This window comes from Dromiciops gliroides, chromosome 6 (assembly GCF_019393635.1).
Source record: "Dromiciops gliroides isolate mDroGli1 chromosome 6, mDroGli1.pri, whole genome shotgun sequence".
Classification (NCBI taxonomy): domain Eukaryota; kingdom Metazoa; phylum Chordata; class Mammalia; order Microbiotheria; family Microbiotheriidae; genus Dromiciops; species Dromiciops gliroides.
The window spans coordinates 93,355,648-93,595,975 of NC_057866.1; the positions used below are offsets into that span (position 1 = coordinate 93,355,648).

General features: G+C 41.4%; 2 protein-coding genes across 2 annotated transcripts; one reads left to right on the forward strand and one right to left on the reverse strand.

Annotated features, from left to right (window-relative positions):
- Positions 1–30,563: 30,563 nt before the first annotated feature.
- Positions 30,564–76,089, forward strand: LRPAP1 (LDL receptor related protein associated protein 1). Its single transcript, XM_043973316.1, is given in 9 exon segments — positions 30,564–30,594; positions 30,597–30,835; positions 45,432–45,576; positions 56,781–56,905; positions 58,964–59,084; positions 63,611–63,769; positions 70,418–70,500; positions 72,058–72,234; positions 75,420–76,089. Coding segments are annotated over 9 exon segments (1,146 nt in total). The 3' UTR covers positions 75,486–76,089.
- A 23,296-nt stretch (positions 76,090–99,385) lies between these two features.
- DOK7 (docking protein 7) lies at positions 99,386–222,411 on the reverse strand. The gene is made up of 10 exons (XM_043969696.1): positions 222,276–222,411; positions 222,083–222,128; positions 204,420–204,650; positions 201,124–201,324; positions 169,062–169,181; positions 154,118–154,225; positions 146,639–147,504; positions 119,601–119,643; positions 100,972–101,088; positions 99,386–99,658 (listed from the first exon to the last, which is right to left on the reverse strand). Exons 1-10 carry the CDS (start codon positions 222,327–222,329, stop codon positions 99,522–99,524), a joined length of 1,923 nt encoding a protein of 640 aa, XP_043825631.1. The 5' UTR covers positions 222,330–222,411; the 3' UTR covers positions 99,386–99,521.
- Between the last annotated feature and the right edge of the window lie 17,917 nt (positions 222,412–240,328).

Consider the following 240,328-nt stretch of genomic DNA (forward strand, 5'->3'; position numbering starts at 1 on the left):
CCTCTAAAGAATCCTCAATAGATGGTTATTCAACCACCCCTTAAATACAGTTAAAGGGAGGCAACTAATTCCAGAGGCAGCCCATTCTACTTTTAGACAGTTCTGATTAATAGGAACATTATACTTAAATAAAGTCTAAATTTACGTTTATGGCTACTTATGCCCATTGTTCCTAGTTTTGCCCTTTGGGGCAAAATCAAACAGTCTGATCTCTCTTCCACTTGACATTTCTTCAAAAGCAACTTTTATGTCTATATTGGATATTTCCAACTGGATGTCCTATAGGCATCTCAACTCAACATGCCAAAAACAGAACTCATTTTTGTTACCTTCTCCCCACATTCACTGTTCTTTCTGACTTTCTTCTGTCTGTCACGGGCACCATCCTTCCATTTTACAACCTGAATCATTCTCAGCTCCCCACTAGTCTTTGCCCCACACAGTCAGTCACCAAATCCTGTCATTTCTATCTTCATGACATCTATTATTTTCCCCTTATCTCTCCACTTACAAGTTCCTGATACCTCTCCCCTAGACTAGGTATTGATCTCCTTGCATCCAGTCTCTCATCCCTCCAATCTATCTGTGCAACTATTAAAGGGATTGTAAGTAGGAATTATTTCATTCATCCTATTTGAATCCTCAGTAGACATCAATCTCCTGATGTCATTGGTCCTCTTCAAGAATGAAGGACCACCTATATGAATGTAATGGAATACTATTGTGCTGTAAGAAATGATGAGCAGGCAGATTTCAGAAAAATGGGGAAAGGCTTAAGTGGACTGATGCTGAGTGAAGTGAGCAGAATCAGGAGGACATTGTACACAGTAACAGTAACAGTAACATTCTGCGATGATCAACTGTGATAGACTTAGCTCTTCTCAGCAATACAATGATCCAAGACAATTCCAAAGGACTCATGATGGAAAATGCTCTCCATATCCAGAAAAAAGAACTGTAGAATCTGAATTCAGATTGAACCATGCTGTTTCTACTTTTTTGTTTGTTTTTTCTCTTTCTTGAGGTTTTTCCCTTCTGTTTTGATTCTTCTTTCACTATGTGACTGATGCAGAAATGTGTTTAATGTGAGGAGGGAGGAAAATTTGAAAGTCAAAATCTTATAAAAACAAATGTTGAAAACTACCTATACATGTAACTGGAAAAGAATAAAATACTTTTAAGATTAAAAAAAAAAAGAATGAAGGAACACCACCAACAACAACAATCACTTCCTTGTCTGTATAGTGTATGTCTCTACTCTGCATTTGATATAAGCATACTGGGTGCTTAACAAATGATTGATTGATTCCTAGAGTGCAGGTCTGGACAGGTTTCTCCCCTGCTCGATAAGTACAGTAGCTCCCTATTGCCTCTATGTTAAAATAGAAAACTCTTCTGTTTAGAAATAAAGTCATCAATCTAACTCCAACTTACCTTTTTTTTTTTTTTTTTTGGTGAGGCAATTGGGGTTAAGTGACTTGCCCAGGGTCACACAGCTAGTAAGTGCTAAATGTCTGAGGCCGGATTTGAACTCAGGTACTCCTGACTCCAGGGCCGGTGCTCTATCCACTGCGCCATCTAGCTGCCCCTCCAACTTACCTTTTTAAACTAATTTACTACATATTCCCCAAATCACGCAATCCACAATCCATCCAAACTATGCTGCTTGATTTTCTATTTTTGTTGTTCAGTCATATTTTAGTTGTGTCTGACTCTTCATAACCTTATTTGGGGATTTCTTGACAGAAATCCTGGAGTGGTTTTTCATTTCCTTCTCCAGTTTGTTTTGCAGATGAGAAAACTGAGGCAAATAGCATTAAGTGACTTGCCCAGGGTCACATAGTTAGTAAGTGCCTGAAGTTGGAATTGAACTCAGGAAGATGAGTCTTACTGACTTCAGTCCTGGTTTTCTATCTACTGCACTGCCCTTTTCCATCAATAGGATACTTTTTCTTTATGTTCTCTTTCTTTAAGACCCCATTTGTGGTTTTCTTGGCAAAGATACTAGAGTAGTTTGACATTTCCTTCTCCAGCTCACTTTACAGATGAGTCATAGGGTTTCCCCACCAACTAAAGTATCACCTTGCTTCTTAGCATCTCTAGCATCTTTCAAAATCCAGTCCAGAGGTCAACTTCCATGTGAAACTTTTCTTCAACACCATCATCTCCCTACAGCTGACATAGGATTCAAACTGCCTTGAATTTACTTTGCACATATTTTGTATTTATTTATTTATATAACACACACTTTGGAACAATCCCCCTAATTGTACTTACACCCAGAGTTCAGCTTCTATCTTGAATTCCAGGGGTAACCCCTGGGTATGTATTCCTTACACTATAATTTATGAGCCCCCACTGGCATGCTTCCTAATAACAATTGTCCAATAGATTCAATTAGCATTTAGCAAAGGCATTTATTTAGATGGCACAGAAAAACCAGTAATTACAAAATATTCCCCCCCCCATAAACCTAGGGCTCCATCTCTCACAAAATATACATAGAATTCATAGGAAGAATGAGCTTAAACTTAGATTAGAATGGTAACAAGGCATATATACATGGGTGACAAAGGTAACTCACAACTCCTGGTACTCCAGTGCCTGGTAATCCTTTCTTTATAGTATTCTTCCTTTTGGTATTGGATCTCTATTGGTCAGGTTGTTCAACTGGCTTCCCAAGGTCTGCACTTCTCCGTAGCCTGACTCTCTTCTTCACTACCATGGATCATACTCCTTAAAGCTATTTTCTCCCTTGAGTGACTCTCTGTATCCTTATCTGTATAGTGTATGTCTCTGCTCCCCATTTGATATTGTATCGCCTGCTGGTCTGTAGCTCCCCTTCAAGACCACATGAACTATTTGGGGGGAGAACAGAGAAATCTATAGCTTTACTCCCAAAAGATTTTCCTTCACATGCTGGCTCCTACTTTCAATCTTACCCTCTCTCTAACTTCTGAAATTCCTCCAGGGCTCAGCTATTGAAAGCCCCCAGAATTATACCTAATTTGTTCCTCATTCAATTGTGTTGTTCCCTTCCTGATTTAATTAGAGTGGCATTCGCACCTCACAAGAGGAGAAGGGCCGTTAATTTAATACCTCATTAACAACATGTGATTATATTCTGGGCCTTCTGTGACTATGTAAAATGGAGGGAAGGAGAAATCCTTTTTCCTTACATTTCCATGTGTATATGTTATTTTCCTGGATAGAATAGAAACTCTTTGAGGACAATGACTTTCATTTGTGTCTTTATACTCGTAGTGTCTCATAGGAACTGTTGTTTCAAAGCTATACCTGCTCTCTCCCCTACTTGTGTGGTTAGGCAAAATGATCAATTCCTTGGAAAACCTGTCTATACTTAGTCCCTCTACTTCTTCTCACTCTCTTCTAAACCCTCTACAATATTGATTCCAACCTCATAATTCCACTGAAACTAGTCTCTCTATTGCCAAATTAAGATCTCTTAATTGCCAAATTCAATGGCCTTTCCTCAGTCTAATCTTCAACCTTCCTGACCTCTGTCTAGCATTTGGCACTATTAACTACCTTTTATTCTCTCTAGCAAAGCGTGAGTTTTTGTTTCCTTAAATTACAGGTCCTACCATGTCATACCACTACTCATAAAACTTTAGCGTCTCCATATTACCCAGAGGACAAGGGTTTTGACTTTCTTTGTCTATCATGAGTCCCACTGGCAGTTTGATGAAGCCTTCAGACCCCTTCTCAGAATGTCCTTAAATTCACAAAACAGAATACATGGGATTGAAAAGGAAACCAATTACACTGAAATAAAGTTCATCATAGGTTAAGAACTCCTGTTCTAATCAAATACAAATTCTTCTGTCTGGCATTTAAAGCTATTTACAATCTTCCTACTTTCCCAGACTTTTTATATTCTCCTGCCCCCTCTACATACTCTATGATTAAGCTTTATTGTCATTCAACTGTTTCAGCCATGTCTGACTTTTCATGACCCCATTTGGGGTTTTCTTGGCAAAGATACTGGAGTGGTTTGACATTTCCTTCTCCAGCTCATTTTACAGATAAGTAAACTGAGGCAAAAAGGGTTAAGTGACTTGCCCAGGGTCATACAGCTAGTAACTATCTGTGGCTGGATTTGAACTCAGGAAAATGAGTCTTCCTGACTCCAGGCCCTGCAATGTTTGCACAATGACACCACCTAGCTGCCCAAGATTCAGCTACACTGGCCTATTTATTGTTCATTGCACATGACACTCCCATCTCCTATCCGTGCCATTCCCCTGACTCTCCACAGTGCCTGAAATGCTCTCTCTTCTAACCTCCATCTCTGTGATTCCCTGACTTCCTTCAAAACTCAGTTCAAATGATTTGTTCTGTAGGAGATCTTTTCCAGTCCCCTCAAGAGATAGAGCCTTCCTCTCTAAAGTTATAATTTATCTGCTCTGTATTTATTTTTATCTCATATGCACTAATATGTGTGTGTTGTGTAGTCATTAGAATGGAAACTACTTGAGAGAAGGGACTATTTTTACTTTTTATTTTTATCCCCCATGCTTAGCACAATGTCTGTCACATGGTAAGTGATTAATAAATACTTGTCAATTGATTGAAAACTCTTTATACACATATATCAATGACTGATAATGGCGTAATAAGGGCAGCAGCCTGTTTCTTTCATTCACTTCTCACTCCCAGCCCAGGCTGCCATTGGTAACTTTTTTTCTCCTTCAAGTTTTTCCATAATAACTTTATTTCCCTTAATAACAGATCACATTTTTATAGCACATCAAGTTTACAAAGCATCTTCCTCCTAATAACCCTATAAGTAGTTACAAGTTATTATTATTCCCATTTTTACAAGTCAGGATAATAGGACTCAGGTAGTAGACATAGAAACTGGAGTTATAAGCTATAAAATGTAGATATTAATGTTTGCCATATCTAACTCAGAGGAAAATCTTAGTGTACCTCGCCTTGGAACTGGGAATACCTAGATTTAATCCTTACCTCTGACATCTACTGGCTGTGTGATGTTGAGTAAGACACTTAATACCCACATGCCCTATATAACACTTTAAGACTACCAGTTGTACTAGTGGAGGGAATTCCCTCATTCTGGAATCCCTTCTAGCAATGCAATCACAGGTTCAATCCCTATCCCTGCTTAACTTCTCAGAATGCAATGAGTGTGTGTGCATGAAAGTGCTTTGTTAACATAAAGCACTATTATATTAGCAAGATATTAATACTCTAACACCCAGGGAACCCATAAAGCACATATTCCTTCCCTTCCTCCATTGATGTCAGGGAACCTATAAAGTATATATTCCTTCCCTTCCTTCACTGATGTCAGGTCAATACAACTATTCTCCTATATTAACAGCAGCATACAACAGGGGGCTTGAGCTTAATCCGACCTTCACTGACCAGAATCCTTAAAAAGCTACTTCTCCATTTCCCTGTGAGGGGTCTGAGCCTGTTGCAGGTCACTACAGAAAAGACCTGGAGGAATACTTTCAAAAACTGATTAACCTCCTAGTGAGCCGGCAGAGGAAGCTCATAAACCCCTACTGGGAGTGGTGTTAATAGAAATTTCTCATTAAGCAACATTAATAGTCACTCACACTCCCTTGTCTCTTTCTCATTTCTTTTCCATTAAATGAAAGTTTTCGGTTCTGTCTTTTTTCCCAGTCACTGAAAACCCTCAAAAGATTAAAAATTGAACATTTTGATATGGTAAAGAAAGAATTCTGGATCTGGGTCTAGTCAAGAGATGTCGGGCAAACCAAAGCCTCACTTTTCTCCATTGTAAAATGGAAATTATATTGTTTAGTTCATAGGATATTTGTATGTATCAAATGAAATAATAGATGCTAAGCACTTTGTAAACCTCAAGGCCCATATAAATATCAGCTTCTATTATGATACCTAAAGTGCTCTATCAATGTGGATTATCATTAGTGTAGAAGTGCCCTTGTCCACTGGGAGGAAAGGAGACTTCTTTGTGAGTTACTGTACAAAGAGTAGCAGGGACAGGTAAGGGTGGAGTAGAAGGAGCAAATACTCTGGAATTCTGTGCCAGCCTTCCTGAACCAGCTGAAGATGCACAAAAATTCAAATCAGGGCAGAAAGGCAAATATTTATCTAAATTTTAGGAATTTTCCTAACTGGGGGCTCTGAGCTATTCTGATTATATTCGCTGATTTTTTTAATCTGACAAGCTCCATAAAGCAGCAGAAGAGGAGATTATGTTGGCTTGAGAGCCATCATATTGCTCTATGGCTAATTTTTTAATGTTAATTATTATAACAGTGTGGCTGATCAAATCTTCAGAGATAAGAGAGGTGGGGAAGAGGGTGGACTTGGTAGGCATCTTGGAATAGAGGACTTGGGCTAAATCCTCTTTAAGGATTAAGGGAAGTTACCACACACAAAAATTGCTCTTTCCCCAACTTCCTTCTCAGGAATAGACACTATAATGTGCTCTCCTTTCTTTTTTCCTAAATGTTTCATGAATACTTATCTCAAATATGGAGAGGCCACGGATTAAGTAGAGATAATTCCACTGGGTGTTGCTATGATGTGTAGAGTTGGCCAGAAAATCTTAGATCTTTTCTTCTATATTCTCCTTCCTTGATACTGTCTGTTGTCCTATTTTACCTCTAGATTCAAGCTCAAAACCTTCAGTCTCTATTCTTTCTTGGTGTACAGCATTTTACATTGATCAAGTACAAATTACATTTTTAAATCACTGGATAACATTTCCAGAAGATGAAATAGCTATTTCATTTATCTTTCAGAAGAGCCAAATAATTTGATATTTTTCTTTTACATCAAATGATTAATGTTGCCTTATATTGTATATAATTAGATATATACATATACTATATTATCAACCATTATTCCAGTGAACTAATAAAGAATGAAACTCATCTCATGACAGAGAGATAATGGACTAATATACAGAATAAGAAATTCATTGTTGAACAAAACCAATATGGAAATATATTTTGCTTGACTGTGTTTATGTAATATAGGAGGTTTTTTTGGTTTTTTTTTTGTTTGTTCTTTTTTGCGGGGCAATGGGGGTTAAGTGACTTGCCCAGGGTCACACAGCTAGTAAGTGTCAAGTGTCTGAGGCCGGATTTGAACTCAGGTACTCCTGAATCCAGGGCCAGTGCTCTATCCACTGCGCCACCTAGCTTCCCCCAGTAATATAGGAGTTTTACATTTCTTTATTCTTTCTTTTTTTTGCTTTCTTTTCAGTGGGTGGTAAGAAGGGGGAAATGAATGCTTGATATTTTTAAAAGTAAGATAATTTTGAAACGTTAAATACTGTTTTAACATCATCTCCTCTGGGACTTGAAAGCCCTTCTCAATTCTCTTCAAGAGTGAAAATACTGAGGTAGAACCATAACAAGTTTAACTTATGTCTTGGGAGATATTCCATTTTATATCAATTGTTGTATTTGTGACATGTTTTAAATAAAGAATAGTTTTCCATAAAATGCTCTACCATCCTGGATCTATTTTTATATTCAAACTATATGACTAAGCTATAAGTTTGAAACTAAATCAAGGGCTTAGCAATAATCAATAAAGGCAATATTTAGAAATATTATAGTATTCTAGATGACTTATTTCATAATTAATTGTTCTTTACAACCCTGAAATTTTTCTTACATTCCTTTTTTCTTTCTTTTTTCTATCTTTTTCTTTTTTCTTTTGTTTCTTTTTTTTCTTTTTTCTTTTTTTTTTTTTGGTCTTCAGTTGGTTTATTGTTTTCTTGTCAATTGTCTATAATTTTTCTTTTTAGGTAACTCAAGCTGTGACTGTTTTTTTATAAAGTACATAAACATGTAGCTGGTCTATATTTGGAAGGACTGGTAGTGTTCATGTCTCTTGGTAATAAATATGTGATGCCTTCTGTTAAGAAATATGGGATCAGGCTTGCCTCAAAAGAGAAAGCTGGTGAAGTGTTTTTCTAGTAATTCATGTACCACCAGGTCTTTATCTGGATCTGCTGTTTCCCAGCTATTCAGAAAAGTGAAAGTTTCATTCACCCATTTTTCATTAACCCTTCCTTCTGTTGTGCTTTTTCGTTTCCGGTTTTTGGAATGTTGGATTTCTTTTGATCATAGAGACAAACAAAAAGTTTATACATCCTCCTCCAGGATTTTCTCCCTTCTCTAATTTCTTAGAGGGCACAATTAAGCAGCTTCCTTCCACATCTGTATGGCTGCCTCTTCCCTAATGTATCCACCTTTTTCTTTGTGTTTATATTTAACCTGTTTAATTCCTAAAATGTCTCTATTACCCAATATTAATCTGATATTATTCTAATATCACTAGACTGAAGGCCTAGTACCTGATGCAATCGGAACCCCAGCTCTTCTAATGTAGTTTATGCAACCACGGGGAAGTAGCTACCCATCTCTGAGTCCCATTTTTCTCATCTGTAAATTGAAGGTCAAGCTAAGAATAGTTTTTATGTATTTCAAATAAAGTCATATTAGATTTTAAAATGTTAAAAAAAAAACCCACATGCTTACCTCACAGGTCAAACAAAAATAGGTGACCGCTAGATTTAACCCTCAATTAGTTCCTCCTGAACTAGATTATCTCTAATATCCTTTTCAGATCTAAATCCTGTGACCAAATTCCAAGAAGCAATAGTGCACTGATATTTGTCAATCAATCAACAAGCATTTATTAAGTGCTTACTTTGTGTCAGGCATGGTCCTAAGTGCTGGGGCTAAAGAAAAGCAAAAGCAGTCCCTGACCTTAAGGTGCATCCCTTTTGATGGGAGAAACAACATGTAAATAGCTATGTACCTAACAAGATGTATAGATAGAGATGTAGATAGATAAAGATAGAGATGTAGATACAGATATGACCATGTATATAGTCATGTTGAACATGGAATCAGGAAGATCTGAGTTCAAATGTGGCCTCAAACACTGAATTGGCTGGGTTAACCTATGCCTCAGTTGCTTCATCTACAAAATGGGGAGAATAATAACCCCTTTCTCCCAGGGTTACTGTGAAGATAAAATGAAAAATATATATATATATATAAACATTTTATAGTTCTGAAAGCACAAGGTAAATTCCAGTTATCATTATTAATATTGTTAGTATTAAACCTTCAGTTTGAATCATTAGGCACTTTCTACTACAAGGTGGACCAAAAGTCATGAATATTTAATAGTTCCTTTACTTTTTTGTTTTTAATTTACAATACTATAGCATCATATACAGTATATACATAGGAAATGAATTTCCATTATGTGTGAAAAATCTAATCTCATAAATGATGAAAAATAAAATTATTTTCAAAAAGTTATTAAGGGGCAAGTAGGTGGCGCAGTGGATAGAGTGCTGGCCCTGGAGTCAGGAGGACCTGAGTTCAAATCCGGCCTCGGACACTTAATACTTACTGGCTGTGTGACCCTGGGCAAGTCACTTGGCCCCAACTGCCTCACTTAAAAAAAAAAAAGTTATTAAAACATCAGATCCCTTCATGTCTAAGAGGGGAAGCAGGGAGAATGACAAGAAGTAAATTCATCGTGTGACAGGCTCTAGAAATAACAGCTGCAGGGGCAGCTAGGTGGCGCAGTAGATAAAGCACTGGCCCTGGATTCAGGAGGACCTGAGTTCAAATGTGACTTCACTTACAAGCTGTGTGACCCTGGGCAAGTCACTTAACCCTCATTACCCTGCCAAAAAACAAAACCAAAAACAAAACAAAAAAAGAAGTCAGAACAGTTGCCTTCCATGATGGCAAAAACTCTCTCTTATTTAAATGTTTTACCTCCACCAGCTGGGTTTCTAGCCTGGTTCTGCCACTAACTTGCTTTGTGACCTTGATCATTATTTCCCTTCTCTGGATCTTAATTTCCTCATCTATAAAATGATAAATTTAGGCTAGAAGATTTCTAAAGTCCTTTCTGGTATTAAAAAATTTTGTGTTGGGGCAGGTAGGTGGCGCAGTGGATAGAGCACCAGCCCTGGATTCAGGAGTACCTGAGTTCAAACCCGACCTCAGACACTTAACACTTACTAGCTGTGTGACCCTGGGCAAGTCACTTAACCCCAATTGCCTCACCAAAAAAAAAAAAATTGTGTTCTAGATTCCCTCGCAGCTCTAACCTTCTCTGATTCTAGAGAGACACTATCCCTTAAAATTTAAACAGTAATGCCATTTGGAATGGTTCAGTTGATTCCCCCTATCGTAAGGGGATAAACAACCTTCCTCTCTCAACAACATTGCTATGATAATTTCAAATTTTCCAGTTCAGAGAAAGCTGACCTTGGGACAAGCCTGATTTATTCAAGTAAAACCAAGTGATGATGCATTTGCTAGATAGAAGCATCTTTGAAGAGCATCATCAAATATAGGATTTTCCTGTTAAGGAACATCTACCATCTCCTTCTAAATGAAGGTTTCATAAGAACCTGGTAATTTACTTGTCAACTGTTGATGAATTTGGATTTGTTTGATACTTAATCAGCCAGAATTCTATATATTCCATAGTTGTAATATTACACAAATACTGAAAATAGAAATCATACAATTGGCATAGAATCAAGAAATCTTGCTATTGGGTTCTCAATTTTAGAATAAGCAGTGCAGCAAGGTAGGAAAAAAAAACTACCAGAAGTAAGAAATTCAGAGTTTTACTTTTGGTTCCATCACTAGCTTACCTTGACCTTAGGCAAAGGCCCTTAACCTCACTATGCTTCAGGCTCTCCTCTATAAAATGATGCAGGAGGGATAGGCCAAATGGTCTCCATGACCCTTTCATCTCTGACATGTTGTGTTCTGCGGCTGGTGCCTTTACCCCAAAATGACTTTGCACATTATCTATGCCTGTCTGTCCTCTGTACGTGTTTTCTCTCTGACTAGATGAGAAGTTTCTTGAAGGCACAGACTGCACTTACTTTTGCTTTGTATACCCAGTGCCCAGCACCGTGGCTGACTTATAAGAGATGCTTAATAAATTCCTGTTGGTTGATTGCTTAATTGATTCATTAGGTCTTTCCAATAGGCAATCTACATTCTAGATCTAAGACTCATTTCAGTCTTGTTTTTGTAATGATCTAAGATCTCTTCTAATTCTGACATTTCATATCATATTGAAGAAGAGATAATTATGCTCAATACAAAAAGGCCAATCACACAAAGTATAAAATATCATCTCTGCCTACTTAAGGAGTCAGGGCTTACTTTGCATACATATATACATATATGTATGGATACACATGTACATACATATATTTATGTTATATTTATTATATCCTATTTATAATTAAATATTAAATGTAATTTTGTATATGAAAATTAGTTGAGTGTATGTGTGTGTGTGCATTTTCTTAAAATAGTAGAACTGCCACATGTGATTCATCACCTGGTTAACGATGCTGATGAATAAGTATTATAGCAGCTCAGAGGAGGGAAAAATCATTGTGGGCTAGAAAAAGCTTCCTGGAGGAAAGGAAAGGAAAGGGAATAAGCATGTATATAACACCTACTATGTGCCAGGTGCTTTTTACAAACATCTCATTTGATCCTCACAATCTTGGATACTATCATTGTTCCTTTTTTTACAGTTGAGGAAACCGAGGCACTATCAGCTTCTGCTTGGTGGTCCTGAAGGATAAGGAAAGGTTGAAGAGGAGGACACACAAGAGGATGGGAGGGTGTTTAAGGTGGGGCATTTATAGAGCATAGGCTGCTGGGTGGCGTAGTGAATAAAGCACCAGCCCTAGAGTCAGAAGGACCCGAGTTCAAATCCAGACATATACTTACTATCTGTGTCACTCTGCACAAGCCATTTAACCCTGTTTGCCTCAGTTTCCTCATCCATAAAAATCAGCTAGAGAAGGAAATGGCAAATCACTCGAGTATCTTTGCTAAGAAAACTCCAAATGGGGTCATGGAGAATCAGACATGACTGAAACGACTCAACAACAACAAAAACAAATTTATAACACAGAGATGAGAAACCACCCAGAAGTGTCTAAAGGTACATATCAGGCCACACTGGGTGAGTAAAGAAGACTCAGACAGTAAGAACTATGGGAACTCAGAGGAGGAAGAGATGGTGATGGGCCAGTATTGTTGAGGTGCCACTGGAATCCTGCCTAGAAGGCTGTCTTTAGAAGGGCAAAGAGGAACATGCAGGGCAGCAAGTGCGAGAGGTTCCAGATTAGGGAAACAATGTGAGAAAAGGTGCCGGGACAGGGAAAAGACAAGGCATGTTTAGAGATTGGGGAAGGAGGGGAAGGAACATGAGGAACACGACCTATAATTATATTAGTAGAGAGAACTCCCGGTTGGGCAGATTCTACCAATGCAGACCAGCGCCTTCCCCGCAATTTATAGTCTTGGAGAGCTGCCCAAAGTCCTGGGAGGTTAAATTGCTTGTCCTGCATCATAGAGCCAACATGGGTCAGAGGCAGGGCCTTAGCCATGTCCTCCTAGCTCCAAGGATAGCATTCTACCTTCCACACTAATGGAATGCCTCCATCTAAACATACAGTAATGGGTGGCATGTCTATAGAACTTAATAGTGGACAAAGCACTTTCTCCAACAGCTCCAGGAGGTACAGAGTGAAACTATTAACTCTACATAAGCCAAAAGGGAAATTTAGGCTGGGAGAGACCACACAATCTTGGGCTGTAACAAGAATCCCCTAAACAACATCACTTGAGTATGGACATCTAGCCTTTTGCCTGGAGGCTTCTAATGAGCAGAGACTCGCTACCTTTTGAGGTTGAGAGTTCTAATCATGAAGAAGTTTTGTTGTTTACAATCATGACCCCATTTATGGTTTTCTTTTTGTTTATTTGTTTGTTTTGGGGGGGAGGGTGTTTGATTGTTTTTTTGAGGCAATCAGAATTAAATGACTTGCCCAAGGTCACATAGCTTATGTCAAATGTCTGAGGCAGGATTTTAACTCAGGTCCTCCTTATTCCAGGGCCAGTGCTCTATCCACTACGCCACCTACCTGTCCTATTTGGGGCTTCCTTGGCAAAGATACTAGAGTAGTTTGCCATTTCTTTCTCCACCTCTTTTTACAGATGAGAAAACTGAGGCAAACAGGGTTAAGTGACTTGCCTAGGGTCACACAGCTAGTATATGTCTGAGGCTGGATTTGAACTCATGAAGATAAGTCATCACACTCCAGGCCCAGTGCTCGATTTACTGCCCCAATTAGAAAGTTAAAGGCAAGTAAAAAAGGAAGAAAGTGAAAGGCAACTAGATGACACAGTGGAGAGATCACTGGAACTGGAGCCAGAAAGGTCTGAGTTCAAATCAGGCATCGCACATCTACTAGCTGGGTGAACCTGGGGAAGTCTCAACCTCTGTCTGCCTCTATTTCCTCATCTGTAAAATGAGGATAAAAATATCTTCTCCTCTCTGAGTGGTCATGTGGATGAAGTCAATTTCTGTTTGTAAAGTAAGTTGCAAACCTTAAGGTTTTATGTAAAAGCTAGCGATTTTATACATTTTTTTATTTGAAATCTGTCTCACTACCACTTCTCCCGCTGCTTTCCACAGTTCCTTCTTGTTCTAACTCTCATTTTACTATGCTTCTAGTTCCTTTCTTCTAGAGCCAATTAGAACACACAACAACCTTTCAGATACTTGAAAACATCTCTCACGTCTCCCTAAGTCTCTGAAAATCATAACATCGCCCCAATGTGCTCCTCTTTGAGAATGGACAAACAACAGTTCTCCTAGATATGCCATCTCTGATTTCTATTTTGCTCTGATATGGATAAATGGGTTTTCTTTGCTATTTACTGTGTTCATGGTGGAACTGAGATTTGGTGGGAAGAGGGTCCTTGGATATAGAGCCTGGGGTCCTCTCCTCACCTCCAAAATGATACAACAATCAGAAGTTAGCTCAAACCCAATCACAACTCACCAATGAAGAATATTCCAGGGAGCAGACAGATACAAGTTTAGCCCAGTAGCCTTCTCCCTTAGGAGGGCAGAGTAGCCTCTGCCCCCCCCTCCTATTTCCCTTCCTGGTAGGTATGAAAGCTGCCCTTGGAGAAGGATGGGAGGAGAAGAAGCTAGAGATTATCTATTCTGCTTCCATCTGAGCCACACAGAGACAGCATCCTCACCGTACATGGAGCCTTACATCACGTATGGGGCTCACAATCACTACATTTGTTATGTTATCTGCTACCCAACAACTCTGTGTGAGAGAGGTCGGCCAATAAGCAATTATAAAGCATCTACTATATGTCTGGCACCATGCTGGGAACACAAAGAAAAGTAAGAGATGATCCCTGCTCTCAAGGAGCTCACAGTCTTCAAGTATTACCCCCATTTTATAGATCAAGAAACCAAGGCAGCAGGAGGGAAAATGGCTTGCTCATGGATTAGGGGACTTGGCCTCGGGCCTGACAGGTCAGAGCCTTTCTCACTGCACTATAACTCTTTGTAGTTTCCAAACCTCCTTCTCCAACAAGCCATCAGCTGGAAGCCTTCCTGTGTGGTGTGGACATTAGATGCAATTGCATCATCTTCAAGAAAATTGCAAACAGGCCCACGAGGACTCATTAGGATAATTTTCTTTCTAATTAAGCATGTAATATACTTGTCGTTTTCTTGTTATTTGTCAGGGAGTCAACGAATCATAAAATTGCGGGAGGAACTTGCCCAGACTTTCAAAAAGGAAACTGAAGATCTCATTTGGGGGAATATGTTTGCAGAGTAGCTTGTGCAGAAAGCACTGTCACACACATTATCTTGTCTGATTCCTCTAACAGCTCTGTGAGGCGGGCAGGGCGAGAACTATTACATTCACTTTATGGAGAAAGGAAACTGAGCATCAGAAAATTAAAGTGTGGTGCAGTCAGTTGGCAGAGCTGCCCACTAGAACTCAGGACTCCTTATACCAAGTGCAGGACTCTTTATAAACTGGACTCCTTTCTGACCCTGAAGATACCATGTGTTTTCTCCCCTCCCCATTTATGATCCCACGGATCCCCATGCCTGGAATACTTCTCTGACTGCCCTCCCTGCCAACCTCTTCCCCTCTACCCACCCTTACCTCTTCAGTTCCTTTAAGTCCTTTGCAATCCAGCTCAAATGACACTCCCTCCAAGAAGCATCCCTGTTTCCCCCGTTAGTACAGATCATTCTTATGTAACTTTTATTTTATTTTTTCAATCAATAAGTGTGTGTTTCATTTACCTCCCTCCCACCCCTCAATTGAAGAAAAGAAAAAGAAAAAGGAAAAGAAAATCTTTCTAACAGACAATGAGTCAATCAAAACATGTAATCGCAGTGGTCATGTCCAAAAACATCGATGTATATGTCATTCTGCACCTCTCTTGTTAGGAGGTTGCTAGCAGGTCCCAGCCTTTCTCTGGGATCTTGAATCACTTTGCATCCCTGTTATACCTAGTGTGGATTATTATAAAGGTCTAGGTATGTGTAAACTCCATGAGGGCAAGAACTCTCTCTTATTTAAATGTTTTACCTCCACCAAGAGGAAGCCCATGGCTCTGCACACAGAAAGTATCTTGCACATGTTGAATTTATGTTATATTCGTATGTTTCTTTTCATCCTACCAGACTATAATGCCCCCGAGGGCAGGGACTTCATATTAAGTATTAAATAGGTGCTTAATAAATATTTATTGAATTTTCATTTCCTCCACATCACATTTATCTTAATAAGCAACCTTTCTGATGGAGTTTTTAGAATCTTGTAGATGCTGCCTCTGGCATCTTATAAGCCCCTGTAGGGCTAATTTACTCAGTGTAGCTGAATTGCCTTTTCACTAGAGACTTTGTCTGGGACTTTCTGGATTTGGATACCATGCCTCAGTTGCCTCAATGCCTGGGCCCTCTCTTCTCACGCTGGAACATCCTTCTTCTATACCAGCCCCCTTCTCCCATTTGTGAGTTCCTCCTAAGGCCTCCATTTTGAAAAGCACCCCCATGCTCCCACCCAGAAACCCACCCCTTCCCCCTTTTTCAGCTCCCTTTTGTGTGTGGTCTCCCTTATTAGAGTCCCCGAGGTAGCCACTATCTTTTTTTTTTCTTGTATTTGTATCCGCACAGCTCAGCACTGGGCCTAGCCCATGGTAAACTTGTTGCCTTGCATTGCTTTGTTCTCACTAGGAATACAAAGACAGCTCCGTACCCCCAAGTGACTGACAACTTGATTTATTCCTGTCCGACCACAGGATACCCTTCTTCCCCAGCAACTGGACCGCTCTCTTTTTAAGAGGCTTCTCTCTTATGCCAACTGCCATTCACAGGGTAGTCATGCCAGACTCACTGAGGCAGCGGGGAGGCCTAAGGCAGAGATAGGACACAGCATGAGCCAGGCCAATCAAATCACTACTCCCATCGTGGCCATTACTGCCCCTCAGACCAAGATGGAAACAGGCCCAGAGAGTAGTGCTTCCAGCCCGCCGTCCAATGGTTCAGCATCAGAAACTGCTATAACGTTGTCCATGGAAATGACATTGAAGAAGAGGCATTATATCCACTTTGCTGCTGTATCTAAAACCCATCTGATTTGCACCTGAATCCTTGTTATCTGCCCTTCTGCCCCCATTAGAATGGGAGCTCCTTGGAAGCAGGGACTGTCTTATATTTCTCTTTGTACACCCAGTACTTAGCATGGTGCTTTGCATATAGTTAGCCCTTAATAAATGCTTCATTCATTCAGTGAAAACATATGCGGGGCAGCTAGGTAGCACAGTGTATAGAGCACCAGCCCTGGATTCAGGAGGACCTGAGTTCAAATTCGGCTTCAGACACTTGACACTTACTAGCTGTGTGACTGTGGGCAAGTCACTTAACCCCCATTGCCCTAAAAAAAAAAAAAGAAAGAAAGAAAGAAAGAAAGAAAAGAGAGTCTATGCTATCAGTATTCTGTCTGAGCACCTACTATGTGTCCAGCCCAGTGTAAGACATTCTAGATGATAAAAAAAGAGTCATGAGAGGTAGCTGAGGCAATATGGTACAGTGGGGAGTAGAGAGGCTCTCATGTGGAACTACCTTAATTTGTCTGTGATCTCTGACATCTACTACCTATGTGACCTTTGGCAAGATACCACCTGCCAGGACTTGAATTTCCTCCTTTATGAAATAAAGGGATTGTACTTGATGGCCGCTGGAGTCCTTTGCAGATCTAGGACTCTGATCTTAGCCTCTTTCCTCCAAAAATTTACAATCTAGTTAGCAATTGGCCTATAAAATAGGAATGAGTATTGTCTTATTCTTCTCTGTCTCCCTCACAGGTCTTTGAATAGAGTAGATGTTTGTTGAATGGAGAAGAGAAAACTTAGGTATTCAAATGTGTAGTACTATGTAAAGAGCTATAGGAAGAAAGGGGTAACAGCAGAAGGCTAAGAGGTACCAATCATTGCCTTCAGAAAAATCATGTGAGAGAGTGCCAGTAGACTAAACATTTGCATGGAGAGACTGCTTCTTCATGCAGCTATTGAGAGTCTTAAGTGGGATTTTTATTATGTATGATGGACAAATTCTTTTTCAAGGACTTAGATCATATATTAACTGGGAGAGAGACCTCAGAACATAGAATATCAGAGTTGGAAGCTTAGCAGTGAACTTTGTCCAATCCTTTCATTTTCACAGGAGAGAAAACTGAAGTGCTAATAGGACACACTTCTGAAATAATAATATGAGTATCAACTCAAATTTCCTTAGCACTTTGTGATTAACAAAGTGCTTTCCTTAAGGCAAGTCTAGGAGGCAGAGTCTAATGTCTTCCTCTATTAGAGAATCTCCCATATACTAGATAGATAGGTAGATAGATAGATTTAGACAGACAAACAGATAAATGATGGATGGATGGAGAGAGAGAAAGGAGAGATAAAAAGATAGTAGATATAGCTATATATCATCTATCCATTTCTTTATATATATAAATACTTTGTTTATATCTAGGTATGCATCTTCTTTCCTCCATTAGAATGTGAGTTTCTCAAGGGCAGAGATTGCTCTATATTTCTTTGTATCCCCAACACTTAGCACATGGCCTGGCACATAGTAGGTGCTTCATGCGTACCTTTTAATAATGCTGTTACAAGTATCATGTTCTGCATTTTGCATATAACAAATGTCAATGGGGAAATGATTCAATAAATAAATGTTCTCCTAACATACAACTATTTAGAAATGCTTTTAATGCATACACTGAGACCATCCTTATAATAGGACTACAAAGGGACTACTTCTTGCAATCTATGTTTCCTACTAGGAAGTTAAATGACTTGTCCAATAAAGGTCACACAGTGAACGTGCATCAGAGATAGGATATGGACCCAGGTCCTAGGAATATAAAACCAGTGCTCTTTCCATTATACCATACTGCCTCCTTTTTTTTTTTTCTTTAGGGGCAATGAGGGTTAAGTGACTTGCCCAGAGTCACACTGCTAGTAAGTGTCAAGTGTCTGAGGCCAAATTTGAACTCAGATCCTCCTGAATCCAGGGCCAGTGTTTTATCTACTGTACCACGTAGCTGCCCCACCTCATTCTATAGTACATTTATATAGTGGTTTATCATTACAAAAATGGTTACTTTCAGAGCATTTCCACTGCTGAGTGGTGGGTGATGAAGGGACTGGAAACCATAATATATGAGGACTTTAAGACAAGTGAAATTTTGTTTAGCATGGAAAAGAAAAAGACTTGGGTGTGAACTGGTGATCATTGTGTCCAAATATCCAAAGTGCCACCTTGGAAAAGGAGAATGAAACTTCTAGTTATTACCGGAAAGTAGAATTAGAAGCAGTTCAGTGTAGTTCAATAAAAATATAGTAAGCAGTGGACTGCTGTGCTGAGCATGAAGAGAGATAAAAGATTTAGGTAAAGCATAGCCCAGTTGAGGGAACTTGCAGGGAGGTAGATTTCCGCTTTGTAAAAGGAAGAGTTTTCTGAACAATTCCAGCTGACCATGGAGTGGGCAATCACCGGATACGGTGAGCTCTCTATCACTAGATGTCTTTAAGAGGAGGTTGTGTGACCACTTATTGGGGACAATGTTCAGAATATTCATGCTTCAGGTAAAGAATGGACTGGCTTACTTCTGAAACTCCTTCCAATCAGCCAATCAACATGTGATTATTAAGAGCTTACAACATAGAAGGTACTGTGCTAAGTCCCTGGGATACAAAGAAAAGAAAAGTAATTCCTTCCTTTAAAGGAGCTCATGTTCTACTGGGAGAAATGACTTGTAAATAATTAGGCACGTAGAAGACACATACAGAATAGACTAGATTCAGGAAGGCAGGCTCTGGCATCTGCAAAGACCCAGAAAGACCTTCTGTAGAAGGTGGCATTTGAACTGATTCATGCAGGAAGCCAAAGACTCTAAGAAACAGAGGTGAGGAGGCACAGAGCCTGAGGGATCTGAAGGGATGTCAGTACGTGGGGAGGGAGTAATATATAAGAAAATTAGGAAGTCAGGAAGGGGTCAAGTTGTGAACATTTTAATGGCAAGTAAAGGACTTTATAGTTGATCCTGAAGGTCATGGAGAGTCATTGGAGTTTACTGAGTCAGGGAGGAGGCAGAGCTTTCGATGTCATGGTCAGACTTGTGATTTAGGAAAGTCACTTTGGCAGCTGAGTGGAGAAAAAGTTCAAATGGAGAGAGGTTTGAGGCAAAAGTCCAGGAAGGTACATAGATAGCCAAGAACATGAAGCTAAAGTCTCAGAAAAATGAATTGAGCATGGTAACTGAGCTTAAAAAACAGCTCAAATCTTTTGGATAGTTAAGCTATCCATTGCTTTCCCCATTCCCTGAAGAGATTCACTCTATAACTCACCTAAGGACAGTGTTCCCTTTTCCATTTCTTCCCAGGGAAGAAGCCCCTTCAATCTTTAAGAGAAATGGTAAAGGAAGGAAGTGAGTAAAATCCCAGGAATTTTCACAAACATACCATAAGGCTAACCTAAAACTGCTTCTTTTTTTCTTTTTTAACATGTTGTGATCTTTTCTTTACTCAAGATTCCTAAAAATGTCAAATTGTCTTTGAGCAGAGAGATATCCTAGGGCATGGAAAAGGGAGTAAATTATATATCATTTGGGAACTTTCTATAGGCTAGAAATTATTTAATTTAGAATAATGTTAAATTAATAAAAATTGTTTCTGGCAGACTAGTGCCTAAAATTTAAGTACAGCATTAACTTTTTTTTCTTTAACAACTAGTAGATTGTGGAGTTGTGTCTCTAACCCAGGTCTCCTGATAGCAAGTCTACTACTGGGCAGAGCTCGAATTTTAGTCTAGGTCCTGTGACTAAAAACTTCATGCTGAGGGCAGTTAGGTGGCACAGTGGATAAAGCACTGGCCCTGGATCCAGGAGGACCTGAGTTCAAATCCAGTCTCAGACACTTGACACCTACTAGCTGTGTGACCCTGGGCAAGTCACTTAACCCTCATTGCCCCGCAAAACAAAAACAAACAAAAAATTTCATATTGCTTCTGTTAAATTGTACTATCTCCCCAAACTCACAAGGTCCCCTTCCACTTCTATAGTCAGTGTGGCAGAGAAGGATACATGGGGTTCATAGTTTTAATGTATCTATAAATGCCTATTCAACTGTTGGCACTCTAAATGTGAGAGGTCTTTGTCCTATGATCAACAAGTCAATACATGAATCAGTCAGCCACTGAACATTTATTAATCACCTTCTCTGTGGCCAGGCACAATGATAAGCTCTGGGGAAACAAAGAATGGCCAAGAAGAATACCTGCTACTAAACCTTTTCAGTATTGATTTTCTTGCTTAAAAATGAAACCAGAAGGTATGTGGAAACTGCAAATAAATGGATGGATGGCTGACAGGATCTTCTCAGAGGCACAAATAAGAAGAGGGGACAGGCAGAGTTACTTCTATAGTGCACCCAAAGGCAACACAAAGCATCTATTTTTAATATATTGCAAACTTAATGATTGTCAACAGAAGCAATTAACTAGGAACAAGGAGCAAACTCTTAACTCCAAATGCTTAGCCTTTAATAAGGCAGAAACAAATGAATCAATAAATAACAAAGAAAATGTCTTTTTTCAGTGTCTCTATCCAAGCTTGCCCAAACTGACTTTGGCCTTATTTTCTTTCTTTCTTTCTTGAATATAGTTGTAGTCAGTCTATATAGGTTCAACTGATCTTTCCATATTTCCTTGTATGTTTCATAGTTTTTACTTTTTATGGCACTATAATGTTCAACTACATTTTTTTTGGCCTGTACCTATAATTTAATTGATATGAGTCTCCCAGATAAAGAAACCCTCTCTACCAAAGTAGATCTGCAATTTATAGTCTTGGAGTCATATGGGGTACTGAGATGTTAAGTAACTTCTCCAGGGTCACACAAATATTATGTGTCAGAGAAAAGTCTTTATAGCTCTGAGACCAACTCTCTATCCATTATGTAATGCCATCATTAATTGATTCAACCACTGTCCAATTATTAGGCAGAGGTTGTTTTTAATATTTTGATTTTATAAATAGATTGGCTATGAATCCTTTTGTGCAAATATTAAACATCATTTCATGGGAACACTTGGCCATCTCCCATTGTTGTGTTCAGTGATATAAAAAAAAAAGAATACAATGAAAATAATTATGGCCTATGACCAACATGTTTGCAGAGACTGAGGAAGTTCAGAAATTATGTGAGCTACTTTATAAGATGTTCAAAATTAGACCAACATATAGTTTAATTCCAGGTGACTTCCATGGAAATGTTGGATCTTTATCCAACAAAGATGGTGAAAAATGTTGAGAAATATGGTTCAAGAAAAAAAGGAAGACAAAAGCTCTAAACACAAAATTCTATGCTTTTATATTAGGAATACTTTCTCTAAGAAGAAAGTTAGGAGATACAAGTTATGGCAAGTATCAAATAGCATCATAAAACAATTAAACTGATTACATCTTAACAGGGAGGAAGCGACTAGTTACCAAGGTGGAAGTCATTTCTGAACAGTTTTCTCAGTAAAGTCAGTCCACTGAATTATTACAACAAAGGTCAAAATCAAAGCCAAATGAAAAGAAGCAATAAAAATAAGCTATGACATAAACTGAAAACAACTCCATCCTAACTCATATGAACAACTGGCTGAAAATTGGAAAATTATAAGGGAATGGACCAATTCATGGCTATTTATTTCCTACAGAAGATTGACCAATGTATACCAAATGGAACAACAAAGAAAACAATTTTAAAAAACTTGATCCCCTTACCAAATGGCAGCCAAGAGCAACATTGGCTCAAAATATAAATTTATTCCAAAATGTCAGCATAGGAGGACTATGGAATATCATGAGCAGTATCACCTTGTAAAACAGTGAGAAATGAAGGGGAAGGAGTTTTATGAAAACTTGGAGACCCAATTAAGCCAGGTCATTTTTAGATCATTTGAGGATAGGACTGGAACAACAAACAAATGAAAAATGGAAAAGATCTATCAGGATTTCTATACCACATTTGGCCTCTAATTTGACATACCCTGGTGTGCTACATGATGAAATACAATAAAGAAAATGGAGAAGTTACTGAATAGGCTAATTATTCATGGAAGAGCTCTATGCTTAAGGTGCCGATTATGGCATTGAAGGATCAAGATAGCTGACAAAAAATGCTAAGTAGGTAAAAAAAATCACAGATGTCATTGCTACAGGTAGATTAAAAAGACAATAAAGATGATATTAATAACTAGTAACCCATATGACTACTTTCTCTATACAAAATCTTTATGAAAACTATATATACATATATGAAAGACATCCATTAGCAAAAATATGAGAAATAAATAGGTAGGTTTTCGCAGATTATATTCTACAACAGACAACATCTTTAGAGCTATGTAACTGGCTAAAAGGTGCAGAGAATACAAGATTTTTAGACTTGGTAGACTCTTTAAGAGCATTTAAATCAGTAGAATAAAATGCAGTTTTAAAGGCATTTTTTCAATAAAATGTCTACTCCATATATATGAAGATTATAAAGAGAAATGACCTCGATTGGGGGCTCCTCTGATGATGGCCCAAGGAAGTGTGTGGCAGAAGAGAGAGCCAAAACTCAGGTCATCAGGTTCCAACAACTGCAGTGTTGTTGTTAACTACATCAGTCTCTTAGTAGGCCTCCATCAGTCGTGGACGACCATGGATCGGCGCCTTGAAAAGCCACAGGCCACAGTGTGGCTGTGCAGTCCCATACAGGAGCCGCAGCTCCTGAGTGACTCGTAACCGGTAACTGCCACATCCCGTGTTGTAGCTACCTCATGAGGAGTAACTGGAGTGTCCTCTCCAGGGCGATGGCCTGAGCAGATCAATTGGAAAACAAGCTGTTGCCCATGCAGCAGGTTTTGCCTCTCTGCGACATTGGTGGATCCAAAGGAGAGGCAGAGCCAGTACAGTTTGGCACCAGTGCCGCCGCAGGAGTTGCCAGAGGGATGTGATATAGATCTAGATCTATAGATCCCTAGGTTTTAAGTCATTCCTTCCCAAGATGGATTGCCTATTGGAATGTGCCTCTGAGAATCAGGTGTCCGTTTGAATCGAAGCACTCAGTGACAAGTACTCTAGAAAACACCTTATAAAAGAAAGTGAGCAGTCATCTTAGGCTCCTCCTTATAATGCCACCTGTGTATAACCAATTGTATAAATCCTATACCAAATAGAGTAGTATTAAAATTTTGCTTTAAATTAGACCTCTGGTTTTCAAAGCAAGATTCGTACAAAAAAAAAAAAGTATCCAAAATTGTATCTCTTGGGGGGGAGGGGAAGGAAGGTAGGAGAAAATTGGAAAGTGGAGGAGGGTGAACTCATATAAAGTCAAATAGTGGGTTTTTTAAAAATGCATTTTAAATAATTGCTGTTCCCTGCCAAGTTTCAGATGGTGGGAGTTTTCACATATGAATTACTAAGTAGGAGTGTATAAGGGACAAGTTAATCGCCCCTTTTGGAAGGTAGACAGTGAGAGAGAGAGAGAGAGAGAGAGAGAGTAGTGATAGAAAATGTCAGAGCTAGAAGGGCCCACAGAACAAAACCTGGAGAATATTAAAGAACATAAGCCATAGTGGCACAGCTAGAGGGAGTCATACCACAAAGTGGGCATAGCAAAACCTCTCTGGGCTCCTGTTTCCTCATCTGTAAAATAAGAAAGGTGAACTAGGACATAGTCATTACTTAATAAATGCTTATTGTCAGAGTGATGGATTGATAAAGGAAGCTAGAGATTTTAAGAGGCAGAGGTGAGGAAGGAGTTCATTCTAGTCAATGGGAAACAGCCAATGCAAAGAGAGAGACAGGGGATGGAATTCCTAGATCAGGAAACAGCAAATAAGTATCCTGTGGTATCCTAAATGCACAGCCCTTTTTTACTAAGGATACATGAACCAAGAATTTGTTTTAATTGGCACGTGTACTCAGTTTGTTTTTTACTTCTTTTTTTTTTTTAAAAGGGGGGGAGCTAGGTGGTACAGTGGATAAAACACTGGCCCTAGATTCAGGAGGGCTGAGTTCAAATTCTACCTCAGATACTTGACACTTACTAGTTGTGTGACCCTGGACAAATCACTTAACCCTCATTGCCCCACCGAAAAGAAAAGGAAAGGAAAAAGGGAAGGGAAGGGAAGGGAAGGAAAAGAAAAGAAAAAAGAGAAAAAAGGTACTTGGTAACATTTACCTTCAATGCCTCCCAGGTTGTTTATCAATGATTCTTTTTGGTCTTTTGGTCCATGAATAAAGCAAGAATCCATTTTTTAAAAACTGGTTGACCAGAAACAAAGCTGGGCTCATTTTTAACCTGCCAGCAATAAGATGCTCGTTTTTCTTCTAGGATCAGGCTGTTAAGGCTAGAGCTTGTTTCATAAACTTACTCTCTGAAGTGCATTTAACTGAAAAGAGAAGGGGAAGCAGAAGAAGAGGAATGAAATTTTTCAGACCAATTAAGTTCTGAGCATGAAAATCCTCCCCTTTCCCAGAAGGAAATAAGCGAAAGTTGTTGTTATTGCATTTGTCATTAACTCAGGCTTCCCAAAGTACTTGGTTTTCAACTTTTTCATAATAGATGCTGCCTACACTCGCAAATTGAGACCACCTTGAAGATAAGGACAATAGCAGAAGGGCAGCTTTGAAAGCATGATATTAGGAGGGGGTGGGTGGAATTGGCGAATAGGTGGGGGCAGGCTCCTTCTCCAACCCAAGCATTCCACAGATGCCAGAGGTTTTGACCGTATCATCTATGTCACACTCAAAGAAAACCCTTCACGTTACTCAACTTCTTGTTCTCATAGTTCCTCTACTGTGATTCTCCTATCAAATCTCTATTGTTACCATTTATAACTCCTCCTTGGAACCATAACTTAAAGAGTCCAATTAGAGACAGAAAGATGAATCACCCCATTTATTGGGTAAGTCATTCAAGGCCAGAAATAACTGAGGCAAAAGTTTGTTGTTGTTTTTTTCCTTGGAGAAGAAAGGCCTGGGCCACTATTCCAAGACTGCAAAATAACAGGAATCTCAAGGCTATTTGGGGCTCTGTAGATTCCCCAAGGTGGCTTCCTTGGATAAGTTATTATACATATCTACCCACTGACCCCAGTTTTTCCAGGCAATTTAAGCCCCAGACAACAAAATGCTCTCTAATGCATTTATCATGCATCATTTTGTATTATAATTTTTTGGTGTATGTAGCAAAGCTCCCTCCTAAGCTGTAAGTTTCATGAAGACAGAGAACATGTCTAAGTACAGTACATGGTACACAGTAGACACTATATAAATGCTTATTATCTTCCCTTTCTTCCTCACTGATCCTAGTTCAGCCCTCTGAAGCCAAGTAAAATACATCTATGGGAAGCTAGGTGGGGCCACTGTCCCATAGAATGCCAGGACTGAAGTCAGAAAGACCTGAGTTTAAATTTGACCTCTGACACTTCCTAGCTTTGTGACCTTGAGCAAGTCACTTAATCCTGTTTACCTCAGTTCCCTCATCTGTAAAATGAGCTGGAGAAGGAAATAGCTAACTGCTTCAGTATCTTGGCCAAGAAAACCCCAGATGGGGTCACAAAGAATCAGACATGACTGAAACAACTCAACAACAATAACATTAGGCACTAATAGTGCTAAGCTATGCTATCTCTATTCCTTATACATGACAGCCTTTTGAATGCTTGAAGACAGCTATCATGTCCCTGCCTTTCAGCTTATCAATACTGGCTAGCACCTAGAATTAAATCCAACATTCCACATGTTATCTGCTCAGGTTAGAGTGCAGGAAGACCATTCCAGTTCTCATTCGAACACTAGACTTCTCTTAATACAGTCTCTCTTCCAGATGAACTGCTTTTATCTAGTCATGCCTCCCCCATCCTGTGAAGTTGATTCTTTGAACCCATATAAAAAAAAAAAGTGTGTAGATCTTTTTGGATAACTCTTACTGTCAAACATAGTACTCTGCAAACAGTAAGCTGTTAATAAATATTTGTTATATTGAATTAAAGTTTTGAGTCAATGCACTAGGAACCCGGAAGTCAGATCACTTCCCACCTGACTGCAGGACTCTAAGCTGGGTATCATCTCCTTTCTGCCATTCCTGGTCAGTGTCTTTTTATATGTTTATATGTATTTCTCCCATTAGATTGTAAGCTCCCTGAGGGCAAGTCTTTTTTTGTATTCCCAGTGCTTAGCATAGTGTCTGGCACATAGTAAACACTTAATGAATGTTTATTGCCTCTGATTCTCTAATTAGCTGGTTTGGAAAAATAAAAATCCAAAGAAAGGAACCTGAAAAAAATTTTTGGTCCCATTTCTTCCAGTTATTTACCATATGATATTTGTTAATTTGCTTCCCCACTCTTTGGTCCTCAGTTTCTCCATATGTAAAATGAGTAAGTTAAAATGAATTCTAAGTTTCCTTTCATCTCTGACATTCCACATTCTATGTTCTAAGGTGACTTTCAGCTCTGATATTTTATGTTTTATATTCTAAAGTCCTCTTCCATGTCTGGCATTTTTTGATCTATATATGATCTAAGAAAGATACCTCTTCCCCTGAGGTTTTCTCACCCTGGAACATACCTCCACACTTGATTTGTTAACTTAGGACCCATTTCAGCTGTGCAATTCTATTTTCTGTGTCCAAAAGCATTCTTCAGTTTTAACATTCCATACACTAGGGTCCCTCTGAGCTTTAATAATCTATTTTAAAGCCCTGCATAGCTATAACTATCTTTTTAGGGAGGTTCCTTCTGATTCTATCCCTTACAAGTCTATAATTCTGTGATCAGATGGTGTCTCTGGTCCTATAAACCTTTGTTGTGGATGACTGCTGTCACTAATGCTGGAATTCTGAGATTCATAGAAATTCTGAGCTGGTCTCAACAAAACAATAGAGGAGGTCAAGTGTGCCTTCCATGTTATGGTTGGCTTTATAAAAAGCAGAAGCAACTACCCCATATATTGGAATGATCAGTACCCTAGGAGTCAGGAGACCTGGGATCTGGTCCCAACTCTACAACTAATTCATGGTGGCAGAACCTTAGATAAATCTCTTGGCCTCCATTGGGCTAGATAGCTAAGGGCTTTTCTAGCTTTAGCAATCTCTGATTGCTTTCCTTAGATGAATCCCTGTATAGTATGAATTCATAGGCCAGGAGAGTGCCATATTCAAAAAGCCTGTGCCCATTGACAAGACTGCTTGAAATTCTATCATTAGTGTTTTGTTCCTTGTGTTTAAAACTTTGATCATTCATAATTCCCTCTTCTCTACCCATGGATCTCTTGCCTCGGTTATATCTCCTGCATTCTAAGCCAGGTAACTCTCAACTCTCAGTCATTCCTATCATTTATCTTCCACATCTCCACCAGCTCCAGGGCTACAGAATACTGGTGGAGGAAATTTTGAAAACATGAAGACTGTATCCAATTAAAATAAATTCTACCTAAACTCACCTAGCTCTTCTTATTATATAACAATTCTTTTTACTCATCTCTTATTTATTCTCTCTCACATTCCCTATGTCTCTGTTCCAAATCCCCGCTAAGCTCCCAACTGCAACCCCTCCTCCCAAGCTATCAGTAGATAACCTTGCATCTAACTTTACTGAGTAGAATGAGGCCATATAGTCAAGAGCCCCTTCATCTTTACACCTCAGAACCCCACCTCCTTACCTTTTTCTCCAGTTTTAGATGAAGAGGCAACTTTCCTGCTTACTAAATAAAACTAAATAATACCTCTATTTGTGCCCTTGATCCCATCCTGTCCTGTCTCCTCTCTTCACTTGTTCTATCAATCATCTCTCGTCTCTTTCTTTCTTCTCTTAAATCTCTCCCTTTTCAACGGTTCCTTAAACTCAAACTAAAAACATGCTCAGAAGCACCAGCCCTGGATTCAGGAGGACCTAAGTTCAAATCCAGCCTCAGACACTTGACACTTACTAGCTATGTGACCCTGGGCAAATCACTTAACCCCCATTGCCCCACTTAAAAAAAATGCTCAGGTCATCCCTAATCTAAAAGACATTTCCCTAGATCCTGCAAATTATACACCAGAGAATTTGACTTAAAATCCTGGGCAGGGAGGAACATAAAATTTATTAATTTAAAAGATCATTAGTGAACATCTACAAAGAACCATCATAGCTTAATTAAAAACAGATTATACTAAACTAACCTCATTTCCTCTTCTGACTGGTTAACTAGATTAGTAGATCAGGATAATGTTAAACAGATATTGCGTACCTAGATTTCAGCAGAGCATTTGACAAAATCTCTCATGCTATTCTTGTGTACAAGATTGAGAGATAAGGCCTAAATCACAATAGTTAAATTCCTTCAGAACTGATTGAATCATCACACTCAAAGGGTAGTCATTAATGGTTCAATGTCAATGGGGAAAGAAGACTCCAGTGGAATGTTTTTAGGGATCTGTATTTGGCCTTGTACTGATTAACCTTTTGATTACTGATTCGAATAAAGACAGAGTGGGCACCCTTATTAAATCTTCAGAAGGCACAAAGCTGTGAGGGAGAGCTAACAAATTAGGTAATAAATTGAGGATTCATAAAAGTCTTGATAGCCTTGAATAGCATTTATTATAGTCTGAGGACTCTCAGGGATGGAGGAGGAAGAAGTGAGAAGGGAGAAGGGAAAGAAGGAAGAAAAAAAAGCAAATACATTTTCAAATGCCTGTTTAAGCTTAAGAATTTCCTTGATGAATCAATTAAAAACATTATTTGTATTAAATCTTAACCTTGAGAACATCTTTTAATAATGTGTGACAAAATCAGAACTACCCATGAAACACTTCTGCTACATACTGTAGCACGATGAAAGGAAAAAACTCTTATGCTTTTGAGTTGAGAGCTTGAACTAGCCACTTTTTTTCATGGAACACCATTTTTACTTGAAAGAACTGACCACATGGATTTTCATACAGGTATGTGGCAGACATTTTCTTTAAAATGAAAGAAATAAACTTGTTACTTAAAGGGAAACAACTGACAGTATTTGCTGCTGATTATAAAATTCGATTTTTTAAGTGAAAATTGGAATTTTAGAAAACTTATAATCAGCAATGTGAGCTTAACTGCTCCCTAGTACTTAATGAATTTTCTGATGAGATCAGTGGTGATATTAACAGATGTGATTTTTTTATGTCTCACTGTTTGTAACAGGTCATTTCACTTCTCATTGCCACAGCTGTCTCACCGGTAAAACAGGATGATAACTATACCTCATAGACTTATGTGAGAATCAAATGAGATAATATCTATAAAGATGAAAATGGGGTAGACCGATATCTTCCGATGAATCCATTGTCCATTACAGATTACAACACACCCATGGCTTCTAATTCTCTCTCATTTTGCCATCATAAATTCTTCATAAAATACACACCCAACATAATGGAGGCCTCCTTTCCTGTTCTTTTCCTATCTCAAGGATACTGACCATCTGTCATGCCTCCCTCTGACCTGTGACCAGGTCATCTTCCTTTCCTGCTCATTTAGACCTTTGACCTTTAGGATGGGTAGGAACAAGGGGGCTGCCCTCCGTGAAATGTCAGCTAGTAATATTATTATGACCTCACAAAATTATTGAGAGGAAAGTACTTTGAAAACTTTAGAACTAAAGACATGAGTTTTTAAATTTCCATTCTGCCCACATGCAGGGGTATGATCAATATGGCCCCTACAGGTCATTTTTACTAGTAATATGAAGCCCTGAAGAATGGGCTGGAGGCGGGACTCCTCCATAGATTCTAAACAACAATAAATAACAACAACAAACTTCTTCCAACCATGAATGGCCAAGGACCTACCTGTAGCTACACCCCCACAGTGGTTACCATAGCTACTTCAGCCTTGGCGACCCGCCCCTCGCCAGCTGATGCTTCAGTCGCCTAGGCAACCAACCAGGATCGTGGGAGTGGAGGACTCTGTTTCGCTCAGTATCTTGGGTTTTGTAGTTCTCATGATGCCTTCCTTTCTCTTAGTGACCTTGATTAAACTACCAGTCCCAGAGGGCTGCGCGCGCACGGGCGCCCCCGAGGGCCATGCCTGGGCGGTGCCTGGAGCAGAGCGTGGATTGGGGGGAAGAAAGATGGCGGCAGTGCGGAGGCATACAGTATTGGCCTTGAGTGGGAAGTTACCCCTGGGACTGCTACTGGTCCTGGGGCTGGGGTTGCTGTGGGCTCCTTCGGGGGGCTGGGCCCACGGGGGCAAGTACTCGAGGGAGAAGAATGAGCCCGGGGCTCCCCCAAAGCGCGAGCCCGGGACCGAGTTCCGGATGGAGAAGTTGAACCAGATCTGGGAGAAGGCGAAGCGGGTAAGTCGGTCGGTCATTAATAAATGTAAGCATTTATTAAGCGCTTGCTATGTGCCAAGCACCGTGCGAGGCGGCCCGGGCACCAGGGGCCAAGATGACCGCCGCCCTAACATCCCAAGTCACAGCGGGGCAAGGGACCAGCCCAGGGTCACACAGCAGACCCTGGCTTTGAACCTTGGCCGAGGTTCATAGGAGCGACAATTGGAGGAGACCTTAGAGATTCTCTAGTCCTTCATTTTACCGAGAAGAAAACTGGGGTTGGGGGTAGAGAGGCGTGACCTGCTCAAGGTATCAGGGGCTGTAGCGGACCCTGAATTCAGGGCTCGTAGGATATAGCTCCAGAGCAGGATTTCAAGAGATCTAGTCACTCACTTTACAGAGTAGGAAACTGAGGCTCGGAGCGGGGGAAATGACTTGCCCAAAGTCACACAGGCAATAGCAAAGACAAGACTCAAACCCTAGCCCCAGAGGACCTTAAAGGTCATCCATCCTAACTCCCTCATTTTGCAGAAGTGGAAATGATCTCAGAGAAGGGAAGTGACTTTGGGGGAGGCTGCACAACTGGTGGTTGACAAAGGCAGGGCTTTTACCCTGGTCTTAGCCGAAGTCTTCTGACTCTCAAGTCTTTACGCTGTAGGTGTCAGTCAGTGGGTCACTCAGCATTTATTAAGTGCCTGCTGTGTGCCAAGCACTGTGCTGAATGCGGAGGATAGGGTGTGGAGGTGGGAAGAGCTGGCTGATAAGCTTATCACCATCTAACCATCTATCTCTGTGACTATCTGCAGGTGGGTTATCTGGCTTCCCTCTCCTTCAGTCTCTTCCCCATCTTAGCTCTGGGACATAAACCCATTCAATGCAGTGGCCCATCTGTTTCCAGTGACACTTGTTGACCACTTTCTAATCTCCACTAAAGAAGCATCCCATTCATCAGGTTCTCCCCCTGCCTCTTCCCTGGCTACTTCTCTTTCATGCCCTTTAATGTCCACTTTTCCCAAAGATCAGCCCTCGGCCCTTTTTATCTTGACTGTTCATTCTCTCCTGACAGAATTAATCCCTCTGACATGTCTCTGGTCCTGGCCCTCTTCTCAGCCACTAAACTGCATTTTCACCTGGCCCCAGGACCCTGGATGTCCCGCCAGCACCGCAGATTCAGCACATTCCAGACCAAGCTTCTTATCTTTTCCTTTGAAGCTTCTCTTCATTCTGACATTACACTTCTCTATGAAACCATTTTATCTAGTTTCCCATGTTGAAACCTTGGAATTGTCTTGGACTCCTTCCTCTCTCTTAGCTCCCATATACAGATAAGTCTTGTTGATCATGTTCCTGTGATCAAACTGGCCTCTTCGTCTGTTACTACAGCTTCCTCTCTACTTACACCACCACCTCCTCCAGAAAGCCATTCCACTCTCCTCTTTGACTTTCTGATGTTCTAGTCATAGTTTTGTGCCTCTCACATACTCATCTTGTATTGTGACTTTCTGTAAGACCATGTCTTATCTCAACAACAACAACAACAACAAAAATTCCAGAATGTCAGAGCTGGTAGGGCCCTAGACACCAAGTAGCCCAGCTGCCTTATTTTAGAGATGTGTGAACTGAGGCTCTTAGGAAATGACTTGTCTAAGGTCATACACCCTGCAGGTTGTATGGTGGAAGATTTAGGGCTTCTCCCTGAAAGAGCCCTGGATGCTTTGAAGAACAAGAACAGCAGGGTAGAATTTGTGGAATTTGAGTAAATGACTTTTTTGAAAAGAGGAGAGAGAAAGCAAGAGTAAAGTTCTAAAGTTTGAACTCGTATTGATGTGGGACTGAGATATAATTAATTAAATGTGGAAAAACCACAGAATCTCAGGTGAAAGGGCCTCCAGAGGCAATCTGGTACACCCACTACCCTGCTGAGGACCCACAGGCCCCAGCAGGTCATCATCAGCTTCCTCTTGAATACCTCTAGTTAAAGGGAGAACCCTCCCAGGAACCCACATTCCATCCAAACCATAGCAGCTCTCCCTTGTTCTAGCTCCTGATGCTTGTTGCAAGCCCCAAGCTCTCCCGTGAGGCTGGCATTGCAAAGATTATTATCCCCCTTTTACCAGGGCCCAAAGAGGTCCAAACTATTGTGGTTTGATGTCAGTAGAAGAATCTTAACTGTAAAGAAACCTTAGACTCAAATGCAGTCAGAGATGTTTAAATCAATAATTAATTTAACAATGATGAGCTTGTGTTTATATACCCCTTTAGATTGGGGAGTGACCAGCAAGTATTGTCACCATTGTAAAGAGGAAGGGGCCCAACAGAGGTGATTTCTGAAGGGCGTGCATGGGGCTGGACAAAACCCAGGCCTTCTGACCCCAAACGGAATGTTCTTTCTACTAGACTTAGAATGGATATGTGCTGTGCTGTGAGGGGAGAGACTGCATAAATATCAGGCAGTTTCTAATCAAGCTCTGTGAGGTCCTGGGTTTGGGCTAGAGGACTCCAGAGGAGGAAGTGTGAGCTACAGGGGTGGGTTCTGGTTGGTCATTGAAAGGCAAGCAGAGGGCAGCTAGGTGGTGCAATGGATAAAGCACTAGCCTTGGATTCAGAAGGACCTGAGTTCAAATCCAGCCTCAGACAATTGACAGTTACTAGCTGTGTGACCCTGGGCAAGTCACTTAACCCTCATTGCCCCTCCCCCGCCCCCCCAAAAAAAGAAAGGCAGGCAGAGCTGATTGGGAAGGCTTGAGAGTAAAGGTACCTACCTTTGGGCCCTTGTGCTCAACACACTTGGCCGCTCTGGGCTGCACTTTCTTTACTTGTCAGCTAGGAATAATAAGCAAGATGCATTTGGGGCACAGGAAAGTGACCTCTCTTGTTCATTTGGAGGTGGTGATTACTCAGATCCCCACTCTGGAGCCAGAGGTTCAAGGCTCTTTACAATCATCTCTTGTCTCTTGCTCCCCAGATGAAAGAAGGAAAGAACTCATAGAATGTGAGAGCTGATAGGGACCTTCAGCATCCTTCAGTCTAACGCCCTCCCTTTCTAGCTGAGAAAACAAGTGTCAGCTGAAGCTGGCACGCCTTCCTGGATCCCTAGGCCAGTGAACCTTTCATTGCTATCCCTGTGATGTGTCCCCATGGCCTTAGTGGGATTGACGTGAGGCTCAGATGAGATAACTTTGACACTCTCTGTAAACCCCAGTTGTGGCTATTACTCATTTATGCAGCTCCTCTCTTCTTCAGGCCCGTTTAAATCCCGACTCCTCCATGATGCCTACTAAGACTACCTTGATTTGCTCACTCTTTGGACCACTGTAGCTGTTCCCATCCCATAACCGTCTGCATCTTTTGACTTAGATGAGATTATAAGCACTTGGTACCAGCAGCTGGACCTTGTTTTCCTTTTCTGTCCATCACAGGCCCTAAATAGTGCTGGGCAGAGCAGACACTGGGCTCTGGGAGGCTTTGCTTGAGGAGTCCCCCAGGTACTACCGAGCTGAAAAGCCTCTGGCTTTGGGGCTGGTGGTCGACAACGTCTGGACTCTTAAGAACAGCTTCTTCTACCTTCAGAAAAAGCTCAGCAGCAGGTTCAGGTGGGGAATGTGTTTTAGCCCTAGATGCTTCTAAATCCATCCATCAGTCACTCACCAGTATCCACTGAGGGCCTTCTGTATGACAGGCAATGTGTAATAGGCCCTGGGGATAAAATACAGTCAGGGAGACCAGGAGGGTATAGAAAGCCATACAGAAGAAATGTAAAGAGAACACAAAGCAAGAAAGATAAAGTAGCCACATACGAGGGAGGCACTGCCAGCTGCCAAGCTTCAGTAGAAGGTGCCGCAATCTGTAGGGCAAAGGGAGTGCCCATCCTACTGAGATCTGACTTAGTCTTGGACACACTGAGAGTATTCATAGTAATGATCTACACCCAAGGCCACCATTCCTTGGTTCACTCTTGCATTCAGTCAGCAACAATTTATGAAGGTCTTTCTTTGTGCATTCCACTGTATTTTCACTGTTGGTGGGGAAGGCCTTTGGGTTTATCATAACATATTTGCAAAACACGTTTTGCAGTGCAGAGCTGAGGTCCCTGCTTCTGGAGGAGTAGGGTTGAATGAAGTCAGCAACCAGCTGCATGTACTGAATACCTTTTATGGACAGGTGATGATTACTGTTCATTAAGCAAATAATGATTGAGTGCCAAGTGTTTTGGCCGTAGAATGAGAAGACAGGACTCGCTGGAAAAGACTGAAGGCAAAAGGAAAAGGGGATGGCAGAGGATGAGGTGGATAGATAGGGTCGTGGACAGACATAGATGTTGGAGGATAGAAGGACCTGGTATGCTGTGGTCCTTGGAGTCACACAACTGAACAACAACAAATTTGTGTGCCTATCCCTTAGCTTTGGGGGTGGGTGTGTAAAAGGAGGATGTGGTCATCTTGAGTTTACAGTCTGGTTGAAAAAACTAGGGGGCAGCTAGGTGGCACAGTGGATAGAGAGCACTGGCCCTGGAGTCAGGAGGACCTGAGTTCAAATCCAGCCTCAGACACTTGACGCTTACTAGCTGTGTGACCCTGGGCAAGTCACTTAACCCCAATTGCCTCACCAAAAAAAAAAAAAAAACAACCAGGATAATCATGTTTAAAAAGTAAGCAAAATTTTGCAGAGCAATTTTCCAAAACCATATAGTAATACACACAGCGTAAAAGGGACTAATGGGCTTGCCACTTGAATCTTTCCTTCCTTTCTGCCACCTTCGTGGAATTTGGGGAATTAGAATCTTGTCGTTGTACTTAAGTGCCAAAAGGATGGATGAAATACAGATGCACTTAAAATGATCTTCATTTTATGGGACTAGGCCAGGAATTATTTGAGGTTTTAGTTGGCACTACTGCCGAATGCCGTTGTGGGATCATAAATGATGGTTTTCACAAATTATTCTTTGCAGCGTTTGGGGAAGTGAAAGTTCCTGATTTACACAAAAGAATTTCAAATGATTTAAATCAGTGGCTTTTGCTCAGGAATATGTGTTGCAAGCCTCATCATCCTTGGGCTTTTGAGCTGGTGATTCAGCAGCATAGGGAAGAATAGTTGTGATGATTTGTCATGTTACATTAGGGTTTTCTGGTTTGTGAAGCCTTTTCCACACAGAACCCTATGAGGTAGGCTCCATGTTTCAAAGGGGAGAGCAGTGATGCTCAAAGATAGCAGTTACCAACCGTAGTGACACAGCTGGTGTAGGGAAGACCTGAGGCTGGAGCCTGGATTTTTGGATCCCAGGCCAGTGGCTCTTGCACTGGACCACCTTTTTCAAGAAGTAATGCTGACCTGAAGCTATGTGATTCAAAGATATCCTATAGCATCCGTGGTTTTGTCTTGAAGATTTATTTATTCTCCTTAAGTGACTTTAAAAAGGTTTTGCTGTAATTGCAGAGCAATGCTTGTCTCCCTTAGTATTAATTTTTAAATATCTGGTAGTCTAAGGTAAGAGTAGCAATGCAGCACGACCTGCTAAGGAATGCCCTGGCTTTTGCCCTCGTCTGCAAACGTGGTGCCCAGGAAGCACAAAGGCTCATTGATAGTTTCTGATTTCTTAGGTAGTTAATTTTTTTAAAATGTTAAAGGACAGCATGCCATTGGAAGGCATACTTGAAATCTCTCCACATACAAAATGTGAAGAGAATAGGTTTCCTTCTGCTGAGCATAAAGCTCCCCAAAGCAGTGGAGACTCACCTCAGAATGCTGTTTGTTAAGCATTTCTGATATCATAATTTGTTGATTCAATCATAGGTTTATTCAGTTGTTCTTTTGGGGGGGGTCATTGTAGTCCCATTTCACAGTTGAAATCTAAGTTAAATGGACAAATAGTACAAATAAACCTGAGTCATAAAATTAGAAACAAAACTTCCATATTAGATATTTGAAGACTGATGCACAAGCAACTAGACCAGTTACTCAAATTAAGAAGGTCACCGAGCCTCAGAGGGTCTGATGCAGCGTTCAGCCTTCTCTCTTGTGTGGGGCTCAGTAAAGGAGAAGATACACAAGTTCAAGTGAGACAAAGTTCCAGGCTTCAGGTTTATAGCCTTGTAAAGGGGTGAAACACAAACATGGATAAATGACAAAGCATTTGTTAATCACTGTGCTAAACTCTGGATTTAAACAGAAAAGCAGCATCAGCCCCTGCTCTCAGGAAGCTTGCATTCTGATGGGAAAGAACATATTGAGGAACTTTGAAGCATAAGTAAAATGGAAGGTTCCCATGGTGCTTAGGGTACAGCAGCAGAGCACATGGCAATCCATCCTCTTTTATGTCATTTCCACTGATAAAACCGTATCCATTTCTGCTATTGGACCACTTGATGATTGCAAGGACTTGGGTGAGAGAGTTTCCTTTTTGACCGGGGCTGCTGAGGAGGCTGGCTGCAGCCCCTGCAGAAGCAGGCGTGAGGGAGTCTCTTCACCGCTGCTCCCATGGTCCTGGGTTCAGGTTCTTGGGCTGTATCCACTTGGGTATGAGGAGGGGTTGTTTCCCAGGCTTAGCATGCTGCTTCCTCTTTCCTCCCCTAGGGTGTCTTGTAGGCTTACCTGCCCAGGATAAGGGCATTAGAAAAGTGCAAACAGAATACAGTATAAGGTTAGAGAGGAAAGGGTACTGAGCTAAGAATCCAAGAAGGCTTCGTGGAAGATGTGACATCTCCTAGCACTCTTCATCAGCTTCAGAACTAGAAGGGGTTTTAGGGTCTTCTTGAGAAGCCAAGGGCCAAAGTCTAGGCATCTTTTTTGAAGAATTATAAGCCCCTTTCGGGTTGCCCAGAGGAAAGGCTCCTTTCCATTCTTGTAATTCTCATTTTTAGTTTATAATTATAGAGCCATAAAATGTTAGAGCTGGAAAAAACTGAGAGGTCATCTGACTGATTATCCAGATGAAGAACATGAGATCAGAAAGATTCCGTGACTTGAGTCAGGTCACACTGCGATGGGAAGATGGAACTAGGACCAGAACCTAGGTTTCATAAACCCCAGTGCAGCTCCTTTCCACTCACCTCCCAGACAGTGACAATGCATGTCACTTGTACTTAACAGATTACTGTGTGGCTCGTCTCTCTGAAGAATACCACATGGCATTTCTAATGTCCTTCCCACTCCAGAATTCAACAGTGCTGTGACTGGTAGCGGACAAGAGAGAATAGTGTACAGTGGGTGCTAAGATAGTACTCAGTGTAATATCTAAACCACATCAAGCAGCAGCTTGAGTTCAGATCCCACCTCAGAGGCTTACTAGCTGTGTAATTGAGCAAGTCACATAACAGAGCTCTACCTCAGTTTCCTCATCTGTAAAATGGGGATAAGAAAGCACCTACTTCCCAGGGTTGTTTTGAGATTCAAATGAGATAATATTTGTAAAGCACTTTGCAAACTCTAAAGTGCCAAATAAATTCTAGATATCCTCCTCCTCATTCTGTAGGAAAGAAAAATATGTACTGCGTCCAGAATTACAGGTCCATAAGAGGGCCGTTCCCCTCCCCCATGGGATCAAGTTGTGTGTTGAAGCTCTTACAGAATTGCATTAATGCACTTAGAGTGTTAAAGAGACCTAAGAGATATCCCCTCATCCACTTTGATGATTGAAACTGAGGCCCAGACAAGGGGAGAGAACTATTGACCGTCATGTTGGGGGGAAGAAAAAGCTTATTGTTTGTTCTCTTACTACTTTATCCTGATAGTTACAGGTATTTTACTTCATATCTAATGTTTTACAGAGTCTTTACAAAGCTTGTTTATATTAACTAGTTCTTTTAGCCTTTTTTAACTTTAAATTAATAAGAGGTAAGAACAATTACCTGACTGCTATACAGTTAAATGTTAACTACTTGGGAACTCTCTCCTTTTGCATATAACCAATGTGCTCTTAGTTATAAGATGCAGTTATTGCAAAGGCTTTGCTGAGTGGATTAACTTTATTTGTCATCTTTAACCCGCCATTGTTCTTTAATGATCACTTTCTGAGAGGTAAACAACAGAGTGGGATTTCAAGAGCAGCGACAAGTTTGCTTTTTTTTTAAAATCTAACAAATGAGTGGTAGCATACCATAATGGAGAGAACACTATAGTAGGTGTTAAGAAACCAGCAGTTCCATTCCCAGCTTCATCACCTCATCACATGACCTCTTGAGACTCGACCTATCAAATGAAAAGACTGGACTAGTTTTGTGAAAAGGGCTAAAATTCTTAGGTTTCTATAAATGATGCCCCATTAAGAGAAGTATAGCATCCAGGATACAGCAGATGATGGCACCATTGTCCTTTGCCTTGCTCAGATCTCTCTGTTCGATGTGTTTCGTGTTCTGAGAGTCAAAGCTTAGTAGGGACATGGGAGGACTGGGGCATGTCTAGAGGAGGCTGACCAGGATGCAGGGCAGTGGATCAGTAAAAGTTTCATGGAAGAGCTAGCACTCACAATGGTGCCTAATGTAAGGAAAGGACTTTGGGGGCAGCTAGGTGGCGCAGTGGATAGAGCACCCACCCTGAAGTCAGGAGTGCCTGAGTTCAAATCCGGCCTCAGACACTTAACACTAGCTGTGTGACCCTGGGCAAGTCACTTAACCCCACTTGCCTCACTTTAAAAAAAAAAAAAAGGACTTTGACAGTATTTGTTCAGTGGAAAGAGTCAGACAACCTGGATTCAAGTCCTACCTGTGCATCCTTGGACAAGTCACTTGACTTCCTGATCCTCAGTTTCCTCAACTTTAAAATGAGGAGGTGGGATTAGAAGGCCTCTGAGGTCTCTTCCAGCCCCGAATCTATGAGATGTGGCAAATAATATATGCAAATGCAGTAAGTCAAGGAAAGCTGAGAAATACAGTATGGCTGTAGTACAGGGGGCCCAAAGGGTAGCAGCATGTAATAAGGTTGAAACAGTAGATGATGTCAGCCAGCAGGGAAAGCAGGGCAATTGAAATACAAGGTTGAGAGTAGGGTAGAGTTTTCCGGGAAGTATGCCGGTGCTTCTGCTTGAGTAAAGACTGGAATCAGCCTGAGAACTTAAGCTATAGGGAAGATTTCACTTAAATGATAGTGAAATCCCAATATTGAGACTTGCACCTATAATTCTACCTCTGTAGCAGAGTAATTGATTGAAAGGAAGACAAAGATCTAGACAGAAATTGAGGTTGGTCTAAAGATTAGCTCTGAAGAAGACTTAGAGATGCTATGATAGTTTTGTGTGTTCTTTTTGACTCTGTGGGGCCAAACAGAGCAAATTTAAGCTTCATATATCCAACATTTGGAGCGGCTCTCCAAGAGGTCTATAGACAGTCTCTGGATGCAGGGAGTTCCCCTTCATTGCTCATGACCACTTGTCAGATATGGCATAGAAAGTATTCTTTGGGGTATTGGTTGAATTAAATAGCAGCCAAGGTCTCTTCCAACTCCAGAATGTTCAAAAGGAAGAGTGAAGTCGTCCCCTTTTCCCTTTCTGGCACCCTGACATCAGTTACCCTATCAGGAAAAAGCCCAGACTAAAGTTTCTTGGCCTCCTCTGTAGCTCCTGTCACAAGCCTTTGATGCTGTAGGAGGTGGTTGGTAACATTCAAGGCTTAATCTCTCCCCAGCTCAGGGGATGGCTCTTGTAAATGTTTGCCGGCTTCATGGCCACTGCCCAGTTTGTTCTTCACTTCCTGGACCATGAACTGTACGCTCCACTTCTCGTGTCCATAAGTCACAAAACTAAATTGCTTCTGTAGGGCATCAGGTAAGATGTTATTTAATTACATAGACACTAATAATAGTTTACAAAACAGTATTTTTCTCAGTATATGGGGAATTAGGATGAAAGCAGGAAATTGAAGTAAACTGGGCTTCATTATTGCAAGTCTGCTTATCTGCCCAGTAACAAGATTTGGAGGCTTTTACAAATTGGAATGAAAATGGGTAGGGGCAGCTAGATGGTGCAGTGGATAGAGCACCGGCCCTGGAGTCAGGAGTACCTGAGTTCAAATCCGGCCTCAGATACTTAACACTTACTAGCTGTGTGACCCTGGGCAAGTCACTTAACCCCAATTGCCTCACTAAAAAAAAAAAAAAAAAGAAAGAAAATGGGTTGAAGTCAGATTCTAAGATGGTTCTAGCGGTATATGAATCGAGGGACCGGACAGGTTTCCTGCTTGGCAGCTATATAGATTCGAGTGGGCCCCCTCCCCATTTCCCAAGCCTGGGTTGCATTTTCCTGCCCAGAATGCCCCTCTCCTATACAAATCCTCTTCCTCTAAGGCCCAACTCAAGTGGTTCTTCCTCTAATGAAACTGAAGATCCTGAAGATCCCATCTACGCTCTTGGGCACTCACCCAGCACCTGTGAAATAGCCATGTGGTACAGTTTAATAGAATTAGATTTGGAGGATAGTGCAATTCCTGGCATCATCCCTTAGTAAGTTATGTCACCTCAGCCTCAGTTTCCCAGTCTATAAAATGGAGATAATAATACCTGCACTGCCTCCCTCACAGGGTTCCTGAGAGTATTAAATGAAAAATTTTATGTGAGAATGCCCTGTAATCCTCAAAAAAAAAAAAAAAGCCATAGCAATATAACTGGATTTTTAAGAAGTATTCAACAGGGGCAGCCAGGTGGCGCAGTGGATAAAACACTGGCCCTGGATTCAGGAGGACCTGATTTCAAATCTGGCCACAGACACTTGACACTTACTAGCTGTGTGACCTGTGACCCTGGGCAAGTCACTTAACCCTCATTGACCTGCCCCAAAAAAACAAACAAACAAAAGAAGTAATCAACAACCCTTTATTCAGCACCTCCAAAGCAGCACTAGGTGCAGTGCTAGAGGAGGATACAAGGCTTATTAAAGACATCATCCTTGTGTTCATTAAGTGAGCGTCAGGCATGTGGAGGGCTAAGACAGAAGAAGCACAGACAGCTCTACCTTGTGCCCCATAACACTAGAGAAATACAGAGAACACACCGGGCATTCAGAAGTGAGAAACATCATCAAGTACCTGGGAGAGCAGGGAGAAGGTTTGTGAAGGTATAGCTTTGGAGTTGAGCTTTAAACATTTCTATAACTTACTTGAGGCCTCAAAGTATGTGGGAGGAGGCATGAAGTTAGTAAGAAAGGGTAAGAGCTAATTTTACCCACCAGCTCCCTCCTTTCTAGAAAAACTCAAGCGTAGCCCCCCTGGAACATGTGATTTTAAGAACTGAATCCTGACGACACTCTCAGGAGGGGAGGAGAGCCCTAAAACATGACTATAGGTAGCTAAATGAATTGGCCTTTTACCCGGGATGATTTCAGCATGACCATATAAATATTGGTGAGTCCTGGCCAGGGTGGAGTGGCTAGATACTGTTCACAATAACTGGCCAATAGATCTCATGGCTTTGCAAGATTGCTTCTGGTCAGGCAATGAAACCCTGTCATCAACACAGGAAAGGATGCCTGACACGGTTGCTTTTAACAGCAGGAAATGCGTCCTTCTTTTCACTTACTGCCCTGTGCTGTTCATGTTTTCAGCTGTGTCTATTTTATCTCTCCAGCTAGATTGTAAACACCATAAGAGCAGGGAATCATGTCTTATGCCACTCTTTATTCTCACAATGCATAGCTGTGCCTTTTCTGCATATAGATACTCAGTAAATATTTATTCACTGATTCAGTCAGGTATCAGCTTTCCCTTCTTCTGCAAAGGCATTAGCAGACGTCCCTCTGCAGATAGAGCAGGATGTGGAAGATAGGATTGGACAAATCCAGGGAAAATTGTTAATAAAGATGGGAAATCTTGGTTGCTCCAGACAAAAGGGAGCTGAGAGAAATCTCGGTTCTCGATGAAAAACAAAACAAAAATGTTTTCTCTTTCTGCCTTAGCTTATTTAGAACACAGATTTAGGATTAGATTGGCAATCACCAAAATGTATTCATGGGCACAAACATAATGTCACATTCTTATCTTGGGCTTTATATATAACTTTGCCGCTCAACATTTGCAAAAATCACTGCACCAAGAACTAGAGCATTTGCCTTGATACAGGGTCCATTCCTTTCTCCAGAAAGAGCCGAGAGGTGGACTGGCCAGTGACTGCGCCAAATGAGCCTCTTCCAAGGCCCGTCCAGCTCACCAGGCACGCCCCCAGTAGCCTGGATGTAGTCTGACTATCCAAGCAGGGGGAGTCAGTGTCTGCCTTTGCGGTAGGCGCCCCACTGATCTTCACACAGCCTCTGAGTGAGAAGATTCCATGGTCTCCAGTAGTGGAGAAGATCCCTGAAAGCTGCCAGCCAGATGATTTTCCTGTAAACTCTGTGTCATTAAAATAAATCTAAGACACACTGATAAGCTAAGATTTCAGTATTTGATGGATGTAGGCCATCATCAGGCACTATGACAATGGATATGAGTGAAATGGAGCATTTCTTTCCTTTGCTCCTCTCATAGACTCACGGGATTTAGAACTCAAAGATCATCCATCTCATCCCCTCATTTTTAGAGAAATCGAGGCCCAGAAAGATTATAGAATCGTAAATTTAGAGATGAAGGGGACCTTGAAGCCCATCCTGTCCACTCTCCCTTACTTTACAGATAAGCCTTGCAGAGGATCACATAGAAATATGGCAGATCCAACATCAGAACCCAGGCCTTCTTGACCTCCAATCCAGAACTTTCAGCATGGCATTGTGGGCCCTTTCAGTGCCCCAGTTTCCACTTGAGTCATTGGTGAAAGTGGAAAAAGAGAGATTGCCCAACGAAAGAATTTGCATAACAAATAAATAGCAAAGCTGGAATTCGAGGTCTGGTTTCTTTTGTGCCTTGCCCCGGCTTTTGGTTTTACTGTGTTTCAGTTAGAGACCATTTTGAGAACCCCCTTTTAAAAACTGACCATTGAATGACCTGAGCAGCAGAGTGTGAACACAAAAGGCTGTGTGTGTATGATATGTCAATACAGGGACCAGAATGGCATGTAAAGTGTAGAAGACTGGATTAGTAACTTCTTGAGGAGAGGGATTAATAACTCACTTCCCCAGAGCGAAAAGAGCTATAATAGAATCAAAGATTTAGAACTAGAAGGTATCTCAGAGGGCATGTAGTCCAAGACCCTTGTCTTACCGATGAAGAAACTGAGACCTTCTAGAGGTTCGGTGACTTGCCCAAGGCCTCTGGGGAGTAGGTAGTAAATGCAGGTCCTCTGGCTCTAGAGCCTATGCTCTTTTGGATTTAGCCCCAGAGCAGAATCTGAGGCAAGACTCCACAATTGTGCCCTCCTTCCATCGAGTAAATGCTTATGATCTCCATACAAAGCCAGTAGTCACTGTAGAGAAGAAACAGATCTTGTCGCATTTCAGTACATCTCATCGGAACAGCACCTGCACACAGTCATTCTGTGAGCACCTGTGAGGTACAAGGCACTGTACAAAGCAACAATGGGAATACAAAGATGTGCCAAATGGGCTTCTTGTCTTCCAGGAGCTAACAGCTTCCTGCAGAGAGGGAATTTGCCTCATCAGCAGCAGAGAGGAGCCTGGGATTCATCCTTATCTGAGAAGAGCCAGAAAGTGAATAAAGGGGATCCATATCCCAGGCTGGCCCGAGAACAGGGAGTGTGCACTCTCCCTTTGAAGGGCACCGATTTTGTTGGGTAAACAAAACCCTTCCAAGAAGCCTTTCTCAGGCCTCCTTCATTTTAGTGCTGTTCCTCTGAGATGATTTGCAGCTTAGCCTGTAGGTATCCTGTTTGCACATAACTGTTTGCATGTTGTTGCTCCCTGAGAGCAGAGACGACTGTCTTTTACCTTTCTCTGCATCCCTAGTGCTTAGCACAGTAGGACTATCTCCATAGTAGGAGTTTAAGTGCCAATTAACTGACTGGTCATGAAGCGTCACTATGTATCTGTGCTTCATATCTGGAATCAGATTCAAGAAAGAGCCTGCTTCCTACATTTCTTTGATTCACTAACCAGATCAGCATATATGTGAAGAGTTCATGGTGACCTAGATAATGAACAGAGTTTAAAATCCCCTCTGCCAGTCAACAGAATTATACCATACCAATAACTCTCCTTGAAAATGTTAGGAGAGGGGCAGCTAGGTGGCTCAGTGGATACAGACTGGCCCTGGATTCAGGAGGACCTGAGTTCAAATTTGGCCTCAGACACTTGACACGTACTAGCTGTGTGACCCTGGGTAAGTCACTTAACCCCAATTGCCTCACCCAAAAAAAAAAAGAAAGAAAGAAAGAAAAAAGAAAATGTTAGGAGAGAAACTGTCCATAGGAAACCCATATTTCTGAATATAACCACATAGCCATCATTTTGGGTGGACCGCAGGATTTTCCATGGAAGGTAAGCTTATCTAACACTATTAATTTAGGATATACCCTTTCCAATATCCTGATTTCATTTTCTGTTACATATTTGTTTTGCTTCAATCCCTGCAGCGTCTAGGTACTTTTGAACTGTATTGTCTATGATGGTAAATTGACATTTTTCTTCTAATCTTTCAGTATCTATTATAAAACTTCATCTATGGTAGCATAGTTTAGCAGCAATGTCAAGCATATTGCGTACCTGGTTAAACCTCAGCTAGTTATCCAATCTTTCTGTGTTCTCATTTCACAGCTTCATTTGTCTCCCATAAAAATGTCAGAGCTCAATGTTGATCTGAAGATGCAAGAAAAGGATGAACTCAACTGGAAAAAAATGAAGGCTGAAGGATTAGATGATGACGGAGAAAAAGAAGCCAAGCTTGTTCGCAATTTCAATGGTATAAAGGGGTTTCTTATAAGGAATCTAAGTCTCGCTGGCCTGTGCCACTGATGGCATTGTAGGTTTCCTTCACAGACCACAGGAAGTCATAGTTTCCCTGTGCTCCATCCGAGTCAGAACACACCATCTCCATTGTGTTTGCTTCTGGGCACCAGTCTGCGCTCAAAGAGGGTGGATGGCATAGTTGAGGCTCTAGAAAGCTTGACATTCAGGGAACAAGTTAAGGCACCTGAAATGGTTAATTGAGAGAAGAGAAGGATTAACCATCTTCAAATATTTGAAAGACTGCAGTGTGGAAATGAGGTTAGACTCACTCTGTGAGGCTCTGTGGGCCAGAACTAGGACGGGTGGGCTAAGGCCAAATTGAACCTCTCCTAAGAGCCAATTTTCAATGCGAACACTCATACCCTAGAAATTAGTAAACATCTGCAAATTGGGGTTTTATTTATTGTTTTGTTTGCCAATAATCTAGATCTGAAAAGGTAGATAACACCAATTAAACTTAGAAATGTAATGTAGGCATTTTTTCTATAGAACCTTTTGTTAAGCATTTACCAACATACCCTTGGCTAGACCCAATAGGTAAAAGTTCAAGAGAGTCAGATTTCAGCTCAAATAAGAACAAAGTATCTTTTTGAGTATATATTCCACTTTCTGCTATGTGGATTTGTTCATCAGTGGAATTGGTTAGCTTATCAGGTAGTGAAATTCTTGTCATTGGTGGTATCCCAGCTGGCTGACTGTGAGGGAGATCCTTATAGAAAGGATCCCTGTGTGGAGCAGGACACTGAACTTGATGACCTCAGACATCCATTCCAAAACTAGGCTTCGGTAATTCTTTCTTTACTTTTTTCAGATGTGGTTAAAGAGGTAAATGATTGCTTTGGAGCTAAGTGATTGGCACAGGCCACATAGCAAATCCAGGTTAGCAACCCCTTCTTGGCCACGTTGTGCTATTTACACTGGCCTCCAGATAGGAAGCTTAGCTTCACAAACCACAAGTCAAGCAGTGGCCTATTAGCACCTACTGGTCACCTTGGCAGGGAATGTTCAGGATTTGGTTTGACGCAGGCACACTTTAAGCCAGGAATGGCCTCAGATGATATCATCGGTGTACATTAGCATTGACACACCTACCTGTCTTCAAAAGTGTGATCATCATCTTGAGAGCAGTCCTGGATAGTGCATTTCTTGATTAGGAGTGGGATGGAGGGGGCACAGAGGTGGAATCCCTCCAGGGAAGGACCCAGAAAAGAGAGACTTCATGTATCAGGGCCTTTTGGTAGGAAGGAAAAAGTAAAAACTCTGTCATAATGAAGAGGACCCTGAACTTCCAGTAAGAAGACCCTCAATTCTAAGAGCAGTCACTCTGGCCTCCCGGGGCCTGTTTCCTCATCTGTAAAATCTGCACAGTAAGACTAGCTCTACCTGTCCTGTAAGGCGTTTGTGAATAAAACACTACAAAGCCTGTTAATGTAAAATCAGAGAGTTGTAGAGGAGACAGGCACATTGGAGGTCAGATGCCTTAAACTTATTAGTAAGTACTTAATATTTGAATTTGAGTTTGTTGAAAAGACATAAATTTTTAGATTTAGAAGAGAACTTATAAATCATAACAGAAACAAGAGTTGCCTGTAACTTCCCTTAGAGCCAGTGTTCTTGATCTTTTTGGTCATGGATCTCATTGCATTCTGGAAAAGTCCCTGGTGGACCCCTTAGGTAGTTAGGTGGTACAATGGATATACTGCTAGGCCTGGAGTCAGGAACACTGAAGTTCCAATTCATGTCTTAGACACTGGTTGTATGATCCAGGGCAAGTCACCTAACCTCTGTATGCCTCCGTTTCTTCATTTGTAAAATGAGTATAAAAATAGCACCTATTTCCCAGGGTTGTCATGGGGACCAAGCAAGGTATTTGTAAAGGACTTAGCATAATGCCTGGCACATTGTAGGTGATAAATAAATGCTTATTTCCTTCCTTTTCAGAATAATGCTTTTAAGCACCCAAAATAAAATAGTGGATCATAAAGGAAACTAAATCTTTTGATATAAAGATGTCATTTTTGTTCCCACCCAAGATAATGATGCCATTAAATTTATCAGTGGAAGCTCTTGGGTTAAGAACCCCTGCTGGAGCTGATGATATGGCTCCTGCTTGAGCAAGCCCAGTAATAAGAAGCTCATTACCTGAAAAGGTGCCCCCTTTTTTGATACTTCTCACTGTAAGGAAATTCTGAAAGGGTTGAACTAGGTTGCTGGTTCTTGAACATTTTTGGCTTGCAGTAAGTACAGTATTCCTCATTGTGAGGAATCACAGCACAGAGCATTTAAGCTGATAATGCTTTGGAACAGTCGAGAGATTCACCCAAGCAGCTGTCCTTCTGTAACAGCAGCCATTTTTGTTGAGTTCTTGGCAAACTGACATGTTTTGAAATTAGTATGTGCATGTAATAAGTTTACTTTGTGAACATTATCATTAGCATACTCTATTCTAGGTAAAATTTATATTAAATGTTACTGCAGCAATAAGGGGAGTCTCTGATTTTCTGGATTGGAACAAGCTAGTTGTTCAGTCTGGCCCCTTGCCCAAGGGCATGTGTTGTACTTTGTGAGATGACAGCATCTCCTTATTGGCCTCAGTGATGGGGGGGGGGGGCGTTCTCTCAAAGAGAACTGGCTTTTTTTTTTTTTTAACTCATAGAAAACAGACTCTTGTGGAGGAACCTCTGCCCTTATAGCAGACTGTTAAAGGGAGCCGTCAAGAGAAAGATTATGCCCCTCTCTCCCGCTTGGGGACACATCCTTCTACAGCTTTTCCTTGGGCTCAGTTTCTTCACCTGTAAAATGGGAATGATACTGCCTGTAGTGCCTACCTCAGGAATGTTAAGAACCATTGAAGTAATTTATGCAAAGTACTTTATAAAACCTTACAGTTGATTATTATTATGAATCAGAAAATGTTAGGTTACATATCTCATCCATCTTATACTGTACATTCAGTTGTTTTTGTTTTTGTATTTTAACATGAGTACAGGACTTTACATTTATCACTATAAAATTTTATCTTGTTATATGCAGCCATCTTGAATATCCCCTTAAAGCTGTGAGGCTCTTGCAGGATCCTGACCCATTATTTAGCTTGTTGGTTATGTTATATGAAGAGGTGATAAGCATGTTATCTATGGCTTCTAGTTGTCAAAGTATCCAGTGGGTCAAGGCATCCTGCTGAACATCCTATGGCATGCCACCAGAGATCCCCAAGCACTCATCAATATTCAGGGGTTCTGGTCACAGGGCCACTTATGAATCCACTCAACTGTAGTCATGATTACTTACATTTATAACAATGCCTTATGGTTTGTAAACCTGTTTCCTTCCAGCAGTCTTTGTGGAAGATAGTACAATTTAATCTTCATCTTGTAGATAAGGAAACCAAGGTCCACTACCTCCATCGTGTTTTCTGCTAACCCTTCTTCCCTCTACTGCCATCCAGTTTATATGTTTCATACACAAGGTTATCAAGTGCCTTTGGGAAACCCTTCTGTCTATAGCAAAGGTTCTCAACTTGGGATCAAAACGTTTTCACTTTTTTACATTGAAATAACTATTTCAGTATAATCAATTCAGTATAATTGAACACTTAAAATATTATTCTGAGGATAATATTTTCATAAACTACATTAGACTGTCGGAGGAGGAGTTGTCTGTGACACCAAAAAGGTTAGGAACCCCTGGTATATAGCATAATACCTCTCCGTGGCCACAAGATCACCCTACCAAATGTTGATGAGATCTATGAGATCACATTTTCCCATTACATAAAAATCTACCCAGGTCCTGCATTTTGCTATGTGATGACAAAGTATTATTTCAGACACTCTTCAAAGTCTTTTTTCTCCTGTGAATAATTGGCTTACATACCTCTTATTTTCTACATTATGCTCAATCATTTCTGGGCATTTTCCTCCTTTGCACTCCATTGCCAATTCAAAATCCTCTTGATCAACTCTCTAACCAGCCCTTTTTTCCCCTAATCTTCATAAAGAAGCCTCTCTCCCTAGCCAAGAGCTCCTCATTAGGGTTAAGCCATTTGTGAGGAAAATAACAGCTTGTTCTTTGACACTATTTCCATATCCAACTATTTTTCTGCCCTTTGTCTTCAAAAAGTCCTTAACCTTCATTTAGAAAATTGAAAACACCATCATCAAAAGGTCTTAGGTTAATTTCACAAGTATATACATTTAAAATGACATTTTATTCAGATAGGAAACAAGTTTGCTCTGTCTTCATCACCTTCATTAACAGTATCATGATACTTTCTGGGGTTCTGTTCACTGGCCTACTAAGAAATTGTGGCTTCTCAAAGGAGTTTATTTTGATACAGTTCAGCAGATTCAATTCAGCAAACATCTGTTAAGAGTCTGCTCTGTGCTGAGCTCTGTAAGGCTAACAGTCTGGTGGAGCATAGCAGATAGATAAGCAAAATATACAGTAATACATAATAAGTACATTAGAGAAGTACAAAGTAAATGCTGGGTTAGGGCCAAGACCAAATGAAAACTTTCCAGACCACCTGTGCCTCCCAAATGAAATTTCATTTCTCCTTCACATTTCTCATTAGCACACTGTCTCTACCCCTTCTTTGTGTCCTCATGTAGATTGTAAGTGTTCATGTACCTGTCTTCTTATCCCCCCCCCCATTCTGTAAGTCTGTTCCAGTGACAGTCCACTTTGGATGGAACTTAGACAACATATAGGAGAGTCCCGTAAAGGAGTGTATGTGAACAGGGCTCCTTGGAGGCATCTCCTGTCAGCTCTATTCAAGGGGCTACAAGGCAGATCCTTCCAACACTCCATTTTTAGCCACAAGTGGCATCCAACCTAGCTAATGACTCTGGGAACAGCTAGCTAATGGCTCTGAAGCTGTATTTGCCTAGTGGCATTAAAATCTCAATTTCACTTTGATGAAATGCCTAATTATGTGTATTGTCTATCACACTCCCCATTGTCAGTAGTTTTTAAATAGATTCTGTTTTATTGAGCTTGTTTTCCACCGTGCTCAAAGACTCAATAAAGGAGGCCCACAAAATAGCCAAGTAGAAGCAACAACAGGGGAACTGACAGATTACATGAACAAAACTGAAAACAATTCACTCTAATTATAACCTAAGCAGGATGTTTCCAATGAGCACATCACAGGGGGAGGAAATAGCTGGTTATCTTCTCCTTTACTGATTAGGGAATCTGTATGTCCTGGAGAACCGCTGCCCAAAGGGAGGAGTGAGCTCACCAAGCGCCCAGCTACCCCTTGTACCTGATGGCCAGTGAGGACTTCAGGTCCGGGCTCTCTCTCTGATCAGGCTAGAGAGGGAACAAGCAATAAAGAGGGTGGTGAGAGTCAAGGCAGCCTCAAATCATGGAAATCATTGGCTTTGGAAACGTTGGCATTGGGTTTGCTGCTTACTGGCTATGGCAGCATGATACTGTTCATGCCTAAGCTTCTACATCCATAAAGGGAACAGCAAGGACCAGAGCATCCCTGTGGTCCCCTAAAATTGTAAATTCTTTGATGCTGTAATATTAAAAGTCTCCTACGGCCCTAATTTAGTGGATAATATTGTGGCCTGAGACTTGGCCTGCCAGGGGGAAAGGAAAACACAGTTGACCTAAGTTCACTAGAAGATATCATTAAAGCCTTTTCTGACTCCCTGAAGCAAAAGTAAGTGGAGGCGCAAGTGTGCAGTGGGAAGCAAGCTAGCCATGAAGTCAAGAGACCTGGATCCCAAACACACTTCTGACTTTGAGGAGTGTTATGAAGATCACATCTCTGAGCCTTAACTTTCTCTTCTCTAAAATGGGAATAACCAGACCCATAGGGCCCAATTAATTTTTGGTATCCTCCAGTAGAGTACCTGGCACAAGCAGGTACTTAATAGATGCTTCTTGGCTGACTGATTATTGGAATCTTTGCTATAGAGTATTAGCAACAAAGAAACAGACCCTATGGATGGTGGCATCCTCCAGATGTTTGTAGCAGACGTTGTACTGGTTACATCAAGCCCTGAAATGTTGCAGTGACTCTCAGAAGAGATCTATAACCACTCAGTAGCATTGCCTAAGAGTTCACAAAGGGGAAATCAGGCGATTGGTAACCACCTGTTATGCAGACGATGACTTGGAGTGAGTTAGCCCTGTAGAGTTTGTGTGCACGTGTGTGTATGAGTGCATGTGTGTGTGAATCTAGATGTAAGGACATCTTGGACAGATGAGGTAGGCTTATTAGAATTAAGCAAGAGAAGAGCTGCCTGGCTTTGATTTAGTTGTAGGACTTCACCACATGCTTCTGTTTTCTCTCCTCTGACTTCTAGACCCTCTGCAATCTGGCTTTCACCACATCGTTCAATTGAAACTGCCATCTCCAAAGTTACCATCGATCTTTACTTGGTAAATCTAATGGCCTTTTTTCCAGTCCTCATCTTTTTTGACCATAATGTAGCCTTCAACAACAGTATCACCACCTCCTGGATGCTTTGTCCACTCTAGGTTTCGTGATGCTATTTTCTCCTGGTTCTCTTCCTTAACTGCCCATGATTTCTCAGTCTCCTTTGCTGGATTTTCATCTAGGCCATGCCCTCTATTCATGCGTGTTTCCCAGGTCTCTCTTGGGCCCTCCTCCTTTCTCTTTTTGTCAGGAGTTTTTAACCTAGGGTCTGTGAACTGTTTTTAAAAAATATATTTTGATGACTATACTTCAGTATGATTCATTTTCTTTGTATATTTTTATACATTTTTTTAATTCTAAGAAAGAGTCCGAAGGCTTCACTAGACTGGCTGAGGGAGTCCCATGATAGATTTTTTTAAATTTTCAGTCCCTACTCTGTGCGGTCCCACATCTCAAACTGGCTGTTCTTTTGGCATTTAAACTCAGCATGTCCAGAACAGAACTCATCTGTTTGGAGGAAACCCAGCTTTCCCCCAAAGCTTCCGGTCTTTCCAGCTTTCCTCTTTTTGTTGAGTATGTTCCAGAGGCTGGCCACCTCAGTGTAATCCTCAGCTTTTCCCATACCCCACAGATCCAGTCTGTTGCTCTCCCTTCACAGTGTCTCTCATATCATAGCCCCTTATCTCCCCTCACCTGTTACCTAGGCTATTGCAGTAGCCTTCTCTCTGGTCTCCTTTTCTACCCATACCAGTGTATATCCTCCACTCGGCTGCCCAAGTAATTTTCTTAAAGTGCAGGCCTGACAATGTCAGGCTCCCACCTCAGTAAGCTCCAAGGGCTCCCTGCTACTCTCAGGATCAAGTATGAAGCCTGCTTGGCTTTTACGACCATTCACAGCCTGGCTTCTTCCAGCCTTTCCGCTCTCCTCTTTGCAGGCGACAGTCTGGCTCCACGGACTGACTTGCTACATTCTTCATTCCTCCCCATCTCAGCGCCTCCGCCCTGGCTACCTGCCATGCCTGGCACGCTCCTTCCTTCCCTTTAATTCCCTGGGCTTGCTCTAAGACTCAGCTCTGCTCCCAACTTCTGCACAGAAGGTGATCCAGGCATGTTGGGAAAGGAACGCGAAACAGAAAGCCTCAGATAAGGATTCTGAGCAGGAGGAACAAAAAATGATCAATACTTAAGCATCACTCTGCTTCCATCCTGGAAAAATTCTGTGTTCCTTACAAGGACAGGAGCCAAAGCAGATGAAGAGGCCACCCCTGTCTAGAGCAGAAGTGAGGTTGCTAATGGTAGCCAGACATAAACTGAAGGTGCTGGTGAGGGGATAATTGATCCTAAGAGCATATATTTAGATCAAGAAGGAACCTTGGAGGTCATGAATCCAATTGCCAGATTTTACAGGTGAGGACCCAGGTCCTGAGAAGTTTAGGGACTTGCTCAGTGTTAGACAAGTAAGTTGCAGAGCCAAGATTTGAACCCATGCCCTATGACTGAAAAGCAAGTTCTCTTTCCAGGACGGTGGACTGCCTCCAGTCTGACAGGACATGGGAGCAAACAGGATTGAGATAGAAAGGACTCCTGACTCAAGAAAGAAAAACAAAAAGGATGCATGTAGGTAGAAACAGATGTTTTCATATAATCACAATCCTCCCACAAGGAATCCCATTCCGATTTTGGACAGCCTACATTGCTGGGAAGTTTTTCTTTATATTCAGTTGAAATCCATCTCCCTGTAACTTCCCTTTTGGCTCTGCTTCTGCCCTCCAGGGCCAAAGAGAACAAATGTAAACTCTTACCTGTGACCAGCTCCTGTTGCCCTCCCAACTTGGAGAAAAGGAAAGATCCTCCTCCCTGATTTCAGCCTTGCCCATGAAGTCAAAGCAAAGTCATCTGCCCAGGATGTGGATGCAGGAGGGCAGGGTGGAGGTCTCCAGAGGAGTGGTCATCTGTAATAGCAGTTGTGGCCACGGGTATTCCAGGGAACCCACCAGTGATAATAAAGGATCTGCTGAAGTGAGGTCACAAGAGTTTGTCGTGATCCGGGTCAATCAGTGCTATTTGTGATTTGCTCCATCTGTGCTCTAGGACTCAAGCAGTTGTGGAGAAAATATAATTACTGAAGCCATGCAGGGCTGGAGAATGGACTGACAGAAGTTTAATGGGAACTGTGGAAACACTCACTGTTGGTTAGGGTAACACGGAATGTCTGGGCAGATGAAGTCAGAAGGCTTCGTATTAATTAACGAGTCCATGATCATATGGTTTATATCAATAAGTTGGTATCAAATTGATTGAGAGAAAAGCTTATTATGAGAGGAGAAACCTGTCAAATGTCTCATTAAAGGGCATAGTAGCAGCACTATAGTGTGAGAAATTCGTCACCAGTTTTCTGCTTAAACTTAATCTTAAGAAATTCAGATATTTCAGGGCATTTTACAAAATCAAGACAACCTACTCATTGCTTCCTCTTCGACCTTCTGCTGACATTTGCTCCTTTTCGCTTCTAGATTCCTTTAAAACCCTGGGATCTCCAGCACCTGCTATTCTTTCCACAGTACAGCCTTTCCCCAAACCCCTCTACCCCTGCCTTCCCTCGGGGGCCAGTCAAGTCAATTCAGTTTGACTCAGAACATTTGTTGGATGGTTGCCTACCCAAGAGCTCCATACTAGTGGCTGACCATATAATGGACATGTGGACAAGTTTCCATTTGTCCTGCAGCATGTCATCACCAGGTCCTCTCTTTTCTTTCGACTTTTCAGATACAGCTTAGTTTGATTGCAGAAATAACAGTAGGTAGAACGAATCTGTAAAACTTATTTTATACAGGAATACATCCTACCCGTAGGCAGCCCTGCACCTACCCCAGCCATCATCTGTGCAAGGGTACAAGTCAGACTCCTAAGTGTTCACAGTAGGATGCCAGCCCTCTCTCCCTACCTCCTTCCCTTCCATATGTCTTGTACCTGAAGCACATGGATTCCTCTTTAATCAACAACACAGAATCTCAGCTCTTTGGGCACTCCTCAGCTAATTCAACCATTAATTGACTATATTCCAGCCCTTGTCAAAAGCTCAGTGGGGATACTGAGGTTTGGGAAGTAGCCTAATGGACACATTAACTGTGCGTTCCTCTATGTTCTCTGTTAAATTAGATCATCTGAGTGTGCCACATCTCCACTGAATTCTAAGTGCCTAACTTCAGTATTTTCACAGAGTTAAGCTTTGAGTTGGTGCCCTCAAGCTTTTAGAGAGAAGTTCAGTATTTCAGAATGCCCATCTGACGACAGTTTTAAGTCCTTCGCCAAACCGGATGAAGATACCGTTCATCACGTTAACCAAGATCTCTTGAATTCAATTCAACCCACCTTTGTTAAGCACCTGCTATTAGGGTAGTGCTCTCATGTTAAGCCTAGAAAGATAAAAAGCAGCACAGCCCTGTCCTCATGAACTCTACCATCTAAGAGAGATGAGACAAATAGCCAGGATACAGCTAGGATGTCCTGAGTGCCTGAGAGGTCCCAAGCAGAGATGGATGTGAGGTTGGGGAGGGAGGAGTCACTTCTAGCTGGGAAACTGCATCTGAGTAGGGCCTTGAAGGAAGAAAAAAGGATTGAAATAGGCAGGGGCGGGGCTCGTGTACTGGTCCACGTTATGCACTTCTCCCAGAATTCAGCATGTACTGTGAACACTTATCCACCTGAATGGGTGTGCTCCCTTCTGTGAGGCAGATGAGAACTGACTAACATAACAAACATTCTCCCCTGAGCCTTCAGGAAGCTCAGTGCAATAGTCAGTTTCCACCTTCAGTAATTAACTTTCCCAGGTGCCAAGTGCAGCTATTTCTCTCATCTTTTCATTTTCTTAATCTTTAAAATTTTATATGTGTATAAATTCATTTGGGAAAGCAAGCAGGGTAGAGATGGGGTAGCTTCAAATGGCTGCAGACATTTCCTCTAGGCACGTAAATGCTGCCTCCTTTGTGAAAGCTTTCCTGATCCCTCTGGTGGTTAAGGATCCTGGGATGATACTGTGTATATCTTTAATGTATTTACCTAGTAATGTGTATTAGAGTGACCTATGTTTTTCTCTTAGCCCCCTACCAGACCATGAGCTAAATTCTTTATCTTCTGTCTGTATCTCCCCCAGAACCTAACAGTGTTCTGACTACAGGAAGCATTTCATAAACATCTCTTGGTTGATTAGGCAAGCCTTCTTGTGGGGAAAAAGGATTAGACTTAGCCTGTATAAGTCTGAAGAGAAATGGGATTAATGGTAGTTAGTCAAAGTCAATCAACAAGAGTGCATTAAGAACTGTTATGTAGTGGAGATTCAAAGCCAAGAGAAGTATGGCCTGCCCTCAAGAAGCTTATGTGGTAGGGGAAGGAGAGATACAAGCTTCACAGGTAAGTGAAGGCAGATTTTTTTTTTTTGATCCAGACTTGATATGTCATCAGTGCTCATATTTACATAAGACATGCCATTTTTCTGCTCCAAGTAAGCCACTATCCATCTCAGAGCCTCGGTTTTCCCCTGTAAGTTGGGGTGATGATTGTTCCGTTCCTCACATCTCAATGTTGTTATAAGCAAAATGTTTTGTAAACCATAGCAGTGGGACCTGCTGGTGTTGTCACTATTTGTTAAGGCATAGGACTGTTAGGAATGAATGAGCTAGTTTTTTTAAATCTCTAAGATTCAAAAGAAAAATACACGTGGTTGTCAACTATTATTTAATTAATAAAAATTCTCTTTTTAGTCATTTTGGCTAAATATGGACTAGATGGGAAGAAGGATGCTCAGCTGACAAATACCAATTACATCAGTGATGGCACAGAAGACGATGTGCTAGATGATCCAAGACTAGAAAAATTGTGGAATAAGGTAAAGTTTAATTGTGTTTGATTGAATGTGTGTATTTGTGCTATTACATAATCACCAAGCATTTATGGTACTTAACCTACTTAGCCTCAGTTTCCTCATCTGTAAAATGTGGTGGTTAGACCAGATCGTCCCTGACTTGACATGTCGTCAGTATAAGGAGTCCCAGGGGGCAGAGGGAGGGGTCTTGTTAATTGTCTCTCCATGAAAGCTCTTGCCTCCATCCTTTCTCCCCTGGATCCCTTCTGTCAGGTGCTCCCCTCTTCGCAGTGGCTGACCCCTCCAGCAACCAGGGAGCTTGGCCCCAGTGCCGTCCCTTCCACGAAAATCGCCTTTGTGATCCCTGTCTTTCTGTTGTGTGTATGCACACACACACACACACACACACACACACACACACACGCTCACACGCTCACACATGATTTACATTTAATAGAACGTGAGCGCCTTAGAGGGCAGAAATTGTTTTTGTCTTTGTATCCAGCTAGTGCCAATTCTGTGCTCTTTGTGAGTGCTTAATAAATGCTTGCTGAAGGGATGAGGAATAGTGAAAACAAGCACCAGGTTTGGGCTGAAGGGACCAGAGTTCGAGTCCTTGGCTCTGCCCATTGCTAGCTATGTGACCCAGAGCGAGTCACGGCCAGTTTCAAGGCTCACTTTTGTCTTGTTTTGAATGAGCAGGGCTCATTCCAACTCCGTTCCAAGAGCTAAGGGCTCTTCCAACTCCAAATCCTGTAATAGACGTCAGATTAAGGAAGGTGATTTATTGTGTGTATGAGGGAAAACATAGTTTGGAATATATTTCCATTACTTTGTTTCTCTCTTATTGCAATCCCACAGTACAATTGAGGAGCCAGTCCTCTCTCTAAAATCATATTTTTTTTAATGTTTAAAATAAATAGTAATTTTATTTTAAAATGGAGATTCTTCAAGAATTCCTACCTCAATACAAACATACAGAACTATGAGAGGTGACTGACTGTACAATAAAAATACAATCAAGAGTGTACTACCCCATTAATGAAGCTACCTCTTCAATCCAGTTTACATTGTTCCCTGGGGAAGGTTAATCATGTATAGAGGTGTTCAAATGTTGTCACACAACCGTAAAAATACAGTTAGGACAAGAGGCATGATTCATGTTTGTCATTAGAATGACTAGTGCAAGCCTTATGTTTGAGGCTGTACATCATTTTTATGATTTATGACACAATTCCCAACATTTTCATAAAAGTCAAGGGTTTTGTTTGCAGGAAGCAAGGCCTTGAGGTCCGATTGGGCCGGGGGATGCTGACACAGTGAAATCCCTGAGTTGAAGGATTAGGAGTAATGTAGCCTTTGGGATGTCACCTAGCAGTGGAGGAAACTGAGGCCCAAAAAGGTCAAGTAACTTTCCCAAGGTCACATGGCTTAGTAATTAGCAGAGTCAGAATTTGAACCCACATCCTGTGCTTGCAAATAAAATGTCCTTTCTCCTTTCCACACTAAATCTTTGACATATGATCTAATGGGTTCAGAACCTGAGTTCAGGAAGTTTATTGTATATCATTTCTATCTTTCCTTCTGCTGTTTAAAGGAGCTCAGGAAATAGTTACTTTGTAAAGAAAAATGTTTCAAAAAGACAGCACTGCAGCAAGAGGATGCTCAGGGAGTAAAGCAAAGCACTGTTACTTGCATGAACAAATCAATGTCACTAGAAAGAAGAAAAGCAGATTAACCTGGCAAATCTTTACAGCAAATACATCTAATAAAGATCTGATATGGAAGATAAAGATATGTAGGGAACTGACACAAATACATAACACTAAGAACCATCACCCATAAATAAGTGATCAAAAGAAGAAATACAAACTACTAGCCATATGAAAGAATACGCTAAATCACCACCAGTAAGTTAATGCAAATGCAAATTAAAATTAGTTTATTTTTATTGTTCCTTCTATCTAAATTCTAGGACTCAGTAGTTCTGAGAAAAGCACTATATAAATGTAAACTATTACTGTTGATGTAAACAGAATTTAACCTTGTAACTTGAGTTTCTTTTTTTTTTCTTCTTGTTAGGCTAAAACCTCTGGGAAATTTTCCAATGAGGAGCTGGATAAACTGTGGCGGGAATTTAAGCATCATAAAGAAAAAGTCCATGAATATAACGTGCTTTTAGAGACTGTGAGCAGAACAGAAGGTACTCCTGATAATGCTGAAATATTCATAAACTGAAAACGTCTTTGTTTTCCAAACAGTCTTCTAATTTAAGCTATACTGTAAATCCAACATCTCAATTCCTGAGCTTTTACCGGTTATAGACACAAAGTATAGCATAAATAACTATGTGGGGTTTTCAACATGGTCACATTTTGGTGGGTGTTTTTATTATTATTATTATTATTATTATTATTATTATTATTATTATTATATATATACTTGAGTCCAGGATATCACAAATTTCAATAAATGTTTATTTAATCACCTGTAGGCTTATGTAGGGGAATTTTTCGAGGAACTAGAAGAGATCTACATTTATTTTAGATAAAACAGTCTTTGTTCTCAGTCATTCATTTATTTGCTGGCCAGTCAGTTGGCAAGCATATTTTAAAGTGCTTTCTACTTGCTAGGCCTTGTGCTAAATGCTGAGGATACAAAGTCAGGCAAAAACTGACCCCACCTTGAGGGAGCTCACATTTTAATAGGGGGGACAAACATGAGCATAGCCAAAGACAGATCAAGACACACAGAGTAGATGAAAGGTCGTCTTCAAAGGGCATGTCCTAGCAGCGGCACCTGAGTGACTTATGGGGTGGGGGTGCCCAAGGCAGGACTAGGAAAGTGCAGAAGGTGGGGAGGGCTAGAGGGGGAGGGAACGGGTTTTGTTTTGAACATATCAAGTTTGAAATGCTTCCAGGGCCTCCACCCTGAGATGTCCACAGGGCATTTGCTCATGTAGGCCTAGCACCCAGCAGAGAAACTAGGGCTGGTTGTATGGATCTATGAGTCTTCTACCTAGAGGTGACAACTAAGGCCCCAGTACATGCTTTGCTAGTTACTGCAGGGGTGCTCAAATAACAACACGGAACTTGAGGCTACGTGGGAATATATTTCTACATAGAAATAATCCAGTTAACTCCGAGAAGCATTAACTTAGTTCCTGTCATGTCCAAGGCACTACGATAGGACAAGATAGTTAGAAGAAGAAGCAGCTACTAAAAACTAGGAGGATCAGGAGGTGGTGCCTGAGTTGAGCTTGCTTTAAGGTGAAGACCATGCAGGGTCCAGATGAAGAGAGAAGGCATACCAGACACAGAGGGGCACCATGGAAGCTGAGGTGGAGGGAACAGCAGGTAGAACAGTTTGCTTGAAATGTAGAAATCATGAAGAGGAGATGGGTGAAATAAGCCTGGAAAGGCCAATACAATGGAAAATTTTAAGTGGTAACCTCAAGATTGCAGTCAGGGGCACTTATGGCCTTACAAGGAGACCCTGACCTATAAAGATTAACTAGAACACATGGTAAGTCCATTAGGTACAAAACAAAATGGTCATTTGCATGAGGCATGTAAGGCTTGGGGGTGGGTATCAGAAAGTTTTCTTGGAGAGAAGAATATTTAAATGGATGGATTGGAATTCAAGAGGTGAAGGAGGACAATGCAGACATTGGGAAAAGAAGAAACAAGAAAGCTTAGCTGGAGTGTAGAGAAGAGATGGGAAGAATAAGTAGAAGACTTGTTTGTTTTTTGGTGAGGCAGTTGGGCTTAAGTGACTTGCCCAGGGTCACACAGCTAGTAAGTTGTCAAGTGTCTGAGGCCAGATTTGAACTCAGGTCCTCCTGAATCCAGGGCCAGTGCTCTATCCACTGTGCCACGTAGGTGCCCCTAGAAGATTAGTTTGGAAGGTAAGGTAGTGCCTTACTGTCGAGGGCCCTGGCAGTGGGGAAGATGTGGCAGAAGAGGACAAGAGAATTGAAGGGAGAAGACTACCATCCTGGCACTGTGGCTCTCTGCAGATCATTTTACTTTGTACGGCTCAGTTTCCCCACCTATAAAATGAGGGAGTCAGGTGCCACCTTCCATATATAGATTCACCTGGCTTCCTCTCTCCTCCATACCTCTCTGCTTTTCATTCCTTCTGGCCTCAAGGATAAAATAACCATCTTGCTTGTTGAGGCTAGCCCCTTCTGTAGTAATTTGTTTTTGTTTTTTTGGTGGGTTTTTTTTTGGTGAGGCAGTTGGGGTTAAGTGACTTGCCCAGGGTCACACAGCTAGTAAGTGTCGAGTGTCTGAGGCCAGATTTGAACTCAGGTCCTCCTGAATCCAGGGCCAGTGCTTTATCCGCTGTGCCACCTAGCTGCCCCTAGAGAATTTTTTTTGCAGGGCAATGAGCATTAAGTGACTTGCCCAGTGTCACACAGCTAGTAAGTGACAAGTGGCTGAGGTTGGAATTGAACTTAGGTCCTCCTGAATCCAGGGCTGGTGCTTTATCCACTGTGCCACCTAGCTGCCCCTCACAAGGTTGTTTTAAGGATTAAATGAGATAAAGCATGTAAAGTGCTTTGCAAACTTTAAAGTGCTTTATAGAGGTCTATAATTATTGTCCATCCCCTTCTCTCCATTCATGTGCCAGTTCCTCAGTCCAACCCTCATTACCTCTTGCCTGGAATGTTGTAACCCCCCACCCCCAGCTAGTCTTCCTGCCTCTAGCATCTCGTTTCTTTACTCCAACTCTAGACACAGTCACCCAGTTCATCCTTCAGTCTGACCATGACACTACTCTATCCTAAAGGCTTCAGTGTTTCTATTACCTGTGGGGTAAGACACAAGTCCTTAGCGAGGCATTCTAGAGCCTCCACAGTCTGGCTCTAACCTAGCTTTGTTTCACTCTGTTCCCTTTGCTATGTGCTGTGTTACAGCCCAAAGCTTGTTTCCTGAGATGCCATCCTGCCCACTCCTACACTCCCTGAGTCCTCCAGTGCACTTTTTCCTCCCTTGGAGGCCCTCCTCTGGTGTGATCTCCTCCATGAAATCTTCCCCCACACTCCCACCTCATGCCCAGAAAATGCAGCCTTCTCCTCAGATTTTCTTAAATTTCTTTGACTGTCTCCTTTGCCTAGATCACCTTCTATTTTATGTTGTAATTTTTTGTGCACAAGCCCTGACTCCCCTCATAGATTGTAAATTCCTTGAGGACAGGGATTGTGTCATTTCTGGCTTTGTGTTGTGCCTTACACACAGGGGCTGTGTACTATTTATTGAATTGAAGCAATATGCTGTTATGAGAATCCAGGTCTTCTGACTCCTAGTCTACTTTTCTTTCCCCTACATATCAGATTAGATATTTTCTTTGACATTTTAGAGTTAGTCATCTTAACAGGTGATGTTGCTCCTTCACAAAAGTGGAAAATCACAGGCTTTTTCAGATCTTTTGACCAACATGATTTTATATGTTACTAAACTATTATTGGACACATGACCTATCCAAAGTGACAGATCTGTGTTTTTCCATTCTCACAAACTGCCAAACAGAGCAGATTGTAGACACTGGCAAGCTGACAGAAGGTTAGCTTGATGAACAGGGATAAAGCCGGGATTTGGGGGAAGCCTTGGGAAAAAAAAAAAAGTTAACCATTGAGTTGTACAAAGTTAGCAGACATTTGTTTTTGTAAAAGTGTAGTTTTCCTGCTGTTGGATATCCTACCCCATAAGCCATTAGATGAAGAGTATGAAACAAAACAAGATTATTGTTGAAGATTTCTGCGGACTCTTGAAGGAGAAATTAATATCCTTCATGCAGGAAGGATGGTTTTCTTTTAGCCATTAAGAAAAGAATAGGGGGCAGCTAGATGGTGCAGTGGATAGAGCACCAGCCCTGGAGTAAGGAGGACCTGAGTTCAAATCCGGCCTCAGACACTTAACACTTACTAGCTGTGTGACCCTGGGCAAGTCACTTAACCCCAATTACCTCACTAAAAAAAAAAAAAGAAAGAAAAGAATACCTACAGAATAACTATGAAGTTCCATTACCTATGAAGGCTGGGACAGTAAACTGGGAAATCAGTTTTAAACCCTCTTTGTTCTTGTTGCTGCTGCTGCTGCTGCTGGTTGTAAGTTCTTTGTCCTTTGCTTTTGAAAAGGACCATAACATCAGGGCGACATCATGACTTGCAGTGAATTGGATTTAAGTGAGGGAGGGCTGTGCAAGGTCACCAACCTCACTCTCTTCTCCAGCATCATCTGGGTCCTGTGGCAAGATATAGATCAGGATGACTGGAGAGAGCCCCGGATGTTCAGGGCAATCAGGGTTAAGTGACTTGCCCAGGGCCACATAGCTAAATCAGTGTGAACTGTCTGAGGCTCAATTTGAACTCGGGTCCTCCTGAGTCTAAGGCCTGTGCTGTATCCACTATGCCACCTAGCTGCCCAAACTCTGTTTGGAGCTGTACAGTGAATGAAGGTCTGAGAGAAGATTCTATTTCATTTTTGTTTTGTTTTCTGGCGTGGCATATCAGGTAAAGTATTGAGTTCAACACTCTAAAATTCTAAGTTTGGTTCCTGCCTCTGACACTAATACCTGTCAGAGACGCAAAACCTGTCTGAGCTTTGGCTCCTTCCTCTTGTCACATGGAGAGGAAGTTCTTGTACTGTTTCCTTCACCAGGCCCTTTGAGGAAAGTGCTTTGTAAACTAGCCATGTCAGCCGTTCTTTTACTGTTTCTCAACAGAGAGCCACAAAAATGTCATCAGCCCATTGGAGGAGGTCCACCTCAAAGAGGACGCCCTCCACAGCAAGCACACAGAACTGAAAGACAAGCTGCGGAGCATCAACCAAGGGTTTGACCGTTTACGGAAAGTCAGTCATCAAGGTTATGATGCAAACAGTGGTGAGCTTTCATTTTTCATTTCCGCTCAAAAATTTACTGGGACAGTATAAAAGTATTGAGTCAAACGAGGTCAAAACGAGTCAAACTGATTGGTACAATTATTCATGATTATCATTATCTTCATCAACAACCTACACACTGTGTGGTACAGGGCACCAGGATAGGGGCCAAGCGTACAGAGCCAAGGTTGAAGAGGCTTGGAGCTGATGGCTGTTTCTCCAGTATTGGATTGAATCTGCTTTTTCTCATCCTGGTATCCATGGCCTTTCATCATCTCTCTCACCTGATCTGCCTAGCTTTATCTCTCCCTCCCTCCCCATATCTCTCTCTTCAGTTAATCTGGCCTTGCTCTAGGAGTGTCTCTTCTCCCCTCTTCCACACTCATCCAGAGTACCTTCTCTCCTCTTACCCCATTTTAAATATAACCCTTGCATCCTCTTGGCTTTCTCAGAACTCTCACATCACTTAGATTTATAATAAATTGTTTCATAGTGCTCTTGGAGCTGTTTCTAAATAGGCACTATGTCGTTTTGCCTAGATCTTAATCTCTTCCAGAGCAAGGATCATGCATTTTGTTATTTATACCTCAGAGTGCCTGGTTCAGTAGTGGGCTTATGGAAGGTGCCTAATGAATTCTGAATGATAAACTGTTGATACAACAAGATTTTCTTTGTGGATCAAGAAAATGTTTGCTTTAAGTTGAATGCATTTTGTGTGGTGTGGTAGAAAGAACAACTTAAGAGAACCAAGGTTGAATTCTGCCTCTGACATTTACTAGCATTATGATCTTGTGCAGGTCTTAACTTCTTGCTTTAGTTTCCTTAACAATATATCACAAAGGACTATCCCGAGGATCAGATGAGAACATTATGTAAAATACTTCACAAGCACTAAGGAAGTAAGTCAAGGATCTTTGATTTTACCAGTAGGGTTGTTCTCTCAACCAATGTGGATCCCAGCCCTTCTTCTCTTTAATATCCGTCCCTCAGTAGCAATTTATTAAATGCTCTGGTATATGCTAAGTGCTATGGGTTACAACTTACTACAAATAGGAATAGCACCTGCCGTCGTAAAGTAGCCATGTCTTTCGCAGGTGATCCTTATTACAGTGCTGTTGTTACTATAGACATTCCCTCAGTTTCCAGTTGTGCACCACCATAAAAAAAAAAAATGCTCTAAACATCTTTGTCCACATAGGTCTTCCCGTTTCTTTGGGTCCAAAGGGTATGTACAGTCTGATAGCCCTTTGAGCATAGTTCCAAATTGCTCTGTAGAATGGTTGGATCATTGACAACTGGAGCATTAGTGTCCCTATTTTTGTCATATGGTGAGTTTTTGCCCCAAAACTTGGATCTTTGGGTTTATCAAACATTAGATTACTGTGGTCATTTTCTTCAGTGAACCGTGTTTCTAATCTGTTCCATTGATCCACCACTCTATTTCTTAGCCAGTACCAGACTCTTTTGATGATTACCATTTTGTAACATAGCTTGAAATCTTGTACTGCTAGGCTGTCTTCCTGCACATTTCTTTTCAATGATTCCCTTGATCTTTTGTTCTCTCTGATGAATTTTGTCATAGCTCTGTTTCCTCGTTGCCTTTTCTTACTTCCGTGATAATCTTATATCTTATTATATGACATATATGTCATTATATAAATATATGTGTGTATACATACACACATATCATATAGTAGTTTCTTATTGCTGTAGTTAGCATTTTTAATAAAATATTGAATAACAGTGGTGATAATGAATGTCCTTGTAGAAGCTATTGGGAAGGATTCTAATTTATCCCCCTTAGAGATATTGCTTGCTCTTGTTTCAGATAGATACTACTTAGCATTTTAAGAAAGGTTCCATTTCATACTATGCTTTCTAGAGTTTTAATAGGAATGGGTGTTGCATTTTGTCAAAATCTTTTTCTGCATCTGTTGATATAATCATCTGATTTTTGTTGTTTTTGCTATTGGTATGGTTAATTATGGTCATAGTTTACTTAATTTTTAACAAGCCCTGCATTCCTGATGTGATTACTGTAATCTCCTTGCTAGTATTTTATTTTATAATTTTGCATTTGTATTCATTAGGGAAATCGGCCTGTAGTTTTCTTTTTCTCACTGGTTTAGGTAGCAAAACCATATTTGTGTTAAAAGGAATTTGGTTTAGTATTGGAACTAATTGTTTCTTAAATGTTTTGTAGAATTCAGTTGTGACTCTATCTGATCCTGGGATTTTTTTTTTTTCTTAGAGAGCTTTTCAATTTCTTTTTCTAAGATAGGATTATTTACATTGGTTCCTTTTCTGTTAAATCTGGGCAGTTTATAGTTTTGTTAATGTTAATCCATTTCACTTAGATTGTCAGTTTTACTGGCATATAAGTGGGCAAAATAGCTCCTAATAGTTGATTTAATTTCACCTTCATTGGTATTACATTCACCCTTTTTATTTTTGATACTGGTAATTTAGTTTTCTTCTTTTAAATCAAATTAACTGGTGATTTAATCTATTTTATTGGGAGTTTTTCACATAAAACTAGCTCCTACTTTTATTAGTTCAATGGGGTTTTTTTAACTTCCAATTTTATTAATTTTTCCTTTGATTTTCCAGATTTCTATTTTGTTATTTAATAGGAGATTTTAAATTTGTTACTTTTCTAATATTTTCAGATGCATGCCCAATTTATCTGCTCGTTTTCTCTTTTATTGATGGACATTTAGAGTTATGAATTTTCCCCTAAATACTGCTTTGGCTGGATTCCACAACTTTCAGTATGTTGCCTCATTGTTGTCATTCTCTTTAATGAAATTATTGATTGTTGCTATGATTTTTTTTTCCTTTGACCCACTTGTTCTTTAGGATTAAATTATTGTTTCCAATTAATTTTTAATCTGGAGTTCCATGGCACTTTATTGAATGTCATTTTTATTACATTATAGTCCAAAAAGGATGCATTTAGTATTTCTGCATTTGATTGTGAGGTTTTAGTGTCCTAATACCTTTTGTGAAGGTGCCATGTACAGCTGAGAAAAAGATATACTGCTTCCTGTTCACATTCAGTTTTCTCTAGAAGTTTGTCATATCTAACTTTTCTAAGATTCTATTCATCTTAACTTGTTATTTATGTCATGGTTAGATTTATCTAGTTTTGAGAGGGGAAAGTTGAGGTCCCCCATGATTACTTTTACTATTTCCTCCTGTAACTCATTTAACTTTTCCTTCAAGCACTTGGATGCTATGTCATTTGGTGTGTATTATGTTTACTTCATTGTCTGTGGTACTTTTTTAAATGTAGTTTCCCCAATTATCTCTTTTAATTAAATGTCTTTTTGTTTTTGCTTTGTCAGAGATCATGATTGTTTCTCCTGCCTTTTTTTACTTCAACTGAAACATAATAGATTCTCCTCCACCTATTTTAACTCTTTGTGTCTTTCTGTTTGAATGTGCTTCTTGTAAACAGCATATCATTGGATTCTGGTTTCTAATTCATTCTGCTCTCCACTTCTGTTTTATGGGTGAGTTCATCACATTCACAGTCTTGCTTACTAACTATATATTTCCCTCCAAATTATTTTCTTCTATTTATTCTCTCTCTTTTTACCCTATCCTGCCTCAAAAATCTATTTTGCTTGTGACCCCCCTCCCTTAATCCACTTTCTCCCTTAATACACCCCCTCATTATCCCCTTCCCCTCCTACTGAACATTTAAGTAAGATAGATTTCTATACCAATCTGAGCCTGTATATATTCTCTCTGAACCAGTTCAGATGAGTGAGTTTCAAGTATTGCCCATTTGAACCCCCCATTTTCCCCTCCACTGTAAAAGATTTTTCTTGCATGCCTCTTTTATGAGACGATTTTCCCCTTTCTTCCTTTCTGTTCCCCTCCTTCTAGTTCATTCCTCTTTTCATTTTGAGATTTTCCCATTATAATCAACTCATACCCCTTCCCTCTGTCTAAGTAGACTTTTTCTAAATGCCCTAATAATGAGAATGCTCTTAGAATTTACCTGTATATTCCACATAGGAATATAAATAGTTTAATTTTAATGACTCCCTTATGATTTCTCACTCACATTTCCCTTTTTAAGCTTTTCTTGAGTTTTGTGTTTTAATGTCATATTTTCTAGTCAGCTCTGGTCTTTTCATCAGGAATGTTTGAATGTCCTCTATTTCGTTAAATATCCATTTTCCCATGAAATATTATACTTAGTGGTTAAGGTTATTCTTAGTTTTACTCCTAGCTCCTTTGCCTTCTGGAAAATCATTCTTTTAATGTGTAAGCTGCTAAATCTTGAGTAGTCCTGACTCTGTCTCCATGGCATTTGAATGTTTTCTTTCTGGCTACCTGTAGTATTTTCTCCTTGACCTGGGAGCTCTGGAAATTGACTGTAATATTCCTGGGAATTTTGTTTGGGAATCTCTTTCAGGAGACGATATGGGGATTCTTTCAATTTCTAAGATATAGGGGAAGATTTCCTGGATAATTTCTTGAAATACAATGTCTAGGCCCTTTTTTTGACCTTGGCTTTCAGGTAATCCAATAATTCTTAAATTATCTCTCCTTGACCTTTTTTCCAGGTCAGTTGTTTTTCCAGTGAGATATTTCACATTTTCTTCTGTTTCATGGATTCATTAGCTTCCACTTGACCAGTTCTAATTTTTAAGGAATTATTTTCTTCAGTGGGCTTTTGTACCTCTTTTATCAAGTTGTTACTTGTCTTTTCATAGTTTTCTTGTGTTCATCTTATCTCTTTTCCCAATTTTTCCTTTACTGCTCTTTTTTGATTTTTAAAAAATTTTCTTTTAGCCCTTCCAGGCATTCTTATTGGGCTCATGTCCAATTTGCATTTTTCTTTGAAACTTTACTTTTAAGCTACTTTCAAAGTGCTGTCTTCAAATTTGTGTCTTGATCTTTTCTGTCACTATAATAGCTTTTTATGATCGGGTTCTTTTTGTTGTTGTTTGCTCATTTTTACAACCTGTTTCTTCAAGGCCCACAGTTGGTGATTGTTGCCATATGCACTTTAGACTAGCCCCTCCCCCAGTGTTATAGACACCTCCTAACTTATCTTGGACTGTAAAAATGTTTCTACCCGACCCTTTGTTGTCTGACACTCCAGAATTCAATTTGTAGTATTATATTAAAGTTGTTTGGAGGGGAATGTTGGGAGAGTTGGCTGAATGGTTCCTCTATTCCACCATCTTGGCTTTGTACTGAATTGTTATTTTCTAATATTTAAGTTGGAGCCATTTTAAGGTTTGAGGTGACATAAAGTTGATCAGATAGTGGTAGAATATACGAGTGTCTTCTCTGAAGATCATTCAGATGGAACAACTAAAATATTTTCTGGTACCTCAGTTACTGAACATCATTGTCCCACCTTTAAGTTGTGATATTCAACTGATGTCGATAAGCTACAAGAAGCAACAGGTAGGGGGCAGCTAGATGGCGCAGTGGATAGAGCACTGGCCCTGGAGTCAGGAGGACCTGAGTTCAAATCTGGCCTCAGACACTTAACACTTACTAGCTGTGTGACCCTGGGCAAGTCACTTAACCCCAATTGCCTCCAAAAAAAAAAAAAGAAGAAGAAGCAACAGGTAGCAGGGCAAACAAGTTAGTTCTTAAAAACATCCATGGGAAGGAGGATGAAAGGGAAAAGAAATTGAGCAACTACCTTCTGGCCTGCATCAAAGCCTGGCCATTCTCATCCTCCTTGACAATTAATATCGTTTTCTGCACCCTTTCTCCCACACATTCCCTGTTCCCTTCATTTCTAGGATATTGCTCTCTCCAGGTTCTCCTCTTGCTTCATAACTGTGAGTGTTTCCTCCATCATATTGCCCCCATCTTGCTGGAGTAAGAGCAGCCTCAGTGATCCACCTTCCTTCCAGATTCTCCAGGGCAGAACTGCCAAAACAATGGTTCTGACCCACAGATGGGACTGTGTCACTCCCACGCTCCTTCAGGATCAAATACAGACTGCTTTGCTCGGCACTGAAGGCCCTCCCCAGCCGTATTTCACGCTGCTGCCCTTCAGACCAAACTGCACTTGCTCCCGGCCTTCTCATGCTCCCAGCCCTGGGATGCATTCCTCCACATGGTCCTGCCCGGTGAAATCCTCCTCGTTCTTTAAGATCCAACAGCACGGCTGCCTCCCCTCTGAAGCGACGTCTCCCTCTTCCCACTGGCCTCTCGCACTTTACATCTACCCTTAGTGAGCAAGGTCTGCTCACTGATCCTATCCCCACTTGGGATTGTCACTTTCTTAAGGGCGGAGCACAGTGCATTGCACGAAATCATCACTTCATAAATATTGCAGAGAGTCATTGAAAGGACACGAGATTCAGCTTCATGATCTGGGCGGCCTTTGAGACCAGCTAGTTCAGCCCTCTCATGTTCCTTGCACTCCTGGCTTCACAGGGTTATGGTGGGGAAGCACTACATAATTATGCATTCCTATTTGCTTCCTTATAAAAACAACCTTTTCAGATGGAGGAAGAAGAATCCCTGATTTACATCAAAGGGATATTGGTTGTTGTCAAGTCCATTCAGGTATTCTGCATCAGACTTAGAAATGTCTTTATTGGAAAATGTTAGTTACATGTTAGCACCTGCCATCGTTTTTACACTTTTTATTTTCTTTTAGAGTTTGAAGAACCAAGAGTAATTGACTTGTGGGACATGGCTAAAACAGCAAACTTTACTCAGAAGGAACTGGATTCTTTCCGGGTAAGAAAGGATCAAGATAATTCTTCCATAGAATTGTAGATTCTCAGTGTTAAGCCATTCAGTCCAAGCCTTACCTCAGCAAGAATTCCTTCCAAGTTTCCCCTTGAATACCTCCGGTCATAGGAAACTTGCTACTTCTTAGACCACCCATTCCATCCTGGGACAGCTGTGACAATTCCTCATATTGAACCTAAAATGAAGCTCCAGCAACTGGACACAACTCTAGATGTGGTCTGACCACATCAAATATCTTGTATCTTTCCAAAATGAGACGGTACCTGCTTTCTTCCAGAGTACCACAGCAGACAGATACTCAGTCCCAGATTCTTCTCCTTGCCCCCTGCTCTTTCCCTTCTGATTTCATTCTGCGCTGTAGGAAGACATGAGCAAGAATGAACTAGAACCCGTTTGTCTCCCTTCATTTCTGTGACGGATGGCAGAAAGGAAAAGTCAGGCGGCCCCTCCTCCTGTTCCTAGATTCAGGGAATGTTAGGGAAAGGCCTAAGAGACTGTCTAGTCCAGCCCTCTTCTTTTACCAATGAAGAAACAGGCCCACACAGGGAATATGATTTGCTCAGTCGTACAAGCGTCATAGTGGCCGAGCTCTCTCCACTCCCACTCAGGGGTCTTTGCTCTTTACCGTGATAGATTCTTTCACGCCAGCATACAGTCCTTATTGAATGACATCAGCTAAGAACATTAGGCACACTGGTGATTGAAGAAAGTAAATGTACTAACATAAAAGACTCAGTAGACCTAAATCCCTGACCATAATACTTTAGTTGAGCAACGTAGTCAGAGTGAAATTTTCTCTCTTCCACCCTTCTGGTCCCTGGTTATTCCCCTTTTCATTCAAGTATTCTCCAAGTCTCTTAAGACTTGTGGTCAGGGCACCTCTTACAACTTTGTAGTTGGGGTTCCTCGAGGTTACTGTGTTTGCCTGGTGCCGGTTAAACGATGTTTTATTTTACCTTGTCAGAAAAAGGTTAGGCTTGTACTCTCTTAGTAGACGGAATTCCCACACTAATGCAGTCACAGGTATTGAACATATGGATGTGTTTAAGCAAGCACCTACCTTGTGCTTAGGAATTGGTGCTCCTGGACTCCAGGGAAAGTCAAGTGAGAATTTCAATCTAAAACAGCCATTGGTTAATGTTAGTCACTGGTTTTTTTTTTTAATAATTTAGAGCTGAAAGGTCATCTAGTCTAATTCTCTCATTTTATAGATGAGGACACTGAGGCCCAGAGAGATTAATGACTTGCTCAGGTCACACAAATAGTAGTGGCAGAGATGCGTGGGCTATTTGGGAAGCTGCCGCTGTTGTCTTTTCTATAAAGAATAGCTGTTTTATGGGATATGCTGTTTTAGTATTCAAAATGTAAGACCTTCCCCTGCTACAACAGGCACAAACAATAGTTTAATTTTATCCTGAAGCTTTATTTCCAAAGCCATTGCATGTAGTTGTGAAAATTTCTGAAATTTTATTTTTCAGGGACTTAAGTTAGCATCAAGAACATGATAGAAAGTTATTTATTCTTATTAACTGTATGTTGTAGGAGGAGCTTAAACACTTTGAAGCCAAAATTGAAAAGCATCATCATTATCAGAAACAGCTGGAAATTTCTCATCAAAAACTAAAGCACGTAGAGGGAACTGGCGATAAAGAGCATCTGAGCAGGAATAAAGAGAAATACGCCATGTTAGAAGAAAAGACTAAGGAATTAGGCTACAAGGTTTGTATTGCTAGTGTGGCTACTTGCTACAAGTTATTAATCACTTAATAAGAGCATTACAGGTGGAAGGAGCCTTGGAGATCATCTGGTGTTTATTCTTTGGCACTAAAAGATTCCTCATTCTGTCCCTATGGGTGTACCCTCCCCCAGTGCAGATCACAGCCCATGTCTTGGTAAGTTTCTGTGGCTGGAAATGTAGCCCCTTGCAGCCAGTGGACTTGTGGCAGGCTCTCCCTGGCTGTCAATGGGTCAGTCCTCAGGCAGCATACATACTCTGAGCCGATGCACTGTCCCTTTAGCTTGATAGTTCCCCCAGAGCTTGGTCACAGTAATTGCATACACTTACACAGGGCCTTCATCACAACAGATCTGTGATGTAGATTGTGCAAGAACTGTCCCTGGTTGTGTTTCTCCTATTGGAGAGGAAACTGGAGTTTTTAAAAGGGTAGGTGACCAAGGGCCACAGATAACCATGTGGCTGGTCCACATCTCCTCCCTCCCATCAGCATTTGGCATGAGTCACAAGTAGCAGAGATAGATGAGGCAGGGCCAGCACTTGGTCACTTGTAAATGTAGCCTAAAAGCCCTCTCTTTATTTGGATTCTAGGATTGTGCCTGACCCAACGGTCCCATTCTTACTTAATACAATCATTTGTCCATCCAGGGCTATTAATGTACCATAGTAGGGGATGGTGCAATGGCACTTTCTCATGATTTTTTTCATTTTATTATTAGAAGATTACATGGAAATCGCTAGGCTAGGTACAGTTATGTGTGTTTGTTTCATCCCTCTGCTAGACTTAGCATCTCCCCCAGTACAGTGGCCTTTACCTAGAAGGTGCTTAATGTTCACTGAATGAGAAGAATGAGTCAGGATAAGCACTTCTGTTTTAGTGGTGGCCATGAGGCGATCTGGACTTGAGCCTTCACAAACATCCGATGTGCTTGTGTGTGCACGAGAGCCTGATCATCTGTGACTTCGGAGCTGCTTTAGCCTTTTAATTGCTTCCCTGACCCCTCAGTTATCTCTAGAATTGGAGTTTACTGAGCAAATCTAGTGCTGGAAACTCAAACTTCCCCCCCCCAGACGAAGCCAAGGCCACATTTGCAAGAGAAGAATTAGGTGTCCGGGCACTTGAGCCTTCAAGAACTGGATGATGCTCTCATGGCGATGGCTGCTGTCGCATGTGGAGCCCCAGTTGGAAAGCTATTGCTGTCACTACAAGTGTGTAGACTTATCCTAGGTTAGTCAGTAGAGAACTACAGAATGAAATGAGATGGTGGGTGTGGCCACCCCCTTTAGTAGGGTTACACCCAAGAGGTGGCCAGATCCACTGACTGCAGAAAACAGGGTATCTGGACCCGAGAATGTCAGCATGCAGAATTCAACCTGTAGGAACAATAATGTGTAGTTTAGGTTACTTGGGGTTAAAGTGGATTAATTTGATGATTACAGAACCAGAATCACTTTAGAGCCCAGAGAAACCTTAGAGATAATCCAGTCCAGCACTTCCCAAGGTACTTTGGACCATCTGGGAAAGCAGAACCTAGAAATCCTGATCTAGGAAACCTGGTGGTATTGGAATTTCTTTAGGATAAGATGTTGGGGAATTTTTTGTTTTGCTCAAAAATTAAACTTGATATATAGCATAACCCTAAACAAATACTAATATATCACATTTCAGCAGCTCTTTAAGGTTTACAGAATGTTTTTCTTGAAACCTGGCAAAGTGGAGAGTAAATCTTATTAGGATCATCTATAAACTAGGAAACTTGGGAATAAGGGACATATGCAAACACACAAGTACATTCAAAGCCAAAACCCAAACTCATGTTTTCCAACTCCAAAAATAGTTTCTTTTCACTAAATCACCCTCAAGCCTTTGGGTAACATCTGAAATTCAAACCCTGCCTGTCCAGCTCTAAGTCCAGGGCCCTTTCGATTGTTCTCTGCTCCTTCACACACCCCTGGGCAGCCTCTGATGGGAAGTGTTCTATGCTAAGACAGCTGAAGAACGAAAGATCCCTGAAGCCATGAATCCAAAGGGCATCGCTTTCTTATTTCACTCAGCAAACACTGAAATGTCCAGTCCCTGCCCTCTAGCACCTGACAGCCTAGTGAGAAGGATCGCATCTAATATTAGACCATAATAGATGAGATGAGTTAGTTCTCATAGGCCTTCCTACCTGAAAAGCAGGGTTGTTAAAGGAATTTCCCTTGATCACCTAACCACCAGCACAGAGATATCAGTGCTGGGAGTGAAGTACAGGTCTCTCTGCCCCACTGTGCCCAGAGGTACAGGACAAGAAGTCATGCTAGAGCAAAAAGGGGACCCAGACATGGGCATCTTAACCTGTTGGAGCCTGTCTACTCAGCTGTAAATTGGGAATAATTGTGCTTGAACTACCTCCTTCACAGAGCTTTTGAGAGGAAAGCACCATGTAAATGTGAACTGCTATTATTTTTGGTATTGAAATGATCTAAGTCACAAATTCTCAAACTTTCTGGTCTCAGGAGCCCTTTACATGCTTAGAAATTATTGAGAAGGGGGCAGCTAGGTGGCGCAGTGGATAAAACACTGGCCCTGGATTCAGGAGGACCTGAGTTCAAATATGTCCTCAGACACTTGACACTTACTAGCTGTGTGACCCTGGGCAAGTCACTTAACTCCCATTGCCCAGAAGGGAAAAAAAAATTATTGAGGACCCCCCCAAAGATATTTTATTTATGTGGGCTGTATCAGTATCTTCTGTATTAGAAATTGTAACATTCCAATATTATGAAAGTAATATTGTCCTTCTAGATCCCCTGAAAGGGTCTCAGGGGTCCCTGGACCACACATTGAGAACACTAATCTAAGTGATCAACAGCCCAATACAAATAGCTCACGTTTCCATAATTCCCCACCACCAGAGTCTCTGCTTTTTACCTTTTCAGGTTTTTTTGCTTCCTGATGGGTTTTTTGTTTGCTTTTTATTATTCAGTAAATGTTTTCTAGTTCCTATTGAGTTGCTTTTGTAATATTGAGAGCAAATTCAGGACGAATGGGTGATTGGAAATCAAGATCGATGCTAGAGTTCATGTTTTCATTTTGGTTTCTATAAGGGTACTTAGGACTGATCTTACTTCATTGACTTTATAACTACCTGCCCAAATGGTTAAAAAATATATTTTACTTCTTTAGGTAAAGAAGCACTTACAAGACTTGTCTACCAGAATCTCCAGAGGTCTTCAGCACAATGAACTCTAGAGGTACCCTGGAGGCCCTCAGCATAGCATTCACTTTGTCTGCATTGAGCATCAGTACAATTATTCCCATAGATTTTCATCCTTTGTTAAAATGCTGTGCTTTTTAATATAGAAAACATAGAGGTACCTTTGCAGCCGGGTCAAAGGGTCCTCACTAAGGGAGTCATTTGCAGTTGCATTTATCTAACCGTCCAGCTGAAAGGTGTAAATGTTAAGGTGGGCCAGGCACTTGAACAATTAGTTAGTCATCTCGATTCTGTACTCACCATCTGGGGCTTGGATTGACATAGATGCTGTTTTCCCTCAAGCACATATTGATGTCCTATTTTTTTTTCCCTATAAAAAAGTTTTCACATCACACATACAGAAAAAGTCAACTAGAGATCAGTTTGCATCCATCCACAAGTCTATTAATAACTCATTACTAGAAATTTTATATAAAGAAATCATTAGAAAAAACTGAAAGTTACTGAAGTATTTAAATGATCTGATTATTCATAAATATGAAACCAGCCTTTTTTTAAAAAAAGAAACTATCATGTGCAGCCTTCACCACTGTGATCTACTTTATCACTGTAACAAATTAAACTAAAAGATACCAAATACATGAGTGGCTTTGTCTTTCTCTGTCAACCTGTCACCATCTGGTTCTTTAGCCCCGCTCCTGTCATCTTATGCTCTTTACAGAACGTGTGTAGGGGAAAAAGAAGACTTTGTCCATTGACTCAATTTGTTGTATTTAAGGTGGTAAATTACACACACAGAGACACACAGACATTGAGCACCGGCTGTATGCAGAACTCTGTGCTAGGAGCTGGGGGAAATAACGATGTTTCAGTAGCAAGATCCTTGCTTTCATGGGCACTCACAATCCAATAGACCTTTTAAGTGGGGCTTGGTAAGCCATGGAATAATAAAAATAAAAGAATGGTAGCAGCTAGGGATCGATGCAGGGGGCAAGTAAAACATGAATTATGTTGCTTTAAGGTTTAAAAAGCTCTTTACATACCTGACCTCATTTGAGCCTCCCAAGAACCTTTTCAAGCACAACAGTTACTACAGTTACATTTTACAGATGAGGAAACTAGGAACTTGTTCACGATCCTCCATTAGATAGTAAGCTCCTTGGGGGCAGAGACTGGCTTTTGCTTTTGTTTTTGTGGTTTTTAAGTGAGGTAATTGGGGTTAAGTGACTTGCCCAGGGTCACACAGCTAGTAAGTGTTAAGTGTCTGAGGCCGGATTTGAACTCAGGTACTCCTGACTCCAGGGCCAGTGCTCTATCCACTGCGCCACCTCACTTTCCCCGAGACTGGCTTTTGCATCCTCAGCACATAGCACAGTTCAAGCCTTTAATTGATGGACCCAGGTAGCAAGTGTCAGAGGCTGGCTTCAAACCCAGCTTCCTTCTGACTCCAAAGGCAGAGCTCATGCCAGTCTACCATGTTGCCTCTTGACATTACTAGACCATGAGAGCATCTCTTAGTCGAGATCAGAAACAGAAACCTGCAGTTTGTTCTACAAAATAACTACAATATTTTCAACAGAAACTGCCTGTGACTTCTGTTTCTCTTTTCTTCATTGCTGCCATAAATAATTTATGGGACCAGCATAGCAAGAATATATTTTTTCTGCATGGGAAAAGGGCAAATTTAAAACATCCTAGTCAAGAGAGGTCTGGTCCACTAGGATTTTCAGAGAATACCATGGAAGTCATTCTCTGACTGCACACAGACTTTGTGTTTCAAGTTAAAAGGAGGTGAAGACGTTTCTAAATCTCAAGAGTTATGAAAAGGCTTGAGACCCCAGACCTGCCTGCCTGCCCATTGTTTTGAGTAACATATAGATCCAAATTCCAGTAACTTTGGGACAGGTCATGAATACAGATGGCCCCAGCCCAAAAAGTAGTATCATAAAACTTGTGGATGAAGGAAGTCCAAATAATGGAACTTTGCACTCCTGAGAGAATTTTATCCACATAATCTACATGATCAGTATCAATTATGAACTGCTTTTGTTTTATTACATTCTCAACTTGACCTTTGAGATCAAGTTATAAAGATGCTCAATTCACTCTATTTTAGTTGAATCAGGTGTCTAGGAGGGCTAACACATCAATCTTCTCTACCACATGCTTGAATTATAGGATCCCATATCTGGAAGGGACCCTCTGAGGTGATCTAGGCCAACCTTCAGTCTAAGTAGGATCTAATCTATGATAACAGAAGAAAAGGTGCTGATTGGAGCCGAGGAACCACAGAATTTGCGGCTGTAAAGGGACTTAGAAATGATTCTGTTTTTCTCATTTGATGGCTAAGGAAATGACTGGGGTCACACACCACTGCTTACCTGGCTCAGCAAGAGTTCAGGTTCAGGTCTTCTGATTACAACTACACTTACCACATGGAAAGAGTTAGAGGTGTGACATCCCCTGCAATCTGGAAAATCTGCATAAAATGTTTTGGCCCTCCCTTCATACTAGAGAAGTCTGAAGTATTATGGTATTAAAAGAGAAAATATGTTGAGGCTATGCAATCCTATACATACATTTTATGCATTTCTGAATTTCTAAACTTTTTTCTGTGTTTTCTGCCTGCCTTAATATGTTATCTGTGGCTTCCACAAAATCCCCCAAAAAATTCCCATTTCATTTCATATGCTGAACTGAGATATCAAAACCTCGATGGGGAAAGTTGCAGTGGGGAAGGGATAACTGTACATCACACTTCTTGCTAAGAAAAGGTCCAAGGACAGGCCTGTGGATGACATCTGCCTTACGGGCATTGAGACTCCACAGGGGGTGGGAAGCCAGAGAAAGTTCAGCTAAGCAACACTAGAACACACTCCTGTCTATCTTGGTAAAATGTATTCCAAACCAAACACAATATTCTGTGTGTTGTCTGAGTAGGACAAAGGGTATCAAGGATACCATCCTTTGTGTTCTAGACATTATATCTTTTTTTTTTTTTTAGTGAGGCAATTGGGGTTAAGTGACTTGCCCAGGGTCACACAGCTAGTGTCAAGTGTCTGAGGCTGGATTTGAACTCAGGTACTCCTGAATCCAGGGCCAGTGCTTTATCCACTGTGCCACCTAGCTGCCCCACATTATATCTTCTTTAACGAAGAGTAACATCAAGTTAACTTTCTCAACTGCTTTGTCACGCTTTAGCTTCCTCAGGAGTCTACAATCCACTAAAACCTTTCAGATCTTTCCCCCCCAAATCAACCATTTAGCCAGTGTCTCCCCCGTCCTAAACGTGTACAATTTTCTATTTCTATCCCAGGTGTAGGACTTTGCATTTATCCAGATTACATTTCACCCAACATTTTAGCCCACTGAAATATTTTTTTTTAACTCCAGACTCTCTCCAGTGTTTTCACTGTCCTTTCCACCTCTGTAAACTTGTCTGTAAATCTGATAACCCTCACAGGCATGCCTTCATCCAGTTCTTTGATAAGAATGTTCAGGAGAACAGGCTCAAGACAATTTTATAATGAAATTAAATAGACTCCCGGAACAGCAAGTGCCCTTTCTGCCTTGCAACCACTGCCTTGAAAATGAGCAAGCTCAGTAGAAAAGTAGATTCCACGTCCCAATTATACAAATCCAAGGAACCAATTTCTTCATTTCAGCTAGTGTAGTCACAGGAAGATTGCAGAAATGAATCAAGTTATTCTTTGACCTGGCTTGTCAATACTTCTACAAGGACTGTGCCCATTGTATCAATGTTCCCTTAACCAGGAGCTTTATCCAGGGACCATCTGTTCTTTCCATGCCTTTTCTCTCTAATGACCGAAAAGAAGGGTGTGCACATTGGCACTTTGCCTTCCTATTGCTACAAGCTCATGTTCGATTTAAAACTATACGGAAAGTGACTGAGAAGGGAGAGATAGGGGGCTGGACTGATGTTCCAAGGAGTTCTTTCCCTAATGAAGCATAAATAGAGCTATTATGTCATAACTATACAAACATGGCACAGTGTTTGATAGTTCTTGCAGTCTGCTGACACATGTTAACCTGGGGTCTGCAGATAGATTTGGGAGAGCCTTACAACACATTTTAATAATTATTTCAGTGTGACTGGTTTGCTTGGTAATCACATTTATAAGCATGTAGGTATTTTATTTTGTGCATACTAAAACCTTATTTCTAGAAGGGTTCTATAGTCTTCATATTGCCAGGAGAATTCATGACTAGAAAAAGAAGAATAAAAGATTAAGAAACCCCAGCATTATACCATAAAGCAGAAGTCATCAAAACTATTTGGTGCTGGCTAATAAATAGAGTGGTGAATCAGTGGAATAGGTTAGGCACAGGAGACACAGTAGTAAATGACTAGTAATCTACTGTTTGATAAACCCCAAAGACTCCAGCTTCTGGATTAGGAACTCAATATTTGACAAAAACTGCTGGGAAAACTAGAAGATAGTATGGCAGAAACTAGCCATAGGCCAACATCTTAAATTGTACACCAAAATAAGGTCAAAATGGGTACATGATTTAGACATAAAGGGTAGGTAATACTATAGGTAAATTAGGAGAGGAAGGAATAGTTTACCTCTCAAATCTGTGGAGAGGAGAAGAATTTATGACCAAACAAGAGATAGAGAATATTATGAAATGCAAAGTGGATGATTTTGATTACATTAAAAAGTTTTTGTTGTTGTTTCTTAACAAACAGAAGCAATGCAGCCAAAATTAGAAGGGAAGCAGAAAACTGGGAAAATTTTTACAGCCAGTGTTTCTGTTAAAGGTCTCATTTCTAAAATATATATGGAACTAAATCAAATGTATAATAATGAAAGTCATTCCCCAATTGAGAAATGGTCAAAGGATATGAACAGGCAATTTTTAAAAGAAATCAAAGCTATCTATTGGCATTTGAAAAAAATGCTCTAAATCACTATTTTTTTTTTAAGTTTTGTTTTGGTTTGGTTTTTTTGGTCAGGCAATTGGGGTTAAGTGACTTGCCCAGAGTCACACAGCTAGTAAGTGTTAAGTGTCTGAGGCAGGATTTGAACTCAGGTCCTCCGGAATCCAGGACCAGTACTCTATCCACTGTGCCACCTAGCTGCCCCTCTAAATCACTATTGATTAGAGAAATGCAAATTAAAACAACTCTGAGGTACCACCTCATTCAGATTGGCTAATATGACAAAAAGGGAAAATAATAAATGTTGGAGAAGCTGTGGGGGAAAAAAATGGAACACTAACGCATTGTTAGTGGAGTTATAAATTGATCCAACCATTCTGGAAAGCAATTTAGAACTATACCCAAAGGACTATAAAACTACATACCCTCTGACCCAGCAATACCACTATTAGTTCCATATCCCAAAGAGATCATAAAAAAGGACCCACATGTACAAAAATATGTAGAGCTGCTCTTTTTGTGGTGGCAAAGAATCAGAAATTGAGGGGTTGCCCATCAATTGGGGAATGGCTAAACAAATTGTGGTATATGAATGTAATGGTATACTATTGTGCTGTAAGAAATGATAAGCAGGGGCAGCTAGGTGGCGCAATGGATAGAGCACCAGCCCTGGAGTCAGGAGGACCTGAGTTCAAATCCAACCTCAGACACTTGACACTTACTAGCTGTGTGACCCTGGGCAAGTCACTTAACCCCAATTGCCTTACCAAAAAGAAAGAAAGGAAAAAAAGAAAGAGAGAGAGAAAGAAAGAAAGAAAAGAAATGCTAAGCAGGCAGATTTCAGAAAAACCTGGAAAGACTTACATGAATTGATTCTGAGTGAAATGAGCAGAACCGGGAGACCATTGTACACAGTATCAACAGCACTGTGAGATGATCAACTGTGGTAGACTTAACTTCTCAACAGTGCAATGATCCAAGCAAGATAATTCCAAAGAACTCATGTTGGAAAATGCTCTCCACATCCAGAAAAAAAGAAGTGTGGAATCTGGATATTGTTTCTACTTTTTTAGTTTTCTTTTTTGAGGTTTTCCCCTTTTGTTCTGATTCTCCTTTCACAACATGACTAATGCAGAAATATGTTTAATGTGATTTTACATATAACCTATATCAGATTGCTTTCTGTCTTGTGGAGGGGGGAGGAAAGGGAGGGAGGGAAAAAAAAATTTGGAACTTGAAATCTTATAAAAACTGGCAGTTGAATACAGTCCAGAGTTCAAGAAAGCTAGCCTAATAATTGATCTTATTTATATAGTGTCTTAAGACCTTTCCCCACGACAACTCTGTGAAGTAGGGAGTACAAGTATGCACATTTTACAGATAAGGAAACTGAGTCCCAGAAAGGTCCCAGGGTCAAAACAGCTAATTTAGAGACTTAAAACTCAGGTCTTCTGACTCCAGTCTCCAATGCTTTTTCTACAACACTTTAATTTGACCTAATGAATTTCATACTTACAGCATTGAATACAGGGCTTTTGAATTGATCAGGGATTAAGGACTAAGCCTTATTCTCCAGGGTCTCTGGCTATTGGTTTGCCTGCTCCTGCCCTCCTCCCTTTTCTTCAGGTGCCTGTGGCTCTATCTTCTCTGCTAAGGAAGTAAGTATTGTACTTAGGACCTTGCACAGATGACATCCTGTTAACCCTGGTACCTGCTGTTCTTCCCCAAATATATGGGAGCCTTATAAGTTTGTTTTTCACAAGGAACATAGATGACACTCAGAGAAAGAAGGTGAAGAGAGTCAGGTAGCCTTTTCCCTACAATTATGTCACAGTAGTTGTTTGCTAATTTCCTAATCAACATTTCAACTTTCATTAATGAGCCGAAGTTCATTGTTTAATTAAGATAGAGAGAAAGCAAACTAGAAACTAATGAAGTTTAAAGGGATGAAAGAGATTTAGGTAGAAGCCCATTTCCCATCCCTTGCCAGGTGGTAATGGGAGGACAGAGTATTTAATGAAATAAAAATCTTTCTTTACTCTCCATGATCATTATAGAATTCCATTAGTTTAGCAAAGAAAAAAAAAACTGGTGAAAGTTCAGGTTCCTGGTGTTAAGCAAAAGTAGAAAATAAGGTTCTGGAATCCAATAGTTAAAGCAAATGTGTGTGTGTGTGTGTGTGTGTGTGTGTGTGTGTGTGTTTTCTTCCAAAGAATGAGCCACATTGCATTCAGAGCTTGCTAGTGCTTCAACCCCCTTCATTTTCCATGCTGCCTGAGGGGAGAAGAGGGAGTTGGGCCCAGGGTCTAGCTGACCACATCAAAAGTTCTATTCATTCTGCAGGTATGAGTTCTGTTTGACTAAAGGATCTCAGCTCCCATCAACCCCTGCACCTCAGCACGATCCAACTCTTGTTCTTGCTCAGGGACAAGTGGACCTTGTCAGCCTCATCCATGCAATGAACAGGGAAATTCAGCTGAGCAGATAAACTCAGATAAATAACAAGATGAAAAAGTAACTGGAAAACGCTTAAAAAAATAAATAAAAATACGATAAAACATAGATAACATTATAATTTTAAAACAGCCTATGGGCCACCTGCAGGGATCATTATGTATGCATTAGAGACCCCCATTTCTATTCGAGTTTGACACCATTGGCCTGGAGAATCCAGAGCAAGAAGGACCCTCAGGGGCCATCTAAGTCCAACTTAGTATAGGAAAGTTTCCCAAAACAGTTAAATCACAGATCTGGACAAATACACAGACACACATAAACACATTTGTCGTTGAGTCATTTCAATCTTGTCTGACACTTTGTGGCCCTATTGGGGGTTTTCTTAGAGATACTGGAGTGGTTTGCCATTTCTTTCTCTAGTTCATTTAACAGATGAGGAAACTGAGGCAGAGTTAAGTGAATTGCTCAGGGTCACACAGCTAGTAAGTGTCTAAGGCCGAATTTGAACTCGAGGAGTCTTCCTGACTCCAGGACCAGCACTGTATCCATTGTAAGACTTTTTAAAGTCTCAAATCTTGTAACTGAGATGACTCAGAGAAATATGGGGAAAGAATATGTAGTCCCTTCGCCATAATTATATGCTAGTAGATAATGATCATTCATTTCCTAATCCTCTCTCAACTCTGGTTTACCTTCCAAATCTAGGATTAGACTTGTTTGTTGTTAGTGGAAAGAACTTAGGCCAATGGAAGGAAATTCTATATCAGCTTCAAATGAAGGACTGGGGAGAAGACCTGACAAGGAAACACACTAGCCCACTTCAGGTCTCCAAAGGCCTGTCACGTGGAAAACGACTTATCCTTGGTCCACTCGGCCCCAGAAGACAAGACTAGAAAAGTGTGAAAAAGTTTCAGGGAGTTGGGCTCATGGTAAGGAACGAATTCTTCACAATTAGACCTGTGCAGAAGTGGGTGGGGCTGCCTCCAGGGGTAGTGAGCTTCCTGTCTGTGGAGGGCTACTCGTGGGTAGCTGCCCAACTGGTGGCTTTGGATGCCATAGAGGGGTTCCTTCTCAAATGCTGGACTAGATGCTCTCCAAGGTGTGAGGTTCTCCAAGCCCATAGCTGCACACTGGTTTATGAGAAAGAGCTATTAGCAGGAGTGGGGCAAGGGAATATTCTCTGCCATGTTTCTGTTTAAGGAACAGATCCTATGGTGAAGAATGCAGAAACCATCTTGCCAATCCATGTCATTTTACAGATAAGGAAACTGAGTCCCAAAGAGGGAAAGCAACTTACGCAAAAAAATCACATAGCTATAAAATAGGAGATCTGGGATTTGAACCCAGGTCCTTTGACTCTAAATCCAACACTCCCTGTACTGATTTTGCTGTCCAAGGGGAAGAGAAAGAAAGCATTAAGTACCTATGTGCCAAGCACTTTACAAATACTGTCTCACTTGATCCTCACAACTCTGGGAGATAGATACTATTATGATCTCCATTTTACAATACAGGAAACTGAAGCAGAGGGAGGTTAGGTGACTTGCCCAGGGTCACACAGCTCTTGAGTGTCTAAGGCAGGATTTGAACTCGTGTCTTCCTCACTCCAGGTCCAATATTCTCTCCACTATACCACCTACCTGGTATTCACATGCTGGTAGCAAAAGCACAAGTCATTCTGATGCCTTGGGATCATCAGTGAAAATCCAAAGTCAGGCAGTATCTTGCATTCATGAGACAACTTGAGTTGGGAGTGGGCCAAGTGCCCAAGTGAAAACAGTGTTAATACAGGGGAAGGGTATTCTGAGAGATGCAAAGAGATCACTCTCTTATTCTGGCCTGAGCATCAGGCAGGCTCAGATATCTAAGACCTGAAAATATCAAAGGCAAATAGGTTGGCACAGCTGAGCTCTGGACCTGGAGACATGAAGTACCAAGTTCAAATCCAGCCTCAGACACTTACCAGCTGTGTGACCCTAGACAAGTCACTTAACCTCTGTCTGCCCGTGTCCTCACCTACAAAATGGGGGTCATAGTAGTATCTACCTCCCTGGGTTGTGGTGAGGATCAAATGGACAATTGCCTTATAAACTTTAAAGGCCCATGTAAATGCTAACTATTATTATCTAAAGTCTTGAGTCTTTGTAGCAACTTATCAGGCCCTTGGATTAGCTACCCATTGGGATGTGCCCCTTCCAGCACATCCAGAGCCAAGGAGACCTCTTTACACATAATGCCTTATGTTTCTAGGGTGCTTTCTTTCCATGATTTCATTTGATCTTCAACAGCTCTATGGAGGAGTCAGGAAAAGGGTATTAAATCATTCCTTGTCAGGGAAGGAAACAGGCTCAGAGGGTTCTTTTGCCCCCGGTTACGTAGTAAACTAGGTCTTCTGATTCCTGGCTCTCCAGCCTCCAAGTCCAGAGTTTTATCTCCATAGAACCAGGCTGCCTTTCACAAGTACAACTTTGGCAAAAATTAAAATACTTTCCTAATCCGAGTTCCTTTTCCATCAAAGCACATTGCCCTCCCCCAGAGCATAACCGAGGCCCACGTTCACTTTATGAAAAACATTGGTGAATGTCAGTTTCAGTCTCAGTAATATACATTCTTCTCCCCACCATATCAGTCTTTTCTTCTGCATGAATAAATACATAAAACAAAAGAGATGAAAGAAAATGCAAAACTGTAGTCGCCTCAGCGTTAAAGTCAGGAACATTCTGGGCATTCAGACACATGATGTATGGCTGTGGACTGTCCCTAAGCATTGCATCTCAGTTCTCAGCAACCTCCCCAGAAGAATACAAACGAGCCCTCTCAAAACAGTGCACATTATGCTTGAGATGTTCACCAAGCACAGCATTCTGAAATTGTTGTTTTTCAGAAGGGAAAAAAAATAGATAATTCTTTGAGTAGTAACAAGCAGGAAACAAGACATTCAGTTTAAAAACAAATCTGTCCCTGACGCATATGAAAAAAAAATGTATAAATATCCACAAGATATATCCAACTTGGCAAATGTTTCACTTGTGAATCTTGATCATCAGTATTGTTTTCTGTTGTAAAGTACAGGTCTACGTGCATAGTAGGTGCTCAGTAACTGCGCTGCAATTTGATAGATGCAGGATTTCTTCATTATGGTCCTTCCCACTAAACCCACCCCTCGTCCTAACTAGGCCCTTTCTGAAAGAGGTACCACTTTCCCTCCAGCTGCTCCTGTTTGCAACCTCAGAATCATCCTTAATTCCTCACACTCACATCCTCCATCCAATCAGTTACCAAGTCTTGTTTTCACCTTAACATTTCTCACCCCCATGCCTTATCTCCATTCAGACCACAGCCCTCATTACCCAGACCTCTGCAATAACCTCCTAATTGGTCTCCCTGTATCCAGTCTCTCCCCTGCCTGTGCTTTCACACAGCTGCCAAATGGATATTCCTGAAGCACGGGGTCTGACCATGTTGTTCCCTGCCCAAGAAGCTTCAGGGGCTCCCCGTTGCTTAGGATAAAACACAAACTCTTCCGTTTTGGCATTTAGAACCTATCACCATCCGATGCCAGCCTGTCCTTTGTCCTTCCGTGACGATTGTGCACTCTCTGCTCCACCATATTGGCCCATTTGTCATTTCCCAGACAGTCTGGTGGCTCAGTGGAGAGGGTGCGGGGTTTGAAGTAAGATGACCTAGAGTCGAATCCTAGCCCCCTTTCTAAAGGAAGCCTTGCCCAACCCCCTTAATTCTAGGGCTTCCCTCTGTTGATTATTTCAGATTCCTCCTGTATTTAGTTTGTCTTCTCCATTAGACTGAGTTTCTTGAGGACAGAGGCTGTCTTTTACTTTTCTTTGTATCCCCAGCACTTAGTTCAAAGCCTGGCATGTAGTGGTTACTTCAGAAATGATTGATGTATTACAGATTGCCTGGACGACTGGAAAGATCAATCGACTCAACTAAAAAATAAAATTAAATAACCTTTAATCTCTCATCCATCTCCAAGTCTACAAGTCTAGAACATTTCTTGTTCTTTAACAAACACAGGTTGTCTCTTTTCTGAAGTGCTCTTCCTCCTCCGACTCTTGGAATACTTGGTTCCCTTCAAGGCTCAACTCCAAGACCCCATCTTTGCCCCATCCCTCACGACGACTTTCCTCAATCCCAGAGTCCTCAGTGCATATCCCCTTCCCCATCACTATATAATTATCTGTATGTAGCCTGCATTTACTTAAGCAGCTAGGGGGCAGAGTGGTTAAAATATCAAAGTCCCAAATTCAAATATGACTTCAGATATTTACTGACTGTGTGACCCTGGGCAAGTCACTGTACCTCTCCTAGGCTCCCAGGGTTGTGGTGAGGCTCAAAGGGAGATAAGATTTGTAAAGTTCTTTGCAAAACTTAAAGCATTATATAAATGCTAATTATTATTACTTCTCCATGAATATGTATCTCCTTGAAGATAGAACTTAAGCTCCCTTGTCCATACCCTTTGACCCAGCAATACCACTTTTGGGTCTTTTTCCCAAAGAAATCATGGAAAGGGGAAAGGGATCCACATGTACAAAAATATTTATAGCTGCTCTTTACATGGTGGCAAGGAATTGGAAGTTGAAGGGATGCCCATCCATTGGGGAATGGCTGGACAAATTGTGGTATATGAATACAATGGAATACTATTGTGCTGTAAGAAACGATGAGCAGGAGGAGTTCAGAGCAACCTGGGGGGTCTTGCGTGGGCTGATGATGAGTGAGATGAACAGAACCAGAAGAACATTGTACACAGTATCATCAACATTGAGAGTTGATCTACTGTGATGGACTATGTTCTTCTCACCAATGCAATGGTACAGAAGAGTTCCAGGGGACTCATGATAGAAGAGGATCTCCAAATCCAAGAAAAAAAAAAAAAAAGAACTGTGGAGTATAGATGCTGAATGAACCATACTATTTCTTTTGTTTTTGGTGCTGTTGTTTTTTCTATTTTGAGGTTTTTCATCATTGCCCTGATTTTTCTCTTATAACATGACTAATGCAGAAATAGGATTAATGTTATTATGTATGTGTGTGTGTGTGAGTGTGTATAAACCTATATCAGATTACCTGCTGTCTAGGGGAGGGGGGAGGGAGGGGAGGGTGGGAGAAAAATCTGAAATTGGAAAGCCTGTATAAACAAAAGTTGAGAACTATCTCTACATGTAACGGGAAAAAAATAGAATACTTTATTAATTAAAAAAAAAGAACTTAAGCTCCTTGTGTCACTTCTAAGATATCTGTATCTCATCATAGTGCCTCAGTAAATGCATGCTTACCATTCATTCATCCCTCATCCTGCACAATTCTTGTTTATGTTGTCCTAGAAGTGCATAATGAAAAATCTTCCCAAAAACATTTAGTGACTCGAAATATATTTTTCAGAAGAGTAGCTTGAAAAAGTTCTCTTGTTCCCCTCCAGTTGACATATTCACTCCGATTTCTTGCAGTCAGACTGGTTCTGTGAGATATTCTCTGCCCGGCTACAATAATAATGATACCTACTCTGTACAAAACCCTAGGATTAGCCAAAGCCCTCCCCATGATTCTCACACTAGCACCGTGGGGAAACAGGCTCAGAATTGCCCACAGCACCCAGCTAACAGCTAGGTGGGATCAGCTGGAATGTGAACTCAAGCGTCCAGATTCCTATTCCAATACTCTTTGTGCTCTAACTCCCTCCAATGCTGTTGAATTTGAACCAACATCATTCCCCTACATTGTTTGGCAGTAAAGAAAGGGCAGAGTAGAAAAAACACTGGATTTCAAAGTCCAGGGACCCAGATTTGAACGCTGGGGTCCAAAGTCACTCTGTTACTACCAGTATGACCATGAATCAATCACCTCTCTTCTGTGGGATTCACATAAAATGAAAGAGTTGCACTAGACCAGGGTTTCTTAAACCCAGGATCTGTGGGGGCCTATTTATAAATTCCAGGAGGTCCATGAACTTGAATGGGGGGGGGAGAAATTATATCTTTATTTTGCCCCTCACCTTTATCTTTCTTTGCATTCCCTCTGTAATTTCATGCATTTATAAAAAAACATTTATTCTGAGACTCATATCTGTTCAATACGATTTTATCTATAAAAGGTCCTTTTTGTGGCAGCTAGGTGGTACAGTGGATAAAGCACCAGCCCTGTATTCAGGAGGACCCGAGTTCAAATCTGGCCTCAGACACTTGACACTTACCAGCTGTGTGACCCTGGGCAAATCACTTAACCCTCATTGCCTTGCCAAAAAAAAAGGTCCCTTTTATTTCCTTTAGAAGGAATATAGACTTGAAAGAATAAATGTTCATATTGAAAGTAGTTCCATCAGAGACCTGGTAAATTACCAAACTATTTGAAATTGGGTCTGGATCAGTAAGATTGGTCAAAGAAGCTAAAAAGGAAACTTTGGCTCCATTATGCTTAAGTGAGAGAAGTTGTTAAGTCATGATTCTAGGAATGGCATTAATCACTCTGGTTGCAGATCTGTTAACCAGTTTGCCCCCCCCAAAAAAAAATCCCCTGGTGCTGCTATTCTTGTATCTAAATAATTTCTGTTGTCACCAGTCACCAAGATAGATTCAATTATATTTATCATTTCTGGGTATTTCAGTTGCTTCCTGTGTATAAGTTGAACTATTTGATCAATAAGAATTATGTTACCCTCAGTGAAAAAAAAACATACCAAAGATAAACCTGGGACACACTGACAGAGATGGAATTAGCTTTTAGATAGAGACCACAAAATGTTAGCTCATAGGATCTCGGCACTTAGAGGCGGAAGGGCACAACTCCCTCATTGTAGAGGCAAGGAAACCAAGGCCCACATGGGTTAGGTGACTTTACCAAGGTCATACTGGTAGTAAGCAAGCATCAAAGGCAGGATATAAACCTAGAAAGTCAGAGATGGAAGGGACCTTAGAACGTTCAACGTAGGAGGTTAGAGCTTCTGGAGACCTCAGCTAGTCTCTCACCACCATCCCTGTTTGTCAAGCAAAGAGAGGAGGAAGACCAGAGAATTGAACTGACCTGTCCAGGGCTTCATATCAAGTTAGCAATAGAGCAGGGACTGGAACAAAGCTTTTCCAGCTCCCAGGTCCTGCAGCCCCGTTTGCCGTTCTCTCTCATTCTCAGAACTAATTGAGAACTAGCTGAACCTGCCGTTCATTAGGGGGCCATTTTCAAGCCAAGACTAGGAATTTGCCTAAATTTCTTGCACCTGCAGACAGCTGGTAAAAGGGCACCAGCCTTGGGTCATCAGTCAATCAAAAAGTCTGCCGCCAGGCATTGTGCTGGGCCCTGGAGATGAAATACAATGAAATGCTACACCCCCTCACCCCACAAGAAGCTGACTTAGTAATTGAGGAGTCAAGTCCATATATGAGCATGTTCAGGATAAATGTAAAGAGAAGAAAGACAAATACAGTCTCTAAATATAAGGTCATTTGGGGAGGGGAAGCCCTAATGGTTGGGGGGAAGCTTCATGGGCACCTTGAAGCAAGAGACAGACTAAAGGATGGCAGCAAAGAGGGGACGCATCCTAGGCCCAGGGCACAGCCAGGCCAAAGACATGAAGCCTGCAGATGGTGTCATGTATAAGGAACAAAGACCAGCTGGTCCAGCAATGCTCAATGAGGTGGGGGCCAGATGGCAAAGAGCTTCCAAAGATAAACAGAGCAGTTTATCTTGGGACTATAGGGAGCCACTGGAGCTGATCGAGTTGGTGATGGGCGTGATCAGATCTGCATTTAAGGAAAATCACTTGAGGAGCAGCGTGGAGAGTAAGACAGACTGGAGCCTATGGAAAAGTCTTGAGTCTGGGAGACTAACAGATGTTGAGTAGGTGGAAACAACCAGATTACACAACAGATTAGTGGATATGGGCCATGAGGGGGAGGGAAACATTGAAAATGGCGCCAGAATTTCAAAACTGAGAGACTAGAGCGATGGTGGGTGGTGCCTTGGACAAAGAAGTAGGGAAGCTTGGAAGATGAGAGGGTTTGGGGCACAGATAGTGGGTGGGAGTGCCTTTCCTCCCTTTACATCAAAGGTATGAGCATGCTCTGTTATCATTTGTAGACTAGGGGTAAGGCCAAGGAATAGATCATCAAAGAACCCCTGCCAAAGAAAACTCCCTCGACCTCAACTTTGCCCTGGAACCCTGAGGTTAGGGCAACTTTCCCAGGGTCACAGTCAGTATGTTTCAGAGGAAGGACTTGAACCCAAGATGTCCTGACTCAGAGGCCAGCTCTTTAGACACTGTGCCTCAGTCCTTCCTCTTGGGAGGACATAGGGTTCTCTATTGACCCTTGCTTTCTACAACTGAGTTCACAGAGCTCTACTCCCCCAGTTTAGGTCAGCCTGTCAAGAGGTTAAATCCTTGTCCACAATTACCCAATTTATGGAAGGTCCATTGGGGGAAAACAATCCCCTAATGAGTTTGGTGCTAAGAATAATATGTAAATCAATGGGAGTTAGTTCAATGCAAAGCTATTTTCATCTTCCTTTAATGATTTAGAAGGCAGTTGAGATTCAGGGCATAGTAGACAGAACAATGGTCTGGAGTCAGGAAGACCCGAGTTCAAATCCAGCCTCAGATACTAGCTGTATGACCCTGAGCAAGTTACTTAAAACAAAACACTGTTTGCCTCAGTTTCTCCATCTGTAAAATGAGAATAAAAACACCACAGGGTTGTTACAAAAATCAAATGATACTTTTTTATTGGGGGGGGGTGAGGCAATTGGGATTAAGTGACTTGTCCAGGGTCACACATCTAAGGTCAGATTTGAACTTAGGTCCTCTTGAATCCAGGGCCGGTGATCTATCCGCTGTGCCACCTAGCTGTCCCTCAAATGATACTTTTATAGTGCTTAGTACAGTGTCCAGCACATACTAAGCACCATATAAAAGTGAGTTATTAGCTATGAATATCATTAAAGATGATGTCATTATAAAGGGCCTTAAAAAACTACATGTGTTATTTGCATTGACCTATGGTCTGACTAATTGGGAGAGTTTTGTACAGTAAATAAAAATGCTGTGACTTCTCCATCTCTATGGATTGTATGGGGTCCTATATGAGAGGCTGTTATAAGATTAGGCCCCATGGTTTTGAGACAGACTGCTATGACAGGTTCCCCTTAAGGGGAAGCTGTAATTGATGGAATATTCTCATGGAAAAATACTGACTATAAGATTCCTCAAAGGTTTGTACAGCTGTGTTCCCCAAATAATATTTTGTCTACCAACATATTGTTTTTCTCCTTGATAATGAATCCCCAAAATAATATTTTGCCCCGACTCCCACTACGCAATTTAGACAGCTCCAGCCAGGGAGACTGTTCGAAATCATAGTAGGAGAACCTCCCTCCCAGAGGAGCACTGGAGCACCCCCTCCCAGCTGAGTACCCCCCTTTGGGCTGAATAGATGCATGTCTCTGCATTCCCCAGTACAGCACAGCCCTTTATGTGAGTTATATTCAGTGTTTTTGTGATTCAGTGAAGTCCTACTCTATGTGACCCCATGAATTTTTGTCCATGGGGTTTTCTTGGCAAAGATACCGAAGTGGTTTGCTATTTTCTTCTCCAGTGTGTCCACATTTTACAGATGAGAACTGTGGCAAATAGAGGTTATGTGACTTGCCCAGGGTCACATAACTAGTATGTGTCTGAGGGAGCATTTGAACTCAGATATTCCTGACTCTTGGCCCAGTGCTCTATCTACTGCACCACCTGGCTGCCCTTAAAAGGGAATTTACCCCCAAAAATTGAAATTGAAATTGAAAAAAAAAATTTTAATTAAAATTTTAAAAAAATTTAAAGTGAGTTTACTGTATAATTATTGAAAGAAAATAGCTTATGCAGATGAAGACTTCAGCAATGAAGGATGGCTGTATCTCTGTTCACACAATGCTTGATAGACTCTTACAGAGCATTCCTCCCAAGAAAAAAGGGAATTTCTCAAAAGGGTCAGATGAGTAGCATTTGCTGAGTTTCAGGCACAAAATCATCACAGACTACCCTCTATCCTGGTGGCTCGATCCATTCAGTAACCTCAGGGCCATTTGTCACAATGCCACAAAAACAGGAATCAGCAGGGAAGCACAGTGGCTCTTAGAACGCTGAACTGGAAGTGAAAAGATCAGCATTGACATTTCTGCTCTGACATTAGCCCCAGTCTCTTTGTAAAATGAGTGAATTGGACAAGACCACCTCTCAGGTTCCTTCCCATCCAAACAAGTTGTGACTCTTGGGCACTCCTAAAGGAACAGCACTTTGAACACACCTTCCTGGCCACCTTCCCAGGATGGGCGGGGATATGATGAAACCCCAAAAGAGAGCAGACATGCAAGGCCCCCATTCTGCTGCTATACCACCCTGACTTTGAAGGGAAGGTCTACTTAGGCTCCTTACATAGGTAAGGACTCACCATCATTTGTTCTATGCCAGCATCATTATTAGGATCATAAGACCCAAGATTTAGAGTAGGGAGTTTAGAGATCATCTTGTCCAGGGATTCTTAATATCATTTTGTATCTTGGACCATCTGGACAATCTGGTAAAGCCTGTGGACCCCTCTTTCTTTTTTTCTTGTGGGACAGTGAGAGTTACATGACTTGCCCAGGGTCACACAGCTAGTAAGTGTCAAGGGTCTGAGGCCGGATTTGAACTCGGGTCCTCCTGAATCTAGGGCTGGTGCTTGCTTTATCCACTGCACCACCTAGCTGCCCCCAACCCTTCTTTCAAAGAATAATGTTTCTAAATGCATACAATAAAATACATAGGATTACAAAGGAAACGGGATATGTTGAAATACATTTATTAAAATACAAGTTCACTGATCCAACCATTCTGGAGAGCAATTTGGGAACTATGCCCAAAGGGTTATGGGGCTGTGCATACCCTTTGACCCAGTAATACCACTACTAGGTCTGTATCCCAAAGAGATCATAAAAAAAGGGGAAAGGACCCACATGTACAAAAATATTTATAGCAGCTCTCTTTGTAGTGGCAAAGAATTGGAAATAGAGGGGATTCCCATCAACTGGGGAATGGCTGAACAAGTCATGGTATATGAATGTCATGGAATACTATTGTGCTGTAAGAAATGATAAGCAGGCCAATTTCAGAGAAATCTGGAAAGACTTAAGTGGACTGATGCTGAGTGAAGTGAGCAGAACCAGGAGAACATTGTACACAGTAACAGCAACATTGTGTGATGATCAGCTGTGATAGACTTGGCTCTTCTCAGCGATACAATAATCCAAGACAATTTCAAAGGACTCATGATAGAAAATGTTCTCCACATCCAGAAAAAAGAACCATGGATTCTGAATACAGATTGAACCATACTGTTTCTACTTTTGTTTTTGTTTTCTTTTTTGAGTTTTTTCCCTTTTGCTCTGATTCTTCTTTCACAACATGACTAATGCAGAAATATGTTTAATGTGATACATATATATTCTATATCAGATTGCTTTCTGTCTTAGAGAGGGGGGGAGGCAAGGGAGGGACAGAGAAAAATTTGGAACTAAAAATCTTACGAAAACAAATGTTGAAAACTATCTTTATGTGTAAATTGAAAATAATCAAATATTTTTATGATTTAAAAATAATATTTAAAAATTTCTAAATAAAAATAAAATACAAGTTCTCTGACCCCAAACTGAAAAACCCTAATCTGATCCCCCACCACTCCCATTTTACAGATGAGGAAACAGTGTCTTAGGAACACACAAATAGTCAGTGACAGGCTTTCAACCTAAGACCTCTGGCTTCCAATCCAGGACTCTTTGCTATCTGAAAATACCACCAACTGTGATGTTCTCTTCCCCAAATAAATACAGTGTTTAATGACAGCCCTTATGTGGGTGGGAATGCAGGCTTTCTCCTGAACTGTGGCCACGCCTCTTAGTTGCATTGCCTTTCCTGCTGTGCTAAGAGCTATCTGTATGTGGAATAAATTGCAAGAAATCTATTGCTGAGACTTTGAGTTAAAGTAAATGTTTCTTAGAAGTTTAATTCATATGAATTAACTAGCTTCCTCCTCAATAACCGGTGTTCCATGCCTCAAAATAAAATATTGGGAAGAAAATATCAGTCACCAAGAAAATCATAAACTTGTGAAACTAGGCAAATGTCACATTTGTGTAATGGAAAGAATAATGGATTTTGCTTCAGAGGACCTGGGGTCTGCTGAGATGAACTAAGGCAAGTCACTTCAGGGTCTCAGGGCCTTCACCTGTAAAATCAGAGGACTGGGGGAAAAAGGGAGGGCAGCTAGGTGGCACAGTGGATAAAGCACTGGCTCTTGAGTCAGGAGGGCCTGAATACAAATCCAGCCTCAGACACTTGATACTTACTAGCTGTGTGACCCTGGGCAAGTCACTTAACCCCAATTGCCTCACCAAAAAAAAAAAAAAAACCAGGGGAATGTATCTGAAGACTTTTCAGATCCCTCCTGGGTCTAAATCTTCCCTTCCCTTTTCCAGGAAAGTTTTTAAGCCTTTTTTTTGGGGGGGGGGAATCATCCTGAGCAGTTGTAGTAAGCCCCAGCTCATTTTGAGATGTAGGGCCCCCAATGCAATTTTTAACAGAATCAGATCATGCTTTTTTATTCCTCCTTTACTACCTGCCCTTGTTTCTGTCAACTCAGGATGCACCTGTAGTCAAGGAAAAGAAAGAAGGAAAGGAAGGAAGGAAGGAAGGAAGGAAGGAAGGAAGGAAGGAAGGAAGGAAGGAAGGAAGGAAGGAAGGAAGGAAGGAAGGAAGGAAGGAAGGAAGGAAGGAAGGAAGGAAGGAAGGAAGGAAGGAAAGGAAGGAAGGAAGGAAGGAAGGAAGGAAGGAAGGAAGGAAGGAAGGAAGGAAGGAAGGAAGGAAGGAAGGAAGGAAGGGATGAAGGGAGGGAGGGAGGGAGGGAGGGAGGGAGGGAGGGAGGGAGGGAGGAAGGGGGAGAGGAGCATTTATTGATGGTTATTCTATGTGCCAGGCACTATTCTAAGCACTATATCTCAGTGCAAAACATTTTCACTTGTGTGTGTATCTACTCCATTAAGAGCCATTTGCCGGTTAATCAGGAGGTAGGGAAATGTGTCTACCTTGTAGATCATCTGGCTTCTTCTTTATCAACTTTCCACCTCTTAGATGCTTTCAATTTTCCATCTCTCAAATGTTTCTTAACTTCTTTGCATGGCTAAGATAAGTGAAAACTACCACTCTGGCAGGTGGGTTTTCTAAAAGAAGAGGTTAACATTTGTGCCTAAAATGGAGCAGTAGGATCATTTACAAATAAACCTGGACCCAGTACTGGAATGGATTGAGAAGTGTCACAATTCTCCCTGCCACCCATGCCCACATGTTATAAATGAGGAAACCAAGGCCAGCAGAGGGGAAGTGACAAGTGCAAGGGGACATAATAGGGGGGCTCTGGCCAGAGTTCAGGGCTCCTGTCTTCCAGGCCAACAATCTTTCCCCAGTGTCATATATATTCTTCTCCCCCAACTCCTGCAGGGGACACAAGGCCAATTCTATAGGGAGTTGAAGAGGCCATGTTGCAAAGCTAGCCACCCATTACTGTAGTATTTTAAAATTCAAAGCAATATGAACAAAGACCACCAGCAAGTGACCAGGCTTGCCCTATTACTGTACCTCTGCCGTAGCCACTATTTCCTCCTCTACCCAGTAGGTGCATGTAGGACAAATATTTGGCTGGTTGTCATTTCAAATAAGCGTCTGAATTTTGCTTTATTGAGCCCTTGAAGAAAATTAGATCAGGGATGACCCTAATAGCTGTTACATTGGAGAGTGAGTGTAACATAGGGCTAATCCATCTTCATCATAAATAATGTCAACCCATTAAAAAGCTGTGTGAGAGCAGCTAGGTGGCGCAGTGGATAGAGCACTGGCCCTGGAGTCAGGAGGACCTGAATTCAAATCCAGCCTCAGACACTTAACACTTACTAGCTGTGTGACCCTGGGCAAGTCACTTAACCCCAATTGCCTCACAAAAAAACAAACAAACAAAAAAAACAGAATAAGGTCTCCTTTGAACTCTAATTTCTCGGGGCAGCTAGGTAGTGCAGTGGATAGAGCACTGGCCCTGGAATCAGGAGTACCTGAGTTCAAATCAGGCCTCAGACACTTAACACTTACTAGCTGTGTGGCTCTGGGCAAGTCACTTAGCCCCAATTGCCTCACTTAAAAAAAAAAAAAAGCTGTGTGATAATATATGTGAAGTCTTGAGAATATTCCAATGGTTCTAGCATTTTGTGCATTCATTAATCTACCCAGAACTCCTGTGGGACAGGTGAGCATTGAAATCTAAGTACAGAGAAATCGAGTGGCTTTCCCAGAGTCACCAGAGGGCCAGGATTGACGCCGAGATGTTTTAAATATTGAAGCCTGGTACTGGGGTTAGTAACCATGGTCTATCACTTCAGAAAACTTTGCTCTACCCGCCTGTTGTGAGGGCACATAAGTCCTCCAGAAGCCTAGAACCTGGTCTACTGTTTAAAGCACTGTAAATACCCAAAGTTGAGTGAAGAACAGATAAAGCCAAAATCATAAATAAAGACACAATAAGACATTATGAAAGAGAACACTGCTCTCCTACAAGAAAATAATATGCTTTTTAAAATATAATATCAGGGATTTCATACTATTTACATGAACAACTACAATAGGTTCCAAGAAGCAATTACAATCAGATAAATTATAGGCTTTCTCTAATACACATTTACCGAACAGGCTTTAACCATTTGGGTCTATTATCATGCAGGTAGCATTTTTTAAAATTCTCATTTTTAAAAATTATTTATTCATTCCTTAAATATAATACAGTCTCTTAATACCTATACACATGGGAAAGTCCATGATGTTAGTTCCTTTGCCCTTATAAGGGAGCAGGGAGAAATTTCTTAAAGTTGTTCAAGTAGTAACTCAACCTGAAACTCAGACTTTTGAATGCAATTGTTGGGATTTGGTAAAACAAACCAGTCTAAACTCTAACATAAAAGGTTCTTCTTGTCTATCTGCCCAAGGACCTGATGCCAAAGAAATAAAGGAAGTTGTGCTACCCAGATGGGGTCCTTGATGGTGGTTATGCCTATTTGTCAGTCAGGAAATTCCCTGCTACTGCTGCTGCCACCACCACCATTGTCAACAATAATCATCTTCCATTCTAATCCTCCATCATAGCACAGGGCATCCCCTGGGCTCTGAAAGGCACCACCAGGGGAGCACAGGCTCTGGCAAGGCCTATCCAGCTTCAAAGAATTCATGTTTGAGACTACTGATGAACTCTCTCTTGTCTGAGGACGAGCTGAGCCAAGTATGAGGGATCCATCACCAGATGGGAAGCCACTAAGGAGTTTTTAAAGCACAAGGAGGTCAGGGTCTGCATGGCAGAGGAACCCACACAGATGAACTATTGATCTATAAAGAACAGTAATAGTAATAGTAGTAGTAGTAGTAGATAATAATAATAATAAAATAATAATAAATAGTTCACTTTATGGATTGTAATAACACTTTATGGATTATAAAGTGCCTTACATATATTATCTAATTTGATCCTCAAAACAGCCCTGTGAAGTAGTCAGGACAGAGCAGTGATCATCACTCTCATGCCCATGTTACAGGTGAGGATCCTGAGGCCCACAGAGGGGAGGGGATTTGTCCAGAGTCAGCAACAAGTAGAACGAGGGCAGAGCCCAGGTTCCCCTTCCCAAAATCATGTGCAAAACTGCCATTTTTCTCTCATCTACAGCATATGTCTTCAGGCCCCGGTGACTGTTCTCAGAGGACTGTTGGTAACTTGCTAGTGGAACTTTTTGTCCTTTTTTTTTAAACTGAAATAGCTTTGATACTTGTCACTTACTTTTGAAGGGGTTTCCCCTGCAGTCAGTGGGGACTTTTCCACCTGAGAGGAATGAAGGAAAAAAAAAAAATGCACCCAGGCCCTCCAGGCTGGAGTTCCAGCTCTGCTTTCAGTATGACTACACACACACACACACACACACACACACACACACACTCACATACTCACACACACACAGTGATAGCAAGTGCATGGATCTAAGGGCCTGTGGTCTGTTCATTTTCCATCATACTATTTAACATTTACTGGGTACCTACTGCTATGGGATAAGTGCTGTGTCCCTGTGTGTGGTCTCTGGACTAAGATTATTCAGCTTTGGGGCCTAGGCCCTTCCCCACTCCATCACAGGAATTTGAACTAGAAGGGGCTTCAGAGATCACCTAGTCCAATGTCTTTGTCTTAGAGATGAAGAAACTGAGGTCCAGAGAAGGTGATTAACTTGCCCAGGGTTGCACAGCCTGGCCATGATTCAAACCCAGCGCTCTGACACCAGATCTAGGGAATGTTCTTTCGACTTTACCACACTCCCTCCCTCCAAGGGGACACACAGATCCGGGGAAAAGAAACTAACTTGGGGACTCCCATTATGTAGCAAACGTTGACCTTCTGAGCACCATGATACAAGCTGGAAAAAATAACTCAGCCCCTGGTGTACCACCACCACCTTCTTGTCTGGGTCGGAATGAGGTCTCCAGGAGGCACCTGATGTGACAGCAAGGTGCTGCAGCTGGACCTGAAGGAGGCAAGCCCTGGAGGTGAGAACGTAGAGCTGGCCCAGAAGCGCCCTGGCCCAGCAAGGCTGGCTCTCCACGGGCTGGTCACTGATGGGCCCCCTTTGACTTCTGCTCTAGCTCCTGCAGACGCTCTTCGCGGGTTTGTGCGTGCTGAGCGCCCACTTTGTGCGCCGTCTCCGTGGCAGTGATGTCAATCTGGGCATACCGGCTGGCTCCAGCCCCTAAAAGCAAGACCTTTCATGAATTCCCGGAGCCCGCCCTGCCAAGGGACGCCTACAGCAGGGGAGGCCCTAGTCCAGTGAGCCTCAGTGGGAGGTTCTGTGGTGGGATCCAGGATACTATGCAGCCATGACTCCTGTGGAGGATCCCCCACCCAGAAGAGACAAAGACTGCTCCAGCCCAAGTTCCAACCAAGCCCTAAGCAGAGGTGGCAAAGAAAGCACAAACGAACCCTGCCTCTTGTGAGGTGGCAGATTAGAGCGGCAGGGGACTTTGAGATGACCCGGTCCAGCATCCTCGTACTGCAAGGATGAAGAACCTGTGGCCAAGGGCGGGGATGACTTATCCAAGATCACATAGCACAGATTCAAATCCAAGAATTCTCTGTCCAAAGCCAGGTTGCAGTTAAAGCCAGACAGTATACTTATTGGGTGGCTGGGTGGCATAGTGGATAGAGCACGGGCCTGGAGTCAGGAAGACTCATCTTCCTGAGTTCAGCTCTGGCCTCAGACACTTACTTAGCTGTGTGACCCTGGGCAAATCACTTCACCTTATTTGCCTTGGTTTCTGGAGAAGGAAATGGCAAACCACTGTAGTGTCTTTGCCAAGAAAACCCCAAAATGGGCTTACAAAGAGGTGGACACAATTGAAAAATGACTGAACAACAAGTATACTTGTTAGCTGCTGTATGAATTACTTTGTCAGGAAGCTTCCTGCTAAATTAACTTATTGAGTGTTTGGAAGTGATACTGGATGTGAAACAGGAAGAATTTAGGAGAGAACTAAAGAAATTCCCAATTCTTAAAACTGTGAGACAGATGAACACACTACCAAAGGAGGTTCTCCCATCTCTTTTTCTTCTGGAGACAAAAGAATGGAATAAAAAATTCACTTTGGGGAGTGACTTGAGTACAATCCTTCCCAGAGTCAGGGGCATGGAACAGATGAGAATGAGAGGATGAGAGAAAGAGGAGAGCTGGGAATTATCTATATAATTCAACCCTTGAATTTTTCAGTTGGGAAAACAGAGGGCCAGAGGGGAACGATTTGCCCAAGGTGAGATGTCTAACAAGTGGCAAGACTGTACTGACTTTAAGTCCTGTGCACTTTTCATTCCTCTACAGAACCCGATTTCTCACCTGATGCATCTGAGATAGATTGGAAATGGGTGGTCTGGGATGGGATGGGGGGTTAGTCTTGGAAACAGATATCTAGAGCTGGCAACCATGCCCAATCGAGACCTTTTCCCAAGGTGATCCAAGCGGACTTGGAGATGACATAGAAAAGAGGAAGCATTGTCGGCATCCCTCCCTACCTCTTATTCCCGGACCAGGTTCCTGAAGCTCCAATTCCATGTAGTGAAGCTGCTTCTTGGAAGTGGGACTGACAGGAATATTCACATAGGTAGGAGTCTCACTGCGTGATCTTTCTCCTGTAAAGGGTTGGGGGCAGTGAGAGAGAAGACAAGAAGTAAATGGATAAATAAATGCAGAATGTTATATACAGTAAATTCCAAGTCATTTCATAGGGAGAATCAGGGAAAGCCTTTTATAAGTGGTTACATTTGGACCAAACCTTGAGAAGGACTAGAGGTTCCACAAGGTGGAGGGGAAGAGAAAAGCATTCCAGTCTGTGCAAAGGCACACAGGAGGCAGGAGATACAATACTCACTATAAGAAATGGCAAGTGGAATTGGCTGGTTTGGCCGGAATGGAGGAGCAATGTAAAATCAGCCTGGAATGAAAGCCTGGAGCAGATGGGGTAAGGATCATCGGTGCCAAATAGGGCATCCTATAGGCAACAGGGAGCTATTGAGGCTTATTGAGCAAGGGAGTGATATAATCAGACCTGTGGTCTAGAAATGCCCATCTGGCAGCTTTGTGGAAGATAAATTGCAGAGGTGAAGGGCTGGATGCAGGGAGACCAATTAGGAGTCCACCAGTTAGGAGTTCAGGTGAGAGGACAGGAGGAGTATGTGAGAAATGCTGGGGATGGAGAATCCCCAAGATCTGACAGCTGACCGAATGAGAGAGGGAGGGAAGAGTCAAGAATAATTCCTAAAGTTTTGAACTTAGATTGATTTAAAGGATGCTGGTATACTCAACAGAAGTAAGGAAGGAGTTAGGAGGAGAGGTGGATTTAGGAGAAAAGATAACAAGCTCTGCTTTGGACGTGTTGAGTCTGAGATACCTATGGAACAATTATAGTAGCCTCCTAGTTAGCACCCCAACTTCCAGTCTCTCTGCTCTCCAACCCATCTTTCCCACAGCTGCCAAAAGAATCTTCCTCAAGCACAGGTCTGTGCTTGAATCTTCTGTTGCTCTCTGAAGATAAAATGCAAACTCTTCGATTTGGCCTGTAAGGTCTTCTGAAATCTCCCTTCAACCCACCTTCCCAGGCTTATTTCAGACTCCTCCTCCTCCATTCACTCCGTGTTCCAGCCAAACTGACCTTCTGGCTATCCCTGGGACTCATCACTCCATCCCTCAGCTCTGCATCTTTGCCCAGGCTGCCCACATGCCTGAAATACATTCCCTCCTTCTCTCTGCCTTTTACCACCTTTTGTTTCCTTTAAGGCTTAGGTCATGATCCACATTCTATGTGAAACTTGTCCTGATTCAAGCATTAAATTCCTGTCTCCTCAAATTATCTTGTATTTTCTTATTTAGGTATAGATTGTATCTTTCTTTCCCCTCTCCTTGACACTTACAATGAATAAGTGCCTTGAATCCATCAATAAACATTTACTAAGTTTCTACTGTGTGTCAGGCACTGACTGGGGATACAAAAAGAAACAAAAGATAGCCCCTGCCCTCAAGGAGCTTACAATACAGGAACTCTTTTAAAGCCAGGAACTATATTTTAGTTTTGACTCATATCTCTAGCACCCAGTCCGATGTCTTGTACATTTACTTAGTAGTAAAAGTTTATTGAATGAAGGATGAACCAGAACCCAGGATCACCTCCATGACATGAAGGGGCTCTAGATGACTCTAGACGACTGCATTCTTAAAAATATGTTAACAATAATAACAATGGCTAACATTTATATGCACTAAATATGTGCCAGGCACTGTGCTAAGCATTTTGCAATTATTATCTCATTGGATCCTCACAACAACTGTGGGAGATAGATGCTAACAAACAGAGATAAATGACCCACCCAGGATCACAAAGCTAGTAAATGTCTGAGGCTAGATTTGAATTCAAGCCTTCCCGACTCCAACACTCTATCTACTGCACCACCTCTCTTTTAAAAAGAAAGATACCTTTTACTACCCAGAAAATAATTTACCAATTTGTCAAGTCTGCCCTTTAAGTAACTTGAAAGATTCCCCAAAAGGCCCCTAAGAGCAAAGAACCCACGTTCGTTACAAACATTTTTATTAATTCTGCACATCTGGATAAGAATTATCACCCAATCCACTTGGCCATCACATCCTTCCTAAAACCCCTATGTCAAGTAGATTGAAGAAAAACTCATTTCAGTTCTTAGGACCAGGAATTTATAGAGCACTTTTTGTCAAGAGACGACAAAGCTTTGTCATATACATCATCTCATTCAGGATGAGTCTGCCAGACCAAAGGTACTGCTTTTAAAAAATGATCTGAGGTGGGCAGAGGGTCCTCTCAGTAGTCATTATAAGCTATGAGAATACAAATTGTGAGCCTGATGGATTGTGACCGTCCAAATAGTCCCTACACAAAAGAACCATTGGACTCCATGAAGGATGTGTATATGTATACACACATGTACATATATACACATATTTGCACACATACATATATGTATATATACAGACATTTATATACATATCCATATACATACACATGTCCCAATGACCATTCTCCTAGCCCTGGGGTGGGGGCAATAGTTCCCAGTTCAATCCACCCTCAGCCTCCTACATCTGCAGTGTTTTCACCAACCTGTCCAGTTACTGATGCCCTTGATGGTGGCTCTGACACTCTGCTAATGCTTTCTGAATTGTCAAAGAAAGATTAAAGTCTTTATGATAGAATTTTAGTGTTGAATGTATTTTACTGCATCTAAAAAATCAATCCTCTGTGCTGATGTATTTGTTAACTTCCTATTATTGAGAGACAGGGAAGTGGAGGGTTTTGTGTAAAATAATAATATTAAGAGCTCTTCTATTCTAGGTTCCGTGACCTTGTAGCATAATTCCTAACATTACCATTTTGTATTCTACAGTTCTTTCCACCACCACAGGCAGGATATTTTATTCTTTGTGTTCTGAGGGACCTATCCTGCCCTGATATTCTATGATTTTAAGCAAAATCTGAATATTCAATTACTAGAATACCTCATAGTAATTCATTGTACTTTATTGTTTATTTTCTTCTCTTCCTAATCTAAGACAAAACATTTTTAAATGCACTGATCACAAGGCAAGAGCAGCCTGCGTCAGACAAAGAACCAGCCCCGTCAAAGGTCTGTCGATTATGTTCTGCCTCCAGCCCCTTAACTTGCTGAGAACATTGCTGTTCTTTAATTACATCAGGTTTTCCCTTGATCCAGGTCATTCCCTGCCCTTGTTCCTCAGACTCTGATATTCAGGGCCATAGCTCTCTTCATCTGTGTGCCCCCCAACACAGAAGGGCAGTACCAGAGGTGAGACAGCACTTCCCATAGAAAAGAACCAAAAATGCTAACTCTGGACAGCATTACAACCCATGCCTTCCCTGGTACCATGTTGGGAAAGGATCTCATTACCAACCATCTCTTTTCTTCCCCTGATGTCCAGCCAAGTGTCTGATGTGCTGTTCAGACCTCAAACTGAAATCAAAGTCAGCCTCTTCCCACACCAAAGTCAATCAAAGCTCTATCACTAGGCAGCTAGGTGGCACAGTGGATAGAGCACCGGCCCTGGAATCAGGAGGACCTGAGTTCAAATACAGCCTCAGACACTTAACACTTACTAGCTATGTGACCCTGGGCAAGTCACTTAACCCCAGTTGCCTCACTAAAAAAAAAAGAAAGAAAAAAAAAAGAAATAGGGGCAGCTAGGTGGCGCAGTGGATAGAGCACTGGCCCTGGAGTCAGGAGTACCTGAGTTCAAAGCCAGCCTCAGACACTTACTAGCTGTGTGACCCTGGGCAAGTCACTTAACCCCAATTGCCTCACTAAAAAAAACAAAAAAACAAAAAAAAAAACTCTATCACTAAAGTTCAGATATTCAGTCTACTGTCTGTTCCCCATAACTCTTCTCCCCACCCAGATTCATGTTCCCAATGGGTACCTCCACCTCCCTTTGCCTGTAAGAATTGGAGTTTTTACTTTGCTGTATAGAGAAGCACGGAGACAGGCTGGGACAGTCTCTGGAACTCAAATCAGTGAAGCCAAGGTCACAGTCCAGCTCTCCTACCAACCATCCTACAAAGGAGAGTTATCACTTTGCCAATAACAACAAGTTTTAGGGTAGATGTAGATAAGGGAGAAGAATAACATTTCAGGACCCAGGACCCCAAACTATCTTCTAATTCTTGGGGCTGATTGAGTTCGATCCAATACAACAAATGTTTCCCAAGTATATCTCTTGTGCAAGGACCAAGATATAACAGTTGTATCCTATAGCCTGGGACACCAATTCAACAAGCATTTATTAAACATGCTCTATGTGCCATGCATTGCACTAGGGCAAGGAATAGAAAGATGAAAATGAAAGTTCTTCCTCTCAGGGAGCTTATTCTATTCTATCTCTAAGATTCTTGCTCTCTGAGCACCTCACCCATGTCTTTGCTCACTCTCTTTCCTGGACCTGAAATGACCTCCTTCTCTTACCCTCCCTGTTTGAATACTTTTTCATTCCTTAAAGCCCAACTCGAATGCCACCTCTTCTAGGAAGCCTTCCCTGATCCCCTATATTCAGAAAGACCTTTCTCCTTAGGCCTCACAGAGCACTTTTTTTATTTTGCACCTCTCTAATGTACTTAGTTCAGTCAGTTTTTTCCACTCATGTCTGACTCTTTATGACCCCATTGGAGTTTTCTTGGCAAAGATCCTGGAGTGGTTTGCCATTTTCTTCTCCACCTCATTTTACAGATGAGGAAACTGAGGCAAACAGGGTTAAGTGACTTGCCCAGGGTCACACTACTAGTGTCTGAGGCCAGCTTTGAATTCAGAAAGATAAGGCGTGACTCCAGGTCTGGCACTGTATACACTGCACCACCTAGCTTGCCAATGTACTTAACACATATATTGCTTTGTTGTGATTTCTTTGTTTGGATCTTATCCTTTTAATCAGCTGTAAGATCCAATGAAGGTAGTGACTGAGTCTTACCTAAACTTTGCATCTCTTTGGACACCAAGCACAAGGCTTTGAAGACAGCTGCAGTATGACTAGTTGACTGGTTGACCTAGTCCCTGCCCTCCAAAAGTTCCTCACCCAAGCAAAACTGTTCTACAAACCAATGAATAAAGCAACTACAAAACCGGTTTACAAACCAATGAACAAGGCAATTTCCTTGTTCAATACTGAGTGAAATTTTTTGAGCCTGGGGTTATAGTAGGTTTGGGACTGAGAAGGAAGAAAACTATTTCGGAATTTTCATTTTGATTTCATAAACTAGATAGGTATCTGAACTAGGGCCAGAGTTAAAGTGTAAAAGAAATACGATCTCCATCCTCTGTCAAATGGCTATAGCCCTGAGAGCCGGCCCACACAACTTAGCACTTAATGACACAATATTTTGTCTCCCAGAAGATGCAACGAAACTGCCTTGTAATCCAAAATTGTTTTACAGATCTAAGTGGTAGAAAGGGAACAAGATTGGAAGTCAGAGGACCCAGGCTGAAGTCCTGCCTTGGCTGCTTGCTAATCCATATGACAATGCTTTTCATTTCTCTTGGCCTCAGTTTATTTGTCTGTAAAGTGACAGAGTTGAACAAAATACTCTCTAAGGTTCCTGCCAGCTCTAAAGTCTGTGATCCAAAATGGTTACCTTAAACAAGTGCCCAGCTAGGCAAACTCTCCCTACAAGTTATCTATACATGAATCGAGAGCATCCTCAACAACATGGTACTGAGATTTGGTTAGAGTCCTAGTATCTAACTATCCAGGTGCCTCAGGACAAGTCACTTTCCCCCCTAAGCCTCATTATCCTCATCTGAAAAATTAGGGGTTTGTACTGGATGGCATCTAAGATACTTTTCAGCTTGCAATCTTTAATTTGCAAGACTTTTAAAATGCAAGTCAGCATGAGTAACCTGTTAAGACCAGCTTATGCTCGCCATCCATCTTTCTATTGCACTCTGGATCACACACATGTATGCATATTTATGTGTGCATGTTTATGTGTGTCTATATGTGCATATGTGTATATAAATGTGTGCATTGCATACTAGCATGTGTGTATACATACATATATGTACACATATATACACATACCTATAATTCTTCTGAACTTGGAGCCCATGATTTACCTCTTCGTAACAGCAACAAGAGAATAAAAAGTCATATGTGTGTTTGTATATGTGTGCTTATATTTTCTTAGCTAAGATAAAAGGCCTTTGAGACATATATGTGCAGTTCAGGTTTGATACATCTATGATTATTTATTGTCCAAAAGATGAAGGGTTGTTTGTTTTTTTCTTTGACATCTAGTTCAAATAGAATCCTTCTTATTTTCCAAGCAAGGGCCAGGTTTATCTCTCTCAATCCCAGTCAAAGCACTGAGCTCTGGTGAGGGATTTCAGTAAATCCTTCAGCATTTGTAGTACATGGGATCAATTATTGAAAAAGAAAATGCCAGTCCCAGGCAGACACACTGGGGAAACGAAGACTGAGGCTTTGCCAAGAATAAAAGCCATGGAAACTAGGCTGAGGGCCAAGGTTCAGGCCTCTTGCTTTACCCATTTCTTATGCCCTGTGAGGCAGCAGGAGGAAATGGCAGACAGGTCCAGGATGTAAGAAGTAGCTCAGCTGTGCTGTTAGCACAGCAGCAGAAACATAAGAAATCACCCTTCTGGACACCAGGGAAAAAACACAGTCTGCAGAAAGTTTGCCCAGAACACAAGTGACCTCCTCCTCCTATTGTGGAGACAGGTCTAGGAGGTCAGCAAGGCAGAAGCTCCTGGCAGGTCCTGTCCTGGGAGAAAGGCTTCCAACAGAGGCCTGGCAAAAGACAGCATCTGTCATCCAAGGACCAGCCCAGCTCCAACCATCCCTTAGGAGGTAATGAGTTACCTCTCCCTTGAAGTCTTCAAGAGAAGACTGGATGAGCGAGCCAGTGCACTTGTTGGAACTGGAGAGGGGATCTGGCACTTTCTAGCTATGTGATTGTGGGCAAATCACTTAATCTCTCTGAGCTTCTTCTTCCTGATCTGTAAAATGAAGATAATAATACTTACTAGAAAGGTTTTTAGAAGGAAAGTGCTTTGTAGAACCTTGTAAAAGCTCTCTAGAGAACTGAACTGTTATGAGTCCTATAAGGGGTAGTCTAGTGTATCCCCTCATTTGACAAAGGAGGTAACTGAGACCCATAGAAATAAAGTGACTTGCCTAAATCCATTCAATGAGTTAATAGCCCAAAGGCAAGAGTAGAAACCGGATCCTCTGCTTCCTTGGGCCACACTGGAATGGCTGGAAATCATAAACACACATGTGAACACACATGCATGTGCACATGCATACACACACACACAGAGCTGAATTTAGTCAAATATTTTGAGGACAGGCAGTTCCAAACTGTTGTTGTTCAGTCATTTATCAGTCATGTCTGAGTCATTGTGATTAAGCCCAATTGTGTTTTCTTAGCAAAGATACTAGAGTGGTTTGCCATTTCCTTATTCAACTCATTTTATACATGAGAAAACTGAGGTAAACAGGGTTTAGTGACTTGCCCAGGGTCACACTGTTAGTAGGTGTCTGAAGTCAAATTTGAACTCAGTTCTTCTTGACTCCAGGTCTAGCACTCTATCCACTGTATTACCTAACTGCCCTAGTTCCAAACTAGTTGCTTACATTTATACCCAAACTTCCTTATTTAGTTGTTTTTTTGTTGTTTTGGGGTTTTTTGTTTTTTTGTTTTTTTTAGTGAGGCAATTGGGGTTAAGTGACTTGCCCAGGGTCACACAGCTAATAAGTGTTAAGTGTCTGAGGCTGGATTTGAACTAAGGTACTCCTGACTCCAGGGCCAGTGCTCTATCCACTGTGCCGCCTAGCTGCCCCCATTCCTTATTTAGTTTTACAAATTATATGTTTCTAACACCTCTGACTATTGTCTCATCCTTCTCCTCCCCTTCAACATTAAAGGTCTTGGAAAAGTTATCTATACCCAATATTTCCATTTTCTCTTCATCCCCTTGCAACTGGATTACCATCCCATCACTTTCCTGAAATGAGATCCTCAAAAGTCATTCATTAATAACTTCCTGACTGCCAGATCCAAAGGCATTTTTGCGAGTCCTCAGCCTCCTTGACCCCTCTGCCACATCTGACACTGTGGACCAGCCGCTTATACATGAAATCATTTCCTTCCTTGGGTCCAGAGTCACCATCCTTTCCTGGGTCTCCTCCTGCCTTTCTGACTGTTCTTTCTGTCGCTTTTCATTTCCCATCTTCTTCCCAGCCCCTTAATGTAGGTGTTTTCCAAGGGTCTGTTGTGAGCCCTCTTCACTCCACACTTGCTCGTCAATCTGCTCTCTCCCACAGCCTCTGCTATGACTTCTGTGTACAGGTCTCCAAAATCTCTATCATTAGTACTGAGCTCACCTTTTAGCTCCAGGTCCAGCTGCCTACAGAACCCCTCTCCCTGGATGTCTCACTGGAACCTCAAACCATGTTCATCATTTTATCCCTGTAACCAGATTCTCCTTTGGATTTTAGTTTTTCTGTACTTTTTTGTATGTGGCTGCTCCTCTGGACTTTACCGTTTCTAATTTTATCTGTCATACTGTCATCTGTGATTACAAACTTGGGGTAGTCTTGAACTCTTCCCTCAACCTCTCATTGCTGTGAGGATCAAATGAGATAAATATATACATACAAGCCTTAAAGCACTCTGTGTAAATGTTAACTATTATTATTACATTATATACAATCATTTACCAGATTCTTTCATTTCTGTCTCCTCTCCCTAAACTATTACAAAGCAGTACAAGATAAAATCAGTTTGAAGAAAGCAACTCAAGTCATCTCAAGAGCATTTAAGTTGAAAACACAATGAGAAAAACAAAAAGAAAAAATACAAAAGATCTAGAAAGATTACTTTGACTGTTTTCACCATCAAAAGACATCACCATCCCAGGTGTGTTTATACATGAGACAGAAATGTCACTAAAGAAAACAGATGGGAAAAGCAACTGGACTAGACCAAATAGAGAGAGAGGAGCTCCATGCTGAAGGAGACACAGTTGTGAAAGTGTTGAATATCTGGAGGTGGGAAGATACCAGTGACATGGAAAAGATGTTGGCCATTATTAACACCCCCCAAAAATGGTGACAGACAAAACATTAACAGTGACAGACCCATATGCCTATTCTCCCAGCTATACAGAATCTTCATGTAAGTCATCTACACGTGAATCAAAGGCATCCTCAATGAAAACATTAATAGGGAATAAATACTTCTTTTTTCTTTAAAAAAATAGTTTTTATATTTGTATCACCAAAAACTTCCCCAGTATCTGAGCCTTTCTTTCCTTATTAAAAACCATGCCTTTTAACAATTCATATGGACCTCCTATTTCTGCCAAAGGGTGAGTTGGGAATGTCTTCTCATAACTTTTCTTTTTTATCGTAAAAGTATTTTATTATTTTTTAGTTACATGTAAAGATAGTTTTCAACATTTGTTTTCATAGGATTTTTGGTTCCAGATTTTTCTCCTACCCTCCCTTCCCTCTCCCCTCCCCCAAGACAAAAAGCAATCTGATATAGGTTATATATGTACAATCACATTAAACATATTTCTTTATTAGCCATATTGTGAAAGAAGAAGCATAACACAAGGGGAAAACCTCATAAAAGAGAAAAACAGCCAAGAAGTAGAAACAGTCTGGTTCAATCTGCATTCGGAATCCACAGTGCTTTTTTCTGGATATGGAGAGCATTTTCAATCATGAGTTCTTTGAAATTGTACAAACGTACTTCTGAAAGTAATATTCATCAATGGACCGCACATCTTTGGAATTATGCAATTGATTATGAAAGGTTTTAGGTAGTCCAATTTACAAGTGCCCAGTGATGCTGCCATCATGACCGCAGCCTGAGCTAACAAAGTGATGATAAAATAGCATAAGGTAGAAACTGAAGTGGCAGATAGGATTTTGAACCAAATGCCCTATAATAATATCAAACCCACTATGTCCAAAACACAACTCATCTTTTTCCCAAACCCATTCCTCTTCTATCAAGAGTTCCACCATCCTCCTGGTCAGCCAGATTCACATCCTCAGTGTCATCCCCATTCTTCATAATCTCACAAAACCAATCCCTTGCCAGATCTGGCCATTTCTACCTCCATCACAATTCTTTCTTTGGCCCCTCAGTCATCACCCCCATATTCCCACCGTATCCACTCACCCTACCTTAGTTCAGACCTTCATCACCTCTCACCTGGACTAATGGACCAGGAAACTTAATTGGTCTCTCTGCCTTAAGTCTCACCCAACTCAGATGCCAAAGCCTGGTCATGTTAATTCCCTGCTCAAAAAGCTCCCTATTACCATTAGAATCAAATGAAAACTTCTCTAGCTTAGACACACAAAGTGTCCCCAAACTAACTTTCTAGCCTTATTATACTTTCTTCCCTTTAACTCTCTTCTTGGTTCAGCCAGACTGGCTTTCTTACAGTTCTTCACACATGGAATTCCATCTCTGATCCTCACATCTTTGTACTAACTAACCCCTCCATGGATGGGATGTACTTCCTCCTTACTTCTGCCTCTTAATATCCCTAGTTTCTTTCAGGGATCATGTCAGGAGCCACTCTCTACAGGAATCATTTCCTGTTTCCTCCAGCTGGTAGTTCCTCCCTCCCCGCAAAAAATAAATTATCTTCTATTTTGTAGCTGCCTATTTTGCCAGGCTAAATTGAAAGCTCCTTAAGAAAAGAGAATATTTTGCTTCTGCATTTGTATCTCCAGCACCAGTGCCCAACACATAGTAAGCACTTAATAAATGCATGTTGAGTAATTGGATTCATGGAATCTTAGAATCTCAGATCTCCAAGGAACTTCAGACTTCCTCCAGCCCAGAGGTATCAAACACCTTCCTGCAACATTCCCAGTGCTGGGACAACCAAATTAAATTAATTGGAAAACATTTAACAAAATAAAAATGCAATAGAACACAATGTTAATGTTTTTGTTAATATTTAATGTTGATATGTGGTTTTCTAAGTCAATACAGGGTCTGCAGAGATGTTTGTGTATGGTTTAGTGGCCCCTGTTTTGATTTGAGCTTGACACCACTGCTCTAGAGTAAGAGATACCTCACACTGATATAGTATTTTTCAATTTTTAAAATAATTTCTTTATAATGATGCCATGAAGCAGGTAGTTCAAGAATCAACATCATTCCCATTTTATAGATGAAGAAAGTGACAGTCAAGGGACACATCTCACAGTCAGTTATTGTCAGAGATGGTATTGGGGCCAGATCTCCTGATTTTATGTTCAATGCCCTTGGAAAAAGTTATCATCCAGACTGTCCTTAAAGATTTGCAATGATATGGAACTCAGAACCTCCAAGAAACCCATTCTATGGCTGAGCAAGTCTAATTGCTAGGAGGTTGTTCCTTCTATCAAGCTAAAGCCAGCCTTCTGTAACTTTTCTGTATTATTCCTAGGTATGTACTACAAAGCCAAATCGAATGAGTCTCTTTTCCAGTACTTACAGACAACTATCATCTCCACCTCAATCTACTCTGTACCAGGCTAAACATTCCTCTATCCTTCAACTAACTAATCTTCAAACAATATGGCAACCAACGTTCTTGATAGCAGTGAACTTCCTCTATCCACTCTAGCACGTCAATGTCCTTCCTAAAATGTGGTATTTCCAAATACTTCAAGTTGGGAATTCTGTTGACCCCACAACAAAGATCTGAGTTCACTCCATCAACAAGTACTACTCTGAATGGCATTCTAGTCTATCAACAAGCATTTATTAAGCACTTAAGACGTGCCAGGCACTCTGCTAACGCTAGAATTAGCTGGTCTAAGTCTCATATTTTACAGAAGAGAGAATAAGATACAACCACATAAAGTAACTTGACCAAAGTTACAGAGCAAATTACTGGTAGAGCTGGGAGCAGAACTAAGGTATGGTTCAATTCACTCCCCTTGTCTAAGCCTGTGTCTTCTTCCTTAAAACAGGGCTGGAGAACCAATTATGTTTGTATTACCCACTTCACTGGGCTGTTGGGAGGAAAGTGTTTTTTAAATGGTGAAGCAGTATAGAAATAGGAGCTGCTGTAATTTTTGTTATTAATTCAATTCAACAAGCATTCATTGAGGAGTGGATGAAGCACTGTGCCCACCATCAGGCTCCAGTTTACTGCCTCTCTGACTATGCCACACTGGCTCTGTCTGTCTTTTGAAGAGTCCAGACCTATTACACCCCCAAAGGCAAATAAATATTTTCATGCATTAAGAATTCACTGAACCTTCACGGTGGAAAAAAAATGTGCTGGGAGAAAGGACATCTTGTTATTTCCAAACAGCAGCTTTCTAATGGGATTAGCAAATTGGGAAGACAGAAGAGGAAGCCCCAGGCTTCTCTTCTGATTGATTTTGCATTCCTAATCTCCCCAAGAACCCCATAGTTTCCCAGTTTACATACAGATGACTGTCTAATAAGATTCTTCCCTCCTGCCAAGAGCCTTGTATGAGATGAGCAATCTCCATCCTTCATACCCTATCTCTCTTTTTTTTTCAGCCAATGCAAACCCAATTCCATACATTCAAGACCTACAGCCAGACTTTAATATCAGTAAATCTTAGCCTCAGAGAATTTTCTTTTTTTGAGAATTTTCAAACTAGAATGAACACAATTAATCAAACAATGATTAGGTTCCTACTATGTGCCAGACACTATGCTAGGGATGAGGGATAAGAATGAAACAGTCAAGGAAGTTTATTGTGTGGTTTCCTGGACCAGAGAATGTCAGAGCTTGAAGGGGCTGTAAGACATGTAAGACATAAGACATAGAATGTTAGAGCTAAAAAGCACTTTGGAAAAGAGAATGTTGAATCAAATAGAATCAAGTAGAAGGAGGTTGCTTTAAATATATCTACTCTAAGCCCCTCATTTTAGAGCCAAGGACACTGATCGAAGCCTGGAGATGGGAAGCGGCTGCCCACAGTCCCATTGAAAGTTAAGAAAGTGAATATCATGACCTTTCCATTAGGGAATGGTCCATTCTCAGAAGAATGTAAATAAAGACTTTTTAAAAAAGAAAGCGAATATCACATTAAAGCCAAGTGTAAAAACTCTAGTCTCCGGACTCTTGGGTCAGGACTCTTCCAAGTGTATACTGCATGTGAAGGAAACACAAGATTTTCTTCCCTAACTTCCCCACCCAGGCAAGCACCTCCCAGTCCTGTCTCCCAATATTGTTCAACAAAAAGAAGCTAGTTGTGATCTAGGAGCTGATTACATTAAATTGAATCTAAGCCCTAAATTGATTCATCACATAGCCTGCATTCATAATGTGATTAATGATATCCATTGCATCGGGATCCATTATCACTTGGCAAAATAAGCAGTAAATCTACTGAATACTAAAATGCCCATTTATTTTGCTTGCATTTTGGTTTTTGGCAGTTGGCTTGAGGCACTGGCCCTCAGTGATTCTATTACCTGTGAGACTCCTAGGTGGGCTTGTTTAGCTTCCCCACTTATTAGGCCAGCCCTCCTCACTGTTTGGCACATGAGAGACAACTCAGGAATCTTAGGATAGTTTTAGAGCCAGAAGAGACATCAGAAGCCATCAAGTCAAATCCCTCATTTTATACATGAGGAAATGTTAAATGACTTGTCCAAAGTCATACAAGTATTAAGTACCAGAATTGGTATTTGAAATCAGGTCCTCTGACTCCTTGACTTCCTGATGCATCAATTTCCATGAGCAGCAAGTTTGTCTTGAAGGAATATCATTGACCCAACCATACTCAAAAAGTGCTTGTATTCAGTCTAATTCTCCCCCCTCAACCTCTTAGCACCCAGGGATCCCTATGTATCCACCAAGAGGAGAAACCTTCTCCTTCATCATGCTTAGTGTGCATATGACAATCTCTGATGTTCATATAGGCAAGAAAGCTTAGAAGACTAAGATCACGGCATGTCACAACTGTAATGAACCTTAAAGACAAATTAAACCAAGTGCTTCATTTTACAGAAGAGAAAACTGAGGTCCAGGAAGGGAAAGGAAGTGACCCAAGATTGAATAGCTAGTTAATTTCCCATGCCAAGATTTGAACCCAGGCTTTATGAATCCAAATCTTGCTCTGCCTAGTCCATACTGCCTCTGACTTTGCAACAGCCTAATCTCCAAGTCAGGAAGCCAGATGAACTGAGTTAGTCATGATCAGAACTAAACCTTGGTGAATACACTTTGCCAAAAAGTGCTGATGGCAAAGAACCAAGACTTCAGTTGGGAATCACTATGGAGGGAGTCTCCCTCTGGACATCATCCTACACTGTCACAGGGAAAGGGACAGGGAGAAATTAATACCTGTGCAAATATGGGAATAGATTCCGCAAATGCCACCTACTCTTCATGGCCTATATGAAGCCCCACCTCATCCAGAAAGCTCACTCTAAGTAGTAAAATTCTCACCAATCCTGCTCACTGAGGAACTCCCAAGAGCACTTAGAGTCTGCCTCAGTGACACAATTGGCCATTTAATCACATCCTTTCTGGAGTCATTGTCTGCTTGTTTCATGGGCATCTGTTTATCTGTCCAAAAAAATCATTGTTTCTTAAGAGCAGGAACTATGTCTTCTTATGTTGTCTCCCCAATTATGTGAGACCAGGGTGAGTTTTAGTCAACCCTGGTTTACTCATTCTCATTTGGTCCTTCTGAAAGCATTTATTATATGCCTATTGTGTGCCAGGCACTGTACTAGGCACAAGCATATTAACACAAGTGAAATAGTCTCTGCTTTCAAGGTATTTGTGTGTATATGTGTGTATACACACATATATACACATATATTCCACACAAATACACGTACATATATATACACATATATGTGTGTATGTGTATACATATATTCCTTGAAAGCAAAGATATATATTTTTCATTTCACTTATTACATATTATTACATATATTTTTTTCTATTTCACTCTGGCCAGACATATATATGTGTTATGTGAGTATGTTTCTGTGTGTGTGTGTATATCTATATATATATAGATATACACACACACACATACATACACACACATATATATACACATACATACACATATTCACACAGTACATATATTTATATACTTGTACATATATATAACATAAACACATCCAAGATATATATACATACATAGAGAGAATATAACAGAATCTTATATTTCACACATATACATATATGTATGTGTGCATATGAATATACGCATGCATATGTACATGTACATATTCCATTTCACTCTGGCCAGACATGCGTGTGTATGTGTGTGTTGTGTGAGTGTGTATATGCATATATACACACATTCACACAATATATACAATATTTATATACTTCTACATATATTATATATATATATAAATATAAAACATGAACACATCCAAGGTATACATATATATGGATTAACACACTACAGAGCCACGCACAATAACTTTGAGCCCCTGCTCTCACAGAGTTTACATTTTAATGGGAGAGATGATATATAAGTATATATGTCCTGTATATATGTCCATATACATATATATGTATCTATACCCCTGCACTATATCTAGATAAATATATAAGTATCTTATAAGTATATATGCTTATAAATTGTAGGTACTTAGAAGTATAAATCTCTATACTTATATGTGTATATATGTGTCTGTGTTTGGGGTTTATCCATATATGTATGTCTTGTGTGTACATAAACACATAAATGTCAATATGCATATATGTGTATAGATTCATGTACACCATAAAGCCATAAAAGGAACCTTTGGAGGAGGAGGTACCAGCTGGAAGTTATGGAGGGATCAGGAATGTCCTTATCCAAAGCTTAAGCCTTGAAGGAAACCTGGCAGTCCAGGAGTGTAGCTGAGGGTAGAGGGGGGCCAGTAACTACAAAGGCAGCAACAGAGACAACAGATGGAGCGTCGTGTTTGAGGAACAGAATCAAGCCCATTCTGACTGGACCATAGAGTGATTGGAGGGGATTGTGCAAAATAAGGAGCCACTGGAGTTCACTGAGTAGAGAGGGGTGAGACAGTCATACCTGTGTTTTAGGAAAATTACCATGTGGCTATGCAGAGATTGGCTTGGAATGGGGAATAATTTGAAGCATGGAAACCAATTAAATGGCTATTATAGGAGTTCAGGTGACAAGGTCTTTAACAAGGGTCTTGGCTGTGTAAATGGAAGGAATGGGACATATGCAAGGGATGTTATGGTGGGGTAGGGGGAGAAACAAGAAGATGATTTAGCAGCTGATTGGATCCTGGGGCTGGAGTAGGAATTAGAGTAAGGAATTAAGGATGACACCAAAGTTGGGGAACTAGAAGGATTATGGTGAGCTCAACATAAGTATTTTGGGAGAAAAAAAAAGGAGTTCCATTTTGGACAGGTTGAATTCGACATCCAGTTCAAAACATCTAACAACCATTTGCTGATGTGGGACCAGATATGGGACTAAAGATTGGGGCTGGATCTATAGATTTAGAAGTCATTGGCAAAAATGATCATTAGATTCATGGGAGGTGATACAATCACCAAGGAAAAGTATAGGGAGGAAGCAAGGCGGGCCCAGAAGAAAAAGAGCCCTAGGACAGCCTTACAATTAGGAAATATGACAAGGGTGATGATTAATCAAAGGAAGCTGAGGAATCAGATAGAGGAAGAATCAAGAGAGGAGCTGCTTGAAGACCCAGAGATATCCAGGAGGGGAGGGTGTCAACACTATCCAATGTTGCTGAGAGACTAGGACTTAACTCCATGTAATATTAATAATAATAGTGGTAGTTCATACTCATGTCATTTTTTTATGGTTGCCAAAAGGGTTTTGCAGACATTATCTCGTTTTATAGATTTTTTTAGGGAACAGAAGACAGGAGATTAAGAGATGTGATAACTTTCTCCAAGCATCTAAAGGGTTGCTTGGTCCCAGAGGTTAGAACTAAGAATAATGGATAGACATCAACAACAATGGAGATTTTGGCTTGACATAGAATAAAATTGATTGGTAATTAGCATTTACACTATTTAACTTGCACAAGCAACAGATATCCACCCCTTTATCTCCTTAGTTACTGAGCAGAACGCCTAGAATGTTGTAAATGCTTAATAAATGTTCCTTGATTTATTGATTAAAGCAGTTAAAAATGAAATGGGCTGCTTCATAGTAAAAAAAAAACATCTTCATATTTTAAAATGGTAAAAAATTGAAAATCTAAAATCTCTTCCATATTCTGGAAATGGAAAAGGGAAAATGTGGGGTGAGTGCTATAGACACACCAAGCCTTAGAACCACATAACCACAACATCATAGAATCCCAGTTACAGAAACAGACTCAGAGCCATGGGACCATAAAATCACAAAGTCATAGAATCTTAGAATCACAGAGCTCTCAAATCTTATAACCATAGTCATAAAATTTTGGAATCATCACATCATAAGACCTTGGAATCCAAGAACATCATAGAATTTTAAAAGTCATTGAATTCTAGGTAGGATCCTAGAACCTTAGAACGAGAGTCAAAATCTTGGAAGTACAATAATAGAAATTTGCACTCAGCAAAGTATAGACGAGTTATAGTCAAAGAATCTTGGAATCACAGTCTAGAGTCATGGAGTTACAGTTCTGCGAGCAGGAACTTGTACCCAGTGCACAGTGCATGGCACATAGTGGGTATTTAAATGAATAATGAAAAATGAAAGAATAGGCAAAAGGGAGGGAGAATTTTTAAAAAGAAAGCACAGTGGGGCAGCTAGATGGCGCAGTGGATAGAGCACCAGCCCTGGAGTCAGGAGTACCTGAATTCAAATCCGGCCTCAGACACTTAATACTTACTAGCTGTATGACCCTGGGCAAGTCACTTAACCCCAATTGCCTCACTAAAAAAAAAAAAAGAAAAGAAAAGAAAAGAAAAGAAAAGAAAAGAAAAGAAAAGAAAAGAAAAGAAAAAGAAAGCATAGCCATAGAGTTTTTGTTTGTTTATTGTTGTTGTTTGTTTTGTTTGCTTGTTTGCTTGTTTGTTTTGCAGGGCAATGAGGGTTAAGTGACTTGCCCAGGGTCACATAGCTAGTAAGTGTCAAGTGTCATAGGTCAGATTTAAACTCAGGTCCTCCGGAATCCAGGGTCCGTGCTTTATCTACTGTGCCACCTAGCTGCCCCGAATCTTAGGATTTTAAAGTTAGAAACCTCCCTATCATCCACATTTTTTTCTGGTGAGAAAATGAAGCCTGCAGGTGAATGAAGGTGATAAGGCTTCTCCAAAGTTATCCAGCCTTGTAAGTGGCACCCAGGTCTCCTGGCTCCCTGTTCGCTGTGCTTCCCACTACACCATACCATCCCTCTCTGTAGGTCATCTACCCCCCTCCCATCCTATTTCCTTCTGCTTCTGTACATGGAGTCCTTTGGTGGCCGAATCAAAACTGGTCAATATTCAAGGCTGGGTGTACAAGCTACAACTATTGATTTTGAGTCTTGAATTTAATTATCCCACAAAGAGAGCCCCAGGTTTAAACATAGGCTTCTTAGCATAGATCCCAAAGGAGATAAAACAAAAACCCAAACATGCATCCACATTGTACCAACCTGAGGGTGCTGGGAAGATTCTCAGAGGAAAAAGAGCTGCTCCCTAAATAGAAGAGAAAAGGGGAGAATGAGAGATTTCTTCACTAGCATCAGAGCCCTTGTCAGTCTTCTAGATTTCAAAACCCATAAGCTTAAGCCTTAGAAATCCTGCATCCCCAGTGTCTACTAGAGAGCCACAGCTTCCTGCAAATGGCTCTTGAGATACCACACAGGCTTGCAGGTTGATCTCTTTGACCAAAGCTAGTTTGCCTTTCACAGGCAGATGGTAATTATTCCTGCTTCCTTCTGGGAGGACAGACTAGAAAACCTTCCTTAGGATCGCTGGGTGTGAAGCTAGTCTAAGCTTCTTTAAAATCACCTGAAAGGGGGCAGCTAGGTGGCGCAGTGGATAAAGCACCAGCCTTGGATTCAGGAGGACCTGAGTTCAAATCCAGCCTCAGACACTTGACACTTACTAGCTGTGTGACCTGTGACCCTGGGCAAGTCACTTAACCCTCATTGCCCCACAAAAAAAAAAAAAAAAAGAAGAACGAAATTAAAGTCATCTGAAAGGGGTACATAGGACTTGCCATGTCACTTTTCATGGAGAAAAGGTGACCCTCCAATGCTGTGCAGGAGGGGATATAGCCCCATGTAAAAGTCATGGGATAAGAGTGTTGAAAGGGACCATAAAGCATAGAATATTAGAGATAGAAGAGCTTGAAGAATGTAGATTGTGGGACAATTAAGTGCATAGAATGATGGGTGTGAAGACTCATCTTCCTGAGTTTAAATCCAGCCTCAGACACTTCCTGGCTGTGTGACCCTGTTTGCCTCAGTTTCCTCATCTGTAAAATGAGCTGGAGAAGGAAATAGCAAACCACTCCAGTATTTTTGTCAAGAAAACCCCAAATGGGGTGGGTCATGAAGGAGGGGCACAATGGAAAAATGACTGAACAAAAACAACAAAAGAAGGTAGAACATAGGAGGGAACACAAAAGTGAGAGGAAATCTTTTAAAAAATGTTTTTTAAACTTATTTTATAAAGGGAAAAAATGAAACAGCAAAGGACAGTGTATTATTATTATTATTATTATTATTATTATTATTATTATTATTGCCTAGGCTGACACTGAGAGTTAATGGCATAGCTGGGACCCTGTCCTGGGTCTCACTGATTCTCTCCATGCTGTGAGATGTACTAGGGATATGGAAAAGCAAAAATGCTTCAAATGCACCGTTCATGGTGCGAGAAAATAATTGTTAATCATCATTTTCTCAATTCATTAAAAAAAAACACAGCAGTTTAGATTTCTTTTTACAAACCAGAGGCTGCTTCTGTTGCTGTTCATTAGTCATAGAGCTTCACCAACCACTTTAAGAAAGATCAAGACCTTGTACATGATGGGGAGACATCCGGGGACTACATAGCGATTGCCGCCTTCCAGTCGCTTCTTCTTGGCCCAATTCCCATGTTCAAATACCATACTTAAAAGTAGGGGAAAATAAGTTACTGTTCCACTCTGGTGGAGAGTGATGAGAAATACATTAGAAGAACTTCTAGAATGAATTGAGCTTTTCCCGAAATAAATAAGAAAAAGTGGGTCTTCAGTGAAGGGTAGGAACAGAAATTAAGCGGAATAGGAGCATGAATACCGGCCTGGAAATTCAATATATTCTAGTGTAGAATCAGAGCCTAACCTAGTTGGAGGGGACTCCAGAAGTCATCTAGTCCATTGAGCAGGGGCTCAATACATCCCCTCCTCTCTCCAACAGATCTCAAATGGTTATCCAGTCTCTGCTTGAGGACCTCCAAGAATGGGGAGCTCACTACCTCCTGAGAAAAGCCAAGCCACTTCTGAAACACCTGTAATTGTGAGAAAGTTCTTTTCCTTGCAATAGCCAACATCTGCTCCTCTGAGACTTCTGCTGTTCCTATTACTGTTTTCTAGGTCCAGGTAGAGCAAATTTAATCCCTCTTCCATATTGCACTCCACTTTTTTAAATGTTGATAAACCTCTAGCTCCTATTGGTAATGGCAACTGGGATGGGGAAGGGAAGAGAAGGAAATAAGCATTGATATAGCACCTACTATGTGCTAGGCACCTTGCAACGTGTTTTACAAATATCATTTCATTGGATCTTTACAACAGCCTTGCAAGGTAGGTGCTGTGAGGCCCATTTTACAGTTGAAGAAAATTGAAGAAAACAGAGGGCAAGCGACTTGCTGAGGAGCACACAGCTAGAAAGTGTCTCAGGCTAAATTAGAACTCGGGTCTCGCAGACTCCAGGCCCAGTTCTTATCCACGGCACTACTTAGTTGCTTCCATTTGCAGAGGATGGCAACTGGGATTGGCACAGAGCCTTGGGAATATATCACATGATATATAAGGGTCAAATGAAGGGACTGTCTTCAATATTTATAGAACTGAAAACATGGAAGGATTAGAATGGTTCTCTCTGCCCTACTTCAGACGGCAGAACACAGAGAAAAGTGCAAAAATGCTAAGGGATAAATTTAGGTTTGGGATAAGAGAAAGCCTTCAATGAGCACTGCCCCACAGTGGAATATGCTACCTCTGCAGGGCAGAAACAGGGTGACTTCTAGCTATTTATGTTCTAGAGGGTGTTCTCTTTCAGGTGTGGGTGTTGGGGGGAACTAGGTAGCCTCTGAGGTCCTCTTTGATCCCCAACCTGGAATCTGTGGCATACTTAAAGACAGCTATCCCATCTCCCCTAAATCTGCTCTTCTCCAGGTTTAAGGTCCCCAGAAAGTATGCTATGGAATACTCTAGTGGAAAAAGCATGAAAAAGAGCAAGAAGACTTGGCTTTGAGTCACACTGTAAGCATCTGTCCCTAAGTACCCACAATACCAATGCAGCATTTCCTACGTTTATTCAACACTTACTATGTGCAGAGCACTGAGCTCAGCATTTAGGGAAGTGCAAATTTAGATCATACATGATGCTCAGGGCCATCATGGAACTTATGACCAATAGGGAGATAAAACAAAAACAGCTATGGAACACATGAATCCCCTGGACCACTAACATTGGCCAATGCCTCTAGGGTGCATAAGACTGAGCAACCAGTTCAGTTCCCATTTTGCTGAAGTTTGAACAGAAGCCCCCAAAGTGGAAGTGCGCTGTTACACTCTCTTCTCTTTCTTTCTTTCTTTCTCTCTCTCTCTCTCTCTCCATTTCTCCCTCTCTGTCTCTTTCTCTCTGTTTCTCTCTCTGTCTCTGTCTCTCTCTGTCTGTCTGTCTCTGTCTCTGTGTCTCTGTCTCTCTCTGTGTCTGTCTGTCTGTCTGTCTCTCTCTCTCTTTCTCTCTGTCTCTCTGTCTCTGTCTCTCTCTTCCCCCTCAAATTTTTCCCACAGCATTTCATCTGTATCTCTCCTTTGTCCCTGACACATTACACCTTCTCTTGGATACAGTGCCGTGTACATATTTAATGACCCCCTAGTAGACTGTAAGCTTCCTGAAGGCAAGAACTGCATCAGCCTCATCTTTGAATCTCCAGACTGAAACATAGAACCCTAAAAATTGCAGGCACCTATTGCTAGCTTACCAAACTGATTGATTTACAAAGTGATTCTCTACCATGTTTAGGCTCAAATATAAGCCACAAATAACAAGGTCTATGTCATAGAGATATAGACAGAGTCACAGAGGTGGAACAAAATTCAAGTCATTTCATCATTTCATCACTCATGCTCACTGCCACATGTGTTAGCAATTTGGAGGAGCTTTATCGTTTCCTAGTTTCATCAAAAGTGATAGGACCCTGAGGTGAAGAGAAGGGGAATAGAATAGCTTATTATGGCCTGCAACCATGACACAGAAGAACTGTCCCTCCATGAAGTGACCCCAGACTTCCACAGCTGAATGGAACTCAAGCACCATCTAGTGCTACCACTATCTAAATAGGTACTTCCTTGGGCATACCACCATATGGCCACCCAGCTTTGACTTGAAGACCTCAACAATCAAGGACCCACTGCTTCTTGAGGTGATCTAGTTCACTTTGCAAGACCTCTAACTGGTAGGAAGTTTTCCCTTCTATCAAATCAAAATTCACCTTTCTACAACTTCTGCCAAATGCTTCCAATTCTGTCCTCTGCAGTCAGCCAAGCCAGACAAGTCTAATCTTTTTGTTTTCCCAAATGGTGGCCATTCCAATACCTGAATGGTTATTGTGTCGCACCAAATCCTTCTCTCCTCCAGCCTAAATATACCCAGACCCTTCACCCAATTCTTTTTTTTTTTTTTTTGGTGAGGCAGTTGGGGTTAAGTGACTTGCCCAGGGTCACACAGCTAGTAAGTGTTAAGTGTCTGAGGATGGATTTGAACTCAGGTCCTCCTAAATCCAGAGCCAGTGCACTATCCATTGCGCCATCTAGCTGCCCTGCCTTCACCCAATTCTTATGGGATGTGGTCTCCAGTCTTTTCACAATCCTATTTGTCCTTCTCTGGACAAGTTCAAGTTGTCAACGTCCATATATCCAGAACTTGAAACAGTCCTGCATATCTGGGTTCTCCATGGCAGAGGACAGACAGACAAGTACATGGTAGAATAATTTAGCTGGAAAGGACCTCCCTTACCCAAGTATTTCCTGGTCCAGAGTATTGTCAGATATTGAAAAATATCTAACAAAATAAATAAAATCACATTAAAATATAGATGGAGGAAAGAATAAGGATTTCTATAGTACTTACTATATGTCAGGCACTGTGTCAAGCACTTTACAAATAGTATCTCATTTGATCCTCACAACAACCCTGAGAAGTAGGTGCTGTTATTATCTCCATTTTACACTTGAAGAAACTAAGGTAAACAGAGGCTACATGTCCAGGGTTACTCACATAAGCATCTGAGGCCGGATTTGAACTCAGGTCTTCCTGACTCTAGGCCCAGTAACCTCTATCCGCACTGTGCCACCTATTTGTTTCAATAGTATCACATTTTAAAACTAAGTTATATAGAAATATGTTCTGCATGACTGCACGTGGATAACTGTATCAAATTGCTTGTTTTTTCAATGAGTGGGGAGAGAAGGGAGAGAGGGATAGAATTTGGAATTCAAAAAATTTTTAATGAATGTTAAAAATTGTTTTATATGTAATTTGGAGGGGAAATTAAATATTAAATAAATACATATTTTAAAACCTAAGTCAAAATGTCGTCAGCAAGAATACTTATGTATGGGTTAGTGGTCCCCGTTTCTATTTGAGTTTGACACCATTGCTCTAGAATCAAGTTGTCACATTAATCTGAACTCTAATGTTTCTATTATTGCCTTTTATTCTGGTAATTGTTAATTGTTCTCTTGGTCCTATTTCCTTGACTCTGTGGCATTTCCTACATGTTTCTCCAAGATTCTTTGACATCTTATTTGTCATGTCTTATGGTATAATATGCCACAACATTCACATGTAATAATTCGTTCAGCTATTCCTCCATCAATGGATATCCATGTTTCCATAACTATCATAAAAAGTTCTACATTAATATATTAGTATATATGGGACCTTTCTTTATGCCTTTCACCTCTTTGGGGGTATATATTTATTGTAAATCTAAAGCTGGGTTAATGAGTATGAATTATTTAGTTAATTTTCTTAAATAACTCCAAATTGGTTCTAGAACAGTTATATCAATTTCAGGCTCTAAAATACCACTGTGTATGTGTGCCTGCCTCCTCCTCTAATTTCTTCTTTCTAGCTAATTTGTAATATACCTACACTGTGGAGGTATACTTCTGTATCTCTTTCCACTGATTCTCACTCAAACGCCTCCCACCACATATGCCCCACTGGGTTCCTGGATTTCCTCATCTGGGCATAGCTTCTTCAGTAGATCCTGAGAAGGCCTCAGTCCAATTTCCTCAATATTCATATGAGGAAACTACAGTCCAGCAAGATTAAGTGACCAAAGAGATCCTCAATATGAATCCAAGTCCTTTTACTTCCATTTCATACCTCCCATGACCTCATACTGCCTCCATTCAGAACATATTATATGATTCCTTTTTTCATATTCTGATACTTTTAAATAAGACATATCCTTCCAGAGCCATATTCCAGTCATGAGTCCCATCTAAAGTCTCTAATATCAGAGAGTGTTATATTAGTTACTTAGAAGCACAATTGTATATAAGAGTCTAGATCTGATTGCAAAGGGCAGCTAGGTGGTGTGGTAGATAGAGTGTCATGCCTCAAGTCAGGAGGACCTGAGTGCAAATTCAGCCTCAGGTACTTATTAGCTGTGTGACCCTGGGCAAGTTATTTAATTCTGTTTGCCTCAGTTTCTTCATCAGTAAAATGAGCTGGAGAAGGAAATGGCAAACCACTCCAGTATCTTTGCCAAGAAAATCCCAAATGGGGTCATGAAGAGTCAGACACAACTGAAACAAATTAACAACAACACTTGATTTCAAGGCCAGAGCTCTACTACTACAGTCTCCACACTGTTTTCCATCTAAAGAATGAATGAGTCCACAATGAATAAATTATGGAAGGAAAGAGAGTGTGCATTCCAAGTATGGGAGCCTGCCTATTCAAAAGCATGGAGATAAGAGAATTCTGTGTTCTAGCAACAGCAAGCAGGGAAGGGAAATGGAATAAACATTTATATAGCACCTACTATGTGTCAGGCAAGGTACTAAGTGCTTTTTACAAATACTATCTCGGGGCAGCTAGATGGTGCAGTGGATAGAGCACCAGCCCTGGATTCAGGAGTACCTGAGTTCAAATCTGGCCTCAGACACTTAACACTTACTAGCTGTGTGACCCTGGGCAAGTCACTTAACCCCAATTGCCCCGCAAAAAAAAACAACCCACAAACCTTAACTGTAGAGGGCAAAAAAATTGAAATATTAAAATTAAAAAAACAAACAAAAAAAAAAACAAATACTATCTCACAACAACCTGACAAGGTAAGTGCTGTCATCATCGCCATTTTACAGTTGAAGAAACTGAGGAAAACAAAAGAAGTCAAGTGACTTGCCCAGGGTCACACAATGTCTGTGGCCAGATTTGAATTTAAGTCTTCCTGACTCCAAAACAAGTATTCTATCGACTGTGCTACCACCAGGCCAGTTAGACTGAACCACAGAGTTCATGAAGAAGAAGAATGTATAATATTTCTAAAAAGGTAAGTAAGAGCCAGATTTTTGAAGGGTTTTAAAAGCCAAACAGAGGATTTTGCATTTTATCCAAGAGGCAAAAAAAGAGCTGCTGGAGCTTTGGAAGGAGGAAAATGGCATTATCAGACCTTTGCTTCAGGAATACCAATCTGATAGCTGAAAAATGGGAGCAGATTGAAGAGGGGAGAGCCTACAGTCTGGGAGATCCATTAGGCTATTACAGCAGAGCAGGTGAGGAGCAATGAGGTCCAAAATGGAGCATGGAAGTAGAGAGAAATGGGTAGACAGACCACTTACTGTGGAGGCAGAATCACCAAGATTTGACAAGGTGGATGTGCGGGGTCGGGGAGAAGGAGGAGCTACAAGACTGAAATGACTGGAAGGACAGAGATGTTCTCAATAGAAATATATAGGGAAGTTTGAAAAACCAGAGTTTGGATGGGGATGAGGAGGGGATTATCACTTCTTATCTGGATGAGTTGAGTTTATGATTTCTCTTGCCTCGTGCCCACTTGTTTAATCTTTCTCTTCCTTCAAGGCTCAGCATGCCCCAAACTGGAAACAATCAAATCTTCCTTTGCTGCTTTATCAGGATCTCTCCTTTGACCCCTTCAATTCAATTCAGTTCAGTAGAATGTAGGACAGGAGCTGTCTTGGTTTTGTTGTTGTTGTTTTGTCTTTGTATCTGTGCCTGAGGACACACGGTAGACCTTTAATAAATGCTTGTTGAATTTACAGACATTTATTAAATGGCTATTATGTGCAAAACACCTTTTGTGCCTGACCCTATACCACATGCATATGTATACAGGTTATGTCTCCATTCACCACCACCTCAGCTCTACCCTCCAGGAGACTGTAAGATACTTGAGGGTGGGATGATGGTGAAGTATAACACAAAGATACGTGTAATACAAAGTAGAGAGTGAGGGAGGTCCCATCAGACGGTCCTTTAATTTTCAGACAGCTAGGAAAGTTTTTGATGATCACTGCTCAAGGTCAAGAGACCTTGGCATTTTTTGTTTGTTTGTTTTTCTAGTGAGGCAATTGGGGTTAAGTGACTTGTCCAGGGTCACACAGCTAGTAAGTGTTAAGTGTTAAGTGTCTGAGGCCAGATTTGAACTCAGGTACTCCTGACTCCAGGGCTGGTGCTCTATCTACTGCACCACCTAGCTGCCCCTGACCTTGGCATTTTTAATAATTAATAGCTCCCTTTTTAAAATCTGGACATAGTCAGGGGCTTGTAACATCTGATGAACGCTAATAGAAAGCTCATCATTTTATATTCAAATCTGATGCTCAGCCATCTGGCCACTCAGAACCACCCGTTTCTTTGAGATGCTATCCAAGTTGGCTTTTGACTTCAATTCTTATAAGCAAAGCATTGGCTCAGTCAATTCTCATTTAATTCATTCGCTCATCCCCTCATATTCCCAGCTCTTTCTTCTTATCTGAAAGCATTTCATGCTCTTCCTATGCATTTACCATATTTAAATTTGTATATTAATCTGTGTAGAAAGTTTATACATCTTCAACTGTAATCTTGGCAAGGACAAGGATTGGGGTTTTTTTAATCTTTCTTTTTTTCTCCAGTATGGCCTTGGTTTGTAGAAGATGCATAATGAATATTGTGGAATTTAATTGAATCACTAGAGAACAAGTTGTTAAGCTCATGCTTTCTGAGTTATACATAATAATACATTGAGCATTTATTGAAATGAACTAAGAAAGAAAGAAGAAGAAACTTCCATGGCTTCTATGCCCCACTGTGATGTGGAGAAAGACCTTGGGTTTGCTAAGGCTATGCCAGCAGCTTCCCAAACTTGTCCATGTTCTAAAAGATGGAAAGACTGTGATGAGAATCCCAGTGACAGACTGTGTATCTGTCATCTGAGGGCCAGGTTGACTCAGGGCAGAGGGATGCATCACCAGGGAAGTGGTCATTATCTAGCAAATTGTTTTGGCCTCGTTGGTTGAACAAAGAGCACTTGGAAAGATGTAGAGGGGCTGGTATCTGCCTCAGTTGAAGGAGCAAGTGTCCACCCTGACAAAACCCTGGCACCTTCAAGATGGTGTCATTGATATCCACTGCTTCAAGCCTCAGCTACCATCCCAGTCTAGCTCCTCCTCTTACGCAGCCTAGTTGGCAAGCACAAGGCTCTTAAACTGTGGGTTGTGACCCCCCACTGAATGTGGGGCTCCTGAAAAATTTGGCAGTAAATGTTTGATTTGTATACCTATTTTATATACCTCTATGCCCAAGACCTCATAAACATTTCTCAGGTGAAAAAGGGTCACGAGTGGAAAAAGTTTAAGAAGCTCTAGGCTAAGAAGTTGGCTAGCAAACTTAGACTTTATGAAGACCTAAGTTCAAATATGGGCAGGAGTATCTTTAGTCTTCCCTGCCCGGAAGGCAGAAAGAGGTTAATTAGTCAAGCAGATGACTCTTAGAGAGAAAACTTCGTGTAGTAGGTTAAACTCTGCACTTAGAATGGGGGTGCTTAAATACAACTCCCAGCTCTTTGACTTGGTGAAAAGTCATTCCTCTCCTTTGCTGCTTGAGTTCCTATAAATCATTTTTTTCTCTCCTTTTTTTTTTTTAGTGAGGCAGTTGGGGTTAAGTGACTTGCCCAGGGTCACACAGCTAGTAAGTGTTAAGTGTCTGAGGCCGGATTTGAACTCAGGTACTCCTGACTCCAGGGCCGGTGCTCTATCCACTGCGCCACCTAGCTGCCCCCTCTCCTTTTTTTGAGGGGGAAAATGAGGGTAAAGTGACTTGCCCAAGGTCACACAGGCTAGTGTCAAGTGTCTGAGGTTGGATTTGAACTCAGGTCCTCCTGAATCCAGGGTAGGTGCTGTATCCACTGTGCCACCTAGCTGCTCCCAAATCCTTTTAAAGCCCATCTCAAATGCTACTTCCTCCAAAAAGCCTGCCTGATCTCCACTGCTCATAGTGCCCTTCCCCCATGAATCCTCGTTTAACAATTTGCTTGTATCTCTTGAATACATTTACCTAATATTTATATTATAGTTACTTGTAGATATTTTTGTCATATTAATAATAATAGTTCTCATTTATACAGTCCTTAAAGCACTTTGCTAACAGCAACCATGAGGTAGAGCAAGAATTAATCTCCATTATGCAAATGAAGAAAAATTTGGAGAAGTTATGGGACTTTACTCATGATCAGAGCTAGAAAGGGTCAGAAGTGGGATTCTCCCTAATAGACTACAAATTTCATGAGGGTAGTGACCCTATCTTGTCTCCCCTGGGACTTACAGAGAAATCTGGTATCTGTAAAGAAGTAAGGAAGTAAGGGAGTAAGGGAGTAAGGAAGATCTGGGTCTAAATCCAGAGTCAGATATTTGCTAGCTATATGACCCTGAGCAAATCACTTCATCTCTGTCTCCCTCAGTTTCCTCATCTATAAAATGGGGATAATAATAACACCAATCTCACAGGGTTATTGTAAATATCAAATAAAATAATCCATAAAACACTTGGGCACAGTTCCTGGTATGTAGTTGGCACTTAATAAATGCTCGTTTCCAGGGGAACGGCTAGGTGGCACAGTGGATAAAGCACTGGTCCTAGATTCAGTAAGACATGAATTCAAATCCAACCTCAGACACTTGACACTTACTAGCTGTGTGACACTGAGCAAGTCACTTAACCCTCATTGCCCCACAAAAGATAAAAAAATAAATGCTTGTTTCCATCCTTCTATTCTTTCCTTCTATGGACCTCAGTTTTCTGTAAAATGAAGATAAGAATAGTACCTGGGGCAGGTAGGAAGCATAATGGATAGAGCACCAGGCCAGGAGTCAGGAAGACCTGAGTTCAAATCTAGCCTCAGACACTTACTATATGACCCTGGGCAAGTCACTTAACCTCATTTGCCTCAGTTTTCTCATCTTCCAAATGAGGTAGAGAAGAAAATGGCAATCTACCCCATTATCATACCAAAAAAAAAAAAAAAGAATAGGATACAACTAAAATGACTGAACAACAATGATATCACCTGCCTTACAGAGTTATGGTTCTCAAAAGAGATCATATTTATAGAATAGGATCTCCAAATCCAGGGAAAAAAAAAGAACTGTGGAGTATAGATACTGAATGAACCATACTATTTCTTTTGGTTTTGGTGCTGTTGTTTTTCTATTTTGAGGTTTTTTGTCATTGCTCTGATTTTTCTCTTATAACATGACTAATGCAGAAATATGTTTAATGTTATTACGTATATATATATATATAATTATATAGGTTATATATATATATAAAACCTATATCAGATTACCTGCTATCTAGGGGAGAGGGGAGGGAGGGGAGGGAGGGGAAAAAATCTGAAATTGGAAAGCTTGTATAAACAAAAGTTGATAACTATCTTTACATGTAAAGGGGAAAAATACTTTATTAATTAAAAAAAATTTTTTAAAAGAGATCATATTTGTCAAGTGCTTAACACAAAGCCTGGCGCATAGTAGGTGCTACATTAAGTACTTAGCCCCTACCCCTTCCCTCACTTAGTACTGTGCTCAGCAAACAGTAGACACTTGATCGCTGTTTGCTGAACTGAGTTGAACCTCACCTCTCTGGCCTTCCTTTTTCCTCCTCTGTCAAACTGGCATAACTTCATTGAGGCTCATTTCTTCAGAAAAAACATTGTAAAGATCAAATGAGGTTACTGTCCCTCCCTGCTCGGAGCATCCACTGTTACAATGAAGTAGCATATAGCTGCTTTGATCAGTCCCTGGGAGGAAAGTGGAGAGTACAATGTAGAAACAGCACTTGACTTGTAGTCACAGGACCTGGGTTCAAATCCTAGCACTGCTGTTACATATGTAACCTTGAGTGAGTTCCCTTCTCTAGACCTGTTTTGTCCTCTATAAAACAAGAGGATTAGACTAAAGGATGTCAGACATCTCTCCTGTGACATATAAATATATAATTCCCAAGATTTGAATCTAGGTCATGGGACTCAAATCACAGAATGCTGGGCTTACAGACCTCCAAAATCATTTACAAACAAGGAAACTGAGACCCAGAAAAGGTGAGGGACTTGACCAAGATCATAGAGCTACTGTCAATTTAAAACCTGGTCTTCTGACTTTGATCATGGGGTTTTTTTCCCATTACCCTATACTGCCTTTATATGTTCAGATGTAGTATAGTTATGTTTCCAGAGAGAGAGAGAGAGAGAGAGAACAGAGGAGAGAGGAAAAGAGAGAAGGGGAGGAGAGGGAAGGGGAGAGGAGGAGAGGAGAGGAGAGGCGAGCAGAGAAACTAATGCAAAAGACATATTCTGGCATTTGAATGTGGAATTTTGTATGACAGGAATGTGTCCTCTCAGCTGCCAGTTTTCAAGAACTAATCTGAAAACTCCAGGTAACACAGGGAGATGGGCTTGTTCCCTTGCAATCAACAATTAGATCTTAGTCTGGCAGCCAGAGCTCAGCCAAGTTCACCATCTGTTTCATGAGCTCGATAGGCCTAGCAACTAAGTAGCCCTGGACTCCCAGACAAGCCTTGGGTGGGGTGATGATACCCCGGTGTCTTATGCAATCTCTATCTGCTTTCCTTTCCTGAACTGTCTGTGTTTCAAACCTCCCTTTGCCTTGGATGTCTCTGAACAGCGCCGTCTACTTCACTGGTTTTTACAAAGCAGCTTCTCATTTCAGAAGCAGACCAGAGAAAGCACCTTGCGCTGCAAAGATAAATGTTCCCACCTTTGAAAATGGGGTTCCAAATGCTGTCTTTTCTGCCTCTGACCAAACAGCTGCTACATTAATGAACTAATTTATAATAACAGCTCACGTGTACATAGCACTTTACAAATGTTATCTCAGTTTGTCTTCACAACAACCCTGGGTGCTACCATCGTTCTTATTTAGCAGATGAAGAAATTGAGGTGAAATGATTTGCCCAGGGTCACATGGCTGACAAGGGTCTGTAGCTAGATTTGAACTCAGATCTTCCTGACTCCAGGTCCTGCACTTTACTCCCTGCATCAGCAGAGTAGCACAAGACCTTAAAACAGAGAATGCCATAACTGGGAAAGGTCTTAGAACAGGCAATGGCAGAGCTGGGGAGGGGGGGGGGGGCGGGGACTTGAAGTGGCTGGTGATCAGAAGATAATGGATTAAGAAGAGACTTTATAGATCATCTAGTGCAACCAGTCCCCTCATTTTGCATATGAGGAATCTTCAGCTGGAGAAGAGAAATGCTTTGCTCAGGGTTACACACAGGACCTAGAATGGCAGGGGCAGGATTGAACCAGTTTACCTATTCCTTATTCTATAGGCAATAAAACTGAAGCCCAGAGAATGACTTTCCCAAGGTCACACAGTTAGCACAGAGCTGGCATTTGAACCCACATCTCCCAAACATCCAAGTCCAATTGGTTCTTTCTGTGTCCTCAAATGCTTTAATGAAAGCCAAGGAGGTAGGGCCTGGAAATGGAGTAGTTTTCATTTTGGAAAATGAGGAGATGGAGAAGGAAGAGTTAAACCTTATTAAAGATAGACATAAATAAGTCCTAAGCCAGTACCTCAATGGTTCTATATATAGATTAACCATATATATTTTTAAACAGTTCAATGAACTGAAAGGTAAATATTATTAAAAAATGAACAAAGAGCGAGAAGCACCTATCATTTGAGGGAATTGTGCTAATCTGTGAACTCACTTTATACTGTGCTCCCAGGGAAGAGATCAAAGCTGGAACAATTACAATTGACCAGAACAGGATCTCAGAACAAAAGCCTGAGGCTAGGGGAGAAGGGAGGGCCTCTGTCTAGAATAAAACAGATAGGTCCTTCCTAACTATCCTGGCTGCCTGTTACCTCCTTGGTCACCCATCTCCCATCCCAGCCCTGTCCTCTGCCCCCAAAAACCATCAGAAGGGAAGTGGGGCAAACAACAGGCACCGCTGCCTCATTGCTGGTATCCCACTGAACTCAGAGCTTGGATGAGACCTCACTGGATGATCTAATGGTGTTGGCTGTTCCTCTCACACAACACTCTATCTCCCAACTTTGAGCATTTTCATGGACTCTCCCCATGTCTGGAGTTCTCTCCCTCTTCATCTGCATCCTTGCTTCCCTGGCATCTTTCAAGTCCTAGCTAAAGTCCCACTTGTTAGAAGAAGCTCTTCAAGGTTCTCTCTTTTGGGGGGGGGGGCAATGAGGGTTAAGTGACTTGCCCAGGGTCACACAGCTAATAAGTGTCATGTGTCTGAGGTCAAATTTGAATTCAGGTCCTCCTAAATCCAGGGCCGGTGCTTTATCCACTGCGCCGCCTAGCTGCCCCTCAAGGTTCTCTTTAATGCCACTGTCTTTCCCCTGTTAAATATCTCCAATTCATCCTGTGCATATCTTGTTTGTACCTACTTGTCTTTGTGTTGTCTCCTGCTTTAGACTGTGAGAGTCTGGAGAGTAGGAATTGTCCTCTGCTTTTCTTTGAATGTCTAGAGCTTAGCACAGGGCCTCAGCACATCATAGGTGTTTAATAAATACTTGTTGACTTGACTTGAAAAATTGAGTAAGGTATTTGCAGAAGGCAGGATTTGAGCTAAGGCTCAAAGGAAGTTAGGAAAGCTAAAAAGCAGAAGCAAAGGAGAAGAGCATCTAGTCATAGGGGAGAGTCAGTGAAAAGTCATAGAAACACTAAAGAGATGGAATTTCATGTGTGAAGAATAACAGTGTTACTGGCTGATATAGCATATGAAGCAGAGTAAAGTGCAAGGTGACCAGAAAGGTAGGGAGGAGCCAGGTTGTGAAGGACTTTAAAATCAAAAGGGAGGATTTAATAATTGACCTCAGAAATAACCAGGAACCACACAGTTTATTGAGCAGGGGGATGACATAGTCATGCTTTGGCAGCCAAAGAGAGGATATATTAGAGGAGAGACTTGACACAAAGAGACCAATTAGAAGGCAATTACAAGAGTTAAGGTGAATAGTGATGAAGGCCTGCAGCCAGGTGGAGGCTATGTAAGTGGAGAAGAGAAGAGGTATAGGAGAAAATGTTAAGGTAGAAATAAGACTTGGCAACAAATCAGATGGGTGGGGTGAGTACAAGTGAGGAGTTGAAAATGATGCTGAGGTTAGGAGCTTGGATGACTGCCTTCAATAGTAACAGGAAAGTTAGAAAGGGAGGGTATTGGGAGTGGGAAGAAGAGAAGGTAATAAGTTGTGTTTTAGACATGTTAAGTTTAAGATGCCCATGAGACATACAATTTGAGGTGTCTGAAAGGTAGTTGGTGATAGAGGATTTCAGTTTAGGAGAGAGATTAGTGCATAAGCAGGTCATAGGCATGTTATAATGATAATAATAATAAAACTAATAATAGAATTTATATAGTGCTTTAAGGTTTGCAAAACACTTTACAAACATTTCCTTTTGGCCTCATAACCTGAGATATAGATGCTATTATTATCTCTATTTTACAGATGCGGAAACTGAGGCAGAGAAAGGTTTCCCAGGATCACACAGCTAATACATATCTGAAGCTAGATTTGAACTCATGCCTTCCTGACTACAGATCTAGTGCTTTATCTGCTGCACCACCTAGCTCCTTACAAATGATGATTTGTGGGTGAGAAGTGACATAAAAGTCATTGTCAAGAATATGTGTGTATCAAGGACAAGAAAGTAAGCTTTTCTATAATAAAAAGCTTCAATATACTGGCAACAAACTTGAGTGCTGTGATGGTATTTATATAATATTAAAAATAAAAGAACATTTGTTCTTTAGTCATTTTCAGTCATGTCCAATTCTTTGTGGCTCCATTTGGCATTTTCTTGGCAAAAATACTGGAGTGGTTTTCCATTTCCTTCTCCAGCTCATTTTACAGATGAGAAACAGGGTTAACTGACTTGCCCAGGGTCACACAGCTTGTAAAGATCTGAAGAAAGATTTGAATCAGATCTTCCTAACTCCAGGCCTGAAGCTCTATCCACTATACCACCTAGTTACCCCAAAAGAACCATATGATAGCCTTCAGAACATTGGATGGCTCCTCCATGGATGTTTCCTAGGAAGGTATGGCCAAGAAAAATTGAACCGAAGGGAAAAAAGTATGTGTGAAAAGAACTGTGATCCTAGCCTGGGCAATGCATGTGCCAATGAGATCACAAATCCTCTGCTATATTGAAGCATCAAGAATAAGAGAAATAACCCTCTTGCTGTCTTCTCTAGTCAGACCACATGGGGTATACAGTTGGGAGTATCGTGTCTGGTTCTGGATGCCATCATTTATTTCACAAGGATGTTGACAAGCTTGAGTGTGTCTAAAAGAGGAACACTGGGCATGGAGAGTACTAAAGATATTAGGAGTGCTTGGCCTGGAGAATACAAGATTTAGGACCTGATATCTGTATCCAAATATCTGAAGGGTTGTCCTGCAGAAGTATAATTCTTCTTCTTAATGGCCCCAAAGAGAAGAAATAGAATCAATGGGGAAATTACAGTGAGCCAGTATCTTCCCCACTTTATGTCCCTCTCACTGGCCCCAGTTGTACCTTCTGAAATTGTGTAAAATAATCCTAATCCCTCTGCCACTCTGCATGATACAGCCTGTGAAGGAGTTTTACAAACTGTGGAGTATACACAAAATCAGGAATAGTAATAATAGAGGCTAATGTTCTTGTGGTGCTTAATAACTTACAAAGCCATTCCTTTCTGGTTTTTGTCCTTTTTTATTTTGTTTTGTTTTGAGACCCTGGATCTCCTTATCATGCCCAGGCCCAATCCCGCTATGGATCAACATGGAAGCTTTGACCTGCTCATTTTTTTGCCTATACCAGTTTATCCCTCCCTAGGTAGCCTGCCACAGCTCCTGAGGGCTCCCTCTGTTGTTCCCAGACTTAGTGCGGGCACCCAGTTGGCTTTAGTCCTATTGCAACTCAGAGCTCCCAAGCTGAGCTCAAGCAATCCATCAACCTCAGCCTCCCCAGAAGCAGGGATTATTAGCAGGTGGGTGCTACCACAACATGTTTCCCACTGCACTGTGTCTGATTTCTATTCCCCATCAACATGTCAGACACACAAATTGGGAGGAAAGCAATTAGGAGATTGGATTCATCCTAACAACTGGCCACTTGAATGAATCCAGTTGCTCCTGCCAAATAACCCTCTGTTGGAACCCAAATATTCCCTCTCTCCATCTGGCCAGTCCCCAAAAACCAGTCTCTGTGCCATGACTGGAACCCAGAGATCCAAACAAAATCACCAAACCTATTTCTGACTGCCCTATAAAATCTCATAAAAGATAAGAGACAAGACCAAAGACTAGAAGTGAAGCCTTCCACTTCTACTCTCCATCTACTCCCAAAGAAGTGACAGGCCTATTTCTGAGAACAGGTTCAGACATTCACTCAGGACAGGGACACTTGGAAAGCGAGAGTGACTGTTTCCTTGAAGTTCCAATCAGAAAAGTCATAGCTTCCTTTTCTATTTATTTGTTTGTTTGGTGGCGCAATGAGGGTTAAGGGACTTGCTCAGGGTCACACAGCTAGTAAGTATCAAGTGTCTGAGGCTGGGTTTGAATGCAGGTCCTCCTGAATCCAGGGCCTGTGCTTTATCCATTGCGCCACCTAGCTGCCCCCTATAGCTTCCATTTCTAAAACACGTTGAGGTTTACAAAAGATCAGCAGGTAATTCAAACATTGTTAGCCCCATTTTACAGATTAAGAAACTAGATCTCTGGGCATGGAAGTCCCAGAGAATGTGTTGGTAGCAAGACCAGAACTTGGGTTTCGTCTCCAAATACAGTGTGCTTTGCTCTACCCAGAAGGATGACCCTTCTTTCCAATAAGACATCAGTAATATAATCCCTGACCTTTATTTAAAATAATTTTTAAAGTCTTCCCTTTCGCTTTGATGAAATCTCACATTCCTGATTTAAGATTAGAGCACACTTTCATTTCCAAAGCACAAATGAGCATTGAAACAGGAGATGTATTTCCAATATAAATGAGGACAGACCTTTAACTGGGGCCTTATTATTACAGATAATTAAAAGCTGAAGAAAGCCCCCAAAGGATTAAAAACCCAGTGGCTCCAAGGGCTGACAGACACTGAGGCCAGGCATCCTGCAGGAACTAAGATAAAAGCAGCTCTAATTCTGAAGAAGGGATACAATCTCAGTGAAAGTTCAGAACAAGCAGGCCTTAGTCACTGGATATATCTGCTGGAAAGTTATTTTTCAGGGTTTAGGACGCATTAAAAAAAAAAAGATAAGAGAACCTTCCATCCTGATCATTATCACATTCCACGTCCTGGATAGCAGATTTCTTGCAGGCAGAACCACCTCCAGCCCTTAGAAGGGATTTCATGAAGCCCCAGATAAACCCTGTCTCCCAGAAATGAGAAATTTTCTTCATGGAAATCTAGATGTTTGGCCCCGGTACTTCTTGATTCTCACTGGACCAATATTTGAGGCTGGGCCACAGACTAGGGAGCATCCTTGATACAGATACTGTTTGTGAATTTTTTTTAAGTCCCATATAAGATCTCTGAGATAAATTCACAGTGAGAATCTAGACTTGTTATGGCAATGGTCTCTCTGCCCTGATGTGGAATTCGGATTATATAAATACTTTTTTTAAAAAACTCAGTACTCCTCCAAGAAGCACTACTTGAACTTACTAGGTTACTTTAAAAAAAATAAGTGATGGTTGACAATATGTATAGAATTAGAGGAATTTAGCTTCAGAAGGTACTAAGCAATGTGATGCAACCACCTGATTTGACAAACAAGGAGACTGAGGCCTATAGAGGGGGAAAAATGTTTTGAAGGTTCCACATTTAACAAGGATGTGTGTTGTGGAAGATCAATGCTCAGGCCAAAGGAAGGGCAGGTGAGGGTGAAATAGGGATCAAAGAAGGTACACAGAAAGGCCTGTGTGACATAATTGTCATTTCTCTAGTCCTTTGTGATCATTAGATTTTTTATACCCATAGTGTCATTAGATCTCCCTGAAAAGCCAAAAAGAAAATCTAATACGAGTATCATTATTCTCATTTTTACAGATAAGGAAGATGAAACTCGGGGGGAAGTGACTTGTCCAGGGTCACATAGTTGATAAGTTTTTGAGCTGGGACTTGAACCTGGATCTTCTAGCTCCAAGTCTTGTGCTATTTCCTCTGCTGGGACAGACAGTAAGGAAACCTTGGCTGCACATGCCAGTTCTGAATGGACCTTCAACCTTCCCTTCTCAAGGCATGGTTTTCATTCTTGATAAATAATGATAGCTAACTATTTAAGAAGGGTTTTGATCCAGCCAAACTATACTGTGAAATATATTGAAAACTTTCCCTATGAAAATGAATATTATACAAAGAGATGGACAGACAGTCTAAAATCTACAAGTGTTCCTCTGGTGCCTCACTGTTGGGGCGACCCTGGGTGCTTAAAAACCTTACTAAGCAAAGAATGGGATCTGGTGGGTCCAACCAAGCTGAAGGGGCTTCAAACAAGGGTCTGATGATTAGGGTTGTGTCCATCTTCCCAGGACCAGCCTACCTAAGTGCTCCCACAGAGTTGGCCTCCAAGGAATGAATCTTCTTTTTCAGCCCAGAAACTCCTGACACTGTCTACATACTAAGCTGTGGAGGACAGAGATCAAGACACCTCAAAGGTCATCTGGTCTAACACTCTACAATGACCCCCCAGAAATGGTCATTGACCCTGTTGAGACATCCTATGATACGGAACTCATTATTCTGTTGGCAGAAAGAATATTCAGACCTTGATGTATTAGAGTAGAAAGAATTTTAAGATTCCTCAGGGATGCTCCAATCAATGAAAGGGCTAATTTGAACAGGCAGGAGAAATGGATCATAAAGATAGATAGGTGTCTTCTCCTTCCTCTAATTTACAAAGATGTTTCATGGTGACCTTAGTCTGAAGATGGGCTGGGAAAGTCTTATCTCATCTCTTCCAGTTCCTTCTCACTATTCTTGGAAGAGTCCAGGAATGAAAGTCAGTATATCCCAAGGATCTTTGTAGCTCCCCAAACGAGGTCTAGACCAGTGATTGAGTGGTGAAAGCATTGGGGCAAAGGAGCAGAACCCTAGCAGGGCTCAGGTTTGCTGTGCAGTAGCACATTCTCCTCCCACTCCCTATAACCACAGCATCTTAGAGATGGAAAGGAGCATCTAGTCCAGCTCCCTCCACAGATTACCAAACAAGGGGAGTCATCCAGCCTCTGCTGAAGACCTCCAGTACCACTGAGGTGCACCTCCAGTTCTAATGAGGCCCATTCTACTTGTTGGAACAGCTCTCAATGTTAAGCAATCCCTCCTTAAAATGATTCAAAATCTGAATACCAATGTTTCTAATTTTGCTCTCCATGGTCCAACAGATTTAGTGTCATTTGTGCAGTCAGAAAATCTAAGTCTGAATCCCAGTTCTTCTCCTTACTCCTTGTTTGACCTTGAAGAAGTGAATTTATCTCTATAAAACGAAGGGGTGAATTAGATAATTTCTAGAATCCCTCAGAGTTCTGAATCTGCTCCCATCATCCTAAGTCTGGATAGTTGGTTTGACCTAGTAGACGGAGGACCAGCTTTGGCTGCAGTCCTACCTGTGCCATATACTAACTTTTTGACCGTGGACAATTCGGTTAATATCACGGAGTCCCAGGTGGCTCTGTAAGAATAACATTACAGATAAATTGCTGATATGGATCAATGGAGGAAGATTCCTCACCGAGAAGAAATCACAGTTCTAGACCAAAACAAGAGATAATAGGAGAGAGGGAGAGAAAGACAGAGACAGAGACAGAGAGAGACTAAGTGGGTTCATGGACAGGCACAAAGAGGGCGAGAGGAGAGAGAGGGAGAGAGATTTGATCTACTCTGTCTTCCACATGACAGTTCTTCAGATATTTGAATAATGTGATCTGTCCTTCATCTCCAGAATCAACACCCCCAGTTCACTTATCTATTCTTCAAAAAACATAGTTCCTAATCTCATCATTCTGGTTGCAATCTAACTCGTCGGTGTCCCTCTTAAAATGTGGCATCTAGAACCAATTATGATAATCCAGTTATAGTCTGAGGCATGTGATAGTTGAACCATCATCTTCATTTGAAAACTAGACCTCTATTAGGACAGCCTAAAATCATTCCCTTTTTTTGGTTTCTGGGTCATAATGGATGTGTGTTCACATGTGGCTGCTAACTCATATCGTGTGTTAGCTTACCTTTGGTTGCTAACTTATACTGGGGCTTCTAATACAGTATGCCCTCATTCATCTCTTTTTCACATGCCCTATCATATTTCTATTCATGTCTGTCTCGATGTGGTTGACTTGGTTTTATACAAAAGTACAAGACTCGAGATTTATTAAAAGCACTTCAGAAACTGTAATTTAGTAATCCCTGACTCCTTTCCACTTTCCCTTGAGGTGTATGTATGTGTACATATTTTTAATAGCATGATATCCTGGGTCCCTCGCAGGCTCCTGGGTGTACTGAAAAGATCCAATAAGGATGAAATCAAAGAGTTATTATTTACGACTTAGAGGTGGGAACAACAAGCTAATTATTGCCACCAAAGTTCCAACTGGAGATCATTATGTATATTATTATAGATTTATAGCTCATCTGTCTTCCAAAGACCCCAAGAGATCTTGACTCCCTAGATTGATCATTAGGCTGTCATCCTTGGCCTTCTGTACAAACAATGTCACAAGTAGCATCCTTGCAGACCCAAAACACAGAAAAAAGGACAGGAATGATAAAAGCATCAGACAGGCTCAGACTCTGTGGTGTCATCTCTGGGCATACACAGACATCACCAAGACTCTGCTCACATGCCCAAGTGCAAAAACACATGCAACCAAGATAGCAAAGGATTTTTTAAGTAAGAGCAAAGGCCGTTAGTCATAGGATTAAAAGTTAGAAGGGTCCATTTCCCTGCTCTGTTGCTTTGGCCCTGTATGATGAGTCACCTTGTCTCTATGGGCCTCAATTTCCTCATCTATCAAATGGAGAGAATAGATAATAACCATTGAGGTCCCTTCCAAATATAAAAGCTTACGATCCTCCTGCCTGCTTGAAGTACCAGCAAGCCTGTTAAATCATGGATTAGAGGGGCTTCCTCTTACCAAAAAAAAAGGTCTGGAAGAAATGTACCATTCACATTCCTCTTAAACTGACCCCTTCTTGGAGTTCTTTTATACCAGCCCAGCATCAATAATATCCTATACTTGAACCTCAGGTTGGAAGAGACTTCATGTATACAATAGATAACAAGAGAGTAGAAGGGAGATGAGATTTGTTCTACTTAATCCTGGAGGGCAGAGCAAAGACCCCAGGCTTGATTCATTAGTGTCTCAACGTAAGGAAAGACTTCCTAACAATGGAAATGGATCGCCTGGTTAGATGGTGAGCTCTCTGTCACTGACAGGAAAGGGTCAAACCAGAGGATGAACAATCACTTGCCAAGGAAATTCTAGAGAAGGTCCCTACGTCAGGGAGTGGTTGGGCCCCTTCCAACAGGATATTCTATGATTCTAAGTCATGCAGACCAACCTCTCACAAAATGTAGGGATACCCACTCTCTATTCCTCGACAGATGCAGAAACACAATTTGTTTCTCTGCAGCCCAAGATGTGTGATCCAATAAACCCCGTACCATATCTCATTCTTGCCATCCTCCTAGGCTGCTGTGGATAGCTCTATCCAGCCCCAGAAATCCTGATCCTGAAAGGGCAGGAAAGCCTCACCTTCCACTTAAAGAAAAAATATAAGAACTGTGCAGTGTCACATCAGAAACACAAATAAGGACCAGTGATACTGACTGCTAGGTTCATTCTCCTGTAAGTACACACACACACATGCGCATGTACACACACACACACACACACACACACACACACACATGCACGCACACGCACACACGCACACACACACCTTTACCCAGAGGCAGAATTAAAAGATTGTTAGGCCAGTGAAATTTTCAAGGCAGCAGACCAGCAATCAGTCTAATTTTTCCTCATTGCTGGAAACTCCTTAAGGTCTCAGTGTCAGAAAAAAGAATCTCATGCTGACAATGGTGAGGGAACAGTCAGTAGGCAGCCCAGGCTTGATTCATTAGTGTCTCCATTAGCAAGTCCATTCCATGCATGCTCAAAGCCACCTCTGTGAAACTGTGCTGTGATACTGCCCATAGAACATAAGATGAATCTGCCCTTGGATCCTGGACTGTGCCCAGTTTCCAATGCCAAATGCCAATTTCAGGAAGGCATTTCAGATACACTCAAATGACCAGAATATTGGGAGAGGGCTTGGGGAAGGACACTGGCCAAATGGAAATGGACAAGATGGTAGGAAAAGAGAAAATTTTATTTCCAAACTAAGAAGATATTACAAACAATGGATGATTAAAAAAAATAAAAATAGCATCAGAATGTCACCTGACAATAAAGTTACAGAATAAAATATGTACACATGAAGCTACTTTATCCCAAAACAAAACGTGGAGAGAGGGTAGCAATATACCTGAAAGGGTACAAAATCAAAAGTCATCATGGTTCCCAACAGGAGATGTCTGGTGATGTGTATGGGGCACTTAGCTAACACCTTTCACTGGTGCATCTGAAATCTCACAGCTAAAATAATTAAAATGATGCAAAGAAACTCACACTCCATGCAGTATGTCATCAAGAAAATTCTCTGCAGAATGGCAGAGTTAGGCTAGAAGATGAAAGATTGGAAGGATCAAGGCCCTGATCTTTCGTCTCTGATGCTGATGCTGTGCTCTGAAAGTTCTTGGATTCTTAGTCAAGGGCTTCTCCTTGCCCTAAGAAGGCATCTCCTGGCCATCTCCATCCTGAATGTGATGCCCTGTATCCTAACAGACCTTATTCTCAGTCCAAAGTTATAAGATGAGGGTCCCATATGGAGGATCCTCAGCTACACTCCATGTTCTCCAACTGAGTAAAGTAATTCATTTGGACCCTATGGTCCTCTAACCACCTGCCAACACATACTTCCCATCACTGCCTTGCAAGAAACTTCAAACAACCAAAAGCTTAGTCAGCCATAGAGACCAGCCTTCTGGTTGTGCAGAACCAGATTCTAGACTTGGGCAATTCCCAAGGGTCCTTTTTACAACATCTGTTCCACTGAGGAACATGGCTTTATAATCTACTCTATTGCAACAACAAAAAGTAAACCCCTCCCACCCAAAAAAAAACCACTGATAAAGATCACCAGGTTCAAAAGCTAAGTCAGTCCCACTGTCACTCATTTTGGTCACTATATGACCCAAAGTACAAAGATAACAAGCTTCAGCATTTACCATCTAAAGGATTTCTGGAAATTTCCTGATTAAGGCTGGATGAGTTGGAGGGCATGGAAGGTACCATGGAGAGAGCTGAGATTGGAGCTGTCCAAAGGATGATCTATCTCTTCCTCAGACATCTCTAGGTTGGCTTCCTACACATGCCATCATTAAGGCAAAATGACCATTTATATAAAGAGAAAAGAAGATAACAGGGTCACTTGCTACTGGGAGATCCTCACCACCATCTCAGTATGAAATATAAAGATAGAACCGAGAGATGGAGCCCTTTGTTAACAAGCTCCCCATCTCCTTTCTCGTTGTGGGCCTCTTGAGCTCCTTTGGAGACTTCAGCCTCTTGGGAGGCCATACCCAGACATCACTTTTATTTTAATATCAAAGTGATCTCTTGAGTTATGCTTTGATCAATAACACCTGATCACAGATCTTGCAGGAGACTATTTCTAGTTTATAATAGGAACATTAAGAAAACTATTCATTCCACTCATGAGGTTGAGAGAAGCAGATGAGGAAGGAGATTCAGGTAGAGCCTCTCAGATTCCTTGGAATTTTAGCACTTCCCATGACTGCACTGCAAGGGTCAGGGGCATTTTTAAGCTAATTTACACAAAAAGCACAGATAGGCTGCTCGCCTCCAATGGGACCACTGTCCAATGCTACTTCTGCATTGTTAACAAATTTAATAAACATTCTTAACAAATTACAGCCTTAATATGTATAACTTAAGTCTGTCAAAGAGTCCTACTGAAAATCTAGGGGAGAGATGTGTTTCAGAGTTGCATGGAACATGATGGCATGGGGGGTGGGGGGGTGAGGGAGAAGTCTCTTAATGATTTTTAAAAAGATTTCCATATTTGATTTATAAGCCCAGGTCTAAGATCTATTGTCTGATCAGCCATCTGTGATGTAATTTTTTTTTAATCACTGAACTGGATTTCAGGGAAGATCTGGGTTTTAGTCCTATGTGTCTGCCACTAACTCATTGTGTGACCTTGACCACAAGAGATGTTACCAGATAGATCCTCAAGTTCCTTGCATGTAAAATTTGAGGATTGAACTGGATGTGAATATCCCTCCCCACTCTGTTCTAGAGTCCAAGGATTCTGGTTCTAGATTCTGGTTCTAACTAGTCTATCCAAGACAGACCCACCTCATGTTAACAATAAATGGTGCTAGGTTAAGGTCAGAACATAGAGGGGCTAGAAACTACCTTATCTGTCTCTTAAGTCGTCACTGCTCAAGGATGCAGGGCTTTGTTTTCAGAATCACAAGGCAGAGAAATAAAGTACATGCAAAACACGAGAGGTGCAGGACCAGGAAAAGCCAAAAGGTCTGGGAAGTCTCATCTCTCAGTCACCCTCAGTCCATCTGCACTATTCTTGCCTCAGTTCTTAGATGGCAATTCTTGCCCTGCGCAGACTGAATATACTGGCTTAAAGAAAGTGTAGTATGGTGGGGCGGGGAGGGGGGGCCGCTAAGTGGTGCAGTAGATAAAGCACCGTCCCTGGATTCAGGGGGACCTGAGTTCAAATCTGACCTCAGACGCTTGACCCTTACTAGCTGTATGACTCTGGGCAAGTCACTTAACCCTCATTGCCCTGCAAAAACAAAAAACAAAGAAACAAAAAAAATCTAGTATGGGGTGGGATGAGAGAAAGAAAAAGCACTGGGTTTGGAAACAGGAGTCCTGGGTTTGATTTAAGTCTCTCAGCTCTACCATTTACCAACTGTGTGACTTTCAGCACAAGTCACTTAACTTCTCTCTGCCTCAGTCTTTCCAATGGGGATAACACTCTAACTTCCTGCCTCACAGTACTGTTGCAAGGGATATACTTTTATAAATTACCAAGAACTACAACAACAAAAAATGTGAGCTATTGGTGTGAATATCTTGAGCAACAAAGTCACTTCCATCTTTGATATTCTGAAATTCTTGCCAAGAGGCAGCACAAGGAAATGGAATAATGAATTCCAAGTCACAAGACCTGGGTTTGAATCCTGGCTCTACCACTCACTATCTATGAGACCTTGGGTAAGTCCAGTCCCTGTCCTGGGCCTCAGTTTCTCTATATAAGATGAGGAGAATAGATGACTGCTGATGACCCATCCAAGTATAAAATTCTCTGATCTTTAGATCCAGTCTACATTTCTGGATAAATCACATTCCTGCTCAAGCAACCTCCAGCTGGGATTCTTCTCTCCAAATACAAGGCTTTCCTCTCTTCCTGAGGCTTCCTCTCATCAAAAGTATGTTTAAACACTAAGGAGGTGCTCTCTCCACCCATCTGGTCTCTTCTCCAGAAGGAAGAAAACTACCTGCATCTTCCAGGCTAAATGACCCCAGGGTTAGAAGCCCATCATTTAAAGTACTCCCTGTGCCTTACCTTCAAGGCCTGGGTCTCTCTGGTGGGTTTTGGTCATTTATCCCTCACTTTCTTAGCTAATTTATACAAAGAGCATGGATAAGATGCTTCTCCAAGGGGACCACCATCCACTGCTAATTCTGCATCCTCAATAAATTAAAATCAATCACATCACTTGAACTCAGGGTGGGCCTGGATCAGCTTCTGCTCAGGGATGGGTATTTACCTTGAGTCCACCACAGACTGGGCATGATGTAAAGAAAGCTCTCGGAGCCCCGGGGCGGGGGCTACACATTTCACAAGGCTCAGCGGACATTCCACTAGGTGAAACCGACTCACTACTTTGGGATTCTAACACCTGTCCTGGAGGTTTGATGCCTGACCACCTGGAAAGAAAATCTGCATAAGTCTCATCACCCAAGTCTTTGGTGCCTTCAGCAAGAGAGGCGGTAGGGCCCCCCAAGTCTTGGTCAGGCTCAGAGGCAGCTCCTGCCTCTGAGAGTGGGGCTGGTGTTGCTTTGGGATCGCTGGCCTGTTGAGGGCCCGGGGCCTGGTCCTTGGAATCCACACCACCACCCTGCTGAACGTCCTTCGAAGCTGTTTGCAATATACTCCTGGGTGTGTCGTAGAGATGTCGGAAAGAGCTGGGCACCTGATACTCTGGGACCCTGTGAGGCTCACTGGGTTGGCAAGTGCACAAACTCTGTTCTGAAGCAAAGTTCAATGGCAAGCTGAGCAGAGAACCAAACTCATCACCATGGCAGATGTCCAGGCTCCCAGCATAGGAGGAGAAGCTGCCAGAGTAGGAAGAATGACTGCCCGTGGCTATTCCGCTGTCAGAAGAACTCTGGCGGCCAATCTCCTGGAGCTGTCTGGACCGGAGAGGTTTGGGCAGTGGCTTGGTGGCACCATGAGCAGCCTCCGCACGGGCCTTGTCTTCCCCAAGGTGGAGAGATTTTGCAGCTGCCGGCCCATGACTCTCCTGGGAGGTGCTGGCCGAGGACTGCTCGGGCCAGAGAGTGAGCCGGCTCCCAGCACTGGCGTCTGAGTGGCTGGTGTCTGACGAAGAGCTGGACAAACTCCGGTCATCTCCTGAAACGAGAGAAAAGAGCAAGGTCGCGCAGGTGCCAAGAGCCAGGAGACAGAATCACGGAATGCTAAAGGTGACAACGGAGGCTTTGGGGGTCATCTAAGTCCAACCCCCTCCTTTCACAGACAATGGCAGTGGAGGCCAAAGCAGTAAGGGAGGGTGGGAAGGAATGACGTCCCCAAGGTCCACCAGCCATTTAAGGGCAGAGCGAGAATTCATACCCAGGTCTTCCAACTGATGTTTCAAGTACTGGTTCCAAAAATATCTATTATTAATTTATCAATTCTCATGAGGTTTAGAACACAGTGCCAGACCATAAAGACACAAAGGTTAAAACTGACACCAGTCCCTGCCTTTAAAGAACTTACAGGCTGACTGATTGTGTGACTTGCTATGATATAAAGAGCAACAAACTTTGATATGAGGACCAGGGCTTACCAGCCACATAGTAGGTCCTTAATAAAGATGCATGGCTTGACCAGGGTCTAAGTTCTGGCCCTGCTGCTCAGTAGCTATCAGACAGTGAACAAAGGATGTCCTTCCTATGGGGCCTCAATTTCTTCATCTGTAAGATGGGAAAATTATATCACCCTTCTCATAGAGCCATCATGAGAAAAATACTTTCTAACATTGAAAGCACTCTAGCAATTAGAGTTACTAACTCTAGCTCTGACAACCACACAGGCCTATAATGAGGATCAAATGAGGCAATATATGAGAAAGTAATTGTAAACGTAAAAAAAACTAATATAAGATTTTACTATTATCTGGTAGCTTTCTTGTTATTTAGTCATATTCAACTCTTTGTGACCCTGTTTGGGGTTTTCTTAGAAAAACTACTGGACTGGTTTGTCATTTCCTTCTCCAGTTCATTTCATAGATGAGGAAACTGAGACAAACAAGATTAAGTGACTTGCCCAGGGTCACAAAGCTATGAAGTACTGAGGCAGGATTTTAATTCAGGAAACTTATTCTTCCTGCTTCCAGGCCTAATGTTCTATCCACTGTATCATCTTGCTGCTCTTATCGATAGGCTAGCAAAATCCAAAGAGAGAGAAATGAAGAGAGAAAGGAGGATTTTATTTCTCTGTCTTGCTTTGCTCTATAGGTCTACTGGCAAATGCAAGTCCTTGGAGAAATTTAAAATCTAAACAGCAATCATTGCTGTGTGCAAAGAGATCAACTCAAAAGGCACTGTAGTCTGTGGCCATGCACAGCCTCCAAGGTGTCAAAGGGACTCCAAAGCCAGGCTGACTTGGAGCTGCTGAGGGACTCTACACTACTGGCCACTTGTAATCCCCCTCCAATTAATCATAACCTCATCGAGATCTCAGGGGGCACGTGAGAAAAGCAGATGCTGATCAGAGTATGATTAACTTTGCCCTTGGCGGCTTTATACAGAACACTGGAAGCCTAGGTGCTGAGAACCAAGCCTCCCTGACCAGCACGTGGGCAGCCAGAAACGCTCCAGACAAGAATACAACCTGGTTCACTTATAGAAGGCCTTATGGACTGCCACTGCTGTCACTGTTAAATGGGCTGCTTTAACACAAAGCCAGATGTGGGAATGGGCATAGATGTCATCCCTGTGATTTTATCAGTACAAAGAACTCTCAGGTGAGGAAATTCCCTGTGCCAAACAGGTTGGTACTTTCTCTGTCCTCTCAGACAGTTGCCTTGAACACTCTGAGGGTAAGTGACTTTCCCAGAGTTATGTAGTCAATATGTGTTAAAAGAGGGACCTGAACCCAAGTATTCCTATCTTTGTAGCCTGGCTCCAACTACTCTCACACGTCCTGCCTCTATCACCTTAGTGTAAGTGTTTTCAAATAGCTGAAGGTGAGAAGAGACTGGGGAATCTTTGGCCTAAAGATGAGAAGTCTGACAGGGAGAGGGAGTTTCACAAGACTGAAGAATCTCCATTGGGATGGATACTGAAGATCACTGAGTTCAGCACAGCTGAATGAGAATCTCCTCTCATCTCAGAGGAGTCATCCAGACTCTAATGGAAGAACTCCCCAGAAGGACAAGCCTCTTGACACAGTCCATTCCACCTTTGGATAGCCCCCAATTATTAGGAAGTTTTCCCTTTCATTGAGTGTGAATCTGCTTCTCTCCAATTTCTTTCTATTTTATCCTTGTTCTGACTTCGAGGACCAAGAATAAAAATAAGTCTAATCTCTTCCAACTGACAGTTCTAGAAATACTTGAAGATAGGTATCATGTCTTTCTTCTCCAAAATATATTAAAACATTTAGTAAATATTAATAAATCAAAATATTTAGTTAACGTTATAAATATATAATTATACACACACACACACATATATGTTGTTGTTGAGTCGTTTAAGTTGTGTCCAACTCTTTGTGACTCCTTTTGAGGTTTTCTTGGCAAAGATACTGGAGTGCTTTGCCATTTCCTTCTCCAGCTCATTTTACACATGAGGAACTGAGGCAAACAGAGGGAAGTAACTTGCCCTGGGTCACATAGCTAGTAAGTGTCCAAGGGCAGATCTGAACTCGGGTCCTCCTGACTCCAAGATTGGCATGCTACCTACTGTGCAACCTAGCTGCAAACATATTAAATAATTAATTGATTGATTGGTTGATTGATTGATTAGTACATAAAATATATTTTATCTTATATTTAAATATATAAATACAAAATATTTCTATTTACAAAAATTTCTATTATAAATATTTATCACATATTTTCTAAGTAGAATGTAGCAATCAATACGTTAAACATATAAATGAAAATATTTAGTTAATATGAATCTTAATAAACAGTTAATAGAAATATGAATACTTAGTTTTTTCAACTGATCCTTATACAGCACGGTCATCAGCCTCCTCACTATTGTGTTCCCCCTCCTCTGGACCTGATTTGCTCTGTCAGTCTAGTTTCTAAAGGACAGTGGCCAGAACTGAGAACAGCCCCACACATGTGCTGTCTGACCAGGGCAGAGTACAGTGGGGCACTTATCTCTATCACAATGGACACTGCCATGTCCACAAAACCTGAATCAGTATCACTGTGAAGGGGCAACACACAGAAAAATTATATTTAGTCTACCTAGCCCCAGAGAACAAAATGAAAATAAAGGGATGGGAGTTATATTTTATCCTCTGAAGGCCATCTCACTTCTGAGATTCTCTCAAATATTCCAATGGATGGTGGATAGAGTGAGTGCTGGATCTGTAGTCTGCATTTGAATCTGAGTTCAAATCTTACCTCATATACTTACAATTCGGTATAGCTCTTTAAGGTTTGCAAAGTGCTTTGCAGATGCTCCATCATTTGATCCTGGGAGGTAGGTACTACTATTATTCCCATTTTACAATTGAGGAAACAGAGATAGACAGAGGTAAAGTGACTTGTCCAGGGTCACACAGGTAGTAAATGTCTAAAGCCATATTTGAATTCAGGTCTTCTTGAGTCCAATGTTCCATCTACTGTATACAACCTAACTGGTCCCAGCTATTATTCTTAGATTTACTCTTATATTATTATTTGCTGACTGAGCCCAAATGTAATTTGCCAAACACATCACAAATTAATAAGGAGAATCTTCAGCAAGGCAATGATCTGATATAACCCTGAAGGACTTATGAAAATTGCAACCCATCTACAGAGAAAGAACTAATAGTATCTGAAAACAGATGGAAACACATTTTTTAATTTTTTTTCCTCTTTGACAATTTCTTAATCTGAAGTTTTGGGGTTTTTTTTTTTACTGTTTTCTCTCACAACCTAGCTAATATGGGAATGTTTTCCATGACATTCATTACATGAATTGCTTGAGTTCTTGGGGGGTGGGAATGGATGGAGGAAGAGAAGTTGGAACACAAAGCTTTAAAAAATTGATGTTAAAATTTGCTTTTATGTATATTTTGGAAAATAAAATTCTATTTTTTAAAAAAAGGAAAATCTAGAAAGAGGGCACATGTCTTGGGATTCTCCATCATTCTCTACCTTTCTTAAACTAGCAATGGAAGATGAGATACTGGAGGGAACAAGGGGTCATGGTATAGAACAGAACAAAACAAAATTCACAAAACCCATTTCGCAACTATACTGTTACTTATCAGTTCTGGCCTCAATCACTTGGACAGCCATAGGTATCTCTGTTTCCAATCCAGCCTAAAGAGGCCTCCAGAGTCACCTTCATGTTACTCTTCCTCAGAATAATACAATAAAACTGATTACAGCTCACACTCTATACATCACAACAGCCCTGTGAGATAAGTAGGACAGAGATTATTATCTCTGTTCTGGAGAGGAGGAAACCAAGACTAGGAGAGCTTGGCATTGGGACTGGCACCTGGGTTTTCTGACCCCAAGTCCAGGATTCTTTGCATTACATTTACTGGTTACAGAGTAAATGCAAACTCCTCAATGTGGTATTTGAGACCTGCATGATCTAGTTTCATTCTTTTTATCCAACATCATTTCCCACTACCCACTACTTAGCACATGCCCTCAATGGGCAGCCTGCCTTCCTCGTTGCCTCCAGTGATTCCCAAATACCATAAAAAAAAATCTCTTTAACACCAATCTCTACCCCATGATGCTAGAGCTTGAAGGGTTCAACCCCCTCATTTTATGGATGAGGAAACTGAGGACCAGAGAAATGAGATAGCTTGCCCAAGGTCCTAAAATACCAGATGGTTTTCAAACTCAGATTCTTAGACAACTACACATTTGGCAAGGTGTGTACCAAGAATATATAAGTCTCTTTTCACTAAGCCACATTGCTTCTTCTATGGACTCTTATAATATGTAGGACCTAAAACACACAATTTAGTATTCAATTAATACTGTTTTGTTCTCTATTTCATGTGATAAAATTAACAGCTTACATTTACATAAGCTTCACTGTCACAAAGCACTGTCATGTATATTATCTTTTTGATTTTCATAATAACCCTTTGAGGTCAGTAGGACAAGTAGTATTACTCCATTTTATAGATTGGGAAACTGAGGTGCAGACAGGAGAAGTGACATGGTCAATGTCAAACAGCCTGCTAGTAAGTGGCAGAGTCAGGGTTCCAATCAGATCTCCCGACTCTTTCCATTACAACATGATTTATTCTCACTATCTGTGAATGTATCCAATCCTCATTACTATTTCTAAACTCCATGAGAGCAAAGATTGTGTCTTATCTACACTTTTCAACTCATATAGATCTAGCTCAGAGTTCTTCACATGGACATGTTATGAATCTTTGCTGAATCGAACTGCATTGTCTTATGTATAAATCTGGTACCCTGGAAGAATGAAAATCCCTTGTGTCCTACAGAGAATGTATCTTACTCTTCTCTTCTTTCACTTCTCTAATCTTTCCCTCTAGGGCTAGCACAATGCTCTACACATAGTGAAACACCCTTCAAAAGGTTGCAGAACCAATAGGTAAACTTCCATTTTGAAATATATATGTCACAAATGAGGAAGAACTGAGTGCTAAGGTGGAAATAATGGGAATCTTGGGAAAAAGTAATTATTCCATTTAGCATTTGTGATAGAAAAGAGTAAAGCTGGGGGAAAATATTATGTGGGCCCCAGATTGGGGGGGGAAGCATATTTCAACGGTTCAGAGAAAGATTAAATATGATCTAATAGACAATAATTCTATAGAGGAAGTCAGTCCAGGAGAGATGGATAACCATGCTGAATGATACATACAGATTTGGTCTTGGCCAATCTGGAAATTTGTTTTGCTTGACTATGCAAATCTATTACAAAGATTTTGGTTCTCTTTCCACTCCCCCTACCTCTCCAAGGAATGGAAGTGGGGAGAGAGGGAAAAAATAAATTCTTCATAATTGAAAAGAGTTTAAAGAAAAATTCATAATAATCTGGTTTGGAAGACCTGACCCACTGATGATATCCAGTATGACTAAGAAACTCCAAACAGGGGGCAGCTAGGTGGCACAGTGGATAAAGCACGGGCCCTGGATTCAGGAGGACCTGAGTTCCAATCTGGCCTTAGACACTTGGCACATACTAGCTGTATGACCCTGGGCAAGTCACTTAACCCTCATTGCCCCACGGGGAAAAAAAAGAAGCTCCAAATAGGCAGCATGATATAGGAGAGAAAGACAAAGTTTGGATTAAGATGAAACCTAGGTTTCATTCACTGGCTCCAACTTTCACTTGCTGGGACACCCTAAACCAGACAAGTGTTGGACAAGTCCACTTCTCTGAATTTAATTTATAAATCAGAAATAATAATCCTTGCTCTCCTTACCTCACAGGGCTATGATGTGGAAAACCCATTAAAAACCTCAAGGTATAGAACTGTAAGTAGCTACTATTTTTAAATCCTTCTAGCATTTTGAACCATGGGTATAAACAGGTAACAGAGGAAGAAGGACATGAATAGCACCCTAAAACACCAGGGGAATTCTATAACACATAGCACTAATCTAGCCTCTACCACAGGGATGTTGCTTTAGGAAGTTTTGAGAAAACCCCTCACTAGTTCCTGCTAACATGAAGAAACTACCCCCTAGAGAAGGAAGATGTGTTTCCTCTGCACCACCCCCGCAACCTCACACCATCCTTGAGGTGGGGAGGGTGAAAGTTGCCAGTGGACTTCAGTAGCTTCTCACCTCCACTTCCAGGACGACCCGAATGTGAAAGAAGGCTGAGCCTCTTCTCTAACTGTAGAGCTTCATGGGCCACTCTCTCTTCCATGGATGATGGGTTTGTATTTGGATCTAAAGCACAAAGGGGGGGCAGGATATAATGATTAACAACAACAAAATAACACATTTCTCCTCCCCACTCCCTGACATAAAATGCCCTCAGTATTTATCACTCTAGTGTTATATGTACTCTGGCATAGTTATGTGAAAATTTGAATCTTGTGAGGGGCACATTCTCTAGAATATGATGAAGTGCTCAGTTTATTCAGTTTTATTTAGGCTGATTTCAGTGGTGGGTTTCTATCTGGACCATTTGGGTCACACCCCTCACTGTGCCCTCGAAAACTGGGTTTTCACTTTGTCTCAGTGACCAGATCTAACTTTGAGGAAAGCTTCTAAGGGACTAGATAATTATGACACCTTCCACTTCACTCTGCTGACATAGATGAAGGGAATATGGATAAGAAGAGAGAAAAGTTACCAACTGGATGTTGGCTGAAAAGAAACTAAGTGGGTCTAAGAGTATGAGGACTTCTCAGATTTCCACAGGTCTCTACTAATGGTTAAAATTAGTTCCAGAGAATAATGATTAAGATAAAAAATCATTTGATCATGTCTGACTCTTTGTGAGCCCATATGGGGTTTTCTTGGCAAAGATACTAGAATAGTTTGCCATTTCCTTCTCCACCTCATTTTACAGATGAGGAAACTGAGGCAAACAGTATTAAATGACTTGCCCAGGGCCACACAGCTTGCAAGTGCCTGAGGACAGATTTAAACTCAGAAAGATGAGTCTTCCTGACTCCAGGCCCTGCACTTCATCCAATGCACCACCTAGCTGCCCTTAAAATGAATTTTAATTTCAATCAATTTTTTAAAAGATTTATTAATTATCATATGTACGTCAGGGTGGTATGGTAAGCATAAAGGTTACAGAGATGAAAAATGGTCCTCAGAGAATTTATAGTCTAAAGGGGGTATTGATACTGTACAATTAAGTATGATGCAGTTTAGAATGAGACTTGCTTTGGGGATAGAATTCAGAATGGGGAAGGACAGTATCTAATCCAACAAACTGCTTTGGAGAGTAAGAGAGGCTAAATAACAGCCAAATTCTTGGATCCCTAATGCCCAGTCCCATAATCCCTGGTCTCAACAACAGCAGTGTCAAACTCAATGCAAACAGCAGAGAGAGTCTGAAAAAATCACAAAAGAACATTGTCTATAGTATATCACTTTCTTGTTTTGTTAAACATTTTTCCAGTTACATTTTAATCTGGTTCTGAGTTTTCCTGGTTGGCAGGGAGTCTGACACCTCTGCTCTACAAGATAATTGAAATCAGGAGATACAATTGTTCACAATTGATTGGGCTTTCTCAAGCACTAGATTGACAAGCGGCTAAGTTTCTAGATCACAGTGTACACCCCAATAACAACAACAATAATTATCATAATAATAACTAATTTACACACCACCTTCAGGTTTGCTTATTGCTTTCCCAACAACAGCTGGTATTCAAAGCCCAAGTCTCCTGATTCCAAATCTAAAGCTCTTTCCTCTATACCATGGTGCCCCCTAAGGCCACATTGGCTCCAAGCTGATGGTTTGGTTTATTTTTTTAAAGAGTCATGAAGCTGAGGCTAGTTCTATCTTTCACCATCACCTTGGTCTCTTTAACCTCTGACTTCATAGTGAAAAGGATTCCAAGGAAATAACTTCCCAGAACCTACTAGAGCAACCTAGTTACCAAAAGAATCACAGCATTTTCGCACTGTAAGGAACCTTGTTGTTCAGTCATTTCAGTCATCCAACTGTCCATGACCCCATTTGGGGGTTTCTTGGCAGAGATATTGGAGTGGTTTGCCATTTCCTTCTCCAGCTTCTTTTACAGATGAGGCACTGTGGCAAACAGGTTAAATGACTTGCCCAGGGTCAAACAGCTAATAAGTGTCTGAGGCTGAATTTGAACTCAGGGAGATGCCAGTGCTTTATCCACTGCACCACCTAGCCACAGTAAGGAACCTTAGAGATTATCTAATCATAGGAGTGAGCGTAGCTCTATGTCTGGAAGGGACCTCAGAGGCCATCTACTTCGATCCTTTCATTTTATAGTAAGAAAGCTGAAGGACAGGGAAATTAAGTGATCTGCTCAATCAGACTCGCTCGCTCGCTCGCTCGCTCTCGCTTTCTCTATCTCTCTCTCACACACACACACACACACACACACACACACACAGAGTAAATAACAGAAATAAGATTTGAATCCAGATCATGTGAGTCCTCATCCAGCCTTCTCTCACCATTATACCAAGCTGCCTCTCCAAGATAGGTTCACATTCTACTTTGGATACTTGCTAGCTGCATTACTATAGATCACTTAACTTCTCTGAAAATCAGTCTCGGGGCAGCTAGGTGGCGCAGTGGATAAAGCACTGGCCCTGGATTCAGGAGGACCTGAGTTCAAATCCAGCCTCAGACACTTGACACTTACTAGCTGTGTGACCCTGGGCAAGTCACTTAACCCTGCCCCCCAAAAAAAAAATCAGTCTCCTTATCTGCCAAATGGGGATAATAATACTTATACTGTGAGGAAAGGGCTTGACAAACCTGAAAGCAGTATAGGAAGGAAACCTGGTATTATGGGGTAGGTATAACAGGAAGCTTCAGTTCCATTTTCTTTCCAGATGAGAGGCGATTTTCCTTGCCAAGATCAAATAGCTAAACTTCAGCAAAACTAGCAATGGAATCCAGCTCTTCTGTCTCTAAGTTTCCTTCCTACCCTAAGATCCTGCCCCACCTTTAAAGTCCTGCAGGGCTTCTTTCTAGAACACATAAAAAATGTTTCTCCCAGGACAGCAAGTAAATGTTGGTCAATCACTGTAGACTTTGTGGATTATAAATACTTCAAAGCTTCAGATTAACATCACACCCCAACCAGATGTTGGCGGCAATCTGGAGGGTATTTCAACAAGATTACTGTCAACAGTTTAAAAATGCCTGGCATCCTTAGCAGCTGTTATACCAATGGCTAGCCTTCCTTTTAAGTGTAAGCCCCCCCCCCCAATTATACAAGGAATGGATCAGTGCAGGGGGAGAGCCTAGTTCTCTCAGAAACACAGCCAATTTATCCTCATTCTGTACAAAGAGGCATTACCAAGGCACCATTGACTTTCTCCATAGAATAAACAAGCTGAGAATCCTAGAATTCCATAGGCCTTCATTAGGTAACTGGTCCAAACTCTTGCTAAAGGATTTATGTCTACAGTAACTCTAACCAGTGGTCAGTTCAGCCTCCTGCTGATCTCTAGCCACTGGTGGCAATAAGATTCCTATTACCTTATTCTTTTTCTTTTTCTTTTTCTTTTCTTTCTTTCTTTTTTTTTGGGAGGGGGGGCGAGGCAATGAGGATTAAGTGACTTGCCCAGGGTCACACAGCTAGTAAGTGTCAAGTGTCTGAGGCCAGATTTGAACTCAGGTCCTCCTGAGTCCAGGGCCGGTGCTTTATCCACTATGCCACCTAGCTGCCCCCAAGCCCATTACCTTTCAAAGCTTCCCAGTCCCATTTTTAAACATCACATTTTTTGGGAGTTTTCCTCTCACTGAGCCAAACTCTAACAATATGTAACCCCACCCATTGTTCCTAGTTTAGTCCCCAGGAGCAGAATATGAAATTTTAACACTCTGCATAGAATCTGAAAGCATGTTGATGAAAGTTTAAGTATGTAGAATCCCAGGCATCTGAAAACTGTTCCTTCCTCAAGATCTTTGCTATTATGTTTCTCATAAAGTAATCATTTTCCTTGACCAATTAGTTGTTTAAGAAAAGTGAGGGGCTTCTAATCAGGAGAACTGGGTCTGAATCCTAGCTCTGCCCATTATAAGCTGTGTGACTATACACACGTCGGTCACTCACTCTCTCCCAGACTCTGTCTCCTTGTCTATAAAAGAGGGTTAATAACACCAACTTCTCAAATACTTTTTGTTGTTCAGTCATTTTTCAGTCATGTCCAACTCATGACCACAAAAGGGGTTTTCTTGGCAAAGATACTAGAGTGGTTTGCCATTTCCTTCTCCAGCTCATTTTATAGATGAAGAAACTGAGACAGACAGGGTTAAGTGACTTACCCAAGGAACTCAGGAAAATGCATCTTCCTGACTCCAGATCTGGCATTCTATCCATCATGGCGCCACCTAGTGGCCCCATCAAATAACTGTAGTGTGGTTCAAATGGGAAAGTAGAAGAAATACTTTGTAACTGTAAAATGCTATATGCTAATAACCACGGTTCATATTTGTATCCTGCCTCAAGTTTACAAACAACTTTTTTTTACAACAACCCTTTGTGGTGGTTAGTGCAAAAATAACAATTTTAAAGAAAAAGCATCTCGGAGAAGCAAAGTGAACTGGTCACACAGCTAATAATAAGTGTTGAAACTAGGATAGGAAGCACTATTATACTTGAAGTTCTCTGACTGTGGGTTTGAAATCAGAAGCATAATTTCACTTAAAGGCTTAGAGATTCTTGTCTTTTGAAGTTTTAAAATATCTCCCTGTCTTGTCTTTCTTTTTTTTTTTCCAACTATTTCAGATACTATCACTTCTTTCTCTGTAGATGGGTTGCCATTTTCATAGTCCTTCAGGGTTATATTGGACCATTGCCTTGCTGAAAATAACCACATGCTTCCCAGCAGATCATTTTACACTATTGCTGTTATTTTGTATACAGTGCATTTCACTCTGCTTCAGTTCATGTAGGTCTTTCCAGGTTTTTCTAATAGTATCCTGTTCATCATACCCTAAATAATGTACCTTAAACTTGACAAAGAATTTTCTTCGTATTAGCCCAGCAAAGTCATCATAACTATTTCCCTCCATCCTATTCCCTTCCCATGATATTTACTCTATTTTCCATCTTCTTTTAAACTATTCCTCCTCAAAAGTATTTTACTTCTGACTGTCCCCTCCCCTACTCTACACTCCCTTTTTTTCCACCCTTCCTTCCTTATCCTCTTCCCCTCATACTTTCCTGTAAGGTTAAATAGATTACTCCTCCCAACTGGGTGTGAATGTTATTCCTTCCATGAGCCAACTCTGATGAGTTTAAGGTCTTTGAGCTAATTCTATGTTCCAAATTTTCTTCCTCCCTCTCTCCTCAACCCTCCCTATGAAATCAAGCAATTCAATATTTCATACTTGTGCCGTTATGCAGAACGTCTTCACCTTCCTTGAAAGTATTTTGCTTTTTACTACTCTCTCCCAGAATCTGCCCTTCCCTCCTTCCCCTCCCTCCCCTTATCTCCCTCCCCTCCCTCAGGGCAAAATATATTACTATACCCACTTGAGTATGTATGTTAGTCCTTCTTTGAGTCAATTCTGATGATATTAAGGTTCAATCACTCCCCAATTCCTTCCCCCTCTTCCCCTCCCCTCCATAAGCTTTTTTCTTGTTTCCTTCATGTGAATAACCTCTCCCCAGACCATCTCTCCCCTTCCCCCTCCCCCAGTCTATTTCTCCTACACCTCAACCCTATTTTAAGGATGTCATTATGGGTTAGTTAGGTGGCTGTCTTGTCTTTCTTTTGCTGGCTCCTTCTGGGTAGTCAATCCAGGCAAACTCCTCAGGGATTAGAAGAGGGCAAGATGAATTCCATGATGCACTGTGAAAGTTAATTTCCTACAGATGAGGGGAAAGGAAGGAAAGAATCCTAGATAGAGCTAAAGAAAATACAAACTCTGGCTCATCCTTTAAGGCCTTCTACAATCTAGCTTCAACCCTCCCCTTCCCCCCCCCCCACTGTCCCCACCCCACCCCACTCCGAGTCCTTTATCAGGTCTTCTGAGTTCTCTAGATTCCAGCCAAATTAGACTAGGAACCCACCTCTGCTTGTATCCTGCCTGCTCTCTCTCATCACTATATGTATTCATTGCAAGGTGAAAACATGCCCACTCTTTATCTCTGCCTACTGAAATTCTTCCCTTCCTTCAGACCCCAGTGCAGGTAAAAGTCATCTTTTCCTCCTTAAATCTTATACCACTTTGAATATCACCATCACCATGGCACATATTCTTTGCATTTGTGCATTTAATTGCATATATACTAGAGGCCTAGCATGGTCCAGTAGGAAAAGAGCTAGATTCAGAGTGGGAGGACCTGAGTTGGATCTCCACCTTGCCATCTGCCACCTGTGAAATTGTGGGTAAGTCTATAAGCACCCTGGATTTCTGCTTCTTCATCCTTAAAGTAAGGGGACTAGACTAGATGACTCATAAGGTGTAAGTCAATGATCCCCTGTTAGATTATAAGTCCCTTGAGGAAGAGAACTTCCTATTTCTTTGTATCCCCATCTCTGGCTTGCCAGAATGGGTGCTTAATAGTCATTGAATTTATTGGCACTAATCGTGTGAGCTATCTGACTCAATATCTTACAGAACCTGACAGAACTCTTCCTTGGGCTGAAGGTGTGATGTCCCATGCACTGTCCATGCATGTATGTAAATAGGATGAAGAATGATGCATAAGAGAGAAGTAGCTATGTTAACACAGTGAATGGATTTCTGTACCTAAAAGTCAAGAAGCTCTGATTTCAAATCCAGCTTAAGATACTTACTAGCTGTGTGACCTAGAGTAAGTTGTACCTGCTCTCTACCTCAGTTTCTTCATATGCAAAATGGGGATGATAAAAGCACCTATTTCCCAGGGGCAGCTAGGTGGCAAAATGAATAAAGTCCTGGGCCTAGAGTCAGGAACCTAAGTTCAAATCTGGCCTCAGACACTTACTTAGCTGTGCAACCCTGGGCAAGTCACTTAACCCTGTTTGCCTCAGTTTTCTCATCTGCAAAATGAACTGGAGAAGGAAATGGCGAACCACTGCAGTATCTTTGCCAAGAAAACCCCAAACGGAGTCATGAAGAGTCAGACACAACTGAAATGACTCAACAACAATACTTCCCAGGGGAATTATAAGGACATAATGAAATAATATTTGCAGCTCTGCAAACTTTAAAGCACTACATAAATGCTAGCAATGGTTATTATTAAACCTTTATTTGTCCATTATAACTACAGCAGGAGCTTCTATATAGCAGCTAACCTGCCAAAAAGTAGCTTCACCTGTGCTAGCAACCTCTCTGAGATCCCAGCTGCCTCCTCTGAATTGGGACTATATGTACCTACTTGAGTAATAGAATCCCAGTATGATAAAATTTAAAGGTTTACCTTACATGGATGACATAGTAACAAAACTGAGATTCACACTCATGTCATTTGGCTCTTAATAGAGTTTTCTTTCCACCATACCACACTGACCCTCGGAATAGAGTTTGACAGCTAAACCACTATGCAGCCTGAGCATCCCATCACCCAAACTCCATTGTTTGGTAATAATTACAACAATTTCTATTGATATGGTATTTAAAGGACTACAAAGCACTTTCCTTACTACAACTCTAAAAAGTAGGTAATACAAGAATCATGCCCATTTTATATGTAAGAAAATTGAAGTTAAATCACTTCCCCAGAACCATATGACAAGTAAATGCCAGAGCCAGAGCTAGAACCCATGTTATCTCAACCACATCTCTACTGTCTCATCTGAATCCTGCAACTCGCCAGAGGAATCCCAATTTTAGAACCTGAAGACAGTCTGAAGACAGCAGACAGATGATAAAAATCTGAAAGTCCTGAAGGAAATAAGGAGCTGAAATATAGAGATAACAGATTTGGGGAGCCTCTGGTAAAATAGGTAGAAATAAATCCAATGGAACATGGTTTTTGAGAGTCACTCAGATGCTGTATATAAGCATGGTAGCCTGTATGTGACATCACAGGACCAGACTTGAGGTGAGTATTTACCCAGGAGAACTCTCATTAGCAAAGGTGTGGGAGACAATTCCCTGAAGGGGTTCTAGTCAACCCACTAGATAAGTCCTGACATTTGACATTTATTGTGGCCTCAACGGCACCTCAACCTTTGTGCTTGGCTCTTAGGTTACTGTATGTTGGGGGAGGGAGGGCAGAATTCTGACCTCTGGGAAATCAAGAGAGAAGATTAAACACCATATGACAATCTGGGTCACATTTCCCAAATACTCTTCTGGCAGAGGGATGGAAATTCTGTCCTTGCCCAAACCCCTTAAACAAAGCAAGCCTTTTCTTCATCAAAAGAAATGCCTTTGGGTAAAATCAAAACAAAGACTCCTCAGGCCCAGTGACCTTACTTAAACCCAGTGAGCCTTTGCCTGTAAAGGGGTTTTGCCCCTTCCAGGCCCCTCACCGGGCAGCATCTGCCTAGTTTCTCATCTCCAGCTTCACAGACCTCCCTCCTCTCAAGACCTACAGAGCTTTCGGGATATCCCAGTCAGCTGGTAATTAATCATCATCAGATACTGCCTTGTAACAGCTCTTTTGCTGCTGTCAAGGAAAGTTATTTAAATTAATGTATAAAGTTAAATTACTTTATAACTATATGACATCTGAAATTTTTAACTGTTTAACTTTCCCCAGGCTCATTTAACTAACTTTTAAAAATTAACTATTGAACTTTTCTTACATTCATGCCCTATCCCTCCAAACAAAATCAGAAAAACATTCGAATTGGTAAGATCTCCAGCATTCATCCAGTCTGATGTGTACCTGCTCTAGAAATCCTTGAGGGGTCATCCAGCTACAAATGAGAGCCTCCAGGAATGGGGTACTCAATGCTCCCCAGTGAAGTTCATTCTCCTGGTAACTACAGAGAATCACAGCCTCACAGAATCTCAGCACAAAAAGAGAGCTCAGAAGTTTTCTGGAGTAATGGGTCCTCACTAAAAAAAAAAAATCCCTGACAAGTAGCCCTCATCCAAGCCTCATTTGAAGAACTCCAAGTGATAAGGAGCTTACTAGGGAGCCCCCTCCACTTGAGGTAGCTCTAACTATCAATTCTAATTGAGTCCAAATCTACTTCCATGTAACTTTCCCGCCCCAATGCCCCTAATTCTGTCCCTCAGGGCCAAGCAAAACAAATCTAATCCCACATGTCAGGCCCGCAGCTATTTGAAGACAGTGATCATATTACCTCCTAAGTCTTCTTCTCTTCAACTGGCTAAAAACATCCCTATTTCCTTCATTATCTCCTTGGACCAAATAGGTTCTAGTCCCTTCACCAGGCTGGTTGTCCTCCCCTGTATACACTTTAGGGGATTAATAGCCTTCCTAAGACACAGAACTCAAAACTGATTCAGTCTGACGAGAATAAAGGATAGAGGAACTATGGTCCCTCTCCCTAAGGACACAAACGCCTCCTCGTGAAGATTTCTATCCAAGTTATCCAAAGGCTTCTTAAAAATGACAAGGAAAAAAATGGCAAGGAGGCATAAGCACACTGAAAGACCCAGTTTTTTAAAAATCTGCTTTTGTTGTGAAGTCTCCAAAATCACTGCCATTTTCCTGGCTCAAGGTTTATACAGTACTTTCTTCACAATGACTCTGTGAAGAAGGTGATGCGAGTATTGCAAATTCTTTTGCTCATTGGCAACTTTAGATAACTTCCCTGGAAATCATCAGCAGTCAGGACTTGAACCCAGGTCTCTCTCAGTTAAAAGGTAAGGTTTTGTTTTGGTTGTTTCGGTTTTGGGGTTTTTTTTGGGGGGGGGGGCTTGCATTATATCATGGCCTTTTTTGTCTCTGTCTCCTATTTTTAAAATGACCTTTCTCTCACCTTCACTTGCCAGATAATGGCACAAGAGCACGGCCTTGAATGTAGCAGGCCATTGGAAAAATGTCTCCTGCATTGAGCCACTATTGTGACAAACTCTCAGACCAGCAGCAGGGGGAGCCAGCACCCTTCCTTATAAAAATCATCACATCACACTAGTGAAAAACCAAACCAGAGGACCTCAAAGTAGATGGAGGGGTGGGACACTACCAGACCTGGGAGGATACTGGTTCTGTGATGTGAGCCCTAGGATGAAACCGTACTATGTGGCAGAAAAAGTTCTGGACCTGTTATCAAGAGACCGGGGTCCAAAACCTAGTAGCAAGTTATCACCCTCCTCTGAGTCTCAATGTTCTCATCTGTAAACTAGGGACTGCAATACTGATGCCTGCAAGGGAAGTTCTTTGTAAACTTAAAAGTGCATTAGAAATATAAGTTGTTATTCTTAATGCCTGCAGTAGAAGGGCCCTTAGAGATCATTTAATCTAACCTTTTCACTTTACTATTTTTTCCTTATTTTTTATTCCCATTTTTTCCTTATTTCCAGGCCAGAATTGTTAATATTGCCTTCCAAGAAAACATAAAACTCCATTCCCTCCTTTTCCAGTTATGTATTCTCATTCCTCGCTTCCGTTACCTTCAAAAAATGTATCTGTGGTGTCAAAAAGTTCACTTATTATGATTAAGAGCTGACCACCAGGGGTGACTGGCAAGAGTCCTATTTCACCTAGGTTGGGTTCTGTGCTCTGTTCAGTGCTAATATAGAACTGTCCCCACTCTGTTGTGTGAGGTTTGTGTTGCCAAGTCTGGTGAAGTACAGGAATGAATAGCCAGGTAAGATCCAATTGGCTCCTAGTGGATTAGCTATAGCAGTCTGAGATCTCCCGCCATCTCCCTCTGGGTCTGTTTTGGTCAATCTTGGCTAGTGACCCTCTGGGAAAAGCAGGCAGAAGCTCACGCAGCATTTCTATGTTCATCTGGGTATCTGTGTGTGGTCCATATGTGTATGGTACTCTGTCTGAAGCTATGACAAAGAGTACATCAAAGAGAGAGTCTTGTTGTAATAGCGTGTCCCACATGGCAGAAGAAAAGAGGCTTCCAAAGTCCCAACATCCTGTAGCCAATAAACTCCCTGGTTTAGAACACAAAGCTAATGCAATGAGGCCAAGGTCAAAGATTAAACTACTTATGAGTCGGCTAATTAAGCTCTCACCCACAGCCACTATATGGCTTGGGGGGGGGGGGGCTTGGAGAGACAATTCACAGCACATGTCCTAGTGATGGGGGCTGGACAGCATCCCTTTTGTGTACAAAGGACACAATTTCCCATACACAATGTGCTCACACAGGGCTGTTTCTGGCAACTGCTTTGACTCAACCCATCTGGATGAATGGAGCCAAGAAACAGTTCAAATACCCATCTTGAGGTACAAGCAAGACTGATGCACATTGAGCCAACAAAAGATTTTGGCCACATGTGAACCCACCTCGTGTATTTACAAATGCCATTTCTTAAGCCTCCACCAAATCCAGTTCAAATACCTTCTGCAGTTCTCCCAAAGGGACATGAACTCTGCCTCCTCTCAATCTTTGCTTCCAGCATGGTGTCTGTAGCTCTAATGTAATCATCTCATTCAATACTGTTTCTGAGTTTTATGTGTCCCTGTGTGTCTCCTACTGTGCACTGTAATCTAGTGGAAAGAGCATTTTACTTGGGAGGCAAGAGGGATCCTGACTCTGTGTGCCAATGGCCAAGTCATTTAACCTCTCTGACCCTTAGATTCGTCATCCCTAAAATGTGAATGATAATAGAACCTACCTTCATGGCAGGCTAAGTAAGACATACATGAGATCACATCCATGAAGCTTTCCTCAAACCTCAAAGTTCTATAGAAATGTAGGTTATCACTAATTGATTATTACTACTAGACCACAAAGTTCCTGAGGACAGGCACTGTATCTTGAGACAGCAAGAGGCAGCAGAATTTGGAATAAGAAGCCCTGATTTCAAGTCCTAGGCTAGCATAGCACTTATTAATAACTCTATGATCCTGGAAAAGCCACTTAAACCGTGAGCCTCAATGTCCTAATATGTCATGTGGAGATAGTAATATGTACACTACTTACCTCACAGGGTCTTTGTGAGAAAATGGTTTTATAAATTGGATATGCTATATAAATCATAGCTACTGTTCTTATTGATATCTGTATAATATTAATAATTTACTTTCAAAGGTAGGGAAGGAATTTTAGTAGACCGTAAATAAGCTCAATGAATTAACAATGACCTATGGAAGCCAAACAAGAAAATAAAATCTTAGGTTATATTAATACAGGCAAAATTTCCAGAAGAAGTAAAGTGTCTCTGGCCAGGTCAGGCATGATGTGATGTACTCTATGAAATTTGGTGGTCATGTTGTAGGAAGGCACTAGTTCAAATCTAGCTTCAGACACTTACTAGCTTTGGGACCCTAGGCAAGTCACTAAATCTCTGTCTGCCCCAGCTTGCCCAAATGTAAAATGGGAATAATAATAGCACCTAACTTCCAAAGTTGTCATAAGTGCTTTGCAAACCTTAAAGCACAATATAAATGTTATCATCATCATTGCTGTTGTTACTGCTATTATTTTCATGAACATGCAAAGGAGACTGTGCCATGCAAGTATCAGTTAAAGGATCCAGGAATATTTAACCTAGAGAAGAGAAAACTTAGGAAGAGACATTGAGTATCTAAAACATTACCATGTGGAAGAGAGAAGATTCGTTCTGCTTAGACTAAGAGCCACAAGCAGAAATTACAAAGAGGCAAATTTCAGTGAAATTAAAAAAAAAACTTCCTTTTCATTGGAATGGTCCAGAATTAGGATAGATCATTTTAGCTGGTCATAGATCTAGAGATAGAAGGGACCTCTGAAGCTATCTGATCCAATGTCCTTTTTACATATAAAGAAACTGAGGCCAAAAGGAGTGACTTACCCAAAGACACAAAAGTAAGAAATGGTATGGTCAGAATTCAAACCCAGTTTCTCCAACCCTAGGCACAGTACCTTCTTTGACTACATCATTCTACTCTAAGTCTTTGGGTAGCTCTGTTAGATGGTCATTTGTTGGGGAAGTTATAAAGGGGCTTCTTGTTCAGGTAGGGTTGGACAAGCTGACCTCTGAGTTCCCTTTCCATTCCAAGATTCTGTGATTGCATAAATATGCAACTATTGATATTCATAGTCCTATGACTCGGAGATATCTGTGGTGGGTCCCTAAAAAATCCCATCACATCTGTATAGTTTTCATCAACATTTTAAGATTCTGACCACGGCCACTAGTGGAATAGTCTCAAAGAACCTCGACAGGACTCAGGATGGCTCAGAGCTCTTTACACATTTCAATACTTGAAGCTCACTCATGGCCAGCTTTCCAAAAGGGGACCAATTCTAAAAGTTTTCCTTAGAAATCAAAAAGCCTGATGAACATTAGGTTTAATGTACCAATTAACAAAGGATCTTAGAGGACATCTCTCACTTTACAATGGAAGAAACTCCAAGGCCCAAAGAATGAAAACCAGTTGTTTGAGGTCACACAATAAGTTAGTTGCTGGGACAAAAACCCAGTTCTCCTCATTCCCAGGCCTATGCTCTGCCCACGAGTAACACCTAAGGCCTGTCGAGTGTGCTCTACTAAAGAGTTCAGAGAGACTTATCTCTCTAAATCCAACCAGCTCCCAGAATACCCCAGTTAATTTTGGTCAGAGACCTATACAAATCCTTGGAATAGCAGCTTTTTGCCTCAGCTTAATAGAAAACCATATGATTTGGCACAGCCATCAAAAAAACAACACCATCAAGCATTATTTCAAAAGTTCTAGGTACACAGATTTTCCCCCAATGTTCCAAAGTCTCATCTTTCAGCCTGCCTCCTCCTCCCCTTGCTAGGCTTGCTCAGAAGCACTAATATATGACATTTCTTCATCCCATCAACTACAAGGCAGCATGAGTCTTTGGAACATAAATATACTCATGTCTATTTCTCCTGCTGCATCCGCAACAAAGTCTAGGCAGTTTTTATTTTTGAATAAGCAAGAAGATTGTGTTGCCCCAAAATAGAACGCTTTTAAGGAAATAGGCTAGTGCATTGGGAAAAAAAAAAAAGAATATTGGACCTCGAGTCAGACTACCCTAGTGAAAGGTCTCCCTTAACTTACTCCATGACCTTGGGCAAGTCAATTCATCTTTCTGAACCTCTTTCCTCACCTATACCAAAAGAGGGCTATGGACAGTGATTCTTAAACGTTTTCTGCTCACAACCCCTTTTTGCCTGAGAATTTTTACATGACCCTGGGTATATAGGTATATAACAAAGCTTCTTGACCTTTTACTGTTGCCAAATTTTTCACAACCACCACATTCAATTATGCGACCCCATAGGGAGTGGTAACCCACAGTTTAAGAAGCTTTGGACTAACGGGGCAGCTAGGTGGCGCAGTGGATAGAGCACTGGCCCTGGAGTCAGGAGTACCTGAGTTCAAATCCAGCCTCAGACACTTAACACTTACTAGCTGTGTGACCCTGGGCAAGTCACTTAACCCCAATTGCCTCACTTAAAAAAAAAGAAAAAAAAAAAAAGCTTTGGACTAGGCAACCTCTAGGGCCCCTTCTAGTTCAGATCCTCCAATCCTAAGGTTCCTTTTAGATTTAAATCACAAGAGCACAGGGAATATAAACAGGATATAGAGCTAGAAATAATTTTCCAGGGGAAACCGAGACCCAGAGGAATGAAGTAACTCCAAGACCCAATTCAACCATTTACTTTGTGACTTCCAGCAAGTCCTTTTTTCTCTCTGATCATCAGTTTCCCTCTCTGCCAAATGGGGATGACAACAATGGAAGGAGCAAGTGAGGCAATATAAGTGAAAACATTGTGTGACCACAAAGCACTAGATACTTAGAATCTGGTGTTATTTAGTGGTCCAATTAGGACAAACAAAACAGAGACCAGACCCGGTTGCAACAGGAACCTGAATGAGCTGAGGGGTGAGCATGGGAGAAGAGCTAGATTCCTGGGACTGATAAATCTGGACTGCGGTGACATTTCAGAATGAAAACCATCCCGCATCCCAGGGTGTGGTGTCTGCAACCTGCCATTCCAAGTGGAGCAACGAGTGCCAGCCCGAGCAAGCACCAGCACCAAGGCTCACTCTATGCTTCTTATATTAACCTGGGAGGACGGGACGCAGGCCAAAGGGGCCTTTTGTGGGGGAGATGCCCCGGACGATACAGTCGAAAAGAAAGCTGATCTGCTCCCCTTCAGCACAAGAAAGGAAAAAGACACCAGCCCCTGGAAAAGAAGAAAAAGAGGACATTATCAATCAAGGCTCTTGTTTTGACAACTGGGCAAAGCGATTTAAAAAAAATCTACAGACGCAGTGTCCTGAAGAATGCGGACTGCTCGGCACCAGAGGAAATCAGTGTGATTTGCGAGCCAAGAATAAAATGACCCAATCTAACCCCAGCACACACCAAGAAGGAGAAGCAAAGGCAGATTCTATACTTAGTTAATCACTTCTCCAGTCCAAATAAACCTCAAGAGGGAGAGTCATGCAAATGAACTGAAAGAAATTAGAGCAGCTTCAAAAATGAGCCCCACAACAGAGCTGCTGGGTTTTTATGTTCTCCTTCTACACAGAGCCTGCTTTCTTTAGGAGCCTTGGCATTCCCCATTTCTGCTGATCCAAATGATGTTCTCAGGTGAGAAAGGAAAAACCTTCCCGTGACACTGAAAACCAAAACGCTTTTGTCACTGACATGATGATGTCCTACTAGAAAGTAAATCTTTAGTTGGTCATGGCAACATGGATAGAAAAGTGTCATTTCTTCATTGAACAACAAGGAGTAGAAGCGACTAAAATAAAGTCTTTTTCCCGAGAGCACATTCTGTTCACTCTTGCAGACCCAGGTTCTAGTTAAACATGGTATGTGACTGTGGATAAGTTCCTTCATCACTCTGAGCCTCAAGTTCCTCATTTGTAAAATGGGAGCTTAGGTTGAGTGAACTTTAATGTCCCCTTAAGTTCTAGGATATCTGAGCAGTTAGACCCAGCCCCCAAGCTTTTAATCCCAACAATTTGGGGCTTATAATTTAAAACCTATGAAGCAGTTTCTTGAGGGCCACCTGCTTTTTGCTCTTTATTCTATCCATCAGTCAATAATCAATCAATAAACATGTTTAAGCACCTACTATGTGCCAGGCACTGTGCTAAGCATGAAGGATACAAAAAGGGACAAAAGAGAGCCCCTGCCATCAAAGAGCTCAAAACCTAATTCTACTTTGTCAATTTCACTTTGGGTCCCCTTATAACAAGACCCCAAATCAACCAATACACATTTATTAAGCATCTATCCATCAGGCACTGTGCTAAGCACTTGGGATACAAAAAGAGGCAAAAAGCAGGGATATAAACTCATTCTTCTTTAGCAATTTCAATGTGGGTTCCCTCATAATAAACAAGACCCCAAATAAAAGTTGAGACTCAATGAGAAAAACAAAAAAGGGGCAGAATCAAAATGAAAGAATGAAAGACAAAGAAGCATGACAGCCATCATGGTGGCAGAGAAAGCTAGCAACATTCATGCATTCATTACTTATGGAATGCCTACTATGATACTGAGTAAAATCCTAGGATTGGAACTGAGGAAGATAAAGAATTTAGATAAGCTATGGCACTGGGCCTCTTTGAGGAGGATAAGACATGGACACAAATAGTTATTACAGAGGCAAGCACATGATTGGTGTCATGAGAACAAAGAAAGAGCAACAGGAAGCCGGAGAAGAGATGACATAGAGTGGCCCATGAGCTACGCCTCTAAGGACAGAGAGGGGGACAGAGAGGGGGAGAAGGAGGAAGAGAATAGACAGGCATCTAAAGCCAGGGAAGAGAATAAGCAAAGGTCAAAGGGGGGAAAGCACAGAGAGATATTAAAAAAACAGTACAAGGGCATTACAAAATGGGAGCTAAGCACAGCATGAGAATTGTTGGGCTTAGGAAAAGAGACAAAGAAGGGGCACGTGAAACTGTTTATAAAGGACAGGTGGGAATCCGGCAGGCAAAAGTGAGGAGGAGGCCATCAGACACATGGGGAACAGGGTAAGTAAAGGCAAGGAAGGGGAATATTTGGGGAGAGGGTGGGGAATGTTGTGAGAGATAAATTCTGAAGGAAAGTGGACTGGGTCCAGGGCTATGCTGATAAGGGTTTTACAAATGACTCTCCAAAAAAAATGTTCATACAACACACTTTCAAGTTTAATTTGCATTATTAACATTTTCCTCATCATTTTCTTTGTTGATTTTTTATTGTCTCCACCATCAACAAAGCATCAAAATAAAGCCCTGATTTGTATGGTTTGCTGATTTCCAAGGTGTAAATGCTCACAATGGAAATTTAACAACTGGCTCTCATGACATAGTTCAAGCTGGGTCCAGCACATCTCTGACTGGAGCAGTCAGTCAACTAGCATTTATTAAATACCTACTATCACCAGGCACTGGGTTACAAAGAAAAGCAAAAGACAGTCCCTGCTCTCAAAGAGCATATAGTCTCACAGAGGAGACAACATGCAAGCAACCATGTGCAAAGAAGATATCTGTGTGTGAATGCATATTGATACATATATGGATAAACTAGAGATAATCAAGAAAAGGAAGGTCAAAAATCAATTAGAATTAAAAGAGACTAGAAAATGCTTCTTGTAGAAGGTGGAAGTGTATGGGATGAATGAATGGACAAAGAAAGTCCAGCCAGTGATATAGCACCAATGAAGTTTTGTTTGTTCCTTATTAAATAGCATAAGTAAGTGAACAACACATACTTTGTTTTCATTTCAAGAATCCACAATTTCCCCCCAACAGAGATCTCAGCCCCTTGTACCACCTTAGTGGATGGGTTCATGAAATACTATTGGCCCCCAAACAATCATCCCTGTTGCATTAGCCTTGCCGTAATGAGTTTCTCTCCTCTTAGTTAGGCTGACCTGTAGATTAAAGTCACAGTCCATCAATGGACCTGTACCTGAAACCTTTCCAACTTGGTAAAACCTACCAAGGCTTGTGTCCTGCTCACATAGACTTTGAGAATCCACGGTCACCACCAAAGCACGATGAGCCTTTGGGAGAGGACTTCAGTGAAGGAAATCAAAAATTTGTGACAAAAATAAAATATAGTAAACTCGGGTTTCTAAAATCACTTCCTGCACTGAAATATCATGTTCCTGGACAGTCTTACCACTTACCTAACATCCCACCTTTAGGTGAGGGAGATTGTTAATGGACTGAAGGGGCCAGACAATTCTGAAAAGCGAGGTACTAACCTTCCAAAGATGATTCTATAATGGAGGAATGAAGCCAGGGTGTCTAAGTGAAAATTGGGGGAGGGAGAAGGATGTGGGGGGAAAGGGAGGAGGTGTGTTATTGTCTTCTTTGCAGACAGTACTCATTCAATAAATATGAACTTTATTTGCTAGTACTCCTCATCTCTCCCACTCTGTAGCTGTTCTTCCCCTCATTGGCAAATGTTCCCAAATAACTGGATTCATCTAAAATCTAACATTCCTACCACACAATCTTATACCCTCTGGTGTCACTGGCTAATTATTTCATGGAAGTTAGTCCTGCCTCTCTATCAAGTATGCAAACACCTTAGGGAAGATAATCACATCTTTTTTCAATTCAATTCAATTCAGCAAACATTCATTAAGCCCCCAAATTAATTTGAAACCCCCACTGGGAATAAAAAGAAAAAAATGACCCAATCCCTCCTCTCAGGGAGCTCACAATCAAATATTTCAATTCAACCCATGCTTCTAATGCTTCTGACCTATGAAACATGGGGTAAGTCATTTGATGAGCCTCAATTTCCTCATCTGTAAAATAGAAAGGCTAGTACAATCTATTACAACTCCACTCTCAGGGCTGTTAGGAGGCTGAAAATGTCAGCCATCCTTGTCCAGTGCCTGTTGCTGAGTCATTGCTGAGTACCTCCTGTGAGCAAGGCACTGAACTAATCTCCAGAGGTGAATTTCTCTGATGTTCCCCAATGCTGAACCAACTCGAAAAGAAATCCTTGCTGTGGCAAAGATCATGCCCACTTGCCTTGAGGAAAGTGTTATCTCACCCACTTTGCCCATGTAGAGAAATGGGATGCAAAGACATAGAGAAATGGGTAGCTAATCCAGGTTTTCTGACTCCACAAGCAGGATTCTACCCCGCACAGTATCCTCCATCAATACCACTGCCATCTTTGGTGGCTTGAACTCAAGGCAAATCAACTTTGGGTATATTGGGACTGATCTGGTCTGGAAGAAGAGGCACAAACGTGCCACAGTGCATAGAGTGTCAGACATGGAAACAGAGAGATTTGAATTCAAATCTTGACTATGCAACACTGAGCCAGTCACATAGCCTCTTACTGATAAGAAAATCAGTTTCTTTATCAGCAAAATGGGGGTGATAATAATAACATCTACCTCCCAGTCAGGGTTGTTGTGAGGATCAAATGAGATAGAGCAGCTAGGTGGCACAGTGGATAGAGTGCCAGACCTGGACTCTGGAAGACATCTTCCTGAGTTCAAATCTGGTCTCAGACACTTCCTAGCTGTGTGACCCTGGGCAAGTCACTTAACTGAGGCAAATAGTCTCAGTTTCCTCATCTGTAAAATGAGCAGGGAAGAAAATGGCAAACCACTCCAGTATCTTTGCCAAAGGAAACCCCAAGTAGGATCATAAAGAGTTGGACATGACTGAAACGAATGAAAAACAAGAACAAATATAAAATGTTTTGCAAATGTTAAAGTGCTATCTATATAAATGTGAGCCCTTATAGTTATAGGTATTATTGTTGAGGTATATAATTATGGTGCAAGTCTCAGTACCCTACTGCTCCCTTGTAAAAATTCTTTTCACTCTAATTTGTGTCAAAGCCTGTCACTCCTGCTCCATTTCCAACACAAAGTACCTATCCCTATGTTAGGATGACAAGATTACAAAATATTAGATCTGCAAAGGACCTTGGTGACTTCTCAAGTCCCTTTCATCTCCTCAATTCTATGATTCAATGACTTGATTCCAAAGATGTCTGGGTTATCTTTCTCACAGTATCAACATTGCCCCTTCCACTTTTTTCACACCATCAAGCCATGCACAGCCCAGGACACCAGATCGTAAGACTGTCATCTGAAAATAATAAGCCCAGCCCTCCAGGCTAACCCAAGCCTGTCCTGCGATGAGAGCTAACCAAGCCTGTGTGATGTGTGTGTGAGGTCAGTGTGTTCTCAGCCCTCTGGAGGCCCTGTGATAAGAAATGGGCAGGTCCTAAGGGTCATTCACAAGGGACTGCCCCCCACTCAATGTTTGCTCAGCAATATGAATATGCAAAGTCTAACTCAGGAGCCTATACAAGGTAAGTGCTCAATAAATATTTTTATTCAACATCAGGAATAGTTATAAAGACTGAACAATAAGCCACATTTCTATAGCACTTTAAAACTCCCCCTCACAATCCTGAAAAGTACAGAAGTGAAAGTATCACCCCTTCCCTTCCTTTTTACAGATGGGGAAACTGAGGCCCAGAGATACCAGGTTCACAGAGCTGTCACTTGAAGTGAAAGTATCATGCACCCCTTTTTACAGATTTGGAAACTGAGGCTTTCACCCAGGTTCCCAGAGCTGTCATTCATCCAGGTGGTCTGACTCCAAGAACAGAATTCTTTCCAAAATACCATGTTGGAACCGAGGTAGAGTGGAGAAAAGAGAGCCCGGAAGGGAGTCAGAAGACGTGGGTTCTAGTTCTGGCTCTCCCACTGGCTATGTGAACATGTCACTTCTATTCTCTGAACCTCAGTTTCTTCATTTGTAAAATGGGCTTGCTAACACTCGTACTCCCTACCTCAAAGAGGTGTGAAGCAATTGCTGTCTAAGCAACAAAGCCTCACCTCTAGGAAATGGGAGCTATTGTTGGTATAACCCACAGTGAAATTACAGGTTTTTAATTTTTCTGCCTGGATATGTTGAAGATAGGTTGAGGATATGTTGTTGTTCTTCTTCTTCCTTCATTTCTTGAAGAAGAACAATGATATTAGGAGGGTGATGTCTTGACTTGCAAGTGAATTGGATTTAAGTGAGGCAGGGCTGTGCAAAGTCATTGGCCTCACTCTCTCCTCCAGAGTCATCAGAGTCCAGTGGCAAGGTCTCAGGATGACTGGCAATGGCCCAGGATGCAGTGGGAGACTCTGACCTTTATAAACCAAGGTCTTTCCCAGGTCCCAATTTGTCTGAGGGGAACACCCATTCGGTAGTTAAAGGCCAGGTAAAAATCGAGGTAAAAGATGACCGACTTTACCTTCACAAATGAAATCAGAGAGTTTCTGACCAGAACAGAAACAAACACTCACTCTGAGCCAGCAAATCCCAAACAATGAGCAAATGAGGCTTTAGCTGCCACTGGTTACTCGCCAATCATGAGAGCCAGAGTGATTTGGGTTTAAAGGCTCCATTTGAATCAAAATGGGCTTTATCGGAGCCTGGTTTTCCTGAGCTATATTTCAAGATATCATAAATAAAAACTACATGAGATAAAAGAGTTAATTGTCCCAGTTGTTTAAAAAAAATCTGATAGAATAAATAAGTAGAAAAAATTTAGCCCCCAAATCCTAAGGTTCCCTGTAAAGTATAAGCAAGCAAAATTTATATTCCTTTGGACAGAGTGCCAATGTGTAAGGGTGTGGCTCCCCAAGTGGACAGAGGAAGGAGAAAAGAGACCTTAAGGATAGGTGGGGTGTCAATCAAGGTAGTGAAATATCTTTGAAAGTTCAATGCCCCAGAGCCTAAGGTGACTAAGAAAAATGAAATGGCCACCAACCACATGCCTTTCAGAACTCAAATACAGGGCATACACTGCCCAGGCACACCATCTTTCCCTTCTCCCTCCATACATACACATACTTATACATACATACATACATACACACACACACACACACACACACACACACACACACCTCCTACTCTGCAGCAACAGTTAATGAAATAGCACCATGCTTACTCCCAAAGCCTGAGCAATGAATGGGGAGCACAGAGCTGGCTGGTTCACATTCCTGCTGACATTAGGAAAGCCACGAGCACAAATGGCCTGGTTTCTCTTCCAATGTGGCACCGTCACTGCCCAGGAATTCTCTGATAGAGTTACACCGGCTGTACATCTTGCCCAAAGAAAGGAAAAGTAAAAAAGGAGAGAGGACACTGTGGGTGTTGGCTCCACAGCAAGGGTGGGGAAGTCAGTCGGAGCCCAGTTGGAACATCTGTCCTCCAGTCATGCTCTGACCTTTGCAGACCTGCTGCCATGGAGGTTATCCAGACACTTTGCAAGAATGGACTGGCTCCCTACCAGACCCCCACACAAAGTAGTTATTTTTTAATGTCTAATCAACCCGTACATAGCTCTGAAGGGATGTATATGTGTAGCCAGTAAGAAGCAGGAGCAAGGCTTTGAAGAATAAACAGAATCACAGAAACTCCAGGCTGGAAAGGACCTCTGAAAGCATCTAATCCAGTCTGTCCCTGACATCCCCAAAAAGCAATCATCTAACTGCTCCCTGAGGACCTGGGGTGGGGGTGGGGGTGATTCTCCATCTCCTGAGGTGGCCCAGTCAACTTTTGGACAGCTCTGGTTGTTGAGAAGTGTCCCCTTGTATGATGCCAACATCTGCCTTGCTGCAGCTTCTGTAGACTATTCCTCATTCTGGCCTCTAAGTCTAATCCCTGTTCCTTAGATAGCCCTTCATATACTTGAAGCAGGGACCATACCTCACCTCCTCAACCCCCAAGTCTTCCAAAGCCAAACATTGCTAGTTTGTTGGGACACGAGATTTTATTGGGTTAGTTGTCCTCCAATGCCTCACCTTGGCAGAGAGGTGACCCTGGGTTCTGAAAGACTAAGTCATGGAGGAAAAGCCTGGCAGATGCTACCACATTGGAAAGGCTGTGAATTAAGACCTGGCAATGGCCTGCATGTCTGTCATCTGAGGGGCAGCCTCACTAAATGCGGAAATGCTCTCTCACCAGAAAGCTGGACAGCAGAAGATCAGTATTTTTTTTTTGGACACTGTAACTCATGAGATCGTCCACGGTGTTGAAGGGGCTGTAATCCTCATCAGGAGATAGAGTGACCGTACCAGTAAAATCACAAGCTAATGAAGTAAGGGGCTTTAGATAGCCTCTAGCCCAACTGAGGTCCAGAAAAGGGAAGTGATCTACCCAAGGTCACTCAGCAAATAAATGTCAGAGCTAGGACCAGAACCCAAGTCTCCTGACCCTCCCCAGTAACACCTGCCATGGGCAAAGCTCTGAGGAGCCCCAGGGGCTGCAAGCTTAGAGTAGGCTCTACCTCAATGAGGTCCTTGTTCCAATGGGAATCAGTGTGGCACTGTGGGGCTGGAGAAGGGCTGACATCACAAGTGTTTGGGAGCAAAGAAATATGAGGCATGCGGTACTATAACGCCAACACAGCTGCTTACTCACGCTGAAATCCTCCCCCTCTAGCCCGCTGTGGGGGTGAGGGGCTTGGAGAGCTCATGTCACTGCCTCTCACAAAGGGCTGAGAGACTAATCCCGTGGTTAGGGACAGTTGGCAGGAGGCTGCAGGACAATTAGTCCTCCAACTATAAAAAACATCTTTACTGAAGAGAGACCATGTGCATGGTGTTTTGCTCAGGTTCTAGCTCACTGCCCTATGACAGCTCACATTTCTGTAACACTTTAGAGTTCACCAAGGGGAGCCTTGGCAATATAATTGTTATCATTTCTAATTCACAGTCAAGGAAATTGAGGTTCCAGGGAAAAGAAAGTATCTTCCCAGAAGCACACAGCCACTATGGTGAAGGGCAGGGGTGCCAAACACAAGAATGGGGTCCACAAAACAGGGTCCACGATACTCCCCAGTGCTGCCCAACCAACAAGAACAAGGAGATATTTAACAAAATAACTAAAAATACAATAGAACATAGATAATGTTAATATGTGGTTTCCTAAGTAAATGTGCAGCCAGCAGGAACCTTTATGTACAGTTTTAGTGGCCCCATTTCTTTTTTGAGATTGACATCACCGCTGTAGTGGAAAGAACATTTAATGGGAGTCACGAGACCAAAACAGCAAATCCTACTTCTATCATATGACACCAGACAACCAAGAGTCTGCTGGAAACTGCTCCTACCGGTGAGCAGATTGTTTTATTTGCAGCATGAGCACTTACACCTCTGAAATCAGCCAAAACTACAAATCAGGGCTTGATTTATTATTTCAATGATCATCTAGGGGGCAGCTAGGTGGCACAGTGGATAAAGAACCAGCCCTGGGTTCAGGAGGAGCTGAGTTCAAATCCGGCCTCAGACACATGACACTTACTAGCTGTGTGACCCTGGGCAAGTCACTTAACCCTCATTGCCCCACCAAAAAAAGAAAAGAAAAGAAAAAAAGATGATCTTCTAGACTGAAGAAAGTGATGGAGAAAATGATAATTATATAGATTAAATTTAGAAGCGTATGCTGCGTCCATTTGTTTTTTCCCAAGAGCTAGTTGTTAAACATTTACCAGCATACCACTCGGTGAGACTCTTCCCTTTCTGAGACCAAGCTCCCTCATCTATAAAATGAAGGCACTGTACTCAACCATCTCTAAGGTCCTTTCCAGTTTTGACAATCTGTGCTGTAAGTCTTCCCAGTTCTAACCATCAACAAGTTTATAAGTCAGAGGGAAGACTTAAAGCCAGATAGATGTTCTGACACCAAGTCCAGTGTGCTTTACATTTTACTACACTGCCTCTCCCAGGAAGATGCCATCAACTAGAAAAATATTCTCAAGTACAACCCACAGAGATTTTTTTTTTAAGTTTCAAATAATTACATCTCATCCTCAAGTAATACTTAATTATAGAACATAGCAACATCTTTAATTCAGCCTGGAAAACCACCACTCTGCATTGGTTCCAAAGCAAGTAGTGATTCATACCAAGTAGGTAGAAAAGAACAGAAAGTTCATTCATTTTACAGGGGTGGAGGGAGGGGTCTTAACTTTATAACATGGGCACCTTTGGTATTGTGCTAAAGCACATGCCCCTTCTCAGAATAACATTTTTTTAAATGCATAAAATATTTACACTACAAAGGAAATAAATTATATTGATTACAAAGGAAATGTATAAAGGAAATCAATTATATTGAATATAGCTATAGTTATCAAAATGCTTTATTGTTTTATTTTTTTAAGTTCACAGAACATTGGTTAAGAAGCCCTGCTTTAGTGGTAGATACAGGGGTGTTATGAAGATGAAATGAGCTAATGTATCTAAAATCCCATTGTAATAGTAAAACAGTATATAAATGAGTTGTTACTCTCATTACAAGGTCTATTTACAAAGCAGGATGGGGTCTACCAGGCCATAGCATTGCTAGGCTCTCATTAAACATCTGCTTCTCTGGGAAGTGTGAGGAAGAAGCCAAAACAAAGAAATGAGAAGATTACAATTGATTCTTTGTATCATTTTCTCCTTGATCCTATTTACAAGTAATTGATCTTGTCCTATGTGTGCTTCAGTCAAGGTCTCTGTCTCTAAACTTAGTTCAGAGTTCAGCTGGCCTATAATGGGTTAAGTTTAAAAATCCAGCTTTCTTGCCTCAGAGAATTTAACTGAGCTTGGAGAATGTGTGTCAACAGAAAGGGAGTTTGGGTCTGATATCTTTACTCCAAGTTAGCCCTCAAGGATGCCTGCTTTTCCGTCTAAACATCTCAACCATGTTCTCAAGAAATGAGGACTTCTTAGTCTCATGAGAGAAGAAGGGGGGTCATTGGTAGTCCCCATTACCAAACTTCCAACCAATCCCATTGTTCCCTGCACACCTCAACTATGTAATAAATCATGTTGCCCTCAATTTCATGATATCATCTACCCTGTTCTGGTCTTTGTTCTATGCTCCGCAAAAATCTATATAGGGGGGGGGGAGGGGCAGCTAGATGGTGCAGTGGATAGAGCACCAGCCCTGGATTCAGGAGTACCTGAGTTCACATCTGGCCTCAGACACTTAACACTTACTAGCTGTGTGACCCTGGGCAAGTCACAACCCCAACTGCCTCACTAAAAAAATAAAAATAATAATAATAATAATAAATCTATATAAGGGGAACTGTCCTCTTGCTTAGGGTCTTTGGCATTGATGGAGGCAAGGCAATGATCCATAGATTGACAGGTAGCATGGCCCTGCTAATAAATGTTACCTTGCTCAGGACAGCTACCTTGGTTTACCCTTTGTAAAAATTCATCCTCAACAGAAAGACGTATATGTTTGTCCATTTTACTGATGCAAAAACTAAGGGATAACAAAAACGTTATGAATAACTAGAAATCAGCTAGCAGCCTGTAGATGAAACATGTGTGTGGGTACATGCTCAGCTTTTACTCAGGAATCCTGGGTCATGGTTTCTTGGGGAATACCTCAAGGGCTCTCAAACCAAGGACTAATGACACAACTGCTGCCGGGTGGATAAAATAAAGTATCTTAAGTGAAATAATAGATCCCATTCTAAAGCACATAAGGTTTACAAAATTACTTCCCCACAACAACCTTGTAAGGCAGTAGAACACTCAGCCTGAAATCAGAAAGACCGAAGTTCAGATCCAGCTTCACACTCTTACTAGCTGTGTGGCCCTGGGCAAGTCACTCCACTGCTGTTTGTTTCAGTTTCCTCATCTGTATAATGGAGATAATAATAGTACCTACCTCCCAGGGTAGTTGTGAAGATCAAATTAGATAATAATTGTAAAGCGCTTAGCATAGTGCCTGATGCATGGTAGATGCTATATAAATGCTAGCTGACCAGGTAGTAGTAGTAGCAGCAGCAGCAGCTGCTGGTTGTTGTTGGTGCTAGTGGTGGTGGTGGTGGTGGTGGTGGTGGTGGCGGCAGTGGCCACGGCCACGGTGGCAGCCACAGTGGCAGTAGTTCAAGTGTTATTATCCTCATTTTACAGAGAATAAAATGGAGGCTGAAATAAGTAGGATGACTTTACTCTAGATTAAAGAAGCTAAAGAAATATTAGAGTAGAAACCCGGATCTTCTGAGTCCAAAGTCACTTTCCTCCACTCCACAGCTGCCTCTCAAAAAGGTATTATGTTCAGCTATTAAAAAATTAAAAAAAAAAACAACCACAGTAATACAAATGCTCTTTGAGTGAGAAATCTAAATTAGTCCCATGCCACTGTGCACAGTTCTCCCTCCATCTGAAGATAACACACACAGATTATCTTAGACTCTTGTATTCTGCAACTTCATCTTATTAAGCACGATGCATTCAAACTCTACCACAAACAAATGCTAGACTATTGTACTTTGGAGACGGTTAATGATAGCAATCTGCCAGCGGCAACAAACACTATTGCAGAGTCTCTGGTATCTCTCTGCTGGGATCTTTTCATGAAGCTTTTTATTTGGGTTCTATTGGCTCAGCCTTTCCTCTGGAAAAAAAAAATTGTTTTGACCAAAAATCAAAACAAGTCAGTGCTAAACAAATATGACACAGTAACCCCAAAAGATAGTTTGAGCTCAGGACACACACTCAGAGCAGAGCATGCACAGTGAGGGAAGTGACAGTCCCTCCATCTTCTGACTCCAGAAGGACCAGACTTCTAGAGCAGAGATGTCAAAGGCATAGGTGCAACACTCCCAAGAACAGCCTGAACTAGATTAAAATGTAATGAAAATTAAAATAGAATGTTAATACATGGTTTTCTTAATCAGCCCTTGGCATCCTTATATATGATTTAGTGCCCCCCCATTCCTATTTTAGGTTGGCACACCACTGATCTAGCCTATTCTAAGCACCACATTTGAGGAAAGTGCTGACTAATAGGAAGTTTGTATCCAAGGTAAGTGGAAGGCAAGAGAGGACCTAGTTAACCCCCTGTTGAATTCATATCACCTGACCCAGATGAACTGTATCCACAAACATGAAAGAACTAGCAAGTATGATTGGTAAGATCCCGTCAGACGTGAAAGATAATGGAAAACAAGAGACATTCCACAAGAATAGGTGACAAATGTCCCAATTATGAGGCGGGGAGGGGGGAGATGTTTAGAAAATAGAGTCCATGGGGCAGCTAGGTGGCGCAGTGGATAAAATACCAGCCCTGGATTCAGTTGAACCTGAGTTCAAATTTGGGCTCAGACACTTGACACTTACTAGCTGTATGACCCTGGGCAAATCACTTAACCCTCATTGCCCTGCCCCCCCCCAAAAACAATAGAGTCTGTAAACTATAGGTCACTAAGATTGATTTTAATTCCTGGGTAAACTCCAGAAGAGAACACTAAAAAGAGAAGGTTGGTAGGGATTTCAAAAAGGAAACAGTGATTACAAAGAATCATCATGGCTTCATCAAGAACAGTTCATGACAAATTAAACCTAATTTCCTTTTCTTTTAAAAAATACTCAGTGGGGCAGCTAGGTGGCACAGTGGATAGAGCACCGGCCCTGGAGTCAGGAGTACCTGAGTTCAAATCCGGCCTCAGACACTTGATACTTACTAGCTGTGTGACCCTGGGCAGGTCACTTAACCCCAATTGCCTCACTTAAAAAAAAAAAAAAAAAAAAAAAAAAAAAAAAAAAAAAAAATACTCAGTTAGTAGATAAGGACAATCCTATGGATTTCATTTACCTAGGTTTTAGCAAAGTTTTTGATAAAGTATCTCACACTATTTTTGTGGAAAAGGTAGAGAGATATGGACTAGGCAATAAAAAATTACATTGATTTAGAAGTAGTTGGATGATTGGACTCATAGAACAGTTGTTAATGGTTCATTGGAAAAGTGGCAGGAAATCTCCAGAAGAGAAGCCCAGAGATATGTGTGGAAGACCCTGTGGTGTTTAACTTTATCAGTAACTTGGATCAAAACAGCGATGGCATGCTCACCAAATTTACAGATGACACAAAGCTGGAAGGGGAAGGTAGCATGGTGGATCCAACAACTACAACAGAATAGAATAAAGATCCCTAAAGATTGTGACAGGCTAGAACCCTTAGCTGAATGTAACAAGATTAAATTTAATAGGGAGAAATGTAAAATCTTTGCTTAAGTACAAAAACCACCCTCACCAGTACAAGATGAGAGAGGTTTGGTTAAATAGCAAGTTCTGAAAGAGAAAAAAAAAAATCTGATGCAAAATGTTAGAAGACCAAAAGTTTGATATCAGTCAGCAGCAATGTGGCAGCCCAAAAATCTAATGCAATCTTGGGCTACACTGTGAGGCATAGCTTCCAGGAATAGGGGGAATAGGGAAGTGATAATCCCACTGTACTATGACCTCGTGAGACCTTGCCTAAAATACTATGTGCAGTTGGACACCACAGTTTAAGGATATCTATAGGCTGGAAAGCATCATGAAGAGGACAACTAGGATGGTGAAGGGCTTTGAGTCCATATCATAGGAGGATCGATTAAAGGAATTGGGTCGGGTTTGGGGGGGTTTGAGGTGTTTTTAATATGAAGAAGGGAAAACTTGGGGGCAGGGATTGGGGAAGGGGGGGGTGATATCTGGCTTCAAGTATTTGAAAGACTGTCAGGTGAAGGAGGAATAATACCGGTTCTGTTTGACTCTAGGAAACAGAACCAAAAGCAATGACAGGAAGCTGCAAAGAGGAAAGCCTTGGTGTCAGAGAAAACTTCCTAACCATTAGAGCTGGACATGAGTGGAAATGGGCTGCTTTGAGAAACTTCCTCCCCTTGGAGGTCTTCAAGCATAAGCTAGATGGCCACTTGTTAGGTATGTTATAGTAGGGGTTCCTTTTGGTTATGGGTTGGACTAGACAGCTGCTGAGGTCTTCATAACTTTCAAATTGCTTTGCTGAGAAATAATCAGAGGTCAAAAGAGAACTAGAGATGATGCCATGGAAGTACTACTTAAAGGAACCGAGGATGTTAGATTTGGCTTTGTTGTTCAATCGCTTTTAGCCACATCTGACTCTTTGTGGTCCTATTTGGGGTTTTCTTGTCAAAGATACTGGAGTGATTTGCCATTTCCTTCTCCAGATCACTTTACAGATGAGGAAACTGAGGCAAACGGGGTGAAGTGACTTGCCCAGCATCACAGAGCTAGCAAGTGTCTGAGGCCAAATTTGAACTCAGGAAAATGAGTCTTCTTGACTCCAGGTTCTTTCTATCCACTGCAATACCTAGCTGCCCATGTTTGGCTTAAAGAAGACTTAGAGGAAACATGATAGCTGTATTCTAGTATTCAGAGTATTGTTGCTGGGAAGAGTGAAAATCTGTGCTGCCTGGGCCAAGAGAGAGAACCAAGAACAATGTGGTAGTACTTGCTCTCAGATGACCTATTATCTATGCATTCCTCCTTCACCTTATACTTAAAGAGTTAACTTTTTAACCCAAGTGAAAAGTTTTGCATTTATACCTAATAAATCCCATCTTATTAAGTTCAGCCCAGAGTTCTGGTCTATCTTTTTGGATAATTGACTGTATCATTTAATATGCTGGCTACCCCCTGTAGATTTGTACCATCTATAAATTTGATAAGCACACCAACTATAACTTGACCTGAGTACAGATCAAGAGTTTAAACAGCGGGGCAGCTAGGTGGTGAAGGGGGCAGCTAGGTGGTGAAGCGGATAGAGCACTGGCCCTGGATTCAGGAGGACCTGAGTTCAAATCCAGTCTCAGACACTTAACACTTACCAGCTGTGTGACCCTGGGCAAGTCACTTAACCCCAATTGCCACACACACACACACACACACACACACACAAAAGAGTTTAAACAGCCCAGGACCAAGAATAGATCCATCCCTGAGGCACTTCACAAGAGATCTCCTTCCAAGCTGACAAGGAAACATTAATATAGAACCACCAAAATCCTGTAAGTCTTCCTCCCCATCCCTATGTTCATGGACTCCACCATCTGAAGCGTGATTCTCATATGTTTTCTGCTTTTTCCTTTCTCTCACCATAATGTGGCCTTAAAAGTCCATCTCTGTTATTCTTATTCCTGTCATTTAATCCTCCACTTAGAAGCTGTGTGACTTTGTATAAGTCACTTCATCTCACCAGTCTCAATTTCCTTGCCTGTAAAGTGGGAATGTTATTTGCCCAGACTATCTCAGAAGGTTGATATGAAGAATGGACAAAACAATAACATAAAATGATTGGTAAAACAACAAGATCCTATAAAAGTTTAAGTTTCTATTTCTCTCAATGGCCTACTGTCTGAGAGAAACAAAATGTCTTCTCTGATAAATCTTCAGTTACCTAGAAAATTCATCAAAGCCCCTTTCCCCCAAGCATCCCAAGGAACTGAGGTCAACCTATGTTTGTAAAGGAGAGACCCATCACAGAAAAGGCCTCAACTAGTTTCCTACCCTATTTCCAAAACAATGTAAAGCAATCATTTACCAATATCCAATGCACAGGAATTCATTATTCCAAGGGACAACTTCTATCCTGGAGGGCAAGGTAAAAATTAAGGAAGAGGAATTATCTTATTGAAATCACCCACAACACTCAAAGTAATTCCTGATTTATTTGCTGTTACTCCCTCTTATTTATTATTAGTTATCCCCAATCTCATCCTGACCTCCACGTATTTATACAGGCCACCCTCCATGCCAAAAAAAAAAAAAATGAACTCTCATTATCCATGCTTTTTGTAATCCTTTTATTTTTCTGTCAAAGTTAAGCTCAGGGGGGCAGCTAGGTGACGCAGTGAATAGAGCACTGGCCCTGGATTCAGGAGGACCTGAGTTCAAATCCAGCCTCAGACACTTGACACTTACTAGCTGTGTGACCCTGGGCAAGTCACTTAACCCCAATTGCCTCACAAAAAAACAAAACAAAACAAAACAAAGTTAAGCTCAGGTATGACCTCCTCCAATAGAGAAGACTGAATGTTGAATTCTGGAAACAGTTAATTGGCCAGTTGGACAAGACCATAATGATGATGGGGAGAAACATGAAATACAGTATATCTGTAAAGGTGAGAGACAGATTATGGAGTTTCCTTAAACAGGCTGATATTTTATCTAGAAGCATTAGGGAATCACTGCAAACTTTTGAGCTAAGGACTGACATGACCAAATCTATCAGTGTGAACAATTATTCTGGTAGCAGTGTAAAGGATAGAATGGAGGCAACAAAGAATGGAGTCCCTTGGAAAGAGATTATTGAAATAGAATGACAATGGGGGCTCATGCTAAGATAGATGCAGTAGTAATACACAGGAGGAAACAATCAAGATTACTGCATAGGAGGGCAGCTAGGTGGCACAGTGGATAAAGCACAGGCCCTGGATTCAGGAGGTCCTGAGTTCAAATCTAGCCTCAGACACTTGACACTTACTAGCTGTGTGACCCTGGGCAAGTCACTTAACCCTCATTGCCCTGCAAAAAAAAAAAAAAAGATTACTGCATAGGCAGAAACAACAGGACTTAATAAATGACTGCATATGACAGATGAGGGAGACAAAACCAGTCTGAGTATTTAAAGGACTGTCCAGTGGAAAGGGGGTTCAATTTGTTCTACTTAGATCCAGTGGGACAGAACTAGGATAAAAGTTGCAAAGAGGAAAATTAAGACTTAACAAAAGGAAAAACATACTAACAATTACAGAGCTATACAAAAATGGAATGGGCTGCCTCGATGCATAATGCATTCCCCCTCACTGGAGGTCCTTGGGCAAAGGCTAGATGACCACTGTTGGGTATGTTATAGAGGGGGGGGTTTTCTCAGATAAAGGTTGGAATAGATGCTCTCTGAAGTCCCTTCCAATTCTGAGATTCCACAATCAGCTGAAGAAATAGCTCTGGAGCTAAGAAGAGAGGTCAGATCCAGAAACAGATTTGTGAGTCATCAGCAAAGTTGATGCCATGGAAGAGAATGAGATTACCAAGGAAGAGAGTATCTTGGGGAATAAGAAAGACAAGGGCAGATCCTTGGGGAGTACCAATGTTAAGAAGCTGAGAAGGAACCAAGAAAGCCACAATCAGAGAAGTAAAAGAGTATGGCATCTGGAGATCAAGTATCCATTAGAAGGGTGTGGCCAACAGTGCCAAAAGCTTCAGAGAATTCAAGGATTTCTGGATTTAGATAGGACAGAAATGGTGACCTAAAAGGGAGCAATTTTTAGGAGGTCAGAAGAGACAGAAGCCTAACTGACAGAGTTAAGGTGAGAGCAGACATTTTTTAAATGGACATTTCACCTGTATGTTTTCTCAGGAAGCTTAGAAATGAAGGTAGAAAGAGAGATAGAAGCTAGACAGCATAGGAAGATCAATGTAAAGTATTTTAGGGGTGGGAGACCAGGCATGTTCATGGGCAAATGGAACAAGAAGCAGGGAAGGAGGGATTGAATATGCAAGAGTAAAATGACCTCTGAGAATCTAGAGAAGATGAGCTTCAAGGACAAAGATGGAAATTAACCAGCAAAGACATTTTGTTTAGGTTTAGTGAGTAGGATGGATATTATTTCACTACCATAGGTAAAATGAGAGGGTTGGACTAGATGCTGTCTGGGATCTCTTCTGGCTCTAAATCCATGATTCTACAATCAAAAATCAGAGTTAGGAGGAGGGAGGGGGTGATTGTGTTTAGAAATGTCAAGGACTGGTGGGGTGGGACATTCTGAGAAAGTTCTTATTTCACATCAACCATCTTCTCTCTGAAATAGGAAGCTAGTAAATATGGCCAAGGTATGTGTACCACTGAGAACAAGAAGAAAGGAAAAAGGTTTGGAACAATTGCTGTGCAGGATGTAACTATGGGTACAGTGGGAAGATTGTCAAGCAGCAGTTTAAGTTCAAGCATGATCATGTACCCACACCTTTTTAGTGGATCCAGTCTGTGCTCTCACCATCAATGGTCAACAGTTCTGTAAAAGAATCAGGAATCAAAAGTTGGCCTTGTTTTAAGACTAACATATATATTGGTCTCCAGTTCTGCTTGAGGGGCGGAGCCAAGATGACAGAGGAAAAGCTGCAACTCTCTGAGCTCCCAACAGATCTGTCCACATACCTCCAAAAAAAATGCCATAGACAACTCCTGGAGCAGCAAAACCCACAAAAGAACAGAGTGAGACTATTTTCCAGCCAAAGGCAGCTTAAATAAGTGACAGGTATCGTTTTCTGTATGGAGTGAGAGAGGAGCTCAGTGCACAGTGAAGATCCAGCCCCAGGCAGGTCACACCTCTGGAGCCTCATAATATTCAGCATCAGCTTATGTCTGGGACCCGATTTGAGCTCATGGCCTCCTAAGTCCAGGGCTGGTGCTTTTTCCACTATGTCACCTAGCTGACCCATGATGACATCTTTAAAATAAAGTTATGGAGTAAGAGGACTGGAAGAAAGGGAAAGGGAGAGGTGGAATGTGGTAAAATAGTTCACATAAAAGAAACAAGAAAAAGCTTATGGAGGGGAGGGGAAGAGGAGGAAGGAGCAGGGGAGTGAGTGGACCTTACTCTCATCAAAATTGACTCAAAGAGGGAATCGCATACACACTCAAGTGGGTATAGTAATATATTTTGCCCTGATGGAAAGTGGGAGGGGAAGGGAATAAGGGGGGAGACTGAAGGAAGGGAGGGCAGATTGGGGGAGGGGGCAGTAAAAAGCAAAATACCTTTGAGGAGGGATAGGGTAAGAGAAGATAGAAAATAGAGTAAATAACAAGGGGAGGGATGAGGATGGAGAGTTATACAGTTAGCCATAGTAATTGTAAAAGAAATGATGAGCAGGATGCTATCAGAAGGACCTATGAAAAATGTAAACCATAAACAGATAAAGAACTGATGATATCTGAATACAGACTGAAGTATAATTTTGTTAGTTCCTCTTTCTAAAGTTATTTTGTCTGTTTTCTTTCACAACCTGACTAATATGAAGATGTTTTGCATGACTACACATGTATGATTTACATTGAATTGCTTGATTTCTTAGGGAAGGTTGAGGAGGGAGGGAGGAAGAACATTTGGAACACAAAGTTTCAAAAAATCAATGTGAAAAAATATTTTTACATGTAACTTGGGGAAAATTCTAAATAAATAAACCAAAAGAAAAAAAAGAAAAAACTGAATAGTGGTGCCTTCCCCAGGGATAAGATAAGAGTATATAGGTTGAGGGGCAGCTAGGTAGCGCAGTGGATAGAGCACCAGCCCTGGAGTCAGGAGTACCTGAGTTCAAATCCGACCTCAGACACTTATCACTTACTACCTGTGTGACCCTGGGCAAGTCGCTTAACCCCAATTGCCTCACTAAAAACAAAAAACAAACAAAACAAACCAAAAAAAGGATATATAGGTTGAGACTGGCAGCAGAAAGGTCACGTAAACTACATAAAGCAAGGCACACCTGCACACAGTCACAAAATGGCACTGGCTCACCTGGCACCATTCACTGGTTACCTATCAGCCTAAAGAAATGACTGTGCCTGCTTATGAAAATGAAGTACTAAAGAGAGATTTTACAATCAACCAATTCTGTCAAGCTGTATGATTTTGCTTAATGGAAAAACAAAAAGCAGAAGAAGCCTCATCTGTTTATATGAAAGGCATACTTTCTTTTGAGGAAAATCTTTTTTGTGATGTTCTGTTGTAAGCAGAGATAACACTAAGCTGCCAAAAGTCAGCAATAATAAATACTTAGGCATCTGAGCTATTCTTCCACTGAAATCTGTTTATAAAGCTTTTATTCAAGTTCTGTTATGCAATCCCTTTTCAACCATTTACCTGGGGAAAAAAGAACTATTTTATCTAAAACAAATCAGGACTAACAACTTTGAAGCTGCCACCAAGTTAATATGATCTTAAGCCACTTTAAGAGAAGCAATGAGACCAGAAGAAGGGACATAATAAGCCTTGGAAAGAGCATTGGCTTTCAGATCAGAACACACAGATAAAAATCTTCCTCTGACACTTACTACCTGTGTAAGCTTGGACACATCAATGGCCAACTAGACTATATCCAGAGAAATTGTAACCAAGATATTACTGTGATAGCTTGAATAAATGGGGGTGTTTAGCCTTGTAAGGAATTAATTGTGACTTGGGGTTTACATAACCCTATCTTTGCTTCATTATGGTCAGACTGAAAAAATGTAAGCTTAACCAGCGCCCAGAGAATGTAGAATTAGAAAGCAAGAACTCAGACAAGCAATAACTGAGGGTCTTGATGATTTTTTTCAGGGGAAACTGGAATAATTCTGGAAACTTTTACCAGAAAAGAAACAACCAAGGTAATTACAAGCCTTATTACAAACAGAATCAGAATAATCATAGACCCTATCGGGGAGGTACAGAAGGACAGAATCAGAATCAGGGTAACTCTAGAATCCCTCAGAGGGAGACATAGGACTGACAGTGTAAAGGGGAGGAATGGACAATAGACACTGAAAATTTTATTTTTCCAGACCCTGAATATATTAACCCTCTTATACCAATCCATTCACCTCCCCAGAGTAAAGAACCCCATGTGACCCTTAAGGTTGGGGACACATTATGATTGTTTATTAGACACAGGAGCCTCTAAATCAGTCTTAGTGAGTAAACCAGACCCTGGATGCAATGCTATTGTGAACTAGACAGGTCCTAATGATTGAGTCAGGACCCCAGAAACCACTCCCTTCTGTTTTTTGTCCAAAGGTCAAACACTAGCAGCTTCTCTAAATGTCTGCCTTCCTTCCCCATTTCCCCCAGAACCCTCTCTAACTAACTGCCTTTTAACTTTACCTCACTCCCCCCTAACTGAATCTCAACTGACTTTTCCACAGGAAGGGGGAGGGCAGTTCTTAGCCATGCTGAGTCTCTGATTGGCTCAGCACACCCACATGGGCTGTCCCCATTATAATCTAGCCAGACCCATGTGGGCATGGGGAAGCTATTAGAGAAGGCTTTAGTTACTTAGTTTCAATAAATGTTCCCTGTGGTCAGAGTTCCTCTTGTTTGTTCAATTTTCTCCCAACCTACACACCCATCCTCTCTTAAGCTTTTAAGCTTACATTTTTTTCAGTCTGACCATAATGAAGCAAAGATAGGGTTATGAAAACCCCAAATCACAAATTAATTCCTTATAGCCTGAAGAAGAGAGACTTAAGAGGCTTATAATAAAATCAGCTCCCATATTTCCAGAGCTTTAAGATCTAAAAAGCACTCTCACAACAATAACCCCATGAGGTAGGTACAGTATTGTGTAATGATTGGAGTGATGCCGCCGGCTGGAGAGTTTCTATAGGAAAGCTCCACCATGAGGAGAAGGTGTCTGAGGGCAAGCCATGTGGCCAGCTCCTTGGCATCAGGAAGTGACGTTTGCTCGTGGGTACTGTATCAAAGCTACCAGCCAATTAGCTTAGAGCTGTGTGTGCATGTGGAGGGGATGTTCCCAGTTTCACAGTAGGCTTATGGGATGAAGAAGGGGTGGTTCTCTCTCTTTTTTCAGGACTCTCATGGAGAGTGGAGCTAAAAATGTGCTCTCCCTTTGATAGATAGATGAATCTAGACCTCTTTCTCTCTCTCTTCACCAAATTCTTATTCTCCTTAATAAATGCTTTAAAGTCTAAACTCTTGCTAAAGCTTATAATTTACTGGTGACCACTCATTAGATTTTAGACTAGCTAGGATTTTAGCCCCTTACAATTGCAAAGATTATTATCCATATTCTATAGATGAAGATTTAGTCTCAGAAAAGTTAAGGTCCTTGCCCAGAGCCACATATCCAGTAAGGGTCACTAATAGGGGGAATAGTTGACACTGAAACTCAAGCCCACATTTCCTGACTTGAAATCCAGAGTTATTTCTACCACACTGTGTTTACCATAAATTTTCTTTAGTGGCCAACCTGATCCTATCCCCAAAGTGAACCAGAGGTCTGAAATTATCTAAATTGGCTATGCCAACACCACCCACCAATTACTGGATCTAATCTCCAATCTTCCATATTTCTTCCCTGTTTGAATTGTGTCTTTCTGTCTATAGAGAAGGACAGATGAACATATTTGGCTTAGTTGTATTAGAGCACAAGTTTAAAGAGCTATATGACCATTTCCATAGGCAGTTGTTTAGAAGTTTGCATACTGCAGCTTATTATCTCAAAACTGGGCAAAATGCCCAGATGCATCTTTGGGATTCTGAGCTTTCACCTTTGTCAGTTACTTAGCAACAATCGGCTAGACAGAATGGATGTGATTCTTCTCAAAACCATCTTTTTGGGAAACAAGAAGAAATAAGTTCCTTCATCTTTCTGTTTGTCAAACAGAATCCTTCTAATCTGCTAAATCTGTCCTCAAATGGTCAGACTGAATACAGATGAAGTGTGAGATGCATGTGCTCTCTATAGAGAGAGATGGACAATGTTTAAGTCACAGAATCCCAGAGACCACAGGACATCAGAGCTGGAAAGGGTCTTAGAGATGATCTCACCTGACCTCTTTGTTTCACAGATGATGAAACTGAGATCCAGAGAGGATAGACCTTACTCTCAAACCTATGTTTGAGCAGAAATTCTCTCTAAAACATCCCTAATGTGCCAGACTCCTTCTTATACCGTTTAACAGAGTTTGGGCACATACACAAAAGCATTTCTCATGTATCTTGCACAGGGAAAAGGCCAGGGAACCAGCATCCAGGAGGATAGTGATGAGATGTGCTCTCTGCATATAACAGACCCCCCCCATTACACTAATAAATGGTCATCCAGCCTCCCCTTGAAGATATCTCATGACAGGAAACCCAATGCCTCCCAAGGCCAGTCAGTCCACTTCTGTGCAATTCTAGCTATTAGGAATTTGTTGCTGATATGTCATCACTCCCCCTCCTACTTTCTCCACATTTCCCCAGCAGCCTTCTCACACTGGCAGCAATGCCTCCATCACTATACCCTTCCTCTCCAGTTGGAAAGTTCTTCTCCAGAACATTCTTGTGAGGAAGCGTCCACACCAGCCATCCTCACCTCCAACTCTGACCAGCCCATGACTCCCTGGACCACTTCTTTATCTTGCCCCCATGCAGGTTCCTTCCCTCCCATACCTTTTCTGCCTTTTTTTTCTGCCTGTGATCTTTCCCAAAAAGGGCATAAGTTACTTAAGGGCAGAGACTGTCTTTTTTCTTTTATCTGTATTCCCGGAGCTTAGGACAATGCCTGGTACATACTAAGCATTTAATAAATATTTTATCTCCCTATAACTTTTCCACACTGGTACTAATCCTGCACTCTGCCAGCTCACATTCCCATATCTCTATCAAGTTTCCAAAGTATTATCCTCATAGCAATACTCTATTAAATATGTTAATAGCATATTATTACTCTAGATAAAAGACAACTTTAGGGGAAGCTAGGTGGCGCAGTGGATAGAGCACCGGCCCTGGAGTCAGGAGGACCCGAGTTCAAATCTAGCCTCAGACACTTAACACTTACTAGCTGTGTGACCCTGGGCAAGTCACTTAACCCCAATTGCCCCGCAAAAAAAAAAAAAGACAACTTTAGAGAACATGAGAACTGGCTTCAAATATCTGAAAATATGCCATGGTTAAAGAGACTGGGTTTGTTCTAAACCTAGAGGACTAAACTGGAAGCAACGAGTACAAGTTGCAAAGAGGTAGATTCTTGGCACAACATAAAGAAAAACTTCTCAATAATCAGTAGAATAAGCATCCTTAGGGAGCAGTGAGTCCTTATCACTGGCAGGCTCCAAGTGAAGGCTGGATGACCACTTATCTGGACTACAACAATAGAGAAGATTCTTATTCAAGTATGGGTTGGGTTGGTTGACCCCCAATTCTGTGATTCCAGGAAGAGGCAACAACTTGCCAATATCTAGGAAATATAGGGAATTAACTCAAAATATAACACATCCTAATGGTCAGAAGATATGAACTGATAATTCTCAAAAAAATTGCAAAAAATTAACCAATCATATGAATTATTGCATCAAATTACTGGTATTAAGAGGAATGTAAATCAAAGCATCTCTAACACTTTGTCTCACAACCAGTAAAGTGGCAAAAATAACAAGAGATGGGAATATTCCATGAAAAGCCAGATACATTAACTCATTGATTGATGGTGGAGCTATAAATTGGTCCAACCATTCTGGAAAACAATTTGGAATTATGCTAAGAAAGTAACTAAAATATCCATACCCAAAGAACCCACTGCTAGCATAAAGACTAAAGAGATCAAAGATAGAAAGGGAGCTCTCATATACACCAAAAGATGCATAGCCATATTTTTAAATGAAAAAAAAATTGCAAACAAAGTAGATACCCATGGGTTGGACATTGGCTAAATAAACTGACAAGTCAATCTAAAAGAATAATACTGTACCATAAGAAAAAAATATGAGGTATACAGAGAAGCATTGGGAAGACTTAAATGAATTAATAAAAAGTAAAGCAAACAGAACCAAGAAAACAATATAGCAACTATAATTACGTAAATGAAAAGAACAAAAAGAAATTTAAAATATGAAGGCCCCAGGCTGTGGTATGAGAGGACACTTCCCCCAACTCCTTTGTTGAGGTGAGAGAAAAGATCAGCAGATAGAACACATATAGTCAATTTTTTTCAATTAAGTGATCAGTTTTGCTGATATTTTTCTATTTTGGGGTGGGGGGCAATGAGGGTTAAGTGACTTGCCCAGAGTCACACAACTAGTAAGTGTCAAGTGTCTGAGCCCAGATTTGAACTCAGGTCCTCCTGAATCCACTGCACCACCTAGCTGCCCCCCCCCTATCTTTTTCTTTAAAAAAATTTGGTATATGGGATTACTCTCTGAGAGGGCAGGAGGAAGGATATATGGAGAAATTCAGGTGATTGTGATGTGAAAACACAAGATGTCAATAAAATTTTACTTTATAAGAGTATATCACCCATGGCACAAGAGACAATGATTTTTACAATGAACTATAAACTGAAATGTAAAGTTGTGCTGGATTTTAGTCAGTTTTGCCAATGATTAACTGTTCAGCCTTAGGTTTCATCTTGGCTTCACCTTTTTTTTTTTTTTAGTGAGGCGATTGGGTTAAGTCACTTGTCCAGGTTCACACAGCTAGTAAGTGTTAAGTGTCTGAGGCCAGATTTGAACTCAGATACTCCTGACTCCAGGGCCGGTGCTCTATCCACTGCGCCACCTAGCTGCCCCCATCTTGGCTCCATCTTGCTTCATCTAGGCCTGACTCTTCAGCTGTCAAAAATCAGGTTGTATTAATTTATCTCTAAGGTCCCCTAAGATACATTTAATATTTGACCACAAAATATATCTAGAATTTCAGAATTGGAAGTAACGCAGAACATAGAATTTGGAACCAGGGAGAGTCTTAAGAAGTAATCTTGTCCAATTCTCTCAAATTATAAAGAACCTGAGGACCAAACAAAGACAGTAATTTGCCCAAAATCACATAGTGAATTAGAGGATGTGCCAAGACTAGAACCCAGATCTCCAGACTCCCATCCCTCAGGGATCCACAGCATGTAGAATTTTTCCATTAAGGTCCAATCAAATGGTTTGCTCAATTAAGCCCAGTGCCATTTAGATAGCCATCTTATATAAGAACAAGTCACAAGATATTCCTAGGCAGACAATTCTATAGCTGGAAACTAACTTCTGTCCAGGACACCTTATCACCATTCTTTGCAAAAGGGCAGGGAGCTGGAGGACAATCCCACTGCAGAAGGCTTTGCCAATGATTTATAAAAGTGTTTACATCCTAGGACTTGTGTCTTGGGAACAGTGAATGCAGCTGGTTCAATAACATTCAGCATAACGGGGGTGGATTTATAGGCAAACACCAAGTGAGAGGCCCACGGTATCTGCTGAGCTTAGCACTGAATGTTAGTGATGATGTCAAAGCCAGGCACAGTCAGGAAAGGGGCTTCTCACTGCCAGAACTCTCTCAAGCCATGTGCCTTCCAATAAGCATCTAAGAGAGGGACAGCATTCTTGCAGCTGGGAAAAAAAAGGAGACCACCTACACCCAGTAACAATTTTAAATTCAGGCATCACTAGCAAGGGCTAGCAGGCAGGCAGGGCCTCCCATTAACCTTTAATAAGTATAGGATACAAAGAGGCCTAAATGTGGTGCTCACTACCCTGACCCAGCTGCCAACACCCAGACCCAATCACAACATGATCAAAATAATTCACAGATGGATAGCACTTTAGGCCTTATGAATTGCTCTTTTCCCAACAGCCTTGTGAGGGAGATAATTAATTACCAAGCATTCATTAATTACCTGCTACATCCAAGCACAATGCTTGGTACTCGGGGTACAGAGGCAAAAATGAAACAGTCCCTGACTTCAAGAAGTTTACATTCTCTCTGGAAAGATAACATGTAAGAGTGTCATGAGAGATATTTATACCAAGACCCAAATCAAATTTGTATCAGTGATTTCAAAGATAATGGAAGCAACTTAGTCTCTGTACCTTCATGTAGGTGTAAGAGACCCAGGAGTCAGAAAACCTGGATTCCAGCTTGGCTTCTGTAACTAATTAGTTGTATGACCTTATACATGTCACTTCCCCTCCCTATCTCATACTCTTCAAATAAGGCATAATGGAAACAGCCCTGAACTTGTCATCATAAGATTTAGGTTCATAATCCATCTCTGCCTTTTACTAGCTGTGTGACCACTGTTACGTCATGTTACTTCTCTCAGCCTCAGTCTCCCCATCTGTGAAATGAGGTGCTTGGACTACACAATATCCAAAGACACTCTGGGCAGTTATGTAGCGAACTGGATAGAGTATCAGGCCTGGAGTTAGGAAGACTCATCTTCCTGAACTCACATCCAGCCTCGGACACTTACTAGCTGTGTGACCCTGGGCAAGTCGCTTAACCCTGTTTACCTTAGTTTCTTCACCTGTAAAATGAGCTGGAGAAGGAAATGGCAAATCACTCCAGTATCTTTGCCAAGAAAACTCCAAATGGGATCACAAAGAGTAGCACAAGACTGAACAACAAATGATTCTAACTTCTATTCCTTGCTACTGGGATCCTCGATTCCTTTAATAGACATTTCTACCATAAGCAAAGAATTCAAATATACTAGAATTCAAGGGAGCAGACAACAGACAAGGAGATTTTGCCCTAAGTAGTATGGTATGGTCAAAAAGACCCCAGGCTTCAGGGTCAAGAATCCCAGGTTTAAGCCTAAGATCTAGCCCCTTACTTGTTGTATGTTGAAGAACAACTTGCTTCCTCTCTATAAGCTTCAGTTTTCTTTTCCATAAAATAGAGATGATCCTCATTCTCCAGACTTCTTCCCCTGTCCCCAGGCAGGCTTCACACCCCGGTCCTCTCCTCTGGCTGTCGAGGCACCCAAACCATGCTCACTTCACTCCCATTTCCTCTCTTCAGTCTCCATATCTCTCCATCTCCTTACCAGCATTCTTTCCTGGTATTCTGCACCCTCCCTACCTTCTGAAGCTTCACTGGCTGCCTCCCATGTCTGGAATTCTCTCCCTGCTTGTCCCCACCTCCTGGCTTCCCTCAAGTCCCAACAAAACTCCCCTTTCTACAAGAAGCCTTTCCCGGTTCCCCCAAATGCCAGTCCCTTTTCTCTGTCATTATTTCCAATGAATTCTGTAAACATCTTGTTTGCAGGTGGTCTCCCCCCACGAGATTTCGAGCTCCTTGATGGTAGGGACTGTCTTTGACTTTATTTGTATCTTCAGCACTTAGAATATAGTAGGCACTTAATACAGGTTTGCTGACTTGACTTCTCAATTCGACTTCTATGCTTTTGTTCATGCCAGGATCAGTTGTTCAAATTCTACCCATCATCCTTCTGGACCCAACTCAAATCCTGCCTCCATGATTAAATTTACTCTGACTTGAATCTCAGACTTGGAAAAAAGGGCAGAGTTTGAGTAACCAAACCCATATCTAAGTAGGAATGCCCTCTACAACATCCCACACCCCAATGAAGGTTTCCACTAAACTCACTCCTTCACTCTCTCCTGAGATCCCCCACTCTACTTTGGGACAGCTCTTAATTATTAGGAAGTTTTCCCCCTTACATCGAACCCAAATCTACCTCTCTGCAATTTCTACCCTTCATTCCTAGCTTTCTCTTCTGGGGGCAAACACTAACAAGTTTTCCACATCACTGCCCTTCAAATATACAAAGACAGCCTTTGTGTCTCCCCTAAGAATGTTCTTCTCCAGGTTAACTGGGTCCCAGTTTCTTCAACTCATCTTTGTACTGCATGGTCTCCAATTCTTTAACCATCCTGGCCCTTCTCTTCTGGATCAACTCCAATCTGTCAATATCTTCTCTAAAATGGATATCCAAAACTACAGTTTTGACCTTCTAGGATTCTACAATGCCATGAGTCTTGTCCAGTACTATTTCTATGTCTTTGTTCACCCTATCCCAAATGCCTGGAATGGACTCTCCTCTGCGACCTCAAGCTCTGTCTGTTGAAGTCATACCTTCCTTCAAAGTCCAACTCACAAGTCACCTCTCCATTAAGCCTTTCCTGACTTCTCTCTGTCCCTCCCTCTGCCCCTCAGGACAAACAATTTCTCCCTTCCCAAATTTTTCATGGCATTAACCCCCTCTCCCTCTTATTGGACTTATTTGGACACACACATTTCTCTCCATTAGATAATGTTTCTTGAAGAGAGGGTGTGTGTTACATGTGTCTTTGTATTCTCACCATGTAGCATAAGACTTTGCATAAAGCCTCATCACAGGATTTAGAATGAGAAGGGACCTCAGAAGTCATCTAGTCCAACTCCTTCATTTCAAAGACAAAATAACAGAAGTTCAGGGAATTTAAATGAGTTACCCAAGGTCACACAGTAGTAAACTATGAGAGGCAGAATTTGAATTCAAGTCCTCTGATTCCAGTCAGTGTTTATTATGCTATACTCTGCATGGTAGGCACTTAATAAATGCTGATTGGAATAAAAATCCTGAAATGAAATTAATTTGACTGTCATGTTGGGCAGTTATTTGAATTTCGTATTGCTATTTGACTTATAAAGTGGAAAAGATTTGGGGGTTAGAGGACCTAGTTGGACAAGATAATCTCCACATACCCCAGATCCCTTACAATTTTTAATTCTATTAACTATAAAGTTCTTGGAATTACAGGTCACATCTTAGATTTCTTTTGTCTGTCTCTAAGTGGCCAGCATGGTACTAGATACAAGGTATGCCCTTAATAAATGATGGGATGTTGCTGATGTGAGTTGAAGGCAAAAGCTGACTGCACTGTTTCTCTAGAACAATAATATCACATAGGCTACAAAGAACATGGCCAACATATATCTATTCAGTTCTTTTGCAAAGAAAGAAATAGGTGACTATTCTCTAGCACCACATACCCCACACTATGCTTTGTTGACCAGGAACTGGATTAATCCTGGAAAGTGGTCAAGTAGACCTCCCTCATTTTATAGATGAGGAAACTGAGGCAACTTGCCCAAGCTAGTATGCAAGAAAGCCATGATTCACACACAGGTCCTCTGATTCCAATTTTGGTGCTTTCCTTATTACACAACAACCTTCTTCCACAAAGGATACATTGTAATGGCGGACAAGTGAACACAGCAAACCCACCCACTTTTTGCCTCTCGTAGCCCATGCCTGCCAAGCTCAGGTGCAGCTGAATCTGGGTGCCATGACAGCTGATGCATGCACGGGAACCTGTGCTATCTCATGCTTCCAATGCCTATTTTTGTCAAAGCAGCCAAAGGCAAAGGTCATAAGGGAGCGGAGGTGCCAGAGACCTGCCCCAGAACACCCAGAGGAGCAGCAGCCATCAGCACTGCCATGCTGACCCTTCAGTACCTGTTCTGGCTTCAAACTCGTGGTAAAGCAGCTTAAAGAATTGGAGGTGGGGCTCCCTGCACCTCCACCCCCAAAGGCTATTTTCAGCCTCACACCTCAGGAGCTAAAATTAGGAGCGAATGTTGGAGACACAGTCAGGAGCCTGGGGAACTTCTCTGGAGCTCCATATCCCTGGAACCTACCCATGTGTGCCTCTTATTCCTATGGTCTGAGGAAACTCCCATCCCCTCATTTTACAGACGAGGAAACTGAGGCCCAGAGGTTGAGATACAAGTCTAAAGTCATCTGAGATAAGGCAAGATTCAAACCCATCTTAATTCCCAAATCGGGTCCCCTCCTCCTGTCCTGTCTGCTCCTCCCCAGTAGGTGTTCCATGAACCTCACTAAGAAGTTTGAGGAATATGACTGCAGAAGAGAGTTTATGCTCTGCTGGCACAATTTTTGAGAACATGGGCTCACCTCTATGCCACAGGGAAGAATATGATTAGGAAATATGTTCTTTGGACTAAAGGAAAGACAATGAATTACATTAATTTAGTAACTGAACCTAAAAGAGATAGGATTCACAGCATCCATGGAACAAGAATGATGACTTGTGAACAAAACAAGACAAAAACAAAAACAGTTGTACTATAGCCAAACATAGTGCTTCCTTGTTTGAACTACTAAGAAAAATCTTAGAATGAATAGTCTCAAAATATAACATAAAGTGTACATACATGCCTACACAAAAAACTCATATAAAGCCAATTCCTGGTTAACTGATGGAGGGGCAGGAAACAGAAAGAATCTCAACAAGTAGCTAATCCAAGTATTATGTATATTTGACTGTGTAATATGTTTTTTCACTTGAAATATGTCCCAGTTATGCCTGATTTTCTCGGACTTCATTCCAGACAGAAAAGTCAAAGCTTATTGTGAAGTCCAAACTCCAGAGATCCGAATAATCCAGTCAGTCCTCCTGCTGTGTTCCACTCCTGAAACCTGACCGTCAATCATCTTTCAGAGAGATACAGGGATGCAGAATTCCTCTCTACGCCCTCAACCTTTCCTGACAAAATGAAGTATTCTGGTTTCTCTGAATACAGAATAAAGAGAGGGAGGTAGGATGTGAACAAAATATTCTGTGTGCCACGGACAACAGTCAAAGATGTCCATGAAATAAATATCTGAGTAGGTGTTGACTATTCAATAAATCAACAAGTGAGATTTGCTGGGAAAGGGGTGGGGATCTCTCCTGCACCACCTCCCACCCCAAATTACCAAGAGCTGATTATATTCATATCTCAGCACTGTGCTTTTGAAAAACTCCAATTCACCAAGAAAGTAACACACCAAGGAGCCTATTCAGAAATTCAAAGTGGATGAAAGGTCTATACCACGAGCCCATCATACTTACAGTACCCACACCTGGTCCCGCCTTCGAAGATGAAGCCATTTGGCACGGCCCCATAACGCCGCAGATCCGACAACTTCCACTGACCCATGACAGTGGGAGGAATGTCTTTAGCCAGCACCAGAATATCATTGCAGAGATGAAGGGTAGCCAGTCCACTTTCTAGCTTGGTGCCCGGTGCCACAGCCACATGAAACCTGTGGACTATGGGGAAGAGATAAGCATGAAGGACAGGGGAAAAAAGACCACAGGAAAAAAATTGATCACCCCTTCCTCTAAACCACGTAGGTTGTTAAGACTATTAAATAGTCGAATTTCTATAGAATTTTGAAGTTTGCAAAGCGCTTCTGTTACAATAGCCCTGACAGGCAACTAGTGCAGGTGTAATTATAACTTAATTTACAGATGAGGCCAAGAGGGATTATGGGATTTGTCAAAGGTTACATGGCTAGAATGTGGCAAAGCCAAGGTCAAAACCTTCTTCTACTAACCCTGAGGTCCAGTGTTCTTCCCACCACGTTACTGATGAGGTACATAAAATGCTAGACGGGATTTTAAAAGGCTGACAGTTTGGGTGTTCTTCTGCTTGCCTAGAATACCACCTCCCTCCCTACATATCCAAATTTTACCCATCCTTCAAAGCTCACCTCGGGTTCTAAGTCCTTCATAACTTATCACTCAAATCCATATATTCCCCATTTCTTTCCACTAGCAAGACTTGGGCTAGCTTCTCTCTAACAACCTTGTCCAGACCTCAAATGGGAGCTATGGGAAAGTGGAGAGGGTCTACATAGGTCTCTGTGGTTTAGGGGAAGGGCAGGGATACAAAGCACATGGCTTAACCCATAGGTCATGTACCTGGGACAGCTGTGGTGAACTTCATAAACTAATGACTCAGTGGAGCAGGTAGGAGGCCTAACATAACCACATCCCATACTTGGAAGAGACATTCCACTGCTAAGTAATGAGAGCTTCCTAATAGCCATTCAAAGATGAACACTGATGCTTAATGCTATACATTTTTTAACTACTTGCTGACTAATGCTGAAAAAGAAAACAAGGAACCAAGAATGGTTCTTGAAGGTTGGCATATGGAAGGGAGCATCTCCTTGGTATCAAGAGCTATATATATAGCACAGGACAAGGAGTTAGAAGAATTGGTTTATATTCCCTATCATTCCTTAGAGCAGCTAGATGGCTAAGTGGATAGAACACTAGTAGCCTGGAGTCAGGAAGATCCAAGTCCAAATCTGGCCTCAGATACTGAGATAATATTTGAAAAGTGCTTAGCACAGAATCTGACACATAGGAAATGTTACATAAATGTTAGCTAGCCAATCAATCCATTGATGATTCACACTGTCTGACACTGGGCATATCAATTCCCCACGCTAAAACTGGTGTTTCCCTTTATAAATTAAGGGCATTGGACAACATGTTTTCTAAGGTCCCTTCTGGCTCTGGCATTGTGTTTTATGTTGTTATTTACTGAAGAATGAATACTGGTCTTCTCTTTCTCTGAACTCTACTACATTATTAGTCAAACTATAAAATTTAACAATCAACTCTCTTCTGTCTTGTAGTCTTTTCTTTTTCCATGGATATTGATAATTTTATAATCCCTGAAGGTAGAGAGCATACCTTCTACTGTATTTCCCATGCTGCTTAGTGCCCTTGGTGGGCATATGCCAATTTAAGGGGTGGGAGTACAAGGGGGAGCTTTCTAAAAAGACCCAGTGACTCTAAGAACCAGAACACATCAGGAGCCCACAGAGGATTTTTTTAAAAACACATCAGCTGGGGCAGCTAGGTGGCACAGTGGATAGAGCACCGGCCCTGGAGTCAGGAGGACCTGAGTTCAAATCCAGCCTCAGACACTTAACACTTACTAGCTGTGTGACCTTAGGCAAGTCACTTAACCCCAATTGCCTCACTAAAAAAAAAATTTTTTTTTAATTAAAAAACACATCAGCTTCTTTTTTCCAGGTTTGTGGTCTTAGACTAATATGGAGCAGGGGCAGCTAGGTGGTGTAGTGTATAAAGCACGGGCCCTGGATTCAGGAGGACCTGAGTGCAAATCTGGCCTCAGACACTTGACACTTACTAGCTGTATGACCCTGGGCAAGTCACTTAATCCTCATTGCCCTGCAAAAACAAACAAAAACAAACAAAAAAATATATGATGGGGACATGTTCTTAAAGTGGTCTTCATTAACATTTGGTGTCCAGGTATGGGCCCACTTCCTCATTCATCACACTGTTACCTGAGGGCTGTCTTTCCCTGGTCCCATCCAAACAACCAAATGCTACCCCACTGCTGCTTGGAAATGAAAATCTTCCTAAAAGCAATCTAATAATAGAATGGGCTGATTTGGTGATGGAGATGAGGAATGGAATTAAGTTCCTCATGACTGGACATCTTCATGAAAAAGCTGGATGACTGCCTCTTAGGAATTCCGTAGAAGGGATTCTTGTTTCAGGGAAAGGTAGTTTGGACTAGATGACTTCTGAGGTGCCTTCCAGCTCTGAGATTCCATAGCCAAACAGTACCCCTATAATCTTATTTACAGTACTATGATACTTCAAGTACAAGGTCAAGGTCAACCTTGGCTCGGCTGAGGACAAATGATGTCCAGTTCCAAATTGCGACCATCCAAAGGAATGAATGAGTTCTTTCCTTAAAGGACAGCTCATTGAAGGCATTTGCCTCTGGTGACTCTGTGGTAATCTGCTTTCCAGTTTGACTACATACTAAGTTTTCTCCTGACTCCCTCCTACTCTGCTAATGAGGGGAGAAATATGTAGGATGGGAAAGTGGAAGGAATAGTAGATTAGATGGCAAGAAAACAAAGTTCCGGTCTTGACATGCTCCCTATGACCTTTGGTAAATCACTTCCCGACTCTGGGCCACAATTCTTCCTCTATAAAATGAGGAGTGCTAGACTCTTCCAGGTCTGATATTCCATGTCCCATCTAGAACAACACAGCATTTCTTTCCTTATGACTAAATGACAACTACACCCAGTTCACTGAACTTGGTACTAAAGAAACAAAGATGAACCAAGACACAGTCCCTTTCCTTTAATGCCCTAAAGTGAGAATAAGACAAATTACCATATCTATAATTTGTAGTGATTTGGGTAAGCACAGGGATGGTCCATATAGTGTGAAACACTCAAAAAAGTAAGAACTCTCCTTCTATGAGCAAGAATGGGCTTCATGAAGGAGGTGGCCCCCAACCTGAGCCTTGGAGGAATGGAAAAGACAGTGAGGAACAAAAGCAGAGAAAACTGGTTTACCTTCCCCCAAAGAGTAACGGATTCGGATATCCCAGGCATACATTGTGTCCTTGTTTTCAAAACCCAGCATCACAGCCTGGGACAGGCAAATGATGGCTAGAGTATGAGTCAATCCCTCGTAGGGGAGACCAGGATCAAGGCCACAGATGTCCTCCAGAGTCACACTGCTCCTCTCCTTGTAACCCTTGGCTCTCTCAGATTTGTCCTTGTACACCAACATCAACAGGCAGTCTAGAAATGGCAATCAAAAAATAATGGAAATAGAAAAAAAGCTATTAGAGAATGAACTATGAGATACTAATATGCAAAAAACATTTACTGAATACCTACTAATCTGAGGTCCTGTACCGAGAGCCATGGGAGATACCAGTTCAACTTATTAGTTAAATAGATAGACCCCTTGGTCTCCCAACCCTAACTTCAAGGAGATTACAACTGAAGAGGGAGAATAAGATAGCCCAAAAGGAGAAGAAGTAATCATATTTTAGGAAGCTCACCATCAAATAAGGGTGAGAGGACACATGAAGAATAACTACAATATGAGTCAAGTGTGTTAAGTACATAAGAGGTACAAATACAGTGCTATGGGGGTTCCAAGGATGAAGAGATCACTATTAGCTGTGGTAATTAAGGAAGACATCATGGAGGGGGTGATATATGAATTGGACTTTGAAGGAGGGAAATTGTGATCTAGAAAAAAGTGCACTGGCCTGAGAACTCAGAGATTAGGATTCCTTTTGGAGCTCACCTCCAACTCAGTGCGCGGCGGGGGGGGGGGGGGGGAGTGACACTTTTTCTGGGCTTTAGAGAATGAGAAGGTTGGACTATCTGACCATCTCTCCCTCTCCCAGTTCTAATGTTTTATGAGCCAATACAATAGGCTCATAAAAATAAAATTAAAAAGACCAAAAAAAAGACAGAATAAGCTGTTAGGGAATATGTTACATGATTCAGCAAACAGCACTTAGCATTGCCAATATTTACCATCATTCTCATCCTTGAGGATACTGAATCACAAACTAAAATCCCAAATGAAGTTTCCTAATTGTCTAAATCCTGGCCCAAGGTCCAAATTTCAATTTTATTACATAATCAAAGTTTTCTTTTCAGAATAACAGCTGATGGTATCACTCAAACTGGAACTATTGCATTTTTCTAAAATACCAATAAACTATGGCCAAAAAGAACAGCTCAGGAATGTATTCAGCAGACACTTACTTAGCCCTTCCTATACACCGCTGTAGTGGGGAATACAGAGATGCATAAGACATTGTCCCTGCCCTCAGAGAGCTAACAGTCTAGAGAAGGGGGAAAAAACAAGGACAAATGATACAAGGCAGAGCATAAAGAATATGAAGGGATGTACAAAACACTATGTTAGCTCAGAGGAAGGAAAGCAAAGCTACAAATAGCCATTCTTTCACCCATGGTAAATCCAATTAGGATATAATCAATCAACAAACATTTATTAAGCACCTACTATGTGCCAGCTAGGTGGCACAGTGGATAAATTTCCAGGCCTGGAGTCAAGAAGATTCATCTTTCTGAGTTCATATCCAGCCTCAGACACTTAATAGCTGTGTTACCCTGGGCAAATCACTTAATTCTCTTTGCCTTAGTTTCCTCATCTGTAAAATAAACTGGAGAAGGAAATGGCAAATTCACCCCAAATGGGATCATCAAGAGTTGGCTACAGCTGAAAATGACTGCACAGTTATCACGTGCCTGACTGCAAGTGACTATGACTGGAAAGACAAAGAATGAAAAATACCTACTCTAAAAACCTTAGATTCTAATGGAGGGAAGGGGGCAGTTCAGAGATACAAATATAATAAATTCAGAATAAAGAGAGAATAAATTCAAAAGAGTTCAATACAGGGGATTTTTGACAGAAGGGCATAGCAGTGGAGGGATCTTCATGTAGAAGGTGATATCTGAGCAGAATCTTAAAGGAAAAGAGGGATCTGTTGTGGCTTAAATGAGGAAAGAGTGCATTCCAGGCAATACTGATGGCCACTGCAAGAGCACAGAGATGGATTTCTATTTCATACTAGAAGCAATAGGGGGATACTGGAGTATAGTGAGTAAGGGAGTGACAAAGTGATATCTGTACTTGAGGAAGATCACCTTGGCAACTCTATATGAAGGACGGACTGGAGTACAGGATGGGAAGTGCCAGCAGACCATGAGAATGGGCAGAAGGGGCAGCCTGTCCCCTAGAGAGTCTGGATCTGGGTTGGTTGGGAAGGGTAGATGACACTAGCAAGGCATACCACAGCAATGGGCAGCACCTTTCCCCCTTCCCCCAGTGTCAGTGCCTGGAGCTAAGCCTTATTCACCTGATACCCTGGCTCTGACTTCTGGCTAGAGGTAGAGGAGGGAGCACCACCATAGATTCACAGAATCTTATATTTAGAGCTGAAAGGGACTTTAGGAGAAGGAATTTGAGCTGGGCTCTGGAAAGATGGGGGAAGTCCAATAAGAAGATCTGGGAAGAAGGGGAAGATTGCAGAGGGACTCCTGCCAGAGGGATACTTGAAGCAAGAAACCAAGGAGTCTGTGTGGGAAACAGCAAATCTGGCTTCAGTATAGGACACACATAAGGGTAACAGTGATGGGAGATAGGAATGAAAAAGTAGGTGGGGACCAAATCACACAGGATTGTAAATGCTACTGATCATAGATATACACCCAAGTATTCTCTGACCCAAACATGAAATAAACCAGTTATTTCATTCAATTTAAGTCCCTGCTTTCCTTTTATAAAAAGTAGGCTTGGATAGATAAGGACATAACACAAATATGTAACATCAAGAGTCATTTCCCACTGGATAAAGGTCAAAGGTTATAAATAAACAACTCTTAAAAGAACCACAAACTATTAACAGTTAAATGAAAGAATGCTTCAAAACATTAAATAGAGAAATGAAAATTAAAACAATTCTAAGTTTACACTCCACTGAGATGAACAAATTGACTGAGCAAATTTCCCTGAGCAAATTGACAAAGACAAAATAGGGGAAGAGTAGATGTTGGAGAGGCTGTGAAAAGACAGGCACACCAAAGGTACTCCATCAGTAGATATCTGAATTCATCCAGTCACTAGAGTGTAACTCAGAAGAGGGCTAAGAAAGTAACAAAAATGTCAATACCCTTTAATCCAGAGATCCCACTAAGAGGCATAGAACCCAAAGAGGTGAAAGATTAAAGGCTAGGTTCCAAAATATTCATAGCAGCACTTTTTTTTAAGTCACAAAGAACTGGAAATAAAGGAGAAATCCATTGACTGGAGCCTGGATAAACAAACTGTGGTCCGTGAATGTGATGGAATGGTACTGTACAGTAAAAAAAAAATTGAAGACTACAGAGTAATTATAAGAAGAGTTATATGAACTGACATAAAGTGAAGCAAGCAGACCAAGAAAATAACATACATACATAATAACTATAGCCATGTTAATGGAAGAAAAATTAAAATAAAGCAAAAAATGGTTACAACTCTGGAGACCAAAATGTCCCCAAAGAAAACATATTTTCCACCCTTCTTTGCAGAGGTAGGGCACTATAGGTGCAGAACACTGCATATAATCCCAGATTTAGTTGATACACTAGTTAGTAAATGCTTTTTTTGTCTTTCTCTTTTGGCTTTTTTCTCTTTTTTTCCTTTTCATCCTTTGTCTTTATGACAAGGAATAGTACTAAATAAAGGAGAGAGCATACATTTAGAAATGAAGGCGATAAAAAAATAAAAGATATCAACAAAAAGTGTTTTTACAGAAAAGTAAGTTTAGGCTAGTATCCAAGCAGGGACTTGGGCAGCCATACAAGCTATTTGTTACCCAGACAGCTGTTCCTCTCTGTGGGAATACTAGATAAGCAGATGTATAAAAATCTCTTTGGCTCATGGACACAGAAGTCACATCCTGTCTACATTTGGAATCCTGAAAACTTTTCAAGAAAACAGAATCCAGCGTGCCTCCCACCTCTCGGCAGAAAGATATTAGCTTAAAAGTACAGAATGAGATATTCATCTTCAGACATGGCCAACATGAAGACTTGCTTTGACTAAATGATGGTTAAAAATAATATACCTCTTTAAGGTTTGCAAAGCACTTAAAATGAAATCATGCTTCCCCAAGAAAATTCCCAAAGGAAGGGAACCATTTTATAGAGAAATCTGTTCAAGAAGGACTATTTAAAATAAGGAAGAGATAGTTGATGGGACAGGAGTAAGAAAAAAAGGGAGATGGAGGGAAATAGAATATACAAACACCATCAAGAAATAGGACTTCATTCTATACATGACCAACAAAGCTCAGCAGCAAGAGATAGAAAGAGAAATTGCATTTAAAGTAATGGTAGACAATATAAAATACTTGGGAGTCTGCCTGCCAAGACAAACCCAGGAACTATATGAACACAATTACAAAACAGTTTTCACACAAATAAAATCAGATCTAAATAATTGGAAAAATAACAAGTGCTCATGGATTAAGTTAATATAATAAAAATGACAATTCTAACCTAAATTAATTTACCTATTCAGTGCCATACCAATCAGACTACCTAAAAATTATTTTACAGAGCTAGAAAAAATAATAACAAAATTCATCTGTAAGAACAAAAGGTCAAGAATATCAAGGGAATTAATGAAAAAAATGCACAGGAAGGTGGGCTAGCCGTACCAAATCTGAAGCTTTACTATAAAGTGTCAATCATCAAAACTATTTGGTACTGGCTAAGAAACAGAGTGGTAGAAGAATGGAATAGGTTAGGCACAGGAGATATAGTAGTAAATGAGTAGTGTAATGTACTATTTGATAAACCCAAAGACTCCAGCTTCTGGGATTGGAACTCAGTATTTGACAAAAACTGCTGGGAAAACTGGAAGATAGCATGGCAGAAACTAGCCATAGGCCAACATCTTACACCTAATACTAAAATAAGATCAAAATGGGTGCAAGATTTAGAGATAAAAGGTGATACCTTAGGCAAATTAGGAGAGGAAGGAATAGTTTACCTGTCAAATCTGTGGAGAGGAGAAGAATTTATGACCAAGCAAGAGATAAAGAATATTATGAAATGCAAAATGGATGATTTTGATTACATTAAAAAGTTTTTGTTGTTGTTGTTTTTAAACAAATAGAAGCAATATAGCCAAAATTAGAAGGGAAGCAGAAAGCTGGGAAACAATTTTTACAGCCAGTGTTTCTGATAAAGGTCTCATTTCTAAAATATTTGAGGAACTAAATCAAATGTATAATAATGCAAGTCATTCCCCAATTGAGAAATGTTCAAAGGCAGTTTTTAGAAGAAATCAAAGCTATCAATTGCCATATGAAAAAATGCTCTAAATCACTATTGATTAGAGAAATTCAAATTAAAACAACTCTGAGGTACCACCTCACACCTATCAGATTGGCTAATATGACAAAAAAGGAAAATAATAAATGTTGGAGAAGCTGTGGAAAAATTGGAACACTAATGCACTGTTGGTGGAGTTGTGAACTGATCCAACCATTCTAGAGAGCAATTTAGAACTATACCCAAAGGGCTATCAAACTGTGCATACCCTCTGACCCAGTAATACCACTATTAGGTCTATATCCCAAAGAGATCATAAAAAAGAGAAAGGGACCCACATGTACAAAAATATTTATAGCTGCTCTTTTTGTGGTGGCAAGGAATTGGAAATTATGGGGATGCCCATCAACCGGGGAAGGCTGAACAAGTTGTGTTATATGAGTGTAATGGAATACTATTGTGCTGTAAGAAACAATGACCAAGTGGATTTCAGAGAAACCTGGAAGGACTAATATGAACCAATGCTGAGTGAGATGAACAGAACCAGGAGAACATCATACACATTATTTGTTTGTTGATCAGCTGCAATACATTTGACTCTTCTCAGCAATACAGTGGTTCAAGATAATTCCAAAGCACTCATGATGGAAAATGCTCTCCAAATCCAGAAAAAAGAACTGTGGAATCTAGATGCAGATTGAACCATACTGTTTCTACTTTTTTTTGTTTTTCTTTTTTGAGGTTTTTCTCTTTTGTTTTGATAATTCTTTCACAGCATGACTAATGCAGAAATATGTTCAATGTGATTGTACATATATAACCTATATTAGATTGCTTGCTATCTTGGGGAGGGGAGAGGGAAGGAAAGGAGGGAGAAAAATTTGGAACTAGAAATTTTATAAAAACAAATGTTGAAAACTATCTCTACATTTAACTAACTAGAAAATAATACTTTTTTATTTTTAAAAAAAGAAATAAGACTTCAGTTTGTGCACATGTTCAATGGGAATATTCATAAAAGCCTCTTCTTATACCCAAAGGCACAGCTGTGATTAAAGACTCACCCATCCCCAATGATTATTGAAAAATGGGCATTCATATGCATGCAAACACGCACAACACACATGCAAGTTCAAAGATAAATCTTTCTGAGATGAAAAAAAGACTTTCTCTAGAGACCTTTGGCATCACAGGTAAACAGGAAGTATAGTGAGAGGTGCATCCAGTAAGAAGAGTTCTGAATTCAAATTCAAATTCTGACACTGCCACTTTACTACCTGTGTGATGTTATAAAAGTCACTTAACCTCTCTGTGGTTGGTTTTTTTTAACTGTAAAATGAGACAGTTGGACTAGATGACTCTAAAAATTTATTCCATCTCTTAAGTCTATGTTCCCATAACTCACCAAAGAAAACCCATACATCAATTACCCAATAAGTGTTTATTACGCCTCTACAAGGGTACAAATACAAGGAATAGAATAATCTCTACTTAGAGCACTGTGTTATTCTCTATACTATGCAATACTTTGGTCAAATCAATCCTCCATTCTCTAAATGAAGATTTTATCATCTTCCAATCTCAATCACTTCTCTCACAACAGGGCTGTATCTTGGAAAGATCCCTGGATTTGGAGTCAGCAGAATTAAGTTTGAAACCTGCCAATTTGATATCTAAATGGCCCATAAGTAGGTCATTTCCAAATTCAAGAACTCCAATTATAATCTTCTACTCACTCTCTCTCACTTTATGCTACTCCCCACCATAGTCTTCCTCCTCACCGAAACTTCCTTAGTTTCCACCCTTCAGTACTTCCCCAGACCATCCTTCCTGCTCTGTCTCCATTCATCTCCCTTCCCAATCTTGATCCCTTCATGAACCAGTTCAACTCTACACTATCCCCTACTCTTGAATTCTTTGCCCCTTTGTCTTATCACCACTCATTCCTTGCCAGACCTCAATCCTGGATTACTACCACCATTGGTACCCCCTCCACTCTTTCTCACCTACTACTAAACAGACATGAAACAAATCATGGAACCATACAGACTGGGTCTACTATAAATGTACATTATCCAATCTCAACTGGGCTCTCACTGCAGCAAGGCAATGTTCTTCTCCTCCCTAATGGAATCTCTATCTGACTCACCACTCAACCCAGCTGTTCAGACCTCTTCTATCCATGAGCCTACCACACCACCCCTTCTCAGATGAGAACCTTGACTTATAATCTACTGGAGGGGTGGGGGAGCAGATCAAGGTTACTGGGCACAAGCTTCTTTTCCCATTATAACCATCTCCCACTATCATATTTTAGGATCATCATGGAAGGCACCCTAAGAAGTCAACTAGTCCAACTCTTCCATTTTAGAGATGAGGAAACTGAAGCCCCAAAAATGTTTAGTGACTTGCCCAAGGTCATATAGGTAGCAAGAGGCAGGATTCAAACTCAAGTCCCTTAACTCCAAATCTAGCAATCTTTCCACTGTTCCACGCTGTCTCCCAGTTATATTAGTCCCTAATGAAGAGCTGGCCCTTCTCCTTGTTTAGACCAATCCTTCTACATAGACCTGTGATCCTATCCCCTCCCATTTTCCCCAGTTCTCTCTGATTTCCAGTCTCTTCCTATCAATTGGTTTCTTGCCTCCTGCCTATGCAAAAGCTGGAGACTCTCCCTCCCATTCTTAAAGAGCCCTCACCAGAAGTTACCATCCCAATTACATTTCTATATTGGCTAAACTCCTTTTAAAAAGCCATAGTAAAACCTCTACAATTTGGCTTCCAATCTCATTAGTCAACTAACTTCCTCTCCAAAGTTACCAATGATCAATTAACTGGGGGACTCTAATGGCCTCTTCTCTAGCCTTATCTTATGGAACAGCCCTGAAGCATTGCACACCCTTTCCTCCTTAACAATCTCTCCTTTCTGGGTTTTGGTTTTTGTTTGGTTGGTTGGTTGGGGGTTTTTTTGCTCCCTCTTAGCTCTCCTCCTACCCGTCTAACCACTCCTTCTCAGACTCCATTGCTAGATCTTCCTCCATGTCATACCCACTAACTGTGGGTATACCCCAAAGCTCTGTCCTGGACCACCTCCTTTTGCTTTGTTTGTATACTCTTTAACTAGGCAACCTCATCAGCTCCCATAGTTTCAATAATTATCTCGCCACAGACTATTTCCAGAACTATATATCTAGACCTAATCTTGGGCATTTGGAGCCAGGCATCCAGCAGATATCTCAAACAAAGCAATCTTTCTCCCCAATTCCATCTCTCTTCTAAAATTCCCACACTGCTTGTATGAAACCTAATAATTCATGGGATCATAGAATGTAAGAGCTGGAAGAGACTTTAGAAAAAAGCTAGTCTAAACCTCTCATTTTACAGGTGAGGAAACTAAGAGAAGAAAAGGTGAGTGACTTGTACAGAGTTATATAAGTAACAAAGAACAAAGCTGGTATTTGAACCCAAGTCCCCCAGCTCCAAATTCAATGCTCTTTCCATTGGATCACATTGTTGATCAAGGGCAAAGGAGACAGGAAAGACCGTTTGCAGTAAAGAATAAGTACTACAAAGGTCAGGTCTTCTTTCCTTGTGTCTGTGTTCCCTCAATGCTGAGAAGGTGCTTCTAGGATGGGGGTGGGGGGAAATCCTGAATAAATAAATGCACTGCCTAAAGTTCAGTGACTTGCCTCAATTAACACTGCAAGTTAGTGGCAGAATTGAAACTAAAAACCAGATCTCCCAGTTGATCATCCTGAATGCCCTTTCCATTCTATAATCTTCAACTATACACTAAGTGGAAAAACACTGGACTAGAGAACTGTGTTCAAAATCTGACATTCTGAAGCTTAGTAGTTGTATAACCTTGGGCATGTCATTTAACCACCGCATGTCCTCATCTCAGTCACCAATTTCTATCCCACTGTCCCACAGTACCCATGCAATGCTGTTTTAGAGTGGGCTTTCCAGTCTCTCCCAATTAACTGGCCATCCTTATTCAGCTTCCTTTGATCTGCAAATAGATTCCTGCCAAGGCCCTAAAGCAAACAGCAGCTGCCTAGGCTGTTTTTATGCACAATTTCTCTCCACTCCCCACCAGGTCTTGCCTCTTGACCCCTTTGCTGTACCCCACTGTTCCACATTTTTCTCTCCTGGCTATATAGGAAGTGCTACTAGGAAGGGGCAGAGAAGGAATATAACAGGAAAGGGAATTGACTTGCCCAAGGTCACAAATGTAGTGAATGGCAGGGCTGAAATCTTCAGATTCCAAGTCCAAGACATCTTTCTCTTCCAACACATCACGATGCTATGGGGGCAACCTTGGATTTCTGAAGGGCATACCAAAATATTACAGGTCCTAACACAAGGCAGAAACTTCCAGCATGAGGAAGACAATGAACTGGGTAAGTGTGATCAATGGGCCAAGTACAGAGAAGCTCACTGGGGTGATAATAATAGCACTTACCCCTCAGGGTTGTTGTGAGGGGCAAATGAGGAAAATATCTGTAAGAATCACTGAGGATAGTGCCTAGCACACAGAAGGTGCTACGTAAATATTAGTTGTTGGTCTTTTTATCATCATCATCATATCCATTTTCCAGAATAGGAGGCTGAGTCTCAAACTCAGAGAGCCAGGGTCATTGCTAGTAGTGGGTGGTCTAGTGGGGACTGGAACACAGGTTTTCTAGCTCTGTTCTACATGGTGGGTTTTCTCCCTGAAGCATGATCTCTCCCAAGGCATAGCATGGGTTTTATTTGTAAGCTCTTCAAGGAAAGGGGTTTTATCCCTTACTTATCCAACTTCCCGCAGAAATAGCTAACACTGTGCTGGACACAGCATAGGTATCCACTGACTGACTGTGCAAAGCCCTTGTAGGATTGTGAGAGGTCTTTAAAGGGCAGAGGAGAGGGTGGGGTTGGGCGAAGAGGAGGAAAGGAGGGCATTCCAGAAGGCAGTGTGAGAGATGAAAAGTTCAGAATGAGAAGGCTGGACAAACAAGCTAAGCAGTGAGGTCATCCGCCTGAGTAGGAAGGGAAAGAACAGGGAGGGGAAGAGGAGAAGACAAAGTAGGTGTCTAAGAGTAATCTGGTGCAGGGGCTTCGAAATGGAATTTGAGGAACTGGAACAGGACATTTACTATGTGGGATTAAGGGTGAGTGACAAGTTTGGAACAACTGCTGCCTATGAAGGACCTTGGATATAGCTTTCAGAACAAATACTAGACTGCTAGTGGAAGATACCATTGCCCATCTGTCCCTACCTCCTACTACTCCCCAATATCAACCATGCCCTCTAACCTGACTCTTAGAGCCCCTTCCCACCTCTATGGCTCTGCATGGGCACATACTGTAAGAATCCTCTGAAATAACGCCTATGTCCCCACTCATGGACAGTGAGAAGCAGTGTGGGAAGAATACCTGAATTCAAATACTGACTCTGAGACTTATTAGAGGTGTGACGTTGTCCCTTAAGCCGTTTTTCATGAGCAAGTCATTACTGGTAATAAGCTGCAGCTTCCTTACTTCTACCACACATCTCTCCCTTGCCATTTACCTTGCTTGCAAGTTTGATTCTTCTAAGATTTTGGTGTTTCCTCATCCATTAAAACCACTGGGAGAATGCTGGTGTTAAAGAGATGGGCATCTGTGAGCAAGTGAGCTACTCAACGGTGACCCACCCATCTGGGTCTCCACCTAGTGGAGTGTCCTTCCAAGGCACACACGTTGATGGACTCAGTCAATGAGAGGCCCATCAGGCTTCATAACAGACTAGCCGGCAGATGTGGTGAAGGCATCACTGGGGAGACCAAAGGAAGTTTCCCTGGGGAGATGTCCTGAATCCAAGGCCAGAGCTTTATCCACTGCACCACCTAGCTGCCCCAGGAATGAGTATTTATTAAGCACATACTATGTGCAAGGCACAGTACTAAGCTCTTTACAAAGAAAAGATTCTAAGAGGCAGAAACAAGGCTAGAGTATCTTCTAGGAACAGGGACTGTCTTGCACAAATTTGTGGTGTCTGGATAAAGCATGATGACTTTGAGGGACAGTTTGGGCAAAATGCAGCATTCCCTAAAAGGAGCAATGTCCCATTTTATAGATAGGGAAATTGAGGTAGACAGTGGTAAAGTGAGTTTCCAAAGGTCACCCAAGTAGTAAGTTAAGTGAGGCTAAATTTGAAACCCAGGTCTTCTTGATTCCAGATCTACTGTTCTATCCATTTTACCCTCTAGATACCTCTAAGATAAAAAATGTAGTTAAAGTCAGATTGTGAAGGACCAAAAAATCATGACCATACAGGGGTGAAAAAAGTGATTGGAATCAAAGGACCTAGGTTCAAATACTGGCTCTAATATCTATTATTTGCATTATCTTAGTCATCATTTCATGTCTCTGTTTCAATTTTCTTATCTATAAAATGAAAGAATCGGATAGATGACCTCTAAGGTCGCTTTAAGCTCTGGATCTGTCACCTACCATAAAGTGTTTGCAGTGTAACCTAATGGAGAGAGAGCTGGTCTAGAAGTCAAGAAGATCTGGGTTCAAATCCTGCCTGTGTGACCTAGGGTGGATCATTTAACCACTCTGGGTAACTCTTTAGGATTATAAATTGCAGAAAAGGTATTTTACCTACATAAGGTAGAGGAAGTCCCTACCCATGAGTTCTCTATACCAGTGAGATCCAGGTCTACCCCTCTTCTCCAATTTTATCCTACAGATATAAAGTCATTGAAGGTAATTGAGCATGGGAGTGACATGGTCACCCTTTGTAACTTAAGAATGTTATTTTGGGGGGCAGCTAGGTGGCATAGTGGATAGAGCACCAGCCCTGGAGTCAGGAAGACCTGAGTTCAAATCTGGCCTCAGACACTCGACACTTACTAGCTGTGTGACCCTGAACAAGTCACTTAATCCCAATTGCCTCACCAAATAAATAAATAAGCAAACAAACAAACAAATAAGTAAAATTAAAAATAAGAATGTTATTTTGGAAGTTGTGTGGAAGATGGCTTAGAGAGAGGGAGACAGTGGAAGTACAGGGAGTAATTAGAAGGCTACAACAGTTGTTCAGACAAGAGATTATAAGGACCTGAATAATGATAAGGTAATGAACATGTGAGTGGAAAGATGGGAACCAGTGTGGGAAATGTCATGGAGGTAGAATGCACAGGACCTGACCAAGAAATTGAGATGTGGTTTAAGGGGAAGAGGGAGGAGACAAGCATTTATCAAACACCTCACATTTTCCAGACACTGAACTAAGAATATTTTGAGGCCCAACATTGGCTCTCCTGTGTCAATATTGCCCTTTTGGGCAATAATGAGATCCTAGGTCTAGACCTTCATTGCTTTATTGTAGCACAGGAGATGGAATTCTGGGCTTCAAGCCATAAAGACTTGAGTTCAAATCTCACATTGCCTCAAATGCAAGAAAAAAAATCATTGTTAAGTTTGACCAGGTGACCTTTCCTATTCCATCAACTCCAGTGGCTGGCTCCCTACTGTCTTCAGGATAAATATAAAATCCAAATGTTCAGCTTGTAAAGCCCTTCATAAATAGCCTTCTTCCTTCCTACCTTTCAGTCTTCTTGTACCTTACACACACACACACACACACACACACACACACACACACTTCAATCCCGTGACACTAGCTTCCTTGCTCTTCCTCAAACTAGACTTTCTACCCTCATCTCTACCTCCTGGCTTCCTTCAAGCCTCAGCACCTTCTGCAAGAAACTTTTACCAATTCCCCTTAATCCTAGTGCCTTTATTATTTTAAATTTTTCTTGTATATATATTGTTTGTACACAGTTGTTTAGGTTAGACTATGAGCCCAGTGAGAGCAGGAACCGTATTTCGACTTTCTTTGTATTCCATGCATAAGAGAGTGCCTGGCACAGCAGAGACACTTTAAAAAATTATTTAAAAATTATTTGATGTAAAACTGTTAAAAATCCCATCTCTGATCCTTAATAACTGTGTGACCCTGGTCAAGGCGCTTTACTTTGATATTTCTTAGCCACATAATTTCCTAGGACTTTGCAAATAGGGTCTTAGATGCTTTAGTCCAGGGAAGTCTCTTGTTGGCAAAATCACAGAATTGTCAAGTATTATTATTAGGGGGAAGCAAGAAATCTAGGCAAAGTGCTGCAAGGAATCTGAAGTCAAATGAGCAAATTCTATTACAACTCACTTATTTCTAAGAGTTGTAAAACAGTGCTCTGTGAGGTCAGAGAGGGAAGGCAGTTACCAAAAGGGAGCCATATACCTGGCTGTCACTAGACCTTCAAGCTGGATGGCTCTGCTGAGTAATTGATTCTTTCTACAGATGCTATGACCTATGGCTGGTAGCGAAGACAAGCATCATAAAATGGGACATCCTAGCAACTCAGCGCACGCGCGCGCGCACGCGCACGCACACACACACACACACACACACACACCAAGGCACTCTAGGACCCTTAGTAAAGTCCCTTCTCACTTTCAGGGATCTCAAGGCTTCAGGGAAAAAGCTCACGTTTTTAAAGCATTTAGACGCTTTACAAAGTAATCACTGAATCCAAAAAGTTTGAGGTCCCCTGTTTTTATAGGCTGCCTCCAAGGAATTCACAGTCATGAAATCCCAGGGTAGGAGAATATCCAGCTTGCCTTCAAACCCTAATCAGCCAATCCCCTCAGCAGCATCCCCAATAAGCAAACATTTAGCATTGGCATGAACACCCCCTCCAGGGATGGAGAACTCAATACACATGAGAGCAACCTATTTCCTCAGAGGAGAGCTCTGATTATTAGGAAGTTACAGCTTAAATTTACCTAGCATCTGCCTTCCTATAACTTCTACCCAACTCTCCTAGACCTAGTCTCTGGAACCACAAAGAATAAAAGATTAAATGCAATTCCTCTTCAACATAACCCTTAAAATATCTGAAGATAGCTATGATGTGGGCTGACCCTATTTTTTTTCATGCTCATGCTCATGCTCATATTCTCATTCTCTCTCTCTCTCTCTCTCTCTCTCTCTCTCTCTCTCTCTCTCTCTCTCTCTCACCCCCTCCCTCCCTCCATCTGTCTCTCTGTGACTGTTTGTTTCTGTGACTGTCTCTCTCTGTGACTGTTTCTCTCTATGACTGTTTCTCTCTATGACTGTCTGTCTCTCTGACTCTCTCTCTCTCTCTCTCTCTCTCTCTCTCTCTCTCTCTCTCTCTCTCTCTCTCTCTCTCTCTCCCTCCCTCCCACCCCTCCCTCCATCTGTCTCTCTGTGACTGTTTCTCTCTGACTGTCTCTGTGACTGTCTCTGTGACTGTCTGTCTCTCTGACACTCTCTCTCTCTCTCTCTCTCTCTCTCTCTCTCTCTCTCTCTCTCCCCCCCCCTGCCCCCCCCACCCATTTTCAGTGGCTCCTTATTGCCTTCAGAAGCAAAGACAAAAATGCTCTCCTTGGCATTCAAAACCTAGCCCCTTACCTTTCTACTCTTCTTACACCACATTCCCTGATACATACTCTTGGATCCCATGACACTGGCTTCCTGCGTCCTCCAACAAGACACTGTCTCTGGGTATTTTCTCCCTTGAACATTCTCCCTTGCCCACAATGACTAGTGACCTCTCTGGCTTCCTTTAAGTCCCAACTAAAATTTCACCTTCCACAGGAAACCTTCCCCAGCCCCTCTTCATTCTAGTGCCTTCCCTCTGCTAATTATTTCCTATTTATTCTATGTGTAGCTGGTTTTGCATATAATTGTTTGCATGTTGTTTCCCCCTTTAGATTGTGAACTCCTTGAAGGCAAGGACTGTCTTTTGCCTCTTTTTGTATCCCCAGCATTTAGCACAATGCCTGGAACATAGTAGGCACTTCATACATATTTATTGGTTGGTTGATTGATTATTAAATGCTTGATAGGCACCGTACTAAACCTTGAGGGTGCAAAGAAAGGTTAAAAACATGGTCTCTGCCCTCAAGGAGCTCACATTCTAAGGGCTCAGATAGAGAAAATGATTTGCCCACGATCACCTTGTATCATCCACTTCCCATATCAATGCCAGCATTCAAACCCATGTGTCCTGACACTGAGTCCCTGGCTCTTTCCACTAAATAGAGGAACCTCTCATGTTTTAGCTCTTATGGAGTAAAAACCCAGAACTGAGCTCCTGATTTCTGTTCATTAATATTGAAAATACCTAAAAATATGGAGCAAGAGAAGAAGCTACACTTCTATCACTTCCTAGGGTAAAGAAAAAACATCCCACCATCCTCATTCACTGGCAAAATACACACACACACTCACACAACTCTGGCATGCATGATGGTATGGAGACACCTGTTTCTTCAAACAGCTGCAACTCTAACAATGCTTAAAGACCGCACAAGTGTGCCCACACTATTGAAACCAAAGAACTGAAAGACCAAATTCATCCAAGAAACCAGCTCAATGAGGTCTTGAGATGGATAAAGCCTATGCCTGTCGACAAACAATTTTCTAAAGAAAACTGAATTTCATTTCTCCTCCTCAACCAAGCACAGGATTTTTTAAAATGTAAATAACCCACTTTTGCCCAAAATATTCAACATCCTTCAAGTGGGAGAAGGGGAATAATCAGAAGCTTAGCCACTCCATGAACTGCCTTAAGGACCATGAAAACAGAGACTCAGGAGGGAGAAGTGGGGGGGGGGGAGGAGCAGAGTATGAAGATTTTTTAAGGAGTTCATCAAACTAATCACACTTGTTTGTAAAACTACAACAGATTGGAGCTATAAGGATGCCTAGATATTGTGATTATGCACCCATTTCTAAATCTTTTTTTTCTTTCAAATTAGTTACTTGGCAATAATTCAGTTTCACAATTTAATTCAAACTGGCAAGATGACAGGAACGAAAAACTTCACAAGAATGCATTCTACAGCTGCACAATTCAGTTCAGAAACGCAGCTACTTCTGAGGCCCAACACCTGTTCTTTCTGAGTTTCCTTCCTATCTAAGGCTACACAAAAGACTTCCACTCCAGATCTGCTTCCCCATCTGTAAAATGAGATGATTGGGCTACATGGTCTTTAAAATGCCTTCCAGTTCTGACAGTATATTAAAGGAGATGACACATATTAGCATATATCCGCATAAGTGGTTTTTAAGCCATGATGTTCTTTATATACCTGAACTATTATGTTTTCAAGGTCCCTTCCAGCTCTGGTATTCTGTGATGGACTAAGGGTGGGGAACAAAGCGATATAATTCAAGATCCTAGTGTCCCACTTCATTTATGACTCATTCCCTAAAAAGACCCTTGTAGGAGCCGAAGTGTCCCGCCCCACCCCGGCCACGCAATTGGGGAAGAAGGAGGGAGTCCAGAGGCTGGAAAGGCGGCTCCTAGCCTTTCTGTGGGGGGTGCGGCCCAAAGCGCCCTCCTCCCCCATATCCTGTTACCTTCCCCTCTTCTCTCTGTTACACTTTGGGTCTACTTCAATATCCTCTTTCTATTTCGGGCTGCCCAGGGCTCTCACCAAGAGGCTCGCAGATAATGCGGGGCAATGAAATCAGGGCCTGGGGAGGGGTACGGAATTCAATCTCCAGGGGGGCCACGGTGGGCAAGGCGCTTCCCGGAGAGGTTTGGGAGAGGAGAAGAGAGAGTCCGGGTCGAGCTCTTAGCTCCGAGACCCCCTCCGACCCCCATCAGTGTCGGTTTCTCCCCCCACCCCCGCCCCGCCGCAAGAGAAAGAGAAGGTCAGGTGAAGCAATCGTTCCCTGCAGCCCGGGACAGACTCTAGGGAGACCTACCCACTCGGAACCCAGCAGTGGGACTCACAGCTGGGTCGTCGCGCCCCCAGCCCAATCCAAACGACGAGACCCAGTTGTGGCTAGACTGTTCGTCTCCAAAGCTAGTGAATTCTACAATGAGAGCCCCCTCTTCCAATCCGTGCCAGGTACCCCTTACCAAGAACCCCAGACCCCGAAATCACGAGCCAAAAGCCATCCCCCACCCAGCACTATGTGCACCCTCGCAGCCGCAGGTTCCCAAATCAAGCACCCCTCACCGTGAAGCGCACCCCACATCGCGCCCTAGTCACATACCACCACCACCACCCCTCCTCGCCACCAGCTCCTCCCCAGAATTCTGAAGCTACCCGCCCCTCGTCAGAAGCCCTCCCCAACCTGACCTAGTCACCCGTACCTTGCCAGGCGCCTCTCACCTGGAGTCTCCTCCGACCCGAACCTCACCTTGGTCACGTGCCCTCTCGCTACTCGCCCCTCACTAGGAGTCTCCAAGCCACGCGCCCCTCGCCAGAACCGCTCCCCCTCGCTATGCACCCCTTCCCAGAAGTCCCCAGGTCACGCGCCCCCTCCCCGCGCCCCGCTGCCTTACCTGCTACCGGGGAGGGCTTGCGCAACACCAGCCACCTAGTTTTCCACTGCGGGGGAAATAGAAAAGCACACGGTTACGCGCTGGGCTGGGCTCAGGGGGGTCCAGTCCCCGGCCCGCCCCCACCCCCCCGCCGCTCGAGTGGAGGGGAAAGGGTTTCCTGAAGGTAGGGGGAGGTCCAAGGTGTGCCCCTCACCTTTTTTCCATCTCTCAATTTGACCTGACCCTCCACCACCACCGAATCCGTCATCTTCAGTCATGGTTCCAAACAGCTGCGCCCTCAGCTCCGGCCTCTCCCTCCTCGAGCTCTCCCCCTCTGGGCGCTCGGGCAGCCAGACCGACTGGGTCACTTTCAAAATAGCTTTATTAGGGCCCTGGACAGGGACAGGGAGGGAGGGAAGGAGCTGACAGAAGAGGGAACTGTCTGACGAGTTGGGGGCAGGGAGGGAGGGGGGCGGGCGGGCAGAAAGGAGAGCAAAGGGTGTGAGAGGCCAGAAAGAGCAGGGAGCCCGGTACCAATAAATCAATCTCATCTCTTCCACGCTCAATGTTTACAAAGTGCTTTGCGCCCAAGATTACTGGGAGGTACGAAGGACAGCTTTTTATTGTCCCATTTTCCAGATGAGAAACGCGAGGTGTAACAGGTGACTCACCCCAAACCCCACTACAATTGCGGAGCTGAGAAATGAACCCAGATCCAAATCCACATGCTCCTTCTTTCCCACCAGGCTGCGTCTCCATCAATATATGCTGCCCCTGAAATTAAGATCTTCCTCAACTCCTACCGTGGGAAAATGGATTGGTCTGAGGGTCTGTAGGCCTTAAGAAATTCAAAAGATGGTAATGTACTGAGAAAGCAACAAACAGGGAGACACTTGTAGCGTATCCCAGCAGAGGCGAGTAGAATTGCATGTAGACATGAGAAAAACAAGAATTTAAATCGGTGAGCATTTATTTAGCACTTAGTATAAAGCCTACACTGTGCTAAGCCCCAAGGCAGATCGGGGTCCTTCCCCAAAAGGAAGATTTTGGAAAGAACTCAAAGGTGAGAAAAGAAGGCAGCTGAGACATGTTGTCATCTCAAGAATGAAAGATAACTGGTGTGGGCCAATCTTTAAAACCAAGATTCCAGAAGAACTCACCTTGCTCAAAGAAAACTACCCTAGAGGCCCTCTTAGTGAAATGCATCCATTTTAAAGATGGAAAAAACAGAGACTCAGAGAGGTTGAGTGACTTGCTTAGAGGTCACACAGGAGTTAGTGACAGAGGTATAATGTATACCTACAGCTTCCCACTCCAAAGCCCAGTGATCTTTCTATAACACACTGCCTTCTCGCTGCTCCTCTCTGGCCCTCAGTTTCCTTTCTGTCAAATGGTAAGCTTGGAATAGATGACCTCTAAGGTTCCTTCCAGCTCTCGGTCTGTGATCCTATGAATTCTTGGTATTTGTTCTTACACAAGAAAGATAGCACCAAAATAGTGCAAGGTAGTTGAAAGAATACTGGATTTGGAGTCCGGAGAGACCTGGGTTTGAATCTCATCTCTGAGCCAGTGTTAGCTGGGTGACCCTGGACCAATTACTTTTGAGTTTGTTTCCTCATCTATATAATGGGGATTAAAATACTTATACTATGGTGGCAGCTAGGTGGATAAAGCACTGGCCCTGGATTCAGTAGGACCTGAGTTCAAATCCAGCCTCAGACACTTGACACTTACTAGCTGTGTGACCCTGGGCAAGTCACTTAACCCTCATTGCCCTGCAAAAAAAAAAAAAAATACTTATACTATGTACTTCACAGGGATGTTGAGAGAAATAGTCTGTAAACCCTAAATTGATATAGAAATTTGGCCTATTCATACTAAATTTTTTTCCTTTATCTTGCAAAGAAGCCAAAGGGTAAAAAAAAAAAAAAAAGGCCAGGGAGAAGATGGCTGTGGGATGACAGAAAGAGAAGGGGCAGGAGTGGGGAGAAGCAAAGTCAGTGTTAGTGAAGGTCTTCAGTCAAAAGACTGTTTAGGTTCATGCCTGTGAACGGCACTGGAGAATCTTTGAGATTAATAATTGCTTCTGTAAAAGTTTCTTTCCATTTGGTTTTCCTAGTTCCTTCAAAAAAATTTTCTTATATAATATTGTGACTGGCTGTCTGCTAATGATTTCACCTGCCCCATAGTTCATCAATCTTCTGAGGAGTCTCTGGACTCTTGCCAGTTAGACAGGTGGAAAGCATAAGTCTTGGAAGATCCTACCAAAAGCAGACCCTATGGAAGAGCCACCAAAAGTCTTGCAGAATGTGGCTTTCAATGAACTTTGTGTCTACTGTCCACAGACCAACCTATGTACAGGAAAGGTCTAACTGGAGGCATCCAGGAATTAATATTATGAAATCTTCAGTAACAACCCATATATAAAAAAAGGATCCAATGTATACCCCCCAAAAACCTCATAAAACCATCTGCTGAGGCTCGGAAGAGCTGTGTTCTGTAACCATGAAAGGAGTATCTTACATATCTCAGAAGGATTTTTGGTGAGGAAAGCACTCTGCATCATATTGGTAAAGACTACAAAAAAGGAAAACAACTGTTGAAGAGACTGTGGAAAAGTAGGTGCACTAATGCTTTGCTAGTGGTGAACTAGTCCAGCCATTCTGAAAAGCAATTTTGAACTACATCTAAAAAATCACTAACCTGCAAATACCCTTTGACCTGACACTATTAGACTTATAGCTCAAAGAAATCCAAAAAAGAGGAACAGGACCCACATATTCAAAAATATTGATGGCAATTCTTTTTCATAGTAGTAAAGAACTGGAAGCTGAGGAGATGCCCATCCTTTGAGGAATCACTAAACAAATTATGGTATATGGATGGAATTAAATGTTACTACACTTTAGGAAATGCCAAAATGGACAGTTTTAGAGAAATGTGGTAAGACCAAAAAGAGAAACACTGTCAATTGTAAAATGCTGTTAAAAAGTTGGCTATGATTACCTCATAGACTCAAAGAATACAGGCATGGTTCAACCTGTGTACTTCTTATCCAAGATTTAGCCTAAGTATGCAAAGACTTATCCCCAAAGGGTTGGCCACTAAATACCAAACTTATTTTAGCCAGAAAAACTAACAAAGGTGATCCACTAAAGTTTCTTATCCTGGGACCATGAACTTTTTTTAAAAATATATTTAATGACTAATATGGTAATGTTTTACATAATTGCACATGTATGGTCTATATCTCATTGCTTACTGTCTCAGGGAGGGGAGAGGGGAGAGAAGAAAGGAGGGATGGAATTTGGAACTCAAAACTTTAAATAAAAATGTTTATTATTATTAAAATATATTTTAATAATTATACTTTAATATAATTGGCTTGCTTCATAACCTCTGTATTTTATTTCATGCATTTTCAAAACATAATTCTGAGGAGAGTTCCATAGGCTTCACCAGACATGACTGAAGGATCCAGAACACACACAAAAATGATGAAGAACCTCTGTCCTAAAGTATGGAGGGGCAGTGACTAGCTTTAGCAGCAGCACTCATGCCAATGAAATCATACGTTATTTTTTAAAGGCAATGGACTAGGCATTGGAGAAGCTAAAAAGAATAAGCTATAGTTTCTGCACTCAGGGACCTTACAGTGTCTAGTTGTACCTCCAGGACCTAGAACAATACCTTGTATATACATTCCAAAGGATCTCTGATTTCATCCATGTGGATGTTTCCTCCATTGGCATATACATATCTCATCCAATTCAGTTCACGGCCATGTTCTCCAACAGACCTAAGGGTCTACCCAATATACTTGGTTGGGCTTTTAAAATACATTTTGTGGGTACCAGTGTAGCACATAGGCTGTCCATCTGTCTTCCTTCCATCCCAATACATAACTGGCCCACTTCCTTTTCCTATCCCGATAACCCTTATGCCTCTTCTTGTACATATCTAAGTCATCATTAGAGGCATGCAGCAGTTTACTTTCTCTCAACATTCAATTCAATCATTGGCATTTAATAATTGTGGATGTCACCTATGGGACTCTGGGTTTCACAGTCCTTAGGGGACTCTGGGCTCACATAAACCAGATTTGACCCTTGGGGCGCCACCAAAAGAAATTAGACTTGTGGTATGTTGAGTGTTTAGGTGTCCCCAAATGTGTATAACAGGACCTCCAGAACCAATGCAAGTACTCACTGTACAATATTGGTATCAGGTATGAGATAGCTTCTAGTTTACCTACCACAGAAAATATGTAAGATACAAAAGACTCAGGTATTTAAGAATATACATAGGAAAGATAAAACACTCAAATAGTCCATTACACTCATTAGACTCCCTAGGAAGCCTCTTTGTAGGACTTCTGAGCAAACATATCCCATTCACACTGAACCTGTGCCGTGCAACTAACACCAATATCATGTCAGGTGAGCAAAGCCCAGATCTCATGTCCTGTCATGAGATGGCTTTAGGATGGCTTTGGAACTGTCCTCTTTCCTTCTCCAAATTTTGTACTAGCAAGAAAATTTTCTCCCAGTGCCTGATCCCAGGACCCATGAATTACCAAATTCAATACAACACACTAGGAACCCTCCAGGCTGGATACATTTATTTTCAGAATCACTAGTGTCTGACCTAAAGAAAGAAGGGATCCAGGAAAGAGCTGCCCTCTCAGACCCACCAGGACCATTGGCCAATTGCCATGAGATTTTCCTGCAAGTCATTGTCTTCTGCTTCTACCTCCCCTACACCCCTTACCCTCCTTTGATGCACTCCATTCCATTAAAGAAAAGGGATGGGCCATTTCATAATTTCCTCTTATAGACCAGAGAAAGGACAAGTTCTTCAGTTATGTCCAGGGACTCAATCAGTCCATCCCCTTGGAGGCAGCCTCAGTCACTTGGGAACAATAAGGGGAGTTTCTTTTACTTCTCTCCCCACACCAGCAAAGGACTAGGATATTTGTCTACTTCCATGAAAGGTGGACTCTTCCATCAAAGGCCTATAATTTCTTTAAGACCTATAATTTCATCAAGTTGCCTGGGAACAGCTCACTGATTTGATCTCTGGCTCTTCTGACCTATTACATGGAATTGAATTGAATTGATAAAGCAGTGTGGTACTCTGGAAAGGCCACTTCATCTGGAGTCAAGATATCTTCCTGGCTCTGCTACTTACTACATCCGTGGTCTTGGGTAACCCAACTTAACTTATTTGGGCCTCAGTTTACTCATTTATAAAATGAGAGAATTGATCAAGATGGTCTTTCAGCTCCTTTCCACTTCTAATTTCTAGGATCCTATGAACTGAATTGAATATAAGTTGTCCCTAGGTCTTCTAGAGCCTGAATGTTCCCTTAAGGCATTTAAACTTTATTACATGAAAGAATGGATGTCAAGTGCTTTTCACTATAAAGAAGACTCCAAATGTCAAATATTACCATTATTATTTATCTTATCGTTTCAGTGGATTTCTCTAGTCCATTGATCCTAGTATCCTGTCCAGCACACAGTGAGATTAAGGATAGTTTGTTATACTGTCCTTGCCCACTCAAGGACAAGGAATGTTAGGGAAGGAGGGCCTGGGAGGGAATTCATTCATCTTTTCCCTAAGAGGTCACTCATCTCTTCTAGCAGATATTATCATGCCCATAACTGTGTTTGTCTCTATAGGTCTCCCTTACACAAAGAGGAGAGACATCAACAACTCCTGTCTCTGGGCCAGCCAGAGTAGATTCAGATAAGACAAAAGAAGCAAAGCTGGGGGGACTGAGGGGACCTTGGGAAAATGGAAAAGTGGTAAAGAGTTCTACCCATGCTCACCTTATAAGCAACATTGTCTGTTTGAAAGAATAGGTAACAAGGGGCAGCCAGGTGGTGCAGTGGATAGAGCACTGGCCCTGGATTCAGGAGGACCTGAGTTCAAATCCGGCCTCAGACACTTGACACTTACTAGCTGTGTGACCCTGGGCAAGTCACTTAAACCCAATTGCCTCATCAAAAAAAAAAAAAAAGAGTAGCTAAGGAAAAGTGTTGAGTTGTTTGTTTTTTAAATAAGATTATCAGGGAAAAACAATAAGACCATGGCGCTTTGGGGGGAGGGTGAGAAGGAAAAGAGACAATAATTGGTTAAAAAATATTATTGGGCTCCAGAGACCAATAAATCTAAGAAAGAAAAGTCAAGCCTATGGTCCAGTAATAAGCTAGTGGAAACTGGCTTTCGCCAAGTGCAGAAGTATATACTGTTAGAATACTTTTACCTTGGGTAAAAGGTGACATTTGTGTTTTGGGGTTCTTTCATCATTTAAAAGTATTTAAATTTAAACAAGATTGGGGTGCTAAAATTCTTGTTCTTCCCCCAAACTTCTCTGAAGCTTTCTCTCTTCCAGGTTTTTGCTGATGCTGCAAGGTAGTTTGTGCTAGGTGGGTCAAACCACTATCAACATCTCAACTACCACCTCTCCTAACACCACCACCCCCATCCATAGAGATATCCCAGGATTATGAACCCAAGAGCTTTGGGAATAGTAATGACTCCCCCTTCCCCCAAAGCACTGGACCTGCTTCTAGCCTGGACCTACAGCCATCATTCAGGGGAAAAATTACTATAGAAAAAAAAAACACATCTTCCAGGGGCAGCTAGGTGGCACAGTGGGTAAAGCATTGGTCCTGGATTCAGGAGGACCTAAGTTCAAATCTGGCCTCAGATACTTGACACACTTACTAGCTGTGTGACCCTGGGCAAATCACTTGACCCTCATTGTCCCATATTATTATTATTGTTGTTGTTGTTATTATTATTATTATTTTAGGGGGCAGCTAGGTGGCGCAGTGGATAGAGCACTGGCCCTGGATTCAGGAGGACCTGAGTTCAAATCTGGCCTCAGACACCTGACACTAGCTGTGTCACCAAAAAGAAAAAAATCTTCCTCTCCACCACAAGTATCGCCAACAGCCAGGTAAACCAAAGAGCCCTGAGGTTGTTAGTACCTTCCAGATCACCTTATCAGCTTCCAGTCCAACCCTCATTAACCTTTTTCCAGGAAAGCAAACCCACTAGCAAATGCTTCTGTGGGTGCTACGGTCAAGGCTACTAGGAAAGAAAATTCTTGCCACTAGAAGCCCTTCACACTTTCAAATGGTTCAACATAAGAAATTATGACTTCATTATTGGAAATGACATTAAAGATGACACACGAATTATTTGTAACCTTGGAAAGAATAGTTTCAATCAAGTTATAGATTCAGAAAACAAATTACAAAGGCTATTTAGTGTCAAAATTAATGCCACTTCGTATTTCCATCATTGTGAAAACATTTTAATTTTTAAAGATGATGTATGATGATCTGCTTTGCCACCATATCTTAAGGACCATGGAACCTTTCCATCTGACTTGCAGCTAAAACTTTCCATATGTATTTTCTCCCCCATCAGAATGCGAGCCCCTTGAGAACAGGAGCTGTCTCAATCTTCTGTTTGTAACCCCAGCACTTAGCACAGTGCTTCAATACTGTATATTCATTCATTCTTCCATTCATTCATTATTTAATATTGTCCCTCTTGCTCCAAGTTGAAATCATACTATAGACTCTTACCTCTTCTCTTGGACTGGGAAATCCTTGAGATCAAGTCCTGGTTCTCACTTATCTCTATATGTCCTTTATCACCTGACACTATCTCTTGAATAAAATAATAATGACAGCTGGAGTTCTTCAGCATACTAAAGTCTGCACTTTCCTTACAGCAACCATATGAGGCAAGTAAAGCAAACATTACCATCCCCAAAGATGAGAGAATGATAGATCATAAAACTGAGGATTCTTCTATTCCCTGTCCTCCAGGAGGAGCTGTGGAAAGATGCTAAGAGAGTGATTAAGTTCATAGGAGGGTTTACCAGAATGGGCTGTATTATTATCATGTGAAAATTATAATATTTATATTGAGAGATTAAATTAGATTTATTAAGCATTTACTATGTGTGAGACTCTGTGCTAAGGGCTGGGAATGCAGCTAAATTCATATTAGTGAAAATAATGAACCCCCCTGGTAGCATGTATTCAAAGTAGCACTATTTGGAGTTGTAATTATGTGTAACTGGAGTCCCAAAGCCCATTGGTATGGAACTCTCTCCTCATTGGTGGACATCATTGCCCTATGCCTAGGTTGGGTGGGCAGGAAGGAGGAGTTGGTGAGAGTGGAAGAGAGAAGAGCTCAGTGTCTTCAAGTCTCTGAGTCTCTTGACTATTCAGTCTTTGGGCTCTACATTTGCTTCTGAAGATGCTTCTAACTTCCAGTTTTGAGAGAGAGAGATGGATGATGCCAACCCCCCCCCTTCAGATTGCTGAAGGGAGAATTAAACTTTGGGAGGAAGCCAGCAGGAGATGAGCTAGCAATATCCATCATGTCCTTCTCTTCAGCTTTCTACACTAAAGACGTCTAGAAATTTCCCCTTCGGGTGAGATCTGGGACTCTCTAGGTTGAGCTGACTTAGCTTCCTCCCAATGGATCAATAGGAAGAGAGCTCCTTCACTTTGTATTGTCTGATATTTATTGGTTCTCACTAGATTCATTTTGTGTTCCTACTACAAGATTTGAAAAACAAATGCAAATGTTAGGGTCTTTCTCCCCAGGGATTCCTTCTTCAGTTATCACCTGTATGGTCTGATTTCCTCCCCTGAGCAGTTGCTTAGTTTGTAAAGCCCTTGCTTACCCAATTCTAGCATGTATTTCAGGCACTGGAGCTGGGGTCAAGGCCAAGTATGTTGGCATGAGGACAGTGAGCAGGATTTGTCTGACTCAGCGGCTGCTCTGTCCTACTGACACATCACACCACTTTGAATATTTGAAACTTGGCTTCCAGCAAGCATCTCCCCCTCCACCCCTGCTATGTTCCCTGTGGTCATGGAGTTCTGCCCTCCCACATTCTCCTCCCTGCTGCCTTATACTTTTGTACCTTTTCTTGGGTTATCTCAAAACAACTGGTATGGAGGTTAACAATTTGGTAGCAATCAATCAATCAATAAACATTTATTAAGTGCCTACTATGTGCTAAGGCATTGTGATAAACACTGGCTTTCACTGGTATCTGTGTTTTAGTGGTATTGGAATGATGGCCAGGTTTGGATTTGTCCTAGTATAAGATAGCATGATAGTAGCAGTGGTTGAAGTACTATTACTATAGTTTCCTCCAGGCAAGACCCATGAGACCTAAGGAGAAAGCTGTGGTGGAATATGTTGAGACTTACTGGCATCCTGAACTCACAGCTCAATGGGAAGAACACTTTAAAGCAATTAATACCTAAGCAATACTAGCCTTAATGCATACTTTTGGCATAATAGATTTGGAAATTATCCTAGCAAAAACCCAGACCATATTAATGAAACCCAATGCCCATGCTCTAAGTCAGTTTTAGAAAGATTAATACAGGGGCAGCTAGGTGGCACAGTGGATAGAGCACCGACCCTGGAGTCAGGAGTACCTGAGTTCAAATCCGGCCTCAGACACTTAACACTTACTAGCTGTGTGACCCTGGGCAAGTCACTTAACCCCAATTGCCTCACTAAAAAAAAAAAAGAAAGAAAGAAAGAAAAAGAAAAAAAAAGATTAATACATTCTTACCAAGGAGGAAGAAGATTGATAAATATTCTCAAAGTCTATTACATATATATACACACACATACATACATACATGCATACATACAGGTCAACATTCTACAAAAACACTTTTGGAACAAGTAAACATTATTTGACTTGGCATTATAAAGGATGATAGCAGGTACATGCTACTGGATTTATCAGATATAGCCAGAAGCAAGTTACCTTTGTATGGGTCCTATGAAAGAAAGGAAGGAAGGAAGTATTATTAAGTGCCTCCTACATTCCAGGCACTGTGCTATATGCTTTACAAATTTTTTTCTCATCTGACCCTAACAACAACCCTGGGAGTCAGGGACTATTGTTTTCTTGGCCATTTTCAGTTAAGGACATTAAGGCAGACAGAAGTTAAGTGACTTGTCCAGCTAGTAAGTAGAAAAGACTATATTGGAACTCAGGTCTTCCTAACTCCAGACCCAGTATTCTTTCTACTGAATGATTTAGCTGCCTCAGCTGAGACAGCTAACACCAAGAACAGAATCAAAAGGTAGACTTCAGTAAGAAAGATGAAAGGAGTTCACCAAAGTAATACTGATCATTAGTAGAAGAATCAGGAACATTGCTATGAATGAACCCATAGTGGCTTCAAGAAATCACCAGGCAAATTGCTATGAGAAACTGGATGAGAGAAAGGTAACTTTCATTGTGGGGATGCGGAGAGGGAACAGGAAATTCAGGGAAAACTCCATGAAGGATATAGCACTTGAGTAGAGCCATGAGGGAAGAAGAGTATATCAACAAATGAAGATGAGAGGAGGAATGGCTGGTCCATTAGAATCGTGGAATATATTTTGAGCAGAGGCATGGTGATAGAAGAGAGGAAGATGAGAAGGGAATAGAGGATTTGGTATGTTGGCTGTAACTACAACTAACAAAGTAGGATAAAGCCAAATTGTATAAGACCTTTAATGATAAGATAAGCATTCATACTTTATTCAGTAAGCAATGGGGAACAACTGAAGGTTTTTGAGTAGTAGAGTGAAATAATCGTAACATGCATCATAGAGATTATTTAGCAAGTGGAGAAAGGATGAACTTTAAGTTTCTAAGCCTGGTCATTTTCCTCCATATTTCCTATTGTGATCCTGGCTTGATCACAATATTCCTCCACCTAAAATAATATTTTCCTTGCTGCCCTGTTCCCATCCAAATCTTACCTGATCTTCATGGCTCAGCTCAAACCACATTCCCTGATGATGCCAGGTGATCTTACTAGTCTCCTACTGGTCTATCTATTCTGTGAAGTTGCCAGCACTTATCAATGAAGCACATAATCTAATCCTTAATTATAGAGTATCTTTAATGTTCTCTAATTGTTTCAGACTGTTAATATCAATTCCTAGTCACCCAAGTGCTCTCTGATGTCTGGCTGATGGATCGTAATGGGTAACTCAAGGAAGGGAGCTTCATTCAGCTGAATCAACTCCAGTTGACCTCGATGCTTGTGATTGGTTGACTATTGTGATGTTTAAATCTAAATTGTGGTCGCCTTAAATTAGAAGCTTTAGCACCAGTCCTTGGGCATTAAACATTTATTAAAGCATACAGATATTCCCATGGAGTTCTGAAAGTTAAGAAAAAAGCCTATTTAGCCTAGAGTTCCAGCCTGGTCTGGTTCTTCTTCAAGTCCTCTGCCACAAGGCCTGCTTCAATCATGAACTCTCTCCAGCAAACTGATTGTGGAAGCTTTTTATAGGTCTGGAACAGAGGCGGGTCCTTACACACTGCTTCAAGCTGATTGGTTGGTGTCATCCAAATCCATTGGTTCTGAAGGTGTTCTCAAGGTGTGATTACAATCCAGTTAACTTGAAGTAGGCTAATCAGCAGTTAATCACTCTCACTTGATTCAATCAGTCTAGATTAATCTCCAGGTGGGTCTTTGAGTATCTGCTAAATCTCATTATTTCATCACACTATCCTGCTCCTGTAATAGCTAAATAAATATGTTTTTGTCCATTTTAAGCAGCCTACAAGGGTTTCATTTTTGTCCCGATATCAAAGGTACCAGGGCACTATCTTGTTAGGCAGAGCCCATAGTAAAGACACTCAATAAATGCTTATTGATTGATTGATTCTCTAATTATTAATTTATATTCAATATTTTGTTGGACTGTTGTACATATGGATAAAATAATTGCTTTTGTTGTTAAATAAAATGTTAGGATGTATGTTCATCCTCAGTGACTCACCTTCAGCATGTTTGATATAAGTTTGATATAAGTCCAGTAGCAGATAACAGGGCATCCCTTCCTATTCTTAGATGGTTTTGATTACCTCAGCCAAATCTCCATATTTTACAGTTTTTCATCCCATGTAGGTTGGTTATTATTATTACCTTGCCTAGCCCTTATGACTATAATTGTGGGTAGTAAATCTTGGGGAGAAGAGGTCCAATATCCCTGAAATCACCAATACCAAGTGATGACCTTGCCACCAAGGGGACAAGCAAGCCAGCCTACCTGAAGTAGCAAGACTTCTAGGATGAAGGCAGCACCTACAAGGCAGGTCAGGCCATCAAACAATGACCTTGAACACACTTCCCTTCGGACTCTGGTGGAAACAGTCCATAAATATTTATTAAGTGCCTACTATGTGCCATGCATTATGCCAAGCACTGGGTATAAAAGAATGGAAAAAAGAATCCCTGTCCTCAAGGACCTCATAGTCTGATGGGGGAGATAACATGCCAACTACCACATTCAAACAGCCCAGTACCCAGACTTCAAATGTCCTAGGAATTTCAATGTTCCCCAGATCTAGTTTTTAGCTTGGACTCCACAGCCCAGTGGAAAAATCACCAATCATCTTGACTTTTATCTTGCCACTAGACTGGAGGAGAGAGTGAGGAAGATGGCTTTGAGCAGCTCTGCCTCACTTCAATCCAATTCACAAGCAAGTTAAGACATCACCCTCATGATATCATTGGTCCTTTCAAGAACAAAAGACAAACAACAACAATCCTTGTGTAGATATAACCGCTAATTGTTTTCTGCAGCCTCCTCAGCAGCTGAAGACCGAGAAAGAAAGTTCTTGCCACCAAAGTCCTGGATTCTATCAGATGATGCAAGAGCAAAAACAGATAAAGTTTTTGCAATGGAAATGGCATTAAAGAAGATGCATTGAGGCAGCATGTGTCGCAGCTGGATTCAGGAGTACCTGAGTTCAAATCCGGCCTCAGACACTTAACACTTACTAGCTGTGTAATCCTGGGCAAGTCACTTAACCCCAATTGTCCCGCAAAAAAAAAAAAAAAAAGAAGAAGATGCATTAAAGTGAAATGAGCAGAACAGGAGAACATTGTACACAGTAACAGTAATATGGTACTGTGAGCAACCATGAATGACTTAGGTATTTTCAGCAATACATGATCCGAGACAATTTCAAAGGACTCATGATGAAAAATGCTATCCACCTCCAGACAAAGAACTGGGAGTCTGAATACAGATTGAAGTATACTATTGTTCATTTTTTTGTGTTTTTTCCCTTTGGTCTGTGTTTTCTTTCACAATATGACATATAGAATGGGTTTTACATGATTATATATATATATATACATACAATATATATGTGTCTGTATATGTATCTATACCACACACACAATATCAAATTTCTTACCATCTCAGGAAGAGAGGAAGGGAGGTAGGGAGAGAATTTGCAACCCAAAATTTTAGAAAAACAAACATTAAAAATGGTTTTATATGCAATTGAAAAAAATATATTATTTAAAATTTTAAGACCATTAAAAAAATCTACTTTGCCATTTCATGCTAAGGACCATAAGGCCTTTCCATCTGACTTGCAGCTGAAACTTTCCATATGTTCCCCTTCCATATCTATCTCCCCAGTAGACTAAGAGCTCGCTGAGAGCACGGATGAGTTTGCTTTTCTATTTGTATCCTCAGTGCTTAGCACAATGCTTGGCATATAGTATACACTTAAATGCTTGTTCATCCATTTCATTCATTCATTTTCATTTTTATAGTGTTTAGCCAGAAATGGTCCCAAAACAAATGGCTATCCTGCTATTCTTTCTATAGATTCAAAATTATATGGACTATTGGACAGGTGGAAAAACCAACTGATTTTTTGTAGTTAAGTAAAGTATTAGGACAATAAGTTCATTCTCTAGTTCAGGGTTTCTTCACTCTAACTGTGTCATGGATCTTTTTGTCAATGTGGGTGAAGAATAATGGTTTTAAATGCTTAAACAAAATACATAGAATTAAAATGTAAGCCATCCTATTAAAAAACAGGTGTTTTTTAAAGATTTAAACAAATTCACAAGCCCCCAAATTAAGAAACCATGCTCTAGTATATAGGTTTCCTGGAACCATCCTGGTAGAATTTCAGTAGCAGTTAGGACATCAGGGATGATAATATACCCCTTCCTTGTCCCACTTAATTTTGATCACCATTGAACTCCAGGTCACTATACTCTGAAAGCTTTTTGTTCTAAGTATCTTGGAAATTATGATTATTTGGGATGGGATAAAGAATGTCATTCTTCATTTTTCCTGAGTCAACATTATGTCCAGGCAATTGTGCTCAACAGTTCAGTTTGTAATAATAGTTCAGTTCTAACATAGTTTGTTGGTTGAGTTCTCCAAGATATTTTGAGATCTCTATTTGTAGTAGGGGAGGAATTTTGTCATTTGTAAATTCATGAAAGATAGCAAGCTTCTGATGCATAATGCTAGTAGCCACCCAGTCATGTCTTAATCAGTATTCGGCAGGTGCTAAATTTTTATAGCCTGCAGTGATAATGATGGTGATGATGGTTTTAAAAGCCCTTCTCAGCTCTGATGTTCTCTGGGGCTCTGAGTTTCCAACTAAGATCTAAAATCCATTAATGGAATGCTGGTTGCTGCAAAATATCCCACACAGGATATCACTCTTCAAGGAACTGTGTGGGTGAGAGGAGATAGTTATCACCAACCCTAAAATGTCTGCTACCGGAGGTTATGTGAAACCACTCCCCTCCCCTCCAAACACCCCCTATCTCCGGGGCTAGGATATAGTCTGGAACACGGGATTTGATTGGTCCTTTGGATTCCAAACTACCCCAGGGAGGAAGATTGGCTTCAGCAGATCTGTTTATGAATTTGTTGCTGACCCTAGGCATCCAAGATCTGAGGATGTGTCATGTTGTACCATTAGGCAGAGAGTCCCTCTCTCTTTCCCCAGACATCTCTGGAACCAAGGTCCATGCCCCACCTTTTACAAAAACAATTCATACCACCAACTTACTATGCCCTCTCATCAGTGTTTCCATCTGCGCCTCATGCCTTTGGGGTGCTTTCTAAGGGAACAATTTGCACTCTCCAGTTGGGGGGATGTTCTCTTCCTTACCTACCCCCATCCTCCTGAAAAAGAGTCAGCAGAATCAAAGAGCTTGACTTAAGTATAAATGTTATGGTACAGATGCCAGAGATAATTTGGGGATACAATCATGTGCTATTTCATATATGTAAGTTTTATCTCTCCATCTAGACTGTAATCTCCATGAGGGCATGTAATTTAATCTTCTTATAGCATCCTTGATATTAGAACCATAATAGAAACCTATTTCCCCCTTCAAAATATCCTTCCTATGCTGCCAAAGTAATATACCTTATGCTTTGATCTAATCCTATCTCTCCTCTCCTCAAAATCCTTCAACAGCTCCCTACTGGATCTAAGGACAGTTCAAGCTCTGCCTGGTACCAAAGCCCTATCCTAATCAGCCTGATCTCCCATTACTACCCCTTCACATATTCTATGCATCAGCCAAAATGGACAACCCTCTGTTCTCTGGAAAATGCCTAACACTACACCACCTTCGTGCTTCTGTTCATCCTCCAGGTCTGGCATGTCATCTTGCCCTGCCCTCAAGTACCTACATTTCATTTGAAGGAGATAACACATATAGGAAAGTGATGGACAGGAAATTGTATTTTGGTCAAGGAAGTCACAGGGGTAGGAAGCAGAGCCAAAAGGCATGAACAGTGGCATTGATTTGACTGCTGTTCACAGAGCTAGAGGTAAAAATGTGAGAGGTTGGAAAGGTAGGTAGATGCCCACGGGCAGGATGGCAAGAAGGTGACTATGGCACAGTAGTATGGTAGGTATGGATCAGGTTAGTTATGGTAAATGCTGACCAGTCAGAAGCCTAGAGGCCCGGGACAGAAGGGAAGAAAGGAATAGATCATCTCTTCTGACTTTAATATGATCTATGTCTTATGAGAGAGACAGCTTGTATAAGAATATAAGATTGTAGATCTGGAAGCACCCTTAGAAATTAGAGATTAGAGATTATCTAATGCAACCCATTCATTTTACATAGGAGGAACTTAAAACCTGGACAGAAAATGACTTTCCTAAGGTCACAGAGCAAGTGAGTGTTAGAATTGGGACTCCATAGGGTCCTGGGTCCTCCCAATTCACTAGAGATGAAAGAGAACTAATGTGGATATATGTCATCTGGGACTAAAATAATTGCTTTTTGTGGTATAAAGAGCCAAGATCTGGGAGTCATGAAGATATGGGTTTAAGCCAGTGTAGTTCTATGAAAAGAAGAATGGCTATGGAGTCAGAGAACCAGAATTCAAATTCTGCCTTTTGCTACTCACACATGTTTGACCTTAGGCAAGTCATTTCCCGTCTGTGAGGCCTGGATGACCTCTAACCATCTCTAAAGACCAGGATTCTATTGCAGAAGGGTTTTAAAGTTAACTGCTCTCACATGTAACCTGCATGGTGGTCACCTCCTCAGCCTGTAACTCATTACCTATGCATTCTCATCAAGGCAAATTCTAAAATAATCCAGGGGGGTATGTTTGGCTATTTAGTTATTAATTACTGTAATTGAAACCTTTCTCTCTCATCAATTAATCAATTAACTCTGAGCCCCCACTATGGATTATTAATATTATTTAATAAACCAGAGAACGTCTTTTCCTATAAGCAATGCTTGAATCTCAATAGTTTTTTTTTTAAATCTTAGGTTTTAAAAAATAAAACAAAGTTGCTGACTATATATTTATTAACAATATAACAAATAATAATACTAGATAGATAATTATTTACATTGTTTTAGCTGAGAAACACCAGTCAGTCACCTCTAGCCATCACTGATATTCTTGACTTCTCCTCACTTCTAGAACCAGTCTCACCATTCAGTAGTACTCTAGATACCAATTAAAGTCTTTTCTCAATAATTCTTTTTTTGTTTCATTATAAGATAAGTGTCAAACAGGGTTTTTTTAAGAAAAAAAGTTTTCTTCATTCTCTTTTTTTGGGGGGGAGGAATTGCAGGGAGTGTGAGTGTTGGGAGGCTACTGAAATTGGTATCACAATACAATTAACTGAGCCCTGGCTTGTGTGATCTTGGGCAAGTCAATTCCTTCTCACAGTTTCCTCAATTTCCTCCTCTGTAAAGTGAGAGATTGAGACTAATCTGTTCATTCTCTAAGGTCCCTTCCTATGTTCCGACATTTTGCCTCACCTATCAAACTACAGTTGGATTAAAACCAATTTCATATCACTGCCACCCTGAGCTGAACTTGAGCCAAAGACCTAGTGACAGAAAACCATAAGCCTGAGCAAGCAGAGGGAGGCTGAAGTTTCAGAAGGGATTTAAGTCCTGATACTCATAAGATATATGATTCATCTATGCTTTCAGAGACACCTAGCATAGCTCCAGGCATAGGGTTGGCAATTGTTAGATATTTGTTAAATAAATTGAAGGAAGAATCATGAGACAGGTGGTTTAGTCAATGAAATGACTGCAAAACACTTAGCACACATCTTGGCACATAGTAAGGTGCTACAATTAATGTTAGTTATCATTGTGATCGTCATCATCAATAATTCTGAATGAAACATTCCATTAGTGAGGTCCCCCTTCTGTAGAGAGCTTTCAAAGTAAGACTGTAGATAGGGATTCTTTAAGATGATTTTGGCTCTTACTACATCAGATTGCTTATCGTCTCTGGGAAGGGAGAGAGGGAAAGAATTTGGAACTCAAAACTTAAAAAAAAGGGGAGATTGTTTAAAAAAAATTTTCAGATGTAATTAAGGGAAAAGTAAAATATTGTTTTTAAAAAATAAAATAATGCCTCAAAAAGATGATTTTGGTTTCATTCTATATAGAAGAGGAATAATAATAATCATCAAATTAACATATTCAGTTGTGCACAGCTCTTTGTGATCCTATTTGGGGTTTTCTTGGCAAAGATACTGGAGTGCTTTGCCATTTCCTTTTCCATTTCATTTTATGGATGAGAAACTGAAGCAAACATTGCTAAGTGACTTGCCCAGAGCTCACACAATCAGTAAGTGTCTGGGCTGGATTTGAAACTCGGATCTTCCTGACTTCAAACCCAATGTTCTATCCACTGCTACACCCAAGCTTCCCCATATTACATGATCTTGCTGAGTTTTAATAAGTAATAGTCAAGATTGCTCCCTCAGCAGTTTTCTTTCCACTACAACATAGTGGTATCAGAATATTCTGCTTTGTCCTAGAGGTCAGATCTAGGACCAATAGATGAAAAATTTCAGAGAAGTAACAAGCTCATTGTAAGTAAAAACATCTCAACAATCATTGCTATATGGTAGAG

Bases quoted from the DNA above. Each gene is read 5' to 3' on its own strand.
- DOK7 (XM_043969696.1), bottom strand. From the start codon at position 222,329: ATGACGGATTCGGTGGTGGTGGAGGGTCAGGTCAAATTGAGAGATGGA. The intron at 204,651-222,082 runs GTAAGGCAGCGG...TGCCATTTCTAG, and splicing joins CAAGCCCTCCCCGGTAGCAG to ACTGCCTGTTGATGTTGGTG. The intron at 154,226-169,061 runs GTTAATATAAGA...TTTGTGCTTTAG, and splicing joins CCTGCGTCCCGTCCTCCCAG to ATCCAAATACAAACCCATCA.